At 36.8% G+C, this 206,767-nt stretch overlaps 8 protein-coding genes and 3 long non-coding RNA genes across 18 annotated transcripts; 6 read left to right on the plus strand and 5 right to left on the minus strand.

Moving 5' to 3' along the window:
- Positions 1 to 24,297: 24,297 nt before the first annotated feature.
- galnt14 (UDP-N-acetyl-alpha-D-galactosamine:polypeptide N-acetylgalactosaminyltransferase 14 (GalNAc-T14)) lies at positions 24,298 to 118,839 on the minus strand. Of its 3 annotated transcripts, XM_082148250.1 has the most exons (19): positions 118,756 to 118,839; positions 103,047 to 103,185; positions 97,020 to 97,111; positions 94,073 to 94,102; positions 70,439 to 70,608; positions 62,000 to 62,098; positions 51,355 to 51,422; positions 50,645 to 50,710; positions 46,401 to 46,522; positions 45,330 to 45,417; positions 44,963 to 45,047; positions 35,167 to 35,270; positions 32,666 to 32,792; positions 31,266 to 31,358; positions 31,076 to 31,159; positions 30,339 to 30,483; positions 27,698 to 27,817; positions 26,995 to 27,310; positions 24,298 to 24,518 (listed from the first exon to the last, which is right to left on the minus strand). In XM_082148250.1, exons 3-18 carry the CDS (start codon positions 97,059 to 97,061, stop codon positions 27,152 to 27,154), a joined length of 1,602 nt encoding a protein of 533 aa, XP_082004376.1. In that variant the 5' UTR covers positions 97,062 to 97,111; positions 103,047 to 103,185; positions 118,756 to 118,839; the 3' UTR covers positions 24,298 to 24,518; positions 26,995 to 27,151. The 3 variants fall into 3 exon arrangements, with proteins under 3 accessions (XP_082004376.1, XP_082004377.1, XP_082004375.1); XM_082148251.1 differs by lacking the exon at positions 103,047 to 103,185 and having other exon boundaries at positions 118,756 to 118,837; XM_082148249.1 differs by lacking the exons at positions 94,073 to 94,102; positions 97,020 to 97,111; positions 103,047 to 103,185; positions 118,756 to 118,839 and adding an exon at positions 77,529 to 77,909.
- Positions 117,307 to 129,757, plus strand: angel2 (angel homolog 2). Of its 4 annotated transcripts, none has more exons than XR_014200361.1 (10): positions 118,916 to 119,091; positions 119,664 to 120,148; positions 120,242 to 120,468; positions 121,102 to 121,171; positions 121,302 to 121,723; positions 122,204 to 122,312; positions 123,119 to 123,158; positions 123,321 to 123,487; positions 123,783 to 125,903; positions 125,982 to 129,757. XR_014200361.1 is itself a non-coding variant. In XM_082148246.1 (9 exons), exons 1-9 carry the CDS (start codon positions 117,605 to 117,607, stop codon positions 123,932 to 123,934), a joined length of 1,680 nt encoding a protein of 559 aa, XP_082004372.1. In that variant the 5' UTR covers positions 117,307 to 117,604; the 3' UTR covers positions 123,935 to 129,757. The 4 variants fall into 4 exon arrangements, 2 of the variants coding, with proteins under 2 accessions (XP_082004372.1, XP_082004371.1); XR_014200362.1 differs by having other exon boundaries at positions 123,783 to 125,064; positions 125,116 to 129,757; XM_082148246.1 differs by lacking the exon at positions 118,916 to 119,091 and adding an exon at positions 117,307 to 117,612 and having other exon boundaries at positions 123,783 to 129,757.
- vash2 (vasohibin 2) lies at positions 127,624 to 156,985 on the minus strand. The gene is made up of 7 exons (XM_082148267.1): positions 156,160 to 156,985; positions 149,845 to 149,933; positions 149,260 to 149,316; positions 148,950 to 149,024; positions 142,209 to 142,590; positions 139,718 to 139,842; positions 127,624 to 130,843 (listed from the first exon to the last, which is right to left on the minus strand). The coding sequence occupies exons 1-7, from the start codon at positions 156,472 to 156,474 to the stop codon at positions 130,774 to 130,776; spliced, it is 1,113 nt and encodes a 370-aa protein (XP_082004393.1). The 5' UTR covers positions 156,475 to 156,985; the 3' UTR covers positions 127,624 to 130,773.
- On the plus strand, positions 149,941 to 155,650 carry LOC309482793. Its single transcript, XR_014200373.1, has 2 exons — positions 149,941 to 151,248; positions 153,513 to 155,650. It is a non-coding gene; the product is annotated as an uncharacterized lncRNA (long non-coding RNA).
- A 2,741-nt stretch (positions 156,986 to 159,726) lies between the features above and the next one.
- flvcr1 (FLVCR choline and heme transporter 1) lies at positions 159,727 to 171,437 on the minus strand. The gene is made up of 10 exons (XM_082148255.1): positions 169,912 to 171,437; positions 169,192 to 169,336; positions 168,614 to 168,754; positions 167,767 to 167,834; positions 166,875 to 166,978; positions 166,339 to 166,449; positions 164,791 to 164,896; positions 163,755 to 163,866; positions 163,603 to 163,667; positions 159,727 to 160,956 (listed from the first exon to the last, which is right to left on the minus strand). Exons 1-10 carry the CDS (start codon positions 170,569 to 170,571, stop codon positions 160,873 to 160,875), a joined length of 1,596 nt encoding a protein of 531 aa, XP_082004381.1. The 5' UTR covers positions 170,572 to 171,437; the 3' UTR covers positions 159,727 to 160,872.
- On the plus strand, positions 165,182 to 166,271 carry LOC309482800. The gene is made up of 2 exons (XR_014200380.1): positions 165,182 to 165,919; positions 166,013 to 166,271. It is a non-coding gene; the product is annotated as an uncharacterized lncRNA (long non-coding RNA).
- Positions 171,438 to 171,642: 205 nt separating the features above from the next.
- On the plus strand, positions 171,643 to 172,515 carry LOC309482785. Its single transcript, XR_014200366.1, has 2 exons — positions 171,643 to 172,104; positions 172,224 to 172,515. It is a non-coding gene; the product is annotated as an uncharacterized lncRNA (long non-coding RNA).
- On the minus strand, positions 172,334 to 177,123 carry tatdn3 (TatD DNase domain containing 3). 3 transcript variants are annotated; one of them, XM_082148303.1, is made up of 10 exons: positions 176,949 to 177,123; positions 176,473 to 176,505; positions 176,298 to 176,371; positions 176,048 to 176,129; positions 175,886 to 175,948; positions 174,985 to 175,094; positions 173,628 to 173,683; positions 173,434 to 173,546; positions 172,946 to 173,026; positions 172,334 to 172,847 (listed from the first exon to the last, which is right to left on the minus strand). In XM_082148303.1, the coding sequence occupies exons 1-10, from the start codon at positions 177,003 to 177,005 to the stop codon at positions 172,716 to 172,718; spliced, it is 801 nt and encodes a 266-aa protein (XP_082004429.1). In that variant the 5' UTR covers positions 177,006 to 177,123; the 3' UTR covers positions 172,334 to 172,715. The 3 variants fall into 3 exon arrangements, with proteins under 3 accessions (XP_082004429.1, XP_082004430.1, XP_082004431.1); XM_082148305.1 differs by having other exon boundaries at positions 172,705 to 172,842; XM_082148304.1 differs by lacking the exon at positions 175,886 to 175,948.
- A 53-nt stretch (positions 177,124 to 177,176) lies between these two features.
- Positions 177,177 to 180,232, plus strand: nsl1 (NSL1 component of MIS12 kinetochore complex). The gene is given in 7 exon segments (XM_082148318.1): positions 177,177 to 177,431; positions 177,964 to 177,994; positions 177,997 to 178,041; positions 178,125 to 178,252; positions 179,271 to 179,325; positions 179,427 to 179,494; positions 179,670 to 180,232. Coding segments are annotated over 7 exon segments (735 nt in total). The 5' UTR covers positions 177,177 to 177,263; the 3' UTR covers positions 179,910 to 180,232.
- A 309-nt stretch (positions 180,233 to 180,541) lies between these two features.
- batf3 (basic leucine zipper transcription factor, ATF-like 3) lies at positions 180,542 to 182,593 on the plus strand. Its single transcript, XM_082148341.1, has 3 exons — positions 180,542 to 180,952; positions 181,200 to 181,304; positions 181,538 to 182,593. Exons 1-3 carry the CDS (start codon positions 180,878 to 180,880, stop codon positions 181,721 to 181,723), a joined length of 366 nt encoding a protein of 121 aa, XP_082004467.1. The 5' UTR covers positions 180,542 to 180,877; the 3' UTR covers positions 181,724 to 182,593.
- A 6,103-nt stretch (positions 182,594 to 188,696) lies between these two features.
- atf3 (activating transcription factor 3) lies at positions 188,697 to 193,423 on the minus strand. Its single transcript, XM_082148329.1, has 4 exons — positions 193,281 to 193,423; positions 191,633 to 191,883; positions 191,299 to 191,406; positions 188,697 to 190,849 (listed from the first exon to the last, which is right to left on the minus strand). The coding sequence occupies exons 2-4, from the start codon at positions 191,873 to 191,875 to the stop codon at positions 190,592 to 190,594; spliced, it is 609 nt and encodes a 202-aa protein (XP_082004455.1). The 5' UTR covers positions 191,876 to 191,883; positions 193,281 to 193,423; the 3' UTR covers positions 188,697 to 190,591.
- Between the last annotated feature and the right edge of the window lie 13,344 nt (positions 193,424 to 206,767).

Here is a 206,767-nt window from a genome sequence, read left to right on the forward strand (position 1 = left end):
GTTTGAAAGGAGGACAGACTGAGATGTGAAAATCACCCAGCCTGGTTCACTAATGGTGAGGAAGCTAATGGACTGATGGACTAAACTGCAGGTGGGTCAGAACCACTGGCATATTAGCGGGTCAATCAAAGCACTGCCGTCCACTGCGCAGCAGGATTAAACAGCACTGTAAATGTGTGGCCTATATCAAATATTACTGCTCTACGCTAATAGCTGAACATTATTATGGCCATTAAGGCAATTCAGTGTTCCCACGATGTCCAGAATCACTTCCCGTGGACGCCTGCTGCTGCATGATGTGTGACTCCGATATTCCTGCCTGACTTTCAGCAAAAGATCAATGTTAGAAATAACACTGATTTTATTACGCTAAATTCTCTATTGCCTTTTAGATGGATACATTATGATCTTATTGTGCTTTTTTAGTGGTTGATGAGATTTCAGTTTTTATATGAAGGCATTTTCGCTCTGCCAGCAGGCTAATAACTGCAGAAATGACTTATTCTGGTTCTAGTGTAGATTCACATCCTAATTCTATGCATGACGACATGGTGAATGTGATTTCATCAAGTACAACATGTTCCTGGATCACCATTTGTTGATCCTGGAACAACATTTCAAACAATCAATCAAATTTGAGGGACAAGTTTACAGTTTATGTCAAGTTTAGATTTACAACCAGGGTTAGGTGCTTCTACATCAGTGTTATTCACCCATTATTTCCCTCTGATTTAAGGGATAAGTTACGGGTTATGTTAGGGGTAAGTAAGGATAGGGTTAGAAGAATTACATTTTTGTCCTGAAATGTTGTTCCAGGATCAGCAAAATATGTTGATCCAGGAACATGTCTTACTTGGCAAAATCACGGTGACCATGAAGACATGACTCATTTTGAAATGCATACAAGTCTTTCCCAGCTAACAAAAATATGGGTAACACTTTATTTCGACGGTCAAGTTTAGACATTCTTGTAAATTTGCAACTACTTGTCAACTATCAGTCATTATTAGAGTGTTGAGTATTCGTAGACTGTCATATCTGATAACACTTTATTTTGATGCTCCCCAGACAGACTGACTAAGTAACTTTGCAACTACATGTTAACTTATTCTACTAACCTGAACCCTAACACCTAACGCTAACCTAACTACAGTCTACTAATGAGAGTTAGTTGACATGTAGTTGACAAGTTACTTATAGGTTAGTAGAACGTCTAAAGGGGACCATCGAAATAAAGTCTAACCAAAATGTATTATCAAAATGAATCATAATGTTGCCATTCATTTTATTTCTTCATGTTCATGTTAAAGTGGTTTAGAGCCAAAACGTTAAGAGAAGATTCCATTTTATCATCTTGCAAATATTATGGGAATGTTTCAGAATGTTCAGAGAACATTCAAAAGTAACAAGTAGCTATAACATAAAAAAATAATAAAAAAAAACATTAGATAAACGTCCAACTAAAACGTTTCAGGGAAAAAAAATGTTCCATGAATGATATGTAAATAATGTTTTTTAAGCTAATGTTTTGAGGATATTATTTAATGCCAAATAACTTTAAAAAGAACATTCTGTTAACGTTACTATAAGAACGTTTGTTCATAACTTTGAGAGAACCCTGCCAGAACATTATCCAAAGTTCTGAGAATGTCCCCTGTTAGCTGGGTTAAGTTACCTTTTTTGGCTATTTAAAGTGTGATGTTTTTGGTCATTGTTACTAATGTCTGCAAAATTTCTGCTTTCAAGAACATGTGAAATGTTAAGTGAATGAACGATGCTTGAATGGCAGATTAATTCATCAAACACCGAACAAGACAGCTTCAACTGAAAGAGATAAAACACCTGTAAATAATAGAGGAGCTACATCAATGCAAGCAATTTCACAGAAGAATACAGATTTTATCTAAACAATTTGAACTCTTAATATCAACACATTCTGTATGTGATGTTGTAGCATGATGCAAATGAGCTGTTGTTGAAGAACTCAATGAGTTTTGTCAGTAAAGAGATTAAAGGTGACGTCCTGCCACTGCCAGTCAGGTGCACTCATGTGGAGTGATTCCCTCTATCAGACACTCAGGCACTCTTCCCACAGTTCAGCTCTTTGTCACCTCTCTGACTGGAGTGGGGATTTGGTGCTACAGCCATGATGGATGACATTCTAATTGAGGATAGAGAAGGTGATGTTCTAAATGAACAGTGGGCCACATGAGGTGACCAGATAATAGTGATAAAAATATCAGGACAGGCCAGAAATATAGTGTGAAATGAAATTGTAATGCTGGCGACCTGAGTTTGAATCTGGTGTGTTTTGAGTGTTAAAAGTCAGCATAACAGAAGACGCAATAGCCTTTTCTTCCCTATTGGGATGTATATCAGAGTGAAACAGAGTGAAAAAATGTGGGGCGGGACTTGATTTTGTCCTTGGGGAATTGATTGGATGGTTGTGGTCTGTGATGTCATTGCAAACTCAGCGTTCGTTTCATACAAACGCAACTTGCGCCTGAATATTTAGGATAATGTACAGGTAAAATAGTAGCCAATTTCAATTGTCATCTTAGTAATTGCATGCAAAAAAGAGAGACCAGCACACTACCAAAATTCTAGCTTCACAGTAGAAAGTCATACAGGTTTGGAATGATGTGAGTGTGAGTAAATGATGACAGAACTTTCATTTTTGTGTGAGCAATCCTTTAAGCGTGAAAGATTATTTTAAATCACATCATCTCATATTCACAGGGGCTTATACACTCTCCAAAAAAAAATTAAATGCTTACACTGTTTTAGTTGCTATATTCAACAAGTACTGTATGTTTGCTTATAAATATTCCCTCTATCATTTTGTAACATATGTTACAGACAGACAGTCTTTTCTTTCCCTCTCTCCCCTGTAAGTGCGTCTACAATAAAAGAGAGAGTTTTTCCCGGGCCAATTCATTATTGAGAGCATGAATGTCATTCCTTGCTATTATCGCCATGCAGCAGTAACTGCTTTTCCACCAAGATAGGCTAGCAAATATGAATTTAAAACTGCAGCAGTGATGTAATATACACAGGTCCTAATAACTCACTTTGAGTTGCTATATAGCTTTCTTTAAAAGTTTCTCGGCATGGGATTCATAGGAAAATTATTGAGAATTCATGCATAGATTTATCAAGTACAGCTTAAGAATTTATATTGCTGTGGATTGGTCCATTGTGAGCTCAGGAGAAAGCATGCATGTGTTTGAGGCTATACTTCTAGAGGTATAATAAGGCAATCAAAGCCAATATTTGGGCCTGCATTTGGAGAATAATGAACATCCACGTTCAAAAAGGAGAAATCCATTTTCACATTTTCCTTCTGTACCGTGCCAGTACCAAAACACATTAAAAAGTCAGATGAAGTGCATGGCTTCATACGATGCATTAAAGCACAGTCAAAATGTAAAAATAGGTACAATGCTGCAGTATCGCACAATAATGTTTCTGCTGCAGTCAGCAGCTAAGAAGCTCAGCGGATCAATGAAGCTCTATTGACACCACATCTTTTTCATGTCATGAGCTATAGCTGCATGAATAATTAAACTGATCAATCTAAGCTAGGCAGGAGCTATTATCCCTATTGACTCTGACATTTCTTTATGGGCACTGTTTGAGCTTCTGAATAGATGGTGAGATCTTCTCTTTCAGATGGCATGAAGAGCAGGAGTTTTGAGAAGAAAGTAACTGAACTGATCTAATCATCTTATTGTACATTTTTTATGTGTGTTAGTGGTGTATATTTGTGTTTATATTGTTTTATATTTAAAACTATTTTGACTAGTAGCTGATTCAAGCTATATCTCCATACAAAATTATACAACAAAACACAGTTCCTTCATTTCTCATTGATCAGAAAATAGCCTATACAAACAGTATTGCATTGTAGTCGTTGTTCTAAGTTTAACTCAAATTGTGTAGCTCAACACAAGCACTTAAGATTGTTGCTGTATTTAATTGCACCTAATTGAGAATAAATGATATGGGTCATTGCATCAAATCTGTCTCGCATGACCTCGCAGTGACTCTGAGCTCAGACTGTAACCTTGGTTATTATGGGCCGGTCAGACTGCCCCAGGTCTGTTCAGCTTGATTTCACAACTAAAGAGTAAATCAATGAGCACTAGGATGATCCGCATGGGTCAACATGATGAGCATGAGCCTGTGTACAGATCTCATTCAATGTTTGTGATGTCTCTCTCTTTATATCCCTTATAACTCACATATTAACACGTGAATACACAAGCATGTGCTTGATTTAGCCAAGTCTAATTATAAAGTGAGAAATTTACTTAGGCTACTTTTGACTTTTTCTTTGCATATTGCATAATTTTTTCAGGCAGTCGATAGACTGCAGTGTGGATAAGTGGTGGAGACTTTTCAGTGACACGTTCTGCGGGTTACATAGTTCCACCGGTAAGTGGCAACAAGAGACCAATCTGGTTAATTAATTTTGTCGATGCATTCGAAACACTGTCCTTTATTACATTTTTAATTAAGATTTCCTTGCTAGTTTCCATGACAGAGTTCAGGAATCTTTTCACCTTACTACTGGAGCTGTCAGTTTATAAAGTTTTCAAATGCTTAATAAACAGCGAGCACAAACTGCAAAAACAGCAGCCCTTCTGGCGCACTCTGCCGAATTCACTCACTCGTTTTCATTCACACCTTCAAGTGGACTGTATTAGTGGAGTAATGTAGGGGATAGTGAATGAGGGTATAAGGGGCACTGTCAAAGCCATTGTCTTTATGAATGAGTCATTGAATGATTTACTCAATCGATTCATTCAAAACACTGATTCATTAAAAAATACTAAGTAACTAATATTGTCTCAAAAATAGGTGTTACAGTTATTCTTAGTTTGAAATGTTTTCAAGGACTTTTAGTATGTTTACTGTATCTTTGCTTTCCGGTTTCTTTGTTAATGTTCCCGTTTATTATCAGTTACCATGGTTTTTCATTAACATTAATTAGCACACCTGTCTGTATTTTAGTTTGTTATCCTGTGTATATATGCCATCTGTTTCAGTTCCTCTTTGTCTGGTGTTATTTGTGTAATTTATGCACACTGTTTCTTTGATTCTTCTGTTGTTAATTATAGTTACTTATCAATTTTGAACTACTACTTTGCTTGTCTTCCTCTTCATGGACTTTCTGGGGTTTAGACAAATCGTAGGAATTCATACGAGTGAGGTCGTACGAATTCGTACGAATCAGCCACATTTCACTCACTCGTACGAATTCGTACGAATTGGTCGTGAGATAGCGTTGGACTATATCTGTGACAGTAGGTCACACACGGTATTATCTTAATTGTTTATTTAACTGTTGAATTAAAGCACAAAAGTTGTATAAAATTTCCAATCCTGCTGTCTGATATCACTTGCTCATTTGATAGTTTAATCACTAAAATATTACTTGCAAATTCTTGTCTGTCAGTGGAGATCACCGTAGAATAATTTTCCCTTGCAATATTTCATAAACCATGTTCGGACGATGCCAGATTCGCAAATGAATCACTCATGCACTGAATAATTTACAGCGGTTTCTCACATCGAAATAGTAACAGGACTTTAGAAGACAGATAATATAAAGAGCGCCGGATGAGGTGGATATTTACCTATAATCCATTTTAGGGAAACAAAACTTGGAAATGTCTTCTACCGTTTGAAGCAGATATTATGCATGCAGCTTGTGAATGAGTCAAGTCATGTTGACTTTATGTATATAGCGCTTTATACAATACAGATTGTTTCAAACCAGCTTTACAGGGATAAAAAGTAAAATAATGATCCAATGATGCAAACAGAGTTCAATTCTGCTGTATCATTGTCCAGCTGAGGTCAGCATAGTACCACTGTAAAGACAATATATATGTCTGTATATATCCATCTCATGTCACTAAAGGCAGACTATCCTTGAAGCTATGTGTCACTGTGGTTGAAAGTGTTGGCGAAATCACAAATTAGTAATTAGTAAAAATGGACCTTTCAGTTCATGAATGGGGAGTGGCATCCCGATAACTGCAATATAAAGGGATTTTACCCTATTAAAGCATTTAATGGCTGAAGGACGTACAGTACGTTTGGGCTGAGTAGTCACATCACCAGGGCTTGACTGAGGACGCAGTGTCATTGTGAAAGTGCACAACCATTGTTAAAGTTCCACATGGCACTTTTGACTCCAGCTAATTAAAATTCCCATTTCACCCTCAATAACACTTTATTATTTGGTTGGATGACTTCCCCTTCCCCTGCACAATCTGACTTTGTGTAGCAGTACATGGTGTGTTGTATCAGATGGGGTTTAAGAGGTCTAATCGGGCCAGACAGAGCCCGTGGCAGACTGATCCTCCTACTATGAGGTAACACAACAAAATAACACAAATTACTGTGTTACATGCCCACTATCTGCCACTCATCACAACCGCTAATTTGCTTAGCAGTGCCAGACACACTTTGAAGCATCCAGAATTTTCCTTTCAGAGTGAAGTTCTAAAAGCCAAGTTGTACCATGTTTTTTGGACAACACTGTAAAAAAAAAGTTGAAGTACAATCAACTTGGATTTTTAAGTCATTACAACTTAAATGAGTTGAATCTTGTATAACTTTTTTTTTCTTTTTTTTTATGAGTTAAAGAAATTGATCATATACTTTTTTTTACAGTGAATATATAAAACAAATGATTTTATTTCTCATGATTATATCACACAAGTTGTAATACATTATTATCTAGATTTCAGAGGCCTTAACTTTCTTGACTGAATATGAATCAAAACAACACATCATATTACAATATTAATTTTTTAATCTATTTTTAGTTATTATTTTTTGTAACATTTATTAAATGCAAATAAAATGTAAAATTCCATTTACACAATTGCATTTTTTTAAATAAATAAATATCAACAGGTAATTGTTTTTATTTTAAGGGAAATATAACTATATAAATAACTTCAAAGCAACATTTTCATAATTTGGTTTCATTTCTTATTTTGTTATCTAATATTTTTTGCTAGAAAATTACAAAAAAACACAGTATTACTCTGTATTTATGTCCCAACAGAAATCGCAAACCTCAGAAAATAAAACTATAATATTATAATTGAATGTAGTTCGACATCCTATAGGTTGACAAATCAATGTTTTTTAAAGGTTAAACATCTTTCAATGACCATTTGTTGAATCAATGTGATGCTCATCGAAACTTTATCTATGCAGAAGGATTCATTTTTTTATATAAATAATTATTTGTGATCTCTATAAATGATACATATTTTTAATGCATCTAATAGCTTGGCGTAGAACATCATGAATAGTATACATTCATAACAAACGAATAAAATTAGTCATAGGAGCCGCATACGTTTCATATGCTCTCTTTGATGAAAGTATGCACTGCCTAAACTGTCAGGGCACAATGCAATGTTATTTTCTCTTTCCTTTCTCAGCAATGCAGAAGGTTATGTGAAGTTCATCTGATTAATTCTGCTGGTGAGCTCTCTGCAGGAAACTTCAAAGACTTTTTATGGACACCTCTACATACAGCAATCTACATACTCATTAAGACCTAAATCTGCTGGACTGCACAGGAGGCATGCACTATCACCAGAGACAGCTGGCTACACTTTCAACCAGATATTCGACTAAAAACGAGTTTTGATGAAGGTTTTCTGAGCGATACTGGATAAATATTTGTTGCGGACAGACAAAAGCCATCACAACAAATTAGAGTAAACAGCCACTTCTTCACAGCAAATTAAACAAAGTCCATCCTCTGAAACACTGCACCGTTCTTCTGTCTTCTGACTTGTTGTGAGTACACTGGACTGACAGCATCTACTGCCAACACACCGAAATCATCACCACAGACTGTTGTTATCTCTCCAAAACAAAATCCAACCTGCTGTTAGATCACTTCACAAGCTAGCAGCTGCTTTGGAGAACCATCACAAAATTACAGCAAGGCATACTGCCAGGTTGGAAATGGTAAGCCAAAGATAGAATGTATATTTCATTTGAGCTTCATCGCCATGGATAAGAACATTCTTTCTCAAGAATGTAAGGTTATTATTAGATTATTTTATGCCCTGGAAGCCATTAATCTTTTCAAGCTGTGACCACAGACCATGCAGATTGCATTTTCTTTCCTCTCTGTTGTATATTTAATTAAATGAATGGAAAAATCTCAGTGGTCCTCCACAGCAGAATTACCATGTTTGAGTGTTTTAATATTAAAGATGGAGTGAGGTAAAACATGGGTCATTCCTGTCATATAGCACCTTTTGAACTCCCTTTAACTGTCACCTTTGGTGTTCTTTTTTATGGCCCTTTTTTTTCCTATCACATATTTTAGTATTCATCATAAATGAGGTATTATTTGAATGCTCAAAAACTTAAAATTCATCCTGTGAAAACCATTTTGAAATCCTTTTAGCAGGCTCCTCCCCCTAATGTTTTCATATAATATAAAAAAAATAAATAAAAAAAAATTATCATGACAAAACACATATCGCCAAAAGGTCTGAGACTCGAGATTTCGTATTTGGTGACTGTCTTGTGAGAAAAGAGATATTGTGAAAGAAATGTATTCATTTGTTACAGGAGAGCGCATACAAAATGATAAAGCTTGTCACCCGGTGGCTATTTTTGGTAAATCTCATAGAAACTTTTTTTTTATGTCAACTTCAAATTTGGAACACATCTTGGTTAGATATATTGCTTTGATTTAATAGCTTTGATTTCATATTTTGTTTACAATGTTTATTACAATATATTTGTTCTACAGTGAACTTAAACTTCTATAACTTTTTTACACTTTCATTTTTCAATTGCTTGAATTGTCTACTTTAAAAATAGACCAACCATAGGTCTGTATTTCACAACAGTTATGAATCACAAACATTAAAGTTTGGTTTTATGAGTTTCACGTCTATGCTTAAAATGGGTGTGGGTGGGGGGGATGATTCCTATTCATTTAGGAAATGAATATACCTAAAAATAAAATAAAATAAAATAAAATAAATTCTTAATTATGATATATAGAACATGGAACTTTGCCGTGGGCGACGGTGAATATTACAAAATATCAGAACGCTGGAGCAACTGACCAATCAGAATCAAGTATTCCAGAGAGCTGTGTAATGAGCCTAAAAGTCAGACAGCTTGTGAGTGCAGCGCAATTTGAGTGGGTGGAAACATAATGTCTCCAAACCCCTCTGAAGCACTTTTTTTTATGCAGCTTACTTTGCCAACTGGATGTCATTTTAGCCCATTTTTTAGTTTTCGCACACAACAGAAAACAAGAATAATGACCCGACTTAAAGATGATAAAGATAGCAACAGAGAAAATAATTAGTCTTTTTGCTTTCTTCGTGTCTTCTTTAAAATGTGGGCGTAAACAGTTTGACTCATAGCACTTTTTTAACATTCATTAAATAGGGAAAGATGAGAAAAGTTTTAAAGTCCCCATGAAATCAAACCTGACAATTCTTGTTTGTTTTTTTTATGGAAAATTTCATTATTTGTTATAAATTATTTATCTGTGCACATCATAATTTTTTTTATTTTTTTATTTTTTTTTATTCATATGCCTTAAAAATAACTTCTCCCTCTTGCAGCAACATCTCTTCTCTGATGACATGTTTACTGTCGCGAGGGCGGGACAACCTGTCACTCACATGACATCACAGCAATAGCAAACTACAACCATCCAATCAATTCCCCATGGACAAAATCAAGTCCCACATTTTTTCTTGTTCGAGAAGCCGTTTCACTCAGATATACATCACTATAGGGAAGAAAAGCGATCACAACTTCTGTTTCACGTCGACTCTAATGAAACAAAGTTAAACTGACTCACCTGTGCAAATAAATATTAGGCTGTAATATTGATGCTGTTCAAAACAGACGCAACTGTTTATTGTATTCACCAGCTTTGAAAGGCAATTTTAATCCTGGTTTGAAGAACAATTTCCACTTTCAATTAACTTCACCTTCTCACCCCTTTCCTTGTCCTCTGCCTTGATCTGTAGCCAACAGTTTGAAGCCGGCAGAAAGTATGTACCGACACTACAGGAATGTTCCCTTGCACCTCTTAGCTGTGTAGTAATAGTTACTGTCAAGACTACACCCATCAAACAGCACCCAGGCCTGCTCTTCAAATCCACTCTCCGTCCAATTTAAGGTGCACTGTTTTTGAATGTGTTCACAGTTACTGGAGAACTCAGGTTGAGATATGCTGTCATAGTGGGAAAACTTTGGACCCTCAATGTTGGGATGGTGGCCAAGACAGCTAGACAACCTTATTAATGTTCTAGTTCTCAGCAAGCTGCTGTCAACATGTTTTAGATGTTGTGTATGCTCAAATTCTCAAAAACAACAGCTCCACTGGCAGTTGAGCTGAGGCAGTTTTTAATTAAAATCCAGTTGCATGCAGGCAGTCATGAATCACCTGCCAAAAGGTGCAAAACAGAGGGAAATTTGTCACACAGACATATGTTGAAAAGATATTATTTATTTTTTATTTTTGGCAAGGAAAAATAAAGCAAATGCCACTCATTTGAATAGACAACACAGAGGAAAAGATGTTCAATATCCAAGAAAAGACTTTAGTTGTGTCCCAAATGATGCACTTTAAGTATACACTAAATGCACTTATACAGTATGCACTACAGTATATGTACTCAACCATGTTGTGTATACATTTTATGAGGTTATTTTGTCATTCAACACTGGCGTATGATAGGAGCCCCTAAGCTATGTAATTATAGAGAAGTGTGCAATTATAGACAAATTTTTCGGTTAATTAAAGTGCCACTATTATGGATTTTTTTAAATGACCTATAGTGTGTAACATAGCTCTAAGTGAATGAAAATATCCTGCAAAGTTTTAAATCTGAAAGTGCACCGTATATAAAGTTATTGTCTCTCAAATGTATGAGTCGACTCTGAGTCAATTAAATGAATCGTTTTTCAAACGAGTCCTAAGCCGTTTTTGTTGTGACGTAAAGACGAAACATTAGCAGATTGCCCGCCCACTTATTGTGCGCGCAGAGACCAGGGAAAACTTGAACCCCCTCAAACACTGCAGCTGATTCCTGTGGATGCTGGATAGCATCATATCGAGAAGACGCTGTGCTCGCAGTGTGAAGGTAAAGCCAGTTTTTTTCCACTGCCCAAGGACGAGCATGTGAAGAATCAGTGGTTAAAGTTCATCTTTACCATGATACCACAGCAGTATAGCACTAACCTTGTGCTGGGTTCCCATAATTTTACTGACGACTGCTTCTTCAACCTAAATGCGTTCAACGGTGGATTCGCAAGCCGGTTGTTATTGAAGGATGGGTCATTACATGTACTGAGTGTAAAAAGTACTGCAGAAACAATACACTACCTGTCGTACTTCCTTGCAGCAAAGATTTTCAGCCTCACTTGACATTTTGATACAGTTCCCACGTTCACCTAAATAAATTAGGTAATTAATTTGTCTGTGACGTGTTACACTGAACAAACAAATGGCGACAGACAGCAAGATTAATCAGATTACAGTCACTTATCAGACATTCTTACTCCGATTCTGCATGTTCCATCGGCCTGAAGTGCCTTAAACTACACTGACAATTACTATTGAGAAAGGTCCTGCTCCAGCCGTGTTTGCGATTGACTTTCTTGGTTCATCAGCAACTTGTTTCCTCGTCGGACTCTGGCTCGAATTGGTAAGGCAAAATTGATGCCATGTCTGTTCATACACTGTATAAAATTTTCAACACTCGACAAGCTGTGATCCAGTAATGGTGATGGGCGTTCCGTTATTGGCAATCTCTGCACGCAGTTTACCAATCACAACTGACTGGGTCATCTGACCAATCACCGCAGATTAGCGTCATGCAAAGGAGGGGTTTGGAAAAATGAATTGTTGAGCGAATCCTTTGGGAGTCGTTAAGCAAATAAGCTAAACAACAAATGCATATTATAAGACAATGAAAGTGTTTTTTTTTTGTCCTTGCATGCATGTAAACCTGTTGTTGGGGACTCCAGAAACAAAAATAGGAATCTTTAAAATGCCATTATAGGGGCACTATAAGGGCATCATCCAGGTATTTAAAGTGTACTTTTACTATTTGGAATTTTCAATGTGAACACACTACTTACACTATTTATACTACAAAACGGCATAGAATAGTGTGATGAACTGGGATGCATAATTTGACTAATTTCTAATATGTTGGTGGGAGGCAAATAGCTCACTACAATTTGGAAACTAAAACAGCAAATTCCTTATGTAGCCTGCAGTACCTTGTTCTATTCAGTGGATGCCTCCAATGTGCTTTTAAGAAGCAATCTTCAGCATACACTTGCTGCCACAAAGAGCTGCATTATTAGGAATAACAAGGAGCTTAAATTAGCATTTTTTTACTACAAAATTTCAGTTCAGATAACACTTCAGAGACTACATGGAATATGTGTCCTTTAAAAATGAATTTGTCACACTGCAGGACGTTTTCACATGAATTAGTGAAGGCAAAAATAGTGACCGTTACATGACCCAAGATGTACACTTTCCCTTCTTCATACCAGAATTTAATTTCCATTAAAATGAGGTATGTATTGTATACCTTCTACCTGTATCTTCCAGTATTATAATGCTGTACATGTATACTCTTACTCCTTTAACATCATAGCTACAACAAGGTCACTTTCCTGTAGCTCAAACAGTAGAGCGTTGGTGCTTGCAATGCCAAAGACATGGGTTAAATTCCCAGGGAAAGCAAGAAATGAAAGCTTTAGCGTAAGTTCTGTTAGGAAGACTCAATTGTTGCGTCACTTATTACCTTCTCATCTAACCAATCATGTGCTAATACTTGCAGTATAACTTGCAGGAACTTACACATGTCTGAGTTCGCAGATGCTGACGCTGCCAATTACCTCCATCCTCCCCACCTCCACCAAGATGGTCCCTTCCCCTCCATCCTCCCCACCACCACCAGGATGGTCCCTTCCCATACCTCCCGGGGGTCGGCTGCGCCCCTGCCTTCATCTTCAGGCAGGAAATGCAGTTTACGCTACCCTCGGATTGCGCGCTACGGACGGGGCCTACGCCAAAGAACTTTATAAATATTTGCTTGCTGGGCTGTTAATAAATATATGCTTTGTTATATCATTCTATCTCCTGAGTCTTTCTGGTAGAACTGATAAGAATGTAAAAGGTAAGTCGCTTTGGATACAAGCGTCTGCTAAATGTAAATGTAAAGGTCAAGGTTTGATTTCCAGTGAACACATATACTGATATAAAACTTAATAAAAATGCCTGCCGAATGAATATATGTAAAGGTACCATTGCTATCAAGCATTAAAAAAACAAGAAAAAAAAAACAAGAATAAGATCACGTTTCAAATGTGACCCATTAAATGCGATGCAATTAGTGTCATAGCATAGGCCTAGTGCTCTCAAATATAAATTATCATAATCTTTTGAATAATAAAGAGCTATATCTATTTTTATTCATATTATGAATGTATCTCTATGATGTATTTCCTTTTAAAATGTGACATTTTTGACAACTTCACAATTATCATAATTTTCCCATCAGAGGCGCATTTAAAAGAATTTCCTGTAACACTTTATTTTGATGGTCCCTTTTGAACATTCTGTTGACTATAAGTAACTTTGCAACTACATGTCAACTTATTCTAACCTTAACCCTACCAGTCTAGTAATACTCTAACACTCTAATGAGTGTTAACACTCCTCCCTCCAAGAGGACCTCTGGTATGTAAATCAGTTTTTATGATCTAAATTACTGAGTTTGCACCCAATGTAAGCAGGAAACCTAAACATTTAGAAGAAGCAAAAGGGACAGTAACAGCCACTGTCTGGAAGATCAAACCACCAGACTTACTGAAGTCAAGAAAAGTGCACCAAGATGATGTCAGATTTTAGAGAAAACCCTGGAGACACTACAGACAACAGTGTAGTGGTGCCAATGGTGGGCTCTTTTCAGAAACATGCGTCCTAGTTTCCAAACACATCCTCTGTTCTACTGATCTGACAGCGCACTCTTTCCACTCGCACAGCTGGGGGTCGCTTGAGATTTCCCACAAACCCATGGGAGCGACATCAGATGAGGTGCTCCACACCGAGAATGGCTCACAAATCTTTTCGGATTCTGTACGTGGCTCACATCCTTTCATGCATTACTTTAAGCGCGAGCTATTAAAAGATCACAGGTGAGTACTGACTTAGAAATTCAGGTCACAAAATCTCAGTGGAGACGCTTAAAGCTAAAAGAATTCATAATGGAATCACGACATCATCATTAAAATCTGCTGTGAAAACCATGTTGAGGTTTAATAAACAAGTAGCAAGAGAAAAAATAGAGATTATAGTGCATTTACTACACACTACATTTAAAGACTATATATACATGAAAACTTCAGATGCAAAAGCCTCTAAGTGCCATCTGAAATTTTCTTTTCGAATGATCATTTTTATCAAGCTTGTATGTTTATGTTCAGTTATTTCACTTTAATGGCAATGAAAATTACCTATTAATTGTCATTGAAGTGAAATTACTGAACCTAAATATAAGAGCTTGATAAATAAAATAAATAAAAAAGTATATATAGATATATATATATATAGAGAGAGAGAGAGACCAAATTGCCAGTCAGCCCTCAAAGCAAATCTAAATAATGCAAGAGTGGAGCAGTGTCTGATGTGATGGACTTGACAGACTGGCGTAAATGACAGTACAGTCTTCAGTGTCAAGCGGACAGTGGTTTGGCAGACAGTATTTATTCACCCATTGTGAGATGTGACAAACGTTATTAAGATTGCCTAGTTTAATTTGAACCCAACTCAGGTCTTGTTGTTAGTGGGATTTTATAGGAAGAGGCAGTGTATAGATTTCAAATACAAGATTTTAAAACAACCGTACAGGGCATTTGGATGTCATTAAATGGATGAGCTATAATAGCCTAATTAAATCGCAGGGCATTTTTACCAACAATGCAACAGTAGAGGACAGAATCAGCATTCATGAAGAAGGTGAAGACCTGCGGTAAATGATGCTTACCGTTTTAAACAGCTTGCATAACAATAGAAAGACTGATTTAGAAGTATGCATTTATAGAGAGAGTTTATCTAATATTCTTCCATTCTTTCCCCGACATCTCCTGTTCATCAGGTCATGTGAGATGTGCAGCAGCCGCCACACAGAACAGAAGGTGGACGTGTAGTTTGACACATCTGTAGGTGCTTGTACACGTCGCATTGTTTGTTCTGAAGACAGAGAAGAAGAAAGAAAGAAGAAAAAAGCTTTCATGTCTGACACGTCGGTGTCTTGTTTTCTGGCAAGCATACAGAGGTTCATACTGTACATGCTCATATTGTCTCCCGGTGGTATTAGGAAAGAGCAGTTCCTGTTACAGAACATTCTTGTGCGGATTATTCTGGAGTCTCTTTTGTCGGAATTGTCAATTTTTTCAAGTCAAGTCAAGTCAAGTATATTTGTATAGCGCTTTTCACAATACAGATTGTATCAAAGCAGCTTCACAGTATTAAATTAAAATAATACAACAAAGTTTGTTTCAAGAGGAATTTATTGATTGATAAAATTAAATTAAATATCCCCAAAATATCCCCAACTGAGCAAGCCAAAGGCAACAGTGGCAAGGAACCGAAAAACTCCATCAAGTGACCTAATGGTGTCCTAAAACTCCATCAGGTGACCTAATGGAGAAAAAAAAAAAAAACCTTGGGAGAACCCAGGCTCAGTCGGGGGCCAGTTCTCCTCTGGCATTTATGAGCTAGAGGCCGGATTGTAGTTTGAACTGTAAGATTATATGAATGCCTGGCTGAAGAGATGCGACTTTAATCTAGTTTTAAACTGGGAGAGCGAGTCTGAGCAACGAACAGTATCAGGAAGACTATTCCAGAGTTTTGGAGCCAAATGTGAAAATGCTCTCCCTCCTTTGGTGGTTCTGGATATCCTAGGTATGACCAAAAGCCTTGAATTTAGTGATCTTAAAGAGTCTCTTTTGTCGGAATTGTCAATTTTTTCCAATACTGAAAAAATGGTCCATGTAATCAGTTGGCAAAGGCTTCTGCTAGATCTTTAAGGGGATTGTTCACCCAAAATTTTTAATTATCTCATAATTTACTCACTCACATGTTGTTCCAATGATTTATTTTCCTTTGCAGAACAAAAAAGAAGATATCTGGTCTGGAAGATTGTTGGTAACCAAAAATTCTCAAAATATGTACAGATGAAATAATCCATACAATAACTATATTATTATTGCCCTGTATTCCAACTGGACATGTATTTGTAATCTTATGAGACAATAAACAGTCTGTTTCATTTGTCCTCATTTAAATAAAATAAAATAAACACCCTTTGTATTTGTGTTATATTAAAAGGCCTCTACTGAGCAATGTGTAGGTGTATGATAAATTAACTTATCATCCAATGCAATTATGAAATGATTTCTTTGTTTGACTTGGTTCCTAAGCAGTTAAACATCGGGCCGCGTGAAAACCGCATTAGTCGGAGGGACCCAGGAGGCATCAAAGCGCAATCAACTCATTTAGTGCCCTTGTGCTTGCTGTGTAATTACTAAACCACAGCAGCCAAATGGAGATCGATGGCTGACCGAGAGGCAGAGCGATGAAAACACAGAGCGAGAGAGAAAAGGCTTACGCTCAGCTGCACATCTGAAATACCATGTCTGCGCAATAAAATGTCACAACACAGCGTGTCTGCCGCAAAACAAGATTACCTGATGTCAAAAGCGCAAGATACATGTATATCCAGCCATGCAAGGGAAAAAGCTTCAAGCATGGAAGATTCACTTCGGCTCAGACATCAAGCAAAGTCAAATTTGGTGGTGAGAGATACAAAAGAGGGAAACGAGAGAGAGAGGTAATGCAAGGGTGAATCAAGACAGTATTAATTTCACTCTAGAATGAGCACTGAATGAAGAGGGGTTTTTTCCCCCCCAGAGTTTGGGGTCTTGCGCAGTTACAGTTACTAATTTAATTTGGGCATCTACAGAAAAAGAAGCTGGTGCTAATGCACCTTTTTCGTTCTCATTATGTTAAATTGTATAGGACTAAATGCATTGCAGAACACCCTTTATCATCTCTAATTGTGTTAAAACATGAAATAGAACCTCTGCAGAGGTCACTGTGTAACAAGAACACTTGCACAAACAAATGAAAAGGAATGGTTTACCCCAAACTGGAAACTAACTCTTATATACTGTATGTATGTATGTATGTATGTATGAAGAAGTATGTGCACTATGTACAGTATATATACAATATATATTTCTGTGAAGACCACTATCATATACAAATCAAATACGATTGACAATTAGCATACAGTTTGGATTGGTGGTATGGTTCTGTTGTGGGCGAGAACTCCCTGTGCAACTGTGCAGCAATAGAGAGCAGCAATAACCCCCTAGGGTTACAGGGTAACAGAACAGAACCAACATAATGTATAGCAGATATCATTAATGTCAACATATGAATGTCCAACATAATTTGAGAATTTAGTCTGATTCAAAGTTGAATCAGAATGCCAATCCTGCCTGACGAGAGGAGGATAGAGGAGGATGGAGGAGGGTAATTAGCTCCTGAGAAACACGTTAGCTGTTGATAATATTGAAGGAGCTTATATATGAATACCGTGATAGGCGTCGTATTCCTATAGGTAGACGTGGATCAGCTGAGAGTCAGCTGATGCGAGCTTGACTAACGTGACCTGCCAGAAATGACGCTGCGCTTGAAACAGTATATACAATTTCTTTAAAATATCTCATTTTAGTTCTAATGCGTCATATGGGTTTGGGAATGTGGGTGAAAAATAATGGCAGAATATAATTTTTTGGTTGTTGAACTATCTCTTTAAAGAAGGTAATTGTCAACCTCTCCAGAGTGACACACAGTTTGAGGCAAAGTCAATGAAGGGAAATGGCAGAATTATTTTTTTTTTTTGCTGAACTATCTCTTTAAAGAAGGTAATTGTCAACCTCTCCGGGATGACAGACAGTTTGAGGCAAAATCAATGAGGGGAAAACGTACGCGCTTACAAGTAGAGTGATCAGCAAGAAGGGGCGAAGAACAAAGGCAGAGAAATTACTGCCAAATCCTCAATTCTTCATTTCCTGACAGCAATTCATCCCCGCTCATCTTAGCCTTTTTTGGCAGGATCGCACATTTTCTTGCAGCAGTAATTTCCTTGACCTTTGTCTCTGGCAGAGCAATTTCATCGTCCTCCCTCCAATATCAGAGAGAAATATCAGCGGGGTTATGCAGTTGACAAAGGAGCCAGAACATAACAAGCACTGCCAAACTCCTAGACATGAACTCAGCAATAACAGAGAAAATCAATAAAGGCCCCACTGTTCCTGATCTTTTAAACGATGTGGACTGATGGGAGATGTGGGTGCTGGCAATGCTGAGCAGAGCACAAGCAAAAGTGGAACCGTGGATCTTCCATTGTTGACCTCTTGAGCGACTAGCATTTTGGAGTCAGTGGGGTTATGCTAACACACAAACCCTGTGGAGAATCTGTTGTGTCCTCCCCCTCAAGTGCATGCAGCCCTGCGTTGATGGTATTGGCAGGGGAAACTTCTTAATAGAAACTGTTCACTGGCTAAAACAAAGAACTCTATGATCCTGCTGAGGATTCTGGAAAGACAAATCGAGCGTTTAACCCTTTAAAACCTACTGTAGCATATTTTATCAAAAAAATAAATTTAAAAAAGGCTTTCGGCCCAAAACTTTGCTGAAAAACGTGTTGTGTCTTATTTTTAGTTTAGCATTTTTATCAAGTAAATATCTAGTAACTCTAAAAATGTCCACCTTCAGATCGTGGTACATGTGGCTTTTTGCTGTGAAACCTTTACTGACTTTTATAAAGTAAACATGAGAATAACCTTTATATTGTTAGTAATATTTCAAGACGAACAATTACTGGACTGAAGCAACTCAGGTTGACCTGATTATTATCCATTCATCTCTTTTTTAGAAATTGTGTTAAAATGAGAGTATCAGGCTTTTGATGAAGGTTCATTTGTACATCTCTCGATCATCGTTGTATTGCATTGCATTATATGTTTCCCCCCCACAATAAAACCTACAGAGCTTTGATCTTAAAACTAACCAATATCATACTGATACATTATTGAGAGACATAAAGTGACAACTGATGTTTATATGCATTTTATGTAAGTATTTGCTATACTCATTAAATTACATTAAAAGCTATGAGAAGTTCATCTTACATTCTGGCTATATACATATCATCAACTGCACCAAATTGTATATTATTATTTAGTTTGAGCCTCTGAATAAAATTGAGGTGTTTTTTCCTCCTCGAATATGAACTCCATGTTCTCCTATATCATAAATGAGTGCTTGATTCTGATTGGTTAATCGTGGCATCTAGTCATCCTTAGCAATGCTGTATATCAGAACCTCTCATCACTGTATCACGCAGCCAATTCGCTTCCTTGTATTATGACCTCTGAGGACCTTAGTATTAATGATATTACTGTAATGTTTCAGTGTTACTTTGTCTTGTTGCGATTTTTTTTTACAATATAATTGACCTTTTTTTTTTTTTTTAGTGGAGGCACATAATACACAGATAAAATAAGAAAATAATCTTCTCTCAAATCATTATTTAATATAGCTGCCCCTTATATGGAGAAGCCATTTCAAATCATGTAAATGGATTTCAATTTGTATTTACTTAAGAAACACAGTTGTGATGATGATGCAAATAGCCAACAATTACTTTAGTGGAATTTAAATGGCAATGTGGCCAGAGGCTGTAGACTTTTCAGTGGAGTGTTTAAGTGCACTATTGCTGGGGATCCTTTCACTCGCTCTTTCTCCCTATGACTGACGGAGGGCATGCAGACTAGGGGTCTCGGCTAAGCTTCCATTTGTGAGCGACAAGCTATTTTTTTTCTCTTTACACTCTGCCAAAAGATCATTCCAGTGTTTACTCCTAAATACAGTGACTTTGGAAATGATTTTCCTTTTATCAGCATTGAACGATTAGTCCCTGAACAGCTATGGCACACCTTTATGTTTTTGAATAGTTATTTTGAAATGCAAGCATGAATCTGAAAATATCTGAAGTCGGCGTGACAGGAATTACAGCCCATTTTACTTCCTTCAATGCAACTAAGTGAAACAGGATATTCATGCATAAAAAAAAGAAAAGAAAAAAACCCCTTAATTTTATCCATCACAAACTGATTGGATCATGAAAAGTGGGTGTTATACAGTGGGGTCAAGTATAGGTTAAGATGGCTTGGTGATGTCAGCCGAAAACAAAGGTTGCTTTGGAGCCAGAACAAGTTTCCTATGCTATTATGAAATATCACAAAGATTACAAATGCAATAGATATACTATGTTATGTATATATTATGTTGACCCAGGAATCATACATTTTAATTAGAAGCACTAACTGTTTTATGTAGCTTATCTGATATGAGAAAATACATTTTTATGGCCTGATGTATGGTTGCCAGAGCTACAAAAAGAAAACCAAAAAGAAACAAACTAACATGAATTCAAATCACTTCAAAAAGGTGTCATGGCAGCCACTAAAGAGTAAAAAAGAGAAACAAAATGAACTCAAAAGCAGATAAAAGAGTAGGAATTATACTGCAGAGTTTACTGCATGGAGGAAAAAGAAAAATAGCAAATAATTAAGAAATCACGATGTGAGAAAAGTGTAGCCTACGCATCATTTTCTCTATTCACAAATCTGGGAAAGGATCACGTTCAAATTCGCATACTCTCTTAGTAGTTACTTTTTAGTGAACGTTAAAAAAGTATGTTCTACATACTGTATGTGTATGAATGTAATCTGAACATACTGTAAGGGTGATGTTTTTCCTTCGCGTTTTTCGCGTACAGACGACAATGTTGTCAAAACGATCCCTGTTCACACGGATCTGCGAAAAACTATTAAAAATGCTGTATTCTGCTGCCAGGCCAGTAGTTAGCAAAGTTGTCACTTTGTAAAGAAAAGCTGCACACCTATAGACTGAATACGTAATACGCATGCGCATGATGTCACCATTTTCATAAATCCGTGTTTTCTGTTTTGAGACAATAACGATATCATTTTCAAAAACTTGCACTTTGAGACCCGTTTTCAGGCCCCGAAAACACAATTTTCGTGTAAACGAACAGCCACAATGTGTAAAAAAAAAAAAAATGTTTAGTAGAAAATGGCGTTGTGTAAACGGCCCCTTAGTTTAGTTTTGTTCTGTTTGTGTTCCCAGTGATTGTGTTTCTATGGTTACCAATGAGTTTATTGATTAGTCTCACCTGTCTATTGTTCAGTTCCTTGTTACTTAGTATTTCTAGGCCTCAGTTGGTTCAGTTCTTGGTCTTGCATTGTACCTCTGTTACATGTTCTCCAGAGTACTCCTCCTGGATTATCCGCATTGTTTCGTGTTTATTAAAAGAGGCACTGCAATAGATTCCTCTTCTCTTCATTTGTTAACTGTGACACATACTACATTTGTCACGTTTTCATTGTCATGTGACTTACAGCTTCAGTTGCGTTGTTTCACTGCCATTCACAATAACACCTCTCCTGTAGCCTCATGGGATAATCAGTAGTTTTTGCCTTCTGTTTTATGAATACTTTGAATTTGGACATATTACTCTTTTTTTCACATGCTATATTGTAGGGAAATATGCATATTGAAATGCAGCCTGAGCTTTATGCTCTTCCTCTACACCAATACATCTGTTTGCAATAATGATTAGATTGATCTGATTGGTGCAGAGCGAGAGGTATGTTTAACCCTGTCAAGCCTGACATTTGAAATAATAATCTGAAAAATCTTTTTTTTAAATGGAACCATTTATTGAATCTTTAGACAAAATAAATAAAAATACCAAAAGAATGTTTACTTGGTAAAAAGTATAAACAATAAATGTTTTAAACGTCTTTAATTCTTCTATTCCTTTCTATTTTGATCATTCATCATGCTCTTTCATTATTCCTCATGGTCGTATGTTCTTTATATTGTGAATTTTGAAGCACTCAGCAGTGTTAGAGCAGTAGGTCTGAGCTATTTGGTCAGTGTCTGTGATAACCCACTGTGGCAGCTTGCTAGTTGCCTCCTGATAACCATTCTGAGAGCTGGATAATGATGACCCCACACACCATGTGTCTAGACAGGAAAATCTCTCTGAGACAGAGAGACAGAGGGATTCACATGGAGACAAAAGCCTTTCTGTTGATTGCAAGAACTTACAAGAGGAATGAAACACCTGGTGCTGTTATTCAGTGATTACATTTCATTTTCATGCGATGCCAAGGCTGGAGTAATTGTTGTCCACTGAGACACAATAAAGCTGGTTAATATGTTTCTCTTTCTGGACTCTAGCCCCTTTCCTTCGATACAGTGGAAGTTAATCCACCTTGGTTGAATGATGTTCAAGGTTGTGGCAGGGGCTGTTCTCTCTATTTAGCATCACTGAATTTGTCTTTATCAGGCTAATGCAGAGTTGCAGTTTCCAGCCCTCCGGTGAGGCAGTGTTTTCTCTCTCTATCATGAAAAGTTTACAATCTTTTAAGCTCAACACACTGGATATTTTGAGACATTACAATTATCTTAAAGCTTCCGCTAAGAAAAATAGTCCACTATAATGTACAAAAGAATTGATTATTGGCAACAAGGTGTACAATGCAACTATATTATTACATTAATATTAAATTGATTAAATGTCTTTTGAGGTTATTTTCACTACAGTCAATAACTGGGATGTAAGGTGGCTTTGTGTTAAAGGAGGGAGAGCGAAACCGTAGTGTGTTACAAGAGGCATGAAGTAGTGCCAGCAAATTTTAATGTGTGGTCATTTAACACTGGCAAAATTTTGCAGGTAAAATCCAGTCCTCTCAATTGGAATCTATGTGATCTTTAATTTAGTGTGAGGGCGAAAGAATTCCCCATGCAAATTTCATAACAATTTGAAGTAGGCCATGCGGAATCAACCATTCTATTTAATAAACAATTTCCTGAACACGTCTTCCATTAGACGAAAAATAGAGAGCCCTGCTCCCCAACTCACACCCTTAGAGTGTAACACATTTTTCCTGCGCCCTTGGTTCTGGAAGTATTTTTACTTCTGGAAACCAGAAATCTTGCTGTACTAGGCTGGTTGTGCCAAGACAAACACTTTGATATCACCACCATAGAGCCACAGCGATTACACATTGCATATTTCAGAGAAATCAACTTATAAAAGGATCATTTGTTTCTGCACATTAAGCTATGATAAAAAGTATTTTAAAATGTAGAAAATTACACACTTCTGACGCAATTTGTAGTTGAAAGAAAGAAACCTCTGATATATCGATTTAAATCATAAAGAAGCTCTTCTGTTGTGACGCATCATTCTTAACCGCCAGGATTCCGAGATTCCCTAAAAATAGGCAATTGACTAGTGCAATCTCTCTCCTCTCACCCCTCTCATCTCGATCTTCCCGTATAATGACTCATTCTTACTGAAATAAAGTAGGCATGTGGAGACTTGTAAATACAATTCAGTGCACACTTTTTGCATGTCAGGAATCACAATTCTTTAAAGCTTTTAGGTTCAAACTCTGCAAAGCTGGTGGTGAAAAAGCTGGTGGTGAAAAACCTGTGGTGAAACCAGGAGGCATCTTAAGCATCAGGAAGTTGTATGTAAGGAAACAGCAGAACCTAATTGGATGTAATTGCCGGGTTAGACTAGACTACAGCAAGCGATGAGGGCATTTGAGCTGTGCCACGTCTGAGTCTCAGTATTCTCCCGGCTCCTGCAGAGCTCAGCCTTCTAATGAGAAGAGGAGGACAGACTGAGGAAGTGGTAATTGGATCCTCCCCGTCATGTCGCCTGGGCATGTGTGGCGATGGGGCTGTGCTTTATTTAGATCCTCCAGGCAAACAGTCTCAGTTCTCCACTTACTAGCAGCAAACACAGAGCTTGTGAGAACAAACCTCTCCTGACCATCTTGAGCTCATTTGCTTGCAGAACAGAAGTTTGCTCTCTGCAACTGCATGCAGCAGCTATGCCATTACATTATGGACTAATGAGGCTGTGCTGACATGCTAAGTGAAGCAGATGGCCTCTGCAATCCGTTTGGGATTTGTCTATTTTTGATGATCATGTTAGCAACTACCTTAAATACACTTGGATCAGTCTTTACTTATGACCAGGAATAAATGCAAGCAGCAGGCCATTAATAAAAAATAGGATATTTATTGTATATCGATGTGCTAGAAGATGTATCTCACAAGTGCTTCGTATTGGGGTAAATTCAAGCGAAACAGAAATAAAAAGGTTGTGCGTTGTTCTCCAGTGTGAGCGTGTATCACACTCGGTGAGTGCCCCACAAGTTTGTGTGTCCAGCTGCCAAACTCTGTTCTGGAGAGCATCAGTATGATTGACACTCCGGGGAACCTTGAAAGAAAGACAGAAGAGAAGATCAGCCAAGGTACAGCCATGAGAGACTGGGTAGGCTAGACTGGATACTATGTATGTATGTCAAACTTTAATATGAGATTCAGAATTTATTTCAATTGAGGCTGTCCAAAACATTATACTGTCTGATTAGGTAGTATCCGAAGGTAGGAAAGCATCAAATTGCATTTTTGAAGGCAACCTTAATGTATCTTGTGCAGCCTTAATTTAAATTCTAAATTAACTTAAAAATTAAACATTTTAATTTCTAAACTACACACTTTTTTTTTTACAACCTAAGATTGTATTTGTACCAAAAACTAATTCGGAATAATCAGGGATATTACAAACACGTTACATATCAAGATTATGTTTTGGATGTAATGAGTAAAGTTACATGATACTTCTTGAATGTATAATATAACAACACCAAAACTACTTTTTAACTGTCTCCCCATAACACAGTCAAGTAGGCTTGCCCATTGCATGAGAAAAAATGTCTACACTGCAAGCGAGTGGCACAACGCAAAGCAACAAAACTAGGCCACCCCCATTATAATCAACAAAGCTGTCTACACTGCAAGTTGTCAGGAAGATAAACACAGCAAAAAACACCACACACCAAAAAAAACCTGCAAGCCAGAAAAACCCTGCAACGTTGTCGTTTTGGAAGAGGAGTCTCAGCCAACTGATTGTTAGAGCTCAAAGCTAGATAGATAGTAACCAATACATTATTTCCATAAAAAATAAATAAATGTAACAATTACTTTCTAATGGAAGCATGTTTTTGGAAGTGTACTTTTAAAAGTATTGTTGCCCCAGCATAGAATACAATGATTAAAGGTGAGATGTGTAATTTCTTTGCCACTAAACATAATTGACATTAAAGTAATTCTTGTACTTCAGCTTAAACTTATTTCAGTTGCGTGTTCTTGTCTCGTTTTGTTTTAAACACATGGCTTGTGATTGTGTTTGCTTGGCCATATGCTCGTGTTTATGTCATGTTTGATGTGAGCACATGGCTTTTCATGTGTGTTTCCTTGTGCCATGTACTCTCCTGTCTATTGTCTAACCCTGCCCATCTTGTTACCTAGCTCAAGCTCAAACCGATGCGCAACGTTTTACTACGGTTTCCGGGTTGAACAAACATGTTTCCTGGAAACAGTGTGCAACAGGGTTTCGTCACGTTTTCTCTTGTTTGGTGGGTGTGTCAAAAAAATGTCAGCCCAATCAGCAGCAACATGAATATAAACCATGCGGTATTAAAGAGACAGCTCGCACAATGGGTCCAAGTAAAGTCGTTTACAAATGTGTCCGCTGCAGCTCTGTATACGCAACAATTGAAGATATTAGAAGACATGTTTATTGTAAGAGTTTTATAGTAAAAATATAGCATATCAATAGTGATCAGCAATAATGATAAGCCTAATTCTCACAATAAAAATAATAAGATCATATAGATCATGGCACAGTCTCGGAGGTAAGAAGTGGATTATCCTTCACCTGAAATGCGAGGCAAATGTTGGATCACAATAATTAGGAACCACAGTTTCCACAAATCTGAATTATAATATTCTGGACGGCAATGGCAGTGACTGTAACATTGAGTGTATTTTGCAGTATTAAACACGTATTTATACCGATTTCATCAGGCTCTGAAAATTCTTCAAAAAGAACACGAAGAATGGCCTTCTCAGCTGCCATTGTTGCAACTCTTGCGTCATCAGAACAGGGTGTTCAACGCACCACCATTTACGTTTAAAAAACGTTTTACAAATTTTTGTCGGGGCTGAACGCAGCCCTGATTATTGGTTTAGTTGCCCCACCAGTCCTCCCTCGTTACCTGCCTTGTTTGTTCCATATTTAGAGTACATTTACACGACAAAGATATGCTTAAAACAGAGAAGTTTTCCATGTCCAAACGACACCATTGTCAAAACGATCCCCATTCACACGGATATGCGAAAACTACTAAAAACCCTGTTTTCCTCCTTGGGATAGTTTTTGTTTAATTTTTTATAACAAATAAATGCCCATTTTTGCATTATTGAGTCTTCGAATCATCCCTTACCACAACCCTGGCAGATCATATAGAACATTAGTACCAATAATTTCTAAAGTCCACTTAGGTTAACAATGCTTTTGGGAAACACAGTCCTGGTAGGGATACTCAAACAAACAAGCAACGTTTTGATATTTACAGTGTCTTCAGGGGAATCAGCCAACAAGCACCTAACTTATAGTTGACTTTGCATATTAAGCTGGGATAGAAGAAAATATTTTGCCATTAGAAAATGACATACTTCACCATTAAGTATTTGCATGATTATCTTTAAAGCTGACTCAAATTTGTTTTGCTTAAGAGTTAACATTTAAACAATAACATTGTCAGACACGCCCTTAATGTAGAGTATAGCATTAATATAGCGACAGTAGTGATTTCATTAAGTCAGGATGTTCTGCAATCCCACCATACCTGGGGTGTGCCGAAGAGACAAAGGGAGTGAACATAGCAGAACAGCAGGACACAGATGTAGCCCCTCCTGGAGGTACACACTCGCTCTCTCTGCCTCTCTATCCATCTTTGACTCCAGCTGAGCTCTGAAAGGTGAGGAGAGGCCAAGGAGGAAGGATCACGAGAAAGGCATCTCCCATCTCTGAGTGTGCGCTGACAGTTCGCATGGGCTGATCACCAGCATTTTACTGCTCTCGATGCCGTCCAGAGCCATCTCGCTGTCCACGCAGAAACGAGACGCCAGGTGCTCCAGGTGAGTGCCAGATTTCTGCCAACGCTGCAGTAACACAGGAGACAAAAACTCATGGATAAGTACACATTTGCTGCAGACAGTATAAAATACCATGCATATAATGTTTAGTGTACATTCATACTTCACACATATCTATACGTACAGTACGCCTCCCTGCACAACAAACAAAATGTTTTCTGATGCTACAGTATGCTGCATGTCCCTGACACTGACATGACAAATGTGACGTGTGGAAACGCTGACATCGGCCTGAGAGTAAAGCCTCTCCTGAGGGGCTGTCTAACACAGGGACTGATACTCATAGAGCTGATGTCAGTAGGTTCCTCTGGGAGATTTCTAAGTGCGGCCTGATTTATGGTCTGTCACAGATGTCTCCCGTGCTCTCGTCTGAAATTACTGCAGTGGGGGTACCTGCTTGCCATCGCTGATGTTGCACGGCACGAGCAGGATCTGGGAGGCAGGGAAAGTGGTGGAGACGGACAGACAGTGCTGCTGCTGGCGGATTTGCTGTCCGTGGGTGTAGATCCACTCCTGTGCAGGAAAGAACACAGGCTTTTCTGATGCTGAACCAACATATAATGAAATGAAAAAGCAATAGCAATTTTCTTTCCAGAGAATTACACAGATTTCAATAGATTGCATGCCATTACTGACTAGAACAGAAACTAACAGAAAAGATCTTCCAGGTGTTTTAAATGTTATGTGACAGATTGGACTGGAAGCTCAATAAACCTCAATGTTTTTAAATCAAGTATCCTAATTTTTGATGAATGTAAAAAATTGAAACGAGTGTACTTTTTACTATTCTTAACAGTAATACCATGGGTTTACTTCACAATCCATCTTTAATAGGTTTGCATTTACATTTACATTCATGCATTTAGCAGACACTCTTATCCAAAGCGATTTAACAATAGAGGAAAATAAGCAATTCGTCACATAGAGCCAACAATATTCACAGTATACAATGCCAGGTTTATTAGAAAACTAGATTAGGAAACAAGCTAGAGCATTCCCAGACTTGTTCATTTAAAAATGTCTGTTCTAATCTGTCACCTCCACTTAAATGGTAAACAGAGAGAGAGATCTTGGAAGAAAACAGATACTTTTGCTTTCCTCTGAGAAGGTGGTCTCATTTGCTGTTCTGAGACATGAAGAGAGAATGACGCACGAGGGCAGTGTGAAAATGTGCTTTTGTGAGCCATGCTGATGAACTGCTTCCCATCTGGTGAGTCTTACAGACGCTTAACAAGGTCACACGCAGCAGGCAGCAGGGAAACATGCTCTTGTGGTGTTATGAACACACTTAAGAGCGCTGAAATCACTTTTGGTGCCTGAACACCACATCTACTGTCTCTCATCGTCTCTGGGCTTTATAATTTAGAGAATAAACATTTTAGAATGTTTTTTTTTTTACAATGCGGAAGAGACTGGGAAGAATGAAAGTCTAAGGGCCCTATTTTAACGATCTGAAACGCAAGTGTCAAGCGCAAAGCGCAAGTAACTTTGTAGGCGGATCTCCGTCGCTGTTGCTATTTTCCCGCCGGGATAAATGCCTCTTGCGCCCGGCGCAAATCTAAAAGGGGTTGGTCTGAAGTAGCTTCATTATTCATAGGTGTGGTTTGGGCGTAACGTGAAATAAACCAATCAGAGCGACATCTCACATTCCCTTTAAGAGCAGGCGCGCTTGTTCTAAAGCGGATTCCTATTATAACGGCGGATTTGCCAGGCGCGCGCCAGCAGCGGTTCACAGCCGAGGAGACCGACGTTCTCGTCAGGGACGTTGGGGATGGAGAAACCCACCCAAATTAACTTCGGTAAAACAGGCGTATGATAATTTGGGTAAATGTGTAAGTTAGATGTATGCTTTTATAATAAATTGTCTGTCTATCTATCTATCTATCTATCTATCTATCTATCTATCTATCTATCTATCTATCTATCTATCTATCGTAATAATGTATGATTTGCAAAAATGAAAACTGCTGCTTCTGTGTAGATGAGAGAATCAAAGTGCGCGTTGTGCACACGCTACATTGATTATGGCCAAGCATGCGCCCTTAAAATAGCATATGAATAACATGCGCAACGCGCCACTGACTTTAAACTATTTTTTCCTGGTTAGTGGCGCAATTGTTTTCTAAACCTGCAAAATAGCATGAAGGAACGTTTGCGCCGGAACACGCCTCCTCTTTGCGCTGAACCGCCCCCGGGAGCGCAAGTGTATTTCTTAGTTAACCGACGTGCTTCTATGGAGGGAAAAGTCTGCTTTGCGCGGGTGCAAAATAGGAATGATACATGCGTCGGTGTACAAAGTCAATTGCGCTGGGTGCAAGATAGGGCCCTAAGGCTTTATGGCTATTAGTTCAAGGCTTTGGTTTAACCAAATTATAAATTTTATAAAATATAAAATTTGAAATTATTAAACATTGATTACTATTAAAAAATGTATTGTTCATTTTAAAATACCCTATATATAGTTTATGATTAATGAATATGGAATTTTATTGCACTTTAACACTATTTCCTTAAATTCAAAATTCAGTTATCTATCCTGTTTGCTGCCTCAATTAAAATTCAGGAGCTGAATAGACTTTAATAGCCATTCATGGATTCAATTCTGAATGACGCACAACGCTGTTTTTTCCAGGCTCATGTGCAGGTGAGGGAGCCATGAAGGGTGACAGTAGGGCAGATTAGCTGCTCAAAGACCAGAGGGCACCTCTTTGTTTAATATAATTACACAGCAGTGCATAAATGTGACCTGAATTAAATCCCATTACCCCGCTGTAAAAGCTGCCCTTTCAACATGCCCCTGGTTGCATAGCAGTTAATGTAATCTAGCATCTCAGAGTAGCAGCCTAACTGTGTGAGATGTCACCGATTCCTGGCGTGAGAGTAAAAATACACACTACCTTTGCTCCTTTTCTGATCTTAATAGAATAGAATTCCTCCAGCAATGGCAGTACCAACATTGATTGATAAGGAAAACTAAATCTGCTCATTTAATGCTTCAAGCATGCTTTGTTTATATTATGCCAGAGTCTTGTACCTGGTTGGCTGCTGGAACGTCTTTGGTGATGGTGCAGGGTGCGAGTGTGAGCACTGGGACATCCTGTCCCTCAACTATTCGAGACTCTAGACAGTTCTGTCTCTGCCGAATTACACCAGACTTGGCATCAGAATCATCAGGAACTCTGGATTTGGAGATAGAAACACAATAGTGTAATGATAATAAATACCCCATATAGAGAAAAAAAAAACTAATAATACTCTTTAAATATATTACATGTTTCTCCTAGAAAGCAATGGGTATCAAATGAAAAAGTCAGCATGAAATAAATATTCACCCCGTCAATTTTGTAAATGCATGTGATAGATCTGCATGTGGTTCATCCATGTATATGTATAACTTTATTTTTTGATCTTGTTATGTTTAGGCTAATTAAAATATTATAACTCGATCTTTCAGTGAAAACAACAGACTTCTCTCTGGTGATGTATCCTGGACTTTTGTCAACTTTTATATGCCAAATTAATAAATATAACAAAAATAACAATTGTCTTTTAAGAAAAAAACAACAACCTAAAACTAAGTAAAATCTGCCATAGTGGGTGGAAAATCTTTCCCTCGAGACAGATGAGAGCAGATGGTCAGCAGCTAGTCTACAACAAACCAGCTTTAGACACAGAGAGGCCATACACTGCCATGCTAAATAATAACATGGCACTTTACAATCATCCATCACCACCCGCAGACACTCAAATACACACATCACACTGACTCACTTGAGCTCTGGGTAGACATTGTCCAGATACCACTTGAAGGATTTGCACCTGAGACTCTTGCGGAGCTCCTGCCTGCCGTGAATGCTGATAAGAGAGGAAGAGAATGAGCGGAATAAGAGATGAATCTTTTCCCTAATGCCTCCCCATTATAGATACATGCATAAACACACACATGCTATCAGTCACTCACTCTCCATAGGACTTCCCCCGAGCAGCCGGTCGAGCTGAGTAGTAGAACAGTTTGAACTCATCCATCCAAACCTCAGCAGTCCTTCTGGTGTTCCTGAAACAAAGAGCATTGAATGTGAACACCAAAGTGTGCTAAACACTTTCCTCTAAAATACGCACTTCAACCTCAAGAAGATCATTAGGATGACTTGCCAATTCATCAGTACATTTACTAAAAATATTGTCTGTACAGCCAGGTATTGAACAGACAGATTCTGAAGAAAATCTGAGTGGAAACCCTAGTCACATGCTAGGGTATTGTGGATGTTTGTCAGGTAATTGCTATGCTGTTGCTAAGGTATTCAGATTTTTTTTTTTTTTGGCACATTGCTATGCAGCTGCAAGGGTTTTCTGGGTGGTTCATACTGGCAAAAGTCACAAGATTGTACATCTCTCAATATTCTGATCCCTAGATATCAGTCGCACAAATTGAGCTCTCATTCATGTCTATGGCACAAGCAGAGCAGAATGAATTCCACGGTTAAGTGTAATATTAAGGGGTTTACTGAGAGGAACTTTAAGAAAGCACCTACTGTTATACAGTTACTGTGAAATTAATATAAAGATACTTTAAATTTTATCTACTTTTATGTAGTTTTATTTAATCAAGTTATTTATTTACTTTATAATACTTTATTTATTTATTTAAAGTGTGGCATGATTGATGCCAAGAGCTGTATAAATGATATTCAGAGGGAGTGGAGGTGTTATATAAATATAAATGATTTGTTTCTGTATGAAAACTGACAATATTTTGCACGTCTCAGTTCATCAAGACATTTTATTGCAGGCTGTGAACTAAATCTACATATAAACAAACCATAGCTGATTGTTATATATCTAACAAATAACTTAGCTAACAGATGTAAAAGGACATGGTTTTAAAGAGTATCTAGGAAAGCCAGCTGATGCCTTCAGCAATTATTCATTAGAGCCTCTGAACTATATGAGGAAACAGATTTTGTTGACTGAGCACACTGCATAGTAATTCAGATTCAGAAAGAATGTTGTGCTATGCTCTTAATATTTCATTCGGTTTCATGTTGAGGTTTTTCCCTGGAGGCAAAACGTGATAAAATAAAACAAATTTTACACAGCAGATTTTCTTCCAGGCAGAAGTTGGAGTATTATCTCTATCTTTGGCAAGAAAATTCTAACAAATAACACAAGAAAACATTCAACAGAGATAAAAATAAAAATGATTAACATATTCAAATGTACAGGTTAAAACCCCCCAAGGACAAAACAAAGTCTTCTAATGTAACATTTTTTTTACATCCTTTATCAGCCGGATTATTTTATTAAAAACTCAGATGGATAGGAATTAATATTATAAGTATGTGCACTGCTCGGGACTCTTACTTAATGTATGTGTTGGCGTTGCCCTCTGGGAAGATGTAGGGATGTTTCTTGCGGAATACGTGGCCGACCCTGCTACAGGGAATTATTTCCAAGCTTCCTCCACACATCCATACTCTGAAAGAAATCTCTACAAACACAATACAATAAACACCAATCACAGTGTGTTTTATTTAAAAAACACATTATGCATTGTATTTATTTAACCAAAAATACAGTAAAACAGTAAAAATATATATAAAAATGTTTTTACTGCCACTTTTGATCAATTTAATGCATCTTTGCTGAATAAAATTATGAATTTCTTTTAAAAAACAGTAGTGTACATTCATAGGTGGCTCTCCTGACATGGTATATGCAGAAATGTACAGTATAAAATGTATGTGCATATTATGTCATGTAGGGAAAAATAACTTGCTGACATGCGTATATGTGATTTACAGTAGCCCTCCAGGAAACTCCCTTGTCTTACTCTCATGGCAAGAATTAGATCATACGGCTGAAATCTCCTGTCTAAATATAACACTGCCCAACACTCATTTGCAATTATGAGCACAGTAGCATACTTGAGTCTGAAAAAAACATCGCTGCAACCAGTGGCGGCTGCTGGTCTTTCAAAGAGGGGAAGCTCATTTTCGGCCTACATCATAAAAATTGTCCATTTATTTATACGTAAATTCTGCCCAACGTTCCTTTTCAAGAAAATGCTCTGTGACCCTATATCGTTTCAACTAGGCGTCTTTTCCAGTGACTTGACCAGTGTCCTCTCAATGGCCAGCAGAGTTAGGTATAATTGTAAAAATGTAATAATATAATAAAGGTATAAATGATAATATAATAAAGTATAATAATAATACTACTAATAATATATAGGCTATTTTTAATTATTTGAATAATTATTGTTTTAATTATTACTAATAATATTATAAAAAATATAATAGGATAAGTAATAATATAATAAAGGTATACATTTATAATTGTGTGAAATGTATTATGAAAAATGGCAAGCAATTTCAACAAGCAAATACCAAGAAAGAGGTAGCAGCAGTTTGTCTTTTGACTATCACTTGAAAAATCCGCAATGGGACTGAGCTCCAATAGCTTCAGCGGCAGAGACTTTTTATTGTATGAAATCGCTGTCAATCAAAAGGAGATGCAGCCCCTCCAATCATCACGCGGAAGCCCGGAGTCCGGGCCAGCCCACTCCTCATTCACCCCCAGAGACGCTGAGCGTCCGTGGGCGGGACATAATCGCAGCATTTATCCAATGACCGTCTAGTTTCAAAGCGCTGAAAAAAACTGTTCAGAGCAGCCCCATTGAAGTCAATGGACGCTGGGCTTCAACAGGGAAATGCACTGTCTGTGACGCTACGGGAATGTATGAGAAGGAAATCGAGTCAGCCGACCTGCTGTATGTAGCTGATCTGAACGAACTCGTCTTTGAGATTAACGTTTTCTAACGCATTTTTAGTCAATAAAATGTTAACACAATAGTACATATTTGACCATTAATTTTTTTGACATTATAGGGGAAGCCGAGCTTCCCTTGCAGTCTTAAAGAAATCCCCACTGGCTGCAACAGCTCCATCCAATTCCCCACAGTACATTGCTCTTAAGGATTTTACAAAGTCAAGAAAAGAAAACCCTTAGCAATTAAATAAAAGCACCAAAATACTGTAGATACGGTTAGAGAAAATGTATTCCAGAGATCAAGAGAAGCTATTTCTACGTTCAAATGTCATTGTGAGCCATTTCCTCTCGGTGATAAGACAACAACACTAAGGACCCTTTCACACCTACTATCTTGTTTGGTCCAGATTTTCTGACTTTTCAGTTTGATCTGAATCCAAATTACAGGTGTGAAACCTCCCCCGGACCACGGTCCGGACCAAACAGATGAAATTTGGTCTGACGAAAAGAGGTAGTCTCAGTCCGGATCAAACTGAACAAAGGTTTGGTTCGTTTCTAGTGTGAAAGCATTTTCTGTATGGTTCGGACTTTCAGACCATTTACAGGAAGTTCCGGCGGTTTTCGCAGGATTGCTTGCAGTCTTTTCCTCCTTTCCTGCCGGCAACAATAAAAAGTTCGCACAACGAGGATGTTCATTTGGCGAATTTGAGCCTTGAGTATAGTTGGTGCTGCAGGTAGTAATGCCGTAATAATAACAGTATAGTGGTAACGATATGCGTCTGTTCATTCATTCTTGTCAAAGTTACCCGCCGAATTGACAACACGCTGACGTCAGACACAGGTCCTTTTACAAACCAATCAATGTCAAGATGCAGCCCACATAGATGATGACGACAGGACGCAAGTATGTCATATAAAGTTATTTAGTGCGCTCGCATAATTGCAAGGGTAAACGAAACCAAAACTTACCGAATGTATAAAATGTATCAAAACATGAACCTAAGTTTCCTCCGTCAGTGCTCGATCACGGAAGAAAAGTGATTGAAGGTTTATGTGCCATCAGACAGGTGCTCTCATGCATTGTAATAACTCACCAAAGTTCTCCCCTCCCCAGATGTCCATGGCTGTGTCATATTTTCCCAAGCGATTAAACCAGGATCTGTCAATCACAAAAAGTCCGCCTGCGATGATGGGTGTTCTGAGGGTTGAAAGAGTGAAAAAAGAGTGAAACATTAAGACTCTCTTGACATTAAACACTTCAATCCAGGTGACTGCTTAAAATACTGCTGTCACTCAGGATTGATGTCAGAAAGTATTTCTTTTTGAATGTGGTTTGGGTGAAAAGTCTTGGAACGAGAAAAGAGGATAAAAGGTCACTGAAGTGGGGGTGTATGGCCCATTCTCATTCTCCTGATGAAGCTCAGCTTGCCCTTCAAAATCACTGTACCCAGAGAGCTGCTTCAAGTGCTAAGGAAGGACACTAGAGGAAGTGGCTCCGGTATTATCGGAAGCATTTGAATTGCATCAGCCATAATCTCTCATTGTGAAGTGATAGGACACATCGTTTCCTCTGCCTCTCCTCGGGGCCACTCACGTACTTTCATTTCAGATTCATTTACTTTTCACAAAGCTATTCTCATCTTATTTTAGTAGGCAGAAACAAAGCCCAAAAGCTTCAACAATTGGGCTCAGTGTATGAGTGTAAAGTAGAAAAACCTGTCAAGGGTTGTAAAGATGAGAGAGTGTGAATGAATTTTAAATAATGCAACAAAATGTATTTCTAGAATAAAGGTATGCAAATAAATGAAATGCATACGTCACTGCCAGACTTGAAAAGACGTAATAATCCTAAATCGGATCACTTAGAAAAGTAACAATGCACACCTCCTTAACAAGTGGCATGATTGGAGGTATCCATAGCACAAACATGTGGGACCATTTATGAGTTTAAACACACATTGATCCCAAGTATGCCTTAGCAAATACCTCTAATAATAACTATGTTATAGACCTTATGTAGCCCCGCCCCTTTTCAGCGCTGCGCTCGTTGTCTTTTGACTTCCGGTCTGTATTTTCACAGCGATCTTGCGTATTTATGAATGAACGGCTCGTTTTAAAATCTTCCCGGTCTACTGACATCTGCTTTAAACATTACAGTCCTCGTGATAACTTTCGTTAACTTCATATTAAGTAAATCCACTTCAAAATCGAATTACTCCTGGACAGCAATGCCATAGAAATATACAGAGCGACCGCAAAAACGGAAGTTAAAAGACAATATTCTAAAGATGGCGGCGCCCTCGTTTCTCTGGCGCATAAGGTCTTTAGGAAGGTCATAGAAGAATATAACCTTTAAATCTATTTGAAGTGTCACCAAACCCACTCTGGATGCTAACTGCACACCACTGCTGTGTTTGGAGTAATTTCCTGTACATACATTAGCATTCAAATGTTTGGAGTCAATCGTTTTTTTGAGCCCCAGCAGGGACACCTTAAATTAATGAAAAGTGACAGTAAAGACATTTATAATATTACAAAAGATTTTTCTTTCAAAAAAATGCTGTTCTTTAGAACTTTTCTATTCATAAAAGAATCCTGAAAAATATATATTTCCACAAAAACATTAAGCAGCACAACTGTCTACATAATAGTTAGAAATGTTTCTTGAGCACCAAATCAGCATATAAGAATAATTTCTGAATGATCATGTGACATTGAAGACTGGAGTAATGATGTTGAAAATTCAGCTTTGCCATGACAGGAATAAATAATATTTTATATTAATAATATTAATAATAATAATAATAATATTTATATATTAAATAGAAAACAGTTATTTTATACTGTAATATTTCATAATATTACTGTATTTTTTTTTATTAAATAAATACAGCCCCAGTGAGGATAAGACAATTCTCTCAAAAACATTTTTTTTAAATCGTACCGACCAAAAACTTTTAAATGACAATGTATGTAACACATACACAAACTCTTGCTAGACAAGAAAACAACTGGCTGTCAGTCAGGGTCATGGTTGTGTGTTCCCTCTCACATATCATCCTGATATACACATCACTACTTCCCATCAGTGTCCACACACACACACACACACACACAAACACACACAGCTCTCAGTCACTCAGTTATCACCGATCTCTTCTGCATCTGTTGGCGGATGGGCTGTGAGAAACCCAGGCCGGTGCACAACACACGCAGGAGCAGACGGGATCTGAGCCTCTCTCAGCCTGACTGCCTGCTTATCTGAGCTATTAACAGCCTTCATTACAACAGCCTCTGAGAGAGCTAGGAACAATGCGGATTACACCACAACAAGAGGAGAGAGAGAGACAATTGAGGAGAAGGAAAAACAACCAGGATTTAAAGGTTGATATTGCTTTGTTTAAACAATCAAAAATGTTTTATAGCAACTCAATATTTTAATTATGATTTAATTCCTCAGTTCTTAATGATCAACCAGACTGAACTTCTCAGTGGAAATCAATGCTTCAATGCAATGCCCTTTTCTCCCTTCAAAGACATGAAATTAAAATACTACATACGTTCCTAATAAATGCCCCTGCTCTAACTAGGGATGTTATTCTGAAGAATTTTTTGATTGTTTGTTTTATTTAAAATGTAGTAAATTTTTTCACATCTGAAATAACTTAGTTTTTTTGCTACCAAGGCCACACAAGGGAGGAAAATAAAATTAACCAACTTATTTTTATATTTTCTGAAGAAAATGCAAATGATGCTTTCCCATGTAAAACTCGCCTGTGTGTAAAAAAAAGTGTAAAAGACCATTCTTGTGTATTTGAGACCATGCCAATTCTCACCAATCACAAAAAACTAATCGTCAATTAAAATCAAAATGAAACTAATCCGTACATCAAACTGAGATTGAAATGATTCACTTCATAAAATTTTGATATAATACAAAATAATTCTAATCAAACATACAGTAAATCTCAAAATAGATGAGATCCAATAGATTTTTTTTTTTTTTTTTTTTTAGGGCATTGCTATACAGTTTCTAAGGTGTTGTGAGTGATTTAAGCATGTTGCTTAGGGCACTTAAGGTTTAAAGGGCACTTACAGGTAATTGTTTGTTGGCTCAAGTGAAAAGAATCTCTATGACATTCTGGACCCTAGATGTGAGATATGGGTTCCATCCTTCTTTTAACGTTTAAAGTAAATTTTTTGATTAAAGTTAGATTATTTTAATATAAAATGATAATGTATTAATTTAAATACTTTTAAGCCATCCTGTGGCCCTCTTGGAAGCTTGCTGAGGACCCCTAGTGTCCCCTGGCCTCCTAGTTGAGAACCATTGTGCTAGTTTAAAGGACAAGATCAGTATTTTACACTTAAAGCCCTGATGAACACTTAAATCGTTTCTGATGAAATGGAACAGTTAAGATAAAATTTTGGACACATGCTGCTGTCCCGAGAATTTTAGGTTCTGTTTCATTCCTACTGACCGCCAGAGGCAGTGCAGAGCACTAGTGGATAATCGCTGCGCCAGCTAGATAGATCGAGAAGAATATAACAACAAAGTCACGTCATGACGCAGACCGAGACGCGAGGATATAAACCACAGTGACTCGGTGCCCAGCCTCTTTCGCTTTCTCGCTTTTGATAGGTCGTTTGTTTTCACGCTGTCCCGTGCAGCTTACATGAGTTGCGAGGATTCGCCCTCCCAAGCTGTGACAGCGCGCTTTCCACACCATCATCAGGACGGATATCTTGGATTATTTTCTTCATTACGTGAGTGCATACGATTATTTGTTGTTGCGTCGGTGATACCCTGTGCTTCACGGTACTATCCGGTGGCTGGTTTCGACCGCGTTTAGGTTGCGTTCACCGCAAACCTATAACGTTATCTGTTATATATATATATATATAATCATATCTTAGATTCATTGCATACTCGCCGTAGTGCTAGTCATTGAATGCCTCGCGGTTCTATCCGAAGGCAGACTTGACTTAACGTTACTTGTGAGAACGTTTCATGCTATAGAATTTTCGGTTCTATCCGAAGATTTTTTCGAACTGCTCAGTGGGTGCTATTACAGTTTTAAGTGCCTACGGTGCTAACCGAGGACGAGTTATTGACGGAGTCATGGATCATAGCTCTCACATCTCCGTTTCAAGTTGCAAATTGTGTCCGAATACGCTTCTTCCCGACGACGGACACGATCGATGCCCATCATGTTTAGGCGCTCAACATCTGAAGGAGGCCCTGACTGATCCGTGTTTGCATTGTAGTATGCTACCGATGTCAGAGAGACAGCTTCGCCTTGCTGAGTTAGACATTAACTCGCCTGTTACCCTCGCACAACAGCCGCGACGCGCTCAAAAGCGTCGCGCGTCAGCAGCGGCTGGCGCTCCGCCTAGCAAGAAAAAATCTGTACTACAGAAAGACACTTCAGAACACTTGTTATCGAAGACTGTAGCTTCTCTCTCTTCAGAAATGATGGAGATGAAACGTCCCAGTCTACAACCCCCAGTATCGGCACCACATACTGAGAACACACCAGTGGATGAGAGTGATTTCCAACCCCCACATGATATAGATTTTGACGCTCTCTCCATGAGCGCGTCTAATTCTCATTTTCTTGATGGAGAATCGGTGGAACCTGCCATACAACCCACCCTCCCAAACGATGTCTTTTCTAACCTATATGCTACAGGTGGTTCAAGCGGTGGGTCTGTACATTCATCGGGCGCAGGCCCATCTGCTCCAGACGATGTGTTATCTGTTCTGCAGATGGCGGTGGCTCGTTTGGGTCTTGACAAATCACCTGTCCAACCCATTCAAACCAATGTGTTCTTCAGACAAGCTGCTGATAGTAATGTGTTCACAATGCCACCGTGCAAGGATTTTGTGACAGAATTCTCCAGTGCACTTACCAGTCCCAATGTGCCTAGGAGGAGGTCAAAGACAGCCCGCACTCTTGCAGCAATGGCTGAGGCTGACTCCATCGGGGTAGGACGGGCGCCTGAAATTGAACAGCCGGTTGCAGCTTTGGTGGTATCACCAGATGAGGCTCTAAGAGGCAATGTACGCTGCCCGAGTGCACAATGTGGACGCACTGACACTTTCTTGAAGAAGGCATACGAGTCGGTAGCCTATATAACTCGAGCTGAGAATACTATCTGCCAGCTGCTTCTTGCCTGCAATAACACATTAGAGTCAGCGAGCGTTGACGCTTCTGCATCTCAGTTCTTACAGACGGCTCTGTTGACTATGGGCCATGTGACTCGGGAACTTGGGACACTTTCAGCGACCCTTCTAACAGCCCGGCGTCAGGTATGGCTTGCTCAGGCAAGGTTACCTGAAGATTGTAAGAAGACACTGAGAGAACTGCCAATTGTACCAGGACATCTCTTTGGCCCCAATGTTTCTGAGGTATTGGAGAAGAGAATGAAGTTGTCAGAAGCCACACGACAACTGACTCAGGTTCCACGAGCACCACCTTTTAGAATGCCTCTAACTCCGGCTCACCCACGCTATCCGAGCTCGGAGCAACGAGTGCGACAGCAGAACGTTTCTCAGCTTCAGGCTCCACAGCGGCATAGAGGGGCTGAGGAGGCCCAGGGACGCCGCCCTTTTCACCGTCACCAGCAGGGGAGACCACGTCAGCGCCCCCCCACAGGTCCTAAAGGCAGAGGCCAAAAACCCTGAAGCTATGGGGCCGGCGGTCGGTCGTTTCACTGTGCAGCATCTACATTACTGGGAAAATTCAGTGTCCGACCCCTGGGTTCTGGCGACTTTGAGCAGGGGATACACTCTGCAAATCCGACGCCGGCCTCCCAAGTTTTCAGGAATCTTTCCGACAGTTGTCAAAGATGTAACCAGTTCAATGGCCCTTTCCTTAGAAATTCATTCACTGTTACTGAAAGGAGCCATAGAAAAAGTTCTTCCCCTCAGTCAGAGGGACGGGTTTTACTCCACGTACTTCCTTGTTCCAAAGAAAGATGGCGGTTTTCGTCCAGTTCTGGACCTGAGACGCCTAAACGTGTTCTTAAAGTCTCTTCCTTTCCGAATGTTACGCACAGTCGACGTTCTTCGATCTGTGACGAAAGGAGACTGGTTTGTGAGTGTGGACTTGAAGGACGCTTACTTCCATGTTCCCGTTGCTCCCCACCACAGGAAGTTCCTAAGATTCAGCTTTCAGAATCAAGCCTATCAGTTCAGAGTTCTACCATTCGGTCTATCTCTGGCTCCTCGTGTTTTCACAAGATGCATGACTGCGGCCCTGACTCCTCTTTGGTCCAAGGGCATGAGGATTCTGCCCTACTTAGACGATTGGCTGCTCTGCGCCCCAACAAGACGACATGCGTTACACAACACCAGGATTGTGCTGGAGCATATCCAGAGGTTGGGCCTTACTGTGAACGACACAAAGAGTCACCTGGTCCCAGAACAGACCATAACCTTCATAGGAATAACACTCAATTCAATCACAATGTCTGCCACATTGTCTCACGCACGAACAGACAATATTTGTCAGTTACTGACTCGTTTCGGTCAGGGGACAAAACTTCCTTATGGTGTCCTTCTGCAACTAATGGGGATGTTAGCCGCAGCAACATCCGTGATCCCCTTGGGCTTGCTTCACCTCAGGCCTCTTCAGAGGTGGAGCAACAGCTTAGGGCTAGATTCAGCGAGACATCGCCATTGCATGATTGTCATTTCGCCTGCCTGTGTCCGTGCATTGAAACCCTGGAAAAAGGTAACATTTCTGAAAGCCGGTGTGCCTCTAGGGGTGGTGTCCTCCCGTCGAGAAGTGATCACGACCGATGCTTCACTAACAGGATGGGGGGCAACTTGGAACCAGAGGGGAATTGGTGGTCACTGGTCACCCAGGGAGGCCTTAGAACAAATCAACGTCCTGGAGTTGAAGGCAGTGTACTTGGCTCTACAACACTTCTTACCAAACCTGATGGGTCGTCATGTGCTTGTCCGGTCCGACAACACGTCGACAGTCTTTCATTTGAATCATCAGGGCGGCACCAGGTCTCTGGCGTCTTTACTGCTAACTCACAAGATCCTCACATGGTCTCAGGGCCGGCTGGCCTCATTAAGGGCAGTTCATCTCCCGGGATTGGACAATCAAGTGGCGGATGCTCTGTCCAGGGATCTGCTGCTCCCGGGGGAATGGAGACTTCACCCGGATGTAGTACAGTTGATTTGGCAACGGTTTGGCAAGGCAGAGGTAGACCTGTTTGCATCGGAAATGACCACTCATTGCCGCTGGTGGTTCGCGAGAGCCGAGGCGTCCAGCCCATTGGGACAGGATGCATTAGCCCACGAGTGGCCGAGTTGCCTGTTGTATGCATTCCCTCCATTTCCACTTCTGTGGGAAACATTACATCGTATATTCCTAAACAAGCACAGGGTGCTTTTAGTGGCACCTCGATGGCCATCCAGGCTATGGTTTCCTCTCCTTCTGAGTCTGTTACAAGGCGAACCATGGCAGCTTCCCACCAGACGGGACCTTCTTTCTCAGATGCACGGCCGTGTTTGGCACCCAGATCCAACTCGTCTTCAGCTCTGGGTTTGGCCCTTGGGTCCAGATCACAGTTAATGGATTGTGAACCAGCAGTAGTGAACACTATCGGCAACGCTAGGGCTCCTTCGACACGACAGCTTTATGCTGCTCGTTGGAGGATATTTTCTTCTTGGTGCGGGGATCAAGGAATTGACCCAGTTCACTGTACTGTGCCGACAGTTTTGAGTTTTTTGCAGCATCTATTTGACGACAACAGGGCGGCCTCCACTTTAAAAGTTTACGTTGCTGCCATATCTGCTTATCATGACCCGGTTGCTGGTGCTTCCCTTGGGTCTCATAACCTTGTTTGTAGTTTTCTGAAGGGAGCGAGGCGTTTAAAGCCCGTTCGTTCTACTCCTTTTCCTGTGTGGGACTTACCGCTTGTTCTAGAGTCCCTTTGTACACCACCATTTGAGCCGTTAGCTGTGGCAGATATTAAGTGGTTGTCCTTAAAAGTGTCTTTTTTGTTGGCCGTTGCTTCCACTAAACGTGTTGGTGAACTTCATGCCTTGTCAGTGAGTGAATTGTGTTTACGCTGGTTACCAGAGGATTCTGGGGTCATTCTTCGGCCTAATCCAGCCTTTCTCCCTAAAGTTTTGTTACCACAATTTGTGAATCAGTCTATTCATCTGGCTGCTTTTCAGCCGCCTTTCAATCACTCAGATACAGATGGGGGGAGGTCTCATCTTCTGTGTCCTGTACGAGCTTTAAAGTGCTATATTAAGTCTACTGCTTCTTTCAGACAGACAGATCAGTTATTTGTCTGTTATGATGAGGTACGCAAGGGTGCGTCTTTATCCAAACAGAGGCTATCACGCTGGATTGTCGAGACGATAAAGTTGGCGTATAATAAATCTCATCAACCCTTACCAGTGGGTGTTACTTGTCACTCCACTAGGGCTGTGTCTTCGTCTTGGGCCACTTTACGGGGAGTTTCCTTGGCGGATGTCTGCGAAGCTGCTACCTGGTCTTCTCCATGTACCTTCGCACGGTTCTACAAGGTTAACGTGGCTGCTTCCCATGATGTGAGCTCTGCAGTCCTTCTGGAGCAACCCTGATGTTGCAGGTGGGTGGCATTCCTCATGACTGTGTTGATATGCGTCATCCACTAGTGCTCTGCACTGCCTCTGGCGGTCAGTAGGAATGAAACAGAACGCTAGTTACGTATGTAACTGTGGTTCTGTGAATTCCGGATGACCGCCAGAGTCCCTCGTCACTCGGAATGCGCGAGAAAGCATTCTGAGGCTGGGCACCGAGTCACTGTGGTTTATATCCTCGCGTCTCGGTCTGCGTCATGACGTGACTTTGTTGTTATATTCTTCTCGATCTATCTAGCTGGCGCAGCGATTATCCACTAGTGCTCTGCACTGCCTCTGGCGGTCATCCGGAATTCACAGAACCACAGTTACATACGTAACTAGCGTTTCTTTTGCTTTCCCCCCCACCTCCAGAATGGCTGCATATGTGCACTGGAACAATCCTTCCTAAAACGCATTAAACTTTCGTTTACAAAGACGTGAAACTCACCGAGTGGTCAGGGGTGTTCACTGATATGCTCACACAAAAATCGCTGCAAAAGATGCTTTCCAACAGGTTTTATCGTAGTTTTTGTCCAACTCCATTGACTTGTATTGGATGTGCTGTGAGGTACGGTATTACTCCGCCGCCGGGCTGGAGTGTCTTCAAGCTCTCAACGGAAGAATGTACGGGTGTGAGGCGTTTGGAAAAATAGGTCCACAGTTTTACAATGAATGGTAAAACACCTGTTGGAAAGCATCTTTTGCAGCGATTTTTGTGTGATCATATCAGTGAACACCCCTGACCACTCGGTGAGTTTCACGTCTTTGTAAACGAAAGTTTAATGCGTTTTAGGAAGGATTGTTCCAGTGCACATATGCAGCCATTCTGTAGGTGGGGGGGAAAGCAAAAGAAACCTAAAATTCTCGGGACAGCAGCATGTGTCCAAATTTTAATCTTAACCGTTCTATTTAATCAGAAACGATCTGTAAACAGGGCTTTAAGTGTAAAATACCGAACTTGTCCTTTAATACTTAGAAACCGCTAACCCTAAGTCCAAATACAAACAATAGTTACAGTGATGCTAATAAACGCCATTCATGATTCAATCAAACTCTGATGGATATTTCCAACTGAAAATTCTGTTTCACTTACTGTAATTTTACAGAAATTAAATGTGAATGCCATTTCAAGTTGTTTTTAAACCTTTTAAACGCTTTTTCGGAAAGTAATTTGAACTTACAGCAAACAAATAAAAAAAAACAAGAAGCTAAACATGAAGCCCAATAGATCCCCTTTGCTTCTCTTCACCTACTTAATGGGCTCTGTAGGGTCAGCTCTCTTGGCTCGCTTTTCAGCTGATAGTTGCTCCCATTTAAAATGCAAACTCCAGTCGAAGCCTGCAGCAGAGATGGAGGGAGAGACAGGAGAAAGACAAGAGAGATCAATAAAGATCTTTTTGCTCTAATTTCTTGTAACTTACATTTTTATGAGTCATAATTATACAGTACACCGTAGTGGCGGTGATGATTAAAGTGTACTGCTGATGATAGGCCAGGGCTTTCATCATGGATAATTGTTAGATTTGTTTCTGGGTGACACCGCTGATTGGGGAGTAAGACCGACGCCCCTTGATGTCAGGGCTGGGACATTGAATGGAGGATTATAATTGCAGTTTTTACCTCCTCGCAAGTCTGAGGAAGCGGCGACATAGGCAAACGTGTCCATATTAATGATGTCAATCACAGGACTTGCGACACAGGTCGGGTCCTGAAAAATTAAAATATTACAAATTGAGACAAAAGAGCACAAGAGACTTGAAAGGGTATGTGGATGGCTCGACTCTCTGTCTGTTCAGCTTGATTTCACAACAAAGGAGGTGGAAAATCAGCGAGAGCTGGGATTATCTGTGTTACTAAGAGTGAGTGTGTGAAAGTGCACACACACTCATCCAACATCATTACACCAGACGCTCTGACCTCATCGCTCAACCCTCTCATGCCTCACAAAATAGTCCAGCTGAAAGAAAAGAATACTTGAGATTTGTCAGCACTAAAGGCTTTCAAACTAATTCAAACTGCTAATGAAATGCATTTTGAAAAATGTGATTTTATTCATTTTGTTCTAGGTAAGAAAATCTTGTCACTTCTGAGTTAACATATATGAGTTCTGAGTTCACACTTGAATTACAGGTTAAAGGGTATTTTTCACACCACACAATAGACGGCAAGCTTTGGCTGTGATCAAACATTACTAAACATTTATTTCTCCATAAAATGTGTCATAGTGCTCAGAGAAATTAACAATTATCCTCCGTGTTGTTTTTTGTGCCAATAAAAGCTAAATGCCGATTGGTTGTGAATAAAATCACCATTTTATTGTCATGAAAAGAATTGTATTGATGTGAAAAAAAAAGGAAAACAAAAGTGTGCCGTTTAATGTTGTGCACTACTAAGATATTTCAAATAAAAGTTTATATATATATATTTTCTTCAAAATATTTTGAATTTTTGCTGCTAAAATATGCCAAATGACATATGTCAGATGACAGTGCTGCTAACAGTCAGACAGAACAAAGCGGCAGGATTTCTGTGCATGTGCTTGGCAAGCAGTGCTGCATTCAGTGCCTCCTCCATTCTGCCTGCTGACTCTCTCCCATTGAAAATGAACTGAAAAAGGAGACAATACCACAGAAGCCAGGCAAAAATACTCAAAAGATCACGGCCACAATAAGAATGAGTGTAAAATTGTACCTCTTTGACCCTCTGCAGCAGTGGAGGCAGCCAATCTTTGTTGACCTCACAGTGACTGTCCAAAAAGGTCAGGATCCCAGCTCCCGCAGCATCCGCCCCTCGAACCCTGGACCGGATCAGTCCTGTGAAACAAACACACACACACACACATGCACACGCACACACAGAGAGAGCGAGAGAGAGAGAGAGAGAGAGAGAGAGAGAGAGGGTGATCAGGGGCAATGGAGAATTCGAGCAACACATTACATCTGTTGAGAAGCCGGTTAAACTGACAAATACTCTCATCTCAACAATCTCATTCACAGAAAAAGATATGAGAAGAGCCATTTAAATCTGATTAGTTGAAGGGACAATTAAAGCCTTATGGTTATTATCGAATCAGAGCAAGAAGCTTTTCCATGAAGGCAAGGCTGTTAAATCGGTAGAGCCTGACTGAGGATGCATAATAATTGTAAACGTGCAAGACTCGTGCAAAGTTTCACGCTGCATGGTAACTTCAGCCAATTAAAAATCCCATTTCATCCTCAATAAGGCTGTATTTTCCAGATGGGTGAGCGCACCCTCTACAGAGTTGTTGAGAGCAGGCTGTGTTTGTGTGTGCATGCATATTGGGCCAGTGTGGCCCCTCTGTGTATGCACTGGGTAGATGGAGAAGGAAAGAAAGAGTGAGAAAGACAGACAATGAAAGAGAGAGAGAAAGTGAGTGAACGGCAGTGATTACATTCACCTACAGCTAATAGAGTTAACATAGCAGAACTGCACACCCTGTTTGTAGCTCCGGGACGACAATGGGGTTTAAATGCCTTAAACCTTTTAACAATTTTCTCTTGTACAGAGTTGGCTGCACAGGGGTTTTATGCATTAATCAATGCTGTCTAAGCGACAATGTGTGACAGTGTGTAATGGAACCTCGGAGCGCTGGAATAAACAGGGAGGGGGCAGCAAGTGGATTATCATTACTAATAAGAACTTTGCAATGTTTCTTTCTTCAAGTTTTAGGTGACAGTGATGAGTGAATGTTACATTATTATTCGTATTAATAGTGATCGACCGATATTTGCGGGTTTTACGTGTATCGGTATCGGCCGATACGTGGCTGCTGCGTTCGCCGATAGTTTTTTTCCCGCCATTATTTACAGACAGGCATCCGCAGGCAGCTCTGTGTTGCTGGAGACGCTGCAGTTCACGTGCAGCCCATGCACTGCCCCTCTCACACTAGCAGAGTGCTGGAAGCCTCTTCAAGACAAGCCTCTTTCAAAGCATCTTTTAACTGTTTGACTTAGCTGAAATATTGCCATCCACTTTGAAAGTGGAAACACATTGCTCTATATGTGCGTGCAACTATAGCTAAGCAAGTTTGTGGGTCCAAATGGAAAAAGCGAATGCCGAATGCCTCATCTATAAAACTGCTTGTCATTGTGTTTAGGGAGCTGCAAATAGCTAAGTTTGAGGCTATCCATATGCATATGGCAGCTGTCACGAACACTGGTCATAGGATTAAATAATGCCGACGTTGTTCCGTGATTCCGTGATATTTGTGGGAGTTTTATTCAGCGACCACCTGGCTGAGGTTTGGACGTGTCCTCATAAAAGAAGTGACGCGGTTGCGACACGCATGCGATGCAGCGCGCTCATTTGTCCAGGCACTCCTATGCCGTGGTGAGATGAAAACATCTAAACTTTTCAGAATGCTGCAAGCGCACGCAGGTCATGTGACAAAAAACAACTGACCTTTCCATGACAACATCGAAAGCTCGACCAAACAGCTGATCATAGCTGGACAGGGCGGGTTTTTATTTCTCATCTCCATAAATATATGTAGTCGTAAAGGACTAGAAATAAATGAATCCTTACTTCCTCGTCATCATGGAGAGCGCAGTTCATGGTTGCATAGCAACGACAGACGCCACGGGAGCGCAAACGCTTGTAGAAAGGAGAAATCGGCGAGGCCGTGCTTTCCACACGTTTTTAGGCGCGATATGTGAACAGTACCTAATTCATAATAAACTGAGAATCTATTTGGTTTAAAATCGTTTTTGTTTTGTTTAAAATGGAGATCACGATTACATATATCAGACAACTACACAGAATAACATGTTCCAGTCTATTTATAAAAAAAAACTAATGTTCATCGTTAATTCAAACACGTTTAAAACGAATTAATTCAGTCTCAGCAGTAAAGTTGTATCGGCTCCAAATATCGGCCCAAGAAAATAGGCAGCCTGTATCGGTCATCGGCTAAGGCTGCTGAAAAAAAATCGGTATTGGCATCGGCACTAAAAAATCCATATCGGTCGATCCCTACTTCTTAATATTATCATTACTCTTACTCTTATCTCTTACTTTGGTTTAGGGAACTTCAAAGCCCTGGTATTAAACTGTTGTGCATAACTAGCTAGGGACGCGACTGATTCGCTTATTTGCATCTTATTTAGAAGAGCTGCACTATTACTTTTCTTAGGGATTGGACTTTACCTGGCAGAAGATGAAATTAGAAAATAAACCGATTTAAAATGAAGGAGGGAATCAAGCCTTATCTATGGAGAAGAATATCAAAGCAACTTGGGGGACCTTTGACCGCTTAGCAACCATTCAGAACCAGAGTTGTTATTGTTAACTAAAACTATTAAAAATTGTCCAATCATAGAAATTTTGCCTTGGCAACTAACTGAAATAAACAAGTTTAAGTTGAAGCATGAAAAATATTAAAGCTAAAACTGAAATAAATTAGAGCTACATAGAAATATAAAAAAAATGACAAAAGCAAATAATAAAACAATTAAAATTTAAAACTGAAATTAAAATGTAAACTGAAAATAAAAAGAATGAAAAAACTAATTAAAAATATGAATAAATACAATAATAGTATATAAATAATACTAAAATAAAATACCACTGCTGAGAACACCTTATCAACCACATATCAGCACCCTGCAATCATCCATAACACCTCTGCATTGTGGCAGCGAGTTTTGCCCAAGGAGGCCCTACTCATTTTACTGTCAGAGAGTATGAAAATCCAGTTATTAACGTCTGAATGCATTTTGGCCCAGTGACATTAAAAGCATAGTGCTAATAAACTAAATGAGAAATTTAAATCCAAATTGGACAAGGACATTTATGTAAAGCTTGACCAGCTTAATTTACCAAAAAGGTAACCAGCCATAAAGATGACTTAACCTTTCAACATCCATAATGTTGTTAAACCGTGCTAATAGGATTTCATTAAACATTAAGTTGGCATTTTAACCAAAGTCAATCTCTAAGGGCTTGGACAGCCATTCCGAACAACGGTCGACATAAAATCTGCCACAGGCTGAACAGCAGTGGCAAAATCAATATTTGCTATAACGGTTTAAGACCAAGGTTTTCAGTTAGATGCACATCGAAATGCTCTGCTTACAAATGGACTTTTAAATGTTTCTTTTTTTTAAATCAAGAGTTTAAATCTATGTCTATGCGAGCTGCTTGCCAACTAATCCATGTTCCATCACCCTCTAGACTCAATATATCTGTTCATCTGAATGGAAAGATACGGATGACAGCACGAGTGCATGGTGGGGGAACTGTATGCTCTGTTTTCCACCTGTGCAACCGGTACATGTAAGGAAGTGTGAAACACAGACCAGAGCTTCAGTCAATGTGCAGTAATCTTCTTCACAGTCTGTTCACAGTCACCCTCCCAGTAACGCACCACCTGCTGTTAAAACACTCGCCAGCACACAGGCGAAAGTCAAACAGCTGCTTTTAGAATCTGGATGGTATTACAAACAGGCATGTTGCCAGACCAAAATGAAATATTTAGTTTGTTGTGTTCGTGTGTAGAATTATTTTGGGACTATTTTGAAAAGGAAGTCTAAACTGTTGTGTAATGACGTAAGTTGGGGGAGAACGGAAGTGAATGAGTACACAAGATTGATGAAGTTCAGTTGATCTCCTGTCTCATGTGTCTCATTACTTATTAACTCCTGAAAGACACCACAAATTGGCGACAAGGTTTAGGCACTTTTTTTCGCCATCATTGGTCACGTAAATGGCAGTTGCTAACATGCCTTTCGCAAGTTTTTTCCTGCCTTGCCCCAGTGAGCCTGCTATCTGTGGGTTATTGATGCCACAGGGGATGCCTAGCTGGGCAAACAACGGAGAGCTGTACTATGAACAGGATGGATACTTATTAACTCTTGACAGACACAACATAATTCATAGGGAAAGGGAGAGTGACAGAGACGTCATCAGAAGCCTACCTTCTCTGCGTTTATTGCGAAAACACTTTACTTTGGGCAACTTGGTGAGAAGAAGGCAGTCATTTGCTGAAAAGAACAGATAGATTTACAGTGAAACCAAAATTTATTCAGACACCTTCAACATTTCTCACATTATTACAGTTTATTCGCTATAGTTTAGAAAATGGTAATAAAATATGACAAGAACTTAAGAGTTATCAAATCAGTTGATATTTCACTGGTTTTGGCCATGCTTCTGTTAGACTGTCTCACAAATGAATTAGGTTGAATAGCTGTCAGCTGTTAAATTTAAGTACACAATTAGATAACACCTATTTAGGACAACTAATTACCAAGCAATGCTTAATTTTATTCAGACTGTGGTGTAAAAAGATCACATTAGCAATTAAAGAAAAAACACTTGAGCAAAACATGGTCAGGTCAAAGTGTCTGAATAATTTTTGGTCCCAATTTTTTTTATAAATGTTACTGGTAGTGCACTGTATGAAGAATTTTGGGGTATACTATGTCACAGTTTACTTTATTTTGCTATCCTCACTTACATCAATTAACTATAGTGTTCTGCAACCACTAGTAAATTTTTTTTTATATTAATCAAATAAATGAATGTAACTAAAGAGTGCAGTCATGACATTAGAATATGAATTTTGTACTTTATTTCTAACATATCTAATTTGAAAAATGCTGTAATACACAGTGCTGGTACTCACGATCTTCGCTAAAGTCGTCCACCAGTATGATCTCATGAATCAGATGCACAGGAGTCCGATTCAACACACTGAAGAGAAACAAAATTAAAACAGTCTGAATTGCTGTCCAGCAGAAAACTGTAATACAAATCTCTTTAGGCTGTAGGCTATAAAATGAATCTTTCTTGAGGTCTACCAGTGCTGTTATTGTTAACTAAAACAAATGTTTTTTTAATTCAGCAATTGAAATATAGCTGAAATAAAATAAAATATAAATATTAGATGAACAACTTAACCCCCTGAGGTCGCCTATCGCACGGGTGTGATTTGCTCGCTTTTTTTCTTATCAGTTCAAACGAGACTCCAAATACTCTGTTGACTTTGATATTACAAACCAGTTTCATACATCAATCGATCCTGTTAGGTGTGTATTATTTTTGTGTATACTCACAATAAAAACAAAGTGTTGTGCTTTTTGCCAAATAAAGAAAAATAAACATGATGTGAGTTCTGCTTTCTCGCTGTCAGTGAAGTCAATTCTGAAACTGAACAATAACTCAGCGAATACTCAGTCAAACAGGCATACAGACACACAGGCATGAAGCTTGAATTCTCTTCTTTTAAATGAAGTAATTTATATAAAAAACAAATATTCTCAGTTTATGTAATATGTATTCTAAAGAGAGAGATGTCAGTTGTTCTCATCTCAGCTCATTATTTTTAATTTGACCCCGCCCACGGAGAGCGCGCGCTATTCAAACGCAAATGACTGAGGCGATCGAGAAAACACATCAAGTTTATTCAGATCATTGTACTTGTTTACACCGTCTCGCAGTGCTGTGAGGAATAATACTATCGTAATAATAATAATAATAATGGAAAATGTACCTCAGAAGTGCTGGTATTTCGAGGAGCAGATGCAGCTGAGCTGAGGAATACTGTAGTAAGTTTTTTTCATTCTCAAGTGAATCGCGTTTCTGTGTGTGAATGAATGAACGGCAGAGATGCGCGCTGTTTACCACAACTCACAAAAAGACGGTTTAAATTTGAATCGCATTTCTGTGTGTGAATGAATTACGCTTTTTATTTTTTACATTTTTATAAATTTTTAAAAATATTTTATAAATTACGCTTTTAGCAAACTGTATTGCTATACTGAGATGAGTAAAAATCGACTGAAATATGTTGAAATAAAATTTATTTGTATAAGCAACATATTAAACTGCAAATTAACATTTATATTTCTTATAATAAAAACGAAAGACCTATGTTACAGACAAATGAAAGACAACATTTCGTTGACTAGTTTTGGATAGATTATACATTTTTACTGTAAAATATCTGCCACCTCAAATGAGCTTTTGTTTGCCAATTTTTGCTCATATGTTAAATATAGTATGTTTTGTCAAAAATAAAGTAATCAAATAATATGTTATAGTGTTTGTTCCAATGTAGCCTAGCCTATATTCAAAGTAATGAATCCTTAACTTTGAAATATGTATGATAAAATGTATACTTTAGTTTTTACAAAGAAAGATTACACTTGAATTGTGGTTGTAATTTTAACCTTTTTAATAAAAAAATATATGTACAAGGTAGATGTAAACAAACTATTAAAAGGTAAATATAAGCCTTTTCTTTAAATAATTTTTATTGTGTTTTATTAGTGACAAATTTGGGGACAGGATACATATTCCAAAACTGAAAATACAGTATGAGAATTAACTGCACAATTACTAGACATGTTTTCCTTGGATATTATACAATTTGATACAAAAAAATTTAATAATTGAGATGCTTCCAACTGTGAACCAATTTGGTAGAATATATATATATATATATTGCTCTTGCATTCTTTCTTGTGGCTCAGTGACACACCTGAATGAATGGCTCATTAAGTATGCGGGCCCCATTGTCTCCTCAGGTGCGAACCACTAAATATGCATGATGGTGTTGGATCGTTGACGATCTAAAAACTTTAGTTTTTTCAATAACCATGCATAAACATTATTCTCTCAAAAATACAAACATGTACATACATGTTGCTCACATATTATGGTAGCCCTGTTTGTGCTAAATAGAGTGTAATTACACCTTTGCCATTAATATGTTTATAAGCAACTGAAAAAAGCACAAATGTCAGGGCATGTCAGAACATCTCAAGGACCCCAAAAACACCTTAGACCCCAGAGGGTTAAACGACTATAAGAAATGTTGCCATGCCTACTATTGTAACTGAAATCAATTTTAAAGTAAAGTACTAAAATGACTAAAAACAGAAATAATAATACATTTAAGCTAAATGGAAATATTTTATTAATAAAAAGTCTAATTAATAAAATTTAAAAAAGACAAAAAGCATATATCAAAATTACAAAAACTTGAAAACTGAAATTATAAAATAAAAGCTGATTCAAAATATCAATAAATACTATAATAGTATGTAAATAATACAAAAAAACCCTAAAAAGGTCTATATTTACACAGATTTGTATTTAAAATACTGTAGTAATACTGTAACAACAATGGCAAGTTTATTCACATACAGAAAGTTCAAAAAAAATCTCAAATGACTATTTGCAAGGTAAAAAAGAATATATACAGCAGAAGTACTTTAATTTCATTTCAAAACATACACCATAACTTACTGCTGAGTTTTTTATGGCTGACACTTCATATCCAGTTTAACGTATGAGATCCATTTCTGAAGAGAAAGCCTTATTAGGTATACCAAAATTGAATTATTAATAAGTAATTTGTTTTACTATTAGATTAACTACATATCTTCAGATATAATGTTATATAATACTACAACATTTTTTGCAGTTGTTGCAGACCAGTTGTAGCCATTTCGCCAGAAATAGATAAACAGTTATGTTGCCAGGTATGGAGGAGATGCTAGGGTGATGTGTATATGCAGTGCTGTGCAGTTGAAGAGCAAAGACCTCTTCTAAACCTCTTTTCTTTGTCCTCACGCTAGGTGACTGATTGCATTGCTCTCTCGCTCACCTCACGGGTATGTTTCCACATGTCTGAGTCAGTGAGACACATTCATCTCAGCACTCCCTGTACTGAACATGCGCACAGATACAAACGCTAACATACACAAGTAAACACATGCACAATTCAAATTCACTTGGAATCTCTACAGACCTTTAAGATCGTCACATTTCAGTCGCACCCCCCAATTTGCCAATACATACTACATGGATTTAACTGCTTTTCATTGAGTTATTTTTGCTTTCAAGTGGCAGTAACTTTGCTCACTGATTTGTTTTGATTGAAGTGGAATACTGTCCCTCCTATCATTTTACACCTGCTTAAAGACTAATTAAAAATCAAAGCACTTTCAACACCAATTTCTGCTGCTGTTTCCTATCACTGCTGTACTGACTGTGGGAGTGAATGTCAGTCTATTGATTTTTAGTTTCGTAGGTGGCTTTGTAGGAGCAGGGTATAGCGCATTGGCTATGACGCCCAACCGAGGCTTTGAAACCAATCCGAACTATAAAACAGGGTCAGACAACTGGACCAGTCAAAACACATTGACAAAAAAGTTACTGCAACTCATTTTCTAATTAAAAGCAGTTATGAGGATACACATTTTTCTTGAACTTACTAATATAAAAGACTTTTCTAAATGTATGCAAAAAACATTATTTACTGCCATAAAAAATAAAAACATGATATGATATGACCAATGTAATGTATTGCCATATTGAAAGATATAGTGTATCCTGCTATGTATAATTGAATGATTTTAAAAGAAGTAACTATATGATACTTTTTTTTATTTTTATAATCTGAATAAATAATTATTCCACCAATTTATATATGGTTTTGGCCATCTGGTTAGACTTTGCTTAGACTCCCTTTGGTTAGACTGTCTCACAAATGAATTAGTTTGAATAGCTGTCAGCTGTTAAATTTAAGTACACAATTAGATAACACCAATTTAGGTCAACCAATTACCAAGCAATGCTTAATTTTGTTCAGAGTGTGGTGTAAAAAGGTCACATTAGCAATTAAAGGAAAAAAAACACTTAAAGGTACAATATGCAAGAATTTTTGCCGCTAGAGGGCGCTACATTCCAAACAACAACAACGGCGTAGCTTGATGACGATGTGAAGGAGCGTGGAATGATGGGAACTGTCGTTTTAAACTCCACCGTGGATGTAAATCAGTCAGACGGGAATCGAAAAATCATGTTCATGGATGAGGTTAAGTTCTGTTTTTATAAATGTTGCGTTTAATGACATGCTTTTTGTGGCGAGGGGGGCGTGGTTCAGCGCGGTCTGTGATGGGAGAGAAAAGAGACGAGCAAGTAGGTCAAGTGCAAATGCAGTGATCGGCGTGGAGAGACCGCTTATAAGCCGCGCTGGAACGAGAGAGAGACTGGAGAGAAAATTGGACGCAGAGAAAGAAAACCGGTGGATCCAAGCTCTCATTTTTGAACTGTTTTGTGCCGTCGCGGTTGCCACGGTGAATGCGCGTTGTGCGCGGCTTTTGTTTGTTTTGCTTTATTTTAATAAAGTACGAGTCCCAGTCACGACGACGCGTCTCCTTCCTTCCTGACTCTTAAACCTCATCACACTATTATTTCATTAAAAATGAATTAACCGCATGAAAAGTAAGGTTTAATACTTCATAGATGTACTGTATTTGTTGAATTCATTGTTGTGATAACGCTGCGCAGTTTTACATGTTCTAAACAATTGTTGTAAAAATACATTCGAACATGCCCACATCATTTGCCAAAATACTGATTAATCTTTATGTATAACACATGCTATATTTATTTACATGGCCATAAACACCAGACGTGATAAACAATGTCAATAAACTAAACACAAATCTAAAGCAATAATACTTTCCTTACATAAACATAACTATTACCGAATGCTACATTTGGAAAATATAAAATTAAGCATGCTTTGTCGACAGAACCAGCTGCAATCGGTAAAGTATAATTGTGTCCCATAACGACTGCAAGAAACAAGCTAAAGTTTGTAGCTTGATAGACGCTACAACTACAACTTCCGCATTTGTCCAGGACTCCACGCAGTATGAGCGGAAACCGAGGGTAACGCGGATATGACGCAATTGACTGGCGACTCCCAGCTCTCCCCTGCTCTAACGCCCCGTTTCCTTGGTTAAAATCGCAATTTTCTCACGATTTAAAAATAGTTGGAAACATTTGGGATATTGTAAGTAATCAACTTAACAAAATATATAACACTGGCCTTGAGATTTTGGGATATTTTAATGCAAAATTCTTACATATTGTACCTTTAAGCAAAACATGGTCAGGTCAAAGTGTCTGAATAATTTTTGGTCCCAGATTTTTTAAGTTAGCATAAACTCTGTGCTGCTTTCAGATGCAAATAATGCAACATAGCTGCTTGTCATCCATCACACTGACAGGAATGTTAAAAGTTTTTTAAGGACATTCTGGCAAATAAATTCATGTCCCTTCTTATTTATTTCCTGAACTGCTTTTTTTTAGTCTACAGTACGAATTGCTCATCTTGAGACAGGAGGAAATAGCGCCTGTGTTCTGTAGATGTCGCCAAGGTCTGTTCTGACCTCACTATACCTGAGGGGTGAAGAAAAACAAACAGCCTCTCCGCATACCTCCTCTCACATCTCTCTCGCTCTCTTTCCTTTGCCTGATAAGTAGCCGCAAGGACAGTCTGAGGAAACCAAGAAATGCTCCAGAAAGTTCTCTTCCACCTCTTAGGACTCCCCTTTAGTAACAACCTCTGTCATCAACAACACCCATCAAAAATTGCCTGGGGTCTAAACTTCAAACCCACTCTGTGTGAATGTTTAGTTTATGAGAGCATTCATGTGAAGGGATGTTTGAGTGTTCATGTGCATGAGAGAGAGAGATTCCACACATAGGGAATAGGTCATTGAAAGATAAGGTTTAATACAGCTTTGACAACAAGGTGTCTAGCAAATTGAGTCAGTCAAAAGCATATTTTGACGTTATTGTCAAATATATTGTTGAATGGTTGGTAACTTTAACAAAGGCTGAGGGTTAAAGCAGGGCGAAAGTCATTTCTGTTGTGTACAAGAGCTGCCATGACTAATGTGTGATGAGAGTAGTTTAGATTCCACACACTCCAGGGCAAAACACCTCACATCGCTTCACCGCAGCATCAAGAGCCAAACTGCACCTGGATACTGCTAATGCAGTCATATTTCATCCCAAATAAAAAACTATATAAATTGGTAACACTTTACAATAAGGTTTCATTACTAAGCATTAGTTAACTACATTAGTAAACATGAACTAATGATGAACTGCACTTCTACAGCATTTATCAATCTTTGTTAAAGGTGCATTAAGCAACTTTTCATGTTAAAAATACCCGTTTTCTAACCCATACATGCTTAAACAATTGCCTGATGGGCTGAATGAGCCCTCCTCTGATCACTGAGATTGTCTCTATAATCCTGTAAAGTAAAATAAATAAGAGGGATTCGGGCCGGAATTTTAGACTGGGCGTGACGTCATGCGCGTTCACGGCACGCTCACCTGGCTGTCTGGCAGGTTTGTGTATTCGCCGCCATTCTCCGTAGAAGATGGATTCTAAGAGACCGGCTTGTAGTTCATTTCAAACACCAACGCAAACTCCACGTAAGTAAAAAAAAAGAAAACTTTTGTCCGTGAGCGTGCACACTTCTGGCTGCAGTTTCGCTTGACGCCAGAGGGGGCATAGTTCTGCAAAAACTCAGAGACTTGCGCAATGCACCTTTAATGTTAATTTCAACATTTACTAATAGGCTACTTTATTAAAATCAAAAGTTGTATTTGTTAATATTAGTTAATGCACAGTAATGAACTAAATTAACTACCTTATTGTGAAGTCTTACCGATAAATTATATTTAAATTTTCATATTATAGTTAGTATACAGAAAATGCATCTATTGCATTGATACTGCAGGTGCTTGAATCAATATTTTTTATTCATGTTAATTCATATCCTAGGTATTTGACAATACTCAACCCTAATATTTCTAGGACCATTAAGAAAACGAAACCTATCCACTGACGTGTTTGCATTGTGACATTATTTTCATGAAAATTAATTATTTTCTCATTAGTGAAAAACTGTTTTTTTATTATTTTTTTATTTAACTCAACATAAATTTAAGGCAGTCCAACAAATACTTACAAACCTAAAAGTATAAATTTAAAGTAAAATTTAAAGTATAAATACTACAAAGTAGATTTCAGTATTAATACGTCTGCTTTATGGTAATTAGAATATATTCTTAAGTACATGCACAAAGCTTTACTCCAATAAAATAACTGCTTAGGGAACTGATGATTAAAATGGACTCCTTGTCTCTTGTGGCCAACTCTAAGCTAGACTGAAGCTATATTGACATGTGCCCTGACCTGCAGCTACAGTAAGACTTGCTCAGTGCTCCATCAACCTACAGTAGGTCAAAGGTCAGGATTGGAAGTGAAGTGAAGAAATACTTTTAGTGGTAAATAACATACAAAGATGTCCTTTGAGGGTACTTCCCCAGTGAAAAGCTGTTGCCAAGTCCGCGGTTCTGCAACTGGATACTATTGGAGAAATTGGGCTACTTTTACACTGTTGTTGTGTAGTGCAAGGGGTAAAAGCGATTTTTTTTTTTACCCGCCGGAAAGTGAGTTTTATTGGGGAACCACCCCCGAACGCGATTTGTCAAATTTTGGCCGTGATTGGGTTAGTTTTGATTAGCAATTGGGCTGGTTTTGTTGTGCAGACCTAGAAACCATGGCTGTTGTACCCCACACTCTAAAAACTGCTGGGTTAAAAAATAACCCAACCTTAACCACGCCGCTGGGTCACTATTGGACAGAACACGCGCTGGGTTGGTTTGACCCAAGTGCTGGGTTTTACCATTTAACCCATATTTCTGGGTCATTCATTTGACTCAACCAGTGGGTGAAATTAGCCCTCTTGCTGGGTTAAGTCTTACTCATGTGCTGGGTTATTTTTTGTTGCATTGCCTTAATAAAATTAGAACCATTAACAAATATTTGTTATATTATTAATGTAAAATAATTATTATCTCTGTAATACAATAAACCAGAGAGGCCACTGTATGATTTCAATCTCATTTTTTATTTTATACATTTCTTTAATACTTTTCTTTATCAAATGCAAATGTTAATCAATGTCAAAGGTCTGACATGTCCCCCTCATTTCATCCCTGAGGCACAGAATGTGCAGCAATTCACCGGTCATCTCATTTTGTAAATATTCAACCATGTTGGTCCTCACCTGTTGATTACACAAGTCAAGTCATCTTTATTTATATAGCGCTTTTTACAATACAGATTGTATCAAAGCAGCTTCACAGTGATACTGTAACATGAATATAATACAACAAAGTTTGTTTCTAGAAGAAAATTGCGTCATCGTCCACCTTAAGGCAAATCAATAATATTGTTGAATATTAAATGTCCCCAGCTAAGCAAGCCATAAGCCAAGGCAACAGTGGCAAGGAACCAAAACTCCATCAGTGACAGAATGGAGGAAAAAACCTTGGGAGAACCCATCTCAGTCGCTCAGTTCTCCTCTGGCCAACGAGCGAACAGTGTATGATTATGATCAAGGCAGCGTTACAGGTCAGAGGTCAGATTGGATCAGAACATTCAGAATATTTATCCAGTTCCATCTGGTTGGAAGTCGGAGTCATCACACCGGTATGGAGACGAATTTGTTGAGGATCAGACGTGTCGATGAGGCCTTCACAGGGCTGATGAGGCTGGCCCTTCAGGGATGCGTCATGGATGGGTCCAGGCGCAGGTACACCTTCTGATCTGGATACGGCCTGGATCCGGCTGACTTCAGTAAACTTTAGAATGAACAGAAAGACATACATTAGCATAGAGGCAATTTTTCTTATTAAATAATGAGTACATCAGGTGTTATAGGAAAGTGTCCCCGGTTCCGGCTGGCCTATGCACCCTAATAATCATTTAACTGATTTGAATAATAGAAATGTATAATGTTCTATATGAATGCCAGGTAAAAGAGATGCGTTTTTCTAGATTTAAACTGACAGAGTGTGTCTGCTTCCCGGACAATCACTTAGAGTTTTGCTATAAAACTGACATGCAAGTTAAGCTTTTTTGGTGGAAGTATCAATTTATTATTGAATATGCAATTAAAATTATTGCAAACATTACCAAATGACCAAATGTGAAAAACAAACAAAATGTGTAGTCTTTGCAAACTGAATTATAGTAATAGTAATAAAAGAGTAATTTGGACAAATATTATCAACATTAAGGCATTAAAATAAAACATTATTATTAAAAGTAAAATATTACTGTAATGTTGATATAGTGTCTTTAACATTAAAACTCACAAACCCACAAAGCTGCTTAATCTCCTGACTGGCAGCGCTGATGATCGCCTCGTTTAGATGTTAACTTGCACACAATAAAATGAAAGATGACATGCATGGTGGTAGGGTAGGCTATCATGTAAGTTTACAATTTTTTAAGTTTTAAATATTGGCGATCATTCGTTCAACTACGGGTATAATTTTCTTCTCAAAACTGGCGCCTGTCCATTTATTTCTCCTTTCCTCAGTCGATTTTCATAAAGATTGAAAGTCATACATTTACTTTAAAAAAAAGGCTATATCAAGCTCTTGAAAGCCTTTTTTTTTTTTGGCAGAAACAGTGGTTCGAGACATTACAGAAGACACACGCAGACTGTGCTGGAACTTACCTCAGTCACTTCTTCAGACGAGTATTTCTAAAACTACGCCAGCAGACTTTTCACTCACAACTCACTAGCTAGCCTAACGTAGCCTACATTAGAGACTCATTTCCCGCTGATTTTACGTGCGAGCCCAGTGAGGGAAACTGCGCGTAGGGATTTCATACAAAACGCTTTTCTCACTTTTAAATACGCAACGTCCACAATGAATAGGCCTACGATAATTACATGATGAATTTAGAATTTAAATTTTCAAAAAGGCTGCTGATATAGCTGGTTTAATTTCAACTAAGGATTTAACGATGCAGCATTTTGTCAAAAATTCTAACCGGCTAGCTGTGGCTAATTAATGTTTCACAGAATAAATACGTTACCCCTCACACTTCCATATCAAAGACTGTATGTTGAACAGTGAAATTAGCTTGCTGCTACCACCACAACTTATTAAAAATATAGGTAAACATTCATATTACAGTAACTTACCATAAAACACTGCCTGCTCCGAGTCGAGTGGTGTGCTCCTCGAGTCAGAAGTGAAGAAGAATCCAGAAAGTTCCGCAAAGAATGAAAAAGGTAACCAGTTGCTGGGTTAAAATAACCCAACCAGCGGTTCATTTGTGAATGACCCCCTTACAACTCATTTGACCCAGCATACGCAACCCAATAATGTGTTTACAGTACCCCAAACAACCCAACTTTTTGACCCAGCACAATCAACCCAACAATTTGTTTACAGAAACAACCCAGCATTTTTTTGAGTGCAGATACACTTTTTGCATATTTTGTCTGAACAAGGGGAAAGGAAATAATAGTGCCTAGTTTTATGTAGCACAATTGGGGATAAAAGGTACATTTTCTTTCACAAGAAAAAAAAGAACAAATACGCATGAGAATGGAACAGATGGATTAATGTCCAAGCCTTACCTCATAACTGTGCGCAGTAGGGTAGATCGTGCCTCATTGTGGAACGTGATCACTATGGTGGTGGATGGCAGGTCGGGGTCATAGTGCAGTGTTGTACACCTGGGAGAGACAGGAGGGTGTCAAAATAATGAGACTCTGTGGTACTAATTAAGCATCAGTTTAACGTGTGGCAAAACCTTTGCTAAATTTACACATACTTAATAATCAAACTTAAAGGAGGTCAAGGCAGCCCTTAAGCATGTGGTGAAGAACAGAAACTGCTGAGATGTGTAAAGCAACTCTTTTTAAGGTGGTTTAGTAACCAGTGAGCATTTAAGGATAGACAATATAAAACAGGGGCCATGGTCAAGAGAGATGTTGCCTGTGTTAACAGGCCAACAGCACCCCATTGTGTGGAGGAAGAGGGAGCATGTGGTTAGAATGGTAAGGACAGCAGGCAGAACCCAGAGGAGCAGGAGCATCAATAATGGAGGATCTGATTAAAAATAAATAGCATTTTCGCTTCACCCCAACAGCAGGAGGAGTGGGCCAGCAAAAAGCACTTTGTTTTGAGGATGAACGTTCTGACTTGCGGTAAACACCAACCATTACCCTGCAGACTTTATGTTTTGGTTGTAAAAAGTGTCAAGAAAAAAACTAAAAATCAAAATGACCAGCTAAGTATATATAGGCCTAACGCGTATGGCCAGATTTACTAACAGCTTACTCCAGCGCAAAAGCTCTTTTGGCGTTAAAAAAAGGGACACACAGTGAAAAAAATTGCACTGAAAAGGCGTGGACAGGGTTATTTTTGTGGCTGAACTTATTGCATATGCATTTGTAGGAGTTTCCCTTTCAGATGCAAAATTTATGGGAGGAGAGTATTTAAATGAATCATGCAAGGGGATTTACTAAGGTTTACACTAGTCAATTTACTGGTATTTACACCATTATTTAATACCCAAAAAAGCATGTCTTTTGGTTTGATTTATGACTGAGAACTTCTAAATAAAGATTTTTTTTTACCTCCTTATGAAAAATTTAATGGCAAAATCATTTCCAGAACCTGGAAACGGGAATCATTTCTGTCTGGAAAGCCTGCTATTGAAAGTGACTGAAATTGACTGTTTAGCAGAGCGTAATTTAGGCTTTTTTATATTCTTTTCAGTCTAATGCGATCATTTAAATATTGAGTCAAACTGTGAAATAACGTGATATAGATTTCACCATTCATTAGACAAGCCATAGTCTCTAAAATGGTTTAATCAGAGCATCAGTGTTCTGTTGGAGCAACACATACTGTAAAGTGCAGATGTATTTACATTTAATGTCAAAACTTTTGGGGGTTAAACAGTCATGATAAATTTGCTTTGGAATAAGGTACATATATATCCTGCTTTTGCTTATTTATTCATCAATACAGTAAGATGAGCCTTAAACACACTTTATGAGCTAAGGGCTGCGTTCACAGCTTTATATGCTGTTTGAAGCCAGCCTGGGAGCGGGCTCCATCGCTCAATGCAGCTATAGCCCAAGGTCTTTTGAGATAGGGGGATGCTTTAAACAGCAAAACACAGAACATCATTAGGGTTTCTGTCAGAAAACAACATCTGGGAGAGGGGAAGCATTTTGCTGTGTACTTGATATTTCGTTAAAATGATGGATGTGTCCCTGAGAAAATTGGGAACTGGGAATTTGGTCTTAGCGTTTCTCATTATGATGTATACAGCTCGTTCTCCATAAGATTGCTACTGCTGGACAAAATCACAACATATGGCCACACCAATGAAAATAGTGCATATGACAAATAGGAAAAGACAGGAAAAGCTAATTAAATAAGCTGCTCTAGTGAATAATTGCTCTGCATGCTTTGCATATGCTTTATTGTTTGATATACGAAGAACAATGATAGGAACCGACGAGGAAGTTTATCACGAAAATATGTATTCATGTCTCAGATGCTCTGTGGAGATGCAAACGCCCTTCAGGTGCTCCTTTTGTTATACACACAATAGGATGTCTAAGAGCTCTAGGGAACTGAGTGACACTGCTCCAACCTTGGCGAGTGAGAAAGGCTCAGGAGGCAATATGCCTTTCATTAAGCTTGAGCTACAATGAGAAATAAACAATACCAAAATATCCAAAAATAATGCCTTATTGATAAGGCAGTGGAGACCTAACATGAAGCAAGAGGGAAAACTGGAGATACTGTATCATGGTTCTTCAAGTAATGAGCATGAGATCATCAGTTTAAAGAGCCTGTGCTTGATTTGGAAGGATGCTAGTGTGAGGACACTGTCCTTGGTGTCTAATTGGCTACTGCTGATGAGCTGAGGCACTTCCTCTCAGGCCTGCCACATGCACATGCCCATCATTACTGAGCAGTGGGAGAAGATACAGAGGGGTTGACTCTAATTAGAGGAAAAAATTACACTACTCTAATATGAAGCCTAAAATGTAAGTCTTAAAAGCATCAAAGAAATATGGTCAATTATGTTTCTGGAAGGCAGAAAATAAACACTGCAACTGTTTCATTAAATATATCAGAATGTTAGTGTCCTGTCATGTGAGTACATTTTCAGTGACAAGCCATATGACATTCACCTGAATAAATTACATCTATTTAAGTTTTCATGACAGCGTCCTTGCCATGTTAAAAATGTCTGGGGTGCTCAGTATAATGGCTTCCTATCATTGCAGAGATCTATTGATTGCAGTTGCTAACACTGTATTGATTTAAAAATTCATAGTTTCACCATTGCCATGTAGGCTATTTGAACGTCATTATACAGCAGCCATAACTCACAATACAACTGAATTACAGTAACATTTCACTCATAAATGGCTATAAAAGGGTCCAGTCCAGCATTCATCAAGAAAGAAGGTAGATTTACAACATTAAATGTCGAGTCTCTGCCAAATGTGGACATCTAGGAAAATTGCTTTGTTAGAATGAAACAATTTTACAAAATGTAGACAGTCACATATTCAAACGTGTTCATCTCACTCAATGACTCACTTATAAAGACAGTCAACTAGTATTATTTCCTGAAAGAATCAAGGTTTTGAATGAATCGGTTAAATAAATGATTCAATAACTTACAAAGACAGTCACTTGATTCGGAATTGAAAGACTCAGTGTTTTGAACAAATCAACTGAATTAATGATTCAATTACTCACTTATAAAGACCAGCATTTAAGCAGCAGAAAGAGTCACTGCCACTAAAGCCTTGTTCACACTGTCAGTCCAAATCCGATTATATGTGTATCAGATTGAAATCTGATCTACATGATTGACTGTCCAGAATGTGTATTGCAACTGTTCAGACCTGATTTGTGTGTTCTGTGACTCTCTTTCGTTTTGCGGAATATTGAAATGAAGTTGGTTTCCACAGCAAAGGCGTTAAGTTGGTAGGACTAAACCAAAAACCACATGGAGGGGTTTGCATTGTTGTCTTAGAATATGACAACGTGGAGCTGCAGTGCTGGAAAACTAATAAAGCAGCGACAGAAACGGAGGCTGGCATGAGCAGCTTTATTCCGTGCGGTGAACGTGAAGTGAAGACATCTAATCACTGGACCACAGAGATGTCTCCATTATATTATAATTTTCTGTATGACCTGCACATTGACACCAACACAATGCAACCTTGTTTCTGCAATGACGTCTGATGTGTTTACGTTTTACGTGGCGTGAGAAAGTGCACATTTAAGCTACACGAAATCCGATCAGAGTGGTCAGAAATGAGATTGGAATAGGGTTTCAAACCACATATGAATGTAGCTTTAAACGGGTTTGTAAAAATCAGATTTCATATGATTTTTTGCCGTTCACAATTGCTAAATATGATCCGATTCCAATCGGATATGCACAAAAATCGGATTTGGACAGAAAGTCTGAACAAGGCATAAGTTCGGGTGCTGTTGGACTGTTATCAGCACTCTATTTGGCCAGTCACTTGAGAATTCAAGGCCTGAAACTGTTGTATAAAATGTAACAATTTAAAATTGGAAATCCTGATAATATCCTGCTTTCTGCAAGAAGGTGCAAAGTGTCTTTCAAAGGAATTCATCAAGTCAGACTGCTGTGTTTTAGTAATCTTAAAAACTACAGGCCATCTTTGCCATGGTTATATTCCACCCCCTCCCTGCTGTTTAAATCACGGTGACTCGGAAGCCTCTTTTTGAATTGAATAAATGGCAGCTTTGATGAACAACATTTGCAAAGCTCCTGGTGCCTGAGCTTATCTGTTATTAGCCCTTGAGAAATGAAAGTCCTTCTGAATTGAGGTTCATGCTAATTTCCTCTGGTGGTGGTTCTTTTCTCTGAAGCAAAATGAGGTTCAGGCACCAGGCTAAGTGAAAGGACCAGGGTCTTGCCACAGATGGCTGTCAAAGTTTCATTCTGCATTTGATTGAATGCTCTTCCAGTTCAGCCTGAGATGTAGCATTTTGCCTTCCCCATACTGATAGGACTAAGCTCGTCTGAAGACACCTGAAGGAATGTGTAAACTGATAGAAAATGTTCTGTGTGGATGGTCCATGTTAGGTTGCTTAATGTACTCTAATCTGATCATGCAGTATGAGAAAATGCACCAAGATTCAATAGAAGCTTGTTAAAAGTGAAAATCTAAATCCTGCAAGGTTCTATTTATTGACTATAAATATAGTCAACAAAAACCTTGCGTCAATACTGGCGTCCAAAGCCGCAATCAAACAGTGGCTCCTGCTGGAACGGTAGAATTATCCTTTGTTTGTCCAATTTCAGCTAAAGTTAATTAAGAGGTAAAGTTGGCACATTGATTGCATTTCTCTGGAAATTTCAATATTGCGCTACTGGTCAACAACGGAATGAACAATGAGTGTGGTGTTCCTACTGTACTCATTACAAAGGCATTTGAGTCATGTAAGAGGAAGGAAGAAACGAGGGCTACATAGAAAATAGTTGACACCGTGAGAGAGAGAGAGTATCGCATTAGAGCACTGGGCCTGCATAATGAGCCGCCTCCTCACCTTTTATCTGAGATTCTCTCTACTGTCTCCCAGCCCCTGCAAGAATTATTTTATAGAGAATTATACTGCACTGCTATAGAGGTCCCAACAGCTCTCTATATGATTTCCTATAAACCTGACATATACCTGCATATTTTTTGGAGACTGTGCAACTGAGAATAACCCATGGTTAGGTTTTAGTTGACAAGGCACATTCATCAATAATTTTATCTGTTGAAAAAACAGTGGGTCTGTGGTCCACGTTATAAAATATGTCTGCAATTTTCAGAAAACTCCGCGTTTTCTAAACCCCAATGAAGTTATTTTAGTTATTTGTTACTGTTACAAGCTGTAACTTAACTTTAATCAATATAAAGCCTAGTCTGCTACTAAAGTAATACATAAATAAATAATAAATTAATAAAGTTGCAATAATAATTAAATATTGGAATATGCATATTTTAATTTTAATCTAATAAAAAGAGATTCAAACTAAGAACTTGCATTTATTTAGCAGAAAACAAATATACAGATTTAATCTGGGCTTAAGCTAGTTACTTAAGAACAAAAACTTAAATGACTCCTTATTTTCCTATTTCTGAACCCAAGCAATGATGTTGAGAATGTTATGATGAAAGTTCTTGTTTATTCAAAGGAATGCAAATAAAATATTCTTCAGTTGAGACTTTGACCCTGTTTAGACTTGGATTTAACTGATCTCTCATAGACATTTAGAGGTAAACGCATGTGACAATATCATGTCTGTAGTGTAAATATTTGTATGTCCTGATGTGTCTGGGACAACAGTGAGAGACTGCTTACTCATCTATTAATCATCCACTGCAATAAAACAAAGAGATTTAATTTAAACAAGTTGGTTAAGTGTAGCTTTAAAAGAAATACAATACATGAAAATTCTTGTGAATCCCTGCAAGCATTACATTTCCAGTGAGCTTAAAAAATTCAAGTTTATTTGGAAGCAACAGTGTGTTGGATTTTTCTTTTTCAACATGACAAATTCCTCTCAATGAGTATGAACACAAGTGGTAACATGAGAAAGTCTGTCACAGCTGATCACTTACGATCTGATTACCCGAGATGGATGTTTATACCAGGTGTAAACAGGGTAAACATGAAAAGAATCCAGAAATAGCTGAAAAATGAACTATGGCACTCTGTCTGACTGAAGTGACATGCACTAATGAATGAGCGACCTCCCGCAGTGCTGCAGAGGGTGAAAATGTACTGTGGCCAAGAGCTGTCCCATTTCACGAGCTACAAATACCATGAGGTCATGTTGCCACCAAGAGCTGCCAAATATCACAAACAGCTGTCTCATTAAGAAGCTTATATGTGACCCTGGATCACAAAATCAGTCACAAGTAGCACGGGTATATTTGTGGCAAAAGCCAACAATAAATTGTATTGGTTTAAAATTATCGATTTTTCTTTTATGCCAAAAATCATTTGGGTTTAAGTAAAGATCATGTTCCATGAAGATATTTTGTAAATTTCCTAACGTAAATATATAAAACATTTATTTTTGTGAGTGAATGCAGCACAATTGCGAACATAAATGGACAACTTTAAAGGGCGATATTCTCAATGTTTCGATTTTTTTGCACCCTCAAATTCCAGATTTTCAAATAGTTGTATCTCGGGCAAATATTGTTCTATCCTAACAAACCATACATCAATGGAAAGCTTATTTATTCAGCTTTCAGATGATGTATAAATCTCAATTGCAAAAAATTTACCCATGTGACTGGTTTTGTGGTCAAGGGCCACATATACAAATACCGGTGCAAGTGAAAGCATGTTAACAATCAAATTAATTGCTGAATATCTGAAACAGCACAAACCATAAAGGGTGTTTAAATGACACCGTTTTCAGCAGAAAACGTTTTATACATTTTGGCCGTTCATTTACATGACAACGGTGTTTTCGGGGCCTGAAAGTTTTTGAAAATGCGTTTCAAAGTGCAACGTTTTGAAAACGATGCCTTTACCATCTCCATGTAAACAACAAAAATCTGAATTTGTGAAAACCGTGACGTCATGCGCATGCCTATTACATGTTCACTCATTCTTTTTACGTGTTCGCGGGGTGTTACTTGACAAAGTAACATTCCCAACTGCTGGCCTGTCATGCATAATACAGCCTTTTTAGTCATTTTCGCAGATCTGTTTGAATGGGGATTGTTTCGACAGCGGTGTCGTCTGTTTTTAGTTTATTGTTGTTGTGAAAACATACCCTTAGTTTATATTCTACATTTGTTAGTCATTGCATATGGCCGAGGTTGAAAAAAATGTGTTTGTGGCACAAGTACACTAAAATGTTTTTGTTTTGTCTGCAATCATTGAATTAGAACCATAGGCTGATGGAACAGCAACGCAATCCCAAACCATTTTAAGAATTCTACCAAAATCTGTTCAAAAGTTGGTGGTCAGTATGATTCTTGCAAGGATGCATTAAATTGATCAAAAGAGACCTTATTTTTATATATATAAAAAATACTGTTCTTTTGAATTTTCTAGTCATCAAATAATAATGAAAAAAACCTAACCCTGAAAAAAAAACCTGTTATTTTTTAACTGTAATAATATTTCACAATATTACTATTTTACTATAATTTTGATCAAATAAATTCAGCCTGTGTGAGCATAACACCGTGTCCTAACCAGATGCAAAGCGATAAGATTACAGCGACAAATCAGAAGAGCGGGTGGGCGGGCTCTCTCTGCAAGCTCGCGGCACTCGCAACGAAATGGTTAAGTACATAAAATTCATGAATAGTACACCATTTTAACATTATTAAAAATATACATACTGAGTTACTGAAACAATCGTTGTCATAGAATACACTTGTCTGTTAACAATGAGTTGACAGTTTGAACGTTCTTGTTCACTTTTATTTATTTTGAAGATCTGAGGTGAATTGTTGCTTGTATGGCTATAAAAGACACACAAAATGATATTCAAACTCACACAGACGCTTTTAACATTAAATAAAGCACATAAACAGTACCTGAGATTATCATACTTTGTTGTTCCAGCCGTGACGTCGCAGAAATAGAAACCGTTTCTAAAATAGAATCATCGCGTGTCACCGTCGCGGCTGGTTAGGACAAAAACTCTGATTAACATGGAAAAGATACATTTTGTCGCGTGTCGCGGCGCTTGTAGTTAGGACATGGTGTTAGAGACTTCTTTTAAAAACATTACAAATCTTACCCACCCCAACTGTAGTGTAAATGCATCTAGTATAGCATACTGACCTTGAAGTACCCGAGAACCACTACCCAGCCATGAACCATAAATCTTCACTCTTTTTATCTTAGTACACCTTTCATCACTTTCTAAAAGTTTTCAAGAACTCACAGATGCACCTTCATTAATTGAATATGAACCGTGTGGGTATTATATATAGATCACACACACACACACCCACACACACAAGGCTTACCTGTAATGCCGGGTGTCTCTAAGTGCTCTGTTGCTGGGGATTCTCTCGCTCTCTCTTTGATTGAAGGCATACAGACTGTAGGGGTCCTGGCCAGGCTTCCATTTGTGAGCATTGAGGTAGCTTTTCTCTTCAAACTCTTCCAGCAGGTCATCCCACTCAGCATCTGAAATCTACAACATAATGGAAACACAGTAGTCAGATTTATTGCAATCATTTAGTCTATCCATTTTTCACTGTCTGTTGTCTTGTTGCACAGAAATACTGGAAGTCAAAGACACTTCAGTTGCATAAGTTAAAGGCACACTATGCAGTTTTCGTTTTTCTCAAACAGCGACCCCTAGAGTCGCTGTGGAGTACTTGTATTTAACATTACTGTGGTAAAAACCACTCATGCAGAGCCGTCTCTGCACTCTTCCGACCGCACTTTCTTAGTTTTCTTCGTCGACTCTACCATGATTCATGTCTGAAATGCGTGCTAGTGTCTTCCATAGAGGCTGCTTCATATGTTGTTGATGTATGTGACGTCGTTCCGTAAAGCAAGTCGTGATTCTCGCGAGATTTGTCGGGGCGCCACCTCTCAAACTTGCATTGCTGGTTTTGCCAGCGGCATTCAATAAACAATTTAAAAGAGTGGGGAAAGTAAATAAAGTGGCTGTAGGCAGTATTCCCAATTATCATAAGAAAGTCATTCATATTTCAGTGTTCTGCAGCACCATCACACCAAAACCCTTGAAATATAAAGCACATGGCAAGCAGTAGTCTCATATTTTGAGGGTTGAAAACACTACGTCTTGGAATCCATGAGGCCATATCAATCATAATTTAATAAACGTCCACATTCGGCACCGACAGCAGTATAAGAGTTTCCATGTTTTCTCACTTATTATTTCCTTGAGCTTTTTTGCTGATGTTAGACCATTAAGGGGGCTGGAGGCTGTTGGTTATGTTTGGGGCAAGTGATTACCCATGCCAGCAGGTTGCTAGTTTCTCCCCAGATGCCTGTATCAATGCTGACTGATGATGAGGCTTCCTTCTCTCCTGCGTTTTCAAATGCAGCTACTACCCTCCATGGAAATAATTTCAACTAGCATTCGTATTTGTGTAGAGATTCTGCTTAAAATTGTAGAGAGGGTTGTTACTATGAAAACACACATCATAAATCAATAACCCATGATCATGACCGGTGCAGTTTCAGAGGTATTGCAAATTAGGACTTAGGGGGTACAGAGAGTTTTTTTTTTTTTAAGCATGGATTTTCTCAAAATATAAGCCTTAGTGAAACTTGTGTACAGACATGTAAAAAAAATTAAATTATATATATATTAGAAATATATTATATCTGTAAAATAAAAAATACCTGAAAGTCATCAAGCACAAAACAGTTCTCACGTGGAATAATATCAAGAAACTTTATAGTCATTTTTTTACAAGTTACAAGAGTAAAGAATTCACCAGTGAGCTCACATGCCTTTTCACAGTATTACGTGTGTGGTGGGAATGTCATGGCCCGCTGCTTTACAACAGCCACAACAGCATCTTTACAGCCAGTAATAGAGGTAGGTAATTGCACATGTCTGTTTCTTTAGACTGCTTAGCATGATAATGGCTGGGCTTTTAATTCAGCTCGCCAATTCAATCTGATATATTGGCGATTTTTCTCTCTCAAAACTGTTGGTTTCTGTCTATTAAAATTCAGAGACGCATTTTGATAATACAAATAATATGTAAATGCTCTAATTAGGAACATGCAAAACGGCATATTTTTCAAATCAATTCGGAATAATTAGCGTGCCTGAATAAAAACCTGTCCTGGAGCACCCACAGCACTGCACATTTTGTCTACGTTCACAATGTCAGTCCAAATCTTATTATTTGTGTATCTAATTGGAATCTGATCTAAAATTATTGATGTCCACACTGTGTATCGCAACTGTTCAGATTCGATTTGTGTTTCCATGCAGCTCTTTCGTTTCAGAATACCTGAATTGGTTTCTATGGCAATGATGTTGCGTTGGTAGGAATACGCCAAAAACATCAACAACCGCAACATGGAGGGGTTTGCAATAGAGATGTTGTCTTATTTCAATTTTACAACATGACCATGTCTAGCTGTCTACTGTGTCTTCTGAGGCAGCGGCAGAACTGCGGGAGGCTGGTATGCACAGCTTTTTTCTGCGCTGTCGTCTCCATCGGTTTACAAACATGTCTCCATTATATTGACATTTTCTGCTCGTCCGGCACTTTCCAACAACACAGCTTGTTTCGGCAGCGACTTTCAGAATTTCTCCTATAACAACGTCTGACGTTACGTTTTACGTGGGGTGAGAAAGTCACATAAACCACGCGGAATCCGATCAGATCACACATATGGATGTAGCTTGAAACAGATTTGTAAAAAATTCATGTGATTTTTTGCCGTTCACACTAGCTAAATCTGATCGGATGTATAAAAATCGGATTTGGAATGACAGTGTGAATGTAGCCTTTGTACAGTATGTCTCCTTTATCTAACACACCTGATTCAACTCATCAGCTCATTAGTAGAGACTGCAAGACCTGAAGTGGGTGTGTCCGATAAGGCCTGGGACACTTTGACGATTTTCAAATCTTAATTAATTTTAAAACTGAAACAGAAGGGCAGTTTAAACCGATTTTTAACATTATAATCCTCTGAATGCACACACTATTCGTCCAGAAAGCGAGACCACACACCTGTCGATTAAAGTAAAATTTTCACAATGAGAAGAGATCTCAAAGAGACTCGAAAGATCAAACGTGACTTGAGAAGAAAAACAGATGGACGACGATCAAAGTCGTCAGCTGGTTCTCCTGGCGTGAGTTTTGGGAAGTAAAATTTAGTCAGAGGCAGCCCTAGCCTAGAAATGTAGACGCACCCTAGCGGCAGTAACATTTATTTTGAGAGACAACTGTTTATCCCGCCCCTCGGATTGAGCCGTGCCAATGGTGAGTTGCCAGACCTAACATCTTGATGTAGGTCTGGCTTGCCATGCAGGCTAAGGCAGCCCGATCATGAGTCGTAATTATGAAACATGTTTGATATGTATGATTTGGGATTGTGCAGGCTCCGACGCGATCCGGAGCAGTAAAATAATAATCGTGATGACAAACACTTGATCTTTTGGACAAAAAGTCGTTTGCAACAAGCATCGAATCAGGCCACGCCCCCCGATCGCTTGGGGGTACAAATTGGGATCAAAATCGGGCTTAAAATCTTCAAGTGTGGCCAGCCTAGGGAGGCCATTCAAAATGTGCAGTGCTGAGAATGATCCAGGACAGGTTTGAAAACAGCTGGGCTGTGTCCAAAATCTCATACTCTCTTGAGTAGGTACTTATTTTTAATAAGTAATTACTTCACAACCACTAAAAAAAAGTATGTTCTATATAGTAGGAACATGTTTGAATGTAATCAGACGTACCACATTCACCATGCTGTCATTATCACGTGACCTTATCAGCGTCAGTTGCGTCGCGTCACCACCATTCACAAAATCCTCTCCTGTGCAACCCTCCTGTGGCCTCATGGGATAGTAAAGTGTCCATCGTATGCATACTTCAGAATCTTACCCAGAAGAAGTGGGCCATCCGAGTACTTTTTACTTATTTTTTAATGAATACTGTGAATTCGGACATACTTCTTTTGTCACATACTGTTTTTCGTCAACTATATAGTAGGGAAGTACATGATTTCAGATGCAGCCTTGGTGTAGGCAATCGATATAGTGATATATAGGCTAAATATCTTTAACCTTAAATCGCACAAAACAAATCTTTTAAAGTAGGCGATTTAAAGTTTCACACTCTACTTTTTAAAAAAGGGATGAATTTAAAAGTACTGCCACAAAAAACAAACACCGTAAACCCTTTTTTGGGGGGCAAACTAGGCAACCTCAGCAGTGGACGAATCAACTATACAATCCTTAGTTCTTTATTAAAGGTTCCAGATTCAATTGCTATTTATTTTCAGATATCATATTAACACTAAAATAAAAAATGATGTGTATGCAAACATTTAAACTACACAAGAGATAAACGATTCACATGCACTCCCGACCCTGCCGCTTGTTACAGCGATGTCACGCCACATTTCATGAGAAAATCAACAAAATTTGAAAGCTTACTGTTAATGTTTAAAGCTAGTTATTGTTATCTTCGAGCTAAAGTTTAAATGACAAAAGGTGAGAGCGCAAGTAAAAATGTAACGTTGTTATTCTAGACACTTTAGGATTAGGGCACAATGACACGCAGCAAAATAAACTCTTATAATGATTGAGTATACTCAGTGATAGAAACAGAATCTAATTAGCGCATGAAAAAAAAGATGACAGGTTCTGAATCAAAGTGTCAAATTTCCTATCTGCTTAACAATTTTATTCGCCTTCAAAAGGCAGCGTTTGCGCACCCACCCCCACGCTCCCCGCTGAAATTATTAGCTCCTTGATGCTCCACAGTCACTGATCAGGGCATTTCAGCTGTGCCACGTTTGGGGCTCAGTGTTCCCCCAGCTCCCACAGAGCTCAGCCTTCTAATGAGAGGAGGAGGACAGACTGAGGAAGTGGTAATTGGATACTCCCTGTCCTGTCGTCTGTACTCTGTATGTGTGGTTGTGTGGGTCCTTTTTATAGATCATTCTACACCACCAAAGCCTCTGCCCTCTTGCAATGCACAAAACCACACATCAGAACTCTAAGGCTTCTTTTGAATTCCTGCTCCTTTTTTAAGGGCCTCAGCACACTCTCAGCAGGTACAGAAGTCATGCATGACTGTAAAACTGGTCTGCGGAATACACTGCATTAAAATGATTCATTCTGATGTTCTGTCAGAATTCATATGCAAGCAAATGATGAGTCCATCAAACTCCATCTGTCCGGTCTAACACCTCAACACCAGTGACACGAAGCCACTGTGAATATACCACACAACAACACCGTCTACTTGTGTAATCTGTATTGTGGGACATATCTGCCATGAATCACGGTAATAGCAGATGTCATGGGTGATATCTCGGTCCTCCCTTACCATTATAAAGATAATGCATCACTCTGCTGATGGGGGAGTATCTACCCATCGAATCTGAGTGAGATGTCACCACCATTTGATGAATGGTTTGAACACACCGGCCACCGTGACACACACCGCATTCACCTCAACAGCCGCTGTGCCAACCCTGTATTTCATATTCCTCCTCGCCAATAACAGCTATTTCAGGTTCGGCCTTCCCTGTCAGGGTTATTACAGAAAATAGATATTGAAGCAAACCGCAAATGGAAACATGTTGTTCAACACAGAATACTAAAGTAGACATTTTTCTCCCAGCGCTCCGTTATATTTAAAGACGGAGTGTCTGAAAAATCTATCACACTGCGGTTTTCAAGACCATATTAACTGTTTACTTGTTTTTAGTTTTACATACTCGTCTCACACAAGGGCGTACAATCTCATAAAAACTTGAGAATAAAAGTCACATCCATCACTACTCAAGCATTCACCAGCTGAGAATTTGTTCTGTTTCTTCTGAAATGAATCCAGTCATTATACCATAAAAAGTCAATCATTGTCTCCATACAGATGTAAGGAGCACGTGCTAACTGTTTTCATATTTCCGTTCCTACAGAATGTTGTTCAGTGTTGTGATATATTGCACCATATATCATGTTTCATACCCCATTACCCTCAGTGATACTTTATTGTCATATACCAGCCGCTGTTTCAGTGAAAAACTGACTTGCAAGATGTACAAGAATTTGCTGCAGATTTATGCATACTGTAACAATACAGCAACTAGACCTTTTTATTAATGCAACAGATATGAGCATAATCTCACTTTATACTGTTTGTGAATATCATTGACCTTCTGTTCCCATTACTTTCTATCTTAGTCGGGACAGATATATTGAACAAAATAGTGGAATTATTGATTGCCTCCTGGTAAAATCCACTACGTATTCAGAACAAGAGAACTATCAATTGCTTATTCACGATCTCACACACATACGAAATGGACTGTTTTTTATACAGTATACAGAGTTAATCTTAATAAGAAACATAATCTTGAATAAGTCTTATTGGGAATTAAACATGAAGTATGAGCCGAAATGTTGCTCTTTGATCTTTGAAGTATAAGTTTTGTCTCAGATGTTTCTCCTTCAATGCCTTAGGATGAATAAAATGGATTCAAATCAGACAGCTGTTTACAATAAAAAAAGAATATCAGATAAAATGAATGGATGGCATATAGCTCATATAATTTGATTTTGTAAGGAATTTGAGTTCAAGTATCAGACTAGTATCTTTTTTGCAAACCGTTTGAGACTCCTTTAAAACTCCAGAATAGAAGAACCACATGTGAGATCACTATTTGTCAAAAGAAAATAGTAGACTTATGAAATAAAGCCTAATAAAACTAATTTCTGCATGTCTATGAGAAACAAATGACAGATCTGTTTTGTGGTATGTCCCCTGTGGGGAGTCAGAAAGTGGCTGAACACAGTTTCTAGAGCAAATGTCATGGGTACAAATGGTATTGGTTCATTTATAGCCTTAATTACGAACTATTTAAATATTTACTTTCCACTCAGTAATCTAGATTGAATATCTGCTTCCTCGTGTACGCACTTATATATTAAAGCTGTTCCCATGCGTCCATCATTCTGACTGATAGGAATTCATGTTTGAATAGGAAAGGAGAAAAAAAAATGCTATTATAGAATTATTGTGTCAACAAACAAAATGTGAAAAGGTTATCTCAAAGCATATTATTTCGTCTCCCAAGGGAGAAATAGGTAACGTTAATAGCAATTGGCTAAATTTCTCCAATTTCAGAATAATTTCAGAAAAGGATTTCTGAAATGTAAGTTAACGTTACTCAGCCAACAATAAAAAAGATTCTACACATTGGACAGATTTGTTCTTTAGCCTATTATCGGCTCAGATATAAAAGAAAAGTGACGCACCTATACAAATATTTTCTCTCAGAGAAACAAGGGATTAAAGAGTTACTGACAGATCTTAAAAACCAATAAACCAACCAATTCAAGCCATTTCGTATTTGAGGTTATGATGTATCACTCACCTCTTTTACTTTCGGTTGCTCGTTTCTTTGGTCAGGTAATATTTTCCGGCTATTCAGCAATATGAAATAGAGTAAAGCGGCTATCCAAAACAGCGCTGCGAGAGCTAAAGTCAGCTTTCGAGAAAGCCTCTTCATTTTCAAACGGCCGTTAACGATTCATTTCAGTTTGAAAACCATTCGCGCGCTCCTCTCTCAGCGAACGAAAGGCGAATTGTGTCCGCGCGCTGCGCTCGCGCACTTGCCCGTAGTGCCTAATATCCAGGAATGAGGTTGTTGCTCTCGTGCGCAGCGGGCTGACTTGCTGAGACTGTGAGTGACGCTGGACGCTGTCCAGGGCGATTAAAATCATCCTGTGTAGCCACCGAGGTACTGACAAAATGTATATGAGTTTAGCACCACCTACCGCGGAACGGAGCTTTCACGGACCTGCCTGTTCCTGATGCGCTTCTTATATTCACTCGCTCGGGCTTACAATAAGCATGGGTCCCACTGCCATGGAAAGCCTAAACGTATCAGAAGATTTTATCATTAGCGATTTCTAGTGATGGAAAAGCCTTGCAAATGCATAAAAACTTAAATGGAAATCATGAAAACATACAGGCCTAATCTTGTAAACATGAATGGCAGGAAAATGTATGGAAATGCATTCCCACTTCAGACAGGAAAGGTCTGTTTGATTACAGGGTAGCCTACATGAAAAGCTACTAACAGTTTGTTTGGGTTTTAAGAGTCTTTAGGAATCACCTAATCTGAATTAAAGGAATATGAAATATTGTGTTATATAAGAATAACCACAAACATTAACCAGCATTGAAATCCTAATGTACAGAAGTATCAGTCCATAACAAACAGAGCAGAACAGATCATTTTGCTAGTGAGTACATGGTTTACTTCCTACAAAGTGCCTCAAAGAAAATGTATTTGATGCCCCTAAACTGTATAGCTTGTAAACATTTAATTTACACGTGTACATTTTCCCTTGACTCCCGAATGCTGCATGGTGACAGTCAATCAGATTGGAACAAACGATTTCATCTGGCTCTTGACATTTTTTTAGCATCAGACAGCCAGTATAGCACACAGTCTGTGGGCGGTCAGTGGACGTGCCGTCTGAGGCTGAGATTAAGTTGATCCATCACCATTTTATCCTTGAAACAGGGCTCTTAACCTCAGAGGGACTTCCATCCCTGGAATAAGTGCACTGTAAGACAGGACCAAAAGTGCAGCTAAATGACAAATTATTAATTAAGCAGTGCAGTGCAATCAAGGACAAGGATGTAAATCAATTAAATCATCAGCTATATTGAAATATTAAGCTTATGGGACACAAGTATTTCCCACATATGTGACCCTGGACCACAAAACCAGTCACATGGGTCAGTTTTCTGAAATTGAGATTTATACATCATATGAAAGCTGAATAAATAAGCTTTCCATTATGGTTTGTTAGGATATGACAATATTTGTCCGAGATACAACTATTGAATATCTGGAATCTGAGGGTGCAAAAAAAATCAAAACATTGAGAAAATCTCCTTTAAAGTTGGTCGTTTATGTTCACGATTCTGCTGCATTCACTCACAAAAATAAATGTTTTATATATTTACGGTAGGAAATTTACTAAATATTTACATGGAACATGATCTTTACTTAATAACCGAATGATTTTCAGCATAAAAGAAAAATCCATAATTTTGACCCATTCAATGTATTGTTGGCTATTGCCACAAATATACCCGTGCGACATGTGACTGGTTTTGTGATCCAGGGTCACATATATGATGTGGAGAAGTTAAAAGTAAATAATTCACCAAAAGTCACAAATTAAACTGATAAGACCACCTGTAAAGAATAAGTTTGAACGATACAGACCTATTATGCAGGGTCTGTAGTGTCTCAGATTCATCCTTGTTAGTGTCTGCTGAAGCATGACAGATATATCAAAGCACATAGTTGGTTTCCTCTTCAGTCGCTGGGCCTGAGGGAGCACATTAGCATAGTTCTAATTAGCTCTTATGCCATATGCCAAAGGTTGAATATGCAGCTCAGGGAATATTTTCACAGAAACCTGAAAAACTCTTCTAGTTATGCTACCCACTCTCAAATTTTAGCATATTCACTAGTATTGTGGATAGTGTTCGTGACACACTTGTACTGTATGTGCCAAGTCAGACCCTGCTAATGCTATAGCGCAGTTAAAAACCATTAGCTTATTCTTTGTTTGTTTTATTCTGCAATTCATCTCTTTTACCTGTTAAAGTCAATGGGAATTGCTTTTTGAAACCCATTCCCCCACCCCCCACAATTTGATGTATTTGAGAGTGCACTGCATTTCGGTTGTGGTATTAGGAATAGGAATGCAATGCAAATACAACAAATTTGCAATACAACACTGTACTTGCAGTGCCTGTGGTTATTTCACATAACTCAGAAAGGAAAGCTGAATCTACAGTTATGCTCATGAAACTCAATTTGACGTATTTGAGAGTGCAACTGGATATTCAATGAGAAGAATGTAGATTGATTTATCCAATGGAAATTATTTGGAAAGTGGAAGTTACATGAATGGAACCAGAATGAATGCAAGTTTGTAAACAATGGCCATAATGTGTGATTCTTGATGAAATTGGATTTATGATATGGTGATTATTTCATTTCTGATTCTCTCTGTGGCGTCCTCAGCATCTCTGGAAAAGCACTATGGATAAGATGAGAACACAAGTGTGTGCTGTGGACTAGCAGGGGTTTCTTCACAACTCAGAAAGCAAAGCTGAATACTTCAGCTCATGAATAGTTAACTTGCTAGCAACATTTCTAAATATTAAAATTTGAATCCAGATACCTGGAAAACTTTGGCAAACCAAGTGATTAGCTCTTTGTTGCAAGTGTTCATATCAATTCAAGTACCTTTTTTGTTTCTGGGAAGACACACCCAAAAGGTTGTCGGACAATCTGATTGGAGCTTGCGGTTTTCACAAGTGCTTTCCCTTTTGTTTATACAGAATATGTATTAAACTATTGTTCAATAATATTGACTCCCACTTTTTAATTTACCGATAATAATAATAATAGTCTTAATACTGTGAAGCTGCTTTGATACAATCTGTATTGTGAAAAGCGCTATACAAATATACTTGACTTGACTTAAATAATAATCAGATAATAAAAGAATATTTTTTATTAAAAAAGCTCCATTGACTATATAAAAAAGAGCCAAACAGAACATTTTTGAAGGACGTGGATATGTCAGAGGCCCTGGTTATCCTGGCATTTACTAGACAGATAAATTAGAGGTAAAGAGCATAGACCAAGGATAATGTTACATGGACAGGTCTGTTCTACAAGGCAATCAGCCAGCAGTGAAAGGGGAGCGAAACAACGGCCCCTGAAAAACGAATTACCTTAGCGTGACTGAAAGGGAAACAATAGACTAAGAGGGTGCAGATAGCTAGAAATTCCATTTTGCTTTGTCTAATGGGTCGATAACAGTGGATGGCCAAAAAGAAGCCAACAGGAGCGTGAAGAGAGAAACAACATCTGAGAGCATAATTTAGGATGGCTAGTCTTTTAAGTATCTAAACTAGCGCACTGTAAAGTAAAAAAAAATAACCCAAATACAAGCATACTCTTCTATATTCCATTTGAAGCCAGCAAATTAAGAGATAAAAATATCTATTATAGTAGGCTTGGATTTAAATAAATAAATATGCATATAGGTATGTATATCTACAGTCCTGTATATATATAATAAATATAATCTGACTACTTTTTGATTACTTTTGACATAACTCATTTATCACATTGATTTGAATATCCTGAACCATATTGATATAAAAATACAAAGAGAAAGAAAGCTTATTCAATTATCTGTATTGTCAAAGATATAATATAATATAATATAGTAATATAATATGAAACTTTTAGTAGAAAACGGATGTGAGAACGCCATCCTGCAAAGTTTATTGAAAATGTGGGGAGACTGATTCTGTTGCAGTATTCACAATGCTTTATCTGAGTGGGCACAAAAGAAAAAAAATGAGTAAAAGTGCTGCTGTTTTTGGAAGTGAATGTGCCAAATTACCAGCATAGCTAGAAAGTAGAATAACAGGTGATGAGGCAGTTCTGCGTGTATGGATGTTGGAAAGGGAAAGTGGAGGCAGGACTGTGGGAGCAGAGACTTAGTCAGATTCCACAAGTGCAAGATGAATCTTGTCTAGCGAACTGTGAAGATCGGAAAAAAAGCTGACTTTAACAGAATAAATGGTTGAGGGTGAGAAGTCCAAGCATGTTTGTTCAGGCACAGTGAATGTGGAGAGCTTAATAAGGACATACTTTCACACCATCACAATCGCCTGTTAAGCTACCCAGAGTTCCAACAATTAGCGCTGATCCCGTGAGGCACAAAACTGCTGACAAACATTCTCTACTTTTCTCTCATAAAAGAGAACATTTATGCTTATCCTCTATATTCTACACCCAAAGTTTCATGCAGGTAATGTATGACATATCACAGTTTGATCATTTCTATTCAGTGCTGTCAGCTATTTTCTGATCCTCAAAGGATTTATTATTATATAATGCTCTTTTGACTATTTAATGTGTTCATATATGCACCCATGGGCAGTAAGTTGTACCATAGCGTCAGCTTAGCTATTATTCAAGTCAACCTAATGGATTTGCCTCAAATGCCAGACAAATAAGTTCTTATAATTTTCACTATTATAGTGTCAAGTATCACGGCACTATGGTAATACCTCCATACAGGGTGATTGTGCTGGATTATATTGCATGGTGAAATGTATGGTAATAAATTGAGCTGGAAAGGCAGAGTCATTAATCAGAAGTAGCACAGTACACCCCAGCCTCAGCGGAGAAAGATGAAGCACTTTGTAGGTAATGGAGGAGCTGCCAGTGGGGAAGATGGGAGGCTTTCAAGCCAGCCTTCCTCACAAAGTCAGCAAAGATCAACAGCAAAGGCAAGGTGCAACTGTAAGAGAAACAATTTCACTGACTTAACACCAGAGAAATGCATTCATTCACAAATATACTTGGACGAAAAAAGAAAAAAAAAGAACTGATGTTCAATTAAATTCAACAAGATGATGATGCTTTGAGCGAAAGCTTAAAATACATTTTAGATTTCATCCGCTAAATATGATAACATAAGCCATCCGTTCTGAATAAATGGCAAATGTAGTTTGTTGGAAGAGTGTTGGTCAGGTAAAAAAAATAATAAAAATAAAATATCCCACATTAGCATGGGACTTTAAGGTCTTTGGGTTAACATCATCACGATTAAGACTGCTGTTCTCTCTGACACCCTTATCAGCAAATATCCTCTTTGAGACCACCGTCTCACACACACACACCAAATAATCGTGGTTGGTAAAACAACAAAGAAGAGACATTCATCTCTCTGAATGTAATATCGTGAGATGTGTTTCTTAGAAGTGTACTCACACACACAATCTTGCTCTCTGGATGGGTCTTGTCCAAATACCACTTGATGGATGTGAACAGGAGACACTTGCAGAGCTCTTGCCTTCCGCAAATTCAGATAAGAGTGGTGAAGAATGGAGAATCAAAATAACAGAGGAATATTTTTCATTTCTTATCAATAATGTACACTCTCACACACAAGCATCCACAACTGCCCACCAATAAACAAATATGCTTAAAATTCACTGTTGACAACACAGAGAACCACATAAACTGAATAACATCTAGGCCTAGAGTGAATCCCTGTTCCATAATGGAAGTACAATATAAATAATGAAACAAATATAAACAGTATATTCAGATAATACATCATTTTTTATAATAGAATATATTAATATATAATTCAAAAATGATAATTCAGAAATCGTTCTAATAGCCTGATTTTGGTCACACTTTAGATTAGAATCCAATTTTTAGTATTAACTATGACATTTGCCTCAAACTCCTAATTACTGCTTATTAATAGTTAGTTAGGTGGTTGTTAAATGTATATCTATTGGGTGGATTAAGGGATGTAGAATATGGTCATGCAGAATAAGGCATTAATATGTGCTTTATAAGAACTACAGTAATAAACAGCCGATATCATTCATGCTAATAAGCAACTAGTTAATAGTGAGATTTGGAGCCTAATTGGTCCAACTGAGAATTAAGTAATGAGTTGCCATCAAGGAAAAGTCTGCCCGGTGGTTGTCGTTAAGATACAACGCCGAATTGTGATTTTTTTTTTCCTCTTCCCCAGTGCAGTGCAGTGCTTTTTTTAAGCATCGCTTTCTGTCAGGCTGAGTAAGTGAACTCGTAAGAATCTGCCTCGAGAGATAAAATCATCCATGGACAAAGCTGTAAAACCAGAGATTAAATGTGTCACCAATTCCCTCCTGATTACTGTTTGTCATTAAACACTACATTTGTCTACCAGAGCTATTATGAATTTGAAGGTAACAGTGAGGTTAGACAATGGAGATTTGTGATCTGAGCCAGTGAAGATGAGTTACAGTCCCTGAGTTGCTCTGGTAAAGTTTTAGCAAATTGTATTCAGGTGGAGGAGGAGAGTAGAGCAGGATGAGAGGTGTAAAGATGAGACAGGAGTGACAGATAAAGGGAGTTAGATGCAGAAAGATGAATGGCTGTCCACAAAGCACTTTTGGAGAGGGATAATATGGTTGAGATGGACTCAGTCTCATTTTTCATGCTTAGGGAAAACAGCAGCAACACTTCTCTCTCTTTCTCTGTCCCTCTGTCTCTTCACACCCATCTGACTTTGCGGTACATGAGTCCCCAGTCACTGCATCAATTAAAGGTGTCATCACTGAAAATAGAGCACAACTTGGTATGAATCCGCTGAATGTGTGTCACGCTTTTTGTCAGAGCATCTCTTTATCACATGCTCACTTTGAGTCATCCACCAGCTCATCAAACTGACAAAAATCCACATTAGCTATCGCTGAAACATCACAATCCTGTGTTTGTAAGATAGCATTCAGAATTAAATGAGACTACACAGTATAGTTGCATGGCATTTCATTTCACTTACCAGAAGCTGTCTAGTTTAACCAGGCAGTATCGGTGGTCACTGTCATTCTTTACAGCACAAATACGCCTCTTTCTATGTAAATTAGGCTTATTATTTATAGATTGCGCCTTATTTATAAAACTCAGTGCTCTTACTACCCACAGAGAGCAGGAGGTAAACAGATTTTTTATTAAAAAGATATGTTTGTTTACATTTTCTGTTGTCCATGGCAGCATTAATTCATCAAATAAAGATCAAATGATGGAGAAGAGTGGAATAACCAGGCATATTTAAAAAAACTAAAAAACAAGCCTTTAAAAGAGGTCGCAGTGGTGGAACGATGCTACAGTTCCAAAAAAGTATGCCAGATTTTGATAGACTGCTGCATTCTTCACTGGCAATTATTTAAAAAAATCACATTTTTGGAAGCATGTTTGCTGTGTTGCCTCGATTTGCATAATTCCTTTAGTGAATTGGGCACTAAAACAATGCAGACAGCATGCAAATAAACAATCAGTGGGCACACTGCATTTTCATTCTCAGAAACATCCTCTGTATTTTAAAGCAGATTAATCTGTAAATTTAGACAGGATTCAAAATAGATAAATGAAAGCAGGTTGAGATTTTTCAAGGTTGAATTGAACCTGGATGGACTTAATTGGTTTGATGTTATCCAGTGCTACTTTCTCATTACTTTGCCAAGACTTTCTGTAGTAATCATCACTTCCTGCAGCTGCTTTCTCTACATTGAGTTTCAACCTTATAATGTACTTAGATCACAGCACAGATAAAGGCCACAAGGGCTTGGGGGTTTTATTGCTTGATGAAATGAAAAACTGAGGCCTTTTCCCACTTGACTGACCAACACCTTCCCATTTTCACCCACCACACCAATCACACTCACACACACACACTCACACACACGCTATCTCCTCATGCCAACCAGATTCCACTTTCCTGCTTTTTCTTCCTTTTAGAAACTTTAGCCGTTAAAGGGGTCACCTCTCCCAGCTCATTTCTTGGCAACCATGCGCTTCCAATTGAGTTAAACCTGCAAGAAAGAGAGAAAGAGCGATAGAAGCTGTGTTCCAACTCACGGGGTCCCTACATGCTGTTCAGATATCAGAGATTTCCGGAGACGTTTTATAGATCATAAGTATATAACTGTAGCAATAGTTCTGCTCAAACTTTTTCTGTTTGTTCTTGCAGCACCACTTTCTGAGTATGAGACTTAAATTGATGCAAGTTTCCTTCCTGGTGAACTAGTTACGAAACATCATGAAATAACAGTCATTTGGAGTTTTGGATATGATAAATGTATAAGGATATGAATATGAACTGTGTATAAATATTGAAGTGATGCACTTAAATTTCGCTCTCCACTGCAGAAGTATATTATTTTAAATATGTAACTGTGTTTTATATAAACACTCATGAATGTAGTAATAATATTAATGTATTGTGTGCTATTTAGTGTATAATTATATGTATATTGTATTTGTATATTTTTATTATTCACAAAATTAATATTCTATATCAGTCATGTGTATTATACACAGTATGCTTTTATATAATGTACGATCATGATGTCATATATAAAAAAAATACTAATAAATAAAGATTCACATCTGCAAGTTCAGCTGTTATTTCATGACATTACAGGGCGTTCCAAATGAATATCTCAGTCTGGGAAGTAAAATATCACTTGTCCGCTATGCCATCTGAAGTGCCCTTTGGACTGAACAAATACACTCCCTACGATTTGGAATCTCAATTAATATGCACGGAAAGAATCAGAATTGCATCTGGAGAGCATTTAGTGTGTTAAGGACCGGCTAACAGGAATCTCTCTCTGCCTTAATTAATTTTTAGTGTAAAGCCTGTCAATAACTGAAGCAATAATTTCTGCTGGCAATGGCTTTAATCAGTATAATGGTTCATTAATGGCTAGATCCCATCTGCCCACTGCTTATGTTGGCAATATCCTTCACATAAACCTTTAAGCATAGCTGCTTTGTACAAGACATCCTTGAATCCCACCAAATGTCTAACTTCTCAAATGTATGGTTCTAAAAGTTTGAGTTAAAAAATTACAACTACTGTTTTCAACAGATTCAATCCCTTTGGTAAAAGAACAGCTTAATAAATTGCCGTGATGAATTATGAATAGTATGCTTTTCTTTTGCGTCTGCTCTTACACTGGTCGATAAGCAATACATTTAGAAATAAATACACGTGCTGAATAAGAAGCCAGCGATGCATGAAGCGCTGGGAGAAATCCACCTTGCACCTTTCAGATATTGATTTCCCAAAAACAACAGGCTTTGGAGCATGATAGGTGAGCCCTGGAGTCCTGCATTAATCATAAATTCAGATGCAAAGTTAATGCAATGCAATGCAAATGCAGAAAAAAAAGACAGAACATAATGCACTCCAGAACATCTCGTCTCCAGTTTAATAAAAACAAATGAGATATTGATGTGCTGGTAATCTAAACCTGTCTAACATGCAAATACAGTATCGTGAGGGTATAATTTATGAAAGGCCTGAATTCTGCTCCACGAAACACTGTCCCATAATGCCATCATTCCATGTAATGTGAAGAGACACACATTTGTGCTTGGGACAGCCAAATGCCACAGCATTGTATTGTAGGCCAGTGTCATTGTGACAAGACCGGACCTGTCGGAGCCCTTCCATGGCACTGTAACCCTAGCCAATTAAAAATCCCATTTCATACTCAATAACGCTTTATTCTGGATGGGTGAACTCAGCCTCCTCTGGTTTACACTGTCTATGGAGTAGGTGCATACTGAAAGTGCAAATTAGGCTTGAGTTCTTCTATCTGAACTGGCCAGCTGGGTAAAGAGAAAGCAGAAGCGATTATCTTCAGCTAAAGTTAATGGAACCAACATAGCAGAACAGGGAATACTCTGTGTGGGAATTAGGATGACAGTTGAGTTTAAACATAGTTAACCTTTAACAGTTTTGTTAGCCGAGATGTCTCATTCAGTTAGTTACAAAAAAACATTCATCAGTGTAGAACCTAAAATAGTGTTGCCGTAAACAGAATGTAGCCTTGCAGACAAAAATCAACAAAGTTGACAATCTAAAGTGATTTAGGCCCCCCTAAAACTGTTTATGTTTGCATGTTGTGTCATTGACTAAATTAGAAAACTATATATATTACATTTAAATAAATAAAAAATAATGAATTAAATTTACATAACGTGAGCTTAGAATTATAAGGTTCTATCTCCACTTTTGGTCGAAATTTTGTTTTTGACATAATCTGATCCATTAGGTGTTTATTAATGCCTGTGTGGTGTTATTTTTGTAAAAAAAAATTTAAAAAATTGTAGTTATTAATAATTAATCAAATAAAAAGGTTCCATCTTACAAAAACATAAACCGAGTTGGGATTATAAGGTTCTATCTCCAGTAGATTCAATATCCAACCAAAATCAAAAATCCAATCAAGCTGTGTGCTTGTATTATAAATATATAAATTGATTAAAATCAATGATTATATACATTTATTCTTTGAAATGTGGGGTTTTATTTGTAAAAGTGGAGATAGAACCTTATAATTCCAAACAGAATCAGAGCTCTCAGAATTATAAGGTTCTATCTCCATTTGGGCCATCTTAAAAAATCCCATTTCCAAATGTGCCAGGATTTTGATATTCTATCCTCAAAGTACCTGTAGGGTGATGGTCTTGTTGAGCTATAATAGTATACTATATTATACTACATAACAGTTATACTATTATACTACATAACAGTTTTGCCAGCTGGGATGTAAAAACTTTGATGCTCAATATCTCAGAACTACCCTAAACGGAGATAGAACCTTATAATTCTAAGCTCACGATATCATAAAAATTCACTTCAAATAAATGCTGTTTTTTAAAACTTGCTTTTCATCAAATAATGATTATTTTAAGCAGCACAACTGTTTTCAACATAGATGATAAGAAATGTTTCTTGAGCAGCAAATCAGCATATTAGACTGATTTCTGAAGAATCACTAAGATGAAGACTAGAGTAATGACTGCTGAAAATTCAGCTCTGCCATCATAAAGAATAAATACATTTTAAAATGTATGAAAAAAGAAAACAGTTATTTTAAATTGTAATAATATTTGTGTTTCTTATTTGTATTTTTGATCAAATAAATGCAGCTTGAACATAAGAGACTTCTTTCAAAAATATTTCAAACAAATTCCAACCCAAAACTTTTGAAAGGTAGTAGTATTTATATTTGCAATCTTTCTTTTGTAGAAGTTACACAAGTTACACAAATTTAGATTTCATATGTTTTTAAAATAATAAGAAAAAAGTATATGCCATTTTTCTAAATACATTAGGAAATCTAATTCAGTCATACCTGTATTCTGTATCTCAGAATAGCAGTAAAAGCTTAGGTGGACCAAAGAACACAAACCAGGTACATTTCTGACCGCACTTTAACCCTTAGGAGAGGCTTTGAGTCGTGAAAAGAGCAAACCTGCTGAGCAATCACAGCATGGGAAGCATCGCACACGGTTTTCATTAAACGGCACACGCTCGTATATTAAGAGACCTCTGGACCGTCGGCTCTGAAGGTAAAAACCTGCTGAGCACAAAAAACATCTCAATCAATACTCTCCTCACAAATGCCTCTGCTAGATTTTCAGCTGCATGTTTGTTGAAGTGTTTTACCTAACTAATGGATTTTTCCGGTTCCAGCAGTCGCAATCACTTCGCGGATTGGTAACAACATTATTTATATCGCATTATACTGTGTTTCAGATGCTACTCATTAATCACAAACCTATTCAAGTGCGAAGCAAGGATGTGCATCCAAGATTTTTAGCTTAGATTTGTTAAATGGAGCAGAATCACTTCTGTATCTCTTTATTTCACTCTTTCCTTTAACACTATCACCAAGAAGAGAAATTGTATCACTCCCAACCGTGCACTCTCAAGTCCACCCTCTCTGGGATCCGCTGCTTGAGATCCGTTAATACCTGAGTCAGGAAAACCCCTACACAGGAACAAAGCATCCCTCTCTGGCCTTCTGTTTCAATACGACATAATCCAAGTGGGTGGATGAATCTTGCTTTGAACGCTTGTCTGTTTTGAGACAGCTCAGTTATATATACAGTATATATATATATATATATATATTTTTTTTTTTTTGTTCTGTTCGAATCAGAGCCAGAAACATGAAATGATGTGAGGGAAAAGCAGAAATACAGCATTGATTGTACTAGTACAAAGGAAGCAGACTACGGCTCCGACAAAAGATTCAGTGCTTTATTAGAGAAATTATGCAAAACGGCAGTTCACACTCTGAAGTGGGAGTTCAAAATCACGAGATCCTTGCAGAGTTTGGCACAGAAAACAGAGAAACACATTCTAGTAAAACAGTTCCTCGAGAGAAAATTACCACAATAGAAATAGAAATAATATAATAGATGTATTGTTCCAGCCACAGAAAGTGTAAAATGCAATTATCACATTTACAACGGACATTTTGCAGTTTAATAGCTTATACGTGAACAAGTCGAGATAGTATCCTCTACTGTTTTTCTCTTCTATTTTGTCCATTTTTACAAATCCTGCTGTGGAGAATAACAAGGGTTTTTGGGAAAGCTAGAAATGCATGGCAGGATGCTGACAGAGTGCCATTTGATCCTGGCATATAACGGTATTCCTTAAAGAGAGGAATACAGATGACAGTGTAGTGGAGCCAGAGACAGATGTGTTTTTGAAGGGTCTCGCCTCCAAGTTTCGCATTGGGTAGGGTGAGTTTTGTGAGCACACACACACACACACGCACACACACAGCTGTCTGTTATTGATCTAATATGATGTTCTTCCCACTCACAACGGGAAGTGGAATTGTACATGTTGGGTCACAAATAATAAATAAGCCAAAAAAATGTGTTGATGTTTGTGCTAATATATTACAGCAATAATAATTTGCATCAAATGAGGCATCCAGACTGTCTGTAACGTGTGATGAAACATTATTATGAATGCACGAGGAGCAGAAGCACAGTCTTAATAATTCACTGTAGTGTGCGTATTAGTAACTAGAAAAACATCTCATTCTTCACAGACACGCTATAACTGATTGTATCATCAATCTTTATCTTGGGCTCTGCTTGAAGATCTTAATTAAAATTCACTGCTTTACTGTTGCGTTTTTGGAACAGATTTTGGAACAAGGATTTTAGGATTAAATCAAAATCTAAAATTGAAACATGCAGTTCTCTGCGAGGTGAGTGTGATAATGCTTATCTACAGTCGCTGTCACTTTGGAGCGCAAATTAAACCTCTTTTTCTCTGCTGAGCAAGGGAAAACCTCACTTTTCCTTGAAACTTGTGCTAGAAAATGCTGATGGTTTCGCACAAAACAGGACGTTCTTTGCCGTGTTTTTTTTTTATTTTTTTTACAGAGAATCCATAACCTAATGCCTCTCTACCTACATAGCTGCTGACAGCATCCTAACTGAAATGGAAGCATAAGTGACTGATTTGAAACGCTCTGCATAGCATGCATCAATCAAATAGTGCACAATGTGAGCTAAAGATAATAAGTAAAACCAGTTAATTACTGAAAAACATATAGGCCTACAATGCACAACTGTAAAGGCCTGTTCACGCCAAGAATGATAAATATAACTATAAATACTGTTCTAAGAGAATAGCAGAGTCCTCACACACCGGACGTGAGCGGGACGACACAATGCGACAAAAGGCAATAGAAACCATTATAATCAATGATGCTTTTTTTGCAGAAGTGCCATAGAACCATTTTTGGGTTCCACAAATAACCTTTCAGTGAACAGTTAACTATTTTCTCTTAGTATCAAACATATTTTAATAATCTAAAGAACCTTTTTCCACTATAAATAACTTTTTGTACAGTAGAAAGATTCCATGGATTCCAAGGTTCTTTATGGGACAATCAATGCCAATAAAGAACTATTATTTTTAAGATTGACACTGGATGCGGTGCGACGCAACACAACAACTTTTTTTATATTAAGGTAAATTATTGCATTGCATTTATGCTACCTCTAAAAAGACATGAAAAGTCTTCAATCTCAGAATTTGGAATTTCCATCATTATTAATGGGATCATTAAGGAACAAGAATGACTAAAAGCAATCAGAATTTTCCTTAACAATAGGCTACCCAAATTTAAGAATTTTCTTCAAGGGATAGTTTACTCACCCTCATGTCGTTCCAAAACCAATACATTTACATTTACATGTATTCATTTAGCTGACGCTTTTATCCAAAGTGACTTACAATTGCTATATATGTCAGAGGTCGCACGCCTCTGGAGCAACTAGGGGTTAAGTGTCTTGCTCAGGGACACATTGGTGTCTCACAGTGGATTCGAACCCGGGTCTCTCACACCAAAGGCGTCTTATCCATTGCGCCACCACCACCCCACGATTTTCGTTCAATTCATCTTCGTAATTTTAAACCATCAAGAGGTTTGAGTGAATAGACTTTCAATAGAGGGACAGAATCTCACAGATTTTATAAAAAAATATGTTCATTTGTGTTTTAAAGATGAATTGAAGTCTTATGGAACAACACGAGAGTGAATAATCAATGACAAAATCTTCATGTTTGGGTCAACTTCACGATTCCCATACCAAGGTGAGTAAATGAACTATTAAAGACTGAATTGGATGACTTTCCCTTTAAAAGCTCTATTTGAACATGAACTAGTACACTTCAGAGTGCAGTCAATGGGCACCATGCGGCACAGAAAACAAACAAACTGAATTCCAGCCTCAATTGCTGGTGTATCAACATGATCACTGCGCTCTCAACTGTTCACATCTGCTGGTACACAGAATTTCCATAATGCTTTACACCACTACTTCTATTATCAGTATGCTCCCAGAGAAACATCTGAAATAGAGAATGAAGTTTCAAAGCTAATGGTTTCGAAAATGCCGAGATCCTAGTGCAAATTTAATGAGCATGTGCTCTCTCTGTTCCATAATTGGCTGCTGTTGCAATTTTAAAACCCCACTCGCTCAACATCTCTGGAAGATCGCCATCAGTCACATTCTCTCGTAAACCAAATCAGAGGCGCATGAGAGGGAGGAAAACACTCAGTAAAGCATCATCTCTGATTGAGCATAATTGTCCCTCGCCTGAGAAACAGCTTTTGACAGCAAGCTATCTGCACTACACAGCTGCGGTGCTCAAACGCTGGATTTGGCATAGCAGAAGACCCAGGGTAGAGCCAGGCGCTTTTTGAGTGGTTGAAAGATATGATGGTGCACAGTCCAAAAAGTCATGATCCGTCTTACGGTCCAATTAGTGACAGACAATCACTTGTTGGTGCATTCAGAATGAAAACCAATTAAAATCAAATGGACTTTTTGGGTTTGTGGGATATTCAAACGTTTGTTTTAATACATTTACTTTCAGTGGGAGATGGGTTTTGAAAATGCATCATCGCTAAGAAAATAAAACTGAAAGTAGCAATGGTCAGCCTAGTGAACACATTTGACAGTAGTATTGTGTCCATTCATCTTTAAAGGGATAGTTCACCCAAAACTGAAGATTTACTAATTATCACGCCATTCCAAGCCCGGATGAGTTTATTTCTTCCACGCGAAAGCAATGGAGAAATTTTAACACACTTTTTTATGAGAGAAGTAGCAATGTCTGATTCATGAGTGAATCATTCTTTTGTGTGGGATGTTCTCGGCTGTTCCGGTTCACAAAACCAGTATAATCAATTCATACACAAATTAGACTGATCCTGTTCTCAAGTTCAAAATTGACTCAACGATCTTGTTCACTGTGAATAATGGTTTAAAAATGTCTGTTCCTGACACAAAGCTATTGTATGACTTCAGAAGACTTGAAATATAGTCATATGAAGCACTATTGTGATTTTTTTTAATGGTGTGTTTGAATCTTATTTGGAAGATTAAGAACCACTTCCAACTGCATTAAAACATATGACCAAATTTCTCTGTTCATATTCTATGGAAGAAGACATCCTACAGGTTTAGAGCAACATGAGGGTGAGTAAATGATGACAGAACTTGCATTTTTGAGTGAACTGTTCCTTGAACACATATTCAGGTTGCTCAGACACCGGGAAAACTTCATTCTGAAGCAGAAATTAGAATTCATCTATTCTTATGCTGACTTAGCATCTGACAAATGTCGCACATCAAATGGTGTTTATACTCAATCACAGCTATTCAACCCTTTCCTTCAACCGCAATTTTCTAAATTCTTGTGCTGATGCATTGTGCAACATAAATGCTTGGCTTAAAAATAACATTCTATTTTCCATTACCTTTTGCACGGCAGAGGTCATGACAGGTTTCATCATTCTGGTGCACAGGTCGTGATGCAAACTAAAGCTGTTATTTCTCTGCCACTGTACCGCCTTTATTGCAGATACCTAGGTGATCATATTAAAGAGCATCAAATGCATTTAGACTCTGAAAAACAATATGGGAAGAGAAAATAAAAGGAGACTTCTTACCCGTTCTTTCCATCCTCTGTCTAGGCACACCTGAGTAGAGAGAAATAAGAGGTTATACATTTGAGATTGCAAGCGGGAGACACAAAATAACCAAGAGCCTCATGGGGACAGCAGGGCTTTGATATTCTGATGAGGCTGTGGAGACGAGTCAAGAAATCAGATGTTCGTATCGACTTTGTTTGCATGAGTGAATTGGAAGCGGGAATCAATGATTACCTGTGTGGTGTCTTAATCCCTTTCATTATTAAAAGGGAAATATGAGAGTGAAGGTGGGCTATAGAAATTCAGCATTGTAATATCTGTGGCTACAAAACCACTGATCACATCTTTTTGGTCTTTCATTTTTCAGTCATATCAACTGACTATGCTGTCACATGACTGCAAAAGACTGTGATAGAGCATATTAAAATGTATAAGCTACCAGTGCTCAATGGCATACACTGTTAAAAAAAATCATAATCAGTAAGTCATGGCAACTTATGTTTTTACATTACTTTATCATTTACAAATAATTAAAGCAATTTCAACTATTTTTTATAAAATATTTATATGAGATTCATGAGTTTTTAAGTCAGTTTAATATAATTTAAGTTGAAATGACTTGTACAACCAAGTTGATTCTACTTAATTTAAAGCAGCAACTGAACTTATGTTTTTAAGTTGAAATGGGTGGACATTTTTACCGTGTGCAGTATACTTTGAAGGTAATGAATGAAACAAACACAAAAAAAAGCATAATAGGTTAAAAAAAATAGCTACGGGTGGATAAAATTCCTTTACAGATATGCAGGAAATGGCCTGGACTGTTATTGTGCTCTCAAGGTCATTCAAACCAATCAGACACTGCTCTGGTCTAATGTGGGCCTGAAGCCATAATGCTGATGTTTATTGCTTTATAGACATCAGAAGAAGAAGATGAACCCAAGGCAGGGAACACATTTCTTCAATATTCTGGAGAGTACAATATATTAAATAAACTGGCTTTGTGGAAGACAATATTCCCATTTGTACGGTAATAGGTAGCTGTTTGAGGGAGACATTTTTGCAGAACATTTTTAGTCTTTTCTCTGAAGACATTTTACTTGAAGATGCAGCCTTAAAAGAATGGTTAACCTAAACGTGAACATGTTGACATTATTTACTCATCTTCATGTTAAACCTGCATGTTGTATTTATTACACAAAAGGAGACCTTCTGTAAAAAAAAAAAAAAAAAAAAAGAAAGAAAAAAGACATTCCTTTAACATTCACTCAGAAAATACCTTCTTTTTTACCCCTAAAAGGTGCATTTTAGTACCTTAGAGTAGCATATACCTTAAGGTACTACTATGAACCTTTTAGAGTAAATAAGGTACAAAGAAAGATTTTAAGGGTAATGCCCAAGTGACAAGCTGTTGTACTCTATACACTCTTTTTCTGAGAGTGTAACAATAATAAACACATGTAATGTAATGTATAACCACAGAAGAAAAAGGCGAACTATTCCTTTAAGATTTTCAAAATCAAGCACCATTTTCATCTAAAACTATTCTGACAATTTCACTCTGCTGGAAGCATCAATTAGCAAAAACACATGGAAAAAAATAACAAAATAAGTAATTATTTCTTACTTCCCCTTTGTGCTTGTTTTTGTCTCTGTGCCTTTTGTTTTCACCCAGAAATCCAGCTTGCATCTGAATACCTCAGGCAGTAATCAACCTTTTCTTTCTTACAAAAGCTTAGAAAGTCTGCTGTAGCTGAAATTAAAACTTGTACAAACCACCAGTAAAGAATAAAGTCATGATTCCCTGGGATCTCTGACTGATTTAAGGAAGGGGAGACAGAGAAATGAGCCGACGTGCACTGATGAGATTTCATTTTTCCTTGATTTAACTTTGATTAAAATGCCCGGTGGTAGGTGGGCAGACTTCTAAATCTGCGACCACTGGAGCGAGTACCCATTGGGCCTTTTTTTAATGAAACTTCAATTTAGAGTAGGATAATAAGATATTGCAGGGAACATTACCTGTGCTTCACACACTTGACAAGCTGATAAAGCACACCGCTTGGACTGTGTATGTCTGCAGTTTTCTAAAGACAGTCCGATCACAATCCATTTATACTCAGAGAAATGTATGTGAGTGATTCTTTAATTAGGACACCTTTTCTATTATGTAGGATGCAGAAGAAATATAGTAGCTTCAAATATTTTATTGTGTTTGAAATGTTACAAGTACACACACACTTTATATATACAGTATATACATATAAACACACACTCATAAAAGCTCAGCTCATCAGTTGATGGATGTTCAAATATTCCCATTCAAGAGGGGCCTTACTTATACAAGACAGCATAAGACAAGAATATATATCAGTATATGCTGATAAAAACAAGGCATTGTAGTGCCACAGAAAAGAAATTGCATTCAAATATGTTTTACAACAAGAGATCACAGTCATATTGGATATGGCAGCGCACTGAATCACTTGAGCGTGTCCAACAGGAGGATGAATGACTACACCACACGTGTCAACAGGAAGAGCAAGGCAGTCTGGGTAAAAGCTATAGTGTTCTGGCAGGATAAGACGCTAATCATCTCTCTCTTTCTGTGTCTGTCTCTTGCATGGAATTGTAGCGTAATTCCTGCCGAGGTGGGATAATATTGAAGGTTTCAGATGAATGGTTAAGGAGGCTGATTAAGCCATTTCATCAGCCTATTGTGTTACTGCGCTGACAGTCCTAAGAGCTTATTCCTGTGAAGCCTTGTTATTAAGTTTCTCCAGATAAGCTTAAGTGTCTGTGACTGGCATTTTGCATTATTTGCAGGGTTCACTGTCCTGATGAGTGGCTGTAACGCTTAGGGTCGCTGTGTCATTTCAGTTAGTCGATGTCTGTCCGTCTAAAATTACTTTTATATTTTTAATGCCTCCTCTGATGAAACTTTAAAATTAAACTGGTTACTTACAGGTCGATTGCTGGTGGATTCAATATGGTTGCACCGCTCCATCGTGTAATAGCAGTTTCTGCATCATATTATGACCGGCTCACAAAGCAATGCTGAAATAAACCAAACAGTTACACGTATATCACTTTTGCCAGTAGTATTTTTAAAATAAATAAATAAATCTAATGTATAGTTAATGCCTAACGCAATCCCAACTAGAGGAAACTTTTTTTATTATTTAAATTATCCCATTATTTGTGAACGAAATAGCTTTTTTTCTAAAAAAAAATATAAATATGATTATTTAGAATGTATATATGATATATATATATATATATATATATATATATATATATATATATATATATATATATATATATATATATATATATATGATATATATATATATATGAGATTATAAAAAAAAAAAGCTATATATTAATTTCAAACAATAATAAGGATGCATTAAATTGATAATGTTCAATTAAGCATTAATAATGTTACAAGTAAGCTGTTCTGTCAAACATATAACAATAGTCCTGAATAATGTATTGGTTATTTTAAGTAGCACATCTGTTTTCAACATTGATAACAATAAGAATGTTTCTTAGAATGATTTTTGAAGGATCATGTGACACTAAAAACTGGAGTAATGGCTTATTTATTACATTTCACTCTAATAATATTTCACAAATATTCTATCAAATAAATGCAGCCTTGGTGAGGATAAAAGACTTTCAAAAACATTTTTTTTTAAATCTTACCATCTCCAAACTTGTGAACAGGAGTGTAAATGATGTTTATTATGATTGATTGGCTAACCTTTTCAAATATTAAACAGCCCCACGAATTTGCTGAATACCAAATACTAGGAGCTGATATGTAAACGTAGGCGGTCATATGTAAATCTGCTCACGTGTGTGACATCAATCCCCATTTTTGCTGCATAAATCTCCATAAATAGTTTCTGTGGACTAAGAGAAAGCTTTGCTTTATGAATGTCAGAGCATGTCTACATGGTACATCAAACTTTTTATTTCAAAAGAGCCAGAAAAATCCTGTTTTCCAAGATATGTCTGCTCTATTGGATTGAATCTGCTTATATAAAAGAAATATCTGAACCTGACATTAAAGATGATGATGAAAAAAATGAAGCACCAGGGATCGCTGCTCGTGTCACTTCTTTCGTGAGCAGTGATACACATACACACACACACACACACCAATGCCAAAATGTGGCACAGCTTCAAATTGAGGATATGAGACTTTTTTGAGGACAAGCTGGCTTTGATAGGAAACATCCCACAGATGAAATCACAGGAAGAAAGATTGCAGCCTCTGCCAGCATATCTGCGCTTTAGAAGTGAAAATAGAGCAGCACGGATTGATTATTTTAAAAAGAAGGAGAGATAAAGATGTAAATTAACTTTGAACATGTTCGTACACACTAACAGAGGAACACAGATCTTTTTGGCTTGCCTCCCCAGTCTCTGGCAAAATATAGGACAAGCACAGAGCATGCTCAGTGTTTTACTTCAAATTTTGTTTAGAATTTTGTTATATTTAATGCATTGCCTCAGTTTTGGTTAAGTCCCTAATGCAAGCTGAAAATTAATGCTGCCATTCAAATGTTTTTCTATTCAGGTCAAATTGAAGAAAGATTCACTCACAGCCCAAATTCAACTAGGAAATATAGTTCATTTTTGCTCCTTGCCTTTGTCGTTGTCCAACTCCCATTCGGATCGGACATCAGAATGAATAGTGCCAGTCTCATACAGAAAGACACAACCAACACACATAGCAGCTCACATAGACAGAGTGAAGCTTTAAATTCCCAAATCAATACAACATTCAATGCGCTGAGAAGCAATATATATATTTAATGATAGGAAACCATTATGCTGAAGACTAGAGGGTGTTTTAACTGTGTAAGCACACTGTAATTTGTCAGTTGTTAAATGTAACCTGGGGGGGTGCTTGCTTACAATGAAGTATCCAGTATTCAAGACAATTTATTTATTTTATAATCTTACCTGAACAGTATATTATCTTAAAAAATTGGTAAAGATTGTCAAAATAATCCAGTACAATGTACAAAACAATCTGCCTAGCAACAAGACGAACATCGCATTCTATTAATACTAATAATGATGAGAATGACAGGAAGATCAGAAAATATTGGGGAGTACTGGATGATGCATTTGACTAATTAGAATGCAGTATTCCAGAGACTTGTTTTATAATAATTAATAAAGAATGATCATGCTAAATGAAATGAAAGCAATTGTGAAACAGAAATAAACGGTCAAGACAAAACTAAATAAGAGGCTTCTAATGACAATTCATTTGCGTCTAATGAACATGTCCCCACTTTGATGCACCCCTTGCCTTTAGTGTAACAGTGTTAATTGATTACAGCACTCAGGTGGGTTTTTGTGTGAATTGTGTTGACTTTCTCTTGTCCAGGGTTCACCAGGCAGAAACTCAATCTAACATCCTGGCCCATAGACATCTGTCTGAGGATACAAGCTGGCAGGAAGCCAAATATAATGCTGATTAGAGCCTGTGGATGTGCAGAAGCGATTTCTAATAGCTGTCAGCATCCATTTTTCAACAGAAGGCAACATGCTGTCAGTCATAGACAGCAGGATAGTTGGCAATGAGTTTGAACAGCTTGATTCTTATGGAAGTCAAATAATGACAAATGTTTTTTAAACAAAAAAGCTTGCTGAATTGCATTACTTGAAAAAATGTGCATTGCATTAAAGGGTAACTCTCGCCAAAATGCAACCTAGGGTCTTTTTGTTAATCTACCCGAGGCGAACTTGCGTTTAAAAGCATAATTTGAATGGAAACGCCACTTTTAAGTTTGACCGTATTTTCGTTTTCGGTCAAATTGCCTTGGGAGTGCTTGGGGCACGACTACGATAGCACTAAGAAGGCTCGACACAACATGAAACTTTGCTAGAAGTATCACCAGGGGCTCTTCACATGAACTCGAGCATTGAGAACATTGTTTGTGTACAAAGAGTTTACTAAAAAGAAAGATTTTGAACAACTCACTGTAGCATGTGTCCGCCGGCATTTTGACAGTCAAAAATAGTCAATCTCCGAATGTGAATGAACCATATACTGTCTATGGAATGAACTGAGTCTGACTCTGAATTTTAGTATTGCTCCTTATATGAGCATCCTTTTTCAAATACAGGGTCAATATTGATTTTCACTTATGACAAAACAACAAATTATCCGTGAATTTATATGAAACTAAGCTTTGGAGCTTTCTATCTTTACTCTCCTCCCTGTTGCATTCGAGGATCGACTATTTTATTTCTGACTGTCTAAACGGCAAAATATCGTGACCGAGATTATGTTATTCCCCGGTGCTGATGTACAGATCTGAGGTTGTAGATATTTCTCTCGGTTGTTTAGTTTTCTTAACTTTAAATTGCGAAGCTGCTGCAGAACTGGGGATTCCCTCAATACGTCACTCTCCAGGATTCCCCTGCGGTCAGGACACTTAAAGTAACTCAATGGACAAAATACAGTGATATAAAAGACCAAACTCCCACCTTACTGGGCATGTAGGCTATATACAAGGTATACATCTGTCTTTTGGAAACATTGGACCCGAAGCCTGTATATGTTTTAATGATGCCTCATCTGCATCATTCTTAAATGTTTTGTATTGTTTTATATTTATATATATATTTGTAATGTGTTGTCTCTATGGACCTCTGTGTCTTGAATAAAGTTGATTGATTGATTGATTAATAGGCTACAGGCAAGCAGATGGACCAGAATATGAACGTAACGCGCAAAGTTTCATGCTAAGATGTGAACTTACGCCAGTGAAGTACTGGCATAAATTGTCCTGACACTGGATATTCGCACATTTAGGGACCGTCTCTAAAGTTACATACGACATTGGTACACGTTTCTAACTTCAATAGCATTTGAAGAGGATGGCTTGCAGTCATAAAACCAACTGTTGAACCATGTATTGAATTTCAGCCCATAAAAATGCAAGCCCTAAAAATACAATGCATTAAAATGCAAGAATGGGTTGGATTTTTTCAAATAGTGCAATTCAACAAGCTTTTTTGTTTCAAAAACATTTCGTCATTATTACTTCCATAGATTCTTGGCTATTTGTTCAATCTAAAGTAATCAGGTTTGTGCCACACCTGCCAATGGTTTGTGAACTGAGAAAATGTTCTGCCAAAATGTCTCCAAAAATATGTCAATGTCAATGGGATTTTGTAGAAGTTTTCACCGTCAGTCGCAGCGTCATATACAACTTGAGCAAGTTTACAGTCAAGTCAAGTCAAGTCAAGTTTATTTGTATAGCGCTTTTCACAATACAGATTGCATCAAAGCAGCTTCACAGTATTAAATTAAAATAATACAACAAAGTTTGTTTCAAGAGGAATTTATTGATTGATAAAATTAAATTAAATATCCCCAAAATATCCCCAACTGAGCAAGCCAAAGGCAACAGTGGCAAGGAACCGAAAAACTCCATCAAGTGACCTAATGGTGTCCTAAAACTCCATCAGGTGCCTTAATGGAGAAAAAAAAACCTTGGGAGAACCCAGGCTCAGTCGGGGGCCAGTTCTCCTCTGGCATTGGATAGAGGCCGGATTGTAGTTTGAACTGTAGGATTATATGAATGCCTGGCTGAAGAGATGCGACTTTAATCTAGTTTTAAACTGGGAGAGCGAGTCTGAGCAACGAACAGTATCAGGAAGACTATTCCAGAGTTTTGGAGCCAAATGTGAAAATGCTCTCCCTCCTTTGGTGGTTCTGGATATCCTAGGTATGACCAAAAGCCTTGAATTTAGTGATCTCAAAGAGCGCGATGGATTATAGGGCGATAGAAGATCCGTTAAATAGACTGGAGCTAAGCCGTTTAGGGCTTTATAAGTCAGTAGCAATACCTTGTAATTAATACGGAACTTTATAGGTAACCAATGCAGTGATGATAAAATCGGTGTTATATGATCATATTTTCTTGATCTCGTAAGAACTCTAGCGGCGGCATTTTGGACTAACTGTAGCTTGTTTATTGGTGCAGTCTGTGAAACTATCTCTCACAAAAAAATGAAGATGAAGTGATTTCATTCCTCAAATTTTCATTTTGGTTGCTTAATATGAGGAATATTCCTATTGTGTCATCAAATGGACTTCTGGACAGAACAAAAAGCTTTGTTGTTAGATGACGCGGGTCACAACATTTAGCAGGCAAATTGTACGTCTTTGATATAAAATGCTCATGTTGAGTCAACAGTTCCAGACAAGTTCTTACTGTTCAATTCTAATTTGATCATGCATTATGCTGCGATTCCTAATGAAGTTACTGACCAAATGGTTTTATTTAGTCGCTTAAACCAATTTAGCATTTTAACTTAGGGATTGACCTTGAATGTAATTCTGCCATGTCTATGTAAATTCATTCTGCAGTTCTATTCGATTTTTATTTCAGGTTAAAGGTGCGCTATTGTTCAAAAGTTTTTGGTTTTTTTTATTTTTTTTAGGAATTTACTTTTATTTAGCAAGGATGCATTAAATTGATCAATAGTGATAGTAAAGACATTTATAATGTTACAAAAGATTTCTTCATTATAATAAATGCTGTTCTTTTGAACTTTCTATTCAAAGAATTACTTCTTTTTTTTTTTGAATCCACAGAAGTATTAAGCAGCACAACTGTTTTCAACAATGATAATAATATTAATAATAATAATAATAATAATAACTTCTTGAGCACCAATTAAACATTTTAGAATGATTTCTGAAGGATCTTGAGACACCTAAGACTGGAAATTCAGTTTTGCCATCACATGAATAAATTACATTTCAAAATATATTCAAAGACAAAAAAATAGCATCTGAGATTAAATGCTGATGAGAAGAAAATGGACACTCAACAACAAGAAAATCCTACAAAGATACAGTATAAATGTAAGGTGCTGCTATATTGAGAATGCAAATGCCCTGCAAAACAACTTCCTAGTGCATGTGCAGCTCCCTCAGCATGTTTCTCACCGGGAAGCGGAACAGAGCTGACAGGACCTGCAAGGTACATCTGAGGCGATCAGTGTTTCTCTGGTGAAACAAATGCAGAGACAGCTGTTCCAGCTGGCTGAGTAAAGCTGACCTCAGACAGAGCACTCCGGAGGTGAATCTGTGGAAAGGTATCAGAGATTCAATGTGTTTGAAGCTAGAGCCAGCAGCAGAGCGTTTGTGATCCAGCCTTGTCTGTAGACTATTGTGTGATGTGGTAAAGTGGTCCTGACTCGGAGAATAAGCCGACAGCGGATAAACAAAGCAGTGTGAGTTAGTCAATGTAACATTCAGATACAAATCCCCACAACAATGTAGCTGCACTTTAAAAGACACACAAAATGAGGACTATGTCCTTGGAAAACCTTTTTTTTTTTTAAATCAAACATTCCTTAAAGGGATAGTTCACCTAATAATGAAATTCCTGTCATCATTTACTCACCCTCATGTTGTTACAAACATGTATGACTTTCTTTCTTCTGTGAGACACAAAATAAGTAATTTGAAGAATGGGGTCCAAAAAAAAAACAAAAAAACATGTCTAAGACCATTTCTAAGGGCCATGATGGAGCATTCAATCCTGACAACTCTAACTTCACACGCACATTACAAAGAAAATAAATAAAATAAAATATGTGACAAAGTATTGGATCAGAGCATTAGGTCTTGCAGTGTAAATGCAGCCAAGGAGCTGTGAGGATAGGGAGAGCTTTAATCAGACATTCTAGACAGTGCAGAAGGCTAAGCGAACATGTAAATCCAGGTAAACATTTGTTAATGAATTCCTCCTACACTTTTAGGATTGTGCAAGAAGAAATAGAAACAGGTTAGAATGTCAGGAACTGCTTCTATACGGTTTATATATATACTCCAGTCTTCAGTCACATGATTCTTCAGAAATCATTCTAATATGCTGATTTGCTGCTCAAGAAACATTTCTTATTATTATAAATGTTGAAAACAGTTGTTCTGCTTCATATTTTTGTGGAAGCCATGATACATTTTATTTTTCAGGATTCTTTGATGAATAGAAAGTTCAAAATGAACAGCATTTATTTGCATTTATTAAATCATTTATTAAATAGAAATCTTTTGTAACATTATAAATGTCTTCACTGTCAGTTGATCAATTTAATGCATCCTTAATTATTAAAAGTACATGTCTCTCTCTTTTAAATCTTACCACAAATGTTTGAATGGTATATTTTTTCCCACAATACTGTTAAGCAGCAAAAACAGTTTTCAACATTGATAAAAAAAAAATATATATATATAATTATTATTTTTTAATTATTTTTTTTCTTTTTTCTTTTTTTTTTCACTTCCGTTCAAAAGATTAGGGTTGGAAAACATTTAAAAAATATTTTAGACAAATTATTATACATTTATTTGATTAAAATACAGTAAAAACTTCAATATTGTCAAATAGTATTACAATTTAAAAGAACTGTTTTATATTCTAATATTTTAAGATGTAATTAAATCCTGTGATAGAAAAGCAGAATTTTCAGCAGCCATCATTTCAAAATGTTAATTTGGTGTTTAAGAAGCATCTTATTATCAATGTTGAAAACAGTTGTGCTGATTAATATTCATAGGCTATTTATTTGGAAACCATGATACATCTTTTTTAGGATTCTTTGATGAATAGAAAGTTTAAAAGATTTTTTTGGAAACATGTAAAATGTAAAAGTATTTTTTACCAAATTAATGCTTCCTTGCTAAATAAAAAATATTAATTTATTTAAAACAATCTTATGACCCCAAACTTTTAAACAGTATCGTATCTTGATTGTTGAGGACACATTAAAAAGAGAATAAAAGTCTTGTTGCCTAGTTAGAGCGACAGGACAGACTGTCCTGTTGAGCACAGAAGAAACTGCCAAATAATTCTCAGTAAGCAGACAAGAGCAGTAATATTTCTGGGGTTAACATCTGTCTGGTACAGCGAGACAACCTATAAAACTTTCTTGTACTAGTCCTGGGACTATAAGCATAATGACGACTCCATCTAATGTCAATGAAATAACAAGATGGTTCTATTGGAGTGTGTTTCAAAGAAAACTCTCTCTCTCAAAAATCTGTATTTTGGGTCAGGAGCTGACAACATGCCTGGTTGTAATGCTATTGTGGCTCTTAGGAGCAGCTGTTCAATGGTGAGTAATTTGACAGCAGGTTGGATTTTGTTTCTTGGAGATAACAACAGGCTGTGAAGATGATTACGGGGCACCGACTGAAACCGCCGCTACACGCTGACAGTCCTGTGGGTTTTTACTTGAGGTGCAAACTCTCAGAGCAGAATGGAGTGCTCAGAAAAGCTTCAATACCGCTGACGGGAAAATAAAAGCGAGGTAGATTCCAGTTTTGCACTCAACCATGCAGGAGCAAAAGCATCTTGTTTAATTAATGTAGAGCTTATTAAAGCAGGCCTGAAATGTGGCTGTGGTAAACATCAGAATTACTATTGCTCATATTTACGTGTAGGGATTTAAGCAAATCACCTAAGTTGGCATGTAACTTGTCCAGCACAATTTGCTCTATAGAGATAAATGATGCAGTCTTTTAAATCACGCAGCTTGTTCAGGAGAGGTGTGCTTTTACGTTTCTAAGTGATCTAACTCAATGAATGATAAATGAAGCAACAACATTTATTTATTTATTTTTGTAAACTTGCACTGTAGAAAATGTCTTACCTAGCTCCCCAACTCAAAATTTTCTAGTGACAGGTCAGATCTAAATTTTTCAATTGGCCCAAGTGAAATTCTGTCAATTTAATTTTATAATTTACAGAATTTCACTGAAAAATTTAGATCTGACCTGTCACTAGAACATTTTGAGCTGGGGAGGTTAGAAATGTTTTACAGTGCTGTGCATTAAAGCAGGAAACCGAGCTTGAATATAGAATATAGACATTTTTTTGACTTGAAGAAAGCAAACCCATAGCAATCAGAACGCCCTAGCAACGTCCTAGCAATGTGCTTAAATGACTCATAGCAGCACCATTGTATACCCACAACAACCTAGACTTGCGCCGATGAGCTTTGAAGGGTAAACATGTAGCTGTATAATAATATCACTGATAGGACAGGGAAGGAATCTGTAACAGTTCATTATTTCAAGTCATTTTAACTTACAAGCTATTCAAAACTGTAACAAAAATTGGCAAAGACCTCTGCCTGGAGAGGAAGGAAATCAATTTCTTGGAAAAAGATTTCAGTGTCTTTCCATGAAAATGGCAACAAAAAAAATCATGCTCAAATAGAGTTTATTTATTTGTTTTTAATTTATAATATGTTTCAGAAGTTCAGAATGACTATATAGCCTATTGGTTTAATATATTTATATGATTATAATGATAATAAAATGGACTTTGGAATAATACTGCAGTGCATTCACTTTTCTAGTTTCATATTTCACTTTTTAATTTAATGAACTTATAATAAGATTTTTTTTTTTATATAGGAAACATTATAGTGGATTCAAAAGCTTTAAACAAAGCCCCACACATTATATGCTTTTCTACATGATCAACTCTATTATATGTGTATAAATGTGCTGAAGCCATAGAGACACACAGCGCTAATAAAAACCCACTGTCACACATTTAACAACACTGATTTAAACATCTTTACACTTCCTCACATCCTGGCCTCTAATACGTGTCCCGATACACTGAACTCTCTTGAACAAGTGATCAATACCCGAAAGGAAAGAGATTGATTTCTTCCCTGCTCTCATCCATCAGTGTCTCTAAAATGAATACATCCATCTGTAAGCATATTGCTTATCGACCCCAGGTAAACAGAGATACAAAGCAAATGCACAATTATCAAGATGCATTGCGATGTTGTATGAGACCATTTGTCATTTGACAGTTGATCTGTCTGAAGAATTTGGGCTACTTGGCTTGGTCAGAATAAAATAGAATTAAAAAGATTTTGGTCTAGCTATAATGTGTATGTGTTTCTGTGCAATTCACAATAATAACTCAATAACACTACAGTTTTTAAAGAAGTCTCTTATGCTCACTAAGGCAGCATTTATCCGAAAAATACAGCAAATACATCATATTTGAAAATATATTACAATTCAAAACTGTTTTCTATTTTAAGCCATTTCTCCAGTCTTCAGTGCCACATTATCCTTCAGAAATAAATGTAATATCCTGATTTGGTGCTCCAAACTTTATTATCAAGTCATGCTGCTTATTTTTGTGGAAACAGTGAGTGATATATACAGTGCTGGTCAGAATTATTTGGCCCCTTGGTAAATACGATCAAAGATGGCTGTAAAAAATACATTTGCATTGTTCATTATTTGTACAATTATTTGCCCCCTTTTATTAAATACTTTTTGCAACCTCCTTTTTCCAAGATAACAGCTCTGAGTCTTCTCCTATAATGCCTGATGAGTTTGGAGAACACCTGACAAGAGATCTGACAAGAGATATGGACAGATGAAAAAAGAAAAGAATATTTTTGGCAGCAAACACTTAATATGGGTTTGGTGCACACAGAGATAAAAAAAGATATACCATCTGTAAAATGAAATACTCTGCTGTATCTTTAATGCTGTGGGCCTAATTTTCTGCCAGAGGTCCAGGACATCTTGTTCAGATACTGTACATGGCATCATGGATTTGATCAAATACCAACAGATAAAAAATAAAAACCTGACAACCTCTGCTAGAAATCTTATAATGGGCCACGTTTGGATCTTCCAACAGGACAGTGATCCAAAAACAAACATCAAAATCAAAGCAAAAATGGGTCACTGAGCACAAAACCAAGCATCTGCAATGGCCATCCCAGTCCCTGACCTGAACCCTATAGAAGATGAACTGAAGAGAAGAAGTGCCAACATGGATCTGGGAATCTGAAGGATCTGGAGAAATTCTGTATGGAGGAATGGTCTCTGATCTCTTGTCAGGTGTTCTCCAAACTCATCAGGCATTATAGGAGAAGACTCAGAGCTGTTGTCTTGGAAAAAGGAGGTTGCAAAAAGAATTTAATAAAAGGGGGCAAATAATTGTTCCCAATGTGTTTTGGAGAAAAACGTTTATTTCATAATGTGATTATTTATCTATTGGTCAGTATACCATTACATTTATTCATTTAACAGACAGTTGTATCCAATGCAACAAGTCAGTTAAAAATCTTATTAAAAGTAATGGCTTCCAAAGCAAGCCTCTTCTTAATTAAATATATTCATATTTCATTTATGCATTATTTCTACAGTCTCTTGTAAGATGTATGACAAATGGTATGCAGGATAAGGTCTTGCAAATGCACTCGGCTCTATTTTAAGTTCCCAGAGCTGTAAATTATGCAGAGACTGGATTGTAGCGGATGTGTTGATATCCTCCTCTCACATCTCTGACACACGGTACAGTCAGGGCTAGCATAACAACGGGATGATAAATGTGAGAAGCTTAGTCACCAAATGAACTTCATACTCTGCTCAAGTTTGGAGGACGATCACAACTTTATTGTGCTTTCAATGGAACATCCCACTCCCACATCTCACAAATTTAGAAATTTCAGACTTTTGCTGCACAACATTAATTCATTCATTTTGCACTGAGTGTTCTGTAGTCACAAAAAGGCTTTTCACACTGCGCTTTACCCCAGTCTGTGCATGGTTATCATCATTCTAAACGCTATTCTGTTTTTATCCCATGGGGTAAAGGAACATTTCACACTTGTAATTTAGAAGCGGGGTTAGCACCACTTTTTCTGGTTATGAAACCTACTCGGAAGCATGCAGGGATAGCACCACTTTCGTATTATTAACCCCATATTGCAGTGCCAAATTTGAACAGTGTGCCGAACACGTCCTGAAAAGTAATACCAAAACATTTCAATCACCCCCTTGTTGCTGGCTGCAGCATGGGTCATAAACTCCGCCCTCTCCATGTAATCGGATGGATCATGTGCCAAACTAAAAAAATCCAATTACTAATCCAATCAAAATAATTTATCCCAAAGATGGTTTCTGTCACATTAGTTAGTTCTTATCATACTGACGTGTATTCAAGTGTTTGTTTTTCCAATAAGTTTGGTTTTAGTTAGTTATCTGAGGCTATAGACATGGGGTGTAACGTCATTGCGATTGAAACTGTGGGAGTGTGGGAGGGATGATACATCTCAGAATCACTACTGCGCATGACTCAGGCTCCAAATTACGAAATCAGCACGACAACGACGGCCATTTCTTCATTTTTCTACAGTGGAATGCACGTCATATATCTTCTTTTTTTTTACAGTCCATGGAACAGTGTGAAATCAAACGATGCAGTGTTAGAATGTTACGACTGGATGCTTAGCAACTGACAACTAATAGCGTGCTGCGTGCCTCATAATTCATAGTCACAGAATGTTGTATAAACAGTAGTTTCAGCATTTGAGGGGAACATTTTTTAAATGGTGACAGAAAACGCCTTTATAGTGTGACAAGTCAATTCAGGATAAACTTGACAGTACAGTCGGCAATAAATAGGATATGATGATGTGCAATGCTAGAGTCATTATGGAAGCATACATGTGCCGTTTGTCCAATCAGTGACACTGACACTGCAAATAAGAACGTTAAAGTCAACATGAAATCAAAATTGACCTTATTTACTTTGTTAGCGCCTATTACTAGTCTTGTGGTGAACAATTAATCCGTGCAAGTTAATACACAGAATTTTTTTTTTTGCCGTGGTAATCTTTAATCAAAATCTGAATAGTTACTTCCGGTCTGGAATGGCGTTCCTTTTCTGATGACGTCAGTTTGACGGCTTGGGTTGAAAACGCTTAACCACTCCCCTCAAACCGTTAGTCTGCTATGAGCAGAGATGGAGAGGAGGAGCGCTAAAGTAAAACCCTGCCCTCTGTTCAATATTCCATTTCACTTGGAAATACGTCACAACACTGGTGAAAAGTCGTTTGCAACTTCTGGTTCACGGGGACTTTAACCCAGGTTGACAGTGTGAAACAGCAGCTTATGAATACACAGGATTAATTGTTAACCTCGGGTAAATTCTGAGAAATGTCAAATATGAAGCATGGTAGCAGGATTCCATTTACCTGGCGTTTAGAATGACACAGGGTTCACTATTTCAAGTGTTACCTATCGCATACCTTCTGTGTTGCCTGGTCTTGCAGCTCAGGAGAATGACTACAAAAACACTTCCAAGTAGCACCAAGGCAGATTTCCTGTTAAAGGGATACTCCACTTTTTTTGGAAATAGGCTCATTTTACAACTCATATTTATATCATTACGCCTGCTGGACTCATGGTACTGCAGCAAAGTTTCTTGATTATTACGCAGGAATGAGAGTATAGTTCCTAGCCATATCAGCCTAGAAAATCGCAACTTTTCATTTTCCGTCGGTCTTAGTACACGATGTAACTACAGAAGAGTCAAGTTTTAAAAAGGAAAAATATCGAAACTCTTTGTTCATTTTTTTGAGAGAGATGCTAACGGTCTTGTCCGGTTCAATTCATTATGCTAAGCTATGCTAAAAGTGGGACCCCCAGACCCGGAGATCGGCTGAATGGATTAAAAAAATGGTAAAACTCAACTGTTTAACTCTGGGGGAGTTGTAAAATGAGCCTATTTCCAAAAAAAGTGGAGTATCCCTTTAAGATTCATGCCTGTTGGAATTGAGGATGTGATAAAAAAAATGGAAAAGGAAATGAAAACATCCTAAATGCAAGCCACATTATTGCTTGTTCCATCGGAAATGCATCTGTCATGAAGTGCCTTTTATCAGAAGTCTATTCATGGAGTTCAAAATGAATATTTCAGAGAACAAGATGCCTGTTTGACACAGCACATGAAACCTGAGCAGAAATGAACTTGCTGAGAATATGCATTGATGCACTGATGTTTGGTTATGGATCGCTCAGGTCTTTCAAATGCCAGTAAAACACCTTCATAAAAGCCTCGTACCACAGTACAGCTGTCAGATCATGCAAACCCATTTACCTAGCCGCTTGTTCCCGCAAGGAATACTAGCTTTTTTTACACATTTGAATGCCTCAGTAGAAGTGCATGAAATTACACTTCAATTTGGCATGCGTTTTCCCTCCCTACAGGGAAGGATGCATTCCCACTTCTTGGAACATTAATCAACTGGAAATTGAGACAGCGGTTGAACACATTACGGCTGTCAGAGAGCTGAAGACAATGTAGAACTTCCACTGCCTCAAACGAACCAGAGGGTCTCCGGTATCACGCAGTTCATTAACATTTCATACAGAGAACACAACACAACAGCCCTCTGGAGTGAGACTTTCTTTATTTACACAGACTCTGGCTGCAAGCAGAAGCGGTAAGGAAGGATAATCACACTTTTCTGAACCCGTAACACAGAGGGTTCTATTTCCTAGTGCGTTAACAGAGCCGAAGCAAAACTGCAACAGAGATGACCTCAAATCTAGTTTGTCTCTATAGCATCCTTCAAAGAAACATCTCTTCAAAACAAACCGCCATCATCATCATCAAGAAAGAGCTGTTACAAAACGGTTTGGTTACCAACAATCTTTCAAATGTCTTTTTTTATTCCACACAATAAAAAGTCATACAGGTTTGGAACGACATTGCAGGTGATTAAATGATTTTTGAGTGAAGCTGTGAACTATTCCTTGGATTATTCCTAACCGGTGCATATTCTTGAAATGAGATGATGGTTACGTAATCGTACATTTAAATCAGAAGCGCCTCAACATAACCAGATAATCTGGTCCTCAGGGATATTTTGTATATTCTTGTTTGCATTTTCCCACAATATTCAGACATTTCTATATCAAGGGAGGTAAAATTGAAGGTAAAATTACAAATTGAAGTGGCCTGTTTGCCTGGGAATAAGTTCACAGCTTCACACAAGCATCTAATTCCCATTTATATTCATGTTTCACAGCATTTTCTAAATTAAATATTACACTTTTGTATGGAATACATTTCACTGCACTTATAACTCAACAAAAATCAACAGTAATGAATTCTGATATGTCTCACATACTGTTATTTTAGAGTTCTCTCTAAATTGTGCTTAAAATATGCCACAGAGGGCCACGAAAACAGATTAATTACATGGACAGGGTCACTGAAGTCTGAATCCAAGTTTGCTGGTGCTGTCAAACTTGATTAGTGCTTTCTTTAACTACTGAAACAACACTTACTTTTAACAGAAACAAGCACAAAGGCATACGCGTTTGATAACAGGCATTCTGCTTCTCTACATACACTGAACAAAATTATAAACGCAACACTTGTTTTTGCCCCCATTTTTCATGAGCTGAACTCAAAGATGTAAGACTTTTTCTGTGTACACAAAAGGCCTATTTCTCTCAAATATTGTTCTAAATCTGTGTTAGTGAGCACTTCTCCTTTGCCGAGATAATCCATCCACCTCATAGGTGTATTTTTTAATCAGGGTTCGTACAGATACTGTAAAAAGAAATTCCAGGACTTTCAAGGACTTTTCAAGCACTACTTTTTTTGGTTTTCAATCCGAGATCTCACTTATCAAACACTATCTTTAGTATTTTTTAAGGATTTTTAAAACTTAAATTACCGATATAAAGCAATCCAAAATACAACTTACAACGTATTTAATAATATATATTAAATACAAAGTTTATAATGGCTATTATTTTTCAATAAATAATATTTCATATTATAATGTTGCCGTACTTCGTATTATCAGACAGGCTGCAGTGTTAATTTTGCGTGAAAATATAGTATTTTTTTGTTTTTTCGAAAAAACATTTTATTTTAAGTAAGTAAAGCACTTTTTAAGTATAAATATGGCTGTTTTCAAGGGTTTTCCAGGACTTAAATGTCAAAAAGTCAAATTCAAGTACTTCAAGCACTTTAAGCACCTTGTACGAACCCTGTTTAATTCAATTTAATGAATCCTGGCTGAATAAAAGTATTATTTTCTTTAAAAAAATAAATCTTACTCACCCAAAACTTTTGAATGGTAGTATGTACTTATATTAGGTGTAATTTTCCTTATTAAAAAATGTCTTGTCTAGAACCCTGTAGCATAACATGATCTATTCCTATAATAATATTTACATCTGGGAAAATGCGAACATGATTGAGGATCGGTCCTTTTGGAAAGATGGTATAAAACAACAGATTAAACAGCGGCTCGATTTCCAACCAGCTGAACATGGAGTCACACTCGATTACTATTAAATCAATACATCTGAGCCGCTGGTGGCTTGTCTTTGCTGTAAGGTAATTATACTTTAATTCAAGTCACATTTTACACTCCAGCTTGATCCTATTAAAGAGTGAGATGGCAATGGCCTTTGCTCGCTAAACTACTAATCTGCATCTACGCCTGCCACCTGATGTTTCGCGTAAAGACTGAATCGTAATAAACCTCCGGGCCCTCAAAACCACACAACGACAGAAAGGCAGGTTCAAACGGTGTTCTGTTACGTTACACACATACAGACTGAAATTAATTTCATCATAACTGTAATGAGAGCACTGAACATTGAAGAGGAGAATGATGAGTAACCGCTATTAAGTACAGTAGCTGTGTTAATCATAATGTGTCATTATGTGTTTATTGGTGGAAAAATGAATGAGTTTGAGTTTTTAAAATATTGCAAAATATTGGATGTTTCATTCCTGTGGCATCCTATATACACTTTTGCAGTGCACTGTTGGTGCTCTAAAAAAGAGCATATCTTTATTGAGAATCATTGCTCAGTGACCTTTTCCACATACTGTCCTTGGGGAAGGAAAGAATTGAAAATGCATTTCACACATCATACTAAATTTATGCAAGATCTCCGTCTACTTTGACCCATTTTACCGTGGCACTTCTTGAGCCTTCTGCCTCACGGTTATCTGCAGATGTTAATATTTGATGTATGTGTGTGGTCAGAAGGACCAAGGTGAACCTCAAAACTGCTGAGGCTGACAAGTGTTATAAAAGAAGCTGTTAATTTTTCATCCCTGGGTTTTTGCATGATAATAATGATTGGAGGGGTTTGCATGAAAATGTTAAAGCAGAACTAAAAATAATGAATCCTTTCTGAGACGTCGCAATAAGAAAAATAAATAAAAATCAGCTCATTTGAACAAAATGTTGCAGTTTGTCTGTCTCCTAATTATAGTCTTTCTCCCAGTATTACCTCCAATTACAGCATAACACCTCCTCTTCTAGCATCTCTTGCTGTGTCAACACGTTTTTTACGCCAAATTACACCTACCACCCAACCAATTTATATTTAGTCAATGAAGACATTTCAGTGTACTTATTTGTTTATTTACTTGTCGGTTTGACAGCCTCTCCAAATAATGATTTTAAAGAAATGTTCTCATAAAACTGGCATTTATGCAGCAAATGCACAGAGCAATATGAGCTAATGGAGTGTGTCGGTGGGTAAGGTCATGCTGCAAGGCAGATGGCTGGAGAGTTTTGATCAGCAGCCTTATTAAAGGTAACAAAAAGGTCTGGATTTGTGGGACCGTGACTGCATTGTTTTTGGGAAATTCTGATGCTCACATTAGCCAGCAATATCGTAAATATGGACCACAAGTTAATCCGTAGGTGTACGAGTTTGATTAATCTTTGTGTTCAGCTCTGTTTTCGGACATCTGCCTCATCCAGGAGGGTGACGAGTCTGCATACAGACAAGAGGTCGAATAACTGGCTGTCTGGGGCAGTCATAATAACAAGCTCAACACACACAAAACAGTGGAGATAGTGGACTTCAGGAGGAAGAGGAACACCCCAGCACTCCCTCCACTCACCATCAAGAACAGCACTGTGGAAGCAGTGGAGTCATTCAGGTTTCTGGGCACTGCCATCTCACTGAAGTGGGACAATCATAGTGGGACTCCATAATGAAAATGGCCCAGGCCCAGTTGTACTTCCTTCACCAGCTGAGGAATTTCAACCTGCCATAGGAGCTTCTAAAACAGTTCTACTCAGCCATCATTGAGTCTGTCCTGTGTTTATCTAACTTCTATAGCTGTCTGGTTAGGTTCACGCACCAAATCAGACACCAGGAGACTACAAGGACTATTGGTGCCCCCCTTCCCAGCCTCCAGGACCTGTACTCTTCCAGAGTGAGGAAAGGAGCAGGTAAAATCATCACAGACTCCACTCACCCCGGCCACAACCTTGAACTGTTGCCATCCGCACGGCGCCTCAGAGGCACTAGAACATCTAGACACAGGAACAGTTTCTTCTTAACGGCTATTTCTCTCTTGAACAGTTCAATGCAACTTTGTTGTGCAACATCCTATTTATTCATATTATATTCACAATACTGTAAATATGTACATTATCCATAAATGTTTATTCTGGCTATGGGGGTGGTGGTGGCGCAGTGGATAAGACACATGCCTTTGGTGTGAGAGACCCGGGTTCGAATCCACTGTGAGACACCAATGTGTCCCTGAGCAAGACACTTAACCCCTAGTTGCTCCAGAGGCGTGCGACCTCTGACATATATAGCAATTGTAAGTCGCTCTGGATAAAAGCGTCAGCTAAATGAATAAATGTAAATGTAAATGTAAATGTAAATCTATTTGTGTCTATATACTTTTTTATATTTTTTATTCTTAAATGTTATGCGTTATGGGCAAGGTAAATTCCTTACAAGCACACTTAGCAATAAAGCTCTTTCTGATTTTGATAACCCTGGGTTTTAAAGACCTGCTCCAGAGACCTTCTATACTTCTAAAATCCTAAAAAAAAAAGTCGTTTTGAATCAGACAACCAATCATTAACCGCCCAAGTTGTTTAACTTATTAAATAATCATATGCATTATACAGTTGCAAAAACTCTCACGCTTAGTCTAAAGGTGATGATACACAGGGCAACTTTTTGAGCAATATTGCTGGGCAATGTTGCCGTCAACGGGCAACCAGATGAGACACAGGGCCCACGACCGATCTAAATTATCCAGATAGAAATGTATTGCCCATTTTCAATGGGAAAGTGCCCAAGCAACAATCGCTCGGCAAGATTGCCCAGCAACATTGCTCAAAAAGTTGCCCTGTGTGTCATCACCTTTAGACTTACTTAGACTTAGACTAAGAAAACTTTAATGTCCCCAAGAGGCAATTTGTTGCACAGTACAGGCATATTGACACATAAACACAAATCTTATCCACATGCACAATGTCATAAATAAAATAATAAAACTACTTCACATTGCTTCACATTTATTCTCCAGTCAACCCCTCCCCACACCTTATTTGATTGGGTTATCGCCATGGGAATGAATTAGTTTTTTGCTCGGTTGGTTCTACCTTAGGGTTTCTCTACGACCAGAAGGGAGCAGCTTGAACTCCACTGCAAGTGAATGGGTTGTATCCATGCAAACCTTGTCTGCCTTCTGTGCCAATCTGGTCAGATATAGTTGGTACAGGTCTACCTGTTGTTTACAATTTTCCCCAATTTGTTCCTATGGGTGATTTTTGAATGTCCATACCAGCATACAATACAGTAGGAGAGAATACTCTCAATAAAGGACTTTAATACTCTCAAGATCCATTTAATTAGTGTTGAATTTAGCTGGAAGTTGTCCCTAAGTCTGTTTGCTCAAATTTGTGGGTGGATTGTATTGAATGCTGATGAAAATTCTGCAAATAAAACGCAAGCATGTGTTTTACAACCCTCCAGGTGTGCATAAAGATCATTTAAAAGCACTACAATGGCATCGTCCGTCCCACTCCCAAATCTGTAGGCAAACTGTAGAGGGTCACGATCACGAGGGCACATTCATTAAAAAAACAGACGTGCATGGATAAATAATTTATAATAAATAATTCAATATTCCAAAAATTATGATTTCATGATGACTTTAATTTATAATTGGAGTAATAAATACATACTATTATATTTGCTGTATGTTTCAGGAAACTTACACTAGAGCAGATATACATAGCAACATTTACACATTAATTATTAAACAGGATGCGTGTCTTTGGCTAACCTGACAGAACAGTACGAACAGAGTGAAATATGAAACATGATAACCGAGGATTCTGTTTACCCTGGCTTAAGAATAACCAAAGTTGACCATCTCAATTCTGAAGAGGCAATTTGTTTATTGAGTAGCCTAGTAGAGTGAATGGAGTTTGACCCGGGATCTACAATACAAGAGTGACGTCTAGTGGTTACAACATTTGTTCACACAATACATTTATATAAACCTATTGAACCCATATTAATTCTTTTGGACCCGCAAATAATAGGTAGCGTACAAATATTTTGTCTTGATAGGATAATATATATTATAATTTAACATATACTCTATGAGTCTCAAATTACTAGCATAAATAAATAAATATTTAGAAAAGGCCAAACGTTCGAGATGTTTTGTAACAACAGCACGAAACCATGCGTTCAGAGAAGACAGACATAGAGACCAGAGAAGACAGACAGGGAGACAAGAGACGACAAGCTGAGCATTCCACTGGGACACCGACAACAATCATTTAATATCTGGATGGATCGAGAGTTCCGCGGTGTGTTTATCGACACTGCTGCATAGTTTTATCTGTAAAATGCACCGGTAAGTGAAACGCTATTTCCACTGCTACAGTGGACGTTTACTTAACGTTATATATGCGGCGCAAATCTTAATGAATAGGCCTATTCTAACGATCAAGCCTTGATTTAACGGCAGTTCCATGCCCAGGGTTATTGTCAGTCTGCTCAAAAACAATCAGATGTCTACATTTACTGTAACTAACAAATTTGCTTGTGGAGGACCGACCGTTCTTGTGTTTTGTCACATAATGCTTTCCGTCATGACTAGTTCGAGTCTGAATCCTTTCCGCGAATCGATTCTTTCGATCTTTTTTTTTTTTAACATTCCAAAACATCAAAGCATTAAGGCAATACAGATAAACATGGAAGGAAACAAACAAACAAACAAACAAACAAAAAAGACAAAAAGATACACAGATACAGATTTGTTGCCAGGGTAAAAAAATAAAAAATAAATAAACAACAACAATGTAATACATTTACACATTAAGAGGACAAAAAGGATGAATATAGAGATAGTTTTCTCTGCTTTCTGATTAGCAGAGATTTGGATACTTTCCTTATAGGCTACTTGTCTAGATCATCTTTGAATAGAGAAAAAAAAAGAGCTTTAGAGCCAGTAAAGTTTTGTTTATGGACTTAAAATATATGGCTAGTAAGAAACACAAATTAATTATGTAATATTTCCCTATTCTCTTCTTTTTTGAGTAGTCAAACAATCCAATGAAAACCTCTTTAAAACAGAAAGAAAAGTCACTTACAAAATAAGATTGTATACACAATACATTAATAACAAATCTGACCAAAATTACTGTGTGTGTGTGTGTTGCGCGGATCTGGCACAGAACTTACGAAGGACTGGGTTTTGCTATCTGGGTATTTAGTTTATCTAGCCCACATCTTGTTTGTTTGTCTTTATTAATTGCAATTTCTAAGTATGTAAGTGGTGTCATCATCAGCCAGCTGGCTAATAATAGTTTGTCTATTGTCAATTGTAATACTTTGTAAACTACTACTGGAAATAAGCAGAGCTAAAAAATGAGAGGCAAGCAAGAATAAGCATGTCTAACTCCACGTGACAAAGTGAATATTGGTAAATATAATTTAATAGCACTATTATTATTTCTATGTCCTGATGGCTCTACAAACTGCTTTAGTTACTTACTTTTCGCGCCGTCACTCAAATCATCGGTGCACTCCATTCAAGCGTCGGTTAATTCACTTAAAGTTAGGTTCTGGTTCTCGGCTGATGGTAATTCATAGAAAAGATCCGACTCATAAGAACGATTCATTCACGAGTTTCGGACATGGCTGGTGACGTCATATTCAAACGCCATCATCTGTGTTTTGTTGTGTTAGCATGTTACAACAGCTAGACGTCTTTTCCACAATAGTTTTCGGGTTTCACTCATGTTGCTAAAAAGAGTCGTTTTACGATAAGAGGACGTTACATGCCTCGACACACTAATTCTAATTATGTCAGACCAGGAATACCTCCAAAGTAAGTTCATAATATGGATTGTGAGTTTTGACTGTCGATGACTATCAAAAGCAAAACGGCATGATACTATTATCTATTTTAACATTTTAATATATTAACATAATTATGGAGGGTTTTAACAGACTAAATAAAAATTAGTATGTGATGAAATTATTAAATATATCATGGGAAGTTTCGATAAATAAATGTATGTATGAAATGTATATCATGTAGTAAATTAGGTCATTTTTATTTATTTGTAACGTTACATACAGTTCATGATGCTCATTTATTGACTGCATTTGCATAGTTTAACTGTGGATTTTTTTAATATAGCCTAACTATTGTAACCACAGGTAAAAGCATGAGTGACTCTTGATTTAGTTTCTAACTATGATATTAGAAAAAATAGTAGCATAAACACATTTACAATACAAACCATAACTTAGTAAAAAGTCTTATTTATAATGATTCTACAATATTTCAGGCAAAGTAACTTCAGTTAGTGTAATTGTTTTATAGTAAAACCATGGTAAATATTTCTAAAAGTTTGCTCTGTGGTATAATAAATGAGGTTTTTTTTCTTCTTGCAGTCATCCCATGTTTGGCCGGTACCTGAGCACAGTGGGCTTTCCACCAGCTCAGACCGTTTACAACCACTGGAGACACTGGTATCAGCCTAGTCATTTATGGTGGACACAACCACCTCACCGGCAGCATCCCTCTTCCTCCTTCAGCACTGTCAGACACCTCTCCAACAGGCCCCCGAGACCTCCGGATCCGTACAACTGGAGTTCCTGGAGGCGATCTGAAATATTGCCACAAACTCAACCCAGACGAGGCCTTCACTTTTCTGCATTTCTGATGGACCGCTCTGAACGGGAGCCACCTCCTAAGAGGAGGAAGAGTGCGGATGGAAGGCCGGCAGGGGAAAGAGCTCAACGCTCACCTGAATGTATATCTCCAAAGGGCAGCAGGAGTCCAAAAGGAAGTCCTGAATGGCTACGCAATGTAACCGGCATTCCAGTGCCTCCTGGGAAATTTCCTTCAAGTCCAGAGAGGACGGAAGCCACACCAGGTGAATGATTTGGATGCTCATTTTAATTCATATTGATGTATTGGTATGTTGTTGTGCATAAAAAGCCAAATCCATAATCTTTTTACTTCACAGAGTTGAAGAGACACTGGGAGGATCTTTCTCAACTTTGTAATGCTGCATCTGCGAAAGGGGGGGAACAAAAACGGCCATTTGATTTTTCTGTGATGTCCTACAATATCCTCTCGCAAGACCTGCTCTGTGATAACACGTACCTTTACAGGCACTGTAATCCTCCCGTTCTGGATTGGCGCCATAGGTTTTCAAACATCATCAAAGAGCTGGAACAACACAGTGCTGATGTAAGTGAATGGGCCTTTCTTGAAATAATCATTTGTTCGAATATTTTTGTTATTTCTGCTTATTTAGGTAAAATTGCTGGATTAAATTTTCTGGCCTTTTGTGTTTAATACCGTACATTGTTACCAGTCACACATGACTACTAAAATGCCATTCAGAACTCTCTGACTGGCTTGAACTCTTTGCCAGCAAATTTCTAACTTTAGAGTGTACAAACATTATACATGGTAAAGCCTTTTATGTTATTTTTATGTAATGGTAGGGATACACGGATACACAGATATTAAAATTCCGGCTAATATCAATAAGCCGTTCATGTTATGACTGATAACGGTAAAATTAAAACGGTAAAAAAAAAAATTAAATGGTTAAAATTCTATACTATTTTCTCTAAATAAATTTAAATGAAAACACTAAAAACTCAATTATTTTAAATGCAGGAGAAAATTAGGTGCTATAATGTGCAGTATGACAAACATATATTTTAAGATTTGTTAAGGATTACATTTAGCAGAGTTATTAAAAAGACTAACTTTAATGAGTGTTAGATGCCTAACGATGCTTTGTTTTTATATTCAGTGGACAAGAATGGATGATTTTCTTTAAAATGTCTGCAATCACTTTTTTTTTTATAGATAATGTGCCTGCAGGAGGTGCAAGAGGACCACTATAAACAACAAATCAAACCCTCGCTAGAATCTTTAGGTACTTGCTTTACTTCCTTGATGTCTCTTTCCTGTGATGGCAAAGCTTGATATAAAAATCGACTTTATTTAATAAATAGTGAGGAATAGGACTTAATTTTTAACGCAGCAATTCTCTGCCCTTAAAACAGGCTACCATTGTGAATACAAACGGAGAACGGGACTTAAGCCTGACGGCTGTGCTGTGGTCTTCAAACGTGAGCGCTTCTCTTTGGTCTCCTTTCATCCTGTGGAGTATTTCCGGCGTGGCATCCCTCTCCTGGACCGTGATAACGTGGGCCTGATTGTTCTGCTGCAACCCATTGACCCCCATAGCTCTCTCACCAACATCTGTGTGGCCAACACACATTTACTGTACAACCCTAGACGCGGGGACATTAAACTGGCCCAGCTGGCTATGCTGCTGGCAGAGATAAGCCGGGTGGCCCAGTTACCTGACAGCAGCGTTTGTCCTGTGCTGCTCTGTGGGGATTTTAACTCCATTCCCTGGTCTCCCCTGTATCGCTTTATTAAGGACAGCAGACTGTACTATGATGGCATAACCATTGGGAAGGTAGAGAATCTTGGGGCATTTCCTTGCTTTTTATGTTTTCAGATTATGGCTGCGTCTGAAATCGCATACTCTCTTGAGTAGGTACTTAATTTGAATAAGTAATTACTTCACGACCACGAAAAAGTACGTTCTAAATAGTATGAGTGTGTTATCTGGACGTACTACATTCGCCATGATGTCATTATCATGTGACCTACCAGCGTCAGCACGTCGCTTCATCTCCATTCATAAATCCCCTCCCATGGCATCATGGGATAGTAAAGTGTCCATCGTATACACACTTCAGAATCTCGCCAGAAGAACTAGGTTATCAGGGGGCTTTTTGTCTACTCTTTTACGAGTACTGTAAATTTGAACGTATTTCTTTTGTCACATACTGTTTTTTACCATACTACTATATGGTAGGGATTAGGGAAGTATGCGATTTCGGATGCAGCCAAAGTTTTGGCATCTCTTACATTTTCTGACTTGATTTTGCAGGTGTCAGGACAGGAGGAGATCCCAAGAGGGCAGCGTATTCTGACTGTGCCAATTTGGCCCAAAAGTCTGGGCATCTCTCAGCAGTGCCAGTACGAAAGCCAAACAACAGGTCACCTTTCAGCCCTTATTACATATAATATAATGTAAAGAGATATTAATAATTTCCAAGAACATTTGAAAACTGTTACAACAAACATTATGTTCCACAGTGTATTTTAAATGTTATTTCTAATGACCACTGTAAAAACAGTAATATTTTGAAATATTATTACTGTTTTAAAAAGATCTTTTCTATTAAAAAAGAACAGCATTTATTTGGAATAGAAATATTTTATAACAATGTAAATGGCTTAACTTGCACTTTTGATCAATTTAATGCATCCTTGCTGGATAAGAGTAATAATTTATTTATAAAAAATATATATACAAAAATATCAAACAAAGTGGCATGTGAAAATAAATGATGCTAGACCTTTTCTCAAAAAACAAACACTTCCATTTTAGTCATTTTTGCAGTGAATTTTAACTAGTTGGTGTCGTTGAAAAAAGATTTTTAATGCATGTATTCTGTAATTTAGGGCAACTGATGTTTTAATCTAGTGTCCACACCAAATACATCCAAATATGTCTCCAATATATCTATTGTTTAATTATTTAAACTTTAGGCAAATGCCTCTTACTTTATATATATATATATATATACATATATATATACATACTTTATTTGGCTTAACCTAAGTGTCCAAATACTTTTTGGGCCCACTGTATGCACTTTGAAAGCAACTTTTACATTTAGTCTTACTATACATAGTAAGCAGTAATATTGATTTAAACAGAGGCAGTTCCAGCTATAATGCATTCTGGAATAGCTTTAAATGTGCAGCTGCTAACATTTAGTTTGAATTATTTTCACAGATTCTGATTTGAAGGATTTGGAGCAAACAGAACTGGATTGGTAAATATAAATCCCAATATATCTCTACAGTGCCTTGCTTGATTCACTCATATAAACCCTTGCCCCTAGTTTCTGTAGCAGCAAATTTGACAGCTCCTGTGATGTCTTTTCTTAAATGTTTTTAACAGTAATCGTTCTTCTCTCGTGTGATCTGTTTTGTAGTTTCACCGAGCCCAGCATAGAGCACGGTTTAAAGCTGACCTCAGCGTACTCCCACTATCTTAAAGAGAGCGGTCAATCTGAGATCACCACATGTCACTCACGTACAGCCATCACTGTCGATTACATCTTCTACTCCGCAGCTCTGGGGGATGAGATGGCTCAAGCAGGTTTGACCATTACATCACTGTTATCTTTCCTAGGAAATACTCAGTTGTAGTTTAATGTAACATTTAATTCAGATGATTTATTACTACAGCTATTGTGTTTGCTGTCGCCACATGAATATGTATATCATCAAAGTAGAAGCTGATGCCACTAGACTATCAATGTAAATGTTACATCACCACTCCTGTGGTCATGTGACCCGTGATGCTGCAGTTTGCTGCAGTGCAGTACATTCAACTGCAAAATTTCGGCTGCTGCTGGTTACCATAGTGTTTTTTTCCCCCCTTACTTACCCAGAATGCAGTGTGCCACCAGAGAAGGGTCTGCAGCTGCTGGGCAGGTTAGCCCTGGTGGGGAAAGATGAACTCCATGAGGTTAATGGCCTTCCCAACCAGCATAACTCCTCTGACCACCTGCCGCTTTTGACACGCTTCCGTCTACACCCTTGAGCTGATGGCTGACAGAACGAAAAGTGTTTGTGATGATCCTACAGCCTTTAAATCCTTTTGTGGCCAGAAGATAAATTGTTTAACAAACTCACAGTACAATGTAAACCGTTTTTTTTAACACCAGCAAAGAAATGATTCACAGATTCTCTTAAAGGAATAGTTCACTTAAAATTTTTAATTGTCATCATTTACTCACCCTCAAGTTGTTTCAAACCTGTATGAATGTCTGTCTTCTGTTGAACACAAAATAAGGGCCAAACAGTTGATGGGCCCCATTAACTTCCATGGTATTTGTTCCCCTCATAATATGGAAGTCAATGGGGTCCATCAACTGTCCGGTAACCGACATTTTTTAAAATATCTTCTTTTGTGTTCAGCAGAAGAAAGAAATTCATACAAGTTTGGAACAACTTGAGGGTGAGTAAATGATGACAGAATTTTAATTTTAAATTTTATTCCTTTAAGACTGTCTGTAACAATCTTGAAGCAGAAGTGGAACCTGTCTATAAGTTGTGAGCATAGATACCTGATTTTTCCAGTTAATTATGGGGACATTCATACTACGGCCAATAAATTAGGGATGTTTTATTGTGAATTATGGCAGCTTTGATACTAAGCGAGTCATTTCATGAAGATTTTAATATTTACAAGGTATCTCTGTTTCAGACCTGCATCGTATTAAAGATTATTTAAAAAAAGGAAAAATAAAAAAATGATTTTATCTTAAAGCTGTTGAAGTATTAATGTAGTGTTGTATTGCTGTTCATTTTTTGATATTATATTTGATATATTGTTTTATGTATATGTATGTATATATATATATATATATATATATATAAACAATTTTTATCCAAAGCGACTTCTATTGCATTCATGATGCACATTTGATCAGTTTTTGCTTTCCCTGGGAATCGAACCCATGACCTTGGTGTTGCTAGTGCTTTGCTCTACTTTGAGCAACAGGAAGAGAAAATAGAAGCAAATATTCTGTTTTCTTTTTAATTTTATATACATTCTTAAAGTTATTTTATTGTGTTTTGCCATATTTTTCTATTAAAATGTCTATATAGTTCTACATTATTATTTGTATAGTTATTTACATTAGTTATTTTAGTATACTAGTTATTTTAGTTAAACTAAATGAAAATTATGCATTGGCAACTAGCTGAAATAAAATAAAGTTTTTGTATTATTTCAGTTAATTTTTATTTTATGTTTAGCTAACTATTATAACCCTGCAAATTAGACTTGCAAAAACTCTTGATTTTAGACTGGCCCCTTTCTCTGATTCTCAGATTCAAAACTAAAACCCAGAGCATCATGAACAAACTTGATCCCAGTTCTCGGAATTTGTAATACATCACAAGTAAGCTTATTGTGCTATATGCACGCTACATGCATATAGCGTGTAATTTTTATTTACAGATATAGAATGCCACATGTTTTATATCTATTAAGACTCTTTAAGACTGACAAGATGAGAAACTAGATGCAGTTTCTGTGATATATTATTCCAAAACTGGAAATTTCACTAATTATAGTGAGCATCAATAGCCTACTGGTACATGAGAATCTTTTGACAAAATCAAATCAACTCGGGAAAGTTACATTAAGATCATTCCTTCCTTCCGAAAAATATGAGATAATATTTGTGTGAGGAAGCTAGCAGCACTTTCTTCATCTTTCCAAAGTGATACTGTTGGCTCTCCTATCAGTGAAATATGCAGAAACTTTGTCAATTCCAAAAATAATTCTTGCATGACTGTGCAAATCAAATTTTCATTACAGCTCAAAAAATATATTCTGAAAGCGAAGGTAAAACTATTTCTGCATTATTAAAATCCAGATGATAAGACGTTGAGATTCAGCCGAGTGTTCTTTGGGTTGTTTTCTCTAGGAGTGAGACAATGGTGGGTGTTCTAGGAGTCCTTTTATCCTGGGAGAAGAGATGAGAAATGAAGGATTTTTGGTAAATCCGCCGCGGCTCTATTCCTGTGTGTGACGCTGTCTTAGTAAGAAGATTAATGCAGGCATATTCCCTCTGCAGAAAGACTTCACTCAGGCTGGGTTCTGTAACTGTGTGGCTGTGAGATTCAGGGCAACTCAAGTTACATCACCTGGTTTAATCTCAAATCTTCTCTTTTGCAAGAGCAGCTCCTTGGTTAACAGAGAGAAAGAGCAACCAAAACCGCTGAATATTCAGACGGGAGTGGAGCGAGAGATTTAACCCTCTGGCATTGTTCATTTGGGGGTCACAATTGTGTTGTTACCGGTCAAAAGTGACCGAACACCTAAAATTAAACTTTTTTTTTATTTTAAGTCAAATCAATGTAATATATTTTTGTTCAATAATATTTTGAATTTTTGGAGAGAATTTCATGGTACTAATGAATATTTATGCAATAACTAAAAAAATATATTTTGTATTACTTTTCAATTAAAGCAGTTTCTCATGATAAAATAGAGACAATGCCTTTACAATCCAGTTTTTGAAGACAGATTTCTGCCATCTGGTGGGAGTAAAAAAAAAGAAAAGCTAATGCCACTACATTGCTTTATGGCTTTATATAAAAAGGCTTATACATTCTCTAGTTGATTTTAGACATAAATACTTATATTTATCAAGTTGTGGATTTGGATATATAGCCTACTTATATTCTCAAAGACTACTTTTTGCCATGATTTTTTATTTATAAAAAATTTTAATGCTGATTTTAAGTGTCAGTTTTGTATTTCAGTCAAACCCGAACACAAAGAAAGACGTTTTGTTACACATAACATCAAAATTCAATAACATTTTTACAAAAATGAAAGGAATGCTTTATCAGAGTTTAATCAACCTGTTTTCAACCTAGTCTACTATTTTAGTCTTTGGTCTCAATTTTGCCATATTGTTACAGCCACACCAGGTAATGTGTGTTTGTGTGTGTGTCTGTTTTGTACTTTTGATGTTTTAGAGTGTAAGCTCTTCTGTGGGGTCCATTTTTTAAAAACTACATTGTGGCTGAATTGTAGATTGTACATGAAAAAAAATTCTCTATTTTTGCGTATTTCCCATTCATTTCCTATGGGGGTCATTTTTGACAGCGAACAAAACAAGTGCGACTATTTTTATTTTTTATTTTTACAATTGAGCTTTTTCTAATCAAGTACATCATTTGTGTGTGTGTGTGTGTGTGGTCACATAGCGAATGCCACAAAGGTAACAGAGTTTCGTACCATTCCGATGAAGTAGTGATTTTTTTTAAATTTCATAACTTTAGTTTTTTTCGGTCCAAAATGACCGAACAACACCTTAGGGTTAAGACCTTACAAAACCAGACTTCTATGCTAAGTAAGGCATAATGCACATTCAGCCGATCATTATCACAAAATAAACCAGTTTATTATACGGCTACTCAATAAAATACATGAACATGAAATATTAAAATCATTTTGGAACCTTAACTGTATATTATCTCAAAGCTTCTGCTAAGGACAAAACAATCCATTACAGCCATGCAAGTAATAAAATGAACACTGCTATATTACAGTATTAATACTTATGCCTGATATTATTTTCAATACTGATCAAAAACATGAAAATATGGTAAGTCTATTCCTCACAGTCTTGCTTTCATCCCTGTCATGGCGCTGCTCTGAATAAGGTCTAATCTAGAGAGCCATAAATAAGCACAGAGAACCGTGAATCCGACTTACAGAAAAACATAGTTTTATTAAAACATGCTACAGAGGATTAATAAAATTACATGTTTCCTCGTGGGGAAATGGAGGTGACTCAGAAACACAAATTTATGACAGAAAAAGATAGATGGTGCAAGCTGTGGTAAGGCTTAGGAAAAATGTGTGTAAAACAAATTGAGGGTCAATTGAATTTTATAAAGTCCTTTTTTAGGCTGTAGCCTACATTTAAGATATATTACAGAAACATGAGGACAAGTTTGAGGTGAGGTCTTCAAAATAGAGAAAGTCATTAACATTCTTTGAGAAAATGTTTTGATTAAACTATTTGTCAGTCATCAAAATTGATTGTATTTTCAGACAAGACTGCATTTAAGACATGGAAACAAAAATTCCACAAAAGCATTTGTAATCTCATGAATATTAATTTCACCTTTCTTTTTTTGGCAATGCTTACCATTAAACATGTATCTTAATTGAGATTAATTCAGTTCATAATCATTGTGCTACAGAAAAGTCACTTTAATGTGCTCTTTACTCATAAAAAACGTCAATGCTAGAATAATTGAATTTTAAAATATGGGTAAAATGTCTTAGCACCTTTAAGGGGAGACCATTGCATTTCCTTAAAACCAGAAACCCATTTTCAAACAACTAATACTTGTTTTATGTCTGCCATAAAAAGGTTTTCACTCACAATTTCACACGCATCTGATCAGTTACCAAACAAGTTATAAATGATCGAAATCTGTAACAATGTAATGTTCTTCACGTTCTTCCAATAAGCAGCAGACCGCTTCTCTCCCATAAAGGGTCTGAGCAGTTCAACATGATACATTTGATATGTCATTGAAACTCGTGACCTTTCATCTTCATGTGACTGAGAAGAAACCCTCAGCCTTAATGGGATAGTTCACCCACTATCCAGGATACAAGGATAGTTCAAATTGTTTTGTTCCAACCCTGTATGAGTTTCTTTCTTCTGTTGAACACAGATATTTTGTAAAAAGTTTGTTGGTATTCAGAGAGTCGAAGGTAGCCATTGACTTCTATAGTATTTTTTTTGTTCCTACCATGGAAGTCAATGGGTGCCGTCAACAGTCTGGTTACCAACATTCTTCAAAATATATTTTGTGTTCAACAGAAGAAAGAAACTCATACAGGTTTGGAACAACTTGAGGGCGAGTAAATGATGACAACATTTTCCTATTTGGGTGAACTATCCCTTTAAGGATGAGTTTGACATACTCAGTGGTCTGGCACTTGTGTGGTTCAATAGCTTTTGATAGAAAGCTGGTACCAATTACAAGGCAGAATGAGCTATAATGTGGTAGTTTGGTCAACAGCACCCAATAAACAAGATCAGAGAGGAACGGCTCACACAACCCAAAAATGAGTAACAATGTCACTGCTACAACTTTAAAAACAGGTCTGATGTCAAGAAGGACGGATCCGCAGACCTTTTCCATGTGCATAGCTTATTCTCACGAGGTGGGAAAGTTTGAAGTGATATGCTGTTGATAAAGAGATGATATTTTGCGTATACTTGAGTGAACATAGTAAAAGGTGATTTATAATACGGTTAGAACCTACAGAGCCCCTAAAGGGACATGGTGATGGACAAAATTGGAGATGGGAGGAAAAATGTAATTCAATGTTTTTGCATTTCCTCGCAAAACAGTTGTGCTCTCTTCCCTCAAGAAACTTTGCTAACTTCGCTAGCAAAACTTCACTAATACTTTGTTGGCAAAAGCATCAAAATAGAGTTTTTCTTCCAACTTCTTCTTATAATAATTCTATTTCAATGCTTTTGTATTCACCCGAGAAACCGTCAAAAAAACGTTTACAGTCTCTTGCAAGTTTTTTGCATTCCCTAATAAACTTTGCACTTCGCTAGCAATCAAAATATAGTTTTTCTTCCCACTTCATATAATAATAATTCTATTTCAATGCTTTTGCATTTGCCCGAGAAACTTTCCCCTTGCAAAACTTTTGCGTTTGTGGCAAAAGTATTTTGTTCCCCAAGAAACTTTGTTCGCTAACAAAAGCATTGAAATGTAGTTGTTTCCTCCCACTTCATATTATTTCCATCACCAGTTTTGCGTTCGCTCAAAGCAAAGTTTCTCAGGGGCATGGCAAAAACCTTATTATATTTAAAATATATTTTTTTCAATCACCATGTTCCTTTAGGGGCTCCGTAATAACCCACTTATCTGCATAACTTATATTCATTAGCCAAGCTGATAAGGCTTATAACTATGCCACTGCAAAAAAAGAAATATATTTATTTTTCTAACAAATGTGTGGGAATTTAAGGATTATTTGCAACGGATGGTTGCAACCTTCACAACCTTCAACCTTCACACCTCTGAGAGATTTTGTTTAAAAAAATAAAATGAAATGAAACATCATACCCCAAAACACTGTACTGGTTAAACAACCGGTAAAAACAAGAACGATTTTTTTTTTTAAATAATACAAAACATTTAAAAACTATTTCTATTATCATGTCCATTCCATACATATTACCGGAGTGTTTGTGACTGTGTATAGGTAACAACAACAACAAAAAAAGAAGTAAATTGGATTGAATACAGTTCTTGTGAGCAGAATGGGAAGCTCTCTGATGCTCTGGTCCCTTGCGTATTTGCGCCTCTGGCAAAAAAAAGCTTCTGTCTTCTCCAACAAAAGGGACAGTCAGTCTCCAAAACTACCACCACTATAGCAAGAGGCACCGAGGTTTTCATCTCTCTGCCAAACACAATCCATTCACACTCCAGCTCTCAATGCTAGTGAAGATTCAGTCCGAAAATACAGCTCCCCCTCACATTTTCCATGTATGCTTGAATATTTGTTTTGTCTTCTAAAATGCTTGACGATAATTTGGGTAAAACATTCTTTAGCAAAGCTGATTTTGGTTCCTACTTAAAATTTCCACTAATAAAAATATGCTATGGCTGGAAAAGGAACATTTCAAAATCAAGATTTTTTTTGAATCTCTTTTAAATTTGAGAAGGGCACCTACCCAGTTTTCCTCTAACACGGAAGTACAACTATAAATATGTCTAATATACTGTACAGTTGACAATGTGCATTAAATAGTGTTTAAAAACATCATGGGTGGAGGGAGGACGTGTGGAGGATAAAGCTGTAGTGTCTCAGATGCGGATCTGGTAGCCATCACTGAGAGTGCTGAGCTCTGCTGGCTTTCTGTCCAGTGCTGCTGGCCTGCAAATAAACATGTTTATGTTAGTTTCATTTTAGAGATTATTGTTGCATAATGACACATATGGCATATCTTTTGGTTCATGGATTAGTTGTTTTAGAGCAGACTCAACCATCTCTGTAAAAAGAGAGTGTAAAAAGACAAAAAAAATATATGAAATATAAATATAAAAAATGTGAGACTAATATACTTCTGTTTATCATATCTGATGTGTGTGGTGATGAATGAATAAAATGAATGATGTGAATAAAAGCCTAAATTAAATCTGTTCATCATATAAAGTGATTGTGTCTCTTTAGAAAATATGGACTAAACCGCTCAATTGATATGGATTAGTTTTACGATCTCTTTATGAACCTTTTAAAATTTCAAAGTGGTAGTTGCGTAGCTGTCAATGGAGGGAAAGAAAACCCAGATTTCATCAAAAAGATCTTCATTTGTGTTCAGAAGATGAATGGAAGTCTTACGGGTTTGGAACAACAATGAGGGTAAGAATTTTCATTTTTGCGTAAACTAACCATTTAATATATTTTAAAATGAAATGTACTCCTGTGATGGCAAAGCTGAATTTTCAGCATCATTACTTCAGTCTTCAGTGTCACATGATCCTTCAGAAATGATTCTAATATGCTGATTTTGTGCATTTATTTAAAATAGAAATATTTTTACTTTCATTATAAATATCATTATAAATTTGCAGAGAATTACAGACCTATCTCTCTCCTACCATTCATTGCGAAGACACTTGAAAGAGCTGTTTTCAACCAAGTAACATCCTTCTTGTCTCTGAACAACCAGCTGGGTGTCAACCAATCCGGTTTCAAGAAAGGGCATTCAACTGAGACTGCATTACTGTCGGTTACAGAAGCCCTAAGGATCGCAAAAGCTGCTTCCAAATCTTCAGTTCTCATTCTCCTGGATCTGTCTGCTGCCTTCAACACTGTGAATCATCAGATCCTTCTGTCCACCCTCTCATCACTGGGCATGACAGGAACTTCACTCCACTGGAAGTAATCTCCAACTAGATTAAATTCGCATCTCTTCAGCCAGGCATTCTTATAATCCTACAGTTCAAACTACAATCCGGCCTCTAGCTCATAAATGCCAGAGGAGAACTGGCCCCCGACTGAGCCTGGGTTCTCCCAAGGTTTTTTTTCTCCATTAGGTCACTTGATGGAGTTTTTCGGTTCCTTGCCACTGTTGCCTTTGGCTTGCTCAGTTGGGGATATTTTGGGGATACTTAATTTAATTTTATCAATCAATAAATTCCTCTTGAAAAAAACTTTGTTGTATTATTTTAATTTAATACTGTGAAGCTGCTTTGATACAATCTGTATTGTGAAAAGCGCTATACAAATAAACTTGACTTGACTGGTTCGAGTCCTATCTCACAGGTAGGTCCTTCAGGGTCGCATGGAGAGGTGAGACATCCAAAGCTCATCAACTGACCACAGGGGTTCCTCAGGGTTCAGTTCTTGGACCCCTCCTCTTCTCAATCTACACCACATCACTGGGACACATCATACAGGGACATGGTTTCTCCTACCACTGCTATGCTGATGACACAAAGCTCTTCCTCTCATTTCAACCAGATGATCCCACAGTAGATCTCAAGCTGTCTGGCGGACATCTCGACATGGATGAAGGAACCTGGCAAAGACTGAGCTTCTCGTCCTCCCTGCCAATCCATCTCTACAACACAACTTCACTATCCAGCTAGATTCATCATCAATCACCCCATCAAGGTCGGTCAGAAATCTTGGAGTAATATTGGAGGACCACAGATCACATTTCAAAGACAACTCGATCATGCAGGTTTGCACTGCACAACATCAGGAAGATCAGGCCTTTCCTAACTGAGCATGCAACACAACTTTTCATCCAGGCCCTGGTCATCTCTAGGCTTGACTACTGCAATGCTCTTCTGGCTGGACTTCCATCATGTGCAACTAAACCTCTACAAATGATTCAGAATGCTGCAGCTCGTCTCGTCTTCAAGGAGCCCAAGAGGGCCCATGTCACTCTTCTGTTCATCTCTTTGCACTGGCTACCACTCGCCGCTCGCATCAAGCTCAAGGCATTGATGCTTGCTTACAGATCTATCACAGGCTCAGCTCCCTCTATTCACTCAGTCCTACGAGTCTACATCCCTACCAGAAGCCTACGATCAGTCAACGAGTGACGTCTCGTGGTTCCACCACAGAAAGCCACAAAAGTCACTTTCCAGAACATTCTCATTCACAGTTCGAATTCACAGAATTCACAGAATGCTCTCCCCACCCTCATCCGGAATACAGAATCCCTGGCAACTTTCAAAAGACAGCTGAAAACCCATCTCTTCCATGAGCACTTAACCTCATAAAAAAAAAAAATCCTTTTTCCTTTAAATCCTCGCTTATCGGGCTTATGCTACTCTGAACAATGCTTGAACTTCGTATTCTGAGCACTTCTTGCATTGTTTCTTGCCTCTTCATGATGACTCGCTTAATTTAGTCCTAATTTGTAAGTCGCTTTGGACAAAAGCGTCCGCTAAATGACTAAATGTAAAATGTCTTTACTGTCACTTTTGAGCAATTTAACACATCCTTGCTAAATAAATGTATTAATTAAAGGAAAAATCGTACTGACCCCAAAAGTTTGAACAGTGGTCTGAAAACACTAAGTAATAAAAATATTAAGGCCACAATCTTACATTAAAATGTTTTTATCATAGTAAATTCATCCTTCCATTTGAAGATAATAGTCCCTGACAAATAAACCTACATAGTTTACTTTTACTAGTAACTGACATTAGACATAATATGACCAGCTAATTTCTTTTTTTCACCGACAACTGTCTTTCTTACACCAAAAAGTGAATTAATACAAGTCGCCACCTTGGAATTATAAAGTTCTATCTGCATTCTGAGCGATTTTGTGATATTGAGCTTTCATTTTTTTTGCATTCCATTCCAAACTTTTGGTTTTCTAAATAAAAAGTTACAAAATGTACACAACATTAAAATGTTAAGCACCAGAATAGAAATATGTGAATAGCTAAATTTTGCCCAAAATTTCAGATAGAACCGTATAATTTCAAGATGATGAAATATTGAAAATTTTAAGTGCTTTTACATGAATGCAAGCTGTGGACCAGAACTAACCGTTACATTGGTCTAGTTTAAATCTCACTTGATCTTTCCCACGAGTTTGTTTCCTAAGATAAATCACAATAATGTTCAACCTCCACCTTCAGTCCTGCTGAGAACACAGTGTTGCTGAAGAACCAAGCGCTTCATCACAGACCTCCAGCACAGCAGTAACTGTTGTTGCCTTTAAAGGTCCATCACATTCTCTCTTCCACCATTCACTTTTATGCTACTACTCTTGTGAAATAATCAATAAGCCTCCATGTTCTTTTGACTGATGCTGGTTATTTGAAGCAGGTGCTTCAGCGTCAGGCGATCAATCGCACAGCAGTGACGAGGCAGATCCTCTACGCTCCAGCTCTACATTTTACAATTCCTTCCTTCATAACAGACTAAGAATTAATGTTTCTTAGGCAACAAATAAAACACACATCAGTGTTACCAAACAAATGTAAATTGATTAGTCACTGTAGTCACCACGACAACAATAGCTGTGACTAGTCAAAACAAACAAACTTTTATAACTCAACCCTACGGCACAAAGCTATAGTTATTTGTTAATCATCAGTCTAGTTAGGCCAATGTTCGAAATATATAATTATATAGCTTATTTTTCACAACGCACTACTTTTTTGACATGAAAACTGAAGAACAACCTTCAGCAAGATTATCACATTCTGAACAGTCCAAACTCTGTGGGTACAAGATGTACAAAGGCATTGAAAATGTTTGTCCGCATTTTATGTGGACATCTGAGGACGACTGAAAGGGGGAGACGGAGGAGGCGGGGGTGAGCCTGTAGACAAGCAAACATCCTGTGTGTTAGAAATAGCCCTGAGTGGAGATAATGCACTTTGACAGTGAGGGGACTCAGGAAAAGGGCAGGAGCAGATCTGTTGTACCAGAGCAAAATTTAATTTTCCCTGTGGAATTTCCCGTTTACTCAACAGACTTCATGTGGAAAGTCTGGAGAGAATCAGATGCATATTTTCATCTTATATTCTGGGCATTTCAAATCTTATTTAATTAGAGATACAGATACAGGAATAGTATATTATAGTATAGTTTATTATACTGATAATATATTCACTTTATCTATTTTGTAAACGCAAGTTACAGATCTTATTGTGAATGGTTCATCCATGTACTGTATATTTCCTTTTAATCAGATAATCAATTTTTAATCAATGCCCGAATCGGATTTTCCAGTGAAAATGACGGACTTTTCTCTGATGGCTATTCCGCCCCTTTCTGATAATCGACTACAAGCTCACATTCAGATCTGCGTCCATCCAATAAACTACTGTTGCAGAGAACCAAGACTTCGCCCTACATATTATTTACATTTTTTTTTGCTAATCTGTCTCACTCAGATGTACGTCGCAAAATGGAAGAAATCCAATATGGAAGAAATCCTGTCGATACTTCCATTTTATAGCAACATTAAAGAAATATTAAAATAAGACCTAAAATTTTAATTCTCTCATTATTTACTCACTTTCATGTTGTTGCAAAGCCATACACTGTTATTTCCTCCATAGAACACAAAAGTACACCAAAAGTATCTTGCCAATACAGTTCAACAACAGTTTTACACAATTAAGAACTTTTAGGAAATCTAGGTTTGTTCCACAAACAAATTTATCATATGGTTTCAGTAAACTTCATATAGACTACTATATAGACATATATATATATTGTCCCTTTGGAGTTTCGACAGCAGTGGACACTATAGTTACTTGAAAAGAGTTACATGACGTTACATCTAAATGAGTTACATAAAAAAGTTTAGAGAAAAACAGTAAATAAGTAAATAATAAATCTGAGAAAAAATTTTCATAATAATGTGACTTCTTTTCCAAATAATATTTCAGACACAATTCTTTTTTTAAATAATAATAATTATAAATATATATATATATATATGTTTTTTTGTTTGTTTTTTTTACAATATAAGTTGGGTCTTTGTACAAGAAACTATGTCTTTTAAATTTTAGGATGGGGTTCCCTTGCATGAGGATGATCATATTTGGAAGTCGGTGGCATCTAAAAGACTGAAAACCCCTGTCATATGGGACAAAATACACAGAATACAGGTTTGGAACAACATGAGGGTGAGTAAATAATGATGACACAATATACATTTTTGGGTGAACTATCACTTTAAGAGGTGTATTTGTATAAGAGGTGTTGTATTTGTATAAGATGTTTCCTTTTGAGAGCTTCAGGGACTGCATGTGGCAGGTTTTATCACAGTGGCAACACTTCATAATCATCAACTGCAGAACTGAGGGGGTTCATTGGAGAGCAGATTCATTTCGTAACTTCATAATTCTTTCCACTGTAAGGGAATTAACAAACTCATCTGCCAAGAGATGCGTGTGCTGTGCAGTTCTTCTGTGTAATTGAGGGTGATGCTGACGTTAAATGGGTGGTGTGTTTCAGCAGCTGAAATGTGTGGGGTTCAGTAATTAACATCTCAGAGCATGTGACAGGAAGGTGCTGGAAGGAAACAGCAAAAATAGCTTCGATCGGGAAGCAGGAGGACCACAGATCTGAAGTCTAACCTTTGGTATCATTTCATGGCATGTCATCTGAGAGGTGCATTAGATTGGCTAAATAATTACAGCATTGTAATACACAACAATCAAGAGTTCTTTTTTAGACTGACAACAGCAGCGCTTCAATGCAAGCGATTAAACAAAACTCATGGGCTCAAGCTAGAACACAGAGGGGACGTTGCTGTGGTATTTTTAAATTGCTTAACGCAAACAAATGAGCATCTTTGACAATCATTATCTTGCATCCTTTTAAGACATATCACTTATTTGAGCACTTAAGTAAAAAAGTTTTGATTTAATTCATTTCATTTAGGGTGTCAATCCTAAAAAGGTACATTTATACCAAATACAACAAAAACACCCAAATCTACATAACTGAAAATAGTACTAAGACTTGAATCGGAATTTTTTTTTTTCTGAATCTGTTCATTTACATGAACCATCTTTAAAGGGGTCATATAATGCCATTTTTGTACAAGCTAGGGTCTAAATTAAAAGTTTGTATAAAAATTCTCATTAGTATTGTAAGAAAACACTCATTTTACCTGGTCAAAAACAGCTCTGTTTTCAGCACGCCGTTTAAGTGCATGTGTCTTTAAATGATAATGAGCTTTGCTCACCCCGCCCCTCTGTTCTGTGCGTACACAGTTTGTAATAATAACACAATAACCATAACGCGTTGTTCATTATAAACGTGGGATTATGAATTATATTGAGAACGTCGTATATAGAAAACATGCCGTAATGTCGTAAAAATAAACCACTGGATGGATTTTTATCATTTTATGATGGTTGTGTACAGGCACTGCCAACACACATTTCAGTACAATCAACTTGTAAAAGTGCATGTACCATTATATGACCCCTTTAATGAACCGATTCACTTGAATCAACTGGGCTTTCCATCACTACATATGATCATTAGACCATATATCAAGACGAACTGATTAACTAAAATGGAAAGTCAGATTGGTTCAATATTTTGTGTGGATTCCTATTGAAATTACTGGAATTTGCCTGCGAAAATTCGCTGACAAATTGTAAATGTGACCGCGCCATTAGTTACTAAAGCACACACAAACTAAAGCACACCGGCTTTAACATAATCCATTGCATCAGAGGATAAAGTTACATCATCAGACGCTGAGCTCTGAAATGCTAAAACACAACAGGACCTGCTGATTATCACTGTATGCTCATATGGAAGGATTATTCATGGGTTCATTTGAGCGTGACATGTCAGTGAGGCCCGCATCCACCACAGCTGTTGCATTGGACTCACATCCTATTAGAGTGAGTGCCAACCCAGTGTAATGCCTGAGGGCAGTTGTACTGACAGGAGAGGGCGTTTAAAATGCCACTTTGCTTAAATAACTAGTCCTAACTCCCTGCGCTACATCTTTTTTCCACAGCTTAGGGATCCCTTTGTGTTTATGTCTTGCTAAAACAGCCACTTCTTTTTAGAGAGGAAGCTTTGCTATCTATCACTGTCACATTTTATGACTCTGCTCCTAGTAGATACAGAGCACTGCCAATATTTCCCAGGGGCTTATTTCCTCAACACCACAAACAAAAGCAGCTCGAGTTCTCCCTTGTAAGGTGATCAGCAGTGCTAAAAGGGGTTTTCTGGACCACTCAGCTTGATAAAAGAGTTTATCCGCTAGTACTTGTACCGTGCTGCTATAGAGACATTAAAGTCAACTGCCTGGACGAGAAGAACGGGGTCGTGCTTTGGAAACATGAGACCCTGCAAACCGTATGCTGCTAGAGGAGATTAGTCAATGAATTACCACCAGCTGTTTCGCAGCGTCACCATCACAACTCTAATGAGAACGCACCGGGTTAAGGCCACTGCATGAACATGAAACATGAGCAGACAATGTGTCATCTTCAGTAACCTTAGTGACTGCTACAAAAGCTTACGAAGCGTCTACAAATGTCAAGGAGTGTTCACACTGAATGCGATTTGAAGTGGAAAAGTGTCAAAATTACTTATTTTCAAAGAAGAGTTGGAATTTTGTTGTAAAATATACACTGGGAGGGAACATGAAGAATCATTTCCACACATGAGTAAAGATCTTGACCAAAAAATGATGCACCTCTTGATGGAAATAAATGTTGTGATGTTATTTCTATCAAGAGGTGCATATATTTTTGGTCAAGATCTTGTATTGAGTCAAGCACTCTGTAAAGTCTCCTCCAGCACATTCCAAAGACTTTCAATGAATTTAAGCTCTGGACTCAGTCAGAGGTGCCAATTTATGTGTGAAAATGATTCTTCATGCCTGCTAACTCGCAACTGTTCTTTCACAATTTGAACCTGATGAATCTTGACATTGCCATCGTAGAATATGGCCATGGTGTGTCTTCCAACATGGTTGTTTAAGAAATGAAAAGCTACACACTCCAACAATTAGGGTTAGAAGAACTGTTGCCAAACATACAATAAGCTAGAAACATAATCATCTCGGCAATAATGATCCAATCATAGACTCTTAAGCATTTGCCTATTTAAATCCAAACTGCGACTTTTTTTTCTTTTCTTTTTTGCCGAGCAGTGTATATTTCTGTCATGACAACTCTTGGAGTGTTTGGCATGGTAACGGATATGACAGTGTTGATATGCTTGGTCTTGGCGGAATAGATATTCTAGGCTGCTGCGTTCAAGGATCAACAAACATGTCTGAGATTGGACACAGCGCAAAAACAAATGTTCATACTTCACCGCAACATCTGCTAGCGTGCTTTGCTGTTGATAATATTCGCTAACAATGCAATCTGAATTTGCTATAGGCTACATGCTGCTGTTGAACAAAAGTACTAAGAATTGCTGTAAGCTTTTGAAATATGCGAATACAAAAACCGAACCGAGAGTTAACATGCCAGCAATGTTTTGTCACTGTATCCTCATAGAAACTAGATTTTTTGCTTGGTGCTGCTTCTGCTGCATACATAAGCACCCAAAAAATGAAGATGACTAAAAATGTGTCAACATTTAATAAATGAACCCCAAAGTAATTGCTTCTAAAGCTTCCATGGTCAGATGCAAGTCGTGACGAGTCACTGCCGATAATCCACTAACAGCTTACGACTGCATTTATACTTATTTTCTTGACAGAGACTTTTCTACCAAGCGACTTTCACAAAAGTGGATGAATTTCACAACATCAAAGTGTCCATTACTTACGATTTGTCTCTTCTGTGGACATGTTGGCGTCTTTGGGGACTGCTTGCTGATCGGCGGCGCGGTGATAAAGACTTGCCTCGGCTTCGTTCTTTGATTGGAGACTGAGCGCTGGACGACTTGAGGATCTGTAATAAAACCCAGTTGTTTTAAAACTTTCAAAGATTTCATACATTTTATATTCATTATTTGTATATTTGTGAATAAGCTAATATATTATGCAAGTGAAATTAAAAGGTCAAATTATATATAGCGGCATGAGGTAATACAGATCATTTTTATCTTCATGAAATAAAAGATTTCAAGGCAATTAGAATGAAAAAAGGGCTCAAAATCTTCAAGGTGGTAAAAGGCAAGCTGAGAAACTAAGAGATGAGGAATACTGCCTATCATCAGCCCAACAGGGATCCGGTGCAAGAAAATGACAAATCTACAATCTTTTTCACACCACAGGGAGCAAACGCTGAATCGCTCTCACTGTGTTTTCTCATTAGTGAGTGCAGCACAAATAAACCTAGCATTATGAAAGACTTACACGTTACGTTCATTAACTTGATGACGTTCATTAACTTCATTATGCTACTAGACAACAGATGTCCCAATCTCTCAGTCACTCGATATATTGTGCGTTCCCCACATGAGCAGCACAAGCGATGAGAGGTAACTTGACATTGCAATGTTCTCAATTGTTGTAGTTGATTTTTAGAATGAGATTCATAATGAGTGACTCTATCGGCTCCATGCTGATGATGCCAGATGCTGGGTTTTCAGTACATCAAGAAACTCTTTCAAGATGGATTGCCAAAGTCAATTTTGATTTCATGTTGTCTTAAATGCACAAGCAAGTTCTACAAACAGACATATATTTATGTCCCTGACTCAAAGATGACTAGTTTAATAATTAGCTAGTCAAAAAGACTTTAAAAATAAGAAACAAGAAAGCATTCTGAAAATGCACATTCTATCTTGAAAGGAAAAGTATATATACTGTATATACACACATTCCTATCACATGCTCTAAGATGTTCATATAGCATAAACATTAAAGACTAATTGCAAAAACATTTAGGTTTTAAAAAAGGTCCCACATTTTTTTTTAACATCCATAAAAACATGCATTCCTTTCAAACATCCAGAGTGCAATTTCCACTCTCTGCTCACACCATTCATGGAAACTATGTCACAGCTGACTGCGGTCAAGTCAAGGCCGCATCTGAGAAACTGGGAGTACATGACCTACTTTTTACTGTCTACATGATAAACATGTCCCATAGTACACTCATACAGATGATCTCAATCTAGTCTGCAACTCTTCAAGAGACATCCAAGGACAAATATGAACTCTGCTGATCCAGTCATAACTGAACCAGGGTAAAACATAAATGTTTACTTAAAAAAACACAGAGTACAGGCAAGCGTGATTTTTTTATGTGGCTCCACCTCACACAGGAAGTCTGACCTTATTTAGTTCCCACTGAATTAGCTTAGTTTTTGAGATGGACAGCGTTGCGACCCAAATCGCGTACTGTCTGAGAAGGTACTACATTTGAATTTGAATTTACTTTGCGACTGTTAAAAAAGTATGCTCTATATATAGCATGAATATGGGTAGTATGAATGAAATTCGGACGTACTACATCCGTCATGTTGTTACTGTTACGTGACCTACCAGCGTCAGTTGCGTCGCTTCACTTTCATTCATAAATCCCATCCAATGGCCTGACGGGATAGTAAAGTATCCATCGAATGCACACTTCTGAATCTTGATGCAAGTAGTAGGTCATCCAGGGACTTTTCGCCCACTGTTTTTCGAATACTATGTATTCTGACATTCTACTCTTTTGGCGTACTATTTTTCGCATGCTATATAGTAGGGAAGTATTCAATTTTGGATGCAGTGTAGGTCTCGGTTCCAAAACCTAAGATATGTCATTTTGGCAAAATTTAAGGCAGCATAAATATTAATATCAATAATATATTCATAAAATATCTATATCATATAATATGCTTATAGAAAATATCAATAATATATTATAGTTACGATATTTTGATTAAAAAAACTAACTAACTATTAACTATTAACAAAGTCATTTTAATAACTAAAACTACTGTCAAGCTAAAACCTTAAAAACATTTTCATTACTTAAAATAAACATTCAACATTAAATAAAATATAACTAAACGTTTTTTATTTCAGCTAGCTGAAAGGCAACTTTTCTCAATTTCTTTTAGTTTAAGCTGAAGTACTAAAGTAACTAAAACTAAATAAACTATGAAAAAAAATGTATTAAAACTATTCATACATATTTAATTATATACAAACACTATACATGTAAAAAAAAAAGACAAAAAAAACCCAAAATAACTAAATTTTAACAAAAATTTAAATGAACACAGAAAAGGTACAAATTTAAATTAATTTAAAATATTAACAAAAAAATACAATTGTACATCAATGATACAAAAATAAAATTTTTGAATTGTATTGCCTCACCTTCATCCTCATGTCACGGCCGTGCTTCTCCAGCTCTTTGCGTGTGTCTTCATGGCCCTGCTTGCAGGCGTTGATCACCAGATAGTTCCACTCAATAGGCTGGAAAACGTGCGGATTATGGGGCACATACAGGCCGATCTTGATCTTCTTCATGGTGTGCTGGTAGCGGCGGTATGAGTCTTCAAAGTCGAACACCAACTCGCTGAGCGTACGAAAGCTCAGAGATCTGTCCATAAGGTCAGCACGCCGACTCATACCCAGGGTGCCGTAGCGGCCGTTACAGTAAACGCCCAGCACCACATGATGGAAGTGGTGTCCGGAGAACTGGGTCTTAAAGCTGATGGGGAACCGCTCCACAGAGGTCAGACCGTTGGTTAGGTAGCTAACGGCAATAGGGTCAAGGATTTTATTAACAGTACAGTTTCGTTAACGTTCATTTGTGATGGGTTTACTCAAGACAGGTTGGATACATTCAGAATCATTTTCAAGGCCAGAAAAAGCAGCTGCTTGAGAATGAGGTGATAATTAAATGCCAAATTGATTTTTTATCTCTGTTCAAATTCAGGAGGATACCGAAGTGTTTCATGAAAAATACCAAATCCTCTCAGCTTAATGTGAACTATTGATTTTTCAAATCTGATTTGTCTTTGTGCTTTCAGTAAGTTTGGTTACGGTCACACTTCCTGAAAATCAATCAGTGTTGTGAATCAGGCAATGAATTATCAACTCTTTTCATTTAAAACTCACTTAAGATATGGAACAGCTCAAATTTGTGTGTATATTCTCAGAACCGATACCCTGACTGAAAGCTTAATGGCGTTTATTCTTTTAAAATAACGTGGTGCTTCCAAACTCAATTTTGGAAATTCAGTGTAACCATTTGTGCTACAGTCATAAATGAGAAAGTGACATCCATTTTTGCGTTTTGTTGAGGAGTGTTGTTACTTTTTTTAACAATCAGGTGAAATATGAGAATCATATCTTAGCTCAAATCATATCTAGCCACTCAGAACACTCTAGTTAATACGTAACAACTCGCTACCACACTGAGCACCCTAGAAACTGCATAACAATGTCATAGCAACCACTCTAGCATTGTGGTGATGACCACTTTTGCAACAAAAACATCCTAGCACTGGCCTAGCAACCACTCAGAATTCACTAACAACCACATAACAATCTGAAGGCATTAGAAGTTGCATAGCAACACCCTGGCAACCACTCAGAACACTCTAGCATGTTGGGAATGACTTCTGCATGTAAAAGCACCAACAAGAACACCCTAGCAACCATCCAGAACCTCCTAGCAACTACATAACACACTTAAAAAACCCTCTGAAATGCATTAGAAGCTACATGGCAACACACTAGCAACCACATAACTCTCTCTAGAATTGTGGCAACAACATTCCCATAGGCAAACACCAACAAGAAAGTCAACTTTATTAATATAGTGCAATTTTTTAAAAGCATAAATAAAACAGTGAAGGAAATTCTAGGTCTAATTGTGGTTGGGAAACTATTTGTAAATAATATTAGAATTAAAATATGCACACATGTACTTTTATTTGTATGTCAAATGTGTTGAAAATGTAAAATGTTTCTTGTCTTGTCACACTCAGTTAGGAGTTACACAAGTCACGTAAATTTTAAATTTAAAACAGCCATATTTGATAAAAAGTCAAAAACTCACCTTTATTTAAATAATGCCTAATACAATACAGATTTTTTTTTTCAAAGCAGCTTTACAGTGATAACAGGAAAATGATTCAATGATCCAGTTAATTTTGGCTGTCCAGCAGCTCTTAAAAGAAAACAGTGTCATTGTTCAGCAGAAGTCAGTTCAGGTGTTGATTTCAGTTCCTTTGTAAAGACCAATTGTTAAATTAGTTCATTTTTTCTATAAAGCAGTTCTGCAAAAGAACGTCGAGTAGTTTGCATCACTGGATTTTACTGTCAGTTGTTTAACATTTCACAAACAAACTCTAACAATAATAAAAAAGCCAAACATCTCAAGTCAAACAAAAACCTTCTGATTCCATGAAGTTGCAGGGACGCGACTGAAGTTGGTCAGCAGACACTCGACTAGACTAGCCTTCCCCTCAGGCTTTTCCTTCTCTCTGCCTGATCTCTTCTGTAGTCTTATGTAAGCGATCAGTGCTCACTGCGGCATGGCAGGAGTCACCAGGCTGTGAGTCAATCTGCAGGGTTCACAGCAGGATTCTTCTGCAACTAGGGACAAAAAAAGACTACTTTTTGACCTTGCTGACATCAATCACATCAGTAAACTGAGTGGTGTTTGTTTTAGGGTATCCATGATGTAATTTAAGAACTAGAGTACAAACAAACTGGAAAGAGATAGGCATGATTGCTGTTCTCCTTTCTGATGCTAATTTTGAATTCATGTGGCCTTGACGTTGCTAAAATGAGGAAATGATGCTTTCCAACCACCCTTTAAATTAATCATTACCGTCACACTTGTCAGTAAACAGTGCGCCTGTGCCGTTTTGCTGTTGGGTCCGGCGCAAGCAGCCAAGAGCACATACCACAGATTTGTTGAACCATGTGTGTCTAACAACACAACGCAGCGTCCTGGAACCGCTTCGTTTTTTGCCATCTGCCTTTCAAAGACAATCACCAGCACAATATGCTTGTAGTCTATATAACACAAGCATATTCATCTATTAAGCAAAGACTCCAGGGGTCCACAAAAAGAAAATCAGTTTTCACAATTCTACATTACAAAATGTCCTCTTAACACTTGATTTCCAAAAAAATGTGCCTAAGGATATAAAAAGTCCAGAGACACAGAGAAAGCAAATAAATTAGATTTTGATCTCTTCAAAAGAAGGATTGTTAACTGTAGCCCTATATTTCTTTTTGTAGTATTTTGGTCACGGCCCGATTGAAAATGAACTCGAGGGCGGTTCGGTTGAGGTGAGAAAGCAATCCGACTCAACGGACCAACACACTAAGAGGTATCATAATTCATAATGGCAAATGTGTTATATAAAAAGCAGCACTGTCTGATTCGGTGAGTTTTTGTGGTTGAAAACCAAAGAGCGCCTCTTCATATTAAAATGTTTTGTAAATGCTTTTCTCCCTGCATTGCAAGAATTCTGTCCAGACGAAGCCTTGATTCTTGTACTTACTGCATTATAAATTATATATATTTATATATATATATTATATATATATATATATAAATTAATGAATTGATCAGTCAGAGCGGGAATAAAGGTGACGCAGAGGAATGTAAACAGGTGAACTCAGACCAATAAGAGGACAGTTTTGCTCACATGTGGCTTGCATAAACACATTTTGGTACGCTTTGAAATGTTGCCTTGTGAAAGTGAACCGAACCAAGAAGAAAACGTTGTAATGTCACAAAAAATGTCCCTGTTTCGGAACAAAGCAAACGATCTACATGTCTGAAAAGGCCCTTAAAGAAAATGCAGGCCCATTCCATATGTTTTGTTCCTCTGCAGCTCTTTTTGAGTTTCGTTCTCTGTGTGCGTGTGTGTTTACACACACTCACAAAACCCCACACCAGTGTTACAATGAGAAGACACCAGAGGATCACATTACCCATCAGCAGGGCCATGTGATCCTCTCAGCAGCGGTGCCGTGAATTTCAACATTCTTATCTGCAAGGCACGCATTCTGAAACCTGCGGGGATTACTTCTGCTATAGGTCCCAAGAACACAGTAAGAAGAATGCACTCATTTTGTCTTCATTTGAATATGCAGACAGACTTTTGACGACTTTACAAAACAAGACAATGAAACGGTATTCCAGTGCACTAGTGTTTCATATCATTATAAAGCCATTAATTTGTTGACTAGATGTTGCACTAATGGAGAACAGCAGTATGTTTGCTGTCAAGGCTGTGAAGACGCTAATATTACTAGAACCTCAAGCGGTTAAAACTACGTGACAAAAACACACAAGCCCATCCCAAATGTTTAATGTCAAGAATCACGATTGTTAGCAGCATTAGTTTATATCCAGCTGGTTGCTTTTATGCATTCGTTATGCAGCGAAGTTGCATTTTTAAAGCTAGTGACGTTAGAAAACAAATTGATATGGTCATGCAGCCGACAGAAATATATAAACAAATCAGAAACGCATTCGATTACAGTTCTTTTTTTATCGTCACTGTTTTTTGAAGCGCTTAGGGCTGTCACAAAAACAGTTGTTATTTTTAAAGACCCCTATTTCAGTGATATTTTATGTGTGGCATTTAAAAAAAAGAAATAGCTTACAGCAACTTTAACTTTACAACAACAATAGCCTCAGTGTTCTCTGATGCTCGAACACCGTGTCCTAACTACACACGCCGCGACACGTGATAAAAGGTTTCTTATCCATGTTAATCAGAGTTTTTGTCCAAACCAGCCGCGACCGCGACACGCGGCAATTCTATTTTAGAAAAAGTTTCTTTTTCTGTGTCGTCGCGGCTGGAACAACAAACACAAAGTGTGGCAATGATAATCTCAGGTACAGGTTATGTGCTTTATTTAATGTTAAAAGCGTGAAATGTGACTTTGAATATCATTTAGTGCTCCAGCTTTGTAGCTGTAAAAGCAACAATGGATAATTCACCTCAGATCTTGAAATTAAACAAATGGAAACAAGAACTGTGAATGAACTGTGTATTCTTTGACAAAGATTGTTTTAGCAACTCAGCCTATGTATTTTTAATGTTTAAATGGTGTAATATTTGTGAATTTGATTATGTAGCCTATTTATCCATTTTCTTGCGAGTGCCGTCAAGATTACTCTCTGGTTGCAGTTCGATGAAACGATGTAACGCTTGTCGCGAGACTCCGCCCACACGCTGTTCTGATTGGCTGTGGGTTTTGATTGATTTAGACGCATCTCGCAGTCGCGTCGTCTAGTGTGGACAGACAAATTATTTGTCGCTGGAATCTTATCGCATCGCGTCTGGTTAGGACACGGTGTAACACTCTTTGTCCGTTGTGATGTTTGAGTCCTTTGCGACTTTATGAGAACTGCTTTGAGAGCGCTGTAGATTAAAAGACGGGTTTTGTACACAAAGATACAAATGTCAAAGTGACGTAAACTGGAACCCTTCATCTTCCCGTTCAACACAACAAATCTGCACGGAGAGAAAGCATCTATTTGCAACTAATGAGCCATGAAGTGCTTAACTCAAAGTGAAGTCAACACTGAGGCTCCTGTGAAACATCACAATCTGCAAAGCAGATCTCCAGAATGTTTCTCTGCAACACTTAGCATTTGCGTGGACATGATGACATGCACCTTGTGTTAACCCCTGGCCTGGGTCTGGTAAGATAATTGGCATTAATAGTTCCTGAAAGAACTATTCCAGTGGCACTGAATGGCACAGCTGCATCCACTATATGGACAGGAAGCTGTGCCTGCCTTCAAGGAGAATCTACTACGACTCCTAGTTTCCTAGCAACAGCTGAAAGTAAAAGCTTCGGGCTGAGTTGAGAGGGTGGGGGATCATGAAGACAGTGATGTGAAGCACATTCCCTTTGATAGAGCGCTGCTTAGTCTTCCATCACAATTTTAGCAATTGAGACATCAAAAACAACAATAAAAGTAAGGGAGAAATGGGGCTTTCCCCAGACTAATTAACAGTGTTGCAAGTGTTCAATGGCAATAATTATTTTTATGATTACTAAATTATAGTTTAGGGTAGGCATTGAAATTTCGACCACTGAAAATATATGCCGCCCCGCTCCTCAGCGCTCAGGTTTCGCTCTCGCCATTATCACTGCGCGGTTTGATGGTCTGCTCAATATCCCGCTCTATTTTATTGGCTTGTATTTCAAAACAATTAATTATCATTAAAATGATTGAATTTAATTAAAAAGTCCAATAATAATAGCTACAATTATATAAAGAAGCTCATTTAAAATAATAAATTTTCGGCCAAGTGCATCCAGAATTTTCGGTTTCGGCCCAGAAGTGTCATTTTGGTGCATCCCTAGTTTAGGGACTAAAAGACGTTCAAGACTAAAACAAAAAAACAAACTTTTTTACATTTTCGGAGGAAAGTGCGAGTACCAGTAGCCACAATGCAAGTGTATTATGAGTGTTAATGTCGGCATGAAATGAAAACCCACCCTATCCGTTTTCTAAATGCATGTTATTGATCTGATTGTGAATGATGAAATTTGAAAAAAAAAATTCTTGACTTTGTAATTTTACCAGAAATAAGGTCAATAAGAGAATGCCTTCTGTCAATCACTGTTATTTTAGTATTATTTACATTCAATTAAAATGTTTTATATTTCAATTACTATTAATATACTATATTTTTTAGCAGTATTATTATATATAATTATTATATTATTTAATTTTTCATAAAAATAATATATTCTTTATATTTCTATTTAGCTTTAAATTATTTTTATTTAAGTTTTAGTAATTTCAGTACTTAAACTGATCTATTTTCTTTACATACTGTATATATATATATATATATATATATATATATACACTGTATATATATATATTCATATAATTATACACAATTAAAGTATTTATTAATATTTCTATTATTATTCATATTTTCATTATTCTGTTTAGCTTTAATTTATTGGTTTTAGTAATTTTATTTCTAGAGTTTAGTTTTTCATATGATATTTATTTGATTTTATTTCAGCTTTTTTTTAATAAATGAAAGCCGTTTTTATGTTTTTTGCTAAAATAACCACACTGTTGTAAATAAAGATAAAGGATACATTCCAAGGATAACTGCTTCAAGGCATTTGATGGGAAGTGATTCTCGTATCATCTCTCTGGCAGTCTCCATCAACCTGAAATGAAAAAAATAATATATGCATATACAGTATGTAATACATATTAATTATTTCAAAATTGCATTCATGTCTGGAAAAATGCTGGAAAAAAGAATATGCCAGCACTTTCTAAAATTAATATCAAGAGAGTACAATAAGGGTAAAATAAGAAGGAACAGGAAAAGACTAAAAACAGGAAATACAGGGTAGACAGACAGGATGATGAAAATGCCTGAGCGATGGCATCACTTACCCACTCAGAGGTCTGGTTTTCTTAATCTCAAAAAACTGAGTTCCCGTGTGGTTGTATCTGTCAGAAGTTAAGGAGCTACATGACGTTTGTATGGCTAATTTAGGAACTTTTAATTTCCTGTTTTTTTCATTGTGACTCATACATCTCAAAATAAACAGCTGCAACCATCCTGTAGAACCCAACGTCCTCATTACCCCTCACAGATCTCAATCTATTTGTGGGAGAAAAATCAGACACAGAGATATTAAATCACAAACAATGATGTACATAAATATGCGCAAGAGCTGAAGTGATCTAGCAATGGCTGCTCAAACCATAAAGTAGTACAGTACATGTTTAAGTATCAGTGTGCCAGAAGTATACAGGCCCGTGGCTAATATCACTCTACATTAAAGGGACTGACATTCCAAAAAGGCACTTTGAGTGACTCAAGCCAACTGAATAAATTACACGGAGCGAAAAAGCATAACTGACACTCCAAAGGATCCAATGAATTCATAATGCATCCAGACCAGAAAAGCAGAGTTTTAGAATACATCCATCAAACTTTCCCAGAATGAATGGTTTGTGCGGGGAAAAGGATACTGCAGGTTTCTCATGTAGTTCTGGACGGCATAGAGCCAATCAGGCACTGACATTGATGGCTTAAAGTTTGGAACCAATGGCACAGGGTGCTATGAAAACAGAGAGGATTAGCGAATTGTCTCCATCATAGACAAAGCAATCCCAGAATGCACTGTGACAAGTTCTTTTTTTTTAAAGAAATTAATACTTTAATTCAGCGAGGATGCATTAAATTGATCAAAAGCGACAGTGTTTTAGCAGCAGACATTTATAATATTGCAAAAGATTTCTGTTTCAAATTAATGCTGTTCATTTGAACTTTCTATTCATCAAAGAACCCTGAAAAAATATATCATGGTTTCCACAAGAATATTAAGCATCACAACTGTTTTCAACATTGATAATGAGAAGAAATATCTCTTGAATGGAAAACAAATCAACCTTACTGGTAGTTTCTGTTACACAGACACTACACTTGGCAGTAAGGGAAGGAGTGTAGAATAAAGAAATGGAGGGTGTCACTTATTTTTATCCAGCTAAAGTTGGCAAACTCACAAGGTGACTTCCGGATTGCCCTTTCTACTCTTGTAACCAAAAGGTTCATCAGATTCGGAAGTCTCTCGATGGCATGAAAAGTCCTAATCATCTGTAGAAACAGTGCCTCATTGATCATTTGCACCCTTACAATGACACTTCTAACTGCAAAAGGGCAGTGAAGAGGATTAGCAAAGAACAAAGATCGTCCTCTCGCACACAAGCCTCCATTCATAAGAAAAGAAGCAATTAATGAAAGCTAGAAAAAAGGCTGTCCTCTATCTGAAACAGGCTCTTTACTACTGCAACACATTGACAGCATTAATCCAAGGCTTGTCCTAAAAAGGCAGGCAGAATTAAGCGAAGTGTTGAAGTACAGCTGAGGTCAAAGGAGGAAATGAGAAAGGGAATCATCTCCTGTTTCCTCTTTATCTCTCTCTGCCCCGCGTGAGAGAATGAGAGACTGTAGAAATGTAGGGTAGTCTTGTCTGTTTGTGCCGACTTTTGAAGCTTTCGAGCACATGATAAATGTGTGGTCTAAGTATTGAAACATACATAGCCTATTTCTTCTTGTTTACATTCATTATTACTGTAATGTTATGTGCTTTGAGACATTAGGTAATTTAATGGCATCTCTCGTCTTGGGACGCTTTGCAGATGCTGCTGTGTGCTTTGCATTCGTGTCTTTTGGAGGAGGCGTGGCTTTGGAGACGCTCTGAAGGGAGGGTAGGATCTTATGCTTTCAAAGCTAGCTCGCTATTGCTAGCTAGTCTGAAATTGCCTACCCTACCTTTAAGGAGAGTCTGTTTCGCAAAGTCACATTTTGATTGGCACCGTACTTTTGACACATTAACCTACAAACTTCAAAACGCAGCTCTGAGTAAGGTAAAGGTATGATGAATTATTTTTTCGTGTTAGAAGGCGAGCTAATAAATCATAGTCAGTTGACTATTTCATTGTATTGTTATTGCTTGTCACCGGTTGCAGTTCAGATTGTTCAAAAATTATGTTGCACGCGTTGCAATGAGTGTGTGTTTTATAGTAATGCAGGCACAATTAATTACTGGTGATGGTGGTATCATGGTAACTTGTCTGTATTCATGGTAAAACCACTGAAAGTGGTTAAGTGTTTAAATTAATTTTTTTACTGTTTTCATGTCAGGCGGTACAACCAAATAGTTGTATGTACTGTATGAATAGTTGTACCACCTGACATGGAAAGTGTACCAACCTACATATACTTGAAATTAGCAGTTTTTACCAGTTTTTGAGAGAGACCTACAAAACTTTGTACTCTTCCACAAGGATCAGTTGGGCTCCTCTGGGTTATGCATCATCATTCTTACTGTTATTACCTTGTCAATTCATAATGACAGACCCATGTTTGCAGTTGTGCCACCCTGATATACAAATTGCTGGACATAAGTTTTTCTTTTATCTCAACAGCTTTAAAACTACTGATATTTACACAATTTGTTTAAAGGTTTCAAACCTAAAATGATGCCATACTAGTATTTCATTTGAATTTTTTTATTATTGAGACACCATTTTCATTAGTCTGTTCATTTGTTTGGACAGTTGCACAATCTGACATTTTGCGGGTTTAAGATAACAAAACATAAAATAATATGAATTATTTAAATGTATCAAAAATTTATTAAAACTAAATAGGCTAGGTTTATTAGATTAAAGTGATATGTGTCATGAATTTATCAATTTATTTTAAAAGGAAATAATGTGCTTGGACACAAAAATATGCACATTGACCCATTTATACACTCTCAGAAATAAAGGTACAAAAGCTGTCACTGGGGTGGTACCCTTTGTACCAAAAGAGTGCATATTAGTACCTCATAAGTACATAATGGCACCAAATGTGTACATTCAAATGGTACATATTAAAACCTTGTCATAGTGACAGCTTTTGTACCATTTTTCTGAGAGTGTATGGTGGTTTAAAAGACGTTTATTTCATGGATATCGATGACTCAAATTTTCAAATATGTTGCCCTAGGTAATTTTCATTTTTTTTAGGTAGTAAAATTATTCAATGCTCGGCTATCTCTGCTTAGTAGCTTTTTGTTTCATAGTTGTAGTAGCGACAGATTTGTTCATGGTCTGACAAATATGTGAATGGGCAACATATGTTTTTATAGCTGGGAATAGGCTACTTTGTTTTATTGTCCCCTTTTGTTACTTTAGACGTCCCCTCTTCGGTACTCCGCTGGCACCGGCTCTGGTACTATGTTAAAATCTGCGCCGAAGGATTATGATAGCAAATAACAATGCTGTTGTTCTGAGCAGAATATCTTTTGAAAGACAGTCGTGCTTCCTGCAAACACACACCTTCTTTCTCAGCATTTAAATATAGAGGTGTTCAGAAACGTGAGGTGTGACAAACATCATAAGAACTTACAGCCTCATTAAAATGGTTCAGCTTGAAGACTCGAATGGCAACTCAACATAGTACAACATTTTTTACACTATAAAAGTCAACAAAATTATCTTTAAAATCAATTGCTAAACTTCCTTTAGTTATGTTTAATTAATCATTCGTACCCTCTGCCAAATGAGAGCTGAATTTGCAAGAAAATACCAAGTTTAATTGGACACGAACACTTTTATGTCAACAACAAATGTTATGGGAAGCATCCTGGCTTGTTTTTACATATTCATTTTGCATTCCTTCCTTTGCAAGATCATTATTGGTTGCATTTTATTATTTACACTACCATTCAAAATTTTGGAGTTAGAATGGTAGGGAAATTGTTAAAAGAAATTAGTACTTAAATTTTTTATCAAACAAACACAGTCTTAGCGAGCATAAGATACTTAAAAAACAAAACTTTAAAAAGCATAATGACCTTGTCCAGAATGTACAATTCTGTATTGTCACACAAAACACCAAAAGTGGAGTAAAAAGCATAGTGTCCATTTAACATTATTTTCCAGTGTTCTCCAGACCAGCAACCCAGCAGTTGAGAACCACTGCTCGAAGGGATCTTATCACAGTGCTGCCATCAGTTTAATTTACATTCAGTCTTTAAATTCAGTATCGATTTCCAAAAAGTGTATCTAAATGACACTTAATATTGATTCTGACCATCTGAATTCTCAGAGAGAGGTTTCATTTACGTCTACACTCTACTCCACAGGCTCAACTGGGTCTCCTCTACCCTGAAAGGAGGTCAGCAGCAATAAATAGGGCACAATCCACACTCACAGGGCCGTTAGCTGACCTCTGCCCACCCGTGGGACTGTACAGAAACTTGAAACTCACGGATCAAGCCACCCAGAACATTTGTCCGTCGACTAAGAGAACAGATGTGGACTCTTCAGTTGTTACAGAAACAAAATCATTGCAGAGTACAAATTCAGTTTGATAAAACAATTTTCATTCAAAAACATTTGTGTAGTTTCTATGATGACTCAAAGATTGTTTTGTTTCCCGTAAAGGTCCAACTTCTAGACAAAACAACAGGAATTGTGCAGCTTATCCTTAGTAACACTCTAGCAAATGGATTATATCAATTACCAAATCCAAAAGATGTACAAAAGGTACTATTGCATACAGAAATGTAGGTAATCGTTCAATGTTTTTGAAAGAAGCCTTATCAAGGATACATTTCTTTTATATTATTACAGTTTGCAATTTATTGTGATTTATTCCAGCAGCCATTACTCCAGTGTCACACGATTATTCAGAAATCACTCTAATATGCTTAATAACAAGTTCTTATTATTATCAATGTCAAAACAGTAGTGCTTGTGCTAGCTGCGTGCTTACTATTTTTGTGCAAATTGTAAAACAAAATAAAAGGAATTACACAGATTATCCCTAATAGCACTCCAGCAAATGTATTATGTCAAGAAACAAAGCCGCAAGATGCAAGATGTGCTATGAAAAAATAATAGGCTCTCTGAATTTAGCTTTCAAACATTGTTTAACTGCATCAACATTGACACCGCTGTACCAGTATGTGCTTTGTTTACGTAATAACTGCAGTGTCCTCGGATCCAAGGTTATCACTGGGAGACTCTGATTCTTTATCAATACAGTCATTTATGGGTTCTAGGACTTTCCCATGGACTGTCACTCCATTTATTGGATCAAACAGGAATGTCTGGCTCGTGTTGCAGTCGTTCAAGTGACTCCTGATCTGACGGATTCACTCCACGCACCTGTTCAACACTTGCTGGTGGGGAATGTCCCTTAATAAATCACTTTAACATCTGGGGATCTGACTCAACGCTTTTGACCAATCAGGCGCTTACGTTCTGCACGCATCAGCACATATGAGGGTGTAGGAATGCACAATAGTGTTAACTAAAACAAAAGAGCCACTATAGACACACATTTCGACCCTGCGAATACTGTCCGTCTGAGCACTGAGGATTAGGCTAGTCTGTGATTAAGACTCACTTTATCCCCTCTGAGGTCCTTCATTTGCATGCTCTATGAAGCCTGATCAGCCCTGATTGGTTTATGTTTGGAGGTTAGAACAACATTGTGATAAAGGGACATGACAGCATCTTTAATCCTAATGAAATTCATATGAAGTCACATGGCATCATTCCTCATATCATGTGCATTAACAGAGGAGTGTCATTGGATCTTTGACTGGTTTTTAATTCAATTATGACTAGGGACAATGTAGCACAGTGTTGGAAAACACATGGATGAGTAAATCCGCTCACATGTCTCATAGTCTACACTTCCTCTGCTTGAAAACTGGGTCACATGCATGGCAGTTTGTAAGAGGCTATTTATATATAAACACAATTCCTGTAAATACGGCTTCATATAGACCAGTTTTGAGCTAAAACTTCAACCGTTTTACCAAAAGATTAGGCTACTGTATGCACACACTACTTTCCAAAAGTACAGTAAAATGTTATGTTTTCTGAAAGAAGCCTCCCATAATATGCTCACCAAGGCTGTATTTATTTGATACGGTAAAAACAATAATATTAAATATTATCCCTGTGATGCAGGAGCCATCCAGTCTTCAGTCACATGATCCTTCAGAAATCATTCTAATATGCTGATTTGGTCCTCAAGAAATATTTATTATTAACATCAATGTTGAGAACAGTTGTGCGCCATTATATTTTTGTGGAAGCTTTTCAGGACTTTTTGATGAATAGAAAATTCAGAAGAACAGCATTTAGGCTATTTGAAATAGCAATCTTCTGTAACACTGTAAATGCCATCACTGTCACTTATGATCTATTGAATGCTTACTTGCTGAATAAAACGATTAATTTATTCTAAAAAGAAAAGAAAAGAAAAACTCACTGACCCCAAACTTAAAATCCCTTTAAAAAAGGAACTGAGGTAATGAATTACTAAGAAAACTTTGACATATAGCATATACCAAGGTAAAAAATTAGTGTTATATTCATGTACTATGTAAACCTACTTCAAAGATGTCCAAAAACATGGTAATACCAAGGTATGACCATAAAGATTTTTTAACTGACATCTGTACACACACATAATGTTGCTTGCTGTTACTCAAAACCTAGTAACTTGCCAAAATGCCAACCAAGAAATCATGTTTGGGCATTGCATTAAATGAGTTGCCTCATATATATCACATACATTTCAGCATTTTGGGGATCATATTTATTAGGTGCATACCAAGATCATAGAGATGAGCTTCCAAACATGACAACATTTTAGGGTGTTATTAAGACAGCATTTTGGGGAATCTATATAGGCTACTATCCCCAAAATGCTTAGATCGGCAGCTTGCCAGGTTTTGAGACACAGACACTAGTCCACTACTTTCAACTTACTTTTGGGAGGTGTGTTGCATTTCGTATTCTATCCACCATCTCATGTCCATCAGGATGAACTTTGGTGACGTGCGACCACATTCTCTCCCAGGTGACATTGTCTATGGGAAATCCCGTCCTGTTCACGAAAAACGGGACCCCGCCGTCTTTCTCGTCTTCCTCACCGGACGACCGACTGGTGTTGTTTGCGGCAGTGGACGAGGAGGATTCCGCAGCGGGACCCGTAGTGTGACAGTAGGTACTGGTGCTTTTGGACCGACCGTGCCTGCTGATCTTGGCAGTTGAGCCGCCGCTTGTGGCGTTTGGTCCGGTCATTGTTCCGAAGTCTTCCGAAGGGGAGTTTCCCCTTGTTGTTCCCCAGATCAGTTATGATTATCCAGCATTCATGCACAAAGACATGTTGCGTCTTGAGCTTGCATATTAATGTGCCAAAACCACACAGTCCTGCTCAAGTATGACAATTCAGGTTTGAAAAAGACACAGATACAGAACAAATGGTCAGCGATACCATTTCTGTATCAAACTATGGGTGAATGTCATTGTAGGATAGATTAAAATCATAAATGAATGGTCATATAGTCCCAGTAAGCCGCATACTGTAGTTGGCGGTCAGCTCAGGGTGCCACAGAAACTAACGTTACTTCATCCTTTCGCTCAAAAACACAGAGTCCTGCGGAAGGGGTCGCTGGTAGAATAATCCACGGTAGAATAAATCATCTAACATCTGATTGTAAAGTATTAATGAATGATTTGTTTTTCTATGTAGGCGTGTAACCGCTTACACTCACGGTCTCAACAAATGGTCACTCACTCTAGCGTTTTTTGATACTGTTATTGTATCACCATAAACAACAGCCAATCAAGTTCTGGCGGCTTTTTTATTGGATGAAGCAACAAAGCGAGGCGGGTTCAATTCCATATAAGGGAAATAGATCAGCCTGTGATTGGCCACAATGGCGGAAATAGGTGTGAACCTTCGTTGTGTTTCCAGCAGGGTTTTTTTGTGAGCTTTTAAAATGTGCATTTAAAGTGATAGTGTATGTCAAACCCATCGACTGTAAAATGGTCAAACCATTAAAAATATAGCCTATTATAACATTTTCAAACATAAAACATTTATATTAAGGGTACTAAGCCTTTAACTGACGCTATTTTTTTGCGTCAAATGAAATCATTATTGCACTTTTCATTCTGTATGTTAACAAACTGCCCTCAACACATTCAAGTAAAAAAGCACTGTTATCGTTTTTATTAATATTTTGTAGTTGTTTTAATATTTTTTTATTTAGATTTTCATATTTTCTGTTCTCATTTTAGTTTTAGTTAAAGTTTTAGTAATTTTGTTGTGTTTATTAAAAAAAAACGGATATAGTTTTTATATTAGTCCTAATTTTTATTTCAGATTATTTAGTTATTTTAGTAGGCCATGTGAAGTTAAATGAAAATAAGAAATGTTTCCTTAGCAACTAGCTGAAATAAAATAATATTTTTAATATTTTTTATTTTATTTCAAGTAGACTAATGACAATGTGTTTTTAAGGTTTTAGTTTTAGTTAACTAATAACCCTGACTTATCATGGTGTAGCAGCTATATCAATAAAGAAGAGATCCCAATAGTGTCCAAAACATTTTTAAGGGAGTTCATTTATAATTAATTACTATTTCATAAGCACATAAAATATTTTATTCCGGTTGTCTTCATATGAGCAGTGTAAAGACAGTTTTACATATGTGCTAATTGCATCAGTTTTAATAATTTTATACATTAAAATATACTGATAGAAAAGATATTTGGTTACACTTTATTTTAAGGTGTCATTGTTACATTATTAAACATAATTATATGTTTAAGTACTGAGTAATAATAATTAACAACATGTACTTATTATAGGGTTAGGGTAGGATTAGGATTTGGTTTAGGGTTAGTGTCATGTAATTATGCATAATTTACTATTATTACTATGGTAAGTACATGTAACATAAATAAAGTATTACCAGATATTTTTTATATTTCTAAATCCTGTTGTCATTTTTGTCTTCTTTAGGTAAAATTAGAAATTGAGCAGAACATATCCCTACCTAATAAATCTATTTTATTTTTTTAGCTTCTGCTCTCCTTTCAATGTGATGAAGTTAAGAATAACCATACTATATAGCTGTTGCAGTAAACGTCTACATACTGGTTCTAAACTTTGCCAAATGATTTTGTGTCTCCATGCTGTTAATCAAGGAAAGCACATAAAGGGATAGTTCATTCACTTCCATAGTATATTTTTTCCCCCATACTATGGAAGTCAATGTGGCCCATCAACTGTTTGGTTAACAACAATCTACAAAATACATTCTTTTGAGTTCAGCAGAAAAAAGAAATCCATACAGGTTTGAAACAACTTGAGGGTGAGTAAATGAAGACAGAATTTTCATTTTGAAGTGAACTATTCCTTTAAGGTTTAAACGCATTGATGAACGAAAAAGATCCTGTATGGTCACTAGAGGGCGCTAGAGTTCTAAACTCAAAATTTCTCAAATTAAAGATATGCATTTCATTCAATCCGCACGTGCTAACAGACTCAACTCAAACTTTGATTTGTAGACAATTTCAAGTTTATCTATTTTGATTTACTTTTTAAACATATTATTAATTGAAAACCACAATCTGCATGTTCGACTTTGTAATATCTGAATTCTGAAATAGTTGCTTTCTAAAACGTGCTTCAAGAAATCTTATTATAGTAGCAAGGGAGCGCTAAGAGATCCGTGGAGAAAAAACAGGTTAGAGAAAAACAGTGTAAAAAAAATAAGTAATCAACAGATTAAAATAAACAAATGATTAATCTAACAGTACATTACTATAATGCGTATGAAAACACGTGAAAATGTGACTTAATAGAAACTAAATATTTTCAGAATAATATTGTAGACATTTATATAAATAAATCCACAATATAAAGTGGATTTCATAAGAACATAAAATATTTTATTCCGGTTGTCTTCATATGAGCAGTGTAAAGACAGTTTTACATATGTGCTAATTGCATCAGTTTTAATCATTTGATACATTAAAATATACTGAAAGAAAAATTATTTGGTTACACTTTATTTTAAGGTGTCATTGTTAGTGTAATTATATGTTTAAGGACTGAGTAATAATAATTAACAACATGTACTTACTATAGGGTTAGGGTAGGATTAGGATTAATTATGCATCATTTGCTATTATTACTATGGTAAGTACATGTAACATAAATAAAGTATTACCAGATATTTTGTATATTTCTAAATCCTGTTGTCATTTTTGTCTTCCTTAGGTAAAATTAGAAATTGTGCAGAAGATATCGGATATCTTCTGCACAATTTCTAATTTTACCTAAGGAAGACAAAAATGACAAAAGGATTTATATATATATAAATTATGTAATTTATATGTAATATAAATTATATATATTATATATATTAGGTATTTGTAGGAGAAATTGTATAGATGCCTTTTAAAAATTTGCTAGAGAATGATCATATTTGAACCCCTGTATTATATAACATATTTTGCAATAACAAACAAACGGCATATTTCAATTTTTGCTATTTAATTTTTATTTTAAAATAGCAGTGATGGAAACATGAGTCCCTTCCAGTCCTTTAAAGCTCAGAGTGCAAATGAGTTTTTTTTACTTTACAGTGAATTTCCCAGCATCATTTTAATATCATATCATTTCACAATCATGTGAAACCCCAGTTTGCACAGCTGCCTTCATTATCCAACAAGTAAACTAAGTAGAAACAGTAGAAATTCAAGCCAGAAATGTATAAATACGAAAACAATCCGGAAAAAGCCATCTTTCCAATAAATATGCATCAAAAATAAAAAAGCAAATTAGTTAAAAGCAAGTAAACCTAGACTTATAAACCATTAAAATAATAGTGCTCTTTCTTCCACACCTTTGAGGCATGACATATTCATTAAACCTCACACTTATTTAAACAAACCACATTCTTAACGTGGTACAAATGCTGAAAGGTTAATTTGTGCTTTCTGGAAAAGACTAAACAAGCCTTCTCCTAGTATTTGTATGTGTTATAGGTCAAAAAAGTTGCATTTACACATATTTGATTTTATCTTGCAATGACAGCATACACACTTGAACTGATGTCACAGTCTCGTAATGGTAGGCGATTTTGCTAAAGCACTCACATACGGTATACACAACAATTTTGCATACAATGTCTTTTTAGTTCAAATAACACTTCATCATCTTGAATAAATAAGATGGGAATTTATGTTTTTTGTGGAATTATTACATGTAGATGTTCTGCAGTGCAACAGCAGACTTTAGAAACGTCCCAGCAGCCCACGGTCAGACAGGTCCTTTGAGACGAAGCAAACAAACATATGCTGTTCCAGTCACACCAACATGATTGTGCATTTGGGCCTTAAAAGCCACGTTAAAATCCTAATATTTGGTCCACAATTCTTGAAACAATAAATAAATAAAATTATGCATGCATGTATGTATAATTAAGAGACAGATTGTATATCAGCCTAGATTCGGAGAAATTAATTAATAGCATATTTGTGAACATCTATCACTGTCTGTTTTCACTGAAAATGATGCTATGACATCATTACATCACAGTAAAATAAGGAGATTTCAAGTCATCTCAGGAGAGTCTGTAATCTCTTGGGATTTTCGATGTGCTGTTGGAAACGTTTAAGACTTAAATTGAAGTCTCGCGAGGTGAGCTAGAGGTCTCCAGCTTGACGTCACTGGACGCTTTATCAGAAGGCAGCTCGGTGGGAACCTTCAGGGGAGAGAAACACGTGTTCAAATTAAGATCTCATTAAGACATGGAAATCTTTTTCATGTCCCTTAAGACGGCAATTAATTGATCAAATGGTTATCTTGAACACCAGGATATCGAAGGCTAAATACACTACTAATCAAAGGTTTGAGATCTGTAAGATTTTTTAAATGTTTTTGAAAGAAGTCTCTTATGCTCACCAAGGCTGCATTCATCTGATCGAAAATACAGTAAAACTAAATAAAATAATTATTTACCATAGTAATATATTTTAAAATATAATTCATTCCTGAATTTTCAGCATCATTACTCCAGTCTTCAGTGTCACATGATCCTTCAGAAATCATTCTAATATGCTGATTTGGTGCTCAAGAAACATTTCTGATTATCAAATGTTGTGCTGCTTATAATTTTTGTGGTAAACCTGATTCATTTTTTACAGGATTATTTGATAAATAAAAAGTTGAAAAGAACAGCATTTACTTGAAACAGAAATCTTTTGTAACATTATAAATTAATGCACCATTACGGAAGAGGATTAGGGCCAAGCAATAATAAAAAAATAAAACCATCTCGAGATTAAAGTCATTATAATGCGAAATTAAACTCGTTAAATTTCGAGAAAAAAAAGTCAAAATACAATCTTGAGAATAAACTCATTAAATATCGAGAATAACGATGTTGTGTTTAGAGAAAAAAGTCGCTAAATTTCTAGAAAAAAGTCGAAATACAATCTTGAGAAAATAAACTCATTACATTTCGAGAATAAAGTCGTTGTGTTTCGAGAAAAAACTCGTTAAATTTCGAGAATTTTTTTTTTTCGAAATACAATCTTGAGAATAAACTCAGTAAATTCCGAGAATAAAGTCGTTGTGTTTCGAGAAAAAAAGTCAAAATGAAATGTAGAGAATAACGCATTCGATCGGTGTTCATTACATAGCCCATGGCAGAGTTGGATCACTTAGGCAAGCTATATTTTAGACATTCTTTCAGTAACAAAGAAATACTATCAACTTTAGCTAATTATGACAGAATAATAATTAGCATACGAACTTTAAAGAGAATTTGCAAGCGGCTAGGTCTTTTTAGAAGAAAAAAATCTGTCCAATTTGCGCGATGTACTCGCTTTTGTCCAACATGAAATGACAACCAGTGGACAAATGCAAGGTTATCGCTGGCTTCACCTACGCGCGATTTCCCAGGATACCATAAGACGCATTATTAAACTTGTTGATCCTCAAGGTGTGGAATTTCTTATTCTCACGATTATTTCAACTTTTTTCTCAAAACACAACGACTTTATTCTCGAAATGTAATGAGTTTATTCTCAAGATTGTATTTCGACTTTTTTTCTCTCAAAATTTAACGAGTTTAATCTCGCATTAAAATGACTTTAATCTCGAGATGGGTTTTATTTTTTTATTATTGCTTGGCCCTAATCCTCTTCCGTACACCATTGCTGAATAAAAGTATTCATATTTATTAAAAAAATTTTTGCTTTATTTTACATGTACATACTATGTACTTATTATAGTAATTACAATAACTGTGTAATAACTAGGTACTAACCCCTTAAACCTGGAATCTACCCTTAAACCTAACCTTAACCTATGTAGTGACCTTATATTACCCAGTACTTTATTAGTTAAGTACACGCAAGTGCACGTACTGTAAAATAAAGCGCAACCAAAAACTCTTATTGAGCCCAAACTTTTGAATGGTAGTGTACACTGAAAAACAGAGAACAAACATAAAAGGTAAAATAACACTTCTTGACATTACATTTTACTTTCAAACATGTCAGGCAAAATCCTTGAACTCTCTGTACCTGTCAGGGTTCTGTCACTTCGGTCTGTTTGTTCTTGGCTTTGGTGACAGAACTCTGACACTGCTATTGTCTTATCTTGTCTTTTGTCCACAAATTGTTTTGTGTGCGGAGCGTGGTGTTCGGATCCCAGTGCTTCGGTCTAGTTTAGTTTCGGTTGGGGGTTCGGACATTCATGTTCCGTGTGTTTGTGTATCTTGTGTATACGCACTTCTGTACTCGGGCCGTACGTACTTCTGTCTGTGTGTGGTGTTGTTTTCTGTGTAGCACGTGGTTCGTGTTTACATCATCCATGTGCTTTCTTGTTGTGTTTTCGCACGGCTTGCTTGTCTGGTTCTTTGTGCCATGTGCTTTCATGTCTATTGTGTAACCCCACCCTTCCTGTTATCTGTTTATTGGTTCATTTGCCCCACCTGTTCTCCTTCATTATCTGCCTTGTTTGCTCCCTATTTATTCTGATTGTGTTTGCATTCTTGTGTCAGATCGTCCTGTTCCAGATCGTCTTGTGCCGGAATGTTCCCTCTTGTGTGTATTCTGTGCCTTGTTGTTGGTCAAGTCAAGTCAAGTTCTGCTACCGGTTTCTGCAAAAATTCTGCATTCTCGAGTCCTCGACTCATCCCTTACCTCAACCTTGACAGTACCAATGAATATTCACTTTGATTATAGCATAGTTTGGTCTGTATTCTCAGGCAAACCTCAAATTTTACTTTCATCTTGTACTAACTTGATACTAATTGTATCAAGATTTGAATGGTTGAGCATCTCTGTGTTTGGCCTATTTATTTAGCAAATGTGATGAATAGCATAAAAATGAGACTTACTGCTTGTGCTTTGTTTGTATTGCCCACATTGACGTCGTTTCTTTTGAGGTCTGATTTAATCAGAGCTGTAGGAACAACACAAAAGTTTCTTAATACTGTTCACATATAACACTGATCAATAATAGGAAAGGCCTGTAAATAAGAATAGTAACCTGTTAGAAAAATGCCAAGGAGGATCCAAACACACAAGAAAATGTTTCCGCTGAGTGGGCCGTAGTCTGTGGTCAGCTTCCCTTGTATGAGAGTAAATATGATGCCGAACACCTAAAAATTAAAGACAGAGTATGAGACAGAAATACTTAACTACCAATGACTTATTTAAGAATAATCTAAACCTGTTCTTCAACATGTTGGAGATAAACAGAGTACATGCGAAAGGACTAAGCTTGTCAATTCAAATGAGGATGTGTATTTCTTTCACCAGGCTGTTCAAGCTGAAAGTGGTTACCAGGGCGTGTATGGAAATGAGGGGAGTAATGGTTCTCGGTAAAAAAAACATAGAACGTACTGTTCTCCACCAAGGGTTCGGCACCCACTTGAACCGCGTTTATATAAAATCTGACGACGCAAACATATCTATAATTATGGTTTGTTGAAAATAAATAAAACAGACAGACAGAGTTAGGCTAATGCATGTTACTGACTGTCAATGGATACACAGTCTGGCGTCTACTAAACTTTGTTCAATGTGAGTGCCGTATCCTCGAATATGACATGCGCAAGAAGAGGCGAAAGAAAACTTTGAGAAGATTTGTGCTCATCCGAAGCGCACACACGCCTTCAAAGCCTTGAAAGTCTTGCATTTGAATGGACACATTCACACAAAAATGTATGTCAACATGCCCGTCTTGTCGAGTATTCTAGCAAACATAGTAGGTTATATCTTAAGACTTAAGTTAATGTTAACAGTTGAGAAAGACAATGCCTTTTTTCAGTATCAGTGTACAACAAAAGACAAGGAAATCATCCTTGTATCTTTGCTCTATTGTATTTATTTGTGCTGTTGCTTGTAGTTTGATTATTTGTTTTTATTTGACAGTATTCCTTTTATCCCTGAACATAGCACAAACCGAACCATACCGAAACCATGACCCTAAAACTGTGATAAAAACCGAACAGTGAGTCATTTGAATTAATGGTCAACTGAAAGCTTATTAGAAAAAGTTTGAATGAGCAAACCACACATACCTGTGCAAACGCATTCAGAAGACCAGATGACGTGCCCTCGGACTCAGGGTATGTGATTTCGACACCGAATTCAAAGCCAATGGGAAGGTAACCAGTCATAAAAAACCTTTTGAAATGAATAGTAATAACATGAGTCAAATGTACCTGGCTGGTAGAGAACAATTTTAATGGGAGAAGCTAATGTACAGCATGTACAAACATGTATCAAACAACAATAGGAAACACGAAATATTAAAAAACTATTAAAATAATTAAAAACTCATGTTTGATTTGACAAAAATGTGTGATTAATTAGTTCATTTTGTAATCGACTGACAGCACTAAAAAAAAGATATACAACCTATGCTTGGGAGAGAGAATAAAGGAATAGTGATCTGTCTGGACTTGTCCTGTTACTTTATCCGCTACAGTAAAAGACCTGGGTGTTATACTCGATTGCAACCTGTCTTTTGAAAATCATATTTCATATGTTACAAAAACAGCCTTTTTCCACCTTAGAAACATTGCTAAGCTACGTAATATGCTATCAGTTTCTGATGCAGAAAAGTTAGTTCATGCATTCATGACCTCGAGACTGGATTACTGTAATGCCTTATTAGCTGGTTGTCCTGCATCCTCAATAAACAAGCTACAGTTAGTCCAAAATGCCGCCGCTAGAGTTCTTACGAGATCAAGAAAATATGATCATATAACACCGATTTTATCATCACTGCATTGGTTACCTATAAAGTTCCGTATTAATTACAAGGTATTGCTACTGACTTATAAAGCCCTAAACGGCTTAGCTCCAGTCTATTTAACGGATCTTCTAATCACCCTATAATCCATCGCGCTCTTTAAGATCACTAAATTCAAGGCTTTTGGTCATACCTAGGATATCCAGAACCACCAAAGGAGGGAGAGCATTTTCACATTTGGCTCCAAAACTCTGGAATAGTCTTCCTGATACTGTTCGTTGCTCAGACTCGCTCTCCCAGTTTAAAACTAGATTAAAGTCGCATCTCTTCAGCCAGGCATTCATATAATCCCACAGTTCAAACTACAATCCGGCCTCTAGCTCATAAATGCCAGAGGAGAACTGGCCCCCGACTGAGCCTGGGTTCTCCCAAGGTTTTTTTTTCTCCATTAGGTCACCTGATGGAGTTTTAGGACACCATTAGGTCACCTGATGGAGTTTTAGGACACCATTAGGTCACCTGATGGAGTTTTAGGACACCATTAGGTCACCTGATGGAGTTTTAGGACACCATTAGGTCACCTGATGGAGTTTTAGGACACCATTAGGTCACTTGATGGAGTTTTTCGGTTCCTTGCCACTGTTGCCTTTGGCTTGCTCAGTTGGGGATATTTTGGGGATATTTAATTTAATTTTATCAATCAATAAATTCCTCTTGAAACAAACTTTGTTGTATTATTTAAATTTAATACTGTGAAGCTGCTTTGATACAATCTGTATTGTGAAAAGCGCTATACAAAATAAACTTGACTTGACTTGACTTGTGAATCAAGATACTAATTTCAGAAGTTGAACTTTAATGGCAGGCTTACCCTAGAGCCCCAGCAGTAAAGAAGATAACAAGCAGATATCCAGCGTTCAGCGTGAATGTGAACACCACCATTCCAATAAAGGACAGCACGTAGACGATCAATGTTGTCAATCTAAAGGGTGAAAGGAAAAATTAAAAACCTTTGACAAGCTGCTTGTCTCAAATCTTTTTTGTGTGGGGACAAAAGTTTTCCCGAGGCAGATTTCCCAATGGGTTCAAGTTGGTCCGGTATAGTCACTGTGTTGACCAACAGAAAGCTGCTTGGCTTGTAAGTGACTTCTGTGTGAGCTGTAATTCATATATCACTACAATGTTGACAACAGAAAATTGACCTTTTTGCCCACAATATTTTGTGAAAATTTTGTTAATGAGGTGGCACCTTAAATTAAAAATTAGAAAGAAAATAAATATACTCAACATAGTCAAAACAATTTATGGATTAGCAGCTGCTAATAATGAAAATCTGGTACTAATATGAGTGCAAGAGCTTAATGCTTCAAAGCCAAAGAATTCCACTGGTTTAGCAGATATACATACTTATAGGATTTAGTACGATCCAACCAGACTCCACACAGTATTGAGCCGAACATTCCAGCCACCACCAAAGTCAAGCCGATTCTGCCTGTGTTAAGCTCTTCACCCTAAAAAAAAAGATTTTAGAAGGTTTAAAGGTGATTTGAACATTTCTATCACATTTAAACATGCAAGTGATACTGTCCTTGAGATTTGATCTCAAGATTTTGGTATAAAGAGCTCACAAAACCAAGTTCAATAGGCTTCCAGTTTATAACCAGCAGCTGATTGCATGTATTTTGGGCCTCATCTACTGCAACACTTTTGACTAAAGCCGGGTGCAAAACTGTACGATTTTGGCCACCATTTTGCGAATCCATACTGTACATCTTCTTTTTTCCTTCATGCATCCCTTTTTAACAAATCTTGACTGTCGCACAGTGTGACATGGCTTACAGCGGGGATCATGTTTGTACAGTATGACAAGCAAAAATGGTAAATGCTATTATAAATCGTACAGTGTGCACCAACTCAACTCATCAATTGGCTCAGCTTTCATTAATTTGTCAGTGACAGCTGTTTTTAAAAGATCTCATGACCAGATAGGGAAGAAATATCACATGGTGTGTGCGGTCTCTAAACTGAAGCCTTGTGGGAAAGCCTGCAGAACATTCGGACAGATCAAACTTGGGGATGTACACAGAAGAGCTTGTCTTTTCATTTGGGCTCTGTCATGAGTAGCAGGCATGCATGAAAAGCAGCTAATGAACTGGACAATAAATCGGTGACCAGCAGCCCATTCCCGGAAAAGAGTACCGTGGTGCGCCTGAGACGGACCCAGAAAGACCCCTACACACAAGCACATGGCATAGTCATGCTAAAGCGGTAAATACAGAGTTTATCAAAGGTCACTTACCGGATAGTAAGTAATTATCATTTGATTGAGAAGTGTAGATACAGAGTAGAATGATCCGGTCATGATGCCTAAACACATTATCAGATATTTTGAAAATGATGCTTGAAAAAAAGTTGACAATATTTGCTGAAGTGCAGAACTTTCTATATAATAAAACTGAAAATTGTAGGTAGCATTAGAGAAGGTTGATGATACTGTATAATTACAGTATTCATTTAATAAGCCATACACAAAATAAAATAACAGAAATCATCTCATAATGAATGGTGTATAGCGCTCAATTGAAAGCACTTGGAAAATATTAAGCTTAGATTAAAGGAACAGTGAACCCAAAAATGAACATTTAAAAAATAAACAATAAATAAAAAGCATTTAATGAAATACATCATATTTTAAAGATTTTTTTTTTTTTTTTTTTGTATTCCATGGAAGAAAGAAAGTCATACAGGTTTAAAACAACATACGTGTGGAGTTAAGGCTTATTCACACCAAGGACAATAACTATAAGGATAGGTAATAGTTCTAAAAAAAAAATTAAATATAAAGGAATAGCAGAATCCACACTAAAGCAATAACGATAATGACATAGAGGAAAAATATTGCTGGAATCACTGTTTTTCCAGCTGATGAATGATAAAAACATTGACAGCCAATCAGAATCCATCCTGCCACCTCAAGCATTTAATGTGTCAGACCACATAACTGGAGCGTGTGCTTAGAATAAATAGAATGATGTGGTGTGGTTATCATAAAGTTAATATAGTTATCTTTATAGTTACCGTTCTTGGTGTGAATGGCCTTAAATTATGACAGAATTTTCAATTTTTGTATTGAATAATTCTCTCACCATAGCTGATGAGGAGCAGAATGAAGGGCTTGCTCCTAAAAAGGTTGATGATTGATCGTTTGTATGAATAGTCTTCATCTGGACCAGTGGAGAGAACAGCTTGGGCTTTGCTGGGTGGGAGTGGAGGTCTATCCTTAATGACTGAGAAAGCAAGTGAGAATGAGAAACACATGAACATGTAATTCTGATAATCAGATTACTAAACATGTTGTGAGGGATTAACATACAGAGTATTCATTTCGATACTCTTTAAAATATGAATCATTGTTGCATACAACTCTCTTGCCCATGTTTATAAAACAGCCCTTTTCCATATTCTGATGACGGATGACACATCAATATATGCAAAGATAATTTGCAAGTTGCTCCAAGTCAACTAGTTGATTGTGTATTGTTAACCATAATGACAAAAGCATAGCATGCAGAAGAATGAATTGTAAGAGAGAAGAATATTTTCCATGATTTCTTTAGACTACATGCATCAGTTGTATTATTATTATTTTTTATCTCCATGTTTATTTCTTTATCTCCTTTATCTTAAAAAGTTCTAAGAATGTGAAATGTATACGGATTCTTACCAAATATTGTTAGAAGGAAGAGCAGAGTTGAAATTCCAGCTGTTCCATAGAACATTATGCTGATGTTGTGGCCCATGAGATCTTTGTCGTCTGCCGTGTTGGGAACCAGTACAGGTGGGAGCAGGAAACCTATGGCTACACCAAGCTGAATGGAAATAAGCAGACCATTAAGTCGCCAAAAATAAGCACATTAAACAATAATAAAACACTACACCTTTTAAGAATAATAAATAAACAAATGTTAAATATGTATGGCCTAACTTTAAATTAGTGTTTATATCACTGTGTATTTAAATACCAAGTACCCTAACACAAATGTATAATGGTTACCATAGTTCTCACTAAAATAATAATAACAACAGTTAAATACAATGGAAGTCAATGGGAAACGAAACTGTTTGGGTTACCAATATTCTTCCAAATATCTGGACCAACTTTAACTTGAGGAATGCGTGAAAGACCTATTTTTGTGATCATTTTAGACATTCCAAAACACATCTAAAACTGAATTTTCCAGCAGGTATTTTAGTGGAAACTTTTGTAACCATGGCATTTTTGGTAAATGCTACAACATAAGGTGAAATTATTTAAAGAAGGTGTCCTGACTGCACCTATTCGTGCTTTTAAATACCAAGGCAAGTGACATTCGTACAATGTCATATCAATGTCGAGTAATATTTAACTAGATGTATCTCTAATGACATAATTAACAAGTCACACCTGGTTGCCCAACACCGCTGTGGCACAGGCCGTGGAAACTTCTTTCGGGCCGAACCAAACCGACGCGATTCTGGAGGGGAGACCGAGAATGAACACCTGTGCCACAGAGCATATGATCTGTGCGGTCATGGTGACCCAGAACAGATTGGGCCCCACACTGGCGCACTTCACCCACGCACCCAGAGCATTCAACCCGGCCCCTAACAACGCAGTCATCCTCAGCCCCTTCTTATCTAACAGCCACGTCGCGGGGAAGATTAAAGGCACATATGCGACCATATAGACCACGGAGAGCCAGTCAATCATAATACTTGATACTTTATAATACTCCATGAAGATGTTCGTAATGATGCTGTACTGGATCCACTGAAAGGCGTTGACTAGCGAATAGAGGCTGAACACGGCGAGAACGGAGAACCGCCTCCAGTAGAGTCTCGTCTCGAGCGCATCGTTATTGTGCTCGGCGGGAAGCATCGCCTCTTTTTCATCCGGTGGTGGAAGCTCCTGTTCCAGCACCTTTGGATCCAATATTATATGGACCGATCCATTGGAAAGCTCCTTGTAGCCGCTGTCGTCGTCTGTATTTGCTTCCGTGACAATGCCATCAGGTGTGCTGTCAGGCAGAACATGCTGCTCTGGAAGAAACTCGCCTGCCACCATTTCGGCTAAATTAACCCAGTCACTTAGATTCTAATTCATATCAAATCTAACTGTTAGATGTGTAATTCTCTGACAAAGCGTTTCCTGAGGCGGTAAGTGCGTGACACAAAGAGACAAGGATGACGTTTTCGGAAGGTCCACTTGATAATAATGCAAATAAAACGCTGTAATTTAAGATGAATTGGCTGAATTGGGACCACGTTTCCTTTCACTGCCGGCTTCAGCAGCATGTGAGAGATGATGATGGCGTGATCTGCGCATCCACTTCGGATTTGTTCCCCTTTTACTCACTACAGTAAGCTGATTTATACGTTTGGCAAGGACCAATGAGACTGCAGAAGGGGCGGGGCAAGTAGGCGAGCCTTTCTACTGTAGACTACTAACGTTATGAACAATGAGAGCTGCGTCAGTCACTCTTTTCTCTTTCCCCATCAACACACAAGACTGCTCTTAATTTGCAATTTTCTTAAAATGTCTTATATTTTATAAATGTATAGAAATAAACATTTTAAAGAAACGAAACCCCCCCGCTGAAAACAATGTTTTTAAAGTACTGACATTTATGTAGCTTTTTTGGCAGTTTATATGTAATATACCTTTTTTTCTTTATTCATAAAATGTTTCATTTATTTAATAAGCACACTGTACAAAAATGAATATATGTAAAGCCATTTCATATAGTAAAATACGGTGAAATCTCTGTTCAAACTTGCCTGGGGAATCGAGTGAAATTAAATAAAGCGCGATGATGTAAGAAATAATTATTAATAACACATTTAGGCCTAACGTTACTAATTTTGGCGGTACAGTTTTAATTTTGCTTTATAATTATTCTTTCTTAAGTTCAACTTATATTTTATTCTACATCAAGTGCTGAGTTGTGGCCTGCGTGGAAAACATTTACACATCATTACATCCTTTACACATATTTCTTATATATATATAATATTATATTATAATATAGGCAGGAGATAGATAGATAACAGATAGATAGATAGATAGATAGATAGATAGATAGATAGATAGATAGATAGATAGATAGATAGATAGATAGATAGATAGATAAGATAGTTTTTCTTGATATCTAACTTAACGGTTACATGTCCATTCAAACTGAATTATCCGCGACACAAAGCCAACAAAACACGAGCTAAATTACAACGAATTCTGAATATTTTTTTATATGGGCAGAAATTACATGCGTGGTTACCATAGTTACATCTTTCCAAACATTAACGACTGAACTGGCCATATGCTATCGCTATTTCGACTGTAGTAGCCTACATTTAATGAATACCATGTCAAAATCGAAGCAAGACCAACTGTACAAGTTGAATATGCAGAGAGAGACGTGGTGTTGCGTAGAGGCAACCAACAGGTCTTGGAATTTACCTGAAAGAAAGCACTTCCGTCGTCACCTCAGAAGCAGCTGTGAGTTCAGCGCGCTGCAGACTCCGAGTACCGAGCAGCGATGCTCCTGGATGGGCAGCAACAACACCACACATCCCGAGCGAAAGCATTTCGAAGACAGCTGTAAGATGAGCCTCAACTCTCTTTTTTAAATTTGTTGGGAAAGTCAACTATACTTCAAATAGCATTATGGTTACATTTTCCATGATAAAGTAAAATATGGTCTACTTTTATCCTTCCAGATTGTAATGCTCACCTGGTGTGAGGAACTGCAATCAACCACTGTGCAGAGCAAATGTTTTTCTCCAGACAGCAATAAACATGTATAATGAACCAATCTGGCAATAAAACGTAGTGGTTTATTTTTTTATTATTTAAACTATTTTACATATAAAAAAATAATGGTATTACAAAGTCATTGGCATACAATGAACATTTGTCATTTGCCCATCATACTTGTATCAAAACCTGTGTGAATTTATTTTTTAAAGAAACAGAAAAGAAAAACTTTTGAATAATGTTTTAATGGGGAAATTTTTTTTCTCAAAACAAAAATGGCCAGAAAGATTTACTCACTAATCTAATAGATCCTTTTATGATACTTTTACAGTGATTTTGCATACATTTTTGAAGCTTAAAAGCTCCAGACTCCATTCATTTTAAGTGCATGGATAAAACCAATTGGTTTTTGAGTGAGCTCTTTATTTACAAAATTAAATAAGATAATATTAACTCTAGGTTTTTAACCTCGAAAACAATCGAAGGGCATTTTGTGTTGTGACTTCCATTACTAGACCTGAAGATATTCCCTTAACTTTCGCAATGTATTCACAGCTGATCGTTATGTTTCCGGGTTCATTTCTAACCTAGAGCAGTAAAAAGAAAAAAAAAAAACACAGGCAGTGAGGTTCAAAACATCTCAGTCATACAGAAAATCTGATTATTATAACAGATTAGGACTTACATGATTGTCAAGCCCCAAGGCTGGAGAGTCTGTCTCAAGGCAAATGTGTTCCAGTGGAATCTGTCTGATTAATTTTGCTCTCTGCATTTAAAGTACAGTATTCATATATTAAAGAAAACTAAACTATATCTGTCACATATACACTCAGAAAAAAAGGTACAAAAGCTGTCACTGAAGCAGTACCCTTTAAAAAGGTACACCTTTGTACCTAAAGAGTGCATATTATTACCTAAATGGTACGCATTAGAACCTTTTTCAAGTAAATTGTCCAGTGACAGCTTTTGTACCATTTTTTCTGAGATTCTTCAGTTAAATCGTACATATATTTCCAGTTCAAACATACATTCTGTGTACGGGGTGTGCGACGTGGAACAGGGTCATCTGAGATTCTTTAATATATGTTTCATGTCTTTATTGCATACTTATCATACTTGTTTATGACTTTATGGCAGACGAGCAAAGTTATTAAAGGAGAATCCTTATCAAACCTGCTCGTTTTTGCTGACGGCAGGCGGAAAGGAGAAGGAGAATCCAGCATGAACCCCTTCCATGGCAACTGATGGCTTCCCGGCAAAATTATGCAACAATGCTTGGCTAATCCCTGAAGACATAAAAGCAGAATTATGCTAGAAATTCAGAAAGGTCACAGAGACACAATGATTTGCTAGCTGGTAGATCTTACCTAGTTCTTTCATTGTGGCTATGGTAACCTTGGCTGCTGAGCGGGAATGTACATTCCTTCAAGACAAGAGATAAGAGCGTCAAAGAGCCTGCAAAAAGAACTGTCAGTTCAGGATGTACAATATATGTTGCTATGCCAGGGCTCCACATTAACATTTGAGGGCATTTGCACTGGTGCCACTAAGTTCTACAGATGGTGGCACCAGCACCTGATCTGGTAGCAGGAGTTTTAATCATGAAGGTCATTTAATCATAAAATTACTATTATTTTACATTAATTAGTGCAGTAATTAATAATATTACACGTTTATTTCTTGGAAATGCACATTTGAAAATAAAGCACTGAGCTTGAGTTGAGATGCAAATAAAATGAACTTTTATCAACAAGTCATATGTAAAAAGTGTACATCCTATGTACTGTACATGGGGAACAGGACAGTAAAATAAAGTTCTTCCGGAAAACTTTAAATATTTTGGTAACACTTTATTTTAAGTTTCCTTGTTACAAATATTACATGTAGTTTCTATTGTAATTACTATAAATGATGCATAATTTGATGCAACTAAACCTAAACCAAATCTAATCCTACCATATACTGTAGTAAGTACATGTAGGCCTAGTTAATTAATATTACTCAGTACTTAAATGTATAATTACACTGTAACAAGGACCCCCTAAAATAAAGTGTAACCAAGTTTTTTATTTATTTTATTTTTTAATCACATTAAAAATCACATTTAAATGTAATTACATTTAGAGCTTTGAAGTGCTGGAAAAAGTGTGAAGCACTTGGAAAAAAGTACCTGAATTTCACTCTCACAAACCCTGACATGAATAATGTAAAAACTATTTCTGCCACAATACCATGGTAACAGTTTGCGTTACTACATTAAATCCATATTGAATATTGGTGATTTATGGACTGAAAAGCCTTCTATAGCTTGTTTGTTCATGGAACAATGTTTCTTCTGGATTCCACGTCAGCGCTGTTTGACCTGATATCTATGGTTTATAACAGAGAATTCTGCGCTGAATTTAAATGTTTCTCACTAGATCTCGCAGCAATGTTATTAATACTGTGGCGAGAAGCGCGGTTTCGTTCTTCGTTTCATTTGCCATTTGATGTTTTTCATATGCAACAGAAATGGCAGCTCTTATCAGTTGGGCAACATGGTAGTGGCACCAGTGCCACCTCTAACAAAATTTTGTCGCACCGGCAAGAAAAAAGATTGCAAAATGTGACAATTAGGTCGCAGTCTGGAGTCCTGTGTGCAAAGTAATGTTAAAATGTCAACATATCTGAGCGGCTTGTATGGTTGCCTGTTGCTCTATAGTAAAATGTAATGTTGCCACTCACACAGGCAAATCCAGTTCTTTAGATATTTCAAGTTGTTTTGTAAAGACTTTTATCTGTTCATCACGCTCTTGATTAGTATTTGCATACCAGGGGGTAAAGTCAAGACCAATCTGTTGAGAAAAGAAAATACTGGTAAGCATACAGTAGATCACACAAGTAGTTGAACTAGAGAGACTCATGATTCGAAGTCGACTTAAATGTGAGGCCTAGCTCTACTAGTCTCGTACAAACAGTTTCATTATCCCAAGACCAGTGGTTCTCAATCTTTTTGACTCCAAGGCCCTCCATTAAATACAACAATATTTGAAGGCCCCACGACTTTTCAAGTTTTTATGATTTACTGGATAAGGATTAAGGATATTGTTATTGTTTTTCCTGCAAATTTCTACCTTGATAAAATTTGTTAGCGCTTTTCACAACTAGAAAAATGTATTTTCAGTAAGACAAAATAATGCCCATGGAGTTACAAGATTTGAGTTATTTACATGATTTTTTTTCCAGGTCGAGAAATCACACTTTTGAAATTAGACTTGCTATCGGAATTTGATTTCTTCACAGAAAAAAAAAAACAGTTGTTAAGGACATATGTATTTAGTTTGCTAAATATCTTGTGTATATTTACTTGTTTAGGCTTATTTTAATGCTCATTCTGTCTTATTTTATTATAATTTTAAGTCATATTGAGGCCCCTTTGGAAGTCTCAACTTCTATGCTACAAGACTATAATGTCCATTAAAAAGGTATAAAAACTATGCAATTAAAGTAAGCTTAATGTTTTATTTTGGTTTGGTAAATGCTGGGTCAAATAATTCAAAATAATATTTTGTAATATAAATAATAATATAAAAATCCCCAATAGTGTCTGTTTAAAATAATCTTCCAAGACACTATCATACTGTACCTCTCCAATGGCAATGATATTATCTCTGTGCTTTTGGAACAAAGGAAGGAATGGCTCCAGGTCCTGTCAAAACAAAACTAATCTTTTTGCACCAAAAGATCATAATATGTCTCATAATATCATAATAAAACTATCTTTCTTTGTTATTTTTGTCATAATCACCTGAACCTTGACACTGTGTAAGTCTTTCCCTGACCCTTGAAGGGGATGAATGCCAAAACAAGGGAACACAAAACCAGGATAGCTATAAGAAAAATATTAAATATTAGTAAAGCTGCATGTGTCCGGTGCTGTGTAAGCACACTATAACTTAGTCATTTTAAAGGCAACATGATGCTTTTGAGATTCAGGAAAGTGGGAATGTTCTCATCCAAAACTTTTGTTGACACATGAGAGGTTGTGTTCTACTTACGTTTTTGACAACTGAATAACTTTCTCAAACTCACTGGCTCCCTCTGTAACTGACACAAGAGCTTTCACTCCAGTCTAATATTACATTAAACAGAAGAGGTCATTGTTGCAACATTTGGATCTTGTTTATTATCCGTTTTTGTTTATTTATTTTCAGAGGCTTGACAAAAGCTTACCTGTTTAGCTCTCAGAAGTACATCATCTATGTCCTAGGGAAAAACATGAAAATAACTAACTTCTGTAACTGTATCACTGTGAACTTGATTTATGCTTGGTGTGGCAACAAACTCTTTATCTGTATGGTTTATATAAACACAATGATACTGACGACATACATAGCCAGTTTACATAAAACACTATATGAAAATATTTGTCTTTGATTATTGTAACTTCATTTGGTACAAAAAGTGGCCTAATTTACTATAAGTACCTGTACCATGGCAAAATAATTAGATTCGTTCTAAACTCTAAAACAAACCTAAACCAGCTGAGACCAGCAAACCTGCTTAGTCTGGTTTAATTTTTTTTTTTAATCTCTCAGTACGGTTGTAACACACATTTATAAAGAGATGACAGATAAGACCATAAAGACCTTATTGCTTTAAGATAAGCCTTTCGCAATTGAATTTGATGACTTCATGAGTTTTCTTACCTGTGTAAACTCATTTGCTGAAAGGTGACAGTGGCAGTCAATGAACTCTCTAGCCATGATTTTAGAGTAGCCTATATAAAATATTTTTCTCTTCAAAAATTAACCTTGTTTTTAAACCACTCGTTGTTTTGGTTTTCATGATCAGCATTTTCCCATCTGTCCGTGTGGCGTCCTTTCTTATACTGTCTATGGTGGCGTCTCACGATTGCGTGAAGGGTGGAACGTTTCTTCCGTCGAATTGTTTTTCAGGGTTTGTTTCGTAGTAACACATTCTGCTTCCGTTTCCAGTGTTATTTTGAAAAATAAGCGGCAGTCATGGAGGACGACCGTGCGAGTGGGGCGGATTCGAGAGTAAATGTCAAGTCGAAAAAAATTGTTCGTGATCAACTTGAAAAGTATAAAGACTTATTTAAAAAGTTGCTCGATGGCCAATGCCATATTTCTCAGGAAGATAAGGCCAAACTGTTGCAAGAAATGGTTGTGGTAAGTCTAAAGATATGTCAGTTGGATTATTCTTGTCCATATCAAGTTTACCGTGTGTGTGTGTGTGTGTGTGTGTGTGTGTGTGTGTGTGTGTGTGTGTGTGTGTGTGTGTGTGTGTGTGTGTGTGTGTGTGTGTGTGTGTGTGTGTGTGTGTGTTTTACCTATAGTAACACCATCTGTTTTCCCTGTGGTATTTTTGTGGTAATCATAAGTTACTTATGACATTGACTTTTATTGCAACTGTGGCTGTAGTTATCCCTTACGAAAATAAACCATGGTTTTACTACAAATAAAACCAAAAAAAAAAAAAAAGGTATTTGTAGTAAAACTGTGGTTATACAAATGGTAAGCAATCCGCCAAAAATAACATGGTTACTAATTACTATACTTTTACTATAACAAAATTATGGTACATTTTTTGTAATGGTCAATGTGTTTTGACTAATTAACTCAAAAGTGTTTTTCATCATATTTGCTGTCATAGTCTTTGTTTTTTCTTCCATTCACCTTATTTGTCTCTTTTATCTTTTAGAATTTTGAGTTCACAGTACAAGAAAATATAGTTTTGGTGGCTTGTCATGGGACGAGGCGTCAGAGGAATATTGTGAAGGTAAGTTGCTGTCACAGTTTCAGAGAACTTATTTTGCAAACCAAGGCCACAACATAATGAACCTTTTTTATATATATATTTAGATAATGAGAGCACTGTAAATGACATTCTGGATGAGAAGATAGTAGAGACCGCCTGCAAACGCAACTCTTACCCAAAACAAATACGCAAGCAGGTTGTGCGATCATTAAGAGCAGAGAGGAAACTTCTGGTGAGACATGCTGTTTTTCTTTTCATTTGAAACTCCATTACACAAATAATTATGAATTACGAATGATTATTAGAAGTCTGTATGTACTGTGTATGTATAGACTATACTTGCATAGATTTACAAACTTTTATGTTAGATGCGATTAATCGATTTGACAGCACTAATAGTCTATGATTGAATCATTATTGCAGTGATTATTATGCTTCTAGCATGTTATATGTTTGGCAACAGTTATTCTAACCCTAATTGATGAAATGTGATACATCTTGTGATGTTATTTCCATCAAGAGGTGCATCAAGTTTTTGTCAAGATCTTGTATTGACAATGCTACTCTAGTAAAGTCTACTCCAGCACATCCCAAAGACTTTCAGTGAATTTAAGGTCTGGAAATGATTCTTCATGCTTGCCTTCCTCCCAACAATTCTTTCACAATCTGAGCCTGATGATGAATCTTGACATTGCCATCATAGGATATGGCCATGGTGTGTCTTCCTACATGGTTGTTTAAGAAATGAAAAGCTACACACTCCATCAGTTATGGTTAGAAGAACTGTTGCCAAACATACAATAAGCTAGAAACATAATAATCACTGCAATAATGATCCAATCATAGACTCTTAAGCATTTACCTATTTAAATCCAAACTGCGATGTTTCTAAGGAAAACATAATCAATTAATTAATCAATAATAACATTAGAAAATTACTATTAGTTTTAATATGATTATAAATGTTTATTATTTGTTAAATTTGAACTATTTGGAAACACCCATCAGGCTGTAAATTAATAATGTTAAACATTTAGATGTTCCGCCTCTGGCCACTAGATGTCCTCATATATTCAAAAATGGTCTATTGTGTTTGCTGTAACTCATATGTGACACTGGGATAAAAAGTGCAATAAACTTTTATGCTTTTTCTGAGAACAGCTCAGCTTGATTTTCTAGAAAGACTGAATCCCCTGATGTTGCTGTGCGTATGTAGCTCATATGTTTTTACTGTTCATCCATTATTTTAGGGTTTGTATGAACAGGCAGTGAAGCCACAAGACTTAAAGCCGGATCCAGCTCAAGGTGCGTGCCCCCATCCTTTTTTTTATTTGCAAAAGTACATTGCGATACAAACAGTGCTTTATGCAATATTAATAAATACCTGTTAAACATTGTTTTCACAGACACTATCATCAGAAATGTTTCCGCTGCTACACCTGCAATGTTCAAACAAGCCAGTACGGTTATGAAGGTACAAATCAATGTTATTTACCTTCATACAGTTCTTCTGGATTGCATGTTACTATGTGCTTGTCTATTTGAGCTCAAAAATCTTTAAGTATCCTAACAAGCTGAACATTTCAGTAATAGCTATAGACAAAAATACATTTGTATTAACATTCCCCATTTTCCTTCATTCTATTCAGTCTCTGAAAAGTCTGAAGCAGGCAGCTGAGGGCTTGCGTCAAGTTCTCGACATGCAGACTTCAGCGGAGACTGTGGAAGTCTACAGAGAAGTGTTCGGCGGCTCAGTAGGAGATGTCTGTCCAGACCCTCACCACAGGCTTCCATCCAGCATCAAAAGAGCTGCTTCTGATTCAGAGTACAGTTCAGACTATGTCCCTGCTCCAAAAATCATCCAAAAGACTGAAGCAAATGCAATTTAATGTGAATGTGTTTGTGCATTCGTGTGGAGAAGGGCAGTATAGGAGTGCATTGACACCTGCTACTAAATAAGTGTTTTTTTATGCTGATTCTTACCCATTTAATGTAAATAGATCTTCTGGTCAGAAATACTTTGTGCATGTAGTTTAGAAGAAAATAAGTGTTTCATCACTTTCTTTTTCCATTAAATCCATTAAATTACATTTTTAGAGAACTGTTGTGCTGATGTGGTCCAGGTTCACACCACAAGGTGTTCTTGGTCTACCAGTGTTGGTAGGCATTTTTTTATTTTTTTTATTAAACACGTGGACTAATTAAACATTGATTGAAAGGGTTCCTCTTTTGTATCCCTCATGAACAAAGATGAAAATCTGACACTATATTTTTTTTTACGTCATTTTCTCCAGAAGGATGGAGGAATACATGTACATATCAAGTATTTTTTGGTCATTAAACTGACAAAATTGTAAAGTAAACGGATTGAAAAGAATATCGGGATTAATTTATATTTATATCAAACCCATAATAGTGTCGTAACTTTGACCACAAGTTTTGTAATGGCTAAATTAACTGTCAAACATGTTACCTTTTAAAAGTCATGCCACCGTGGTAGTGACGTAACGTAAATGTAACTTAGTTGATTACCCCATAAAATGTAAAAAAAAAAAAAAATTATATATATAAAAAGCACTTTTTCAAAACGGTCATTTCGGGAATGACCCAAAAGTGAAAACCGACAGAAGTTAGGCTACTGTGGCGTCCTAGAGAGCACCACGTGACTTCAAAGAACATCCGCCGACGGCATTTGCAAGAAATCACTAATGTCACTGTAGCACGTTGACTGACAGTTTAAAAATGTCTAACTTTGCGCTAATTAACACGGCCTCTTAATTCGCTGCTTTAATTTTCTATCCAGTTTAGTGGGCGTAAGTCTTCATTGTGCTCGTGCTCTCGCTCTCCTGCACCTGTCATGTCACTTTTCAATGCGACAAGTAACTTTACTCGAAATGATGCTTCAGCTTTACGGTTGCTTCGAAAGAGTGAGGTATGTTACTTTTTATGCTTGTTTCTTTTCTTTAAATAATTACAAACGCATAAACAATGTTATAAATGAGTAAAAATGTAGTCTACATAATTTACAAACTACTCTCTAAAACATGTTCATTATCATCGATGGATCAGTGACACCCAAAATTATTTTATGATTTACTAATACATTAATCCAGCACAGTAATGTAAAATGTTCAAGAAACGACACAGCATAACTTCTACAACATCTGATTATGATTCAGAGCTCTGATGATGATGAGAAAAGGTTGAAAAGAAGAGAAAAGAACCGAGTTGCTGCACAGAGAAGCCGCAAAAAACAAACCCAGAGAGCTGACGAGTTACACGAGGTTTGCAACCTGCTTATTATATATAGTCTACTTTATAGAATGTAAAATATGTTGATTTTTAGCATTTGTTTGTTTTGTTTTATTTCTTTTCTTTTTTTTTTTTTGGTATTAACTTTTTTTTTGCCTCATACAGACATATGTTGACAATTGTGGGCAGACATGGGAAAATAAACCAACAGTGATGTGCATGTGATTGATGTGGTTTTTGACATACTGAAATTTTGTGTAACCAGGAGTACGAGTGTCTGGAACAGGAGAACAGCATGCTGAGGAAGGAAGTCCAGCTTTTGATTGAGGAACAGCAATGCTTAACAGATGCCCTCAAAGCCCATGAGCCTTTATGCCCTGTCTTGAACTGTGGTATGACCTCCACAACACGGTCCACAGGCACAGTGCCACCTGAGTTTATGTCTAGATGAAGACATTCACGCCTGATGCTCATGTTGTCTGAATTTCCATTTAAGGATAAATGAAGTATCCTAAATGCAAGTGATTCATGCAGACTTGCGACATGAAGTTTTTATGCTTTTTATTTTAAAGTACAGTATTAACCCGTGAGTTCAGTATGCAGTGTTTTCCGTTAACATGCAGTTGAAAGATTAATTCACGCTCAAACATTCTCGTTTGCATTTTTACAGGTTTAGAATACAGATTCTCTGTAGTCGTATGCTACTTTTCCCATGGGGTTATGCCTCACGTGAATAAATCCACCATATTTACTGTGATAGAGTCCATAACCACTTACTAAACCATCTGTTTTACCACAGTTAGTGGGCTGTGAATGAACGACATGCGAGAAGGGACTTCTGCTTTAAGAGATCGTATCCGACCAAAATACCTAAGGTTGGTTTCAAAACTCTGTTACTGCAGTTTTGTTATGGCTGCACTATTAAAAATAACCACAACAGCTTAATTCAAATGTCAGTGTTACTATTCTGTCTTGCAGAATAGTTGCAAGATTATTACTGATCTGCCTCACTTAGGGTGGCCTATGACTCAATTTTCTTCTAGAAACAAACTTTGTTGTATTATTTTCATGTTATCAATGTGAAGCTGCTTTGATACAATCTATTGTAAAAAGCGCTATATAAATAAAGGTGACCTGACTTGCATGTTCATGTTTTGCTGTGGGTGTGTATTGTAAGTTAGGAGAATTATTTTATTTTAATAAAAAGGAATAACTCTGTTTATAAACTCTATGACTCAGATGCAGGTTGAAATCCAGTATTACTTAAATTGTAATAGTGATACATTTTCTAATAAAATGAGGTCACTGAACCAGAAATGTGTTTTTTTTTTTTTTTTTTTTTCTCATTTGTGTTGAAACCATATCTGGGGGTGGTTGCGGTAAGATGGTGGTCATATTTTTTTCTTGTATGTATCACTTCCTCAAACTCCCATGGGCTTACCTTCCTAACCAGTGCAGGGTACACACTTCTATATTTCTCTTCCAGTTTTCTCTTCTCTTCTGAAAAGTCCTAGCGTTCCACATGGATCTGTTGACTTTCGTTTTAAAACGTTAAGCCAAAAAGCATAGTTTGAGAATAAAAAAAAAACGTATAAAACAGAAAGTTTGAGTATAATTAGTATATTTGTTTGTTCATGACTATGCTAGTGCATATAGAATTGTTTAGAATGGCTTTAGTGTAAAGGATTTCTTCAGAAAAATTATTGCATTAACTTTGATTTGGGAATTGTTCAGCGCACAAGTTTAAAATACAGATTTTTTTTTTTCATAGCAATTACAATGATGCATAGCCTCATGATTCTGTTTGCAACGATATAAAAATGTATTATTTTATACATGATGCATCACAAATGGGTCATCTGGTATGTACAAGTAGAGTAGAACCGAATGCAAATGGCAATGAAACTAACACCTCTATTAACTTTCTGGTCACAAAGGTCCTATTCCTGGATTTTAATGTATTACCTCTTCCCAAAATATCAGAGAGTTTCAGTTACAATAGACACAGAGCAAGTTCCGTATAAAAATGTCTTCTTTGGATGATAAAAAAAAAAAAAATACATTCATACATCCTTTCACATTAATACATTTCTAGTGTCACACTCATACATTCTCCTTTCACATATTTCTACTGTCACACACATACTCCTTTCACATACATACATTTCTACTCTCACATTCACATTCATTCTCCTTTCACATACATACATTTCTACTCTCACATTCATTCTCCTTTCACACATACATTTCTACTCTCACACACATACGTTCTCCTTTCACATATGTTTTACAGAAAGAGTGATTTATTTGACTTATTGAGAATTTGGTTCAGAGAATGGGATTTAGTGTTTTAGCAATTCAAAAAAACGATGTTAATTTGGAAGTTTGAATAGGGGAGGGAGGGATTTACAGTTTTTCTCAGTCGCTTTGGTACATTTCTCAAATCATCCTTAATATTTGCAAAGAAGTATGTGCATTCTCAAAACAATTCGTACAAACAGCACCACACATTGGATTACCTGCAAAAGCCTGTAACTTACTCAAAATCTTTAGTTCATCTCTCTGGATAGGATTCACAGTTACACTTTTACTAGTGGTCTGACAAAAAATAACATTACAATATTATTGATAGAGAAAAAGAAAGAGGGGCACAAAGGCGAAAATGCAGCATTAAAGGCAAACACTGGAAAGACTCCATAGGCAGAACTTTGCTTTTACATGCAGCACATATGCTTGCCAATTGAAGGTTCATGAGATGCAACTTTGAGCTATTTTACATAAATGGTTTCTCATTGGTTGATCTACATTCTCTTCATTAGTGAAAGTCAAGATTCACCTGCACACATTCATCAATTCATGGCACATTTACAAAAAGTCTAATAGAAATGTGTAGAAAATATGCTTGACAGTTTATGACAACTAGATCAACCATTTTGCATTTAATGACTTATACGATGAACTAATGACTACATGTTTTGAGGGGTAAGACTATTGCACAGAGAAATGTTTAATACATTTTGAGCAACATGGTATTAGCGACTGATAATGTAGGAAACTGCAGACAATTGTACATAATTGCATGAATGTACCAAAGCAACCGTAACTTGTTCAGAAGAATGAGAAACTGCTTTTATGATGTGCACAAGTGACTAGATGATGTGGAGGAAAACTGTAACATGGGCTAATTATATTTAAAAAGCTAGAAAACCCAGTATATTTTTAGATAGATAGATAGATAGATAGATAGATAGATAGATAGATAGATAGATAGATAGATAGATAGATAGATAGATAGATAGATAGATAGATAGATAGATAGATAGATAGATAGATAGATAGATAGATAGATAGATAGATAGATAGATAGATAGATAGATAGATAGATAGATAGATAGATAGATAGATAGATAGATAGATAGATGGGTCTTTTGTGGCCCATTACAATTCCTTGATTGCCATGCCCTCTAGTGGACATATTGTTAATGAACATGCATCAACATTTTATTCAATCTATTTCTTTACTCTAAATATACTGAAAAATAGATATAGTTTATATAATCAGTTTAATCAATATTTGCAACAAATGTATGTCTTCTAGGCTACATCGTAAAAGTTCAGGCTGCGTCGGAGCTATAGTCTCTTCTTGTCACAACACGAAAATAGAAGGAAGTGGACAAGATTATCAGAAATTGTTTATCATTTCCTTTAAAGTGGACATGTTTTCAAATCTGAAAAGAGGCGAATGCAAATTCCCATTTTGAAATGGGAAATTAGGGGTGTGTCTTCATTCTGTTATGGTAACTCTTCCTTCCTTATCTGTAAGTTCCTGGTAGAGACTGTTGGTCGTCGCCCTTGGGACTCGCATCTAAAAACTCTTGGAAATCTTACAGGAACTTAAAGAAGAATGCGGACATTGAAGTTCCCACTGAACCCACGCTTCCTTGAGCGCCCCCATAATAAAAAGAAGGGCATTTCCATGTTATTGGGCAGGAAGTTGACTAGACTGTTAGCTAAATGCATCCATTAATCTACGAAAAGAAACTACAGGGTTGTGAAGGGTACTTTTTGTTTTTGCCCTGGAGGAGTAAAGCAGTCCTGCTATCTTACAGGGTAAAAACCTGTCAGTCTTGAATGCATTACATCAAAACCTTAAAATCATTACAATCATGTTCAAAGGTTTTAACACTGGAGTTTGAAATAGCATTACAACACCCTTTTTGACATTTGAAGATTCCATTGCAACAGTTTTAAATGGTTGCATCAGAATGTGAAGTTTCCGCTGATTGCATTTGCCAAGGGCTGTGACCATGTTTGTTCACATTCTGATAGGGCAAAGTGCACTTGCATTACTGTGAAAGTCAGGTCAAGGAGTTAAGAACGGGGTCACTTCCAGCTCACTGTAAGATGTCAAAGGAATGCATTTTATGTATGCATTTGTATTTTGTATTTAAATAGAAATCAGAAAAAAATTCATTTCACATTCAAAATATTTATGTCCCATGTTATGCATTCTGTGAGGTGATCATTTAGTTCCAAAGGTGTATTCATACCTGGTTGAATTATTTTAATTCCAAATAGTGATTCATTTTAGTGCACTGATTGGGAAACAAATGTGAACAAGGAGTGTTCGTTTCCTGGTGATGGTAATACAGCGTTTCTTTATGGGCACTTTATGTTTTCTGAAAAGAGGTGGAAGTTATCCGGGAGTAATTTCTGAGAGTTTATCATCACATGTCTGACATCAATCTGCATCAGCGATGAAGCAATGAGTAGCAACTCAGACTTGATTGCCCCATAAATATGTTTTTCTACTTTAAGGGATGAGCACAAACATAAGAATGACTCGAGTTCAAGCTGAACTGGAGCATAGCAAATAAAAAGGCCAAAAGGGATGTTTTTTATTGTGGATCACGGAAAGGGTGGTGTGCAAAGCAACGATGGCACGAAGGTTTTTTATTGAGGTTTTCAACAGATTATCTATGGCCATATAAGATTTAATCCCACCGGTCGCTATAGTGACCGTAAAAAAATGTTTCTAAGGCTATACAAATGTTACTGAATGATCTATAAACGTTTTATATGCATAGTGCGGCCTCTTTACTTTGTTTCACTGAATGATCTATCAATGCATTTCCAACAGATATTGAAATAATAAAGGGTCTCAATGAAATATGTGCAGTGTCGCACGTTTACTGTAAATTGTCACATGACCAGAGCTGTTTACTTCCTGTTTGCGCCAAGAGAAGAGGATGGCAGCAAGAAAGCTCCCAAAGAAAAGGGTGGTAAAGTATGTTAACATAAAGATAGGACATAGATTTTTGGTACACGTCATGTTTAAGGTGTCTAGTATTGATATATGCATTTGCAATTACTCAACTTTGTTTAATGTGGTCGTAGAACTCACAAACATGTCAGCGGCAACAATAGTGACTGGTGGGATAACCCATTGTATCTACATACTAATACACATAGGCTAACTGTTCTACCTTACTTTCTACCTAATTTTACACACAGACACACACACACACACACACACACACACACACACACACACACACACACACACACACACACACACACACACACACACAGACACACACACACACACACACACACACACACACACACACACACACACACACACACACAACACACACACACACACACACACACACACACACACACACACACACACACACACACACACACACACACACACACACACAAACACACACACACACACACACACACACACACACACACACACACACACACACACACACACACACACACACGGTCACATCTCTTCTGATGTCTGATCTCCACACACACACACACACACACACACACACACACACACACACACACACACACACACACACACACACACACACACACAAACACACACACACGGTCACGTCTTCTCTGATGTCTTATCTCCACACACACACACACACACACACACACACACACACACACACACACACACACACACACACACACACACACACACACACACACACACACACACACACACACACACACACACACACACACACACACACACACACACACACACACACACACACATACATACACATACACACACACACAGACAGACAGACAGACAGACAGACAGACAGACACACACACACACACACACACACACACAAACACACATACACATAAACAAACTCACACACATGGTCACGTCTCCTTCTGATGTCTGATCTCCACACACACACACACACACACACACACACACACACACACACACACACACACACACACACACACACACACACACACACACACACACACACACACACACACACACACACACACACACACACACACACACACACACACACACACACACACACACACACACACACACACAAACACACTGCACAGGTCAAATAGACCTATTCAATCTATACAATGGTTGATACAACACAGTATCCCACCAGTCACAATTGTGACCGATCATAAAACACACTTTTTCACACATTTTTGCATGAAAATTTCTAAAAATGTATGATTGATTGTTTCAAAGGGGTACTAATGACACATGATTTGGATATTTTTGTGTCTGGGAAAAATTTGGGATTAAATGGGTTTTAATATTTAACTCACCTTTGACTCTGGCAGAGAACATCAACATTGGGAGTTGAAACCTTGTTATTATTTAGTTATTTAGTGCCATATTCACATTAAAGGCTATTTTTGTTTTGTCAGTAGACAAAAAAGCCTCTTATAATATAAAACAACATTGCCTGGTTGCATCTTGTATTTGTTATTGATAATCAATGAAAGTTATGCAGTCTTTGTTAATGTGTATTTTTATCCCTATTAAAACCAGTCATGCTAAGTTACTCCCTCTCAAAGAGAAATGTTTAAAAGGTACTTTTAGTTCCTGTACAACCGCGTTTCTTTTTTTCTTCTAGAAATTGTTTTTGAAAACGAACCAATTATTTAAAAAAATCTGAATTCCTGCATTTTTCCCCAGAAAGGGAGTTACCCAAATTCAGGTACTGTTCCAGGGAATTTCAGAAGACTTTTTCCTAGAAGCCTTCCAATGCCACCCTCATCTTTAATCAATTACAAATCATATTATGTGTTTTCCTTGTATGAAACCACTCACTTCAACAGAAATAATTAAAGAATTAAAAATAAAATCAGCAGAAAATGCTGAATCATTGCTCTCGGGCTCTATGAACTTGATCACCTCAAAGGTTTACAGTCAGCACGTTTCTCAGGTTATACATGTGCGGACTTGCCCTTCAGTAAATATCTCAACACAACTGCTTTTTGAACACCTCAAGTACATTTTAAGTAACAAGGTGTTGCCTCTTCTGATGCAATCAGGTTGATTTAATCTTATTTAAGCACATTTGACCACAATAAAACCAGCAAAGCATGACTCAAATGCAAGTGGTATCTTTTTATTTTATTAATAAAGTATCAAAAACAAACAACAGACAGTCAAAATGAAGCCATCATTTATATAAATATGCGATTGAATGTTACAACCCATTATCTTCTCAATCATGACTTCTGGTAGCAAGTGCACTTGAACTCTTTGACGATGACAGAAATGACGTGATGGATAAAACCTGGTATAACCACAAATAGAAAGCATAGCTTTGTTTTCATTGCACATTTAATGTCAGTAGTACCACATTTTGTGGCATGCCTATTTGAACAACAACAAAAAAGGAAAAAGCTACCTGACGCCTGCGTCACTTAACCTTCCAGTACATGACAGAACATACATGTAGACTATAGTCAAAAACAAGAGGCAGAAGTTTGTGAAAAGATTAGGGAGTTTCCTCCATTTGGTAGAAATGGAGTGATTTAAAAAAAAAAATTCTAACACCTTTCTGTAATATTAGGCAATGTAGTCACAGGGCCTGATCAGATGTCTTGTGGTATGTGTTTCTTCACTAACAACATGGTGTGACATTAAAAGTGCTTGACACATGATTCAGGAACATAGCCAGACAATTATTAAGAGCTTTACGTTGAATATTTCAAGCTTTACATTGAATATTTTAAGCTTTTTTTTTCCTTTTCATTTAGGATAAGCTCAGCTAACAATAATATTCTAAGAACGTTTTGCTAACATTCCCATTAAGTTATGAAAACGGAATTTCTGAATGTTCTCTGAAACTTTAAAACGTCCATGGTTATGCAAACGTTCCATTTAAACATTTTTGCAAACATAATGAGAATGTCACTTTTGAATGTTCTCTGATTGTTCTGAAACAAGTAGTAGCTAGTAACATAAAAAAAAAAAAAAAAATGTTAATAACAGAAAAAGATGTTGCATGAACAATGTATTAATAACGTTTTGAAAAACCAGATAACTTTGAAGGAACATTCTATTAATGTTACTGGAAGACCATTTGCTCATAACTTTAAGAGAACCTTGTCAAAACGTTCTGAGATCGTTCCCTGTTAGCTGGGAGTGTAGAGGTTTGTGCATCTAGACAATAACAACACACAGCTACAGTATACATCAGAAAATAAGTATGTCCTTGCTAAAAGCACAAAAACACTTTCTTTTTTCTTTTTCTTTTTTTACAGTGGGCTGATAATGCAGACCCTACTGCTCACAGCATTGTAACAACAATATAGTCAGATGGTTGAGGTGATAGACAGGCTTTCAGTGGTGAAGGGTAGAGACTTCCTTGTAAGTGGTGTCTCAAAGTCCACTCATCGTCGACTTCCCTGTTATTTTATCTGTTTTAGCATGAGTTTCCTGTAATATTAATAGCCCAGGTCCTGAGAGATTAGTAGCAGCTTGAAATACTTCACATGGCATGTTATGTGGACACTTAACAAGACAGAGGCCACAGATACATGTAACTAAACTAAACTAAACAACTTCATTCCTCACCCTGTATGTCTGCCAAAAAAAAAAAAAATGAAAAAGATCCACACAAATCACTAGGTTTCCCCCCTCACTAGAATAGTACTTGCTGTCAAACACACCGCCAGGGTTTAATTTAACCAACAAGCCGATAAATAAACAGAATCATGTTGTTCTAGCATCAACATGACATCAAGCTTTGGTGCATACAAAAAGCATTAAACATACATTTACGAACACGTTTAAATAAGAGAAAAACGCATCAGACGTCCTTCAACACTTTAGTGCTTTAACAGTCTCTTTCTTTCAGTGTACATCAGACCGACCTTGAGTGGCATCATGGCAGGCACCCGTGTTTTAGTCCTTTATAACGTGGGTGAACCTTCCAGTGTTCCTTGGCGAGGACTGCGGAGCCATTAGCTTCTTGCCTGTACAGTTTGTGATTCAGAGATGCCCACAGCTAGTTGGTATCGCGGTGTGTGTTGGTCCACTTATGGTTAGATTCAGACCCTGCAGGGTGGTCTCTTTGATTTGCTGGATGAAGAGCTTCCTTTCATCTTCAGGGGTCTGGCCGTTCTGAGCGCGGACAATACAGGTGGGCCTGTGCAGGTTGAGCATGTAAACTAGCTGCTGCTTTTGGTTCTTCAGCTCCTCAATCTGGGCTTTCAACTCGGCATTGATGGACTCCAACTTCTCGGACTCCTGAATCAAAAAACAAAAGCCATTCATTAAATATAAATGAGTGTAAAATGTTTGTAATATTTTAGAAATATATCTATATATATTAAATTATGTATACTTTAAATTATATATACACACACACACATACACACATATATATGTGTGTGTGTGTGTGTGTGTGTGTGTGTATATATATATATATATATATAAAATTTAAAGTATATATATATAAATATCTTAATATTAACGTAATCAATTATATTAATTAATTATATAAATGTATTATATATATATATATATATATATATATATATATATATATATACACACACATATATATATATATATATATATATATAATTATATTCAATTAATAAATATCAATGTAATCAATTATATATATATATATAAATATATAAATATATATATATATATATATATATATATACACACATAATAACAAAGACTACCTTTTGTAAATGATCAGTTTTCTCCTTTTTCTTGTTTCGGCATTTTGCTGCTGCAACTTTGTTTCTTTCCCTCCTTCTTTTTCTTCGTTCAGTCTCCTCTGGAGTGGCCTAAAATGATAATATTCATCACATATATTAAACATATGCCCACATTGTGTAATGAATATGGATTTTATGAAAAGATCTAATGATTCTGAATTTGGTCCACAAGTGGATGAACAATGAATTGTGCAAGCATGGCTTTTCTACGTGTGTGTTACTCAATATAACCAATGTGAAATACAAGAAATTACATTCGTTTTAAATGTTATAACTGTAAATGAGTCATTCTTACCATCCGCTTCATTACAGGTTGCTCAGTGGGTCGTTCGCTGTTCATACACGCTCGATCAGTGGTCGAGGTGCTCATGCCGTTGGACATGCGTTTGTTCTGGATGGCGTAGCGCAGCTCCTCTTTCACTAATGGAGTGAAGTTGGTGAAGTCGTCCAGTGTGAGAGAGCCTGGCGGGGAGAGGCAGGGAACCAAAGCCGACGCACTGATCTCCAAGGAACCCAAACCAGGATGCTGAAGCATCATTCCGAAATCTAAAACATATGAAGCAAGATTTAAGTCATGGTCTTAATAAGGAAAGATCATATCAAAGTTTTTGTATAGTCAGTAACAAACTATCAACCCCCCTTCTCTATAAAATATTAGACTACCAACTTAACTGTAAACAAGTTAGTTGGTCAAATAGTTAGAATGTAAAAATGCTACTGTAAAAACCTATTGAATGATTAACTGTAAAAAAAATAAATCAATACACGTAATTACACTGTAAAATATTGTAAAAATGTATTCTAGAAATAAAAAGTATGAATTTATATAATTGTATTAACTATATTTATACATTTATTATTTCAATATATTATTTACAATTGAAAAATATATTTAACAAGTCCATAAATATACATTTAAAGTAAAATACTGTTATGATTTAGTGAGAAAGGGGTATTCCCAGACTCTCACATTTAGTTAATTTACATTTAGGTGCTTTCTGTTTGTCTTATTATAATATTAGAAGGCCACAGTTGCTACAGAGGCAAATTTTCATCAAAGTGAAGTTCATTAAAGCCTTATATTGTACCACATATTCTCTTATTCTCAGTAGCCTACATTTACAATGGCAAACAGATTTGAATAGCTCAAACAAGTTAGTAATTTAACACAGTATAATTTAACGACATGTACACAGAAAGTGTAACAGATAATGCTTTTAACATCACATCATTTTTGTACGTTTTTTTTTAGGTTATGGCAACCACAGTTGTCAATATTTTACCGTATTTTTTACAGTCACAGTGACGTAGTACATTTAGCTTAGTCAATATAGCCTATCACACTTTCTTTATGTTATCGCTTTATTCAAAAGTTATGCGACTACATTAAATTATTACCATACTCAAATGTTTTGTAAAATATATGCTCTAACTATATGCATAGCAGTTCTACAATCATAATCAGTATAATCCTGTAAAATCATCATCTGTAAGTAACTGTTTAATAAACTCTAATCCGGTGACACTGTAGCCTAAGTGTTGATCGCTAATGTAAACTGTTATTGATGTAAATATTTTTTTTCACAGTTGGCTATAAAGATTCGCCAACAGAATATCATAATCAGTTATTATAGAAATATTACAACACGAGTTACTGCAGCGCAGTTCCGCTCGTTTTGCAACTACTCTTGAGAACAAGATAACTTAGATTTTAAGATAATATTTTTGTTTTAAATATAAATACATAGTAAAATATAAGATAACGTTTTGAATAGCCTATAAAGTATTATAAACAATCGCTAGACCCAAAAACACAATTATATTGAGTTCAGTCACCGGCTTAGTTGATTTATTACAACATAGCCTCGACATTTTCCAGAGTGTGTTCTAGAGCAGGTACAACACAACCCATAAATAACAAGTGAAACAATGTTGTCACTCACCTTGTTTTGACTGAATAAAACGCGCGTGTTGTGATGCTCTCCACCGGCTCGAGTGTTCTCGCTCTCAGCTGGTAAAGTTACTGTTGTCGCCCGGCTCGTTGCATCACCCCTTTTAATGGCTGGAGGACGTGAACTACTACAAGAGGCGGAGCGAGTGACGTCACCCTATTTATAGTATCAGGAAAGCTGTCTTTGCGATGATGCAATCAGGCAACCCTTCTGCGCGCACCATAACTGGGCATGCTCAGCCCCCCGCCCTGTCTGTACAATGGAGTAATCGAAATCGTAGCAGGATGACATGTTAACCTAATGAGCAAATAAAGACATACCCGTATAATGACATGGGATCTCTGGTATGCTGTAATGTCATGTACTGAATAGTTAATAAAAAAATAAAAAAAGACTTGGGAGAGGGGAGATTGACTGGCTAGTTGGTCAGAATGAGACCAGAAAAGCCTTCTCACTCTGTTAAACACACTCTTTTTTGTCTGTTAATGGAGAATTGTATGAAGATGAAGAGTTGATCCCAAGGTCAGTGTATCGCTGTGTTTTATAGTCCATCAATTAACATTTTGTTATCAAATATTATCATTTGGGTTTGCATGTGTACGGCAGTAAACATGTTTTCACCATTTAACATGTTCGTGTTCAACCATTTAACTTGTCCTAGTAATTTCTGTGATTTATACTGAATTTTTATGGGTTTTTAGAGGTTGATTCATGATGTTTTTCTTCATTAAATTCGTAGATTGAAAAGGTGTAATTATCAGTGAAACTTTGGCACCACTTCGAATTTACAAAGAACAAACGTTTCAGTTTTAGTGAGTTGACATTTTACAGTGTGTCCAACTTTTAAAATATAATTCAAGGTTGTAAATACACCTGGCTTTATTATGTTTTAATTTGATTGTTGTGAACCTCTTCTAATGTCCTGTTTTTGTTAATCAATGTTAAAGGGAAGTTCACCCAAACCTGTATGAATTTCTGTTTTCTGCTGAACACAAAAGAAGATATTTTGAAGAATATGGGTAACTAATACTTGATGGATCCCATTGACTTCTATAGTATGGGGGGAAATATATGGAAGTCAATGGGGCCCATCAACTGTTTGGTTACCGACATTCTTCAAAATATCTTCTTCTAAATTCATACAGGTTTGAAACAACTTGAGGGTGAGTAAATGATGACAGAATTTTCATTTTTGAGTGAACTATCCCTTTAAGCTAGTGGAAATGTTGTTTTAAGTTCAATTAAAGCTGCATTTAATTTAATTGTTAATACAGATGTAGTTGTTTTAGGACAGATAATTATGTAATATTAGAATAAATTATAAAAATAAAAACAACATCTACAAAACATATGCCTGAAATAATCATATAAAGACAAAAGGTGGTGAAATAAACATTAGAGCTCATAGCGTTTGTCTGTTTATTTTGAGTTGTGGATGGATATTCAACGGAATAATTTTGGAGTGATTTTAGGGAGTGGGCAGTCTGTCTGCATTCCTCTCCTGGACGTGAAGCGCAGCTTTCTTGCTCTGGTTGGGTCATTACCCACCCCAGTACACGCTCTTAGTGTTCTAGAAATTTCCAGTGATCTGTTTACCAGTCCTGATGCAATCACTACTAAAACACTCCCTTATTAATACAATTGTGCTTGAACACAAAATAATGTTACCATGGAGCTGTGTCTAAACCTGACACAGAGTCAAAACATGGCAATATTTATTTTTCCCAAGATAATTTATGACTGTCTGGCTCAAAAACTTTTTTCTCCGAATTAATGAATCTGGGTAATGAAGGAGTTCCATTTTACTCATATTTTAACATTATAAGTGCACATTAAGTTTTGACATCCATCGATATATAAAGATATTTGTTGATTAATGTTTTTGAAGTACCAAATAATTCCATTCAGCATTTGAAGTGGTTTATTTTTCCTTATTTGCATCTTGCAAAGGCTCAAAAACATACTTTAATAAAATGAATTAGTTGTTTATCCACTGATACAATGGCCCCAAAAAGTACATGGACAGAAAAGTAGTATTTAAATATTTATAAATCTTTTAAAATCCAAACCAATAGCATTATTATACGTTACAATTTTTTCAAGCTAGTTGTTTTTTTTTAGAAAAAGAAGTTTGTTGGGTTTAAAAACAATAAATGTACTGTTCAATATTAGGATAAGCATATTAATATAATGTAATCTGTGGTTCTTCTGCTAAACAGCTGTGTGAACTTGAGGGGAACTGACTTTATACATTCACTATCACCTTGACGCAGTTGTTTAGAAAAGGGAAGTTAGTTCTGAGAAAATGTCTCGTATATCAATTATTTGTAGATGCAGTATGTTTTGATTTTATGTTGCTCAATGCAATGAAATTCATACATTATTAAACGTGGCTTATGTGTCCAAAAGTTTCTTGTTGATGTATGTTTGATATATGTAAGATAATTACAGACATAATATCTTATGAAATGTATTAATTTGATGTGTGTGTATTCAATTTTTAAATTGATTTAAATTTTTAAGTACAATCAACTTGAATGTTTGCGATTTCAACTCAAATTACATTAAACTGACTTAAATAGTTGAATCTTGTAGAACTTATAAAAAAGTTGAAAATTGCTTAACTTACTTTGATGAGTTAAAACAATGAAAAAACTTATGTTGTCATAACTTATTAATCAAATAATTTTTTTTAGAGTGTAAGTGTAAACCAAAATCACAATAACAACAGGTGCTGCTGAAACTAAAATGGTGCTTGTGATCAAATGCGTCCATAATTAAATATTTTAAAGAGTCACTCCACAATATACAAATTATTGAGATAGACGTGTGGACATGTGTGGACTTTTCCGAATGATCTATATCTAAAACCTTACACAGAGCTTAATATAGAATTATTCACCATCTTATCATCTCTTTATCATATCTGGAAGGGCAGAGTCGCGTCATAGAGTTCTGCTTACGCTCCATCGTATAAAGTCAAACAGGTGTTTAAAGGCCTGTGGCCATTTTGTGTCTGCGACATGGATACAGCTGTTATGATGTCAATATTGACCTGTTAGCTATTAATACACTATGAAGTTTCAGGAGAAGGGATTTCACTCTTCCATCTGTTGTAACTTGTTGATTGTTGTCTTGTTGATCTCCAAAAATGTGAAAAGTTTGAGTAAAAGAAAAGGCATTTGTACAAATTGTGTTTAAGATAAAGGTCCTCGAATAATGGATGTGAAGAGCAATTTACAGTCATTTCATTTGTCTTTCAGTTTTGTTTTTATGACACATCCACTCAAACAATCTACGTATAACTTTATTGCAGGTCTGAGTCTAATCAGTTTTTTGATAAGAATTCTTATCAAAATTCTGTTAACACCGTCACATTTTTAAAGGAAGTAATTTGTATGTTTGCATGCATTTATTTAATCATTTAAAAGAGTAACCATCATTAAACCACAATAGAATAACTTTATGAACATTTTACATGTGGGTTATAATAAATATGATTATAATAATGTTGCATATATCTTTCATTTAATAATGATTAAATACGATTATAATAATGTTTTATCATTTATGGTAAAAACAAAAGTGATAGATAAACACTTTGTGTGAAGTGAAATGAAAGATATGCAACATTATTAATAATGATAATTATAATGATGATGATTATAATGCTGATTGTGAAGATCTAAATATATATATATATATATATATATATATATATATATATATATATATATATATATATATATATATATATATATATATATATATAGTACACACACACACACACACACACACTCACACACATATGTATTCTTTCTTCTCCTTCCAATTCGGTTCAAAAGTAGGCTACTTACACAAAAGTTTAAAACGCCCCCTGGGGCATGATGAAAAACCAAGGCTTGTGGTTTTAAAGCGATATGACAATATTGCAATATTCCTTTCCATTCAAAGTTTTTTATGATGTAAAGAGCATCATAAAGAAAAAAAAAATCCCTCCATAGGCTACTATGTCTGTTCGGTTACCCATATTCTTCAAAATATCTTCTTTTGTGTTAAGCAGACGAAAGAAATTCATACAGTTTGGAACGACTTGAGGGCGAGTAAATGATGACAGAATTTTCATTTTTGGGTGAACTATCCCTTTAATAACACCAAGTTCAGACAAGAATAGGCCTATAGTTTGTTCAAAATGTAACAGTCAGATTATGTTAATATTTCATATACTTTTATTTATTTATTTCTAGCACCAGGTGATGTGGCTTTTGTGTCACAGACACAGGTTAAGTGGCGCACAGAGCACGTTCATAAGAAGCACAGAGTGCACATTGTTTCTTTAACACGAGCCTACTCGAGTATTCTCGCCAGGGGAGAATACGTCACCCTTCCGGGAAGCTGAGACTACAGTAATCCTGAGACTGCCCGGTCGTTGTTTTCTAGGCTTGGAGGTGAGAAGTAAAATCACCCTTTTCCCAAAAACACCACGCGTTAGAAACGAAACGTACATTGCTGGAATAATGAAAGGTCGGGATCGATATTTAGATTTTCACTTTCGGTCTGACACATCGCATTCCAGTCAAACGTTAGTCATCGAGAATGCCTGATGGTTTCTCTCTCCAGATGTTATTAAACTTACAAATCTAATGAACGAGTACAGTAGCCTATAGTATTATACTATGTAGCACACTAGGTACAAGGTAAACACATTTACTAGTTAAGCTACTACATGTAAAACAGTGGTAGCCTTGTATTATTGTCATCAAACCACATATTATTAGGCCATATTTAAATTAAGGTTTTACAAATCCAACAATAACTGTGTTAACTATGCTATTTTGGTGAAAGTAAGTTTAGTACAGTTTTTTAATAAAGGTTTAATGTATTTGCCTCGCTCTTTAGATTTATTCATCAATAGACTGCAGTTTCAGAATAATATAATCAAAAATATATAAATCCATATTCAAACATATTGAACAGTATCCAGATTGTTTTATCCTAGGCTATAAATTACATTGAAACAAAAAATAAATAGTGTTTTTCACATAGCATTTATTTTTAATAATGTGGCAAGATGTGGTGATGCACATTAAACCTTGGTTAGGTTTAGTTTATTCCAGAGCTAATAGCAAATATTTACACGTAAATAAATGTAGTGGTATTTGTGGACCAAACCCTAGATCAGTGATTCTCAACTGGTGTGTCGTGACCCAAAAAAATGGTCATAGGTCTGATCATATTTGTCCCCGTGTTTGTTCTGTGTCACACTTTTGCTGTTGTTTATGTGTTGCTTATGTAGTGCATGGTCACTGATATATACAGTACCAGTCAAAAGTTTGGAAACGTTACTATTTTTACTGTTTTTGAAAGAAGTCTCTTATGCTCATCAAGCCTGCAGTTAAAAAAAAAAAAAAAAAAAAAAACAGTAATATTATGAAATATTATTACAATTTAAAATAATGGTTCTCTTTTTTAATATATTTTAAAATGTAATTTATTTTTGTGATGCAAAGCTGAATTTTCATCAGCAAGTACTCCAGTCTTTGGTGTCTTATGATCCTTCAGAAATCATTCTAATATGCTGATTTGATACTCAGTTATTATCAATGATGGAAACAGTTGTGCTGTTTAATATATTTTTTTGGAATACTTTTTTCAGGATTCATTAATGAGTAAAACGTTAACAGCATTTATTCATTAAAACAGCATTTATTCAAAATAAAAACATTTCTAACAATATAAATCGTTACCATCACCTTTTATCAATTTAACGCATCCTTGTTGAATTAAAGTACTAATTTCTTAAAAAAAAAAATATATATTGTTCCCAAACTTTTGAACGGTAGTGTATATTGTTACAAAAGATTTCTATTCTAAATAAATACAGTTCTTTTTAACTTTTTATTCATCAAATAATCCTGAAAAAAGTATCTCAGGTTATAAAAAAAATATTACGCAGCACAACTGTTTCCAACATTGATCATAAATCAGCATATTAGAATGATTTCTGAAGGATCATAAGACACCAAAGACTGGAGTACTTGCTGATGAAAATTCAGCTTTGCATCACAAAAATAAATTACATTTTAAAGTATATTAAAAAAGAGAACCATTATTTTAAATTGTAATAATATTTCATAATATTAGTTTTATTTTTATTTTTATTTTTTTTTAACTGCAGGCTTGATGAGCATAAGAGACTTCTTTCAAAAACATTCAAAATAGTAACGTTTCCAAACTTTTGACTGGTACTATATATATATATATATATATATATATATACTGATTGCATACTGATTATATATATATATATATATATATATATATATATATATATATATATATAATTTATTCCTGTGATCAAAGCTAATTTTTCAGCATAATTACTCCAGTATTCAGTGTCACATGATTCAGAAATCACTCTTATATGCTGATTTAGTGTTCAATTATTAATGCTCAGAGTTGAATTTTTTTCATGATACTTTGATGAATAGAAAGTTTAAAAGAACAGCATTTATAAGAAATATAATTATTGTAACATTATAAATATCCTTACTGTCAATTGAATCAATTTAATGTGTCCTTTATGAATTAACTTACCCCAAACTTTTAAATGACAGTTTATCACGGTTTCCACAGCACAACTGTTTTTAACATTGATGATAATAATAAGAAATGGTTCTTGAGCACCAAATCAGCATATTAGAATGATTTGATTATGGATAACATCAAAAGGTAAATTGTCTTAAATGACTCAGCAGCAATGGGGCCAAAATATTCATAGCATCACTTGCTTAGTATAAATGTTGACACTGCTTTCTCTAAATAATGGTTTATATAGCTTTCCTTTTACATATGTGACATAGACAGCTGTAGGACTCATAGTTATTTATAAAGTCCCAGTTAACTCAGTGCTACCTTCACACTGCTCTAACCCTGCTACCCGCACCAGAGCACTGTTTACATGTTTACACTGGCTGTGTCCATAGTGACGGACTCCCGCCCAAAGGACTTTCGTCGCAGACAGGCGAAGTAGGGAAAGCCAGGATTCCCATCCCTGTCACGGGCCGTGACCTCATTTCTCACTCCAGCAGGCCTCCTAGGTTTTGTTATTTCTGTCATATGTGCAAACAGCATGTAGCATGGGAGAAAATACCTAAAGGTCATTCCCCACTAAACCATAAATGCCTTGCGTAATTCAAAAGGAAACCAAACTGAATCACGCTCAGAACGTAGTACTAATAGTAATGAAACAGTAACGTAGTTGTAATGAAACACATTTAGCGAGGACTTCCTCTTTTCCCAGCTACTCGTTTTCCTTTCTTAGGTTTCTTGATTTCATTTTACAACGAAACTTCTTTTTATGGTAATGTAAACGTGCTCTACTATCTGCTTCCTGCAGATGTGAAAGTAAAACGCTGCTCTACATATTTGGCAGTTCTGTGACTAAGGAAGTTTCTAGGATTTTTTCTTTTGTTCTCATCCCACATCCACTCAGCATCCGAGCAATACCTCTGGCAAACCTCATTTTCATCATTCATTTCCCATTCCTCACTTCTTCAATTTGCTGTAAATTCTAAGAACTGCGTTAATTGGGACTCTTGGCTTCTTACTGGCACATAGAATGTAACAGCCTCTAATTTCTGGTATTTTATTTCAAGCAGGGAATTGAAGCAACACAGGCCTCCTATAAAAAAAAAAAAAACACACTGCACTTAGTCTTTAAGGACCACGTCATATTTAAGAAGTCATGTGACTGCCTGTAAAGGATCTTCGAGTGATATAAAATTGATACGGTGAGCACAGAGCTGCGAGAGAGGCTTCATCCAATCAGCTTGCTAAGGTGAGATGACATCATCTCACTGCTCTGTGGTGTGACTACAGAGCGTTGCTTCATCTAGGATTAATAGTTAATGATAATCCCTTGAGATCAGCCAATCAGAGCGGAGGAGAAGGACATGGTCAGGGCATGTCCACAACCATCAATTCAGTGCAGGACAGGAGCTAAATCACTACTTGTGATACATGTGATATCTACATAATAATAGTCTGTCATAAATATATACAGTGTGTGTGTGTGTATATATATATATATATATATATATATATATATATAATATCTTAATCAAGGTTATATATGCTTATTTTTTACAAGAGCTTCAGCACAGGTGCATGATATCAAGGACAAAGATTTCTAATACGTCTCTAAAAATGTTTAATCTGAAATTTCAAACCATAATAATATTCTATATTGATTATTAATCAGCTCATATTGTTTTCAAACCTGCTTATGTCATAAACCACAATTTGGTTGAATAATAACTTGCACAAGCTCATGTGATGATGAGTTCGGTGTTTTGCAGTCTGACATCAGGATGAGTCAGAGAGTAACAGGACTCTGGAAATGCAGGTAGAGGCAGATGAGTCATAATCTTACAGACCAGCAGGAAAACAAAAACACCATGTCCCAGCATTTCCTTATTATTATATAAAATAGAAATGCAAACGTATGTATGATTATGCACATTCACAATGTCTTTAACTGTTTAACTGATCAATTTATATACCTTTTTTTTCTATTCAGGTGCAGTGAGGTGACTGAATTAGAGGTACACTTTCCCTTTATTAAGGGGAGTTTTGCATTTTAAAATATTATGTTTAATATCATGTACACTCACATGGAACACAATCACACAAAGAAAATGGATTGTTGGCATTTAAGTTCAAGTGAGTTTATTTGGGGGAAAAACTATTGGGCAATTTCATATTTCTCTCCCCCTTCATTTACTGACAAACATATGAAGATTTTCTTAACACTACTAAACCACAATGAAGTGCACAGGATGTGCATTAGATGTGTAAATTATGTTTTATCATGGATTTATGGGAAGTTTGGTTGCAAAAGCCAGGGAGTCAAAATGAGTCATGGGAGTGTGTAGAAATGCATGTTTTAAAAACTGTTTGAAAATTGTAAAAATAAAAAAGATTATATACATAAATAATCTTTTTTATTTATTTATTTTCACAATTTTCAAACAGTTTTTAAAACATGCATTTCTACACACTCCCATGACTCATTTTGACTCCCTGGCTTTTTTAAAACAGTTTTTAAAAACATATAACTAGTTATTCAGTATATATATTCAGTATATATACATACATATACATATACATATAATTATATATATATATATATATATATACACACATATATATACACACACACACACATATATATATATATATATATATATATATACATACATACATACATACAGTGCCCTCCACAATTATTGAACCCCCTGGTAAATATGATCAAAATGGGCTGTAAAAAATAAATCTGCATCGATTATCCTTGTGATCTTTCATTCAAAAAATGTGCAAAATTCTAACCTTTCATTGAAGTAAAAGAATTGAAAGTGGGGGGAAAATCACATTATGAAATAAATGTTTTTCTCCAAAACACGTTGGCCACAATTATTGAAACCCTTTTATTAAATACTTTTTGCAATCTCCTTTTGCCAAGATAACAGCTCTGAGTCTTCTCCTATAATGCCTGATGAGTTTGGAGAATAACTGACAAGAGATCAGAGACCATTCCTCCACACAGAATCTCTCCAGATCCTTCAGATTCCCAGATCCATGTTGGTGCTTCTCCTCTTCAGTTCAGCCCACTCATCAGGTCAGGGGACTGAGACGGTCATGGCAGAAGCTTCATTTTGTGCTCCACAACAAATTTTTGTTTTGATTTTGATGTTTGTTTTGGATCGTTGTCCTGATGGAAGATCCAACCACGGCCCATTATAAGATTTCTAGCAGAAGGCGTCAGGTTTTGATTTTTTATCTGTTGATATTTGATAGAATCCACAATGCCATGTATCTGAACAAGAAGTCCAGGACCTCCAGCAGAAAAATATGCCCACAACATTAAAGATCCAATGGTATATTAAATTGTACACATGGGGTACTTTTTATCCTTGTGTTCACCAAACCCATCTAGTGTGTTTGCTGCCAAAAAGCTCTGTTTTAGTCTCATCTGACCACAGAACCCTGTGTTGTTTGAAGATCCAGTCGTGTCTGACAATTAAATTTGCTGGAATTTGTTTTTGGATGAGCGAGGAGGTTTTTTTTTTAAACCCTCCCAAACAACATGTGGGGATGTAGGGGTTGTTTGATAATTTTTTTTTTAGGCTTTCTGACCCTAAGACTCAACTAATCTCTGCAATTCTCCATCTGTGATCCTTGGAGAGTCTTTGGCCACTCAAACTTTCATACTCGCCGTGCATTAAGACAGTATAGACACACGTCCTTTTCCTGTCAGATTCATAACATCTTTAGTTGGTTATAACTTCTTAATTATTGCCCTGATGGTCAAAATGGGGATTTTCAATTCTTTAGCTATTGTCTTACAGCCACTTTCTAGTTTGTGATGCTCAACAATCTTTTGCTACGCATCAGAACTGTATTCTGTGGTTTTACTCATTGTGATGGATGATTAAGGGGATTTGGCCTTTGTGTTTCCTCATATTTAAACTCCTGTGAAACACGAAGTCATAGCTGGACAGTTTCATGTTCCTAGTCACCCTGGTGTACTAAAAAAGGTAAATATTAATGGGAATATACTTCAGAGATATTTTACTCGTAAAAAATTCTAGGGGTTTCAATAATTGTGGCCAACATGTTTTGGAGAAAAACATTTATTTCATAATGTGATTTCCCCCCACTTTCAATTCTTTTACTTCAATGAAAGGTTAGAATTTTGCAAATTTTTTGAATGAAAGATCACAAGGATAATCGATGCAGATTTATTTTTTACAGCCAATTTTGATCATATTTACCAGGGGGTTCAATAATTGTGGAGGGCACTGTACATACATACACACATATATATATATATATATATATATATGTATGTAGCCTATGTATATATATATATATATGTGTGTGTGTATATATATATATATATATATATACATACACATATATATGTATATGTGTATATATATATACGGTTATAAACCAGTTAAATGAGTCATATTTCTCGACACTTTATGCTCTTTATTAACAATACGCAAAAAGCATACTAAATACATTGTACTGTCAACATTCATTACTACAGTTTATTACGGCCATGGCTTTTTCAAAGATGAAGTGTGTAATTTCTGAACTTAATTGCAAAAATAACAAACAGGTATAAAACACTCATCCCATTCTTAAATATCATTTTATATTCTTTGTCTGGCAAAAAAAAAAAAAATATAACATTTTACCAAATGGTATATAAATGTTTGAGTATTTTATTCACAAGACGTGACCAAAAACGTATAGCCTTTTAGAGAGCACTTTAAAAACCATAAATGAACCATAAATTGCTCAGTCCTGGAATATTATGTAGGCTATCATAACAGATATGTTATTCAATCATTTAATGATTACAAGAAGATATTTCCATTATATTCCTGGACTTGATGTAAACAGTTTCGGTAAAAAAGGTCACGGGGCAGAACCAAAGACCCAAGTCATGTGATGAAGGGGAATTTCCTGTTTGCTGGTGCAAAACAAAGAGCACGCTGAGCACAGCGAGTCATGTGACTTGAGGTGCTACATGTGGAGTGTGCAGTGGAAAACACCCACATAGTTATTCAGCACATTCAAGCGGCTTATGCAACAATGAGCCTATTTTGCTCTTTACTCTATATATAGCTCATCCCTTGTCAAACAAACTGTCAGAAGCATTAAACCAGTGCAGTTTCAGTTGTCTAGCCCATATTGGCGAATTGACGTCATATTTTTATAACCTTTACATCACTACCTATTAGATCTCCTTTGCTTGTACTTAACTTGTCTGTTGGTTTCGACAGTGGTATTAGCCACAAGCTACATAGCTGTCCGAATGATGCCTCAATCTGATGTCATTTATTTGTTTTCTCCAAATGCTTGAGCTCTGCCCTGTTGACTGACAGCTGACCTCTGACATTACATTCAACAAACGCTGCCGTATCTAATGCAATTCAAAATTTCAACCTGGTAGTTAAACCAAAAATAAGATTTCTGTCATCATTTACTCACCCTCATGTCATTCCAAACCTTTTTTCTGTGGAAGACAAAATTAGATTTATATGTTGGTGACCATTGACAAAAAAACAACAACAACAACAACAACAACAAAAAAAAAACATTTCCACAGAAGAAAGAAAGTCATACAGGTTTGAAACGACAAACTATTCCTTTAATTGCTTCAGGGTAATTATTTTTAACTAAAACTAAAACCGAAACTAAAATTATATAATAAAAACATTAGGCCTACTTGAAACAACAAACTCTAACTGAAATATAATAGTTTAACTTGATGTCCTAAAATAACTAAAACTAAAATAAAAATAAAAACAAAAACGGCTAGACATATTTAAAAATAACGAAAAACAAAAAAATTCTAAAACTTAATTAAATTAAATTTGGAAAATATAAAAATGAAATCTGATTCAAAATATTAATAAACACTATTAGGCTGTCCTTTTGAACTTTCTATCCATCAAAGTATTCTGGAATTTTTTTTACACAAAAATATGAAACAGCACAACTGTTTCAACATTGATGATAAGAAATGTTTCTTGAGCAACAAATCAGCATATTAGACTGTTTTCTGAAGGATGATGAGTAATGAATTATTACCAACATAGGAATAAATTACATTTTAAAATATATTAAAATAGAAAGCACTTATTTTCAATTATTATAATCTTTCACAATATTACTGTTTTACTGTATTTTTGATCAAATAAACACAACCTTTGTGAGAGAGACTCTGAGACTTCTTCAAAGACATAAAAAAATCTAATCTTAGCCCGGCCCTAAACTTTTGCCCCCGGTTTCACAGACAAGGCTTCAGCTAGTCCCAGACTAAAATGCACGTTTGAGCTGTTTTAACTGAAAGCAACTTGCGCTGACACATCTTAAAATATGTCAGAGCCATTGTTTTGTCTCGAGATGCAAACCAGTAATGTTTTTTTTTTCTGGCACGTTTATAAAAGCTACTTAAATGCCCTAATTGAACTAAGGCCTAATCCTGGCTTAATCTAAACCCTGTTTTTTCATATGTAGAAAATAAATGGGCAAATTCTTGATTTAGTGGCCATAAACATGCTTAAATTGATAAAAATATGATAATGATATGAATTGACAAATAAAAAGATTATGCAGTGTCATGATGTGAACAATAAGTTATTGTTTCTGAATGTATTCACTCATTTATTTTCATTACATGACGCACGGAGTGGCAGATACTCTCACCCAAAGCAAACTAAATGACAGAAGTATTTTTTAAGTGTATAAGGAAGTTGCGCCAAAAGGGTGGTGTTTTGTGCAAGAGCAGTCGTCATATGCTTCCCTCATGTTTAGGCACCTCATTGTGTCATATTACTTAACTTTTTCCTTTTTTATTTTTGTACTTTTACTGGTGAGAATGTTTATTGTTAGACCAC

Source organism: Leuciscus leuciscus (assembly GCF_965113295.1).
Source record: "Leuciscus leuciscus genome assembly, chromosome: 19".
Taxonomy (NCBI): Eukaryota; Metazoa; Chordata; class Actinopteri; order Cypriniformes; family Leuciscidae; genus Leuciscus; species Leuciscus leuciscus.

Excerpts from the sequence above, each read along its gene's own strand:
- tatdn3 (XM_082148303.1), bottom strand. The coding sequence starts at position 177,005 with ATGGCTAGAGAGTTCATTGACTGCCACTGTCACCTTTCAGCAAATGAG. Across the intron at positions 176,506-176,948 it reads CAGCAAATGAGTTTACACAG|GACATAGATGATGTACTTCT; the intron begins GTAAGAAAACTC and ends GTTTTTCCCTAG. Across the intron at positions 173,027-173,433 it reads CCGTCAGCAAAAACGAGCAG|AGAGCAAAATTAATCAGACA; the intron begins GTTTGATAAGGA and ends CTTTAAATGCAG.
- angel2 (XM_082148245.1), top strand. The coding sequence starts at position 119,042 with ATGCCTCGACACACTAATTCTAATTATGTCAGACCAGGAATACCTCCA. Across the intron at positions 121,172-121,301 it reads ACCCTCGCTAGAATCTTTAG|GCTACCATTGTGAATACAAA; the intron begins GTACTTGCTTTA and ends CCCTTAAAACAG. Across the intron at positions 123,488-123,782 it reads GGATGAGATGGCTCAAGCAG|AATGCAGTGTGCCACCAGAG; the intron begins GTTTGACCATTA and ends TTACTTACCCAG.
- batf3 (XM_082148341.1), top strand. The coding sequence starts at position 180,878 with ATGTCACTTTTCAATGCGACAAGTAACTTTACTCGAAATGATGCTTCA. Across the intron at positions 180,953-181,199 it reads GGTTGCTTCGAAAGAGTGAG|AGCTCTGATGATGATGAGAA; the intron begins GTATGTTACTTT and ends ATTATGATTCAG. Across the intron at positions 181,305-181,537 it reads GAGCTGACGAGTTACACGAG|GAGTACGAGTGTCTGGAACA; the intron begins GTTTGCAACCTG and ends TTGTGTAACCAG.
- galnt14 (XM_082148249.1), bottom strand. The coding sequence starts at position 77,663 with ATGAAGAGGCTTTCTCGAAAGCTGACTTTAGCTCTCGCAGCGCTGTTT. Across the intron at positions 45,048-45,329 it reads TTCCTCAGACTTGCGAGGAG|GCTTCGACTGGAGTTTGCAT; the intron begins GTAAAAACTGCA and ends TCTCTGCTGCAG. Across the intron at positions 30,484-31,075 it reads AATGTCTACCCAGAGCTCAA|AGTTCCTGATGATTCTGATG; the intron begins GTGAGTCAGTGT and ends CTCCAAATCCAG.
- flvcr1 (XM_082148255.1), bottom strand. The coding sequence starts at position 170,571 with ATGGTGGCAGGCGAGTTTCTTCCAGAGCAGCATGTTCTGCCTGACAGC. Across the intron at positions 167,835-168,613 it reads TCTGCTCCTCATCAGCTATG|GCATCATGACCGGATCATTC; the intron begins GTGAGAGAATTA and ends TAATGTGTTTAG. Across the intron at positions 166,450-166,874 it reads GATCGTACTAAATCCTATAA|ATTGACAACATTGATCGTCT; the intron begins GTATGTATATCT and ends TTCACCCTTTAG.
- atf3 (XM_082148329.1), bottom strand. The coding sequence starts at position 191,875 with ATGATGCTTCAGCATCCTGGTTTGGGTTCCTTGGAGATCAGTGCGTCG. Across the intron at positions 191,407-191,632 it reads AACCTGTAATGAAGCGGATG|GCCACTCCAGAGGAGACTGA; the intron begins GTAAGAATGACT and ends TTATCATTTTAG. Across the intron at positions 190,850-191,298 it reads AAACTGATCATTTACAAAAG|GAGTCCGAGAAGTTGGAGTC; the intron begins GTAGTCTTTGTT and ends TTTTTGATTCAG.
- vash2 (XM_082148267.1), bottom strand. The coding sequence starts at position 156,474 with ATGACCGGACCAAACGCCACAAGCGGCGGCTCAACTGCCAAGATCAGC. Across the intron at positions 142,591-148,949 it reads GAAGCAGTTATCCTTGGAAT|CTACCTAACCAACGGTCTGA; the intron begins GTATCCTTTATC and ends TATTGCCGTTAG. Across the intron at positions 139,843-142,208 it reads GCCGTGACATGAGGATGAAG|ATCCTCAAGTCGTCCAGCGC; the intron begins GTGAGGCAATAC and ends GTTTTATTACAG.